Source organism: Apus apus, chromosome 4, assembly GCF_020740795.1.
Source record: "Apus apus isolate bApuApu2 chromosome 4, bApuApu2.pri.cur, whole genome shotgun sequence".
NCBI lineage: Eukaryota > Metazoa > Chordata > Aves > Apodiformes > Apodidae > Apus > Apus apus.
The window spans coordinates 46732630-47020987 of NC_067285.1; the positions used below are offsets into that span (position 1 = coordinate 46732630).

Below are 288358 nucleotides of genomic sequence, written 5' to 3' on the forward strand. Positions count from 1 at the left end.
GGCAATGACAAAGATTACATAGTGATATTAAAAAGTACAGAGGTATTTCCTGGGTAAGTCTGGAATGTTTGTGTTAATCACAACTAAAAAACCCACCAGAGACTGGTTATGTTAAACATAGAAAATTAGTATCACTAAGCTATGTTACCACAAATGTTTTTGTTACTAGAAAGAAATTTCATACAACTTTCCCCTACAGCCATAGTATATACTGAGACTTAAAGGCACATAAGTTTTCTTGGTTTTGATACATTGGCAAGCTCTTGACATTTTAGAAATAAGAGTACCAGACTCTTGTTAAGCATATGTAGGTACACAGGGGCCAGGCAAAAATCTGTAAGTGGGTGCTGTTTTTCAGTGTAATTTTTCAAGTTACAACTGCATTCTAGTAAGAGGCAAGCATCAGTTTAATAACTGCTTGTTTCTACACACTTTTGTGTTTGAGAAGTATTCATTACCTGCAAGTTGGATACTCTAACAGTTTTGTTTGTATGAGTATTGAAAAAGGAAACTTCAGCCAAGGGATTCCTCTCCTTTCATATATCCTAGATGCTTTTTAAGGGCACTATGGTCTCCAGGAGTGCACACAATATCCAAAAGGTTTATGGGTATCTCAGATACTAATTTTTTCTTTAGGGTATTCGTAACATTTTGCAAGCTCCATGATAACATGTAAATAAAATTTTATTTCAAAAGAACACCATGAGACATGATGATGGTGATGATGGTCAAAAAAAAAACAAAACACCATGTTTTTCCAGATACTCTCCTTATTAATTTTTTTTTTGTGGCATTGAGCTACAAAGGGAATATTTCAGAAAGAATCTCAACATCTGAAGAATGGTAGAATGAGATTTAAAGAGGAAAGATCAACAAAAAGTTTTCCTTATATTTTTGTAGCTGAAATTTGTGTCTGTAAAAATGTTTCCCATGCTTCAAGTTGTTGGTGAACTAAATTCTGTCATCTACTTTTTTTTATTACTTACTTAGTCATACAAACTGCACAAACAAATGTACAGGCCCTGTACAAATTCATGAAAGAAGAAAAAAATAAATCAAACTCATTGACCAAAATTACTTTTCTAGCAGGGGATTAGTTTGGGACCTATAACTGCATATTGTACAACAATTCTATAGACAATGGCAAAAATAAGACCTCTTCAAGGCTAAAAATGCAAAGGTTAAAGAAAAAAACTATAGTGAGGAGCAATGCAAACAAGTTCTGGAGGTATTTGGTTTTTATGAGCCAGCATAGGCATTCATAAGCCTATTTGAACAGAAATACAAGAAAATTGATGCACAGCATATACAAAGTGAGGACTATGAAGAAGGGATGCATAATTTCTAACATATACTCTGTAAATATAAACTCTACATGCAGAGCATGACACCTGGTTTATTACACAACACACACACAATGTTAACTTCAGCTTCCTATACAACTTTGGATCCAGTGGTGCAGAACGGGCTCAGGAGGCTTGAGATATTTGAAAAGTCCTGAGCCTGCCATGCATGTGTTCAGTTAAGACTCCAAATAACAGCATTAGATGCGACTGGAAATTACCAACAGTCCTTAAATCCTCAAATTCCATCTGAGATTTTAGAAATGAGCTGTGTCACAGCAAAAGGTATCTCTAATTCAACACTCAGCTACACTTTACCAACTGCAGCAGAAGAGTAAGAACTCAGTGCTCTACTACCATAGAGCTACATAGACACTAGTAAACCAGATGTGCCCCAAGGCCAGCAGTTAGAGAAGAGGCTGCAGCCATTCTATTTATTCTTCCCATAGTGGGTGTTTTTTGCCAAACCACCTACTGGGAGCAGGCCCGTAACCACAGTAAACTCTTGAACCATGCCTGGGAACTGCTTGAGAGAGCATCAGTTGGCAGCACCCAGAACTGTGCGATGTGCTAAGTATCCAACAGCACAGAGGATTGAGTGCCAGTGTCCAGGAATGTTCCCTGGCTACATCAGCCTAGATGTAGCCTTATTGCGTAAGTCCCACTGCAATAAACAAACCTCTCTGCCAAAAAACCAATTCCTTTTGCCACAGAGAGAGATCTCTTGTTAAGGTTGGGAATTCAGAGATTCACTATTAACTTCAAGAGGTTTCAGCACATGCATGTGTTTTGTAAGAAATTTATATTGCACTGCACTTGAAACGTATCCTCTAACTAGAAGAAAGACTATTTTTGGGTAACCAATGCTGGAACAACTTCAGAGGTCAAAATTTGTACTACTTTTTGTAGACAAAGAGAAGGCTCTGAAGTGAGACAATAGAAGTTTCTTCAGTTATAGGTCTGGAAAGGTCAACAAACGTATTTTTACATTTTCAGTGCTGCTTTTAAAGGCTTTTTAGTTGTCAGAAAGAGAGCTGAATGGATGGATTACATGGAAAAACACAAGCAACAGCTTTATATAAACATAGACAATCAGAGGTATACAAATATTATAGAAAATGTTCTTACAACATCAGTAGCACTTTAGCACAAGACACTCATATGTACTTCCAAAAGAGAAAGGAACAGAATGGTATAATGAAAAGGCAGAAATGTGGTGAGAGTAAATATATAGCAAGACTGTAGAGCATAAAATCCCATGTATGTTAGATCTGAATTTCTCAATGTAGGGTCCCCAAGTTATTAGTAGTCTTGACAGAAATACCAGAAGATCCCAATAAGGCTGAAAAATCATGTAGTGCTGGCTCCTTCATTATTCCCAGAGGCTACATACCATTCAAAAACAAATAAAGTGCTCTAAATGTTTGCCACAGAGCTGTTATGTAGTTGGGTGTGAACATACAGACGATAAAAAATAGTTATAAAATGCAGTCCGCATACTGATACAGTTTAAGAAACACAAGTTTCATATAAAATACTCTTACTAAAAGGAAATTTAAAAGGAACTGGAAGTATAAAATCCATGCAAAGAAATAATCGATTATTTCAAACTGCCTGCAGGCTAGGCGTTCAGAGTAAGTAAAAACTACTACAAAGCTCCAACCCTTCCCTCCAAAAATGTTACCATGGTTTAAGAATAGAACAGAGGAGACTCAAAAAAAAAAAAAAGACAAAGAAAAGTTATCTGAAAGGAAACAGTAATTAGACCATCTAAACACAAATAAAGGAAGTAATGACAAAGGTCTTCATGAACAGATTGGAGAAGATGAGGAGGGAACAATACCACAGGAATAAACTGGCTCAATAAAATTGTAAGAAACCCAACTTCAAAATTAACAGAATTAGTACTTTTTTGAGAAATGTCTAGTTGTGGAACTTTGTGATATAGGATATTGTGGGTCAAAAACTACTATAAACTTCAAAACAGGATTAAACTAATTCATAGTGCATAACTAGTAACTGTCTATTACGCGTAACGGCTACTATGTGATCTGAAGCTGGGGCTTACCACCAGAAAACAGAAAGCTGTGTGAGAAAGATCACCTCATATTTAGCCCATTTCTTTCTATAAATATCTTCTACTGGGCACTACCGAGGTTCAGTAATAGATTTGAAGGATCTGGCAGCCCTATGAAATACTTTCTGGCTGTCTTCTGAAAATCATGTGTTCAAGTACCATGACAATCCCAGTAAGTGCTGTTAGATAATGACTGTTTATTAATTCACATCAAAATACCCATTAGGAGAACACTCAAAATGTAAGTAAGAAGCAGAGAGAGCCAGGGTTAACTTGTAACCTCCCACATGGAGTAGTGGCAGGCGCTGCAGGAACACAAAAGCCTGACCTCAGCTATGCTTTTGGCAAGACTCCTGATCCTATGGAGTGAGACCTCAGCCTTCCGTGTCCACACTGACCACATTCCACATGTTCTGTACACATCAGCTCACATACATCAAAGGAATTTTTCAGTAAGTTATTATTATTATTCAAAGTTTAAGGAAAACAGGTAAGAGAGAAAGGGAAGTTTCACTTTACTGATTAGAAAACAAGGAGAGTCTGAAAAAATCTGAAAAAGTCTGAAAAATCCAAGCTCTGTATCTAGTCCATCACAGACTGGTTTTGTACACAACATATATATTTTTTTCCTCTGTTTTTCTATTAATTCAAGCTGTATACGTTTGGGGTTTTTTGGTTCTTTTTAAATTTAAAAAATGAAATTTCATTGTAGAAAAAAAGTAAAAAATAGGTTTATGAATATGTGATCATATATATAATTTTACTTGGAATAACAGATTTCATTTTACAGTGGGCAGATTTTAACTGATAAAAGTATCAACAAAGTAATATCTGATGTTTTTAAATAGAAAGATGTGACTTTACTTTTCGAAAGTCTAAGTAACTTCTTTCTTAGTTATTTTTGGCCAAATTCAAGATGAATTCACAAACATTTTGTTTCAGATGGAAACTGCATTTTCCATAAACAAACTACTCATTCAAAACACCTGGTCCAGCACTTGCAACATGTCCCTACCTCACAGAAACAAAGTTAAGTAACACTTGCAAGAGGCAGAGGATTTATAAATCACTGTAACAGTAAAAATAAGCCTGAATATTGTGAGCCAACTATTCTTTCAAAAGCAAATGGAGATTAAAATATTCGATGGGGTTTGTACAAAGAACAGCCTGAACTTTGCCAGTACAGAGCTGGCTGTACCCATTAAGGCAGGAATGCCCTCAGGCTGCTTTGTGCAGAAGGTCTAACTTAGAACTGGATTTCTCTGGAGTTCTGAAGGACATCTGTACAGTCATCTCAAAAAAAAACCAAAAAACAAAAAACAAAAAAAACCCCACAAAACACCAAACTAACTTAAAACCTTTCAAATCTTCTAATCACATGACAGAATCCTTCTGCAAGAAAATACACCTAGTTCCTCTGATGCAGAAGCAGAAAAAGAATGGAGAAGGATTTAAATGGCCAGTGTAGGCAGTAAGGAGATCTTAGGTGAAATACAGAGCAGCAGGCTAAGAATTCCCATGGTGGGAAGGCTAGCAGCCATGCAGCAATCTACAGAGTATATCACCCTACTTCCTTTTCCTTTGTAAACTTTGTAGAGCCAAGTTACTCAACTAGGCAAAATAGTAACTTTAAACAGTAGTTACTGTAGTCATTACACTCAAGATTACTGAAGGATGACTAAGTAAGATAACTACAAATGACTATAAACAAACATTTGAGGCATGATGGGCTCTTCCTAGGCTGGCCTACTGTACGTCAGGAAGCCAAGTAAGGCTTAATTCTGGCAGCTGAATTCTAGCAATATGTCATTCCTCAAGTTCTTAACGAGAACATTTTGAGTAGCTGCTGGAAAGGAAAAAAATAAGAACATGCTGTTCAGATAGGAAGGAGAAGAGCAAGCTGACCAGTTGCAGCAAGCATTACTGAACTCAAATGGAATGTGCTTATTTTCTAGCAGGGTTTTGCACTGATACAAATATATTTCATTAATGTAAAGAGCAAGTGATACTACACACAGTTCAAAATAAAGTTCTCATATATATACAAAGTCTTCATATATTTAATTATGTTAATTTATCATTAATTCTGCAATGTCTTACAAAATAGGCACGTAGAACGGAAAATGTGGTATCAGAAGCATCAGTATCAGTGGGAAGGAACAGGTAAAGCAGAACTGCATCTCTCCAGTTCCATGAGATGAAGAAAGGAGGCATTTGGCTCAACCATGCTGTCTTAGAAACCACTAACAGCACACTGCTCAGCATAGCTCAAACCTGCTCAGTGTCAGAGCTCAAACAGCACAGTGTCATAATCTAACAGTTCTCTCTATCACCTGTATCAGTCTGTTTTAACCTGCAACTGCTTTGAGCTGGTGTATATGAGACAGTGCAGACCCGAGTGTGCTCTAACTACAGGTTAATGAAGCACAGGACAAAACAAGTTCAATTCTATAATGTGTATTATTGTATGATACACTGATCACGTTTTCTCTTAGCAAGGCTTAGAGGCTTGGAGAGTTAAAAAACTTCCTCTAATTTCCAATCTAAATATATTAATACCTAGCTTAATTTCCTATCAAAACTTTATTTTTTTTTTAATTAAAACAAGCTTTCTTTTCTGTCAGATTTGCTTCAGCTAGTATATTCAAAGACTAAGTTCTTTTATGCTTCACTTGTCTAAACTAAACAATCCAAGTTTGTTCAGTCTCTTGTCCACTCCACTCCTTTAGTGGGGATTGCTTATTTGCAACTCTTTTAAGTCCAATTTCTTGCATGTGGGATTTCCAGATCTAATCTCAGTTTTGGAGATAAAGTTTCACCAGCCACATGTACTAAACATGGCATTAGTACTTCCTTATCCATACAAGAAATAGAGGGCAGAAGTTCCTTAGGACTGAGTTTACATTTTCCACCATAACATCAAATCAGTGGCTCACAGCCATCCCCTTCTTTGTCTTACCCATCCAGTTCTCTAAAATTCTTTAATCTTCTATCCACTGAGTTTATATTGGAGAGCCTTTCCTACTAGTTCCTAAGCACATGACTCTATACTTAATATTATTCTATTTTATCCCATTTTATTTCTCTACTCCTCAAGGTCATCCAATAATTTTGGTACAATACTAACCTACAGGGACTGTTTCCCAACTGTGTGATGTCAACAAATTTTATTAGCAAGTTCTAGTTTTTGTGCCAGGATTACTAATGCAAATATTAAACAGTACCAGTTTCAGTATCCATTTTTGGACAGAGCTCTAACAACTTCCCCCTGCCATTCAGCATAACGTATTGCCACTTTTTTCTCTGAGGCATTTCTTGGCCCATCTGACAATTAATTCACTGATTCCCCCTCTCATTCAGTTTAACAATTTTATTTGCCTAGAAAAGCAGTTACTGTGTAACAGAAGGAAAGAAGGCACATCTGGCATGATCTCTCTATGGAAAAAAAAGATTATTTATTCTATTTAATTCCATATACATTTTTTTCACCTCTGGTATTTGTTTTGCTTGTTGGGGTTTTTCTAAATCTGTACTAGAAGCAGCTAAAAAGTGCCTACCGTACAGTAAGTCAATCTGTCTTAGTGTCCATGTTCTGTCCATGTTACAGAAAACTAGTAACTTAGGATGTTCATTTCACTTTTGAGCCTAACCAAGATGATCTTCACTCTTGACTCCAGATGCAAATGGCTCCTACTCCTCTTCGCTTATCCAGAAAAAGAGTAGTGTAGTGATATGCTTTTACAAAAGGATCCATAGCCAGAGACTAAAAGAAAAGTTTTTACTAAAGGTTAGAATTGATCTGGCTGTAAATTTATCTGAGAAGAAAACAAACCTCCCCATTCACATAGGTTTTATACTGACCAAAATTATATCAATTAAATTTACACCCGCAAAGTAACTTACTAGTTGGCAAGTGAAAACTAGCTTCTTCTGTGCATAGAAATGGAGCTAAACTATATAAGCTATATTCTGGGAGCTCTGAAAACTTCAGAAAGGATTTAAAAAAAGAAAAAAAAAAAGTGATGAGCTAAATCCTGAAACACGAGTACTGAAGAAACTTAACAAACCAACTGCCTTTTTTTTCCCCTCTCCCCCTGTAAATCAGTCTATTTTGTAACACAATCCTGTTAAATTTTGCTTAGGTTTAGACTAAGGTGTGGACTCAACTCATACATTTTAAATTGAATACTGTTCAGTTTCTCCTACAGGACAAAATCAGATTTTTTTACTTGCTAACATTTTTGCATTCTATTATTGGAGGTATTTCATGCATTTCTAATGCTTAACTAGACAGTATATATTATGTAATGTTAACCACTGTACTACTCCTAATTTTATATGTATTGAAGACTGCTCTTTTGTCTTTACTTTTACTTCATGTTGGGTTTCACCCAGAAAGCTCCATTTAGCCACAGAAGTTGTCTATGTGAATCCAACAGATGAGTTTTTAAAGGGAACCGCTCTCATTTTCTTCTTTTTCTGTTGGAGACATCCATTTCTATTGGCTTATGTGCTCAGAGAAAGCAAGAAACTAGACCTGAAAATTTGAAAGGATCATGAAAGACTGATGCAACACAAACAAAGATCATAACTAAAACCACTTCTTCAAGAGCACTGGGATGACGACACAGTTTAAAAAAAAGTGCTGGATACACAGAGCATGCATAGAATTTTCTCATACTTCTACTGTTCCAGAAACTAAAACCAGAACAGACTACAATAGGAGAGGATTTCAGTTGCATTGTAGTTCCATAGAAGTAGATTACTGGACTGGAAACAGGATTATCCAGGAGGAAAAACAGTCACCCCCCACCTTCTCCCTGGTTCCTAAAGAATGAACACAATCATGCGCGTGCAGATCTTGTTCCAGGCCCATTATCATCAAAAAGTCTGGGGAAGAATGAAACCCAATGTTCCTTTTCCTCAGGGCGAAATTCTAGATTACTTCAATGAAATTGCTTTTGCCACCCCAATGAGCATTTCAGCACTTGAAAAAGCACTGGGAAAAACTGAAAGTCAGGATAGTGTACCATTAGTAAGAGCAAAATATATTGTGTTTATTCCTGCTTCTAAAGGAAGAAGACTTAAAAAATACTGGTTATGCTCTATGAAAGTATGTCTACAGCTAACTGAGAAGAGAAGGAAGGAGAAGAAACTTGAACAGAAATTATAGGCAGTTCAGAATCTCAGCCCATCACACAGCCTGCAGCAGGCTCCTTCCTCTAAATTTGTAATGCCCCTGTAAACTCTCCTGTGGTCTCCTGTGTTCTGCATTATTTATTTATTTTTTAACCTAGCTAAAATGAACCAATACTTAACACTCTCCATGCTTCTTGATAAAACATTATTTAAAAAAAAACACCACATAATTTAGGCTGCTCCCCCTTCAATCTGAGATTTGAAGCATCCACAACTTATGAATCATCTGAACGTGAAGAGGACAATAACTGCTTGAAAAGGTTGTTGTAAACAAGTTCCAAGTGTTAAGAAGAAATATGAAAGAAAATAGAAAACAGGCGTTCCAGTACAGCTACAGGTATGAAAATGTTCATAGAAACACTGCATACACAAAACACATGATATAATAACACTACTTCAGAGGCAGGAATCAGAATTCACTTACAGATCAGCCAGCAGCAACACCAGTTTTAAGTGACGCTGGAACGGAAAAAGTTCTAACACAAAAATAAACCCTCTTGTTTGCAGCTGCGAAACAGATTTGCAGCTCATTCCTCAATAGAAATGATGCATGAGGCCTGCAGCTTTGAGAAACAATATTTACTGCAATGACTTTCAAAACTTTTAATGTCACTTAACCATGTTAGGATTTTTCTTTTGGTACACAACTTCCCATAAATGTGTTTTAACACGGATTGGACGTGCAAAAACCCAGCCCTCTGGATGTGCTGAAGGATCTGGATATGGTCTGCCTCCATTCTCTTCCAGCTTTGTGCCAAACCCAGATCCCTGCCATCAACTACTCTGCCACATTGTTCTTTCTTCCTGCTGAGAATCTTAATGTTGACCCATTAGCCTGGAGCCAAGCTCCAGGATTGGATTACTGAGTAGAACTGTAAAACCCTATTTTACTTTTCTCTGGATCCCTCTTGTCCAAGTTTAACACCTTTTCAACTCTCTAGTCAACTCTCCAGTTTAAGCATCTGCATCACCAGTGCTACCAAACTTTACATAAACATGAGTTCTAAAACCAGGTAAACATTCTTCTGCATCCCTGCATCATGCGTAGCACATATCCTGTACGGACAACAACCGCAACAGGAAATCATTTGCCCCTCTAGCATTCATTCTTTTGTACTCACACCATCTATTCTAATTTTAAAATTCTTCGCTTAGCTCATTTAGGGCTTCCTGTGCTGCACCTGTGTCATTCTCTGTCTGAATAGTGTGGAAGGCTTTATTAAGATTCACTTCTAGAGAATCTTAAAATATAGATGACACTTTGAGAAAAAAGGAACAGAAAAAAACTGATACAAATCCTAAGGGACTTGTAAAAGATTAGCAGTGAAAAACAAATCTGTGCTGAAGTAAGGGCAGAGGCAAACAAGAAAGCAGAGTCCACGGAGAAGCAAAAATATCAAAACCAGGTCATAATCAGAATGAGGTCATAATCCTACTTTGGGATTCACAGATGCCTTTGCTTGACTGGCTTTGCAAAGAAGTAATGCAGGGATCAAGGACTAAACTGATACTAACCAAAATGATAAGCAGAAGGTTTTTTAATAAATATACAGTAACAAGAACAACACAGTAAGACTATCTTGAAAAGAGATTTTTAATGGTAATGTTAACATACTGACTTTTAACAAGTTTTCCTCTTAAAATTTCTAATGAGAACTAGAAATTGAAACACGTATCAATAAACAGCTGAGAAAGAACTACACAAAAACCATAGGAATGCTTATTGTGCCAATATACTGTATGAATCTTAGGACAATGATAGAACCAGACACTCCATTCCCTTCAAAAATCACAAAATCTACAAAAATTTTATGAATAGGAGAGGCAAACAAATATGTTAACTGCAAAAAAATTAAAAAGTATATACATGTCAATTACTGGCCACATGTGAAAGTCTCAAGAAAAAACACTTTATACAAATCTTGAGTAACTCCAACTTGTGAAGAGATGACTATCTAAATCACTGAAAGGTGTGGCCAAATATATACATGTACGTAAGAAAATTTATTAAAATCTCCCTAGAGAATTGCTGGGTTTCTTTGAACTAAAAAGTTGGTCATTTGATGAAAAATACTGTTAACTGAGAAAACTGCTTTTCCTAGGGGGCTTCTTACACTAGCAATAGAATGGAATAAACTACCAGAATAAATTGGTATTTGGTAATGGACACAAGAACAAAACAGTACTATGCAGTGCCCCGTGTTCTACACAGTAAGCTCTGGAGTGTCACTGCCTTCTGGATGATCTAAAAGAGAGGCAGGAAGGAAACTTTACAAAGAAATTATTTGCAGAAGATGCTTTTATATACATAACCACTTTTCCAATCCTGAAAGACCATGAAAAAGGCAACTGGACCAGAGAGAATTCAGAAAGCTGTGTTCAGTGGGATGGGCTAAAGACTGATGTTGGGTGTGGTAAAATATCATTAAAATTTCATTACTAATTTAGAAATGAAGTGTTTTAATGAAATCTACATGTTTATCCAAGAAGATTATAATAATGGTGAAATAAAGAAGGTACTCGAGCAACTAGAAATATGAGTACTCATCAACATGTAATTCCTTCTGCAAATAACAAAAGGAAACACCCCTCCCTCCCAGAAATAATAGACCAGATGAAAATCAGAGGGAACACAACATCGGGGCAGTGACCCTTGCCAGGTGACACAGAATATAGGATCTTTCTGGCTAGAACGTAACTGAGACGCAAGGGAACTGCCCGGTGTGTGGACACTGGCGCCAGGCCTGGCTGCAGAGCCGCCCTCGCGCCTCGCGGCCTGGGCCGCGGCCTCTTCAGCGAGGCCCCTGTGCCTGGGCAGACATCCTAAAACAAGCCCTGGAAAACAACTCCTGCCTCCGTCATTTTAACAGGTTATTAACTTGAAAACCCCGTGGCTTGGCACAGACCCAACAGAGTCTTCCACAGAGGGCTGTGAGAGCAGCTGCCGGTGGTGACCTGAGGTGCGGCCACCGCGGCTCTTTAGGACAGCTGCACCCTCAGCCCTCAACAAACCGGCACGGGGGGAGGTGTAGCAGCCCCTTACCTTGCCACGGCTCGCTCAGCCCCCGGGAGGCCGCGGGGCCGGGACCCGAACCCCGCTCCCGCCGCCGAGGCGCAAGGAGCCGCTCGGGCCGGGGGGGCCGTTGGGCGCGAGCTGCCCGAGCCTTCCCGCCCTCCTGCTGCGCAGGCGCGGGGCGGGTGGGGCGGGTGGCGCGCGCGCGCGCCCGCGGCCCCGGCCTTTCCCCGGCGCCAGCGGGAGGGGGCGGGCGCGGGGATTGGCCCGGCCCCCTTCTAAGGCGAGCGCTCCTCCCCGCCCCGCCCCCTCTCCCTCCCTCTTCCCGGCGCCGGGATCGCTAGGGAAGATCCGGGCCGCTCCCCGTCCTGCCCCCGCTTCCCGGCCGTCCCGTGGCGCAGGCGCGCTGAGCGGGCGGGCGGGGAGAGAGAGAGGGAAGGGGGAGCGCGCGCGCGCGCCCGCCCGCCAGACCCGCCCCCGCCGCCCGACCTGGCCTGTCCGGCGCGTGCCCGCGCTCGCGCCGCCCCCGGAGCGGGACTCGGGGAGAGAGAGAAGCGGGGGGAGGCGAGAAAGTTGCTGCGAGGGGCGGGAACGCGCCCGGGAGCCGCCGCCGGGAGGGGGCGGGAGCGGAGCTGCCTGCGGGAGCCGGCGGGGACGGGAGGTGAGTCCCGGGGGGCCGGGCAGGGTCGTGTCCTCGGCGGGACGGGAGGTGAGGGCGAGGCGGCCGTCGCCCTGAGCTGGGGGCAGGGGCAGCGGGGTCCGCCTTCCCTCCCCCGGCGGGACGGGTGAGGTGTTGCCGGGCGGCAGCGGCGGGGGGGCCGGGATCCGCCGCGGGCCGCTCACCTGCGGCTGGGGATGGGGGTCCGGTCCGGTCCAGCCCGGCCCGGCGAGGGGCGGCCGGGCGGGGCACTGTCGTCTCCTCACGGCCCCGCGCCGTGCCGGGGTAAATTCCCCCGCCAGGGCGGCGTGGGTGCGGGTCAGGCAGCGCGGGGCTGTGTCCCTGCGGGGCGTGCGGGGCTGTGTCCCTGCGGGGCGTGCGCTGCCTGCCGAGCGGGCACGGGCTTCGTGGCGAGGCGCTGCGGGTGTCGGGCTCCCGGAGAGCCGGCGTCTAAGTTAATGTTTAACGCCGCAGTCACAGACCCACCGGCGAGTTTTTCTGGAGCGTTTTCTTCAAAGGCTGTTCGGAGCAGGAAATGCCAGTACAGGTAGTATGGAGCTGTCTGAAATTTCAATCAGTGTGCAGTGTTTGAAGGCAGTGTTATTTGCTGTATTCGTATGGGTAGAGTTCCTGAGGCGCGTGGTAGATGCATGCAAATTGTTTGCTTAGCATCTGGCTTAAGTTTATCCCTTACTTTGATTTTCAATGCAAATATTTTAAAATTAGCTTTTCAGAGGAAACGTCTGTTGTTCTCTCGATATGTATTTTTCCCTGCCTAGAATAACTGTGTATTTCACGTATCTCTATTTAATGCTTTATTTTGGTCAGGCAAAAAAAAAAAAAAAGAAAAAAATCCTCTTGCTTAACTTTGAAGATACTAGGATTATTTTAAGAGCAAAAACTTAGTCATGTGAGTAGTATTGTTGCCTGATTGATGATGCAGTATCCCCTTTCCCCTCAAGACAATAGAAATTGCCTTGACTGACTTCATTATTAACACTCCTGTTCCTGTAGAATGAAAGGGTAATTTTAGGTATCAAAACAGTGAGAGCTCATGTTATAATCAGAATATAAACAAGCCTTATCAAATGATAGGTCATCCTTTCTTCCCCTAACTAATTGTTGCAAAGTAAGATGTATTTACAGGTTGTGTTTTTAGAATATCAAGTTACTGTCGTGGGATGTTGGGTGTTAACAAAAAAACCCACCTAAAATATGCACTTGACTTTCATATCAAAGCTTGATACTGCAGAATCTCTTTCAGTCATACAGTGTGCATGATATACTACTGACAGAATTGTTTGGGAATGAGACCCATAGGACTTCAGGGACAGCATATAGTGCTATCATGGGTTTCAGTTATGTTGCTTTCCAAGATCTTGGTAGCAACACATCATTTTTCCTTGCTTAATGCCTCTTGATAGAGTTCAGTCACTTGCGGGACATAGGGATGGGAGTGAAACACATTCAAAGAGTTCTTCAAAACATCCTCGTGGTTTAAGCAGAAAAGGAGGAGTTTGTTGAGGCCAGGTTAAATATTTTGGTGGGTTGAGTCCGTAACAGCAAGATGGACTGGATCAGAAGTTTAGGTGTGTGGGCTGAGTGAAATGTTTCTAGATAGGTTTGCACGGATTTGTTCACAAAGAAATATAAGAAGTGTAAAGATTCAGAACATTGATTTTTTTTTTTTTAATTTTTACTTTGTTTTGTCAAGCTCTTAAAATACGGTTTGGCTTAAATATGTTGTTCTTATTACCATTCCTTTTAACTCAGTTATGTAGTTGTTCCTGCTGACTTAAGAAATCAGAAAGCTTTTGGGGAAGGTACAGAACTTGGTCTTTTGCACTTCTGCTAACAATCAAACATCTACACTGAAAACTGAAAGGTCACAGTTTGTACAGGCAGCTAATCTGGGATAAAAAGGCAAGTGTGAGAATTATTGTTGTAAGGATAACCTCCTATGTTTTTGAGGCTCAAGAAAGAGGACATAGTAATCTTTGAACAAAGTATTTCATAAAGGAGTAGGAAGATGGAGAAACAAAAATGTTTTTCTCTGTAGTTTCAGTGTGATGATTCACTGTAAATGCTGGCCCATGTCATGGGCTGGGAATTTGTGTTCTTTAAGGTCTTTACTCAGACTTCCCATTGCAGCTATTTCTAAAGTTAGTTTCTAGTTGTAACAGCCCAGAGATGCAGAGCTGTGAACCTGTTGTTTTGGTTTTGATGCAAACAGGGAAGTTTTGATTGGAAGAGCTTAAAGAAAAAAATTTAATACTTATATAAAAGCCATTTGGGGTAACATCTACGGTTCTGCTTCTCCCATCTTGGAAGGATACTGAGAAGTATGACGTGCAGGAGCGGTGGTTTGGCATATGAGGGACAGCTAATTGGGTAAGGGCTGGAGAAGAGACAATAGAGGTCTTTAAAATAGAAAAAGACTGGGGTTTAAATCTTCAGAAATTGGTTGGAAGAATTTCTAGAAGTGATAACTATGAAACATCGTTTTTGTCTCTTAAGGACTTTTTGAGTCAGTGACTGAAGGCAGAAAGGATGTGTCAGACCAATACCATTGGCTGGTATACTTGCAAATGTCTCATGAAATCAAGGCTTATGGTCACTGCTGGAAATAGGATTTATTTTTTTTTTTTGGTCTTAAAATGTTTTGGAAAAAAATCATTGCAACCTTCAATATTGTTGCAGTGAAAAGCAGATTTTTGTTCAGTTGACAAAAATGGCAATTTCAAATGACAAGCTTTTGAGCTGTGAAAAACACTCAAATTCTTGCAGTTGCAAGTTGTTGAATTTTTTATGGCTTTTTATACCGTTGAGGAGAAAGTAACCACAGTCCTAATAATATTGGCTTACTGCAGAAAACTCTAGTGGTTTGCCATCATAGGTTTATTCTCTTGCAATACTTTTAATCACTCTTGCTTCCAAATTTTTGTTGTCTTATATGTAAATTCCTAAGTTATAACATACATCAGTTTAGAAATCAATTTACTTGAGTTGTCAGATCATTGGGTGGGTTGCCAGCATCAGCACAGAGGTGTGAACTGCCAACTGAAGCAAAAAGCTGTGTTGCTTCAAAGTAACCTTAGCATTGGGCATGAGAAACGCTTGCCATTAGTCATTTATGCAGCCGACAGAGTAGTTGCAAAATGAAGCTGAGAGGATGTAAATAATGATTCTTCAGCCAAATTTCAAAGACACTCACAGTCAACAACTTTTGAACCCATTGGCACATTTCCACCTAATTTGATGGAAGGGATAGAAGTCTTAAAGATGATTACATATTTACAAAGTGCATGAAAACAGGCAGCTGGCTGGAAGAGAGAGACCTTTTAAGATGATGTAACCAGCAGAGTTGGCATATGCTCCAACTAAGGAGAAAACTGTGCAAGAACTCAGCTGTAAGACATAAAGCTATCAGGAGCCAGGCACTGGTAGTTCCAGTATTCACAGAACTAACTGTTTATCTCACCAGTTTTATCTCAATAGATATCAAAAGAGGCCTAAACCCAAATGTGCTTGTAGAAAATGATTTGTTCAGTAACTGCACTGATTTCTAAGCCAATTTAGTCACATTACTTCTTAAATTAAAAAGGCTGTGCCAGCTGCAGTTACTTCGGTGCTAGGGTATACCTACAAAACAGGAGATAACATGGTTTTGCTGATTAGTCTGTTTGTTGTTCTGGAAGCTATAAAGGCACGTGCCAGGAATGTGTGTCCTGAAAGGCTGCACAACTAAGGTAGCCAGGTGTTTGTTGAGATGATGGATGACTGAAGAATAGTGACTGAAATTAGGCAAGATAGAAGAACTTAGGTTGATATATTTTGGGTTGAGGGTTCATAGCCCTTGTTGAGTTGAGTGTCTTTGGTTGAGAACAGTAATCCAAAATGGATTCCTTTAGTCTGAAGGGCAAGAATATTTCTTTAACTCTCGGCTGCTAAAAATCTTAGGTAGCATGTCAATAAAACTATGTGAAATAATTGTTTGCTGGACAGCTGCACCTGTTGAAGACTCTGTATGGTTTAATGACTTATGATCTATTCTCAGTTAATCACACCTTTGTCAAGCCAAGAATTCATGAAGAACTGGTAAACCCCACTGGCTCATAAATGCTGCAGTGCTCTTAGCAACACTGGCTTACCACAGACATGTAAGAACAGTCTTCAGTTCCTAATTACAGTCCTACAGAGTTCTGAATTTAGGTTAAGGGAGTCAGTGGTCTGAGTCCCAGTCATATGAAAGCTTAAACGTTATGGGAGGTGGAAGGAACCAAGTTTGATCAGCAGCATCACTTCTCTGGTTTATGGAACACCTCTACAATGAGGTGAGGCTTGTCAGCAGTGGAATAATATTCTTTGGTGATGTTCCAAATCCAGGAAAGTTTGCTGTGACTAAAGACCATACATCCATGCCAGCATCTTCCACAATAACTTTCTTTGATCTTGAATTATTTATTTTTTTCTAAAACAAAACCAAACTTTGAGACATTTCTACAATGTAAATTTCAAAACAAGATTCTGCTATGAACTTTCCCCTTAGGGAGAGCCTGTGATAACAAATGGATAACAGAAGATAATCCCATTGATTATGGCACCATTGGAAGTGTCATCTCCAGAGCTTCTCTTACTAGTGAGTAAGAATCTGTGCACCCTAGTATTAGATACAGAGTAATAGTGGAGAAAGAAAGGGTAGTGGAGCCTTCCTACTTCAGGCTAGTCTCTGTTGGCCAGACAACTGTATGTTGAGATAGGATTATTTCACAACTACTGTCTGTTCCTTGTGTTGACTGTGACTGGTTCTGGGAAGAAAGAGTTGGAGAAAAATCAAGGGAATAGAGTGCATGATCAGTGCCAAAGTTCTAGTTGAATAGTAGAGGTACAGAGAGATCTTTTAAATGGAGTACCATTCTGATATACCCTTCTTGTTTTTTAAATACTTGACATGTGCTTGAATAGCTGTTGGTGGGTATGTTTAGTTTGATAGAAGCAGCTTAAAGAATGTATTTACAGAAGAAGTCATTTGAAAAGGTTGCATGAAAATAATTACCAAGTAGTCACATCTGATCCTTCTAATATTGTATGTACATTTTCAGGAAAAGGTTCACTAATATCTTAGGTAGTTAATAGAGGTCATATGAATATAATATCACAATTCTTTGCAAATTAACATCTGGCCCACATATGAAGTGAAAACTACTATGAATGTATTAGCAGTTTATTATAAGTTTGAGCGCACTTACCTGGTCTGATGGTTGAAATTTGTTGTAGTGACAACTTTGCAGATGTGAAACTAAACAGTAAGCATCTTAATGTAATGTGAGAGTAACACAGAACTAATCCAGAATTAAATTATTGCAGAGAATCATAACTTTCCTGAAACCCAGCCCAACAACTAAATGCTTAGTGTATGGGATGTTTGTTCTAGGCCATCTCTGAAATGTCTGACAAAATTACTTTCTAGTTCATAGTGAATGAATCCTCTTTTGCCTTAAATTGTTCTGGAAGAACTACTTTCCAAAAACTATGTGTGTATTTCTTATCAGTTAAAATAAAGACTAGGTAAATTCAGAGGTTCTTCCTCCACATATCCATGCATAATATGTCATTCAGAAACATGGGGAGATTATGCTTGAAAGTATAAGTAAGAAACATAAAAGTTAGTGGAATCTCTTCTGCCCTTGTGACTTAATATAACTAAGTCCCAAGGCTGAAAATGAGAACTACTGAGCTAAAAAATTTATATAAGTTTTATAATTTTTGTCTGTTGGTTGTAGGGGTCAGTTTCACAGATGTTTGTAGTACCTGTCTCTCTTTTGCATTTAAAGAAAAAAGAGAACACTAACATTTCCCAAATTTAACATGACTTGGATCAATCATTACCCTTTTCTACAGATGAGAAAATAACTTATGAAGCAAAGATTAAACTTTTTTTGGCTGGAAATGAATTCTGCCATTATTGTCTGTCCTTGGATTTCTTACATAACAAACTGTAGCCCAGCCTTGCAGTGGAATATGTAAGATCTGTTTCCAAATTATTCTACCTTATTTTCCATCTGTTTCCTTTCCTTATTTTGGCTGCTATATGCTAAGCAATCTTTACATTGAAATGCAGACAGCAGGAGACAGGCTAGCTGAAACACCACTGTTGGTGAGGTACCACTGTATGAACAGTTTTGGAGATGAGGTGTAGTGTGTTTAGTAGGGAATTTATTTTTCATTGGGAGACCCTGATAGCAAGCCTGATGTTTTTGGGTCAAAACTGTATTGAGGCTTTTGCTCCTGTCTACTCAAAGGTAGGAACACAAGGAGTGACAACTCAAACTTGCATTGAAATGCAAACACTCTACTCCTTTATGGCTATCCCAGGCCATCTCTGCTGTTCCCAGACTGGTCTCTTTCCTGTCTTTTCCCTCCAGTGTACCCAATGTGATATTGTTAATATAAAAAATTGTTCATCTTCATTTTTTTCTCCTGGGACGGCAGCAGGAGGGTGAAGAAAACCATACATAATTCTCCATATGGGAAATATATATAAAGTGGAGCTAAGAACTCCATATCAGTGGGAAAATGCTTGCTCAAGAAGCTTCTCTGGTATGTCAAGGAGCAAGCTCTTTTTATGACAGAAATGTGTAAGGTCAGTTTTTCGGAATGAATATAGAAATATTAAATCAGAATTTACTAATAAGCATTGATGGTTGAAAGAGTTGAACATCAGATTCTTCTGGATTTTTGACATTTATTTTTAAATTATAATGTTTTTAGGAATTAGAAGTTATGGTTCCCTGTGATAGCAGAAGACTTTGAGCCAAATGATGCTTCGTATTACTAAGCACTCTTGATGTATGATACTGGCTTCTTGAATATACATGTGCATGTGTGCATATATATGTATCTGCTTATATACAGCTATACACCTTAGATTTTTTCCTATGGTCCTCTTTATTCATCTTTACTGTAGCAAATAATTATTTTCTATTTATGTACTGTACTGAAACTTTGTAATTAGAACAGTTGTTAAAAAGATTTTCCCCTTAATTGCTCTGTATGAATCATGTTATCACTTCTGCATATCTGACTTCAGAGAATCTTTAATCTTTTTCTATTATAATCTTTGTTTTACTCTTACCTTCACCTCTGTCCCTGCTTTTTTGGAGTTTGATCTTTTGTAGAAGAATATCTGTTACGTTGTGGAGCCCTTTGACTAGCATGTGAGAGGAAAAAAAAATGAAGTTGATACTCCCTTTAATTAATTTAAGTTTAAATGAAGTATTTCACTGAAATGCATTTCCAGTTGCTTGCTACATCTTTTTTATTCTATTTCTGGGTTTATTGAAGTGAACATAAAGAGAACAGAATAATCACAATATCCTGTCAAGGTCAGTTTCCAGTTAGTTTCAGACTCCTTGCTCAGTGCTGTCACAAATCACACTTAGTATTTCCAGTATTATTAAATCAAATTACTTATGGGTGAGCTACAGTAGCATCAGTAAACAAACTCCATCTGATTATGCATGGGGCAAAAGGGACTTTTGGTTAGGTTCCAGCTATTGATTATTTTTATATATATATATACTACAAGCAAGTACCAATAGGAATAGTTTTAGGGGTACAAGACTTTCTGCAGGTATTTTTGAAAGTGACATGATTTGTTTCTGTGGTATCTCAGCTGTACAATATTTTAGAGCTGTAGAACTGTTTGATGTGAATGTGTTGCTGGAAGTTCTAAGCTGGGGAAAGTTACCTTCCCCAGGTACAAAATGTATTTTTATTTTAATGCTGCTCACCAATCTTGAAAGGCTTGTACAGTGGAAAAACTGTAGTGAGAAGCCTGCAAACTTTGTCGTATGCTGATATGTCTTTAGTATCTAATATGCTTGTAAAATCTAAAATTAATCTCTCAGTTGTAATGTGAGGCCCCAATTGCACCTTCTGTTGTTATATCTCTCCCAGATACGCAGCCTTAGTCACTTTGGTTTACTTAAGTTTGTTCTGTCCTGTGGTGTTACTTGAAATATTTATGTGCGTAATGTAGTAATGCCAAACCAATCAAATAATCCAGTGTTGTGAGATGATCACTGCATGGGCTTTACGTGTGCCTGTGGTGATGGTCTGGATGATGGGTCACTTAACCTTAGATATGTACCTTCAACAATGAGAGAAACAACTCTGATTGTTGGAATTAGTTGTTGGAGCACTTACCAGAATGTTCTTGCTCCGCTGTTAGCTGTGGTTTTCTGGATGCTTTAAGAATACAGCTAGGTAATGTGTTTATGTAGTGTTTGCTAAGTAATACAAAATTTTGAAAGCTGAGAGTCCATCTGTAACATCTTAGTAATCTTAAGGTGTAGAAATACATATCAGTTCATGTGATTTGCTGGGATATTGAAATCAAAGCCATCTTAGGCTTTCAAGTGCTAAATCAAAATATTTCTTGGTAATCTTTTTACTATACTTGGACGTTCAAAATTAGAATAACTCATGTAATGTCTTTTTATAAGCTATTGTGTATTGTTAGCAGGCCCTTTACAGTAATTTTATTGTGGTCTTTAGAGATACATAATAAGTTAGAAGGTAATTGATTATGACAGCTAAAATAACTTTTCTGCATTAAAAAACTTGTATGTGGCAATAGTTTCTCCTTCTCTTCCCTGGTTATTATATCTGCCTTTAGATTAAGAGATTGTTTTGGCCATGATCTTTTTTCTGATTTAGGTGGTCTCTAACATTTTGGAAACTTTTATTTTTATACTTTTTTTTTTCCTCTTTCAGGTTCACTGGAAAGAGAATGAAATAGACATGGAGTCTTCTAAACTGGAATATATTTTATGAATCACAGTTAAAAGTAAAAAGAAGATGGAACAAAATGAGAGAATAGGAGTATAATGCCTGTCAAGAACTTTCCCTTTTTGTGATATATATATATATATATATGTACAAAAAGCTGTGATATCATACAACTAATGGTTTATAGTAATATTTTATTTATATCCCTGAAAGGAGAAGTCAGTTACTGTGCAAGTTGCTTAATAAGAACTTTTATTCTAATAACTTTTTAACGTGTTTTAATCATAACTGGATGCTTCTTTTTTTTAAGTCTGAGAGTTAAAAACTTTGTATAGCTGTGTTTTAACTTTGAGACTGATCATTGTAGAATGCTGACAGCTGCTCATGGGGAATGGACTTAAACCCATGAATGGTTACCATTGCACAGAGTTGAATGGAATGCCATGACTTTAGAGCAATTCTCTTGGCACTTTCTTCTTTGCCTTGCACCCATCATATCCTTAAATATTTAAGCATAAGTACTGCGATTACAAAGTCTAAAAAATAATGGCATGGGTGAAATTCTTAAGAAAACCTGGGGGTAACCTTGGAAAAGTTTATCAGCCTGGAAGTATATTGTCCCTGGCCCCTACAAAAGGGTTATTAAACGAACCAGGACAAAACAGCTGCTTTCTGAATAGTGCTGTTCAGGTAAGAAAAACCTTCATTTCTTAAACAGTTTTGGTTTTGTAGCAGTTTAGATGGTCATAGTAGAGAAAGTGTTCTCTTGGCAATGCCTTTTTTACCATTTGTATTGCGGTATGTGTATTCTACAGAAAAATACAGCACATTTTTCAGTGTCATGAAATCCAGCTCTCATTTCAATTTCTTAATGATTCAAAGTGAGAAAGAATAGCATGTCTTTTTGGAATGGGCTTTCTTTAAATGGGGAAAAAAAAACAAAACAAAACAAAAAGAGAAAATGCAGTAATCATAGAAAAAAGACAACTGAGGAAGTAATTAAGTAATTTTATTTAACATTTCATTTTAAGGACTCAATTGAGAGTGTTAAGCATGTAATATTGCAAAAAATTACAGTATGTTCTTTTCTTTGCGTGCATTTGGAATATTGCAAAAACTTTCCTTTTATATTTGGAAACTTATGTCATAATTTTAAAACTTGCTGCTTGAGTTTTAAAACTAATATTTCTGTCAAACAGCAGTTTTATTACTTGGCAAAATTTACAAGACAATGTAGAGCAACCAGTACTACTACATGTATTGAATAGGATGCTATTTTTATTAAAATGCCATTTTCTCAGTATTATCATGAGTCTCTGGTACTGGGACATATCAGAAGATGCTCATGTAGTTGAAAGCTTTGATTCTAATATTAGGAGAGGTTTGTGGAGTTTGAGTAGGAGATGTACTTGATACCAAAGAAGTGTGACTTAAATTTCCTTTTTTTTTTTATGCATACGTATTACCAACCAGCTTCTTCCATATGTTTGCCTTCACACTGTTCTACCTTTTCATGAGCTGTAATTTAAAAAATGTTGGCTCTTCAGATCTTCAGATGGTTTAATAGTACAGTGACATCAGCATGATAAAAATTTGAGCTTTTACAAACCTACTTCCCATAGGCAATATGGGGATCTACTTAATTCAGTGACACAGCAGTGCTAGCCTTCCCCATTGTCTGCAAGTCAGAATGCCCGGAATAGTTTAGTTTCTAGTATTTTTAAATGTAGAAATTAACAACAAAAAATTTCTATGGCTGTGCAAATTAAAAGCAAAACAGTGTGTGTCTTGGTAATGCTTAGATTTTAGACCTGATAATTTTCAAATTGTACAGAATTATTTGCTGCAATGGCAGAGAGCTTAACAGATGCATAGACTTCCTAAGAAACTGTAGTCTTTAAAGTGATATTTGGTTTAAACATAGGAGATATTAGAGATACATCTATGTGGTGTGTATGGTATCTAAATGTGTTTAAAATTAAAATGTACAATAGGTTTAGTAGAATTAGTTTGCTGTTTTATATTCAGTGGGAACAGCATGACCTATATTCTCTTGCAGTTTTGCCGTTTTCCCTTAGGGTGCCCTAAAATTAAAGCCAATGTAATTTTTACGTATAGTTTCAGATAATCCTACTACTTCACAACTTACTGCTGTTTATCAGATGGTGGGTGATGATCAGTGACTGCCCTTTTAGAAAGAGGAATCTGTTCCTTTCTTTTATTTTAACCTCTGTTCAACCTTCAAAACTGAGATTCAGACAGATTTTCAAATGAATCCTAATTAATTTTAGCTTTTATATTTATAGATAGGATTTATTTATTTTTTTTCCTGGATTTGCAGCTGTTGTGTTACTGTGCCTCTTGAGAACTCACTTTTGGGGCTTGGGGTTTTGTTTGGTTTGGTTTTTTTATTTGGCAACTTTCTGAACTACTGCACTGATTAGTGCCTAAGATGTTAGATTCTGAAAGCAGAATAGTGCAGCCAAGCTGATACTACCTTTATACAAAGTAGTTACATTAATAAAAGGTAGAAACATACCTGATTAAGGACCAGTATTCTTTTGATCTGTGGAAAAACAAATGTATTTGCAATCTTTTTAGTAATAGACCGTAAGAATTTAGTATTGACTTAACCCAAAGTGATGCTTGTGTCATTTGAGATGTATTGAGAAATGACATAAATCCTCTTATGTCAAGCCATAAGACTATTCCAATCTCCATACGGAGTTTACCTTGCAGCTTGTTTCCTTAAGAGTACTTCAGCTTTATTTCCACACTTGCTGTTGTTTCGGAAAGTTTTAAAAGGAGATTAAATTTTAAATTTTACCCTCCACTTCCAGCTCCACAATTTATAAACTAATGGAGAAGGATCATAATTCTTCAGCAATGTTGGTGCTCAAGTTGTACAATTAATATGAAATTTTTTAAAAAAGAAAATTTGCTATATGTTGCTGTGTTAAACACAGAACTAGAACTCATTACTTACTTTCTGTGAAACTTTTTTTTTTAGGTGTTATGGCAACTTGATATATTTCGACGAAGTTTAAGAGGTTTAACTGGACATGTGTGTCAGGGAGATGCCTGCATATTTTGTGCTTTAAAGGTAAATAATAATTTCTGGAATCTTTCAAAATGAGCGAAAAGTAATACAATTAATTTTTACTAAGTTCTATCCTTAACATACATATGTCTGAGTGACTCTTGAGTTATTCTTGTGTAAAGAAGCAACTTAGATTAAAGGATATTTCTAACATGTTTGTAACAGAAATAATTTATTGTGTTTAAAGAAGAAATTTTACAGTACACAAATTTTACAGTCTGCTTAAACATAGAACTTTTGTCTATTAAATGTATAATGTATTTGAAAATTTCTAGCTAGTCTCTTGAGATTTTTTTTTTTTGTTCTGTTGGTATGCATATGCTTTTCTTCTTTCCTGCAGTGTTTGAATACAGTTATTTTATCATAACTGTATTACTGCCTGGTAAGGTCTCAAGATTATTTTTTTATTAAGTAGTTGATGGTAACACTTCAGAGCTTAATTGTTCATAAATAATGAAAGGCAGGTAATGATACTGAAAAATTAATGAAGGCTGGTAACTTTTTAGTGTTTGAAAGTAAGTCAGAGCTGCATATCTGAACTAGTGCATAAAACTTGTGCTTCAAATAGTTTTGTAATTCATCTGAAGTCTGTAAACAAATGTCAAATTCTGTTAGGTTCTTGTTACTTTTACTGCACGGGTATTTGGCTGTGTGCTGGTTCATTTGGCTAAAAATCCCGATGAAAAAATTTATAGGTCGGGAGTTTTTTTAGTAGTATGCACTTTCTGCTGCCAATAAAGACACTTTTGGGATTCTAATACAGGACTGTAGAATGTATAGTCAAATACAGTAGTAGATGTAGTGATATACAGAACTGGGAATCACTCATCTGGAGGGAGCTGAAAGGGGCAGCACTGTTTGAAAATGTACTCCATTGAGGAAGTGGTTTTTGATGATGCTAAATTGTAGGCAAGGATAAGCCAAGTATTTTGGAGTTTATTCTCGGGGAGTTTCACAGTCCAAACCTTGTTACTGTTTTAGGCAAGAACTGTTTGCAGTGGCATTTATTTATCTTTCGGGAGGTGTATAACCTATGTTCTGTGTAGGTTTTTTTCAGCCAGTGTTTAACCTGATTGCAGTATGGTACAGCTGGTTTTGAATGGGTGTGTTGTCTTTTTCCCAATAGTTTTTTTCCTAGAAGGTGCCATTTTATCTCTTTGGTTAAAATGGTTCTTTTAAAAAGCCAGCAAGTTCAAGTAGGTTGAGACTAGACATATTCAGACTAATGTCCTGGGGTTTTATTTCAACCTCTTAACAAGCTCTGGATGTCACAAAACATGTTTGGACTTTCTGTTCCACTAATGTTCTGCACATGATGCTCATCATTCTCTTCTGTGTGCTGGAGCCTTGATCTTGTTAGTAAATAAAGTTCAGACCATAACTCAGGCACACCTATGTTTTCAGAGAAAATCTTTTTTGTCTGTCTTGGCATGATAGCTTTAGTTTCCTGGAGTTTTGTGGGTATAGGGATTCATGTTCATATCTGATGTGATAATACAGAGTAAACTTTATAGCCTTTCCCTTTGGATATGATGTATTACATGTGAAGATCTGGTTGCATACAGCCTTGTTCAGTGCTGCACTGTGGAAGTGCCTTTAAGCAATGCAGGGGGATGAAGTATGACAATTACTGGAATTACAATTACTGTTACACTACATACTCCTCATGACTAATCAGATCGCTGAGATCATAGCAAAAAATATTGTAGCAGCTTCAGTTTCTCAGAAACATGAAGAAGGCAGTGCTCATGGTGTGTTGCAATTGAACCTGTAAGTGATGAATCATTCTATTCTAATGGTGCACCTGTGAGCACTAGGTGCTTATTTCTTTTTCAAGTTAAACATGCCACTTGCTGTACCTTAATACCCTCTCTCTTCCTGTTGTTCTTGGGGCTCCAGGACAAAGTGAGACAGGTTTTGCATTATTTTAAGTCACCTTCCAAAGGAATACACTGACTTCAGCTGCTTCATAAGACTGCTGTAATTTAGGACTTGAAATGTTCCTTATTCTTTCAAGTATCTGTCCTCGAGGGATTGGTTACTCCCATGATGCATCTTCTTGTGGGATTTATCTAAATGGCTTTCTGTACCTGAGTATTTTGCATTGGCTGGACTGCCATGTCTTGATTTGGATACATTCCCAAGAATACTGATAAGAAGTGTTATTGCTGCATGTTCTGAAATTTATTAGAATGGAATTAGTTATTGTTTAAACAGTATATTTGTGGTATTTATAACTCCCTGGCCAGTAGCCTAGGTACTGAGCTCAAAACATTGTGGTTAACTCATTTGGAAGTGTCTGTCCTCAGTCATTATGTACAGTACTGGTTTTGCCTTGGCTTTTTAGAGATACTGGTTGAGTGATTTGGTTTGTTCTGTGTTCAGAACCTGGGGCGTTTTGATTTTCACGCAGCGTATATGTTGGATGAGGATGCATTTCAGTAACTTGTTTGTGAGTTGTGTTGGTGCTTTTTTTTTTTGTGGTCTTGGGCCATTTTAACCCTTCTGACTTGTTCACCAGTAAAGGTGGATATTTTATCTACAAACCTATAGGTTTGTCTTTAATCCTATAAGCTAAAAGTATAGCAAATACATTATGGTTTACTTCAGTTCAATCCATTATTTTTGTCTTTTGGCAGCATTCTGAGAGTTAAATAAGCTCTTTTCTTCTCTGGATAACACTGGGAAGGGACTTTGACTATGCAAGCCACTAAAATGAGCATATATATCTGCATAACTGCTTTATCTGTACTTCTTTTATTTTAGATATATGTGTGAGGCTTTTGCATACCAAAAATTACCTGGAAGCCAAAATGAGAAGGGGTAAAAGTTTTCAAAGCAGAGTTGACTTGTGTCAGCAGATCTGTTAATGCAAACATTCAAAACTAAGTTTTTGAGATACTGACTGAGATTTTTACCAATAGTCCTTGCTTTTTGTTATGTGAGGGAAGTTTAAATATTTGACACACACCCTGGAATGCATCAGGGTTAAAAGACCACTTTCTGTTAGCACTGCAACTTCACTACTCTGTTGTGTCTTTGCCCTCTGTCAAACAATTTTTTTTTTTTAACCATAGGAAGCCTATGTGAAGAATGCAAATCCTTACTTATATTTTACATGGCCTCTCCTGATTTGCTTTGTCTTTATTATCTTCATTTTTCTTTAAAGCTTGACTTAGAATTCTTGACAGTGGATTACACATTTTAATATCTGCAAAAGTTTTCTCATTCATTTAATAGCTTTTAACTTTAAGTTCTTTCAGAATCAACCTCCCTTACTTGCTAAATTATGAGGTCACTTGCATATGTTGCTCTGTCAAAAATAAAAGTAGTAGCCAATTATCTCTTCTGGGAAATGAATGAAAAATTAAGTGCAATCCAATACCATGTTCTAGAACTGCAGATGTTTACCTGTTCTCTTGTATTGTGTGCACTGGTTCAGTAAAAAGCTGATTTAATAGGAAAGATATCAATATTCTGTCTAATTTATGGGAGGTTTTTTTGCATATCTGTAATTTTAATAGATATGCTCCTGTCTGAAGTGGAAACGTAAATGTTGCATTATTTAATGAATGATGGGTGCTAAACTAGTTCAAGTGGTACTACATTATGCCCTAGGAAATACACACTATCTGTGAAGATGAGATATATGCATGACCTGCTATTCCAGTGGTCGAATTAAAAAAGCTGCATAATTACAGACCAGGGCTTGTATTACATCTGGGAGCTAAAGTCAAGCACTTGCATTTTTCTCTACTACTTTGTTATTTTTCTGCTAGATCAAAGTTCACTGTTGGTAGCACAACTGCTTATAATGGAATGAGTAACAGAACATGGAACCTAAGCAATTTTGAGAGAAAACAATAATTTCTGAAGTTGCATAGCTGTATAAATATTTTATGTATTTGCTGTTTAGGTGTGCTGGATGAGAACTGAGGTATTTGTGTAGAACCATAGTGCCTAGTCAAATGACTAATCAAGTTAAATAATCGTCTGTTTTCCTAGGCAATATTTTCACAATTTCAACACAGTCGAGAAAAAGCACTCCCATCGGATAATATGAGACATGCCCTGGCGGAAAGTTTTAAGGATGAACAGCGCTTCCAGCTTGGATTCATGGATGATGCAGCAGAATGCTTTGTAAGTTATTGGTGTGATGGTTTAGCAGAATTATGTTAGTTTTGGGGATGCCGAGTCTGCCTGTTGTTTTGGTAGCTCCAGGCTCAAAGGTGGGGTATCAGTGACATGTTACTAGTGACTTTATTTATGCCAGTTTAGAGGAACAGACACATTGAGTGGGGTGGAGTAATCTTGCATCTGCTCCTTACTGTGTTCCCTAGCTCAGGCAGAGGGATTTGTGAAACGTTACTACAGGAGGTTGGTGAGAATGATGAACTCTCAATCACTCCATAAAGTTTTTGCATGGAGAGAAGGATTATTGTCTCAGAAAAGAGGCACTTACAGATTTGAATATATGTTCTGTTCCTCCAAGTGTTCTCTCATCAGCTATTGAAATATATTCTGTTAAAATGAGCCAGCTCATTACTAAAGTCTTCTGCAGAAGATATTTTCATTTTCTTATCCAAGGGTGAACAAATACTTGAAGATTGTGACTGTTGCTGCCATGTGTCTCATTGAAAAATGTGAGCCATTACTGCACCATAAAAGGTGACTCAAAATTGCACAGAACACTGATAAAGAAGCCTTTCTAAGACATCCTCCTGTATTAGACAATGAAAATTGTTCACCATTTAAAAAAAAATAAATCAGTATTAACCTTTAGACACAGATCTGAGGGACAGAAAATGTGGTTGCTACTTTGATTATTTTCAGTTTTGAACATCCTTTGGTAGCATCCACAAATACTTACCTGCTAGATGCATTTTCACATACACAGGAAAATTCAATGGAGAACTCCTGAAAGTGGGTGTTTGAGATCTTGCAGTCAAATTAAAGGTTTGCAGTAATGAAAGATAATCTTTCATTAGTACTCTTATCTAATCAAAATACATTTGGAACCCTGAAGTAATGAGCTCTTTGAATGATCTACCTGAAGAAAATTCTACCTGAAGATTCTCTTCTTACCACTTCCCTTAGTATTTTTGGCAAAAAAGGAAAAAATGGCCATAGTGATTCAGGGGCCAAGCTGATGACAATCAAAATACTTTTTTCTTTTCTTTTAAGGTAAAAAGTGATACCTGGGATGGGATCAGGCATATGCTGTTTGTGAGATTTTTCCAGGCTTCTGTCCATGGTACTTGTGGCATTGGTGCTTGTGCTGAATGTGATCAGGTGATCAGATTGATATGCAGAGAAAACATAAAATTTAAGAAGAAATGAGACAGAGGCCTGATCCAAAAAATATTTTTGTCATTGCAGTGACATTAATGCCATGTGTCACTGTAAGAACAGATTTTAAATTTTTTCCTGAAGATTAACTTCCTCCAAAGGAGAGTGCAGTCTGGAAGAGCAGTTGGGTAACTGTTGTCTACTGCTGTTTTGTTAATGTTTGGAAATCTTGAAACGAAGAGAATTGCCATCCACTGGTTTGTAAATGGGGACAGAATAAATTACACAATAAATTTGTAAGTGGACTACTTGGAGCCAAGGGGAGCAGTTGGAGTATTAAAATGTAATGTTGCTTGTATATTCTGACTTCATCATTTCATATTTGCATTTTTATTTCTATTCAGGAAAATATCCTTGAGAGGATCCATTTTCACCTAGTGCCAAACAGTGAAACAGATATGTGCACCTCCAAATCCTGTATTTCTCATCAGAAGTTTGCTATGACTCTGTATGAACAGGTCAGACATTTATTTGATTGCTTTGACAAATAATTTGTTTCCACTCTCCTGAGTAAATAAAAGTGTTTTGTTTTTTTTTAGTGTGTGTGTCGCAGTTGTGGAGCATCATCAGACCCGTTGCCTTTTACGGAGTTTGTGCGTTACATTTCTACCACAGCCCTTTGGTAAGAGCTTCTACTCCTGTATCTCATTTCTCTACATACACTCTTTCAATAATAAGCAAAGCATGCCAGGGAAATGCTGTGTTAAAAATGAATGTGTATTCTTTTGTTAAAAAGTTTTTGAGATACTGTCCAAAAGTATAATTGGATTTCAAAAGCAAGATGTAGAGAGAGCTTGACAGAGTGTATTGATTGCTAGTGTTTTATCTCTGTACCTTTTCTTTTTAGTGATAAGATATAGTTCATTGACAGTTGACTAAAATCTATTAACTCTTAAGAAGAGCAGTACACGGTTATTTCCATTTATTTTTTACAGTAACGAAGTAGAAAGAATGATGGAGAGGCATGAACGTCTCAAGCCAGAAATGTTTGCAGAATTGCTGCAGGCAGCAAATACTACTGATGACTACAGGAACTGTCCTGTAAGTAAACAAAGATGTCAAAGTACTTTGATATACACGGGAGAGCTTTTTAGGATATTAAATCAGGCTGAAGTATTCCCCTAAAAGTTGGATTACCTGTGGCCACTTCAGCACAGTCTAGCCTGGGATAAAAAAGTCCTTAAATTTATATCTTATTGCTCCAGTTGTAGATAAACATGGTAGTGTAAGTGCAAGTGGCCTGTTTAGAAAGTCGAGTTATTAGGTCAGTGTTTTATTCTTCACTTCATGTTCAATGTAGAGCTAGGTGGTTTTAATTAGTTGGAGCAGGTTTTAGTTCATATATACTGACAGCTTGACAGCATTGTATTCTATTGGAGTAACATTGTGATTCTATTGACAAAATAGTCTCCTTTACCTTGTTCTACTTAATTCCTGTCTTCCTTAAATGGTTCTGTGTAAATACTGTTAATTTAGGAACCATAGGAAAGTACACAAGAGCATATAGGCCTAAGCTTAAATTATTAAATGGAGGGGGATCAAAAAAGAAACTGTGTTGGTGACTTGAATATTTGCAGAAACTCCTGGTTTAAGATGGTGATTGGATGTAGAAATTTAGCTGTACTCTTCATCAGAGTGCTTTTATGTTGAAGAATTTTATTCTTAAATTGTTTGAAACAAACACCATAATTAAATTTGAGAATTAGAAGAAGCTGTAGAGTTGTTTTGTTGCATTATTTCTTGTCTAGTAACTCAACTTTCAACTTTGGACTTCCATTTTTTAGTGGAATGTTTTCCCTCACATCACTCTTCTGTTTTGTTTTTCCTTTTTCTAGAGTAACTGTGGTCAAAAAATAAAAATTCGTCGTGTTCTTATGAATTGTCCTGAGATTGTCACGATCGGTTTAGTCTGGGATTCAGAACACTCTGACCTGACAGAAGAGGTTATGCGGAATTTGGCAACACAACTTTACCTTCCTGGGGTATCTGATCTAAATCTTGCTATTTGCTTATCCTAGAATTTAGTTTTGGATGTATTTATGTCTTAATTTTACGTTTATAATGTGCTACTTGATACTGTTTCTGTGAGAGGAAAACATATAACCATTTTTACAGCTCTTTTATAGGGTTACAGATGAAAATGCCAAAAATAGTGAACTCTTCCTTGTGGGAATGATTTGCTACACAAGTCGACATTACTGTGCCTTTGCCTTTCACACCAAGAGTTGCAAATGGGTGTTGTTTGATGATGCTAATGTAAAAGAGGTAAATATTGTTTTTACTGCTACCAAATTAAATAATCTTTACTTCTCTAGGATGCATTCTTCTGATACTAAACTTGAAACAGGTTAAATATCTTTATTTTTAAAAAATCTTGAGTTTTGTAAATCAGGTTTTACAAGTGAATTTTAGAATTTGCAGTTCTCCCTTACCAGTGCTGAATGTTTCAGAATGTTAATGCGGTTCTCTTCTGTTGAATTTGTACTTACTTTCATAAAAAAGACCTCATTACTGGCAGTTGTATTCATAGTGTTGGTGTTCGGGTTGTTATCCCATGTAATACAGGTTCTAGCTTTTTGCCACAATTTACATAAACTCACATGCCAAAATGCTGAATCTTAGTGTACCTTTGGAACTAGGCATTTGGTATCTGTTGCTTAATAAATTATTCTTTCCATAGTTGGGTTCAGTTCTGTTGATAAAGTTCTGGGGTTTTATTTTGGTTTGGTTTTTTTCTCAGATTGGAACAAAATGGAAAGATGTGGTCTCCAGATGCATTCGATGTCATTTCCAGCCATTGTTGCTATTTTATGCCAACCCAGATGGCACAGCTGTATCTCCAGAGGATGCTCCAAAGCAAATTATTCACTGGTCTCAATGCAAAGCAGCAGGAGGACATGGGGAAGACCTGGGTTATAAAGGAGAAGGTAATGGATTAGTTGCTTTGTTCTTAAATACTTTTATAAATAATTATCGAAGTGGTCTCAAAAGAGAAGAGGTTAGTGTGTATATTCAATATTAGAACTGTTTTGTGTCTAAGGGAATACAAACTGGGACTCAATGATAATGGGGAAAAAAGATTTTCTATTGTAGATTATTCATAACTACTTTACATGTAACTTCAGTAGTTGCAAGATAAAATTGTATATGTGGATGTTCTTTTGTGTGTATTGATACATTTAAAAGACCTTTAAAAGTGCTATAAAAAGGTACTTTAAAGCTTCATACAAATGTGGAAGCATATTTGGAGCATGTGTATTTATATGCATACACACACACACTGAACACAATTCAGAAATTAGGGAAAAATACAGGAAACATTCTCCAAGATCTGGAGAGCGTGGGCCTCAATATGTAAGAATCCAGTCTTTCTGTTCTGTAGTTTGTCCTGCTGTCTTGTGGTTTCGTTTTGGGTTTTTTGGTGTTTTTTTTCCAAATATTAAACATAATATACAAATAAATTAAAGGCAAATTGAATTTGACATGTTTCTCTTTACGTAATCAGTAGCAGTAGAACATTGCTTCAGGGAAAAAAGAATTGAGGACCCTATTCCACTACTGTCCACCACTATACATATGGCTGTATTTATTATATTACAGAACTTATTGCCTAGGATATTGAAAAGTGGGGTGGGCTTTTTGTGAGGTTTTTCTTTCGTTCATTTGTTTTAATCTGCAATTAAAAAGTTTCCCTATTTTTTAACTTAGATGTTGGAAACTTAAATTTAGGAAGCCTTTCATTTCTAAAGATAGATGTTATTTTTTAGGATTTGAAAAGCATTCTGCTCCTAAATCAGACCACATAAAAGAGAATGGAATTGGAGACCCTGTGAATCAAAGGACTAATAAAAAACTTCAGCCAGATAATTCAGCATTCAGTAGAAGCCATATTCAAGCTAGTGGTGGTAGAGGTCCAGGTATGTATGAATTCTGTCATTGATTTGAAAGAATCTTGAATAACAGCTAATGGTTAAGTAATATCTGCCATGACATGTTAACTTTTCTGGAGAACTGTAAATGCATTTTTTTTTTTAATTACCCCTCATTATTCCTGCACAAAAATGGCTCCTGAGGCCTTGATACATTCCTCAGACAGTATCTTGCCTTCCAATTATATTATTGGTTAAGAAAAACTTGAAGTTGATTGATCTTTCGGAGCATGTGGTGTAGTTCTGTGTATCATTGGCTATTTGAGGAACACTGCCAACAGTAAGTACCATGACGTGGAGCATTATTTGTAGTTCTGTATATTAATGGACTTTGTTATATTTGGAAAAAATAGCAAAAAAAGTTTTCTTATGTGTTTAAAAATCCATTCTATCTGTATGTTAGGGCTCCAAGCAAATCAAGCTATAAGAAGTCAGACTATGCAGTGACTTTTGCACTATCTGGCAGTGCCTTTGCTCTGAACTCCCTTCTCAGGCAGAGAGATGCTGCCTTCTCTTGATGTCTTTCTCCTCTTTCTTTTTGTTGAGTTCCTAGACTTTTTAGAACTGAGGATGCTCAGCTCAGTAACTCTTTTTATTGGAGTGATGACTCAAAAGAAGTCAGTATATACTTTTTCAGAAATAGAAGGATTTGTTTTCATAAATAGTGACTCCACTGTTTTAATAGAAGTAAACCTTCACATTTAGATGACATTAAACTTAAATTCATTTTTCCAGTATAATTTGTAAAATTTGATGTAATTAGTATATGCATTGAAAATGGCTTGAGCATTGAGTTTTAATAAGAGGTGTTTTGCAAGCCATGCTTGGTATAATGCTCCATTGGTTATTTTCATTAGTTCAATCTAGTGGACTCCTTGGACATAGCTATACATTTTATCTATGCTATGCATCTCATTTTCTGAATCTGTACTGTGCAGTTCGTTAGTCTTTTTAAGTTAAAAACTAAATGTTATGGTACATAAGTATATGTGTGTTTTGATAATGAATAAGTTTTGTCAAAGATCATTACTAAAGAAGTATCTTTTGCAGCCAAGTTAGGGTACAGCGATCAAAAAGACAGGCTAAAGGACATATCCAGAGAGTGTGCTCAGAAAGCTGCTGATATGAAAAGCTTCTCATCTTTACGAAAAGATGCAGACAGAGGCCTAAGAAAAGAGTCTGGGAGACAAAGAGGTAAGTTTTTTAAATGACCAGTGGATCAATGGATTAAATAGCTTTTAGCACCAATACTAGCTGTGCAGATTTTATTTCTCCTTTTAAGAGAACACACTGTAAGAGTAGAGTTTCCCGGTTTTCTGAAATGTGCACTGAGTTTGAAATAGTGTAAGAAACATAAGTACTGTAAAAATATCAGTTAAATGTTAATGAGGACTTTAATGGAGCTTTTTTTTTTTTTTCTCTTACAAGATTTGATCGGGGAAGATCGTCCCAATATGAAGTTGGGGTCTCCTCCAGTTGGAAACGGAGTTAAACACTGTGCTGACCCACGCATATACAGCAGCCAGGGAAGGGGCTGCAATAAGCATGACAATGCACCTCAGCAAGCAAAGCTTTCTGTGCAGGTGCTTGCATCAAATAAAACAGAAGCTTTTCCTTCTGGGGAGAAACCAGTGATCAGGACCCGGACTGATGTTGTCACTGGCTATGATACAGATGCCAGTCAAGACTCCCGGGACAAAGCAAGTAGCAGCAGCAGCAGAAGCAGAAGTAAAGGCTGGAAACCTATGCGAGAGACACTAAACGTAGACAGCATTTTCAGTGAGACTGAGAAAAAACAGCATAGCCCAAAGCACAAGGCAAATCTGAACAGTAAATCTAAGCATGAAAAGGAGCGAAGCTTTAACCATTGGCCAAAAGAGAACCAAATCCAGAAAGGTTTAATGACTATATATGAAGATGAAACAAAACAGGATACAGGAAGTCGAAGTTCACTGGATTCAGAGGGAAAAGGGAATGCTGAAAAAAGCAAAGGATTTACAGAGAGAAAAATCCATGGTGATAACTGGCAAATTCAGAGGACGGAATCTGGCTATGAAAGCAGTGATCATATCAGCAATGGATCTGCAAATCCAGATTCACCTGTTATTGAAGGAATCAATCCAGCAGATGTCAAGAATGCTAAAGAAAGTGCTTCCTGCAGGTAATGCTAATCCTCTTAAAACTTGCGTAGATGGTATTTACAGAAAAATAAGTTGTTCTAATGTTCAAGTGTTGTTTTGAAAAAAAAAGAAACTAACCAAGAAAACAGGCTTTGGAACTTTATGCACTTGTGGTCAGTTATGTAGAAAGCTAGCAACATATCTAGAAAAGGGGGTACAGAGAATCAAGTGTTAAGTTTAACTTCGCTCTCGGGCTGCAACACCAGTTCTGTTTGGAAGGCACTGAACCAAGTTTATATGGTGCTGAGCCAGAACTGCTAAGCCCAGCTGAGGGGCAGGGTGTGTTAATTTGAAATAATTGCTACACTTCTTTAGTGACAAGTTTTTTTAGACTGTGGGTAACTTGCTGTCTGTAATGGAATAGAAGTGTCTATATAAATCATATTTGTCACAGTTGAACAGACAGGCCTCTGACAAGGAGATGGGAGTGGCAGTAGGTGAATCTCTTACACTGTTACTAGTCATTGTTCAAAAATGTAGTTTTCTAGAACTCCTCAGGTGTATTTAGTGAGCATTTGATAATTGATTGACCTGTTTGAAAGAAATCTTTGCTAAAAACTGTAAAATTACTAAAACTGGTCAAAAATGTGGTTAGTAGCCAAATTTTATTAAACTTGCTAAAAATTTGTGTATGTTAGTAGCAAGTGTGTTACCAAGAGACATTGTGGAGTCATAACCCAGGTCCTGGGCAACCTGATGTAATAGACCCTGCTTGAGCAAGGGGGCTTGGACTAGATGGGCTGAGGAATGTATTTATTTCAGACATGGGTGATACTGATGATAAATTGGAAAATATATACTACCACGTGGATAGTGTTCTTTTGCTGCACCAAAGTGTAGGTTAAAACCTACAAATAAATGGAATTTGTTGACCAATTTGAAAATCCCTACAGAAAACAGGTATTCAAAGCAGTCATGCTTTCTTAATAATTTCTGTTAATAAGCATTTTTAATTTTTTTATAAAATTATTTAGTTTACAATGAGAAAAAAAGCAGTTGGTAGTTCTTTCTCACAGGTGACACATCACTTTCCTATTGTTGATAACTTCGGGAGCCAGCTGTCTTTATTAAGCAGGGCTGTTGTGACATTAAGATAAAGAAAATTTACTTTTTATGTGCTGTATATTGAGCATCCTGCTGCTGTACTCTAGAGTAAGGCTGGGATGAGTGGGCATCCAATCGCCAGAACAAACTGGAACTCCAGCCTCACAAACTGTGTAATGTGTCTGTATTAAAGGATTCATCCTAAATTTATCTGCATCAGCACAGCCTGACACATTAAAAGTATTAGTAGGGGTGGCACTTTAACTTAGGTATCTTCTATAACTGTGTATGTTAGTGAGAAAAGGTGACAGTGATGATAACAGGAGTCAGTTTCACATAGGCAAAGCTTTTAGACTTGTGTACTTTCAAAGCAGTAAAGTTTGTGAACATATATCAACAGTTTAAGCCTTCTAATTACACTTATGCTTCTTTTACAGTGAACAGACCTCGTCAACCAAAAAAGCTGACAGTGTGTTACATCCAGTATCCCAGCAGAACAGAAACTTTTATGGTAAGAACTTTTAACATGTATAAAATAAGTTTTATAAAAATAATTTAGATGTACCAAAATTTTAATACTAACTTACTAATATCACATGAGGTATGGACACATTGCTGATTGGCCTTTTGCATTTTTTTTTATTTTGCTGCAGAAGTTAATGTTGTGATATTTCATAAAATTGAAAAAATTATATGCAATTTATCATTGCTTTTTTATTAAAAGCCATAACCAAATATTTCAAAATTAGACAAGTTGGATATCAGGTAGCTGTATTTAGGTGGATTAGAAGAAAATTGGCATAGAGTTTGTGGCTGTTTTGGCCTAGATGTTAGGGGCTTCTATATACTTTTTCAGTAGTGAGCTTTATTGCCAACTCATCATAACCATGTACTCTGTGTTTTTAAATTGGTAAAAAATATAAATCTGTTTTGTGGGCTTTCTTACCTTTACAGTGAATTCTGAATTTTGTTCTTGTTCATGTTTTTAACCATTTCAGGGAGTTAGACTGATGAATAAAGATGGAAAATGTTCATATTCCTTCTTGGTAGATTTTGATGGAAATATGATGGAGCAGTAGTTCAATAACAGTGTCACTTTTTGGGGAGGCATTTAAACCTTTCTGTTCCACAAACCACCTTCATTTATTCAGTTTCTTGGCTTTGGTGCAGTGCAGATGTACAGCATAAATGGATTCCTATGTATGGGCCATGATACATGGGTTCTCAGATAGAGGGGCTGGGTTTCTTTCAGTGCTTCACCGTCCTCTGAAGAAAGTTGTTTTGGAGTGGTAGCAGCAGTAGTTCCCTACTTCTGTGCTAAGTCATGAATATGTGTGGTGGGAGTTTACCTGTTCCTTCCATCTCCTTTCAGACGGCAGCGGTAGGGCTGGGCTCTGTGCTGTCAGGAAAAAGCATGATATGTCTCCCAAACAGTTGTTTCACGTGACCTCTAGTACCAAAATAACAGCCTAGGTGATTTTTCTGTAGCACTTGGATCTGTTTTAAATATGGTATTTTGGAAGGCCACAGCTTCTTTATAAATTGTTAGATAATCTGCATACAATTATTCTTTTTGCAGCAGTCCTCCTCTGCTGGTGTTTCCTTGTGAATCATTTTCCTCATGGATTGATAGAACAGTTTGTCCTTCTTTGTGCTTGTCATATGCCACTCCCTCTTCAGGAAGCAGTCAAGGTGTAACTGCCTCTGGCTGGTGTAGGTTCTCTGTACAAGAACTGAAAATGCTGTTCTCCACCAGTATTAGTGATTTTACCAAGGCCTGTAGTGATATGACAAGGGGCAATGGTTTTAAACTGAAAGAGGGCAGATTTATATTGGAGATAAGGGATTTATTTGTTGGGGTGTTTTTTGTTGTTGGTTTGTTGTTTGTTTTTTTTGGGGGGGTGTTTGGTTGTTTTTCTTGTTGTTGTTGTTATTTGGTTTGTTGTTTTGGAGGTTTTTTTACAAGGAGAGTGGTGAGACACTGCCACAGGTTGTCCAAAGAAGTTACGGCTGCCCCATCCCTGAAAGTGTCAAGGCCAAGTTGGATGGAACAACCTGGTCTAGTGAAAGGTGTCCTTGCCCAGGGCAAGGAGTTGGGCTTGGATGATCATAATGGTACCTCCCAAGCCATTTTATCATTTGCTGAATCTGTGATTTTTTGATTACTCTGTGCTGGCATAAAACCTCCAGCATAATTCATTTTCACTGGTCTTAATTGGTGCTTTCTTTTTAATCTAATGGAGAAATTATTAACAGTAACTCTCCATTTTTGTTGCACAGATTCTGCTTTGAGAGCGTATGTCTCAGTTTAGTGTTTGTTTTTTAGCAAAGGTGCATGTGGCTTCCCTGCCTCCCTCAGGCCCCCAAATGAAAAATAAAAAAAAGAGAAAAATCATGGTGCTTTTGTTAATTCCCTGTGTTTCTCCCAGAAGCATTCCTACGAGTTTTCTTGGTGGATACTAAGGAAGACTTTTGTCAAATGTCTGGGTGTACCATGGCACCTTTTGTTTTCCTTCAAGATATGAAGCAATATCAGGAAGAAACACTTATAATGAGGAACTCTGCTTCCTTTTACATACTAATATGTCTGTTGGGTTTTTATAAAGCTGATAAATGCCTTGGCATATAAGTACTATAGGTCAGCACGAGGCCAGCCAAAATCATTATCTGTTGTTGCTGGAACAATTGAATCGTGCTTGTACAAAGAAGTGCAATAAATATTAAGCCACTTCCCCAGGAAATGTTGGATTCTTACAGATATCATACTTCTTTTCAAATAATATGTAGTATAGTTTCTTCTAAAACTTAAACTGGGGATGGGGGGAATTACCATGCTATTTTTTTCTTTTCTGCCAGTGTTCCAAATTATATTTTCATTTTAGAAAGAATACTAATCTGGTGTTTGTTTATTCTGTCTACAACAAACCCCAAAATTGATGTTGCATGGAATACAAATACCTGTTTTTGCATTACACTTATTCTGCTTTAATTCTGTACTATATTTACCATACCAATAGAAAAAAAAAAACCACACTTGGATAGCAAAAAAGAAAAACACTAGTGAAAAATAAAGGACTCTGGAGTAAAAAATATGTGGGTTCAAACAATGTTTTTGAGCTTAGGACTGAGTAGTCTCTGGAGGGAGCCATGTACTGTACTTAAAGCTTTCAACATGCATCATACATTTTCTTTAAAAAAGTGTAGTGACTGCAGATGATCTTAGAGTTATCATAAAACATGGATTATAAGTTCCCATCTATTCAAGAGTTATTCTGAGTAGCTAACTTTTGAATAGTTTCATAACAAAAAATGTGTATATATACTAAATCAAATGTGAAGTTCTTACATGCGTGCATATTTTGGAAAATAATACTTTTAGTGGAAATTATTAGTGGACTGAAAAGATTTGAAGAATTTTATCATTTCAGATTTGTGTAGGGTTAAAGATTTAAAAGCTTTTTTGTTGTCTGAAAGGTACGTCAAGACATCTCTAGCAAGGACAATAGTGATAATTTACAGTTATTGGTTGTATTACCTTGTTTTATATCTCTGAATATTATGAACAAGGTAAGAATTGGTAGGTAAATACCAAATGGACTCCCAGAAAATAGTACTTAAAGAAATAAACAGTCCTTTCTGACAGAGGAATGGAATGTGAGAAATTTTTGTTAGTCTTTCATGGCAACTTGAAAACAAAAAAAATCTGTGGGTGGTTTTTTTGTGTGGTAACTTCTGTAACTTCTTATGGAAATAACGTTGGACATCTAATTGTGCCCACCATTTGTATAACTGTACTTTTCCAGTTCCTCATTTTTAACTGGAGCTGAATAAGGCTACTGTTCAGCAGTTGAGGAATTCTGTCCCTGACTTACAAAAATAAACTTATTGTTAGAGCATTATAAAGATAGTAACATTGGATCATGCAGTGGTTATGTAGATCAAATGGCTGCCTCTTTCCCTGGTAGGAGGCAGTAGATAACTGCAGTGCTGAAGCACATGACCCACAAGGCCAATCCCTAGTTTGTCTGCTTAAATTTTGGCAGGAAAATGTGGACATTAAGGAAGCAGATATAGTATCCTTAATTTATATTAATGATCATGTTACTGAAGTTTGAACTTGATGAACTGTGGAGACTGATTTCTTTGTTGTTGTTGTTTATAAAGAGCATGTGATATAAACAGTGTGAGGGCAAAATTTCCAACCTCACATTCTTCAACTTGAAGAGCAATGATTAAATTTCTTAGAAGTTGAAAATGGATTTTTAATGGATTTTTTTAGTGGATTTTCAGGGCAGTCTGCATGCTAGCTACAGATACTAATTTTAAGTCATAAGGGAGTTTTAGTGGCTTTCATGCCTACCTTCCCCAATTTCTAATGCACAGATGTTTTCATGAAATTGCCACTCCTGACTATTTCAGGAGTTGGGAGGATTAATTAAAAAGAATAGTAAATTAAATCCTAAAAGTCCTGTCTTCTAGATGCCTCCCCTCCAGCTCAGAGCACTTCATTCTTCAACTAACCTGTCAGCAGAATAGCACTGTGATTAAAATTTGACAGGTGTTTGATGGCCTTGTATTTAAGATGCAGTATTAAAAGCTGTCTGTTCAGTGATCTCAAAAAGGTTGTACTTTGAATCAATGCTTTAAATTAATAATTTCTTCCCATTTAAAATAAATGCAAGGCAGTGTTTGTAATATTACAAATCCAGAGACTTTCCCATTAATAATTATTCACTTCAATAGCATGAGACAAATCCAAATGAAATCTAGAATAATTCTGAAGCTCTGTTGAGTATGTAAAGAAGAATCCAAATTGTCTTTGTTTATTTGTCACTTGAGAAAATCCCACAAACAAACCATAATTCTGAAAAAGAAAATTCTTCATCTTAGGAAAGCCATATATTTATAGTAATAATGTAAAATATTGTGCTATACTTAAGAAAATCCAGTTACCCTTATGGTGCAGTCAGTGTATATGACTGTCATGTTTGAAGAACTGAGTAGTGAGTTAGAGCATGCAGCTATTTAATTTACTTACCTTGAAACAGAAACAAATAAATGATTTTCCAGAGTGTCTTTAAATGATAGATTAACGTTTTTCATTTAATTAAAAAAAAAAACAAGAACAAAAAACCCAAACTCTAAACTTTCAAGATTTCCAAATGTAGTCGAGCAACCCATGAAGATTGAAATGTAAAGCACTCTCACATTTGTAATTCACTTCATTAGTGTGAGAAGTTTGCAATTTAAATTAGATAATGCAAAGGTTCAGTACTGGGTTTTAAAACAAAGACCTAAAACTTATTGAGAGCAGATGAGAATGAACGGAGGGTAATAGCTGGTCATCTTTGACTGTTGCTTCATTTCAGAGCTTACTAAAATTCTCACACACATGCAAGTACACACAGCCCCACCCTCAAAAAAACAACAGTGAAAATATTTGCAACAGAATGTTACTCCAAAAGGACAGTTTCTTGGATGTAAGGATTTTTTTTTTTCTGAAAGTGGTCACTTTTTTAAAAAATAATATTCTATTTTAGAGAAGTTATAGGATGTTTACCTTCTTGACTAGCACTATGTTGTTGTTCTGCATTTCCAAAGCTTCAGGTAAGTTTGTCTCTTCTTCTTCTGTATTCTCCTGAATACAGAAAAATGTCTGGGTTCAGAGGGAGGAATTGCCACAGCATTTGTTACAAAAAGTATTACACCTTCAGTTTTTATTGGCTATTTAAAATGAGTTGGAAAAAACAGGTAATCAAAAGTACAGGAAACACGCAGCTAAAACACATTAGAAGGAAATCTAATTTAATGTGGGAATTTTTTTTATATATTTTTTTTGTTTTTTCCAGAAATCGGGCTTTGGAGATTTTTGCAGGTGTGCTGTGTGGGTGGGTGGAGACAGTACAGGAGAACTTGTCTGTCCGACCTGTTGACTAATAGAATGGCTGTTAATGTTTGGAAAATCTTTGATTGTCTCTTCAGATGTGAAAATAGATGTTAATGAATCTTAAAAGCAGACTGCTTTGTATGTTAGAAAACAGTTATATTTCATTTATTGGTAAGCTTCTTATGACCCATTGATAAGGATGTCAATCTCCCGCAGAGCACAGTGCTTGTGTGCCCCGTATTTAGGTTTGCAAAGAACTTAGAGCCAAAATTCCCAACTGAGTCTGCGTCTGGTTTTAACCATGCATGGGTATCCTGTCAGCAGAAGAGAAAATAACACATCTATTTTTAAGTTAGCTGGAATTCTGAAGGCACAAACCACCTGGTATTGCTGAGCAGCTTTGGCTGGATCTGTGCCGTGGTCACACCAAGGAAACAGCCTCTTAACCTTTGCTGCCGCCTCCTGACCAACTTGTGATACTGTGATGCTGCCTCTCAGGCTGAGTGTGGGAAATTCCTTGGCAGGAAAAAGGAAAGGTTGGTAATCTGTGCATCAGGCAGTTAGGGGAATTAAAGAGCAGTTGTATTGGCGATTTGTTTGCCATTTTTAAGTAGACATGCTCTTGTATAAAGTCGATATATTCAAAGTCTGAAAATTAAAAACACTAACTTCAGACACTGATAATTAGCAAATTATTTAACTCATTTCTTAGCACTGTATCCTGACATAGGGACCGAGATTAAATACGGAATTGGAAATATTCACAGGAAATAATGTGTCAGAACCTGTGCTTTATTTTTAGTAAAGCAATTTACAGTTCCTTGATTTCCATAGCAGAATGAAATGTTTTCAGTTTGAAATGTTACTCAGTGTAAGTTAGCTCTGATGCCATGGCCTGATGGAGCAGTTTTGATCTTTCAGGTTAATTACATGTCCCTTGCCAGTGACACATGGGCTCATTCAGTAACAGTATTTTCCTAAAAAGTTTATTTCTAAGGTTGTGGTATTATTTACCATGCCAGAATACCTAGATTTATTTTTCAATTAAGTTTGTTTGTTTTTTTTTTTCATTTTGAGGCTTAAAGGAAGCACATATAGGAGCTTTGTCTCTTGTGCTATATGCTGTTTTAGTGTCTACAACCTGTGTTCTTTGTCAAAGATTTAGTGTGTTTAGTCTTTCATCAGTTAAAGACAGCAGATATCACCAAAAAGCATCATGCAAAGTTTTTAGTTTAGTACTTTTCTGTTGCTGGGTTTTTAATTCATGTTTGAGTCAAAAGTTCCAAAACTTCCTTTAAACTTGGGGAAATGACAAGTGAATTAAAAAAAAACATTTAATCTTGGTCAGATTACATAATTTATGAATAGATAACAGAATTTTTGTAGCTTTTGTTGATGAAAGTATGGAACAGCCTATGTTATTCCATTTTGTCTAAGAGTACTGTCTACTGAGCACAAGATCATTCTCCTTGAAACCGAGCAATGTATGCTGCCTTTTTTTAAGTCCTGCTTAGTTTTGTTTGGTTTTTTTGTTGTGGTTTGTTTTTTTTTTAAATAAGCATAGCAGTTATATGAATCTAGTCTGTACATGCACAGAATAAGACTTCCTTTGAATGGTTTCAGAGCAGGTGACTGATCATAATGAGCCATCATTGCAGTAGGAGGACTTACATCTTATCTCTAAACAGACTGTTGCTTGTCAGTTGCTCAGAGGGTGTTATAATCTGTGTGGTGTCAAAGTGGATACTTCAATGCTTCCTTTATTTACTGTTAACTAGGAGCTGCATTGTTAAAAAATTGTGTATTAGAGAGTGATTCTTTGCCTGAGAATAGAAGGAGCTTCTAGAGTGTGAGTGTAGTAGTGCTGACCCAGGCACTCTCCTGTTGTGTGTTTAGGGCTCATGACTGAGAATGCTCTGTCTGCTCAGCATCTCTATTAGCTGTAAATTGCTGAATGTATAATGCATTTCTTTAAAAACAAAACAAAAAACCCCACATCAAACGTAACAACAAAAAAAACCCCAAAAGACTCCATGATCTCTATAATATTCCATTATTATTACATGATGTGAAATTTCAAAAGTCATAGCTTTTATTTCGTAATTTAAATGACTTTGAATAAACCTGCGTTTATAAAAAGCTGCTTTTGAAAATGTGCTTTTAATTTGATTAACTGTTAAGAAGATTTTGAAAATACGTCTATAGGATTTAAAAACTGTGGTAATTACCTATTTTCTGGTAACATTAAAAAAAAGAACATTTCCTCCAGATTATTTTGGATTAATGTAGGGTCTGACCTTCTGTGCCAGATTGTCTTAAAAATCACTATTTTGATCAATGTCAAATCTTGGAAAAAAAGTAATTGTCCTGTTGTGTTGTGATTTTTTACAAAGAAGGAATCAGACTGTATTTCTGCTTATTTTGAATTTTTTTTTATACCTCCAGACTTGAGGAAAGACCAGATAAATTCAGAAGTTAACTACAGACCTCATGTTAATTTCCCAACAGAATCACGTTTGCAGGTGCCCAGTCCTCCAGTAAAAAGGTAACTAATACTAGCATTAATTTACTATGCAATAGTTTAGAAATACTGAATTCTGTTACGTGATAGTAATCAATATTAAGCATGCAAAAATTAAGTTATTTAATATTTTTTACATACGATGCCTTTTGTATTTTACATGATAGGGCTAAATACTCTCTGTCTGTATTTTGATTTTGATGCTATTAGTGGAACCAGATAGCTTACATTCAAAATGTGCCTGGCTGCAGTCCTGTGTAATGTGCTCTAGGTGATCCTGCTTTAGTAGGGGAGTTGCACTAGATGATCTCTAGAGGTCCCTTCCAACTCTGACAGTTCTGTGATTCTATGATATTGTTTAAAACCATTTTACCAGAGCAAAGGGGTTCAATAGTTTTCTGTTTTGAATGTATATACTACAACAGGCAGTGATTAACCAATCTGTGGTTATCGCAGTAACCCCATAAAGTTTTGAAAGGTTTGGCTGGGAGGAAAAGGCAACATGTTTAGAAGCTGCTTCTATAAACCTGTTGCATAATTTGAACTGTAAGTGCTCAGTACCTCTTAAAACTAAAGAATCTAAACAGAAATTAAGCAGCCAAAAGTAAAATCTAGTATTTGAAAAGTGGATGTATCAGACTGAGTCATAGGGAGGCTTAAAAGAAAGCAGAGGCCACTTTTGACAAAGTCCTGAATGTTGAAGGAATTATCTCACCTTACAGATATTCAGTCTCTTGCAGAGATTTTTGGGAGGCCCTTTACGTTTTAAATGAAAGAAACTTTGAAGTGATTTAATACAAATGGCTGTATGTTAAGGAAATCTCAAATTCTCTAGTCACTTTGAACATTTAAGCAGTGTTCCTAAGGCTGCCTTTGGGAAAAAAAATCCTTGGGTTATTTGAGTTTTGTTTTACATTTTATGGAATTTTGCATCTTGTGTGTTTTTGTATTTTAGAGTTGAAATGCCTGAGACCAATAGGAAACTTATCCCATCATCAGCTCTACAGCCACTTGCTAAAGACATTGTTAAGTCAGAAAGTAGGAGTAAGGCAAATGAACAGATTTCTTCAGAGTGGCTTAATCCAGACAAGTTGGAGAAGATGAACGTGTCTATACATTGTGCTGATGGCGTGTCCCACCCCTACACAGAAAATATCTGCGGAAGGAAGCTGGTCAGCAATGACTTTCACTCCTCTTCCCAGCCACTGTCTCATCACACAAGAACATTTGGTCCCAAGGTGGGGTTGTTGCCTTGTGTGCCACAGAACCTGTTAGAAAGGCCCATGGTGCTTTCCTCTTCTGGTGAGCATACCAGTCACCCACTCCGAAGGGTGGATCCTCTTTGGGTGCCTGAAGCAGTGTACCAGAATCTTCCTCCCCCTTTACCACCGAAGAAATACGCTCTGAATACTTTGCCAGGATCAGAAAATAACTTGGCAGCTGATGTAAAATCAACAGAAGTGTTGCAAAATAATCTGTTAAGGCAAACAGGTACACCTTTAAAATCTGCACCAGAAGCAAGCATATTTACAAATGAACAACGGCTTAAAGAGCCATTTCAAGGGAATGAACTATTTGTTCATAAAACAGATTCTCCACCTCGCTTACCAGTTAATGACTTTTGGACTGTGTCTGAAAACTTTTTAAAGAAAGGATCTCGTCATACAGGACCAAGCCCTGGCTATGTGGATGGAAATGATAGTGTATCCCTAACGACTTATTTTTCAGTAGATAGTTGTATGACTGACACATACAGGATGAAATATCATCAGAGACCCAAGCTGTATTTTACAGATAGTGGAAGCTTTCACAAAGAAAAGCATCCTCCGTCAGCTGGAGTAGAACTGAATGCTACATACCATGCTCCTCTTGAGCCCAGGCATCACACACCTGAGCAAAGGTACAAGGCAAATGTGGAAAGCCTACACTGCAGTAGATAGATTCTTCAAAGAAAAAAAATCTGGATTTGACTTTTGCATTTCATGTCATCTATGAATTGGAACAAACGTTGAATCTCTGTGGGATGACTAGGTACCTAGTTGACTCTACTTTGCTTAGGAGTTATGACTGTTTAAATGAATATGCAAATATAGGTGAACAAAGAAGAGGTGCTAAATTTCTGGTTCTTTGACTTGTTACTCTAGTTGCCTTAATGCTTACCTCTGTTACTCAACTTGTCTTCTACAGTTTATATTAAAAATGGTTCCTTTAGGTGTATGCATCTTAAAGCAGTGGGATGGACCAGATGTTACTAGTTTTGTAAGAAGATCTAATTAGTTGCAGTTTAAAAAGTGATCCTTCAGACTGTGGTCTCTACATACTTAGACTAACAAAAGGGATAAACATATTCCCATATAAAATGCAGTAAATGTAGTTATAGTAAAGCTGTATTTGTCCTGATAGGTAGGGGGAGGTGACTTTTTTTCAATTGACTTCTCCAAGTCAGTGCTTTCATAAACCTTCAAGTGTCTTTAATACAAGTTTACCCAGATAATTTCTTACTCTTTATTTGAAAAGCCTTAACAGATCTTTAAAAAAGGTTTTGGTTTGCAAGGGTTCAGTAAGATTTTTGAAGGGAATTCAAGTTAATTGCAGTAATAGACTATCCTATTAATATACCTGCTCCCTGTTAGTGTACATTTTTAAACACATTTATCAGATTTGTTCACCCTGTGTATAGCTTAACTTATTAAAATGAAATTTAACCACATAAGCTAAAAACTGAAATAACAGAATAGGATGCTAATTTGAAAATAGTTATGCAACTATGAAAGATTAATTTTGTAAGGTTTTAGATACATTTACTACTTATGTTTAGTTCTGATTTATTCTACAATTGCATGCAAAGTCAGTGCTGCTATTTATTGAACTTCCTGCCTTTCAGCTTGACATTTTTAGCAATGTTTAATGGGGATTTGATTTTACTGACAATGTTTTTTCCTCGGGAGCAGTCCTGCACATGGATATGTTCTGAATGAGCAGACCAGGCTGACTGAACTGCAGCCATTCAGGCTGAGTGGGCATGAAAAGAAGAGGTTCCTCTCTTCCTCCTGCCCTTTGCCGTGCAGTTTGGCAGCTATGGCATTTGCCACATCTTTTGTTAACCTGACTGATTTCAGGAACAAAGAGGAGGATTTATTTGGCTTTCATTTGGTTAGATAAATCAGTTCACTGGACTGTCTAGTGAGTGCTGAGGCCCAGCATGGTCTGGGGAGGAAAGGACAACAAACAGGATCCCACTCATGGCAGCCCTGAGTCTGTGACATGCCCCACTGTGTCTGGTGGTGCCAGAGGCACAGGCTTGGAGTTCTGTTTCAGTCTTACTGTCACATTAAACAATGTATAATTTAGAATTAATGTCAGCAAAACCTGACACAAACTTTGCCATTTTTCATATTAGAGTGTTAACTTGGGGTGCTGCTGCTTACATCTAAACATCAATGCCTTTTAGTTATGAAAATAATGCAAGAAGGTTCAGTATACCTAATAAACGTTTTTGCTTATACTTGCACTGTTAATCAGGCTTTTTTATGTTTATAAACCTTATGCGAGTTTTAGAGCTTCAACCAAATGGTGACAGGCCTTAGCACAATTATCCAAGGTATATTTTGAAACAGTAGTTTTGGTCATTGTCTCTCAAGGTCATGTTTTGTTTTTAATTACATGTAACTTACAGTAGAACTGGAAAATTATATATGCAACAAACCAGGTATCTCAAATTAAATCTGATTTCTACCTTCAGGATTTCTTGTAGCACTTAGAAAAAAATGAATTCTAGAATTTGTGGTGCAAATAATTATGCATGTTTAGGTATGGCTGCTGTAAGCAGCAAATTAAAAAAAGATCTTTTTTTTAAGAAAATTGGGTGAATACAGAAAAAGAACCCTGAAAATGTAAGAAGCTGGAAGATTCCTAATTGTAATATTTTTCAATGAGATTTCAGAACCTGTAAACTTTTCTAGTTCATCTAGCAATGTTCCATAATATACATAGCCAGTTCAGTAAAACTGTCTTCTAATACTTGTGTAAAAACAAAGATTATTTGAATTTGTAAATAATGTATAACTTGTAAAATGTTTTGCAAAAATCTTGTATTTGAAATGACAGTATTTTTTATGTATGAGTAGCACAGCAACAACTGTGAATGATGGTAGAACACTTATTTTTTAAACATGCATATTAATGTTCATACTTCTGTACAAGGAGCAATATGAAATGCCTATTACTGATACCAATGAATTTGGCTTCCAGTAAGCACAACTGGTAAACTTATTTTTAGGGTAGCTGCAGTAATTTAGATTTACTTCGGTCTCTTTGCTTTGCTTGAAACAATCTTACCAGACAACTTTCTTTGTGACCCTTGTTTACCAGGTATTTAATTATAGTAAATAGCTAATTGAGGCACCTTTGTTTTTATATTTGACTCCATGTATGTATGTAATATTTGCTAACTAATAAGTGATAACTTGTTTTAACTTACCTAGGGTGCCTATTTATTTTTTTATAAATGTCCCCTTCTGACTATAGATTTGTATAAGAGCCTAGACATTTTTTGTAACAGTAAAGACATTAACAAGTCTTGTAATTAATATATTTTTGAGTCTTTAGAATTATTTTCTTGCAAAGTTCTGCTTATTCAAACTATCAGATAAAAATTTAAAATATCTTTGTGTTCTGTTCTTTTTGTACTCCACATTTTTTTACCAAAAAAATTATCAGTTGGGTTTCCAGAGCTACATTTTTAAACAGTGACAGATAATACTGCTACTCTTGGTTTGAACTTTTGCAGAGATGGTGGTTCAGTTACCTTTTTTGAACAGTAACCTTGATCTTCTAAAATATTTGTTTATAAAGCTGTGAAAGCTATTTAGCTTTCTAAATATCTCTGAAATGCATGAAGCAATCTTAATACTAGCTGATTGAGTTACACATGCTGTCTTACTACCTTTGTTCTGTAAGGGGCAAGTGAAATTTGCTTTGATATATGTATTCATATGCTCCCAGGAGCCCAATGCATTATAAGCCTGCCCTTTGTTTGCTTTAACTTTTCCAAGATAAGTAAAATCTTGTGTGTCAGATCTGGCTTAAGGAGAAAACTAAATTACTAGAAGATAACTTGAACTTTCTTTTGACTTTCTAAAGGCTGTTAAGACTTATTCTTGTCTCCTTACCAAAAGAGGAAATGGAGCAACATTACAGTACTTCCCTAATAGGCTGTTCCCTTGAGATTTCCCTGGTGAAATCATGTTAGAGGAGAAAAAAGAAAAGTAATGAGTAGTGAATTTGTCTCTATAATGGCTTCATTTGAAAAACTGGAAAATCCATTTTTCTCTTCGTGAGAATGCAGGCAGAGCTCAGTGCTCTTCCACACCACGAGTCAAGCGCTCTGAAACTGCTGACTTATTTTGTATGGACCAGCCAAGATCATAAGTGGTAGCAGGTAAAGGCACCTCTGTTCTTAAAGCACAGCCACTGTCAATGGAAGAATTGACTTTAATAATGAAGGAGAAATAAAGGGGAAAAGCATATGCCCACTTTTGCATCCCAAATCCTATTTAACCTGATAGTAGCCTGTTTTGATTTAATTCATTAGAAGACACTGAACCACTCTACACTTCAAAGTCTATGAAATCTAGTTATTTTATTTGTGAAAGAAAACACCTATGAATTGTACTTCTCAGAATTAGAAACTAGTATTGACAAGGGAAAAATACTCAAGAAAACTTCATCCATAATTGAAAAGAGTCTTCCCAAAACCTGATCAGGTAAAAAGCCTACTCCAAGTATTCGCTTTCTTTTCTCCCTCCTGAGAATGCAAGAGTCTCCTTGATTTTGATTTACCACTGTTTTGGAAGTCTCCCTGTGGTTAGAGAGAGGATGGGACATTTTGATGGGACGTGTGAAGTTGAAACCTCTTACTTACCTATAAATGTCTGCTTACAGTCATCCATAGAAGAGAGAACCTTACATGTAACCTGCCAGCTACTCAAGAAGGCTGTTCTTGTTATGTCATCCCTTCACTGCTCGTATCAAGTAAATCAAACCTGTTTCATTTAAATCAGAGAGGACAGAAGGCTGCTACTGCTGTTACACACTGGCATATTTCAGAATGCACAGTAACTGCTGAAGCTAGAACCTCATGCTCGCTGTGTTACAAAAGGAGAAAAGGGTAACAGAAAACCAAACAGCATCAAACCCTGATTATTAACTTTCTGAAAGTAAAACATCTGAGTTACAGTATATACAAGAGCTAGATTTTATTCTCAGCCAGTCTACAGTCAGTCCTTTCAGTTGATTTTATTGAAACAGTATGTATTTTAATTTCTGCTTAACAAACCTTTACACACTAATTACAAAAACACAGTCAAGCTGTCGTAAGTGACCTCTAAGGCACAGGTTAGAACACAGACTTGATACAGATAAAAACCTGAACAGTAATACTTAATGATACAGCCAAATATATAGTATATATATTAGACACTTGCAGTCCGATGCAAGGGGCTTTGTGTTCCCAGTCGTTTATACTGCACAATTGGTGCTTCTCTTGCTCTGCTTGTTTTCGTAAGGTGCATCCTGTGATTAGGCAGTGGCTCTAGAGGGAACAGAACAAGTCTGGTTACTTTTGCAGTGCTACACAATCCTTTGGAAGGTGCAGTAAACATGAAAAAAGTATCAAGCAGACTTCGTGACCCAAAACCCGATACTTTTAAATATATGTATATAAATAAAATCACGCTGCCGGCTGCTCGGCATTAGCGTTACATTCTTCCGGAGGTATCTACTTCCCAGGCTTCAGGGATGCTCCAGGAAGAGGAAAGCCTGGAGAAGCACCTTCTCCCAGGCTTCGCCGCAGGGTGACCCGTGAGCTCCCCAGCCGGGCCCAGGCCGTCCCGCTGCCGGCAGCAGCCGCTCCCGCCCGCCGCCGTTGCCTCAGCGCAGCGCCTGCCCAGACGGGGGGGTGGAAACACACCTCCGGGCCCCCTCCGGGCATGCGGGCGGACCCCGGCCCCAGCGCACCCGCTCCCGGCCGGTGGCGGCAGCTGACCTGGGCCCGGCGCCCTCAGGGCAGCAGGTAGATGACGACGAACAGCGCCAGATCGAAGAGGATGAAAAGCCAGAGGTCCAGCCAGTAGGACTGCCCCGACAGCGACAGCGCCCGGCCGCCATTCCCCGCCGCCTCCCGCTGCTGCTGCGGCCGGTCCCGCCGCGGCCCCCGCGCCGCCGCCTCCATCTCCTCAGGGCTCGCGGCGCAGCCCGGCTCGGCGGCGCGCCCCGCGCGGCTGCTCTTCCGGGTGGGGAGCCAATCAGAGCGCAGCGCACGTACTGCCGCCCCGCCCCGCTCGCGCGACAGCCCCGCCCCCGCCGCCTCCTTGGCTGCCCCGCCTGGCGGGCGGCGGCGCGTGACGCCGGGCGGCCGTTGGGGCGCGAGGCGAGGCTGCTGGGGGCTGAGGGTCCGGTGGTGCCAGTGGTGCCGGGCCGCGGGCCTGTGGTAACGAGCTGGTGGTGCCGGGCCGCGGGCCTGTGGTAACGAGCTGGTGGCAGTGCCGGGCCGCCGTCCTGTGGTAAAAACCATGGAGGGAGTCCCGCTCCTCCTGCTGGTGCTGGGGGAAGCAGCGCTTGCCGAGGGTTTCTCTGAGCTGGTGACTGACACTTCTGTGGTAGCACCTGGGCGCTACTGGTTGCTGCTCCTTGCCGGTCCTCAGGGACTGAGCTTGGCCAGGTGAGATATGGATGTGGGGGGAAACTGGTGGTGAGTCCTGTCGAGCCATCTTGGCCTTGTTCTGTTGGGCTGTCCTGGGTTTTGTGAGGAAATAAACGTTCACAAGTTCTTCCTGATACAGTTTCTTGGAGAGAGCAGATGATGGGTACTCTGGAAAGAACTAAAAGATCTTTTGGGAAATTGTGTTGTGAAGAAGTTCAGGAAAATTGGAAATGTGTTAACGTATGCTCCTGTCCTTGAAGAGTGGTTGGAGCTTGTACACCCTAAACAAACTGGAAAAGTTCATGTAGATTGGGATTACTGTGTGCTTTATTTTCACGACATAAAATTGCATAAGAAATTAAAAGTTAAGCTGCACAACCTGATTCCATACTCCCTAGTTGGGATGTACTACCCTCATTGCAGCCAGATGACTCAGTATTTTAAGGAGTGCAATTATTTTCATTGTGTCTAGAAGAGTGACAAGAAACTTCGGAGTATACTAAACAAAAACTTCATCATTGTAGCTGTTAACCCTTTTTAGCCACACAGTAAGAGAAAAAAACAGTACTTGCTGCAGAATGCAGAGCCAGGTGTATCTGATCAGAGTTTAACTTCTTGTAAGCAGGCACTTAGAGGTGGCTATTTTCCTTAATGAATTCTATCATTAGAAGTAAGGATGAACTTGAATTTGTCTTCATACAGCAATTATTGCCTAAGCATGTGTGTGGTAGGTGAGGTGGTAAGGCTGGTACTCATCTGTATTACTTCATTTGAGCAGAAGGAGTGGTGGATTGTCCGTTTCCCCAAAGCATACAATTTCCTATTAGGTTGCAAAGTAATGTAATTCTGAAATTCCTGCCTTGGAAACAAAAGTCTCCTAGTCAAATTTATGAGCCTATCTCTTTCACATTCTAACATAATTATCTTATTAGTTTATTGAAGCTGTACCACTCTTCTTCATCCCTTTAATTGATTATATTACTTCCAAGTATTGGAGACTGAGTCTTTCAAGATCCTTCCTTCATTTTTAAGTACAACTGCTGACCACATCTGTTTGCAGTATTTGGAGCTGGTAAATACTTTTGAGTTCTCATATTGATTTATATTTTCATAGAATCCTAATCATAGAATGGCTAGAGTTGGAAGGGTCCTTAAAGAACATCAGGCTCCAACCCCCCTGCAGGGGCAGGGACATCTTCCACTAGACCAGGCTGCTCAGGGCCCCATCCAATCTAGCCTTGAATGCTTCCAGGGATGGGGCATCCACAACCTGTTCCAGTCCCATGGACTTGTGCACTTTCAGGTTCTTTAGATGGTCTCTAACCTGCTCTTCTACAGTGGGTGGATCTTCCTTTTCCCAGTCTCTGCCTTTGCATTCTGTGACATGGGTGGTGTGGCCAGAACCCCTACCCGTGAAGACTGAGGCAAAAAGGTTGTTCAGTACCTCAGCCCTCTCCATATCCTGCGTGACTAGGTATGTTCCTTCTGGAGAGGGCCCACATTTTCCCTCTGCCTTTTACCACTGATGTAGCTGTAGAAACCCTTCTTATTACCCTTGGTGTCCCTGGTCAGATTTAATTCTCTGGGCTTTAGCTTTCCTAATCTGATCCCTGGCTTCTTGAACAAGTTATTTGTTATTTCTCCCAGGCTACCTGTTCCTGCTTCCACCCTCTGAAGACTTTCTTTTTTCATCTAAGAGTGTCCAGGAGCCCTTTGTTAATCCAAGCAGGTCTCCTGGCATTCTTGCCTGCCTTCCTCTTTCTTGGGATGCATTGCTTCTGGGCTTGGAGGAAGTAACCTTGGAATATCGACCAGCATTCTTGGGCTCTTCTCCAGTCCAGGATTTTACCTCATGATACCCTACCAAGCAGATCCCTGAAGGGGTTGAAATCTGCTCTCCTGAAGTCGAGGGTAGCAAGCTTGTTGCGGGCCCTCCTTGTTGCCCTACAGATCCAGAATTCCAGCGTTTCGTGGTCACCGCAGCCAAAGCCGTTTGTGACAATTATGGTCCATTTGCATCTGCTGCCCACAGCGCTGGTTCCGTCCACGCCTCCTCCCCAGCCCTCTGACGAGTTGCGCGTCCTCCAGCGCTGTGCGAAAGCTCCGGAAAAGGCCCCTTTTTCGCCGATTTTCTGTCCCAATGCAGACGTGCCTGCACCAAAGCTGTTCGCCTCTGCGAGTGACCGTTGGTAACGGTTACAGGTCGTTTAATGTAAAGAACTATCAGATTACTTTTTAGCTTGTGGCCGTGTATGTAATTCAGAATTAACTAAAGTGATTTCTCAAATACTCGTTGAAAAAAATATCCTACTGGTTATTGTAGCCAGTCATTCAGTCAATAAAATCCGGTAACCTAGATCAAAATAACCATGAATCAGGATGTTTCTTACTGAGCTGGGTATAGCAGAGTTAAGTGCATTGACACCAGGTGTGGGCTAGAGTTCGACTTTCTGAACCAGAAGGGTGCAAGACATAACGGGTCAGCATACTCGAGGAAGAAAAAGAACATATTCAGGAGCTCAATGCAGCTTTCATTCCAGCCAGTAAAATCTGTAAAAGAAAGTGGCATTCTCCAGTTTCCTGAAACCTTTGATGTGTCATTCCTAATATGCTTCAATGCAATTTAGAAGTAGTCATGACATGCAGCTGATAATTAAGGTCATATTCTGTAACAGCACTTCAGTGGTTAGGGCTGCTTTTTCAGCATGCATAGCTTAACTGAAAGCATCTGTCACATAGCTTAGTGCAAGCCACTATTCTTTATCCCTTTCCCTTTTAAAGAGTTTTATATCTAAACAAAATAGCCTGTAGACAGACAGAATTATATAATAGTGTTGTTTCCGGATTTAGTGTGTAGTTTTTGTTTGGTGGTTTGGATTTTTTTTTAGTTTTTTGTACCTTTGCTCTTCCATTTTACATCTCTTTGTAACTGAAAATTGAAGGACTGATTAAAATAATATTCTTGTCATTGTGATATATGTGGTATATCTACTTACTGGAAGGTGAATATGTAAAAAATTTATAAGCTGGAAGTTGCATACAATCAATATGTGGAAGAGGCAATCCAAATTAATTGAGAAGGGTGATCTGTGCTACTCCTAACTCGAATACTGTTTGCGACATGAAAGCGTTTTGGCAGTAGAGGGAGCTGCGAGACGCTGAAGACCACAAAAATACAGACTAGGAGAGGATTCAGTTATTACCAAAAAAAAAAAAAAATCTTTATTCGTTTGTGGCCAGTAAGAACACGCTCAACGAGAGACAAAACAGGAGAGTAAATTTTGCAAGGTATTTTAAAAACCCAATGAAATAATAATCTAAGTGTACCTGTTCAGAAATTATATTTGAAATTGGACCTTGTATCAGCACGTGGATAAGCACATGGCAGAAGATTATCTAGATGCTCACTACTGGCTGCAGGTTTGTTCTGTTGGTACGTGAGAAGGGGTCCAGGGCTGGGAAACAGGTTGCCCTACAGATGTAAGGACAGGAGTAGATGACCACCACCAAGGGACACAGCAGATCTTAACTAGTGCTGACCCTCGAGGGGCAGTTTTACTGCAACCCTTAGGAAACAGTGCAACTCAAGAGAGGTGAGGCTGGGTTGAAAATAACACTATTTGTGAGTTGTATTATCACACATTTTATGTTTATTGCATATTCATATACAATAGTCTTAGAGACTTGGGTCTTGTCAGGTTTCTTTTGGGTTTTGCCATCCGTACTACACAATATTCAATAGGCAGAGAAACTGTTTATGAATAGAAATCATACGGTAAAGAAACTAAATTTCCATTTGAGAACCAGTGCAAAAAATATTTAAGTTCTGCTTATAGAAAATAGTTTCTGCAGCCTTTTAGAGTATAGCACTCAGGTAGGACTCAGAACAAATAATGTTTTAGCATTTGTATCAAATTGTAATTGGATTTTGTTTATTCAGGGCAAAAAAGTAAACAAAAGAAACTACTCTGCTTTCATCAGGGCTAAGTAATTGCAGCTTAGAAGGTGCTGTGAGGGGATAAAAGGCTATGTAGAAAAATGGTCATTTTTCATTGTTTTTTGGCTCTGGGTGAGGTAGTTAGCTCCTTTTGAAGATTCTCTTTGCTTCAACTCCTTCATATACATAGATCTGTTAAGAAATTAAGAAGAAAAATCAGTGGCACTATTATAAAGTTTCATTTCACAGATGCTATTGAGAGATGGTCAATAGTGATTTAATTGTGACTGGTGGCCATGTGGGGACTACCAGCCTCTGTTCAGACTCTGAGGAAAGCAGCTTGTTGTCAACAGGCATGAATTCTCTATGCAAAAACTTGAACTACCACAGGACAACATTTGGTGGATTCAGAAAATATCCAGACTTGAAGTTCCATATTCCCAAATCACTACTTCACAAGTTTCCTTCATGTGACTGCTTTTATTAGAATTGTGCAGGAGCATGGAAGGGTTGTATTTCATGTTTTTGATATCTCACACCTTTCCATAACATAAGGTTTTTAAAAACTTCTTTATTCTTCTCAGACGTTTGTGGCCCACTAGTGGAAAGGATCTTAAAGCATTATAGTTCCGTTTCTGGCTTTACCTCAGAGCTGTGAGACATTTCACTTCTGTCTTAAACTTACTCCTCTGTGCTGTTATCCCCTGCCCCAACCCCAAACTTTTTTTTAAAAGGGGATTTATCAGCCATTGACAGCATTACCCTGTAGTAAGTTCCTGTGGTAAGGCTGTTACAAGGCACTTGGGAACAGGCCTTCAGTAAAAACACATCTATATAAAGATTACTCAACTTGAGAATTTTGACTACAGATAAATTAGGTTGTTTGACTTGAAGAAAATATTTCTTTCAGAACAGCTTTCAATTTTTTTTTTACTTTTATTTCCTTCTTTGAGAAAGCTTTAAACATTTTTTTCAGTTAATCATATTGTAAAGTTATATGTGACTGTTTAACTCACCTGGACAAGTTCGTCACCTATGACTTCTCTGGATGCTGTGAGTACTTTTCCATTATCTTTTCTAGTAAATTTTCCTACAATTTTATTTCCTTCCATGTTCCAAGAACCCTATAATGGGGAAGAAAAAACAACCCAAATATTTCACAACAGATATAACACTGATTTGATTTAAAGGCTGCAGGAATGCTTAAAAGTGAGAAGAGGTTAAAATAGTGTAATAATGCTTTTTTTGACATTGATGGAAAGGCTGTAAAATGAAATGTTAGTAAAACCACTAGTTAATTGAATTATTTAATTGCAGAATACTTCAGCTAGATTATTTATTTATTTTAGTGCTCACTACACCTCATTTTAATTAATTGTATCAACAAAGAAAAAGTAATTTCTTACAAATACCCACTCAGCACTCTGGCACTCTAGGTGGTGTACTTGAGTATTACAAGAAGTAAAATTGCAGTCATGTGGATTTAATCATGTGAAAACTGCTACATGCTCTGCTTTTTGGGCTCTCTGTGGAATCTTGAATTTCACAGTAAAGTACTGAACTGTTAGTGGTTAAGACTATTTTGTGGTTTTGCATATAAGCTGCAAGCGTTCCTGAACAGTCACACTTTAAAAGTAAAATTTTAATTAAAATCTAGAAAGACAAATAATTCATCTTGAAACTGTACTTCATAAAGTTATTAATCTAAATATATAATTATCTAGAAAGTTTCTTACAGTAAGTTCAGTCCCATCAGCCAGGCTGTACTCAAAATTGACTCCCAGAGTGAATGTAATTTCTATGGTACGGAAGTTGCTTGATTCCTTGACAGTAAAATTGTTTCCATCTTGTTGGATAGTGAGCTTCATGTTATCATGGGCTCCTAACTTTCTTTTCATCATGTTAACACCTAGAAAAATCAATGAACATCAATCAGAAAAAAGCCACCCTGGAGCATGAAATTAATCTCTTTTTAATGACTTTTATCTGGTCAAGTGAATTTATTCCAGCATTCTGACTTTTTTTTTTTTTTTAATTCTTCACTTTTTATTTGGGCCATGTTCACCCCTACAGATACAAGACAAACCAGCTGGAATGGTTATGTGTATATCCATATAACTCACAATTTGCACAAACTTTAACTATGAGGATTATGTGAAAATTATTTTAATCATGTGTTTCTATAAAATTGAAGAGTCATTATCTCCTCTCTATGCAATTTTTAAACTACTTTCACGTTATCAAAATAATAATCCTGCCATAGAATTCTGCTTAAAGTTGGTAATTCAAATTCTCTGAGCCTTTTCCTTAAATGGACACTTAGGGATTCTTTTCTCAGCTGAACTAAATCTGCTGGAATTAGTTAAATTTCTTAAGATTAACCAAGTGTAATTTAAATCTGAACATTTCTCAGTCTTTCCTCCCCCTGTGGAATCTTTTGAAAATAAATGTAATGCACTATGTAAGGGCAGAACAGCAAACAGCAAAAAGATAGACTAGCTAGGAGGTAGTTCCCAGACAGCTGGATTTTGTATCCAACCATAGTGGTATTATTTTTGTAGAAGGCATTGGAAAAGTAAGACTTACCCATGGCCTCCATGAACTTTTCATAGTTTTCATTTCTGTCTATTTTCCAAGTACCATTAAGTGCCATGTTTCTGCCTGTAGGAGCACTGTTCTGAACTAACAGATCTTTACAAAGAGAATTTATCTACTGGCTTATCTTGAAAGCAATTTACAGGATGATGTGGCTGACTAAAGCTCAACTGATGCACTCATCTTTTCAAGGAGAAGTTTACTTTAGTTTAATCAAATTTCCAATTGTGACCACACTGCTTGCCCCATCTCTCCCTTATTGCCCCCAAATCATTGTTACTGCTTATCTTAAAGAACTGTTAATCCATTCATTTTATTCACCATATGTGTGTTATAGTAAAAATCAACTCTCTAGTGAAAGCAGTAATTAGACTAAGAAAATGTCTTGGCATTTTCTCTCTCTCTTGTATCTTCATGCTTGTGGAAGAGTCTTTATGCAATGGAAGGAAATACATTTACCTAACAAACCAAACATAAATCTCTATTGTAATTTGGTAGAGAATGTAAGCATGGGGCAGAGGATTTACTGAATGTCTGCAAGTAGTTTCAGAAAACTATTTGCTTGCTTCTTGTCTAGTGCTGAGCTATGAAAATAGGGATGATATTCTGTATTCATGTCCTCACTCTTTAATATATTATTTAAATTCCGAGCAGATTGTACAGATTTTCTGCATTATAACACATTCAGTGAATGCTGTGTGCATCTAACCCTTTTGTACAACAGAAAAAGATGGGCATCTCAATGAATTTGCCTGATGTGGTTGATTTCCATAGGTTCTGGATTTTGTCTGTTCAAGGTTGATGCAGAACATGAGTCTTCCCTGACTTAGCCCCTTCTTCCCCCAATCCCTTTCCCCTCTAGTTGGTGCTACTTGAAACTGAGCAAAACTGTTGGTCCAGCTTTTGTCTTAACTGAGTTTGGGGTTGTAATTGTTCTGTTTGCATGGGTGGCATCAGCTTTGCTATCTGTAAATTCAGGATGTAAATCCTGAATGCCAAATTGGGTTTTGCTTAGCACACAGGTGATAGGTTGTGCTCTATTTACCAAATTTTAAGTCTTATTTTATCATAATCTTGTACATCCATGGGTTGCAGTCTCGAACAAGAGGTTTTATTGAAGTGTAACTATACGTTTAGTACTTTGGTAACAATACTAGAATAATGTGGCTTTTCACTCCAGTTAGCTTCAATTTGTAAATCAATAGTATCTGGCTAACAGAATGGCTCAACAAGTATTTATGACTTGATGAAAAGCAAAGAAAAAGAATGTAGGTTCATATTGTTGCAAGTGATGTAGGGAAAGGTGCTGCACTTGCAGCTAAAACTGGGTGCTAGAAGCACTGGAGTTAAGATTAACTTTTCCAGACCCTTTGTTTTTTTGAAAGATGGGTACCACATAGTTTCTTGTAATTGTGTACACCTTATGTTCCAAATTCAGCTACTTAGTTCAAGAAGACTCTTCCAGAAGTAGTTGGCAGAGATTATCTCAGATCTGCCAACAGAGCTCCTTTTCTCTTAGTGTTTCCTAATTCATTTCACTTGAAGTGAGCCACCTCCTCTTATACAGGAGATGTTTCCAACCTGAGGGGTTGTCAGGACTGTGTGGGGAAGAGAAGGGGATATGAAGAACTTCATTTGCAAAATGAACTGTTGCTGTGAGTGTGCAGTACCCCCAGCATGGCGTCATGCTGAATATGTTGGAGCACTAGCCTGGAGAGCCCGCACAGCCACAGCTGGGAGAGTCCCTGTACTAGCTACATGTTCTGTCGTCTTTCTATCTCTTATATTGCTGTGTTGCAGGGTAATGAAGCCTGCCATATGGAAGGTGTTCAGGCTGTTTATTCTTAATGGCAGTGAGGGAAGCACCTTACAATATCTATTTAACACCACTATTTAGGTCTCATAATGTAGTTTTTATATGCAGTTTCTTCCCACATTTTCATGCAGTTTTTTATCACCTCAACTTACATTACAGTTCTGAAATAAAATTTGCAAAGAAGTTGGGATAATTTTGGTAGAAGAAATCCTATTTCTACATAAATATTAGAAATCCAGGATTAATGTCTTTTGCTAAAGGCAAAATTGAAGTATTTCATCTCCCTGTGAACTGGAGCATTCTCAGGTGCAGGCATGACATTTGACTTAGAGAGAAATAACACGTGCTCAGCCCTATAAATGGAACTGAGTAAAAATCAGCCAACTATAAAATGGAAGATGCGTAGTTGTGTTACCATGGTGCTGGATCTAAACTCTCAAAAGTGTCATAGCCCATGCCCAGTGTTGTGCCTAATGATTGATGCCCATCCTTACCCTTCAGCGAGCTCAGAAAATGGGCAAAATTAATTTCTACTAGAGTCAGATTAGCTCTTTTTGTTTCATTGAACTGTGTCTTGACCTTTGTAGTTATAATTGTCAAGCTGTATTATTTTTTTAGTATATCTACATAAACAAAAGTACCTCGTGTCTGGTTATAGTTCATCCAATTTATTGTTGCCTAACAAAATCATTAACTCTCTTTACAGTCTTTGCAGAAGGTTTTCTTTCTGACAGTGGTATAGTGCCATTTTGAGCCATTTCTGTTGTATCCAGTAGAAAATGGAGTAATTCACATTATTTCAGACTTAGATTAAATCTAATAAGAAATTAATAAAGTTTTTTGGGGTTTAGATGTGTTCCATATTCTTTTTGAGAACCTGCTGATTAATTTCATATAAGAAATGCTAATGTACCTGGAGTACTGTTTATGTATTTAAAATAAATAATAGTAGGGACAATCTGCTGGTTAAATATTAATTTCTACATCAAAATTACTTCAGCAGTTTTTCTGAACCTTGAAAAAGGGGGAGGGTCTTCTGGAGCAAGTCCTCAACTAACAGGAGGATCTCTCAGATGTGCTTTTCCAGAAGTCAGGCTAACAAGCCAACTCCAGACCTTTTCACCATGGGAGCAGCAAGTAGCTGAGTCCTGAATTTCACATCAAAGCTTGTTGCTCTATTTCTGTCCTGTTTTCCCCTTTTTCACTGGGCATGAATCCGTAGGATCCTGTTCAGATCATCCCCAGAGATCTGTCAGTCAAGTCAGAATTTCCACAGGTGATCAATATTTATGAGTTTCATGGTGCCTCTATGTTGTTGTTGCCCTGACAGCATAAAGAACTGTTTTTCTCTGTGGTCTGATGAAAAGTCAGTGCAGCAGCCATCTTTTTTAATCTCTCACCATTTACATGAGTTACTTAGGACTTAAAAAGTACTAAAAACTTAAGTTCAGTTTTCTTACATGTACTAGAATTGCATGATGCAAACTTTATTCAGAGTTCTTTAGAGTTCCTATAACAGCTGTGTTTCCTTCTAAAATTATAATTAAAATTGTTTTTTATATTAAAAAAAAATATATCTATGTATATATTCCACAACCTTTTTCCTTCTTCTGTCCCTCTCTTTCTTGTGTGGTTTTAAAACCTACAAGTTTTGCTTAGATGCTGCATTGAAAAACTTGGGTTTCAGTATTTCTGGTTGCGTGAAAGTCATGAAAGTTAGGGGTGCATATTCTTGGCTTTGTGGCTTTCTTCAACATGTCAGCTTCAGAACACTGAAAATGGACAAACTTTGGAGTTTGATCTTTAAATGAGGTGGATTAAAATAACTTATTAACTTATATGGTTATGCCAATCTCATAATGCCAGCCTGTGATAATCATACCAAGCTGTATTATGATGATAATAGACAATAAGGTTCCAAAGGTCAGTGTGACAATAATGCTTTTGCAGTGGGTTATATTAATCTGCCTTATTTATTGTTTGGGGCTTGTCTTCAAGTTGCTTTGCCTAAAATTAGCTAGGATGGTAGAACTCAGCTCTACCATTGAGTGATAATGGCTTAGTGCCAGCAGAAACCTAATAGATAAATAATATCATATAGGAGTTACATATTAAAAGAGACATGGATCCCTGTTAAAACCATGCAGATTAACTGGTTTCTGTCATGTAGCTGTGATTTGGCAGAGTTCATACATGTTTTCTACTCCATGATTCTTCTATATGTCTTAGGATGGATTGCAAAGATGGTTCGGGACTTAAATCATTTAAGTGCCCCTGGATCCCTTATTGTGAAGTTTTACTAAGCATTTAAACCAAAATACTCAAATTTATATCATTATAGTAACTAGGTAGATAGATAATTCTATGCCAGTATAGCCAACTTTAGCATAAGTACAGGTGGCCTAGCAACAAGAAGCTCAAATCAAGCCTAACTAATGCCATCTCTTGGATAAATAATTTAAAAGTACATATTGCAATTGGATGTTGTATTGCAGCAGGATTAAATCGTATATGAGATAGATTTTGTCCTACTCTCACTGCTTGTTTGCTAAATTTCTGGTTTCATTTAGGTTCAAGGAGAATCTGCTGGATGCTCATAGTATGCAATCTGTTCAACATGAAGATTCAATATTTGAAGATTACCTAGAGATTTCCAGTGAGTATAGATCCATTTGTCTGATTAGTTAGTAGTGGGCTGTGGATCTTAAAACTGCCTCTTAAGTGTCTGTATACACTAGTTTTTAATTTCTGTGTCATGGCTCTGATCCATAGAGTGTTGCATGTTTTTGAGAGTTGATTATCAGAGAGAACTGATGTGCATGAGCTAATAAGCTTCAGGTTAAAAAAAAAAAAAAAAAAAAAACAGAAGCAAAATGCAGGATTTTCTTAAAGCAATAACAACTCTGGTATTTACTTTATGCATTACTACATGCTAAAATGAATCATAGGATTACCCGGAATAGTAGAATCTAGTCTAGTTTCAGTGAAAAGAGGATGACAGTGAACAATTGCCAATAAAAATAAGTGTGCTTTTCCAATAAAGGTTATATGAATCTCTGAGTATTAGTGACATTTGTTAATTGTCACATAGAGACTGATATGTCAGTTGACCTGTAGGGCTTTGTGTCAGGCTAAGGTAATGAACTATATAGCTTAATACTCTTTTTGTGTATTTTTCAGGCAAATGTTTAGTAGCTGGCAAATTTAGGGAAGTAGTTTCTTTTTGTTCAGAATATGAAAGGCGATTAAAGGGAGGAGTTGAGTTATAGTCCAATGAGCTAATAATGTATAGTATTGAAAGTCTGCATCAGTCTTTTCAGATTTTCCAAAATTTGAATTGGACTTTTAGTTTATTTCAACATAGCTATTTGCTGATCATACACTTTTCTCTTGTGATATAGCTCCAAATTCCACCAATGATTATTGTGATTATCTGGATTAACAACTTGAATCTAATCTCATCTGTGAAATAGTGAGCTTCAGAGTTCTGAGCTCAGCATAATAGCAAGAGAACACCCTATATGGCTCAGATATTTAAATATCTCTATACCTGAAAGGAGAAGATGGCTTCAAGACAAAACATTATTTTCTTCATATCTCATGTAAAAGCAGAATGGACACTCAGATCCTGGTTCTATTTCCAACTCAGAAATGGACTTTCTATGGGACCTTGAAAAAATTAATCCCTCTACTTATCTGTAAAATGAACTTCCCTTCATTAAAAAAACATAATTATCATAAAATAATGTGCGAGTGAGTTTAGTATGACAAAAAAGGGTTCTGAAGAATCGCCTATATATGAATGTATAATATATATAAACTACTGGTATGATTTAACCTTGGAATTTATACCTCACTTTTGTTAAAGATCTTTGATGTTAGACAAAAGAAACCTGTGTAAAGAATAGGAAGAACTTGTTGAAAGCTTGTGGGTAAGAATTAAGGGACATGGAAATGTGGGCAAAACTGTTGTGGGTGTCTACTATAGACCACCAAACTGGGAAGAAGATGTTGATGAGACCTTCTACAGTCAGCTGGAAGTAGCCTCTAGATCACATGCCTTAGGCTCTTGCAGTGCATCAATGATAACTTCCTGATGCAGGTAGTGGCAGACCCAACAAGAAGAGGTGCACTGCTGGACCTTGTATTAACAAATAAAGAAGGTCTGGTCAGGGACGTTAAGGCTGGGGACAGCCTTCGCAGCAATGATCATGACATGGTACAATTTAGTATTTTTCAAGGAAGAAGCAGGGCAGTAAGTAGGATTACAACCTTGGACTTCCAGAAGGCTAACTTTGTACCCTTCAAAGATCTCTTTGCAGGAGTCTGGTGGGCTAAGACTCTAGAAGGTGGGGGGAAAGAGGAAGGGGGCAAGAGAGTTGGTTAATTTTCAAATATCACTTCCTCCAAACTCAAGATAGGTGCATTCCTTTGAGAAAAAATTGGGTTGAGGAGGAAGGAGACCTGCATGGATGAGCAATGAGCTCCTGAAAAAGGTCTCATGGAAGAAACAAGTTCATGGTTTGTGGAAGAACGGACTTGTCACTTGGGAGAACTGCAGGAACATTGTCAGGGTATGTAGGAAGGCAACAAGGAAGGCCAAAGGAAGTAAAAGAGAGCAAGAAGGACTTCTTCAAATACATCAGTGCTAAAAGGAAGAACAGGGAAAATGTGGACCCACTGCTGAATTAGGTGGGAGCCCTGGTAACAGAGGGTGTAGAGAAGGCAGAGTTACTGAATATCTTCTTTGCTTCAGTCTTTACTTCTAAGACCAGCCCTCGTGAATCCCAGATCCTGGGTGTAAAAGAGGAAGCCAGACTCTCCACTGGTTGATAAGGATTGGGTTAGAGATCAGTTAGGTAAACTGAATATGGGCCCGGATGGGATGCACCCATGAGTGTTGAGAGAGCTGGCTGATGTTGCTCTGCCACTCTCCATTTTCTAAAGGTCATGGAAGACAGGAGAGGTGCCTGAGAACTGGAGGAAAGCCAGTGTCACTCCAGTCTTCAAAAATGGCAAGAAGGATAATCTAAGAAACTACAAACCAGTCAGCCTCACCTCCATCCCTGAAAAATGATGGAGCATCTCATTCTGGAGATAATATCTAAGTGCATGAAGACAGGAAGATTATCAGGAGTAGCTAACATGGAGGAAATGATGCTTGACTGATCTGATAGCCTTCTATGATGTAGTAACTGAGTAGATGTAGGGAAAGCAGTGGATGTAGTCCATCTGACTGTAGCAAGGCTTTTGACATGATCTCCCGTAACATCCTTGTGAGCAAGCTCAGGAGTTTGTCCTCCCCCTCTACTCTGCTCTACTGAGCAGAGATTGCAGAATCCCCATCTGCAATGTCCAGTTCTGGGCTCCTCAGGTCAAGAGGGACAGGGATTTACTTGAGAGAGTGGGCTAGAAGGATGATTAATGGACTGGAACACCTTATGAGTAAAGGCTGAGAGACCTGGGGATGTTTAGTCTAGAGGAGAGAAGACTGAGGGGGGAATCTTACTAATGTATACAAATATCTGAAGGGTGAGTGTCAAGAAGGAGGGGCCAATCTCTTTTCAAGTTGTGCCCTGTGATACAGGACAAGGGGCAACAGATGCAAGCTAGATCACAGGAAGTTCCACCTCAAGTTGAAGAAAAACTTATTTACTGTAAGGGTTACAGAACATTAGAACAGGCACCGCAGAGAAGTTGTGGAGTCTCCTCCTCTGGAAACTTTCAAGACCTGTCTGGATGTGTTTCTGAGTGACTTGCCCTAGATTTTGTGGTGGTCCTGCTCTGGCAGGGGCGCTAGACTTGATGATCTCCAGAGGTCCCTTACAAACTCTACCATTCTGTGATTCTTCGATTTATCAGCTGTTAAGAACCACTGGGTGGGCATTAGCAGGCTATGGCTGATTATACCCATATTTTAGAAGGAAAGATTATTTTATCTTTACTTGGTAGTATAGATTCAGAACAGAAAATAAAGCAACTGTTTGGAGAAATGTTCAGTCTCTCAGGAAGTGTAAAAACAAATGTCAGTGTTAAGTAAAATATGAGCTTTGGAATAATGGGAGGAAAACATGCAGGCAGGTATTTCAAGAAATTCTGAATTGTAAATACTGAAGTGAAAATTTACTGGTTTTATAACTTGTGATATTTTTCAACTGAAATTTAAGTTCTAAAGTTCTGTACATACCAAGAAATGCTACTCTCCTCTAAGGGCTGACAAAGGCAATGGCTGCCAGATTCAAGAAAATTAGATCCTAAAGCTTACTATTGTAACAAACTCACATATTTGAACTATTTCTGAAAAATCTTAAAGGATGAGATTTCATGGGAATGTGAAATGCATGTCAGCAATAGCTGCCACCACTGTTACTAAAATACAGCTAGAGGAAGGACCTAATTGTCTCTTCCGTTTGTTAAAAAAGCATCACAGTTATGAAAGGTGTGAAAGACTGAGTGTAGTACTTTTTTTTTACCTGAATCTTCAATAAAAATGCCCTCATTCAAGGTTACATTATTTTCTGGGCTGGGTAAGAAATATATTCCAATACTCCTGTTGAAAACTTTGCCACTTCTCAGAAATTGATTCAAACATTCAGTGGGCCAGTGACAACTAAGCGGAAGCATGACGAGGTTGGTGAGTGGCCTGGAAAGACTGTAGTTCCAACAGCAAATGCTTACCTGATATATGTAGATATACATAGACAGTTGTTCAGTTGAACTGATAAATTGCAGCTAGGTCAAGCAAACAGTACTTGTGCTTTGCACTGAACTAAATCTAGCCCTTCATAACTTTTTGAATGAGACTGTTGTTTGTCAGGGAGGCACATACTTTTTGGTTTTGCTTAGAGCTAAGAAAAGTCAAGCCAGAAGTGTTGCTGTGGAGAACCTAATAGGCAAAGAACAGAAATGGCTAAGAAGCCCATTGGTCTGGAATTACTTCTAGGATCAGGAGTTTACACATGATGTGGCTCATGCTGTAAAAAAATTTTTTTTCACAATTTTGTTTAAAGTCACTGGGTTGAATATTTCCATGTCTCTGACATGCTATCCCGGAAATTGATTTTTGAGGGCAGAGGATGAAGATGGATCTGTGTAACAGATATATATGCCAGTTCTACTTACCCAATAAACTGGTTTCTGGAAACCCGTAATAAGTGTAGCTGCAACGCTCTCTAGTGGATATTAGCAGTGGTTCCAAACGAGAAGTACTTTTACCACCGGCTTATCTCAGTAGTACTTATAAGTATCTTGATATTAACAGTGCAGTTTTTATCTTCAGAATTTCTAGTACCTAGATAAGTTATTATAAAATACAAATTTACAGAAGCAATTAACTGAATCAGGGAACAATGAGGTATTGAACATTCAGCCTCAATAATATTAACAAAATTTGACATAATCCTTTTTATTTTAAAAAGCATGAAAACAGTATAAACAGAAGAATGAGAAAAGTAATAACCAGCAGTTTGACCATAGAGAATTATATGACTCTTTGTTCTCTATCAGCTGTACAGCAAGTAGGACTAATGATTCTCTTAAGTAATATACCTAAGTAGTCATAGGACAGATGCAAGCAAGAACACATAACATTAAGAAGACTTTAATACTGCTTGAATGCAAAACATAATATACAGAGTAACCTCCTTAACCTAGTACAAAAATACTGTGCCCAGAAACTATATTTTTTCAAATATTTTTAAGATAAAAGCATACAAATGGACAAACTCAGTGGCTAGTGACTGTGATTAAGATTTTTATTAAACTATAATAGAAATGTATGTTAAAACTATTTACAGTGCATTTCACACTACATTCTTTAAGACACACATGCAGGTGTCTGCCATGTGAACACATAGAGGGCTCAAATTCTAACTTCAGTTACATCTGTAAGGTATCTTGGGCATTAGCAGGAATAGCTGAATACAGCAAACAGCAGGTGAGGCAGGTGTTACCAAGAGTAAGAGTTTGGTCCCTCTCTATAGGTGAAAAAGTTGGATTTGAGCCATTCTTTCACTTTCTATACAGCTCAGTCCAGCTCTCGCTGAGGTAAATGGGAATCATATAACTGACTTCAAATGGGCATTTGAGCATGCCTTAGGCCCTGGCATGACAAGCTCATGCTGTGAAAGTTAGTGGAAACTAGCTGTTATATAGCATCGTCACATAAATACACAATTACAAACAGTGGTACTTAGAGATGAGTTTCTCTATGGAAACAAATTTCTGTATGTGGAAAATAAACTTTCCCATGCAATTGCCATTCATCTAGCAATGACAAAGATAAAATTTCTTAGTGTTGGAATTAGCTGTATTTAGCAAGTGTCACTAATTACCAGGCCAGATTCTGTGATGTTTCCAAACCTAAAAATCCAGCCCTCATAATTTCTCACACTCTGGCCAAACTAAATTTTTTTAATTCAAGGTCCAGTGTTCAAGCTTATCTTTCTAATTAGTGCAAGTCTCTGAAGAAGTACAGCAGGGAATTGTAAAATAAAGCTGAAACTTGTAGAATGTAAACTGCATGTGACTTGACATGAAGAAGGAACTACAGCAACACAGAGACACGACTCCTAACTAAAGCTTATGTATAAAGTTGTCTGAAATACTAGGTCTCTATAAAAACTTTAAAAATGCATTAATCCATTATAAGTGAGGCATTTTTTCCATGTAAACTCTTCTATCTTCTCATGCATAACTACAAGAGGCATCAACCAAATTGCTCAAGCAACAGCCTCTTAATTCTAAGGGGCTAGATCTGACTCTTCATAATCTTTCTGCATAATAGGTCTGAAAATCAGGTTTTGATTAAATTTTTTTTCAAAATTAGTAATTTTGAAAAATATCATATTTGAATTAGTGTTCTGGTTTTGTCAGTTTGTGCCACCACCAGATGAAATGCTTTGGATTGGAGTCCAAAAGTTTCTATTTACATGGACACGGTTGCCAGAGGGTGATGCATAAAATCAGGCTTCAGTCCTCTCTTCTAAAGAGAGATCAACTGGTCATCAGCGGAACAGATTACTCACTTTTGTCACTAGCTCACTTGTATTCTGTGAAGATAGGAGAGTAATCTGCTCTTCATTTGAAACTGCTAAGTAAAAATAAATGCAATTTCAAAAAACAACAATACATTATTTTCCCTTTTCTTCTGTTGTATGAGATAATAGAAAACCTAAACATTATACAGCTAGTAATGGATGTGTGACTGACTTGTTGGAAAAGAAGTACTATCTACAACTTAAGAGCCTCACTGTTATTTTTAATTCAGAGGTATGGTTAATTAATAATTTTGTGTAAGACAAGTTGTTGTTTTTTTCAGAAGGGGAATAAAATCAAAGAAAAGTTTACTTTAAACATTAAGCTGTGCTGCAGAGTGACTTTAAAAGAAAACATGTCTGTGTCTGAGAACAAGTAGGACACTAACTTAGGTGTCTTTACTGAGACAAGTATTAAAAATTACTGGCACAAATTCTGTACCTGAAGACTTAAATATCAAATTTCACAGTGGTTTTAATGGACTTAGGACTGAAGTGACAAAGTAATAAACTCCATTTCAACTTGTTTCTTGTATAATCCACACTGATTGTTTTAGCTAGACAATGTAAGTTGGGGAGAATGTTTCAGACCTGACTAAAATAATTTGGAACTCATGCTGAAATTAATGGTAGCTCCATAGCTGTCATCCACTAGCTGGGTTTGAAAATGTTGAATTCTGAAGGCAATGAATTTCAGGCACAAAACAGCCTGGATTTTTTTCCTATTGTCACCTGTTTCCATTATGAAAGGAATGAGCAATTTCTGCAAACAGTTCACACAACACTATGACACAAAACTGGCACACTCTGACCTTATTTTCAGGCAGAGCAAAACGCTATAAGCAATTTGATCACTCTGAAATTTCAGGAAGTACAGCAATCTATGCTTTTAAGGTTCTTAAACCAGTAGTTTAAAGGGTTTGGTTTTGTAGGAATATTTACAGATACATGTGTATTATGACATTTAAATGTTTCATTTACTAGGAACTGTATTTCTATATATGTTCCAATTTGTAGTAGAAGAGATTCTGTAGGATACATGTGTAGAGATACATAATTAAATACATGCACATACTATGTAACTGAATTAATTTTAAGTGAACCTTTGAAAAATGCAATGTCATGTCCTTTTTTCAAGTCAAAAGTATGAATCCAGCACTCCTTTGTAGTAGTTATAAATTTATGTCATAATAAAGCTTTGTTGAACACACAATATAGCAAAGAAATTCTGGGATCTTAATGTAGATGATGTCACTATACTGTAATACCACTGTGGCTGGTTTCCTGTGTTGTCACCATGAATTACTAGTCTCAACCATACTAGCAGAATACACCCTTATATACATATAGTCTAATAATATTTATATTAAATATGTATTTCATCTGTTAGCATAGTAATTATAGTTTAGTACCTCCAGCATTCAAGGAAAAGAATATACAAGGACTATGCAAATCCTGAAACCAAGTTTCCTATTTACCAAAAAGTACCTAAAAAGTTTTTTTGGAGGGCATGTGTGTTGGGGAGGGCAGGCTGCTGCCATTTTTCTGCATAGCTGTGACATACTACATACATATCTTTTACTGTGTATGCATATAAATACACATATGGAGTACTTCCTGAAGTTCTTAATTATTGTCAAATTCCACACTTTTTTTGAAAAATCTGGAAAAAAACTCAGAACAAATCCTTTTGTAGAAAAATGTTTTCAGATTCAACTGCAATAATATATTGATTATTGGTATTCATTAGAGAAGTTTGAGATAGGATTTAATCAGTGACAAATAATTTAGGTTGGCAGAAATGCGGCAGACAGTCAGAATACTTTATTCTACATTTTAAAAAATTGACTATGAAACAGTATTGTCAAACATTTTGAAACATTTGCTTCATCTTTTGTTAGCTTCTGGTATAGTTTATCTAAATGCAGACACTGATTAAAAAGAGGTTGTTTTTACTTTCTGGCCAGCTCTTACATTGATAATCTTCTGGAAAGAAGAATTGATTGCAGTTTCCAACTAGATTTTTCTGGATTATTGTGATAGAAATAAACTTCCACACTTCAAAGTACAATCCGAAATGTATTATTTTGTCTAATACTGTTGCTGATTTTAACTGAAAAAATAATTACTATAGATTAAAAAAAAACCCAAAACCATTTTTAGGTGTCTCTGTGCAGCCAAAGTTACACCTACTGATAACCAATCTTATATTGTTGACATTAATTCCTAAGGTGTCTACCCAAAGATTAGTACTCTATTTGTATTACTCTTTTGGGATTTGTCTAATGTGTATATTTTCTTGAATTGGTTCCCAACTCAAAACAATTTTTATTAGTGATTTAAATAAAATATTAATTTTGCTTTTTTTACTAGTGCAAGCTAATAGATTTCTTACTTTTCTGAATATTAATGCCTCATATACAAATGGCAAATCCCTGTAGCATTCTTGCCTATTTTTGCTTTTGGTATTCTTTTTTCCTATTCCTTTAAGACACTGTGATTAATCATTGTTAACATTAACTAATGCTAATAATGATTTTTAAAACATATTAACATAAAACTTTCTTCAAAGTGGTCACAGCCATTTCATAATAGCACTGGCCCAAAGAATCCATCATTGATCATCACCAGAAGTGTGCCATTTCTGCATCATTCTTGATTCAGATTTTCATCTCTTGCTCTTGCAGTCACATTATCTTCTGCTCTTCCTACCTGTGATTCAGTCTGTGGGTTAGGGTAATGTTAAATTCAACTTCCAAATGAAGTTAAAACCAGCATATAAACATGATTCTGTTTAGTTTCCATTTCTTTGTGTGCTTCTTCCAGCTTGAGAGCCATTCTTCCACAGCAGTTTGTCAGTTATGTTTAGACATTTCATAAATCTTCAAGCAGGTTCCATTGTGCATGGATAATTATGACACTTCTACCACAAAACTCCTCAGAACCCCACTGCCTAGTAATTCGCAGGGTTTATAAACTTTCTCCAAATGTAAGATGTTTGCTAAGACATTCTTCTAATCTGAAAAAAACTGCTGGGGCACAGATTCTGGCTCCAAAGCCCAGTTCTATCTCCTGAAAGAAGTTATCATAGTATATGCTGGATTAGGCTCCCCAGTTAGTCCCAATCTTTCCTCTGAACCTCTGGGAAGAGAACGGGCAAGACTGCTCATTACTTTTATAACAACACAGCAAGACCGGAAGAGGAAAAAAGGTGTGAAATGCAGTAGTCTTTAAGATACTGGCCACAATGTGATCACTAAATAACTATATACATCTATAAAGTAATAGACTCTTGGGGACAATGGAGTAACTGCACTCGTACCTTCTTGTGGAATAGGGCAGCAAAAACTACAATTGCGGATCTTTCTTCCATCTCAGTCAGATGTAATAAGAGAAACATTCTGTCTTTATATAATCTTTGCATATACATAGTCATGCTATATCTTGAAATGTGGAAAAATAATACAGCAGTGGCAAAATATAAGCCAATTCATAGAGTGTTTAGCAAAATGCAGTACTCCTCTATTACTGTGTCGTCTATGTGAACTTAAGCTTGTGGTTGTTAAATCAGCGTCTCAGTTCCGTTTGGCTTGGTTGCTTTCTCCATTAATCAGATTCTTCTCTTGTTGTTCAGCTAAGGATTGCCATTTCTGCCTATTTTTTCTACAGCCATCCAGTAAAGGGTAGCAGGCCTCTGACACATGCGTTAGGGCCTGAAATAAATTAAGAACGTGTGAAACAGATTACAGTAATAACAAAAGAAGTGTCATTAAAGATGACCATGAGAGAGACTAGAATGAAAATACAAGATCTATCTATAAATGAAATGGAACTTGTATTTTGAACTTTAAGGAAGGCTTCCTCCTGCACATGAAATCTGAACATAATTACCTAGCACTAATGCATATGAGACTGAGTGGCAGTATCCATACAGCACTTCATACATTGGTGCAGAAGGAACCACGGTTGAGTTTGTTGTATTATGCACGTGACCCGTCCACTATTCTTAGTACTATGTGTGGACTTTGTTTACAAGCCAGTCCTTTAAATGCATAGCAAGGTTGATCATAAGGATGACCTTGGAATGATCATTAGACACATAGCAGGTATAGTCAGTGGGACCATATTCACTGGCAGTGTATCAAATGATTCAGAGGAGTTGCTCCAGAAATATTTTAATTCAATACAATTAGCACATGATAGATAAATTACATTTGACACTTAGTACCTTTTAGTAATAACTATGATGGAAGTCAAGTGTTTTTCATTATGTGGCTTTTACTACCTGGATTCTGATATTTAAATATAGTATTGAAAAAAATAAATAAAAGAACAATTCACAAGCATTTTTTGTGTTTTTTTCTTTCCTTTCTTGTGTCACTTCCATCAGGAAAGATGGAAATGACAAAAAATGTATCCTTACACTGTGACGAGTCAGTCCTTGCATAAAAGGTTTTGTTGGCTTTTGGAATTAAGTCACAATATTGAGAAGTGTAAAGTGGGAGTTTAACAGTTCAAACAGTGCAGGGACTACAAGGCATGGGAAGGAGTGTTTGAGCTCACTGAGTCTGTAACTACTGTGACTGACATTCAAAGTACACAGAGGAGAATTGTGGCCCCTCTGCTGGCCACTATACAAAATGTAAAGTCAGTCAGGATTTCACTTGGAATTAAGGTCTTATTCAAGTAACATGAAGCAGCAATGTCTAATTCTCCTGTAACTTTACATAGGGACTTTACTGAATTATCAGCTTATATAAATCTTCATAGTTCTTTTTGGCATTATGGGCTACTTCATTAAGTTCTGGTACACTTTTATTATTCTTGATTTATACCACTATAAGAAGAATATAGATGGAGTTTTCCTGTTAACTGAATATATATAAACGGCATTTAAAACTGCTAAATGGTACTTAAAAATTAAAAAAAAACAAATAGGGTGAAACACATTTCTCTTATTTTTTTCAGATTGCTCAACCAAAAGGGAAGACTTGCAGATCACTCAGTTTAACTGCACCAGTTACCTAGGTAGCACAAGCCTCAAAGCTTCATTTCATCGGGATCTGACCTACTCTGAACATGGTAAGTCACATACTTGCAGTACTGTATTGGGAACTTGTCTGTGCCTTGTGTGTCAAATTCCTACTGACTGGAAGACAGCTAAGAAAACAGTGAAAAGGCTGTCATTACAACCCTGTTTATTGTTTACTTTTATAGCACCAGAATGTTGAAGAGTGGACTGTGTGCTTGTTCGTTTTCAAAGTAACACTGAAGTTGTTTATATGTTTTACCATTTATTGCTTATCGAAAAAAAATGTATCTGTGTAAGCAGGTAATATCCTCTACTTGCACTCCACTCAAAATAAACAAACACTGGATAAGCTCAAATCATAGCCCCTTCCTTGGTTTTGATTTACCATTGGTGTTATAAGTTTTGTCACTTCCTCATAAGCTCCCCAGCCTCTTTAGTGCTCTCTGCTCCTGCAGGTAAGTCACTCTCACTTTCTGTCAGATTAGGACACATGCTGGCATACTTTGAGCCTTATATGAACTCCCAGACACTGTCAGCCTGCTACATGCTCTTCCAGTTCAGGTCAGACTTTGAGACAAGGTGCCAAGTAAGAGTGATATACTGAAAGTTGAAAGAGGGAACGTGCTCTGAATAAAAAGATGCTGCTCAGACCTCCTCCTCTAGACTGAGCATCTCCGTCTTACTTCTCCAATTAAAGAATAGGGAGAAGGCTCCAAACATTTGTAGGTGCTTTTGGTTGCCAACTAGGAATGCCTTTGTATTCACTGTGGCATAAAACAGCTGCAGTTCCAAAGCAGGGACACAGCAGCTAGAAACTGCTCATATGCCTCATTTCCTTGCAGGAACTGTACAGGAGCTGGGCCATTAGGACTTGTATCACTTGGTAATTGTTGATGTAAGCTGCAGCACACATTTCAGAGTACATAATTGAAAATTTTCTGGTCTTTTCATAAATGGAAAGGTAAAGCTCTCCCCTAACAAGAAAAAGTATAGAAGTTCAGGCTCTGGAGCTGTGGGCATTCAAACCCACTCAGGTGGACTGTTCAAAGAATTTTCTGTTTGTATAGCCTGCACCTTTCCACAGATACTCAGTCTTCTCCCAGTGGTCTACCTCCTACTGGAGACAGTTTTCTGAGGCTTCCCAGCAAAGGCTGTCTTATTTTCCTGACAGTTTCTATGGCACAGAAACATGACTTTCAGGGGCAGCAGCAGTTAGTAGCTCACTCTCCTTCTTGTCCTTGTTTCCTTCCAACTGGTGAATGTGAATTATTTCTGAAAAGTTTACTGTGTAAGAGGGAAAAATTTGAGTCACCTTGCTTCTCCCAGTGGAAGATTCTTAAGAGATAGGCTAACTGTTCCTCACCTTTCTTTTTCTCACCTCAGTTCCTGTAAAATACTTGCTACAGTCCCAGTGAAAAGGCTTTCACTCTAGTGCTTTACTGGTTTAAAAAAATCAGAAATCGTTATGTTTTGTTTCACACTATATCAGACCAAACAGCTGCTTTTGCAGCTTGTAACCAGGATGAAAAACATCTCAATGAATTCTCTTATGCACTGATTTTCTGTGTGGTGAAAGAGAAAAAAAAATATTGAATGGAACATGTTAAACTCTGGTAAATTTCCTATACATAGCTTAGCACCTTTTATATCAAGAATTCTGAATTCTTTAAAATTCTTAACACTTTTTATCAATGAACTACATGGATACCATTCTTTTCCTGGATAGCAAAACATTCATTTTCTGACTTTCCCTGATGAACATAGCAGCTCACTGGAGCTGTTGGAATCCAGAATATAACCCAGGGATCTAAAACCAAGTGCACAGAGCACACCAATTAACACTAGGTTTTAAAAAACATTGTAACAAAATACATTAATCACATAAACATATCATTAATTATAAATACTAAAATAATTTCTTCAACTGAATATGTAATATATAACAAAACCATCTTTTTTAACTAAGAGACTAGTTTTTTATTTGATTTTTATTCTCATTTTAATTCTGTATCTATTAGAGTCTACAGTAAGCAGTTCTGGTTTTAGGTATTTGCAATTCTTTCTTAGGCATCATACCTCATACAGCTGCAAACAGACAGCATCTATGAATCCAACCTGCATGCTGGGAATTTTATTTTTCTTCTCTCTGTTCATTAGATCCTGCAGATAAGAAGTAAACAAGCTCTGTGTTTAAATGCATTAAATCGAAAACCCAACTAAAGCCAAAGAGAAAGGCTGGAATTAAAAAGGAGCACCTTAAAAAGCACAGCAAGCTCAGCACAGCAGGGTATCAGTATGTGTGCTATAATGCAGGTACTTTAACTGCATGACTTGCCTTGTGAGATCATCTTTGGACTGACAGAGCCCAAATAGCTATACAAAAAACCAAACTTACTGATTTTGGATAGGTTGCAAATAGGTACCAATTTAGGAATGTATCTCCTAGATAATTTAGTATTACCAGTTTAGAAGAAATAATGTTGTCTGTTCTTCTGGTTCAGAGATAAAGACACACTGTTAGTGTTCAGGAACCACAGAAGAAAACTGACTACTAGGAAGACAGGGAAGGATAAGACAGGGAAGGAGTTAGTCCTGCATTCTAGCCACTGGGAGAAACTGTGGCTTTTGAAAGGAATGTGAAGGGCTGTTAGTAGAAGCCATTTTGGAAGAGGTGATTCTGCATGATTCTGGCACTTACTGTTGGCTCTATGTTGAGTTCCTTCCGCTCTTTATCTCCTTGATCAAAGAACTCAGCAGCTACAAGCTCAGCAATCTGTAAGAGATTTCATACATTGACAGCTCTAAAAGCTTTGGGGTTTTTTTACCTACAAACAAAACTGTTCCCTGTGTTTCCTCTCCCTCCCTAGTATATATTGAATTGGGACCCCCCAACAGCAAACTTTTAAAATTCTTCATGCACACATTTGTGCACAAACAAAACACCTGCATGTGCTGATATTTACTCTGACAAAGCAGAGTAAAATGGCACACAGGCATATTTCCACTGCTAACAGTTGGAATGATCAACACACAAAAACGTCAGCCGACACCAGCATGTTGGATCAATTGACTGTTTTACAGTAAGACAGAAATAATGGAAAGAACAAAGATTCCTGATGTACCTTAAAATTACTGCTAACATGGTAACAGCTAAATGCACAGATCTTGCTACAAAGACCTTGGAAAGTCTTAGTTCCATATAAAGCACTTTGAAGAACTGATTCCTAAGACTCTATATTCTATCACTGCCTATGCCACAAGGACTGTGTGGAGGAAGCAGAAGCTGTTACGTGGAGTTTGTGTTTAGCAAATCTTAAAATTAAGCACGTACTCGTTGCTGAACTGGCCATGGTTTGGTTATGGCTGATAAATCACAAGCAGTCATCAGCATTGCTCTGTAGAAAAACCACAAAGAATCTATTAATTACTATATTGTGAAATGCACATAGCCTCCAAACCAAGATATTAGTAAAATAGAATATAAAATTTCAAGGAACATCAAAATCAGAATAACAAGTGAAATTAAAGCAAAGTTATAAAGATATCCAAGGCTCAATGATGTGGTAAACTTTCACGTGTGTGAAATGACCACACAGAAATGAGCAAATCTGGACTGGCTCATTTTGTGGATTCATGTCAAATGAACTGTTTTCCTTCTAATTGTTACTGGACAGACAGCACATTTATTTATTTATGACGTTAGCAGTGACTGCTATCTTTATTGACAGTATGAAGGCGAAGGACTGAAACAGGAATAGACATAGAACATGACTAAATTAGACTGGTTTCTAGAGGCACTGAATGTGAAATATGGCATCCTTCCTTTCTGAGGCAGCCTGTGTAAGCCTGCTTTTCTGTATTCTTTGTCTTCTTTTTTTCTTCACTGCCAGTAAGGAATCAGCTTCAAAACAAACTGCCTTGAATCTTTAGTTATTGATTTCAGCAATTCAATATTTAAGTATGAAGTATCACAGCAAAAGAACATGGTACCTAGACAGGGCCACAACACTCTTTAGGAAGAAAGAAATGCTCACATGACTCCACATGCTACTTAAAAAAATTTTTCATACAGGCTGCAGACTTAGTAATTCAGACCCCAGGAGTCATTCTGTGACTTATGTGCCAGTTTGTGCAGGCCCAGAGCCCACAGATCTGCTGGTTTTAATAAAATGGCATGGCATGGAAAATTTGGTACCTAATAGTATTAACTGACTTCTTAATCATTCTACTTTTACTTACAAAAATAGCTCCTTCTGTGTAGGGTCTTCCCAATTGAATTGCTTCTTCTGTAGAAGTTCAAAAAATTCTCCTCTCCTCCTTTAAAAGAAGTGAAAAGATTTTGCAGCATGCCAACACAATCCAAACATCCAGCTATGACTATCCAGCCAACTTTGCCTCTGACTTACTTTATGTATAATGCCAGGTCTGTGGCAAGAATGGCTTGTTTTATCATTTTCAGTGTGGCCTTGTATTCTTCAATGGAAAGGCTGCTGAGAATCTGATTTCCCTTTACAAAATACCAAAAACAGTGTTATTAGTAAAATGGGGAACAGCACAATACTTTGCTAAAATGTCTCTTAGATCCTAAATTGTTATGAGTTGCTTGCTGACATCTGATGTCACTCTTTTACCCTGCTTCCTTTTTCAGATTCCCCAATTTAAAAATAAAAATTCCAGTCTTCTTGAGTAATGGCAGAAGGCTGCACAGCAACAGCATCATAATTGACTATTGTAAAATGAAACTGTAAGCAGAGAAACATCAAAGCCTCATTAATCAGAATTAAATTTGGCACTAGCTGTATTTCTCCTTCCTCTTTCCACCAAAAATAGAGGAACTATAATAGATTTCCAGTACCTGCCTATACACCCCACATAAATTAAAATATTTTCCTTCTATGAAGCAATGTAAATGACAATCTATTACATAGAAATATAAGCTTATCAGCCCACTCTTAAACCAGAGCACCATGGAGCTGGTGAAATGGCAAGTTCCCTCTTTTTTTCCCCATATTTTTCCTTTCTCAATAGTAAAGAATCATTGCAATACAAAGGATGCTGGAAGTACCATACCTGGATACAAAATGAGCAGTGAAAATGCACTGGTTTGAAATGATTGTGTGTGCTGAATAACTGGTCTTAGAATTAGTTAATAATATAAACCAAGAAGAATGTAGTTTTATTTGCATATTTACTTAACTTAGGTTTGGCTTCACTTTGGAATGTCAACATCAGTGTGTTTGGTTTGGTCTCATCAGAACTGCTTTGTGTATGTGGAGGCTGGAATGTTTTTTGAAATTAGAGCAAATACTTGGGTTTGTTTGGTGGTTCATAAGAGGTCAGGAAAGTGACAACAAAGCCTTTTGTTTCCTTTGGTCCAAGGAAACAGGTACTCAAAAGGATATTAACAAGATTTCCCTTATTAGACAACACTTGGAAAGGTTTGGTGTTGCTCAGCAGTGGAACTGTCATTTCAAAACTCCTGCATTTGCTTTCTTTACCCAAAAAGGAATAAAGATCACTTAGGAATGTATAAGGGTGGGAATCTATCCAAAAGCTAAAAATAAAAAGTAAAATAGGGAATAGTTTCCTTCAGCATACATGAAAATGTGGTACTCACTGGACTATTCAGGATCATAAGGCATTGATCAAAATGATGATGCTCCATGATTGAGTGGCAATACAGTTGAGCCAGTGGATGTTCACTTCTGAGGAGTAAAAAGACCCATCAGATGGAGAAATCAAACTAAACATACTACTAATCAAGAAATAACTGTCCTTTTTATGTTCTCTTCTCATTATCAGTTTACCCCCACCCACTCACCCAAGCTTGTTATTAATCAGTTCCTTTCCTCTTCTGTGTAACTGGCCATACAAAATTAATACATTTGGAAGCATGCAGGAGGAGTACAGATAAAAAGACAATGCTGTTACTTTGTCAGAGAACTGACAACTTCAGTTTTCTGCTTTCTGTTACCTGTAGACACGAGCTTCATACAAGGAGTGAGAATGTAGTACAAGGTTTTATAAACAGTGAAAGTTTTTTTATTAAAAGGAAAGCCAACAAGAAGCATTCATTCACAAGCAAAATCTCAGTGACAGTCTTGGACTTTGTAACATTTGAAACACCTGACTGGCATATTTAGTTAGCTCAACTACTGAGTTTCTACATAATAATGCAGACCTCATCAGATGTCCACAGATACCAATGGAAAATTCTAGCTGACCTCAGTGGACTCTAGTGCGAGGCCCAAAATTTCCATCAAGTAATTTCCCATTGTTAGTAACTGTATTGGTACTTCACTCATCACCACTGTTCAAACTACTGACCAAACTACTGCAATATCAATACCTACACTTTGCACAGGATAAAATCCAAAAGGGAAAGAAGGTGCTGATTTTACTACAGGCAGTGAAAAACAGCATGAAACCAACTGTGTGGATGCAGAATGGGAAGGTATCTTGGTCTAGAAAACTGAATTTACTGTTTGAGTAGCTTTAGTAAAATTACAGAAACTCCTCCTCTCTGAGAATTTCTACTTTCCCTGTTCCTCACTGCATAATACAGTTTTTAGCTTTTGCTACTGTATCTTCATTTTCAGTCCCTGGCCCCACATCTCTTCAATTAAATCAAGAATCTTTTGGAAGTCTCTTGCTGCTGATCCTGAATCTATTACTCTGATTATAGTCTGACCTACAAATGCTTAATCATGTCAGAAATTCTTTTTTAGCATATAGTTTCATGGGCCTTTTTTATGGTTAAAGTTCATTCACATGAATTAGTGGTTGCAGGATTAGGTCTCTATGTAAGTGAGTGCACACAGAGACTCAAATAAAAGTCAGAAGAGGAGACTCCAGGGATTTAAGCAGCACAAAAATGTGGAGAGAAACATGGAAACACAAACAAAAACGGGGAAAGAGAGATTAAAGGATGCAAGCCCCTGAAGATAATGGGCTGGCTGCCCAGCACCTCCTCAGAGACCACTGCAAAAGGAGCAAATATGCTGGAGTGTTTCTGTAAGGAAACAAATTGTAGGATGGTGCTAACACATGCTGGTTGAAGTTCCTGTTAAGTGGGATGCATACTGTCTCCTAAAGTTCATCCTGACTGAAGAGAGAATGTGAGAAATACCTTAGGTTATCTTCCCAAGTATTGCACCAAACTAGAGCTTGCTCAGTACTTAAAGACCCTGGCTGGCTGGGAAGACACAAGTGCTGGAAATAAACTCAGGTCCTACTTCTGTAGCATTTCTGTTAAACTACCACACCGGCCCAAAGGACACCACTGCTTTCTGAACACAGTGGCTTGGTGATGCACTTTTTATACTCTGTGCTTTCCTACATTACATGGGGGTTTGAAAGAAAAAGAAAATAAGCCCCCTGCATATCTACCAGAAGACCATTAAGAAGTTCATTCCCTGTAATTTCTACTGGAAGGACTATTTTAATTTTTGAAACCCTGTTGCTTAAGAAAAGAATCATATGCTAAGTATCCACTCTTCCTGCTTTCAAGGAAGAAAAAAAAAAAGGAATCCGTTCCTGGAAAACAATTTTCTGTTTAGATTTAAATGAGGGATTTAAAAACAAAATTCAGTGAACTTTCTATTGAAAAAGAATTCTTAAGCTGTAATCATCTCTGCTTTACAACATGTGCAAATGTTAGATTTTGCTGTCTATGACACTTTCCCAGGACATTTGTGAGAGGAGATGACGCATCTCCAGATGTCTTCCAGGAAATTTATTTTAAAATAAATAAAGCAAAAAATAGCTAACCAGTTCCAGTTACTGCAAGGCTACAGTTACTGCTGGAATCCCCTATTAGGGAACTAGAAAAAGGTTATTTCAATTTTGTGGGTTCTCAGGTTTGTTTGTGGTTTTTTTGCCTTACACATCAGTCTTGGTGCTATTATGAACATATCTGAAAAGGAGGAATTCTGCTTCAGCCTAATTATTTTCTGCCTTTCAGTATTCTCTGCCTCAAACAAACTTTTCCTCCCCTAGTATCTTACTTAACACAGTGAGAAACAAAACCACTCTACAGCTCTGCCAGAAGAAGATACAAGTATGCATTTCTGGGTATCTTTTCCCCATCTCTGGTCAGATCAGGTCATGTTGCCATATCACAGTAATCACATTATACCATGTTTTAAGTCAAGCTCCTTGTTTAATTAAATAATCATATACTTTTATTTGAAGTTAATATTAAATTCACTGAAAAATACATTTTGGGCAGATCTGAAACTATTAATAAATTCTAAACACCCAAATATTTTTTATTTAAAAATTAAGTTATGAAGAAAAATTTAGAAGAGTTCAGATGCTTCATTTTGATAACTACAAAGCAAAATATTTTGTTTAGTTTAAGTATCTTGTTTCACAGTTTTAAAATGTATTTTGACTTTTTGCATTGTAAAGGTTTTTCTGTAATTCCAGAATTGTTCAATGCGAAACAGTAATACATTTTTTAATGTGATTTTAATTATCTTATCCAAATTGACTTCGAATTTTGGAAAAACATGGCTAAATCATGAGTAAAACAATCAGAGTTCCAAATGGCAGGGAGACACCTCTGTATCAGAGGGCTGCAGATGTCAAACTAGACACGGAACAGCTGGTTGGGCAGAAAGCAATCTGAAAAGCTGCACATTTCCTACATACCGTCCTTTAGAAGCTGGGACCTTTTGCTGCCACTATTGAAAATGGGACATCCGGAACAGAAACAAGGACACTGTCCCCGCACAGTTTACAGAGTTCACTTTATCTGCCATCATAGTTAGTCAACAACTGAAGCTGTGCATCTCTGCTCTGGACTCCTGAATATTTCTGGCTGTTCTTGCACTTACTGTTTTGTAAAAGCCTGGTCCTTTGTGCAGCCTCACATCATCAAATCAATTAAGTTGTTCCTAATTTAGCTCTGTAATTTTGGTATTCATCTGTTGTTGTTTAACTTCTATCAGACTTACCTTTGTATGTAAGAGTTGTTCACTCCCCTGTGATCCAAATCATGGCTTAGAGTTGCTATCAGCAAAGCCAGTGTTTCTAAGTCAGTCAGTTTGCTCTGTGTGTAAAGAGTAACAGAAGTGAGTTAGCTTTGTGATGGTTATTTATTCTGCACAGTGTGTTTTGTATCTGCTGTCTTGTATTTACCCACATAGCATATAGAGTTCTGGCCCAAGGTAACAAGGACATGAATTGGTATGCTGAGAATAAGGGTTGTCTCTTAAGTTGTGCACAATAATAATCATTCCACATAGGCCTCAACACAGTTTTCAGAGGGAACATCATCTAGCTCTGTATATGCTGATGAGAAAACTGATACAGAAGAAGAGGAAGTGACTTGTATAATGTCACCTGGCAGTGGAGAGAGGGCATGAGGATTATTTTTTTTTCTGGTCCCATGACTTTTAGCTTAGTTCCTCTATTACCTCAAGGGAGTTAGGCTACAGTCCCTAAGTAGGTATAAAAATTCATTATACAAATGTCCTTGGAATAATCAGAAGGGAAAAATAATGTTTTTCATTGATCACTGGGCAAATACGTTAACACAAGCTTAAACCCCATGGAAAACAAAATTAACCAATGCCTGACTTATTATTAAAGAGCTTATTCTGGAGATCCAGCAAGGGTTAGTGGAGGGGTTACAGTTCTCTTCTGTGACTATTCTGTATCTTTAATATTGTTCAGTAGAATGGGATAAAAAATTTATTTAGATCTGTCCAGTCTGTCCAGAGAAGCAGAGACTGGATAAATCTACAGTATTCATGCAGTATTTAATCATGGGACAAGAACAGCAGGCACAACAGTCAGGACAGGAATTTGAAGAACAACTGGTGATAGCACTGCCACTGGGGGGCTGTACCCTCTGTACAATCAAATCCAAATTTTCTTTAGGCAGTTACAATTTCTATAGATTTGCATCTGCTTTCCAGCTAATTAAGCCTTTCCTTAGTCTAGTCAAAAGATAAATGAGTTTGGAAATGACTGATTTTCTGTTTCTCCTAGGAAGATGTGTCCCCAAATGCTTGCTTTTCCCCTCAAACTAAAGAAAATTAAGAGACTTATGTTCAGTGCCATTCTGACTCCAGAATCTAGGACGTGAAAATCAGTGCAGAGTGAATCCAATGTAGTTAGGAATAAAATAACTTATGGAAATTGTAGTGGAGACTGACAGGGTTCCAAAAATAGCAAGCAAGCTATCAGGATCATCAGAGATTGCTAGACTTCATACAGAGCAAAAGTACCACGTCCATTTCAGTATAAGGAAGATGAAAGCCCTTGCTTTTGCCTCTTCCAGCCCCTTTTGTCTTTTTTTCTTTTCTTTCTTTTTATTAGTGAGACAAAGTTTGCAGAGGAAGGGAATGGCTCTTCATGATTGATATTGGGTTTTGGTTTACAAATAGGATTTATTGATTCTCTCAGAAGTGCTTACTGTAAAATAGTAAAGAACAACTAATAACAACTGCCTGTAATCAAAGTGAAGAAACACACTAATCCAGCATGAAGAGAAATATTTTGTTTTCTTCAAAAATATAAACCCAAAACCTAAAAACATATTTTGGAAAAACCTAAAATCAATGTATTTCTTATTTTTCCGTATTTGTAATAAAGAACAAATAGGTTGGTTTTTAAATTATGAGTCTTTTAAGTGGAAGGTTGAAACATTTTACAAAAGCATTGAAATGAGCATTTAAATCTTTATTTCAAAAGTATATTCTATTTTTTGTCTGAAGCTGTACTCAGCTCTGTGTTTGAACTTCAAAAATTTCCTGTTTAATACTGTAAGGAAACATCCTGAAATAGGGCCAGTTCTTTCCTTCTCCACTTTTTTAACTTGCTTGTAGCATAAGCATTAACTTTAAAAAGGACATAATCATGTATGTGCCTTATTTGAGATAGTCCCATTGGCAGCATCCACCCGATTACTTCCAGGGGACTTAACTCTAACTGGGTACATATTTCACAAAGCAGCCCTTAAAGCCAGAAGTCTTCAGCAGAAATATTTTTATTTTACTAGTAATACCACGGAATGATGAACGTCTTGCTGATATGACAATCAGACAGAACTACGCATCATTATAGAATTTGATTAGCCAGAAGATTTTTAATGTAGAAACAGCAAAATGTACCTGAATTTTACCAGATTTTAAAGCAGCAAACAGGCATTGTGCTGTATTAAAGGCATGTCTCCAATTGTGATAAGCAACATTTTTCCGATAATTTTTCTTTACACTTAAAATCCATCTGCAGAGGACCTGTAAGAAACAGCATAGCATAGTTAACTGTAGATGTATTAGAAATCTATAATTTTTATGAAAACAAATCTTTCTGCAATGCCGCTTGAAAATTCTCTCTCCTTCAGAAAAAAAAAAATAATCCTTTTAACTCAAGTTCAGATATAAAATACTTGTAACTGTGAACATAGATAAGAATATGCTTACAGCCACTAGTTCAGTCACTCACTCATTATGAAATACTTGTGGGTTTGGATTTTTATTACTAATGGCTAAATGTTAGTGTCAGATGCACTGCTGTTAATTCAGAAACTGAGTTAAGTAAAGTTAACTGGGAAAAAAAAATCCTTCTTTGTAGCAATGTATTTGATAGAGAAATTTATTTTTTAAAATTACAGAGTTCTCTTAAGAGTTATTTTGACAATGAACATGTGACTATGCCCTCATATCAGTTTGGCAAAAGGCAAGCAGTATAAGAATTTGGAAAGCAATTGATTATGATAGAAAGACATCAATTACTATATTGCTGGGTAGTATTTTTTTATGCAGGAAGAAAGTATGTCCTGGATGTTTTACACAGCAGTATTACCAGCTGTGGGTTATACTTCTAAGAAAGTGAAAGGTATAAAGATTAGATAGTAATTTGATGAGTACTAGAATAGGTCCCTTGGTTTAAATGGATACAGGATAGTTACTGCTCTGTGTTAAATGCTGGCTGAGAATCTAGGCCTTGGTTTGTTCAAGAAAATTTTTAGTGTTTCTAGTGAAAGATGTTGTACTAAGAGAAATTATGATCCAGTATCATTCATCTACATAAACTATTGCACACAGACAAAAGCCGCGATATTCTCTGCCCATTCACGGTTAAAAATGGAGTACAAGGCTACTGCCAGTTTTTTGTAGGTCTAAAGTGTGGAAAGTTGAAAGTGAGCTTCAGAGCTGTCAGTGTCCTCTTGCTCCATTGGAATGTGTAATTATGTGTCTATTGTCATGTTATTTTGGTTTTGCAAATCCATTACAATTGCTCCACTAGGAACTAGAAGCCCACCCATTACTGGGCTACCTGACTCCTTCTGTTCTGTTGGGACATATCCTTTAAGGAAGGTGCAAGGTCTTGGCCTTACTACAAAGGTGAAATGAAGTACTGGAATATTCAAGAGATCAAACTAGGTAATACAGTATTCATTTCAGCCCTTAAACACTACTAATCCAAATTGGGCTATAAACTAGTGATCTAGAAAACACATACCTGTTTTCTTTTTCTAATTTTTTTGCCTATTAAGTCCTCTTACCTAATCTTGCATTCTGATACTGAACTTTGGAAGTTTTGTTAAAAATATATAAAGCAAAAAAAATAGTATTTAAAAATGAAAGTTTTTACAAATAGAAATTGGATGTATAGTCTGGAGGAGGCCTAAGAGATTATCTAGTCTACCTCCAGAGCCAGGAGCAAAACAAGGGTACCTGTCTAGATCATCTCTGACAGTTGCAGATACAACTAGAGCTATTGGTAAAAACCTTCAGGGAAATTTCCACAGCCCACATAAGTTATCTGTTTATCTCCATAACTATGAAGTTCCCCCTAATCGTTAATCTAGTATTTTATGAGGGAAAAAGATAATTACTTTTACTATCTTATATGAACGTAGAGAACAATATTACTGTCCCCTTTACAACAGTCTTTCACTTACTGAAAATTCATTAAAAGTTGCTATCATCTTCATCCTCTGTGTTCTGGAAAAAAACAGCTTAATTCAGTCAATCTTTGCTCAGTCTCCTAAACTGTTACTTTTTTTAAATTGATATGGATCTCTATGTATGTCTTCAGTTACTCCATGGCCCTCACTCTGGCAGTAAAAAATGAAGTTTGTCACTTTTTGCTACTGTGACACCTTACTTTTACACCGTTTCTGATACTAGTATCTGTGAAGTGTTTTTCTGTTACCACTACCTCTTCTTTTGTTTACCATTTCTAATTTATGCATTTGACTGTTTTTGTTAGTCTTTATATATGTATTCTTGCTGGTCCTAAAAGCTCTTTTGAATTTTATGCATGTCCTCTATCTCCACTCCCCAAGTTTCTAAAAGCATTTTACAGTCCCTTAACCAAATTCTTCATAATTCAGTAGAACCAAACTGAGGACAAACCCCAGTACTTCCCACTTTATATACATTCCTAGTTTGCTAACTACTCTTTAATACAGCTTTCCAATTATATTTACTGAACACTCATTTCATTGTTCTGATTTTCTAAGAATTAAGTTGTCTCTTTACGTGAAGCAGCATTTGACAGCCATCATACCTCATGTTTCATTTGGAAATTCTGCACCAGGTTGAGGTCTGTGAACATTCGAATTGTGCACAGTGTTGTTTCAAAATCTGATAGCTCAAAATCACTGAAGTTGAAGTCAGTCAGGTTAAGAGATTGTGCGGATGGTACTACAGCAGCCTAGAGAGGAATAAAAGAACACGACTTAGCACTGGGAGAGAGAAAGCATAAAATAAACATCTGCTTTTTCAAGAAGTTAATTTAGTGAGATACTAAATTTTACCTTCACATTATCCTGAAACCTGATGGATATTTCTCATTTATCTTTTCTTAGCCTTTCTTGTTTAACATTACCTTATTTGCTTAGATTTAACACACACTCTTCTGTAGATCAAGAGAATAAGAAAAGGATTACCTGGTCAGTCTGTTACCTAAATTATCTAAGGCAAATTGTAACCAAGAGACTGAGAAAACAAGGCACTGGAGTTATATATATGTATTTTTTATGGACATGCAGACATAAAAATCTGTAACTGTTCACATTTTTCTAAAAATGGGGAGGAAAAAGAAGTCAGTAGAACAGAATTTCTAACAGAATGCACATTCTGCACTATGGTAGTCAGAACTTTCTCAGGGCTAGAAACCTGAAAAATTAGAGTTCACCTTTGATCAGTAAACATCAATACCTTTAGACAATGTTTTTGATGTAAATTGAGTACAATCATAAACCTTAACACTATAAAGTAGACAAAAAAAACCAACTGTATACTTTTAAAAATCTTTAACTTTTTAATCAGTAATATCTCCATGTCTTACATGTATTAAAACTCTACATGTTACAACTCCACTTTTTCTAGTTACAAAATTCAAAGTATAGGTATTGGTTGCCCTTGAGAATACAGATGTTAAGGTTGCTAACAAAATGAGCAGTAAGTCCTACACTACAGAACAAAAACTGGTATCAGTTTTTTCAGTAAAATAAAAGGTGGAGGTCTCCATGCTATTTCTTTACAGATGTTTCACCTCAATCGGGTAAAAATGAAATGGTGAAACAAATAAACCTTATGTATTTGTCTTCCTCTTTGTAATTCCAGGGGAAAACATTTCTTTAGCATGGGGAACTGTGTCATAGAAGGCTGAGACACTGAAAAGGAAGCATGTGTCATAATCTACAGTGTTATTACATAGAGCATGTAAATCAGCTCTCCCCATAACTACATCCACCAATCTCTTTCCTGCTTTTATCTTTCTTATGTGTCAGAGTCAAAAAGTCATGAAAGATTTTGAAAAAATAGTATTTACACACTAAAAAAAAATTCTAACATTCTTACAGATTCCTCATACTACTAATTTTGTGTCCCTCAGTTTGGATTTGTGTGGTATTTCATCCCAAAACATGTGAAAGAACCAACAGCCCTGTATGTTCAGTGGAAAATAATGCAACCATTCAGGAACTCATAATTTTTAAAAATTGCAACTGCAGCCTGGTATTTCAGAGGGAAAGGGGCTGGAAGGACAACAGGAGCTCAACAGAACACCTCCTGCCTGTGTTCTGACTTACTAATTTATTTTTCCCTTCCTTGATCTTCTGCCTTTAACAGCCATGTCAGTAAGCTTCATTTTAGCTGAGACATAAAACACTGCACTATGTAGCTATTAAAGTGTTATTTAACTGGATTAGATATTTCCTCTTTCATTTGAAAAAGTACAGTACATAGAAGGAAGTAGGACTGGGCTACCTGGGAAGAATATAGAGGCATTACCAAAGTATGCAGGCATGAGGATGGGAAAATCAAAGCTCAGCACTAGCTGGAACTAATGAGGGATGGGAAGGGCAACAAAAATGGTTTCTACAAGAACAATGGCAGCAAATGGAAGGCTAAGGAAGAGGTGGGACCACTGTGGTAACTGAGTGGCAACTATAAATGGTTGTATTTTATTTGATTTGCTTTATATGATAAAACACAGGTTGCAGACAGTATCCAGGCTTAAAGGCAGTAACGGATGCGATGTAACATTCTGTAGCATGTGGAAATGATGGTGAAAGATGAAAATTTGTCTGCAACCTATTACAAAAGGCAGATGATGGGATGGCATGGTATGGCACGGGATGGAGCGGAGCGGAGTAGAGTAGAGTAGAATAGAATAGAAAGTTCCAGTTAGAAGGGACCTACTACAATCATCTAGTCCAACTGCCTGATGAAGCATTTATTTTTTGTGCTATCAGATTATCTAGAAGTAAAATAAAGCAAATTCCAAAAAGGTACATCCAGAAACGTAATTTTAATCTGTTTTGGCTGGCTTGACACAACGATATGAGTGCAAAATAAAAATTAATAGAATTCTGAAGCCAAGTAATCTGCCATTCATCAGCTGGCCCTCAGTAGTGGAATAAAAGTCATAACATGCAATGTGTTAGCTTTAGCCACCAGAGAGAGTCCGTTTTACAGACCGTGACATCTACGTCACTGTAATTTAGGAACCTAGATCATGTCTTCAACACATTACATTAAAGTTGTACAATCTGAAGCCTGGAATGCACTGCGAGTAGCATCCATTCATCAGTTCAGGCAAGGTTAGATTAGTTAGCTGCTCCACATGCTGATTACAAAACTGAAGTATTTCTATTATTAATGGGAAGATAGTAAACACAAAGGTATCCCAGTAACATCATAGAGATTATTCTTGATTAGGGGAAAATACTAGCACAAATACTTCATGGAAGTTTTTGGAATGTCTTTGTTAGCACACCAATAAAGAAAAATAAGTTATCTACACCTTGCTTACAGTTTAAGTTAGATTGCAAGTTTAGAATCATTTGAATAAGACAGGAACTACCATGCTTAACATATTTTCCTAACTTGGTACTCAAAATAATCACTTGCTCTGAACTGCTTTCTGGAATCACCTGTCTTTCTCCCACAACTAAGAGAAGTCTAAGGAAGTTAGCTTTCACTTGGTTTGCAGGTAGGAGGTACTCTCACCACTTACGCAGGACTTGGGTTAAGTCTATGAATAGGAGTACTCATATGTTGAACATGATTGACTTGATCCTGAAACTCACTTGGCCCTATCTTTTTTCAAGTACTGCTACCTTTATCATAAATGCACAGAACAGTAAATAGTTTCAGGAAAAAAATCACAGAGGTTGAGTGTGGCAGTATTTGTGTTCTACTTTATACAGAGACAATGAAAAAAAAAAAAGGCAGCAATGATCCTGTATCTCAAAGGGTCAATACTAACAACCAGTATTTAAAGAGCAAGACTTGTCTCTTTTCCTTTTTTTAGAAATAAGGTTTTAATAGATTCAAGTAAAAGACTGCAGTGCAGAATGTGGCTTGTTGATTTTTAGGGTAAGGGTCTGCAATCATAGAATCACAGAACCAGAGAATGGCTTGGGTTGGAAGGGGCCTTAAAGATAATCTAGTTCCAACCCCACTGCATGGGCAGGGACACCTAATCTATTACATGCTTTATACGCACATGCATGTGACTGAGGGCCAGGCTCAACCTATGTACGGAATAAGCCTCTCCTGATGTCACCAAGAACTGTGTGCAAGACTTAAGACCAAACACTGGCTGTGGTTTTATTCTTAAACACATAAAAAGCAAGTAATTTCTCAATTCAGTAACCTTTCCTTTGGATTTGTAATGTTTTGACTCAGCTTTGACCATATGACTATCATGGACATCCATGAGGTGAGCCAACAATGAAGTAAAGATGTACAGAAGCTTGGGTTGTTTGGAAGTCAGCGACTGAGTGGCAGTTGAAGACGTAATGAAGGCACTTGCAGAACCAGATGCAAAAATATAGATCATATGCTAAATTAGGTGAGGAGCAGACTGTAGGATGAATACATGGTACTAGGTAGTAAAATCTTTCAACACAGAGACTCCAGAAAGCAAGAAGTATTTAAAGAAACTTCTACCATAATAGTAATATTACTTCCATAATGCTTGGCATGTGAAGATCTCAAATTACTTCACAGTCAGTAACTGAGAAAAAAAACAAACAAGAATCAATGTTTTTGTGTGTGTGACACACACCAAAAATTTAATGTTGAAATCTAACTGCTTTCTGTGCTTGAGAAGAAAGAAGAGTGAAAACCATGAAGAAATTAAGTAATTGCAATTTACCAAAAAAAAACAAACTGGAAAAAAACAGAAGAGAACTACTTTCATAGAAGGCAACACAATTAGAAAGTCTATATGCCATAAGGGAAGTTTTGAGGGTGCAGAACCTGCTTGAATAGTGCTGCAAGACTGTAGGCTAGAGGAAGCCAAATCTGGTGCACTCATCCACATTGCTTACTGGAGATGGCCTGTGCTGTGTGCTCTGGATCACCTTAGAAAGTGGTGGTTGACATGAGTCAAGACTGGTAGGAAGCACATGGACAGTTAAGCAGTAAGAGGTGGACACTGGTTCAGTGCTAGGTTTAGTGTGGTTCTGTTTTCTGTAGCAGGAAAGATGTAACCACAAAGATTGCATGCAAGACCTGAAGAGAAACCACAGGAGATGTGTTGCATGTTGGTGATCAGGGCCTCTTTATCAATGACTGAGGTTCAAAATTTGTGACATGATTCTAGAACTGTCCTTAGTCTTACGCCTTGTTCTGTGTCACCCTGCTTGTCCAGGTGAGTCCCATACTACCCACCTTGTGCTCCCTTCTGTCTACTTTCCTCTCCATCCCTCCTATTTGTTTTTCCATACAGCAGAGGTGATGCTATTTCCCCAGAATGTCTGCTCCAACAGAGAGAACAGGACAGACTAAGCACAGGGTGTGGTTTGAACTGCACTTGAAATCATAGCTGAAGTTATTCCTGAGGCAGTGGTTTCTAAACAGAATTAAACGTAAGCAGAATACAACACTGCACAGAAAAGTAACCATTAAAAAAAAAAAATATATTGCATTAACAATTAAACACAGAATTTCTGTGTAAGGCCATAAAGCTGCACCTATACTTGGCATGCATTAAATGTATCAAAGACAGCTTTCTGGCCAACCTGTATTTCTCATTGTAGGCATTGTAGTATTTCCCTCTCGTGAGGTATCGATTCAACTCAGGAACCAGTCGGTTTAAGCTTCACTATAACTTTTGTTTCTGGAAGATGTGCTTCTACACATTTAGGGATCATATCTGTGTAAAGGACTGCCTTTTGTTATTCTATTAATGCAACATATCTAAAATAATAGTAAAAAATTCAATTACCGCTGTTACCTGCAGCTCCCTCGTTTCCTCCTCAGCAGCAGAAGCGTGGTATGAGAGAACCTACAGAAAGAGAAAAGCAGCCCTTAGTACAAACAGAAGAGCAATGTGATAAAAAGGTGTTTTTCCTAAAGCAGAGTTTTCAGCTTGCATCTTCACTGCATCGCATTGCATTTGCTGATGAAATCTAGTGCCCATGCAGGGCCCATGATCGTTTTAAGGGAGCTTATGAGGAGATATCTGCAGCTTTCACAAACCCTTTCACAGCACAGATTCTTCTTGAGATAATTAGGCCAAGAAAACCTAAATCGTTTCTATAAAAGACCAAAGAACTCTGATTTTTCTCTTTGGAAAGTTTTCATGCCCCACTTTCAAAGACAAATAATACGTGAAACAGCTATAATTATGAGCTTGACATTGTTGCCATAATAATCCTTTCAGGAGTTTATTCAGACATAAAAGAAAGTTTTGCCCTAACTAAAACTTGGCAAAAACGTCTGAAAGACAGTATGTTTCTTTTAAATCAACAAAATAAGCTCATAATTTTTAGCTGTTGAGAACACAGGACATGAAAATGTTAGGGAGTTTTTTTAGCAACCAGAGACTGGCTTTTTTATAAAGAAGCCATCTTATATACTAACCTGTAATATGTCTGGACTTCCTATATTATCTATATAAAGTGCTATAGTAGGAGAGAGAATTGCTAAAAAAGCCATATAAACAAACAGCTCTTTTTTTTTTTAAAGCACTGAGATGATTTTGATAATAATTTTACCACTTCTAATTTAACATGACTTAATACAGGTTTGTTTGAGAGTTATAATGCTTCTCTTAGAGGCTACAGGGTACATAAACCCCATTTTAGGATTTCTGCAAACATTCTGTTTACATAATGAGTGTTAGGAGATCCAAAGTCTATACATTTCTCACTTTCAGCTTCAAGTTATCACCTCTGAGTAATTCAACTTACCAGACTAAAGCCCTCTTTAGCTATTAAAATTAACAGTAACCAATTCAAAGGCTGACACTAGGTGACGTTCATCTTGATATGGTTTGATGGAGTCTGAGGAAATTGCTGAAAACCTACAGTAATTCTGCTGTTATTCCACAAACCAGTTTGTCTGAAGGACTGAGCCAAAATCATCACAGAAAACCTCAGACAAGAAAAGGAAGCTCCTAATCCCCCGAACCATTTCCTCTTCCTACACAACAGAACAAACCCGCTATGTTGCCAATGTGCAGCCTCATGCAGAGGAAAAGATGCATTCAGCTCACCACTAAATCTCATGAGCAAAGTTTAAATACAATATGAAATAAAATAGTCTGCTGGCAGATATGGAAACAAGCAGAAAAATTCCTGTGCAACTCCACAGGCTAAATGCTGTTCTACTGAGGGAGAACAGTTTCTATTCAGTATCCATGTGAGAAGCTGCACTTAGATGTAGAACAGACAGGGTCTGGAGAAAATGAGGAACTGTTTTGAACTAATTAAGGACCACTCAGATTTTGAGCTCACCTCCAATGTCACCATCTGTTTGGCCATGGCTCTTTCTACAGCTTCATACATCTGGGTATTCTGGATCCCCAAGCCACAAAAGATGACAAATGCTTCCAGGAACTGCTCATCATTTCTGTTGAAAGCCTTGATTTTGCTCGAGTTTTCTTCCATCTTATTCACAAGCTGGCAAACCCCTATGCCAGGGTACAGAAGATAAAAGAAGTAATAACAGAGAACTGCCAACCTATCATCTATTGCATGGACCATCAAGGAAAAAATTAGATCTAGGACAGTTTAGCCTACAGTATAAACCACCAATATACACAGAAGTGACACAAAGGAATATTGTAGGATTTTCCCTGAAGTTTTTTCAAGTCATTTCACAGTAATATAGAATAAATGCTAAAATGTTATATATTACTTAGTATACTTAAAAGTATTTATTAGAATTTGTAAAACAAAAACGTAGGCCTTTACAGACTGGATGATCTTATGAAATTCTAGGGTAATTTTCATCTTAACTTTATTATTAGTAGTATTCTAGATTGATTTAGTCCCTAAGGACAATTTGTTCTTTGGAGGCTAATTAAATTTTTGTAAGCATGCCAAAAGAACATTTATGAAAGTCAGAACAGTGATACACGGAGTTTTTACTTCTTTATTTGAGTCAGTACTGGAAATTTTTTAAAATAAATGAAACTAAACAGAGATACCCAAGTTGAGGCTCAAAGCTTAGGTATACTCACTGATTCTATAAGGACGTGATTGAATTACAGCCTGTTACAACTAATGAACTCATTGAAAAGCATCTAACTTTACTTAGCTTCTTAAATTCAGAATTACTGATAGTTGCATCAATTTATAATTTTCCAGAATTTCTGGACTTTTCTGTGCATATGCCATTGAAAGCTCTGACAAGTAACTTCTGCCATACAGCTCAAATCCCTGACATTGTAAGCAGAGGGAAATTCACACATATTCCTCACTTTAGTTTTACCTATTGGATGGCAGTCTCTGCTAGGAAATCAGAATATTAATTAAAGCAGCTGAATTGTAAGTATATATTGTCTTTGGCAAAAAACTGCTTTGGGGGTGATTACTGTCTTAAGTGAGTCCAAATGTTCTCTCACTCTCATGAGTGTGATTACTAACAGTTTCAAGCATAAAAGCTAGCATTTACTATAAAAGCTGCAAATGCTTTATTCCAGTAAAATAACAGTAGCAAATTATATATTCTGAAAAAAAAAATTACTAAATGAAAAAATCTTCATTTTCTATACTTTTTTTTTGCATACTAGATTGCATACTTTATGCATTTTATGAAGAACATTTTGCAGCAGGAAGAGTAGAATATTAGATATGTATTTACCCAGTAAAAGAGAATCTAACTATTTAGCATGGTGTTTCCAGAACACTCTTAACAGTTTTTTTGTTTTCTTGTATCAGTAGAGCTACTCCTAATTTGTGCAGGATATATGAACAGAATCTGAATGCCTTACTCTTCACCACTGTGAGGTCAGGAAGGCTGGCTTTGCTATCTACTTATGGGTAGGGAAGGAATTATAATTAATACTATTTTACAGCAGTACCAACAGTGAACATAATCAGCTGCTAGTGTAAGATCTTGTCTGTGCTATTAATTTTTATATTAAGTATTTCCAGCATTTTAGTACTCTATATTTACAGACTACAGAAGCTCATTGAGCTTTTTAATTAAAAGGAAAAAACATCTTTGATGGAGCAAGTGTGCATCTTCCCTGTTACATTAGGTAGAACAACTGAGGAAAAGAATGTAGCACACACACCATAAATGTGTTTTTAGAAGAACACTGGCCTTGCATGTAGAGGTTTTAAGGTCTGGTGACAATGTAACACTGTTATGTTTCCAAATTACATTCTGTTTGGGAAACTTATTTTAGTATCACAGTCCTCTCCAGAGAGGTCAGTAAGAATAATGTAACCGTAGCTGTGAACTGCAGTGGCAGGTAGTGTAGCATCTGAATATTGCAAACAGGATTTTGAACGTTAATGGAATGACATGACTAGATACTTGAATGACAGAGGAAATATACAATCCCAACAAATAAGGATTCAACAAAAACGAGATTAAGTTTCCCTGGGAAAAATAAGCTGACTTAAAAAACTCTACAGGAGAATCTCATGAAAATCACCTTCCAATCTCTATTTATTACTGTTTATGACATTATAATTATTTCCATAGCAACTGTGATGTAATGAATTCAAGACTAAGACTCAGAGTGAATAAGCCACAAAGGCAAATTAACACTTAAAAAACACAGCATTTGCATGTACATAAATGTCTCTTAAATAACTGAGAGAACTGCACTAAATATACTATGTAGTACTTAAGACTCTTTAACTTCTTTCACAAGCTTCCCCAAAGCATTGAGGGGTCTACACATTACAACTAAAGGAACTCAAAAAGTCTTTTACTGGCACATAGCTATAAAACCACAGAAAGATTCTATAAAGCTTTCACCACATACCTGAAAAATGCACAAGTCAGCAGAATAAAAAAAGTTTTTTGTCCTTCTTGCCAGTAAGATTTGCTTGATTTTGCTGTGGACAGGTTTTTTCCACCCCATGCCCATCTGCACAACCCACTTCCCAAATTCTGGTTTGGGGTATACTAATCTTAAAAATAAAAAAAGTAGACTTACAATAATAGTCTTTCATAGTATATAGTATGCTAAAGGAACTTCTGGTTATTGTCCCAAAGACATCTTGACTATTAAAGATCTGAACATAAAGCAAGCTGTGAAACCTTAAAAGACTTCGAAGAACATTTTCCAATGAGAGTTATTCAGATTTGAAACCACACCTAAAATGGGTGGCCTGACTGAAACTTTCAGTTTGAACTTCCACAGAAAATAACAATAGAAAAAAACTATATGAGATCAGATGCAACAGTTTTATCAGTAGGTAACAGCATTGTGAAATATCTCTAATTAAAGCTCAACAGTTCATCTTGGTCTTCTAGAGTCTGATAGAATATTTAAAGCAAAGTAATGTAAGAACTCATTAAAGAAGCTGGTATCAAAAAAAAATCTGAGAACTCCACTAGGTAAAGATGATGCTTCTCTTTCTGCTTCAGGAGTTAGAATAAAAGATCTGTTTTCATGGAAAAGGGATTTTGTTTACTGTATAAACTGGGTTATGCAGTTTTGCCACAATTCTCAAGGAAAATTATTTGAAAGCCATTAAAAATGTACTCTTGGAACCCTTGACATTTACATGCCAAATTTTGTAAAGCTGAGGAAGTTGGATTCATGCTGCTATCTAGGAATTAGTATATTTTATATTGTTTACTGACACTCGTTCTACTCTTCATGGGACAGGCAAGTCCTGGTAATTTCCAAAAGCACCACCATCTCTTTGTTTAACGTGAGTCTGAAACTCAAAGACTTAGCTTATTCCCTGACCAGATTCTCAAAAATACTTAGGTGTATACTCATCTTTGAGGACCCAGACCACAGCCAGCTAAATATTTTTAGGGAATTAGATATAACTAGGCTTCTAAGTTTCCATAAGCATCTAGACCTATATGAACCTAAGTGATGTCAAATTATTTCTCAAAATACTACCCCAGGAAGCCAGCAATACTATGGCAACTCTTTAAAATAGAAGAAAAGTAGTTCTAGAAAAAGCAAAGGAGATGCTACAGATACATTTACACAGGGTAGCTTCAGGCACCTTAACTAGTATCTTACAATAGACAGGCTCCCTGTGTAACCCACAGATAGTAGCAGGCACCTCCAAAGGGCAATTTATAGCACCAAAATTGCACAGCAGCCTTCTAAAGAATGAATCTTTCATAGCTGAGCCTCATTTGAGGAAACTGTCAGTGTCTGTCCAGTTCAGCTTGCCTTTCCACAGGCCACCTCAAGCCCTAAAAGCCCAGCACTACAGACACCTCAGGCCTGAAAAGCTCATTTACTAATTCACTTCTTCTCTTCCTTTCACTGCCTTGTAAAAGATCTACTCAAACAAGAGTGGTCACTGACTCTCAAAACAGGAAGAAATTAAAATAATTTTACTTACAGAAAATTTTTCAATGCAAAGAAGCTATAAAAATGCTGAAGTATCATTAGAGTGTTGTAGATACGTGGTAACTTATTAGGTATGCAATTGCAATGGACTTATTAGTTGAAAACACGATAAATAAGGACCCTTTCTCATGGGGTGAGATTCTAACTTGCTGAGATTTTACTGTGGAGCACAGAAATATTTCTATGAACTGTATAAAAATATTTTTGTAAAGATACCTACCTATCACTTTATTCTTTTTCCCATTTTTTATTGGTGTACACAGCAAACTCTTTATGTGTTGACTTATATTTTCTGCACTGTCATTCTGTTAAACAAAGAAAAAAATACAGTTACAATTTTTAAGACTAACATTCAAGTGGCTGAAGAGAAAAAGCTGTAGAGCTGGGGTCTACACCTATTATTGGTTTACATATTCCTTCAAAAAGCAAACACATCTTCAAAGAGCACATTTTTGGCTGGACCGTATAATAAACACTGTATCTGATACAAGCTTTGGTGAATAACACTACAGGTAATTATGATAATCCTAATTCAGTAGGAGTTTACAGTGACTTGTATAATTGTATAAAAATGTGGAAATTTTATAATAGGTTATTTCATTAGAAGGTACCAGTTCTATGAAATTTACAATTTTGCACCAAGACCAAGTGTTCCAAACAGTGCAACTAAAAAGAGATCACATGGGTTTTTTTTTACTCTCATTAGGTGATGAGCTATAAAAGGAACTGACCTCTCCCCTTTCTAGCATATCCTCTCCCTTGCAATAAGGCAACAACATAAGGAACAGACGTCATAAAACAAGATTAACAACCTGACCTTAAGCTGACTGTGCATTTTGTGGCACTAAAATTTTTGTTAAACCTTTTCCTTCTTTTGAGATGCCTTGATTAATCCACTAACACGGTGAAAGGGGGCATAGGGGAGATCAAACTATGATCCAAACAACAGGTAGGAAAACTACCACCAAGTAGGTCAACATTCTGTAGTCTTCCAAAGGCTTTTTATCATGTCTCATGCTCCAGGAGAAGGAAACTGAATTTATTGGGGGGTGAAAGGGTGGAACAAAAGAAACAATGCATGTTTTTAAAATACCCAGTGAGAAAAGAACGTAGGTCTTCAGGACATAGGTCTCCTGACTGCTCCAGGAATAACATGGCTGTTGCTGAGAAGTACATTTGGTCCAACCTCTAATTGTATGAAACACCAAAAAATGGGTACACGATAATATTTCAGAACAAAAGGTTATTTTGAGATTTTTTGCTATTGTCGCTCTGCTCTCTGCTGCTGCACAAAGGTTGTAGACAGTTTCTTTGCATGCAAATGCACAAATATATTGCTTAGTATTAGCAAGAGGAAATGTGATTCTTTTAAAGAAAACACAAAAGGATTACATCATACCAGATAATTTACATTACTTCAGAAACTTAAGTACTACTACTTAGTAGTAGCCTGTTATCAGGAGGGTATATGGAGTATCTCAAGAGTAGGGTTTGCTGTTTTCTGAACTGTGACATACCTGTGGAATCAGCACAGGATATAAGAATCAGCATCTCTCCCTAGACTTCTCCAGCAAGGACAGCTGAGAAACACAAAGTCAAGCTTGCATGAAAATTGGTTTATAGGTACCCTGAGAAGAACCTGTGGTTTCATGGAAAAATTCAGATGCATTGAAAGTCAAAGTGGGGTGGATTGAAAATAACACCACAGTGTGCTGTGCTTAATAAAAATGCCTGACCCACTATTAATGGATAAGAAGCAGATTAAGCAAAAACAGGCTTAAATGCCTTTAGTGAGTTTTGTAGGTCTTTGTCTCCACTGCACTGACTTTGTTAGTACAGGGAAGAACATGTGCATATGGCTGCTGAAGCTTAGCATTTGGCTGCCGTAATGACCTTTTGAGCAGCCTGGACCCATTGCAGCCAACATTGCAGCTTTTACACAAATAAACCCAAGCTATTGTTCTGCCTCATGTCCCTACCTATGTAGTTGAGGCCACCAAACCATTTAGAAAGCACAAAGATACATTCATATGATCAGTAAGCATGCTATTGAATGTCCTCCAGAAAAGAGGCATGGTTTCTAGGGCACTACATACACTTGGGATTTCACTCATGTCAGGGTTCATCCAATTTAAAAACATTTAGCCTACAGCCCTGCCTTAAGACTGCTCCTACACACTGGTTGAGATGCAGCCACTGTATATTGAAAAACGTTACCCAAAATTCTTCCTAGCAGTACTATTATTTTCTTTTTATGAGTTTCATTTACATACATAATGTGTAAGTCATCTAGATTCCAGAGAAAAATGCAAAAGAACTCTAACCCTACTGACAAAGTAAAAGGCCTGTTTCAGACAAACAGTTGCATGGATGACTCTCAAGGTATTAATTTTATCTTAAAATGTCTTCAAAATAGTAATCTCTTTATTATCTAAAACGGTATATCCATCAAATTCTGGTTTTACTTCCACTCCTGTAGTTAAGATAGCTTTGGGCCCTGTACTGCAAAGTGGTGAGCATTCCATTCCTGTGTTGCTCAATCCTTCATAGAAACCCACTCCAGAACATCCATGAAACCTTTCACAGAGAAAAAGGGAAGCAGAATAGCTCCCCACCATCAGCCTGCCCCTTCTTTCCACTTACTAGAACAACCACATTGAACACTTTTTTCTGGCCTTTTCATCGTGCATCTCAGCACAAAGAGTTTGGTAAGAAGCTACCTGCTGATCACAGTAACTCTTCTCCCTTTTATTACCCTCTCCCTAGGCCCTCTAGCCAACAGGCTTAAATACGGTAAGAGCAGACACTTTTCTGATATCTGCATTGACAGGAAAATACAGAATTACAAGTTTTTCTTTTTGTGAATGACAGTTTTGAAAGCAAACTGACTGTAATCTTAGTCTTGCCAAGTGACTTCCCCTCCTAACGTTCCAGTATCTGTGTCAGTAGTATACTCTATCATGAGCTCACACTTGATGAAGTGTGAAGCAGAAGCTCCCAAAGAAAAGTGAAGTTGTTCCTTTTCCAAACAGCCAAGAACGTAAATCCATAGCATTAACCTCTGCCAGAACATGAAGGGGAAGGAGAGGATAAACTGGAAGGAACTGAGAGTTTCCCAGCACTCACAGTAAACTACCTAGGATTACTGTGAAAACCTCCAACTGTTCTTCACATAAATGTATGCCATAGAACATACTGCAAGCTCTCCACAGTACACTGTCTATTTATTGACAAATCAATGTTAGGCTTCTTTAATAATGGATTTAGGGATAAATCCCTCCCCTGGCCACCTAGCTCACTGTGTGAGTATTGTACCATTTCTTCACCGATAATGAATTTTATCAAGCAAACGTACCTCCCTTTGTGTTTGTGTAATTCTGTGGTCAAAAAAATTAATATAAATAATATGGGGAAAACAAAAAAGGTTAGAAAGTGAAAAAGATTTTCCGTTTCTAAATTTCAAATCTAAGCTATTTTACTTACTGTCCAGGGAAATCTTCTGTCTTTGCAGACATCTGGGATGTTGAGCGGCTCCATCGTATTCTTGACATACTGAGCATACATATAATTTATTTTGTTTGTATCATAGTCCCTGAAGGATACAACATTATTAAGATGTGCTTAATATGAAAATGGGTAATTTCATTCTGCAAAGCAGGTAATTTTAATACCTTTCCTGTATGAGGAAAGGATGTTGCCAACAGATATATAATGGAGCGGAGTTCAGCTCCTGTATCCTAATCCAGCTGTCATCACAGAACTGCAGAGTGCTTTGCTTTATAAGCTTCACCATTTCTTTACTATTCAACAATGGTAATACTGAACACCAAAATTAAGAAATAAAGAAAGCAGTACAGTTTATGCAGATGAAGCATAAAAAATAAACAACTGGGCTTATATTGAAAAAACAGAACTTTTTGAAAACAAACTCCGTTTACAAATCTGACACATTTGAAAAATCATACTGGATAAAATTCACATATTCTTTAACTCAAGTGCAGCAGGTAACATTTGTGAATATTCTCCTTCTAAGTTAATTTAAATATTATTCTAAAAATAAGGGCACAATTTGTTGCATGAGGATTCTGTTACTGAAATAGAACTCCTTATTCCAAATCAGGATGTAAAATATCTTTACAGAATCAATCATCTACTTTTTTTAGCCATGATGTTTTTAGTTAAGGCATTTAAATTCTTTTGGACCCTTTGCCTGCTTTGGAAGAGGACATACATCCTAATAATAAACATATTCCCATCGAGTTCCTGTAGTTTCCCTCTGACATTAGATTTTACTTTAGTTATCCTCCTGGTGTAAAGCTGTTCACATGGCTGTAGGAAGGGAATTATTCTTTCATTAGTTCACAAACTTGGTTATACAAGGCAATGCCACACAATTCTGAAAACCAATCTGATTTGGGGTTTGGGTCCTTGATTACAAAATAAGCCTGGAATTTTATTATGTAAAACAATACTTCCCATTTAATCCATGTCATTATATTTCTGCAACTGCCCAAAATCCTACCCTTCAAGCACAGTTCTAACTCCAGTGGTTGACTCACAGTACAGTCTTTGGCATACAATTGTGCTGTCTCATGAACAAGACTCAGATATGCAATTAAGCCTCCAAGATTCTTTCCCTTTCAGTTATGAGGAATTATTTACTCATGGCCCATGCAAGCATTAATTACATTTTGAGTCCATTAACTAGTAACTATGAAAGGGATAACAAACAGGAAGGGTAAATTCTCTTTACCATTCTCATAGTGTTGAAGAGGAAGTAAACAGGAAGTTTCTCTTTCAAGCTGTGATCTTACTAGCCTGTTGTATCTCTGTACTTTCTGATTGTATGTTGTATAAAATCGTAATACAGCTCAAAAGCTGCTCACATTTTGGACATAATTTTCTTATACATGGAATTAAATTTAATCTAGCAAATGCTCACTACAAAAAAAGATCAAAGGAGTACAGAAATCTCAGTTTTCTCTTTGCACACTGTATCTATAGTAGAGCATTTTATATACAACTGTGTCTTACTCTTTTGACAACTGGTTTTGATGACAGAGAAAGGTAATGGAGACAATACAGAGGTCCAGACTAAGCTCGGAAACTATTTAATGTGAGTATTTTAATTCAACTGTTTCTAATTCTTTCCCTTCCCCACAGTTGAACTTCTTAATAGTTTCTCGAAGATGACTTAAAGTTAGAACTTTAGGACTTTATTCTTCATTTAATCGGTTCTATCCTTTGAGTCAGCTTCCCTATCTATGAAATAAGAATAATAATTAAAATAATGTATTACAATAATAAATAGGATTAGTATCTACTAATGTGGATGTCTACTCTAAAATGTATTTATATACACAGATTTCTTACAGATCACTTTTAGAGCAGCCCACCAACTTAGACCTTTACTTGTCACATTTTGTAGTTTTCCCTAGCTTTGCCTTGCAATACAGCTATTTACTTAGATATGACAAAGTGAAGAGATCAGGTCCCTACTCTCCTATTCTGCTCAGTGTGACTTAAGGCAATAGAGTTTATCTATGTACATCTCAGGGCTCTATAAAAATAGCAGTAATACAGGGTAACCAGTGGTAATAAGTTCTGTTATGAAAAAAAAAAAAATAAAAAAATAAAAGCATAGTTTCTTCAACATTCTCCTGGGATGAACAAACAAACAAAGTTTGAATTTATTGTTTTACCTCTTCATATTTTCAGCTGAATCTTCTAATTCCTCAGATTCCATGTGAAACACACTAGAAAATGAATCCTGGAATACCAAGAGGATATTTTAATATATGGGTGTGCAAGATTGTCATAAATTAGAATAGTACTTTTCATTAGAATTTTGTTGCAGTTATCAAAACCTATTCTGTAAAAGACATGTAAAATTACTAACTTCATTTCACACCTTGCAGCAAGCATACAGGATCCTACCACAAAAATATTTTTTGATACAACTCTGACTATCATCTTAAATCTGGACTGATCACTCTAAGAAGAAATGCCAGTATGTAGATGTGCCAAATTTATCTGTCAGCACAGAACTTATTTATTTTAACATTCATCCAATTCTAGATCTGCTCTGCTTGGACAGGCGAGGACATCAGAACCTTTTAAACATATTGACTGATCTCTGTGTTGCTTTTCACACACCTTTTTTTAACAGCTGAGACACCTAAATGCAGAGAGAAAATAGATTATCTCTGTACTAAAGAGTCAAACTACAGACTGCAAATTCCATGCTGGAGTTTATCTAACTTGAAAGAACAGTGTGAATATGTGAATGTAAAAATAATGTAAATGTTCTGTATTCTTGTGTGCAGGAGTGACTCTTCTAAATAGAGTGAGAGGTGATCACAAGTGCTGTTTGTTCTGTGCTACAGAACCTGGAAATGCTCCTCAATTCCAGATCTTAGCATGCCCGTATCTATAGCGAGTGGCAAAGGTAAAACTAGCAATGCCAGTACAAGACTGAGGCATGCAAAATAATATCCTGCTCCTTGTTCTGCAGCCTATTTTCAAGAGGAAGGAAATACAGGTGGGCAGATTGCAAAGGAGTTTGTGCTTTGCTTTGGCAAGCCAGGGTCTTAGGACAGGCCAAGATTCTGTTTAGGTACTCCTCTCATGCATAGATTCATAAAAAATGCTGTCAAAACTGATTCTGCACAGGAAGCAAAGGCCACATTGTTTATCTCCCAGCCTTTTCCTTTTTTCCATCCTACAATGGTAGCCAAGAAAATGAGTTATGGAAGAGTTCAACATTCAAGATTTATGCCATGAAGAGAGCTTATAGCCATAGTTTACTAACTGGCAATGCAAAATGGATGCATAAAATGGCAGTCTGGCCTATACAAAGACTGAAGCCTCCAAAGTCAACACCTAACCTGAGTAGATGCCTTCAAAGAGAAGACAGAGGATGAAAAGGCAACTGAACGTAATATGGGTTTGAAATACTATTGAATCAGAATGGAGGGAAGCCCACACTGCTCCCAGGGCATAACCACTTCAGACAAAAAACGTACTCACAGTGCAATCTTCATCCACTATGAAGATGGTACACCTCTGCACTTGCATGAAGGATATTATAGTGGCAGTTATCTTCTTCAAAATTACTTCCAAAGACTGCTGTTCTTCAAAAATCAGGCTGGCAAGATCAAGAAGTACCTGGGGAAAAGGCCTTTTTTTTTAAATTGCAATTTAAACAATAATTACCATTACCACTGTCTTTGATTCTTCTCCTTTTCCCTGAATCAAGGAAGTCAACATGTATGTCTCTGACCAAAATTAAGTTTTGGGTCTCACGCAGACTGCAAGTTAACAGTAAATAAGAGCCAGTTTGACATTTTTGATGGAAGAAATAAATAACATAGTTAGCTATCTGATGTTTTCAGTCAGAAAGACAGAATAGGTTTAGGCATTAGCAGTTAATCACATGAAACCTGAGAAAACCAGACAACACAGTGTTAATTATACTTGGAAAACCTAATAGTTTACTATGGCTTATGTGTGCATTCTAAAACCAGTGATATTTACATTTCTTAAGACTTTTGAACACAGTTACTATCTGATGTAATTCTCACAGCTCCTAATGAATTCTTTTGGTGAAAACATTTAGAGACAGTCTGCTGTATTTCAGCACTGCTGCTGAAGGACGTAGCTGCTTAGATGTGCTCGTATTATATTCCTTTTTTCCTCACAAGAAGCATGAAGATAATTTGAAAAGATTATCCAAATTTGTACCAATTTATAAACATTGATAGTCACTTGGAAACCTAGGCCTACCAGAAAGTTTTTAAAACAATTGCTGCCTAGTTGTTTCTCCAAAACCTTTTCATACCATATATGGCAGACATATTCACCCGTAAACACCATGGCATTAATAGCCCATCAGTTATAAAGATAGATGCAAAATACAGTTACATTAATCAGAAGGAAATTCAGTTCTCCATCTGATCATTACTAAAAATTTGGTTAGTGACTATTTACAGTTGTAGTAGACTAAAGAAATCACAGAATCACAGAATCACTAAGGCTGGAAAAGACCTTTAAGATCATCAGGTCCACCCTGTGACCTAACATGACCACACTGGATAGACCGTGGCACTAAGTGCCACATCCAGCCTTTCCTTGAACACATGTAGGGACGGTGCCTCCTCCACTTCCCTGGGAAGTCCATTCCAATGTCTAATCACCCTCTCCATGAGGAAGTACTTCCTAATATCCAACCTAAACCTCCTCTGGAGCAGCTTGAGGCTATGGCCTCTTGTCTTGTTGCTAGTTGCCTGGGAAAAGAGCCCAGCCCCCACCTGACTACAGCCTCCCTTCAGGCAGTTGAAGAGAGTGATAAGGTCCCCCCTGAGTCTCCTCTTCTCCAGGCTAAACAACCTCAGCTCCCTCAGCCTATCCCTATAAGCCTTTCCCTCTAGTCCCTTCACCAGCCTTGCTGCTCTCCTCTGGACCTGCTCCAGCACCTCAGTATCCTTCTTGAAGTGAGAGACCCAGAACTGTACACAGTACTCGAGGTGAGGCCTCACCAGGGCTGTGTACAGGGGGAGAATTACATCCTTACTCCTGCTGGCCACACCATTCCTGATACAAGCCAGGATGCCATTGGCCTTCCAGGCCACCTGGGCACACTGCTGGCTCATGTTCAACCAGTCGTCAATCAGTACTCCAAGGTCCCAATGTGTATAACCTCTACCATTCTGCAGGAATAATTCTTTCTGAAATTTTTTGAGTATGCACACGTCTGGTTGTATAATATATGCAGTAAGACACAGGATAACTTCAGGCAATATGGAGTATATTGACTTGGAATTAATTTTCTGACATATAGCTTTACCTTCTTCCCCTAGATGGTCCACTTCTCACAGCCCACGCTGGAATGTGCTCAGCTACTTGTCAGTGCAGTTAGAGCTTTATCAGAGATACACAGCATGCAATTAGAGTAATTAAAAATAGCCAAGGAACAAATACCATATGAGAAGTATCAGGAGCAGGCACTGATTACAAGCTAACCATCGTAATTTCTGTATTCTTGGGACAAACTTGTTGACCATACCTGATTCCGCCTGTTCTCAAGCAAAGATGTCTCATACAGCTGAGCATTGTGAAGAACAATTCCACAAAATGCCAAATATGCAGCAAAATCCTGAGGACAAATTAACATCAAAACCTCATGAACATAATGTCTTGCAGCATCTTAACTCTATTGAAAGATAAGCTACTGCAATATTTTGTTTTCACCTTGAAGTATTAACTGATATTTTAATGTGATTTTTGGCAACCACACATTCAGAGTTGGTTGGGTTTTTTCAGTTACTCATAATTTGTTACTTCCTCAAGAATCTCTTCTCCCTTTTATAAACTCATTATCTTCACAAGCTTAGCCTGGTAAAAGTAGGATTGGTATAAGAAGCAGTTCAGAGTAATCAACTCATTTTGCAGCAAAGCAGATTTTATTCAGAAAAACTGAGCACAGACAATCAGCCTCTCTCATTTTGGGAAATTCAGTCTCTTGGAAAGTGGAAATAAAGTTCTGCTAACATTGCAAAAACACTTTTTTTCCCCCCCCACTTTGGGAATGGGATTAATTCTGATATCCTGCAGACATTCAGTATGCAATTTGTTTTACAGGGGAAATTTTCAAAGGGGAGGGATGAATTCTGATTTTCTTATTGGTGAAAGTTAAGTCAACTTCTTCAGCCTCAGTGCTACCTGTTTTTTGCTCTACCAATCTGAATGTGAAGTCTGCAAAGGTTTGGAAAGCAATGGCAGTGTGAGAATTAGGAGTCAGGGTACTGTGTGCTCTATTGATTATCTCATATATTGTTCATAATTTATCCACAGCTTTTTCTGTCCTGCAATTGCTATATTGCAGTATATAGTAATACAGTATTTAAAAGTAAGAGAAGTAATACACTATTAAAAAATTAATCACTACACAATTTTTAATGTTTAGAATACGTTTGTTGGGGATGCCAGGTGAATTAGAACCAATTAATAAAAGAATATGTCTATTAAAAGTTACAAAACGGCAAGTCAGTAGAGTAAGCCTTCATTTCAGAGATGTATGAGAGATACCGTTCTGATCCAGAAATTAAACAATTTCACATCCACATTTCTCATGGCCTCATAAAGGAAGAAATCTGCTCTATTACCAGGAATTTTTACTTTTTCTGATGTATTTAAGTTTTTGTAACTTTATAATTTTTTATCAGTGTGACAAGTAATAACATATCCATCCCCCATTCCCTTATGAGCATAGAAAAGATGTATGTACAGCTTTTATACCTTTTCATCTTGTTCAGTGAAAGTGCCACCAATTCCAGATTTCTTATTGATTGCTTGAGCCACACCAACAACCTAGTGTATTAAAAATGGAGTAATTAGACAATTTTTAGGAGTCTGTAATTGGATCCTATTTCAAGATATATTTATAGAAGATAAATTATCATTCCAGGTATTCATTTGGTTGACCTTTGGATAGCAGAAGATAAATTTAAGCTTGTTTTTTTTCCTAATTTATTCATATTACAAATAGCTGAGCATAAGCCTGAAATATGCACAAAAATAACTGACATGAGTCCTGGTTGCTCTTATGAAGAGGGGTTGATTTGATGTAAAAATTGATTCTATGCACTGGAACAACCATCTCCCAGATAGACAACAACAATTCATGCTTCTGCAGTCAGAAGCCAGACCACACAACAGCTCTGTGTAAAGTAGAAATGTAGCCTGCTAGCTCTGACAAAATTTGCAAAGCATAACCTCGTTACCAGATATAGAGTTGGGCCACAGTGATCTTTTTGCACTTTGTATCTCTCTGAATCTAACCAGATTAATTTACATCTGCTGAAACATAGTATGCAAAGGTTGTGTTCCTGCCAGACTCAAGTTTGTTACTCAATCAGTAGATTTTTAAAGGTAGGCATTTGCTAAGACCACATTAGAATCATAGAATCATAGAATGGTTTGGGTTGGAAGGGACCTTAAAGATCATCAGGTTCCAACCCCCCTGCATGGGCAGGGACACCTTCCACTAGAACAGGCTGCTCAGAGCCCCATCCAACCTAGCCTTAAACGCTTCCAGGGACGGAGCTTCCACAACTTCTCTGGGCAGCCTGTTCCAGTGTCTCACCACCCTCACGCTAAATTTCCTCCTGATCTCTAACCTAAATCACTCTTCTTTCAGTTTAAAACCATTACTCCTTGTCCTCTCACTACAAGCCCTTGTGACAAGCCCCTCTCCAGCTTTTCTGTAGGCCCCCTTCAGGTACTGGAATGCCACTATAAGGTCCCCCTGGAGCCTTCTCTTCTCTAGGCTGAACAACCCCAACTCCCTCAGCCTGTGCTCATAAGAGAGGTGCTCCTGCCCTCGGGTCATTTTCGTGGCCCTGCTCTGGACACGTTCCAACAGGTCCACATCTTTCTTGTGTTGGGAGCTCCAGAGCTGGACACAGTATTCCAAGTGAGGTCTCACCAGGGCAGAGTAGAGGGGCAGAATCACCTCTCTTGATCTGCTGACCACACTTCTGATACAGCCCAGGCTGCAGTTGGCCCTCTGGGCTGCAGTTGCACATTGGTGCAATTAAACCAGCACTAAGAAGAGATATTTTGTTATGCTTCAGCTGGAAGTTAGACTGTCCTTCTTGCTCACCATTGTTTACTATTTTCCCTATAGAGCAGCTCAAGAGGTAGGGAAGAATCCTGGTTTACACATAAACAAGCTAAACAAAGTAATGAAAGTCATTCACAGGTTCTGCAGGACATCTGCGATGGACCTAAGAACAAAGCCCATATGCCCTGATCAACATTAAAAGCTTCACATTAAGTAGTTATTTCTGCTTTTCCATGAACTACGTAGTAGGATCACCAGCCAAGAGGTTTCATAAATTCAGGCTGCCCCCATAAGTAAATCGGTGCACAGATAGTAACAAGGAGGGTTTACATAAACTAGAAAAAAAAAACTACTATGATTTATGAAATAAAGACATCAACAGACCAGCTCCATTTACTTTGTTGGCTTGTCTCCTTTTGCATTTAAGTGGAAGAAAATGGAATCTGTGTAAAAAACAACCAAGCCAGATTACATGTCTAGTTTTATTCTTACAACGTTCTGTCTAAATTATGTTCAATTTCAGATTATGCTTTTTTTAGTATAGAAATAATCTGTTCTAATATTTTATTTCAAGTTTCTGGACATAATTCCATTAATTGGGAGATTAAAACATGACTTCTTACAAAATAGACAACGGTCCCTTTGAGGACAGTCAATTAAAGTTCAAGCTACTGGTGCTTTTGTAACTTTCTACATAGAGGATAGCCAATAAACATGATTTCTCAATACAGGATGTTGGTTTAGATTAATAAATAAATAAATAGATAGATAAATAGATAAATAGATAAATAAATAAATAAGATGTGAGAGAACAACACAGCAGATTAAGCATGATGCTATTGTTATTGCCAGTCTTTGTGGAGTTCAGTTCTGTATGCTGGTAAGAGCATCCCAGGAAACCAATCTGCACTCCAAACACGAGAACTCCTTACAAATATTGAAGTGAAATTCAGATTTTTGCTTAGTACTGATTCCAGTTTGTAATGGAGGCTCTGTGACATCTGGGGACAAATGAAACTGTGTGGTTACTTTGGACTTACTCTTACATACTCAACATAGATGTCTTCTCTGGAAACAAGAGAATTTAAAGAGACCTTCATACAAGTCAGTATGAAGAGAAAGTGAGCATTTCTTAAAAAAAATAATTCACTGGGATAGTGTTTCTGTACATTCCCCACTGCAATTATTTGATCTGTATACTGGCAGGGATCATTTTGTCCTGTAAACTAGTTTTAAAATTCTTCTGGATTCTGTTCTTATCCTTCTACTTCCATGCTTCTAGTCTTTTGAGTCATAAATTAACTATGTAATTTTGCAGCACACTACAACTGGAAGGCTTTCAGAAGGAGAGATGGGTTAATTTCAGTTGAGATACTTCTGACTTTCACTGTCGATAAGGTGAAAATAGGAAGGGTTTTTAACTCAAATACTTTGTCATTCCATTAAAAAAGGTTATTTATTTTTATTATTACACTACACATGACCAATGCACACTCTTGTTCTCTATTAAACCAAATTGTTTCTTTAATAAATGTTTTTCTCTTATGCATAAACATTTGCTAGATTATAGGATTTCAAGGCCCTAGTCTTTCCCTAACACAATGCAGTATGTTTCCACTCCTTTTGAAACTGTGCTTAAAAAAAATGGAGGAAGTACAGTCTCCTTGATTTGTGAAGTAAAACATATTCTGACTGTTAGTGAGTAATGACAGATGTCTGTAAATTGGTATGAAGAGCAGGAGCTATAAGGTGGTGAACCCAGCGCTGTTTATCAGGATGTATGAGAAAGGTACCAAAGTAGATGACCTTCTGAGCAGAGTGCCAAGGGGAGGGTGGGGACAATTACATCTGAAGCGTTGCTTATGTTCGTACCCAGAAATTAAGCCCACTGTTTATGGTATCAAGCTGAAAAGCCACTTAGAACATCTGGAATGGATCTAGGTTAAGGCAGAGCTTCAAGAGAGGAGTTGTGCCAGAGCAAAAGGTAGGAGAGGGAGGCTGGAAACTGGGAGGAGCTTGAAGTCACTCACTAAATCCCTGCACTCCCCTACAGTTAGACTGCTCACATGTTTAAGTGGCTGGATCTCATCTTCTTCTAAACTCAATAAATCTGCTGTGTAGTAAACTTGGAGGCTAGAATGTGTGAGCACAGATGAAGCCTGCCTAGCTGAGTACAATAACATGAAAGAGTATGTGGTAAGAAGCCTTGAAGTATATGCAACGCTTTTGATTTTTTGCAGATTTTTTGGCACACAACAAATGTCTGACAAATCTGCAAATAACTTCCTTTTGAGATCCAAGTAGTGTAAAACCAGTGCAATGTGTTAATGATGGTATTTTTTTCTTGCTTTTTTGGGATACACAGTATCAGAAGAAAACTGTGTGGCGTGCATGTTTAAAAAGTTGTGTTTTAACTGTTAATCATTAAATTTGTAAATGCTAAACTGATGAAAGGCAGTTTTATTTTTGTATTGGAAAAGAAGACAATTTACTGTCTCTCAGCCTAGCATTCCCAAAATACTGATGTTACAAATAAGGTCATTGTTCTGCATCATGAATCACTGCCAATTGTGGGCTCAAAAATGTCTGTCTTAAGTAAAGCTGAACTGTCAGCTCCATTCCATACAACGCAGTTTTTCCCATAGTCAGCTTCTCATTTACTTCAGTGAGGAATATTCCTTGTCCAGTGAACTTTCATACTGTAACAATAATGTACAACTAGTCTTAAGTACTTCTATAGCAGATTTTGAATAGTAAGCAAATCCTTTAACCAGTCAGTAAGCTTTTATGTTAACCTACATGTGCAGACACTAATGGTTAGGCCTTTTCTCATACCACTGTCTTCTGTGGGTATTTATTTCTTTTATTATTTTTTTTCCAGTTTTGATCCAGCATGAGCTAAGACAACTTTAATAAGGCCAGCAGCTTTCAAAGGCATCCAAAATGTGAGTACTTTGATCTTGTGTGAACACATCCCCTCTTTGAAAAGAAAGTCTGTGTATTTAAAAAAGCTATATGAAAACAGTAAAAGGACCATATTAATATAGCAAGAAGACTATTTAGGCTCCCTTTATTAGCACTGCAGGTTTCTGTTACATTAACAAAGGCACATGTTCCAAGAGAAATGGTCATTTTTAGATCTTTGTTAAAGTCTTTCAAGAAAAGCTTTTAACTGAAGAGGGAGGGAGTAACAAGGAGAATAAACCTGCTAAAACTTCATGGTTGTCTTGATACTGACAAAAATTTTGTGCAGATGCAAACCTATTGCTGTTGTTGTACCAGTGGCATTCTAAGCTTTTAGAGACAACCTTGTAGTATGTGCTTTTTTTTTTTCATATAAAATAAACAGTTTTAGGAATTAAACTGGTCCAAATCCTGACCTCATTTATATCCATACAAATTTCAGTGAACTTCACTCAATTCTGCAGAATGTGGTGTAGAGACAGTAATGAGAAAAACCTCACATACTATTTAGCCATTGGAATCTTGCCTGCAACCAGGTAATTAGGAGAAGATGTAGGAAACTCAAGAGGATCTGTTCCTGTTACTAAAGTAATTATGTCATTAGGACAAAAGTAAATCATGTGGTAGCATTTTGGGCCGTGGAGAATTTATGTCCGCATTTTAGAGAATACTAAGCACAGTATGAAACACAAATCCTCATTTTTAAAGGTTTCTATAAACAAATCTGAAATCTGTGATCTCTAGCTGGGAGTTAGGTTCACACCAGCAGAAAAACAGAATCACAGGTGACTAACTCACCTGTATATAGCTCAGCTATACAGAAAACTTATTCAGGTACATTAAAAGTGTGAAATCTTTGTGGTGATAAACAAGACACATCTGAGATAAAGCTAATACTCTGTAAAGCTTTGAGAGAACTGTAAAAAAATGACAGTCCACTCAAACACTTGCTCATGAAAGCAGTGTTCCAATCTAACACAAAAGTGGGTTTTAAGTTACTTAGGCACAATCTTTTATATGTCTTTAATTCTCCACCAGGCAGGCACCAAGTGAACTTTTTTGCAAGTTGAGTCCTGTAGCAATAAACCAAAGATATATATGTTTGGTTTCTTGCCACTCTCCTACTATGCCTACAGAATTCTCCTGTATGTGTCTTGGTCACCCGAGATAAAACTAGTAGGAAAGACAGGGGTTAAAAACAGCTATGAAAGGCATGACCACTAGAAAAGGTCAAGCTAGTACTCGGGACTGAAGAAAACCAAGATTAAGGGAGAGGAAAGACTGAAGTAATCAGTATCTGCTTATACTTTGATACCTCTGAGATGATGGCCTAATTCCTGAAGTAACCAGTAGTGACCAGGTAGATGGGATTATGGAACAAGGTATATCTAACTACTCATGCAGCTCCTAACCAGAGCCTACTTCCAGGTTTGCTGTATTGAAAGCTCTTGAGGGGTGGGCAGGAAGGAACAAGGTATATGTAAAGGATCTTGTTGGTCCAGCTTTCTTTAAAATCAACTGGAAAATTTCTCCTTGGATCAGAAACCAAGTACTTATTTTCCATTGAGATCAGATAAAATAGATATGCACCACGAAGACAAAAAGCAGTTTCGATTATGGAATTGTTCTCTTATTATCTGTCCCAAAAAGCAGGAAAAACCCCTCCAACAATTACTGAGTCAATATCCATACCTGTTTTAACACATGTGAACACAGATTTCCTAATTGTATTCTTGCAACATAGGTCATCTTCCAGTGCTGCAACTTGTTCTGTAACCTTTCTTCTTGATCTGTACCAGTTTTCCCTGGTTTTAATAAAGCCTGATTCACGTTACAAGGAGATTTTTTCCAATTATCAGAGAGCTTCTCTTGCAACAGCTGACTCCTGCCTCTAAAAGTAGCAGGATACTTAGAGTATTTCCCTGTAGATGATGACTAATTACTTCAGTGCTGATGACTGTGCTCTGCATTTTGTCTGGATTGTTTCATGCTGCAATTTTTTGTGCATTAAGATTGTGAAAGCTCTTCCAGCTCTACAGGCAGCTACTGCCTTTTGTAGTTGGTTCTTATTTTAGCTGACTTTAAGATATAATTAATATAATTCTGCTTCCTAAGAAGATACTTTTTTAAATTTACTTTGCTGGCACCTGAAGAAAAATGACATTAAACCAAAAATGGTAACAGGATTTAAAATAATGGTATAATTTTAAAATAATGGTATAGTTTCAAAGATGGCACCATATCCTCCTGAAACCAGACTAAGTGGTTTTAGCCTTAGTTCACTCTGCTGGTCTTGTAGAGGTTTGATTCAGGCTTTATAATATTATCCTGCAGAGACAGAACTGTATTTACAGACTTCCATTTTTAATCAACAAAACTTTCAGATCCATCATTCATGCCAGCAGCAGTCTGCATGATTTCCAGCAGTCTTGCTACTATAACACATCTCAGAGTAAGCTGAAAATCCTCCCAAGAAGCAAACTACTGATCACCATAATCCTGCAGCAAGACTGCTACTGGAACTTGAGTTAGTTTGTTTAAAGTTAGCTTGGCTAGATCTACACTATACAGCAGTGACTACCATGTAATAAACCTGGAATGTTCTCTGTGGGAGAAAATAACTGGGCTTGCTAACAAGAACATGCCTGGTCACATTTTACACGATAAAATTCAAGAGGATATTTTCAAAGGCTATTATAAATAGAGCAGCACCCCTGATTAGTTTTCTTTCCCTTGTCTCCTGTCAGTGGAAAGCTCTTCCCAACAACAAACTAAACAATTGGAGTGAGCATTGCCAGAATAAAACATTTCCCTAGCCAATTAGTAGGAAGTTCAGTTTTTCATTCTCAGAGCCTTGGAGAAGGTCTCAGTTAATTCAGCTAAAAGTTCCCATGTGATAAAATCCTACAGATTTTAGTAGAAATGAAACTGAAATAGAATTTTATGGAAATTATTTTGCAGGGCTGAAAGACAGAAATGCAGAAATAACAGAAAATAATGTCACTCCTGTAGATGTCCTGTGGCAACTGAGATAACTCTGGTCTCAAAGACCATCCATTCTACAGAAATTTGAAACCAGTACTGAGTCTTCTATCAGTTCTGGGCAACTCCACAGGTTGTTTTAAGCAAAGGACTTCCATTCCCTATTAATTTCTGTCAGATTTTCTCCAAATGACTGTTTACAAATGTCTACAAAACCAGATGGAAAAATCTGAGCTGCTAATTATTTGCAACAACTTCTGGAGTCCTTTTTCTGGATCTCCAAATCCAAGAGCAAACACAATTAAAAGAAAGTGCCACTGCATTTACTGACTTTATTACAGGAAGACAAATCAGTACAGTATGAAGCTTCTGAAAAACTAAAGGTTTAAGGACACACCAGGAATGAAAAGCTGCTTTTTTGAGCTACATAATGCTGACCTGCCACAACCTGACGTGTTCTGCCAGTATTGGTAAAACCCTGGTTTCTGTAAAAGCCCTGTAGCACTGAAATGGTTGGTGTTTAGCTACAGCTAAAGCCTGTGGCCAGCAATACCAGTTTCTTCTTGCAAAAGAAATAACCACGCCAACTCTGTGGTACCAGCTGGCTAATACTAACTTTTCACTGGTGGATTTTTTACTACTGAGGATAAAAATTCAATTTGGTTGGAAGGCTTTGATGTGTTCTCTGATACACACAGATAATCCAAATAGCAAGTCTTAACATACTGATGACAACAGAACTGTACAGAGTTACATGCTCTTACAGAAGAATCACCAGAAGAGAAAATCTTTCAGGATCAAAATGGAATCTTTGCTATGGCTTTACATTCACCTTATGACAAATTTAAATACAGGAATAGATTATTAACTGATTTGATTTAGAACTATTTTGTTTTTCTTTTTAAGTAGAACACAGTTCAATATACCCAAGGCCTTTCTTCCTCCTTGTCTTCTTGAATGGTGATAATCAGCAAATGATAGAGCCTGGCATGCCAGGAAGCATCATGTGGCAATACTTTTGTCATATGATGGGAGGGAAAGAATTTCTGTTTAGTTATTAGAAATTGTGCAGCAGGGGGCTACAGATGTCAGAACTTCGTCCAAAGCCCTGAAGGCAGATGCAAAGCTTGGTCAGTTTGCATTTGTAATTGCATAGTAAAATGAGAACTCTGCATCAAGCAAGCATCTGTGATCTGACCTTAAAGGACAAATCAGCAGAATTTTCTGCATCTGAAAGGCAATGTTTCTGTGGCATTTCTCTCAACAAGAATAGGTCGAGGAGAGCATAGAGAAAGTCCTTTTACTATTAAGTGAACATAATTCCATTCTTCGTGCACATCTGTGCAGAGGTAAAGTCCCCTTATTGCACTGCTTTTTTCCCTGTTACTAGTTCCTGGGTCCTTTTTATGAGCTCTTCTTTGAATCAAATGGTTTTCTTTTCATCTATGGAAATTCTTACTAGCTGTTATTTTTAAGTGAGACTTTGGTTTCTCACATGCCTCATGGAAATATAGGCAAATGTGAAAAACATCTACTGGAAAAATCTCCATACTTCAGCAGGCCCAGAGGATTTAATAATCAGCATGAGATTTTCTTCCGCTCAATTACTGACTCTTTTGTTTAAAAAAAGTAGTACTAATACTAAGCAAGCAAACAGAAACCCCCAGTTGGTTCTCTTTCTCAGTGTTTATTTTTGGACATCTTCCAGAACTGTCTTTTGACTGTGGTTGCTGACATCCCGGGCTAAAGCAGCATTCACTAGCCTCAATATTATTAGAGGGGCTCTGGGGACAGTATTCTGGTTTTGTTGTTTTGGGTGTTTTGTTTTCTTTTTTTTAAAGCAGAAAAGCAGCAGAATGCAAATGGCAAATTAAGGACTGATTCAGAGTCCAAAATCTGTCCAGAAACATATCAGCCATGTGTTATGGTGAAAGGGACAAAAACCTTCTGGTAGAGACTTTAAAATCAGAAAAAAGTGCTTTTCTTTCCTATAAGAAATCTTATGGTTTATCCCCTTCAAATAATTGCATATGAGTAAGTGTAACACTCTCCTCCAACTTCAGGTTGGCTGAACTTTTCCAAATAAACAAATTCCTGCTTCATTTCCACTTGCTGATGCACTTAGGAGTAGAAAGCTAGCTGAAGTCACGGCCAATTGCAGGTTTATTCAGCCTGTAAGTCATGGTGTATTGGACCAACAGACTACAGCTCTTATTCCTCCCTCCACCTACCAGCAGGACCCATTGAGAAGTAAGCACTTCAAACACTCTGTGGCCAGCACAATTTAAAGCCTTGTATTAGCCTGACATGGACCACTGGTCCCTGACAGCTCTTCACACAACATCTGCTTTGCTCATCAGCTGGCCCAGGGCCAGCAATGGATGCTGCCAGTTAGAAAGGGGAAGACTTCTAAGCAGGAGTGGGAGTAGGAAAGGATCAAATGCTGTCCTTGGAAGAACTGAAAAGAATATTTTAAACCAAAAGTAGCAGTAGGTGAAGAAAGGAAATCCTGGCTGATCACCTGGGTCAGCTAGAGGAAGATTCAACAAACAAGTTAAATCAAGAGTTCAGTCAACTTCTTTAATAAATAAAAGATTCAGTGCAGTAAGAGTCAAGGTGACACATTCCATAAGAGGGATACAAGATGGAGGAGCAAGAAACAGAAGGTATGATGTCTTTAAACCAATCTAGGCAGCCTCTCTTTTTGGAGTTAGAGCTTTCTGGAACTGTAAATACTCTGAAAAACAAAGGAATTACACGAGAGAAATTCTCTACCTTAAAGCTCTGACACAGAGAGCCTTACACTTTTTGAGTATTCTAAGAACTGGTGATGTGGCTGAAGGCTACATTACATTCAGAATCAAAAAAATACAAACTTACTTTACTTACTCCCTAAGTAAAACAGTGGACCTCACTTTTTTTCCTGTTCATTGGCTTTCACTGACTTCACTGAATTCACTTTTCAACCACACAGTGCAAGAAGATATCATTAGTCCATAATAAGAATTTTCCCTACTGCAATAGCATCAGACAGGAAGAGAACTTCTGTGAGAAGTAGCATGGATGGGAAATGCACACAAGAGTTCAATGAGCAGTTTCACATTGTCCTAAATTAGAAGTGATTTAAGTTACATGACTTCTGGATGATTTCCTGAATTACATTGACACCAGGTGTTTTTCAATGTGTGATATTAAGGACTTGACATATTTCTTATTATTTATAAGCTGAGTTAACAGAATGTAAAAACCAGCCTTCTAGACAATGGTAAAACCCAGTTTGTGTCCTCTGAAGAAAACAACGTAGACACAAGCTAAGCTGAGGTACACTAACTCTTAATTGCAATCTGAGCATGCACTGAGATAGACCAGTAAGTGTGCAGAGAACTTTAGTGCTGAGACATACTTGGTACAGAAAACAGGAACAGCACTTCTATAGTTAAATCTTATATCCTACTTCTGCATCTGGGATTAAACTCTTCTTGACAATTCCCTTTGGCTTACATTACTGAACTAGATAAGATAAAATTGAAGTCAAAGCAAACATAAGCAGTCTTTTTAAAAAAGATACTGCCTACCAGCTCATAAAAATTAAAAGCATTAGCATAGCTGAAAACAGTATTACATAAAATTATCCCAATACAGCAACTTACCTCTTCCCTATGATTCTTTATTGGCATACAGAGAATACTCTGAGTCTTATACCCTGTGATCTGGTCAACTTCTGCATTGAACCTTGGATCCTGATTTTAAAAAAAGCACAAAACAAGACAAAAACCACCATGATTATTTGACTGCTTGCCTAAAGACCAGTTCTTTTTCTTCCCTGGTTTACAGGTTAATAAAAGTACAATATTTGCCTGAAATATTAAAGGTTCCATAACTAGCTAATATTTAAATAAAGTTGTTACTATCAGTGTGTTAAGACAACAACAAAAAAGTATGTGGAACATGAGTGCTTGTGGATAAATACAACTGCCAGAAAGAACCAAAAAACCCCAAATGTTAGAAGCCTTTCTTGAGGCTAGACCACCATTATCATAAATGTATACATGGAGTAACCATTCTTAGTATAGCTTTTATAATCAAGAAGAAATTACAGAAATATACTGAAAGCCATATGGCCACATAGAAACAAAGTTTCATTAATGTGGTTCATGTTTCTGCTTTTACCAGGGATTGCTTGTTGCATTTTTTCAGCTGAATAATGTTATAAAACTGATTTTTAAAAATCTTACAAAAATTAATCAGACTGTTTTTAAGGGGTGCTGTTCTTTCTCTAGTAATTGATTTCAAGTTGAGCATGATAGACCCAATTCGAGAATGAACTTTTAAACTCTAAGGACAAGTGATGTCCCACTGGAAACATGTGCTTAGCCCATGTTTATGAGGCAGCAAACAAGTGTTTGTTGAAAAGGAAACCATCTGAAATTAAACTGTTCTTTTTTTGCTTCAGAAATAAATCTACTCAGGAATGCTAATTTGGTAACATGTTCAGATTAACTGAGATAATCAAGCCAAAGCAGTAATTTTCAGCTCTGTGTGCCTTTATTAATTAGCTGATTAATAATTTAAGTTATTAATTAAATTTTCCATCATCCCTAAATTCAAACCACAAAATCAGCATACCCAAAGAGACTGGAATAAAGAAATGTCTACTCAGTGCAGGACTCCCTTCCTGTTTTGATCTGGCCTTGTATTAAATAACTGAAATCACGAAGTATCATTTCATTTGGGAGGCCTCTATACAGTTCAAACCCTCATCCTGTTCTTGTTCACTCAGCTCCTACTTTTGTGCCTCGGATATGATAAAAATTCTCCCAAGTATTTTTAGTCATAGGACTCCAGTTTTGCAGTTACAATTTAATTCATTTTGTAGTAGAAGTATCCTATATCCTTACACAAGGAGAAATGTCAACATTCAAGCATCCAAAGCTAGGAATGTAAATACAGGTGTACACGTAGCTGGTTAAGATGGGGCTGCTATTGGACTACTAATGTCAAACTTACATAATTTATTTTTATGTTAGCATTCCACTAGTATTAGTCACAGCTACATGTTTCTGTATATCCATGTATCTATAATACATGTATTATAACCAAAAAAGTGGTGCCACACTTGTATCTTGACTGGGTTCAGTCAATATAAAATGGCAATATTACAACAGCTGATAATATGGCTTTTTCTCTTTTCAAGAGTTGTCCAAGGTAAGTTTTCTTGGTTTACCTCATAGGCATTCTTGATGTTCAGAGGCTGGCCGATCGCTGCTACGTGACCCACAATGCCCTTGTTCCACTCCAGGCGAATGCAGTTATTGGAAGCTTCTTCCAGGGTGGAACCTTCTGCCACATCAAACAGCCTGCTTACAAGAAACTTCTCATTAGAGCTATCCTCACAGACCAAGAACAGGGAGTAGCGATCAGCTGCTATAAGCTCATGGATATGTAGGAAAATTTTATGGCAAAGCGCTGTGACATCTAAGTGACTAGAAATATCTTTCACAAGTTCTAACAGTCTTGAGCACTGATCCCCTGCACTGGTCTCAATTCTTGGAGATTGCAGAGGCATCTGTTCCTTCCTTTCAGAGTCGGAGAGGAAGCTCACTGCTCCTACTGAGTCCTTGACAAAAATAGGCCTTAAAGGTCTGTCAAATTCAGAAGCAGAGATTTTCCTTGCTGGCGTCCCAGAGTTGGTGGTCTCAGCACAGACAGGCTGGTGACAAGCACAGGATTCACTCTGGGACTTGGTTCCCTCCTTGCAGACAGGGATGGTATGAACTCTCTCAGAAAACCATGCATTAACCATTTCTCTGTAAAACAAAAAGAAAAATACAGTCAATGATGTAAATTAAAAATCCTCAGGAACTAATACATATTTGAAGTGACACAGCAAAGAGGATAACTTTAAACTGTTTCATACAGTGGATGTGAATGCACCTTTAGTGTATTATTTCTTAAATTTTATGCAGCACTTAGCCTAGATTAAGCAGTAATATTTTATGCCCCACAAAAAAGAAGCTATTTCTGCCTAGAGGAAATACCTGAATAGGGCAGAGGAAGAATGCTTACACTATGGCTTTCAGAATAGAGAAGATCAGAAGTTTACATGATAATTTTGTGCTTGAAAGTTCTGGTCCTTCCCATTCTTAAGATTTGGATTTCAGTGTAAGATGTATATATATATTCATATCAAGACAAAACTTTTTTGTTCTAATTCTGCTCTTCTAGGCCATTCCTAACTTTCAAAAAGATAATTTTTAACTTTAATTCTGTCAAATCACCTGCCTATTTGACGTAATTTTGACATCCTATTTTTATGTTGCTTGTTCACTATTTTTAAATTAATTTCCCCTGCTCTCTCAGAGTTAATGAAAAATGCTGTTTTGACTCAAAGCACAAAAGTTTTGCTTAAAAATTGTCAGAAAGAAACAATGAATATTTCTAATCCAACCCCCCTGAAAAGAATGACAGACTGTCTTCATGCATCTCTCCTATTTCTTTTACTTGCAAAAAAACCTCAAATACTGAATATTTCTAAGAGTTTTCCATTAATTAAAAATGTCATGCATCTCTAGTATTTAACTGTTTCTCAAATTAACTTAGCACTAGAATGCCAACCTTGTGTCCTCACTAAATACAGCATATCTTGAATTATCCATAAGCATACATATCATCAATAACGTGAGTGTAGTTTTTTGTTGTCCAAAATCTGTTGAGTTTTTGTTTTGGTTTGTTTTTTTTAATACAGGGCTTTTTATTTCATTTACTCAATGCCAAAGATTCCTCAGAGCACGTGATCTGGTCTCAGAATAAAAGGGTTTTTTTCTGAATTACATAATGTATGGGCCTACGAACAGCAAAAATCCTATTCAAAAGTCTGATCCTTTGGAAACCTTTCATAGTGGTCATGTTTTAAATTTGGGATATTTTTTATTTGCTCAGCAGACCGCAGGAATTTCGAGAGTGAAGCTGAATGAAACCATGGAAATGAGTCAGGTTAGTCAGCCACTGATTGGTCACATGCATCAGTACATGTTCAGTATGAAAAGCACTGTACATAGCCTTTTTCTCCTTATAGAACAGCTTCACCTATGTTGTAGAATGCAATACTCTAAGTGTGATTATGTATTAATTCAAAATAATGTGATTAAAATCTAAAGTCCACCAATTATTTTTATTAGAAAGTAATCCACAACAGGAAACTTATTTGTCTTCTAATAGGAAGGTTTGAAAGAGTTTTTTTGCAATCGCGTATCATTTGGAGAACTCAACTGTAGGCAAACATGCTATAAAAAATTGAATTGATTTAGGAAATAGTGGTAAAGGGAGCACCTGGGCAAAAGAAAGTAATTATGTTACTGTACCCATTCCACTTCAGTTAGAGCTACCTGGAATTTTTTTTTTTGCCCCCAAAAACAGGGATGATATTTTGATTCAGGTAAATATGACTCAGTGTAGCACTATAAAACCGAATTGTTCTGTTATTTACACCAGTGCAACTCCAAATAAGTGATTGACAGACTATTCTCTGTTTTGACTTTTGTCGGTGTACTGTGGTCATGATCATGCAAAACCTTACAACACGTGGTTGATAACATTTATAGCCCCAGTGTTCTTCAAGGCTGAGTGGTCAGTGTGGTCACACAGGCTGTCTCTGAATCACAAATCACATTTGGATGAAATTGCAATACCACTGAATGAAAAGTTGGACACAACTAAGGTAGGGGAGTTTTGCCTCCGAGTTCCACAGAGCTAGGATTTCATTCCATGTTTTTACATTTTCCATGAAGCTCCTGGAAAAGTGCTTTTTGTAGCAGTAATATACCTCAATCAACATCTATTATAAATTTCCCAGCAATCTAAAGCTAGTCCAATTACTGGAAACATGGTGCCAGAGGACACAAAGAAATTCCACTGTTATTCTGAAAGAGTTTTGGTTCATTGCTTAGCTACTTATTTTTAAAGGAAGTAAGCTCTGCTTTTTTAAGTACATTAACAAAAACTTCCAGTGATCCTTCTTTAGTACAACAGTGATATTTATTTTTTGTGGAGTTATCTCATCCAAATGAGAAATGCATGATATAATTTGCATAGGGCAATATCACATTTGCAAAAGCTGTTTCAGTGAGAATCAAAATAAGAAGCTAGCATTTGACAACATTTAGAATTTTCATTTATTAACCTAAATGAGGAAAAAAAATAAAATTTTGTGATGACAATGACCAAAAGTATCCTTAAGAAGAACAGAAAGCTTAAAATGCAAAAATCTGTAAGTAAACACAGTACAACCTCTAAAATCAGTGCTGGTAACTCTTGTCATTGTATCTCTCATATGTGAGTTCTTTTTGTTTTACTCTAATCTCCTTAAAAAAATGAAATTACCTGGAAATTTTAGCGTTTTTCTAAAGAAAATTTAGCATCTAACAGAAAAAGAACCTAAAATGCTAGCTGAGTGCATTTAAAGCCTCAGATACAGGAAGGTAGATAGAGAATAATAAATAGCTTTAAAGGAAGACTTGTGACTTGACCCAATTTCATGATTGTGTCTGCTGACTTGATTTCTAAACATCAAGGACTGGCATTAATGCAAAATAAGATTTAAAATAACCTAGTATCAGATGGAGTGTTCTTGAAACTGTCTACTTTGCCTAAGCATGTTTGAAAATGCACAGGCATGAACCTGTACTATTGCTGAGTGACAGTAATATGTAGAACAATCTAATCCACTGCTAATTTACACACAAGGAAGGAATATAAAATGTTAGGATTTCACCTAACTGTTTTACACTGAATTTACATATGTGGATGTCTGGATATAAAATACAAGACAGAGAAAGGATCAGGTACCCTTTGTGGATAACACAAAAGCTAAAGCAGAAACTTGATTTATCAGCTGAAACCTGTCATTTATTTTTTTTTATTCTGCAGTGTTGTGTAATGATGTCCCCTGGCCTTAATGCTGAAGTAGTAGTAATCAGTAAAAATAATGCATTCTCAATTCTAGTAACAATTCTCAAACTGTGGCCATGACATGCTTTCATTTTTACCTTCTTGCCTTCTTACTTTGTAAAATAAGCATTAATTTCTCTATCTTATGGAGCTTATTGAGGGATGTGGGACATAACTGTAAAATCTTTCACAAGAAAGTAATACTATTTCTTTAATCATAACTGTAAAATCTTTCACAAGAAAGTAATACTATTTCTTTAATCAGAACTGACTGCTTTTTAAGTATCTGCTATTTATGAAGCATTTTGACATTGAACAGAACTATATGTGGAGCTGCATAATTATGAGTAACATATTCACGTCCCCTTTAATGTCTCTTAGATGATGGTCCAATAACTTGCCAACATAGTGTGCAATTCTCAAAAAGCTCTGTAGGTTAACAACAACAAATCCTTAACTATACTGTTTAAGCCATAGTTTTCAACTTTAAACCATTTAGGCATTTTTATTTGAGCAACAGGAAAGCTGTTAAATTCAGCTGGAATTAGAACAGTGTTCACTGACCTTTACTGAATGCCTCTTCTAACAAGGAAACTATTTAGCTCCTTTTACTGACACAGTTATACACATGGGTGGAAGAACGAACATTTCAGATTAACTGATGTATTCTAACTCGATTTAAAATCTATCAGACAAAATCTTGACATGCATTTGCTTTTTGACACTCAATCCTATTTAACAATGCATGACAAGGAGAGTATTATTACTAACACAAATACTTTCTCAGCACAAAATTAGCTCACCAGATATCTAATACCAGATATATACTGAACCACAAGTGAGATTATGGGAAATTAGTATCAAGTGCTATGTCTGATTAAGATGTCATATTTGAAAGGACTACAGAAGAAACAAACACTTGTGACTAGTCTATTCATATGAACAGTATTCAGTAAGCCTTGGGATTGTCAAGAGCTGATTGTTAAATACAAGACCTTTGCTGTAGAAGTAAGTTTAGAAGTTGCAGGAATCTACTGAACAGGAGCAGATGCTGAGCAAGTCATCTACCCAGATAGTTAAAAGTTACATTGAGGTGACACAGTGATAGTATACTGTATCTTGCTTATCTCACACAAAGAATTCATAATAATTACTGTACCATAAAAGTACTAAGTGATGAGTAGCTTTCAGTGAAACAACCAATAACTCCCTATTTTCTCTGTTGCTTATAAATCTTTTATATATACAATGTGTAATGTTTCAGTACTTGTGTGGGCTGTTGCAATTTTACATTCAAACCAGTAGTTACTGATAACACACTTCAAGAGAGGGATTCCATCCAAACTTGCCTACTAGAGAATGCCAGCTTTCAAGTACTGGAATTCCTGTGGCCTAATCCTGCTAGTGCTGAAATCAACAATATTTCAAGCCATGCTTTTTTCTCAATTGCTTTCCTTAAAATAACCACTAGATGTCTTCAAATTTATTTCTCACATCTTGACATAATTTAGTCATAGAAATCATTTAAAGTAGTAACAACGACTTGAAAACTATTCAGTTTTAACAAATTAGTTTAAAAGTCAAAGTCACTTGGATATTATACTTGCCTTCCCATTTTCTTTCCAGTACTTTCCATTTCCCAATCTTGTTCTAAGTGTTTTTTTTTTCTTTTCTGGCCATGGAAAGTTTTAAATAAACTGTATAAGGCCTTGTTAGATGGAAACAGTAAAATGACTCTCAAAAGTGTTTTCAAATAACTAAAAAAGTAGATTGACAAAGATAAGAGTAGTTTTTCCTTAAAACCCTTCCAATTAGAGTTACTAGAGATGCCATTTCTAACAGTGGTAGGCAGTTCTTGAAAATGAAGTATGACTTAAAGTCAGTGCCAATTTTTGGCACAGGTCAGTCAAATATATAAGCATACATCTAACTTTAAACATGTTAAGTGGCCCGACTGACTTCTGTTTGAATATAGATCTAAATTAAGAACTGTAGTTCTTGATTCAAACCATGCTCATGAAATAGTGAAATAAAAACTTGTTAGAACTGTGAAATACTGTAAAATCTTATCTGAATGCTCATATTATATTTTAAAATAGGAGGCAGAAGTTGCTTTATTATTTGACACAAAAGTATTTGAAGTGGAAGACTAACACTAACAGGCTCTTGGTTATTTTCAAGTTTTCTTTAACTGCAAGCTTAACTTTTCAGAAGAAAGCTTTCCTCTGTGGAAGGGACTTTCTATTCACACTATAATGAAAGGCAGAATAAATCCTCAAGGTTTGCAAGTTAAGTTCTGAAACACAACCTTTATTTCTCCTCCAAATGTTTACTTCTTATTTCAATCTCAAAAAGAAAATAATTAAAAATAACTACTATGTAACTAATGATTGTACTGTGGAAAGCAATAGCTCAATGCCAATTACTTTGGTGAAAAATGGATTGAAAGTTACATTCACACCTGCCTGATGACCTCATGTAAGTCTTACGCACCACTTCCACTTAAATTCCTAAAATAGGGGTTAATTAGGACTTAAGTGGTGCAGAGGCTCTCTATGCTGGGGTGAGTTCACCATAATACACAAATAAATGGGAAAATATATATCTTTTACTAAGCAAATATATTTTGTGGCTGTATTTTCAGTGCCAGACCAAATGTGAAATTACAACCATTTAGTTATTCACAAGGGTCTTTTGAGTAGGGCTTCTTTTCTGGCAATTCATAAATAGCTCATTTTGTATTTAATGTCCTTTTTCTTCAAGTCAATCACATAAATGAGAAAGCATTCCATGTAAATCCATGTATGTTTCTTTGCCAGTAAGGAAGAGAAAGACTTGTATGCTTGTAGTTTTAATAATGATGTTTATTCATGACAAAAGTAAAATGCTTCCTCTTTAATGGTGCAAATCAAAATAGGTGGTAGTTCAAGTCAAGAATGTATTGTCAAAAATTGCTTTGTTTGTAATTTTTGATCTGAGTCATATCTTTCCACATAATTCATCTTTAATCTAGCATGCTTAAGTAAGCATGAACATGGGCTATGATGTACTTTATTTGCTCTGAAGACATCATGAATTATATTCTTGTGCAGGGAGCTTGTGCATTGTCTGCACACTGCAAGTCTCACTTCAGCTTCAAAATTAGACTGATTGGTATTTTTATTTTATATTTGTAGTCTTTGTCCTAATCCTTTACAAAGACATTAATTGTCTCCTGGTGTGATGATTGTTCAACAGAAGACCAAAACAAACTTTCCTGGACTTCTGCAATTATAAATAAAAGAAAGGTGTTTAACTTTCTTGTCTCCCACAGAGGCAATGAATGCTTCGACTCCACTTTTCTTCCCAGTTGCCACAAATATGACCCTGTTCTTTAAAGTGTTCCCAGTAAGAGCAAAAAACATGGAAATGATATTTAAAATGCTACTGGCATAATCAAAAGGACTATAATATGGTATGCAACAAAAGAAGGCAAAAAAAGATGTTAACTATTAAAGTAGTTCACCCCATCTTATTTTCTGCCTGTATTTTCTACCTCTTAAGGTTTACTGGTTCTATTTTAATTAATTTATTGTGGAGACCCATTTGTTCGTTTATACCTAGAGCAAACAGTAGGTAGTAAAAGCACATTCTCCTTGTAGCTGCTCAGTACTATCTGCTGACTACTTTATATTCACACCAAAAATTTTGTGTGGGAGTTCAGGCAATATAGCTTTTTGGGAATTAAGGATGTAAATTGCTATTAAGTGATTTCTTACCATTTCTCAAAGGACAGTTTCTTCAGGCTCCAGTAATTGCTGTTTTAGACATTGTTTCCAAAATACTCTGGCACACACCTAGCTTTATTTCCAAGAATAAACGCCAAAATACTTAATCACATTTACAACTTCATCAGTGTGGGCAACATTCCTTACCTTCCAGACTGCTTTTTGAATTAGGAGTTTAAAATATTTGGGGATGACCTTAATACTTTGCAGTTAGAAAGAAAGGCATGAGGATATGATTTACAAGTGTAACAACTATGGAGATCATTAGATCTCCATGAAAACCCCAAGATTTCATAGAAATCGAGTTTTTTTCTGTACTTCTTTCCCATAAAAGCTTTGTAAACATCTAATAAAACCAAGTAAGTGGGAGAAAATATTCTGATCCCTGCATTAACACCACTACTTCCTGTGGTTTCCAGGCCATGGTCCAAAGAATCAGGGGGCCTGCAGTCCTCTTGTAAATGGCTCACATAGGATAACTTGCAAAAGCAAGTCCTATTTCAGCATCTTCAACAATTTGCACAGGATTCTGTCCCTCCAGTGGAAAACCGTTAGGAGCCCTTAATTAGCAAAGTCATGTTTGACAGGGATGAATATGGCTCATACCTGTATATTTTTAGGATTATGGGGGGGGTTGTATGTCAGTATTACCTTTTTAAGAAAAAAACCACAGGCCAAAGCATATTTCAATGCACAAAATCTTCAACAGCTCTGTCTTTGAAGATCTGAATTTTCATACACTTGTTCCAAAAATTAGTTTACTTCCAATTAGAAAAATTAAGCACACATATATTGGCAAACAAAATAATGATATCATGCATATAACATATAATATTTATGAGAATACAAATCAAATAGATAGCTCAAAATTAGACATTTTTTGAAGCCCTCTAGACAGAGAGATTAAAAGGCAAATGTCCTAAGTAATTTAGTACTATGGGCAGCACATTACAAGAAAAAAAAAACAAAGTAATAAGGTAACTGATATACTCAAGTTCTGCAGTCTCTGAATTCCAGCAAAGTAGTTTCCCAGTAAATGCCACTTCTGGAATCCTCAGTGGAGCACTATGAAGTATCATGCTGTTGAGGACATTTATTTTTCCAAATACAACCCCACCTTAATTCATTTATAAATATTTCCCAACCCTGCTAATAAGCCAAGATAAATTTATAACAAAGTAATCTTATTTACAGTGAAAGCCACACAAGACTTGGGTTAATAATTTGTATCTATCGTGCCATACACTTCAGAAACCAGACAAAAGCTGCCTGGAATGATGCAGTTGCCTGTAACTCAGAGGAGAATTTGTACTTGGGCAGTTTTGGCAGTCTGCTGCTTCTGATCGTGAAGAGCACAAAGAGAGAATCACTCCCCTATTTTTAAGAGTAGGGACAAACAGGAAGTCAGAAATACAGAACTATTCCATAGGGGTTTAAATTAAGTAGGATGTTTGAACATGACAATGCACAGATATTTTTTTTTAAAGGAACATAAAAAGATAAAACTTTGGAAAGACAAAACAGAGTAACAAATTCAGCCATAAATGCAGTACAGTTTTGTGACAAAGAAGGCTGCAGATTATGCCTTTATAACATCTAGTTAGAACAATTCTATTTGTAGCAGCAGCTACAAAGAACCTTTAACAACAGTATGAGTAAACATAAGAAACAATATAAAAGAATTATTTTACTTTAAAATGTTTCTGCTTTCTGGGAAGCCAGAATACAATAGGCAATTCTAAAACTTTGAAAGGGCAAAAATAACAAAAGGAGATGAAAAGAAAAAAAAGGAGTAAAATCAATAGCTTAAATTTAATAGAAGCTAGGCATTTATAAACTCTTGAACCTCGAAGTATGCAGTTACAAACTCTCCAGCCAGATTTGTCAACCAGCAAACTGTATATCACTAAGTGAAGCAAATTCATCTCATCACTGAGTGTGCTGGCGACACACTTTCTCTTTCTTGTTCTGCACTTTGATCACACTGTAACAGGACTTCATGGATAACAGCTATTTATATTATCTCTGCATACCACTTGTCTCCCTTGTGCAAAATAAAGTAATAAATAACTGATTCTGTACTTCCTACTCTTGGGATCACAGTTTATTCACACAGTTGAAGGAGGAAGCAATTCAAAGCTATTGACCTGGATTACGTGACTGTAGGATTGCAGCCTTGCACTGTATAGGTGGAAGTCAATCAAGACACCTTTATCACAGAGCATGTCAGTCCAACTAGCCATCAAAGACTCCAGGAAGGCAGTAACGTGGCCTGCCTGTAGACACTATCAACCTTGAGGCATTGCAGGATCAAAATACAAGGTGTAAGCCATGTGTATATACTTTCATTCTGCAACACATTTTAGGGCAGAGGGGAGAAGCAGGTGCAAAATTAAGTAGATGAGCTGCAGACCTTCTCCCTGAGAATCCAGAATACGGACTGGGGAGTCTAGCAACTGTAACAGTTGTCACATTATGAGCAATAGTTAATACAAACTAATTGTGAATAAAAAGAAACATTTTCTTTTAAAGTGACACCTTGCCAAATATTTAATTTTTATTTAAACCACAAAACCAGATACTAATATCAAACTGCTCTTTGCAGAAGTAGTAAGAGGTAACTATTCAATAACTAGATGAGAAGATGTGACTTCCGTGCTTTAAAAACAAACAACAAAACAAATCTGCAGGCATAAGACCACCCAAAACATTTATTTTTTATATATCTCAAATCTTACTTATTTTTTAGATATCTAATTAAAACTTTTTAATGTGGGAATTATCAAAAAGAACTACTGTTTAAAATGCTATGGGAACTAATTAATTGCAGAGAAAAATACATATAAATTATTTAACACATAAAGTTGATAAATTAGGTTCTGATTTAAAGCTCATTACACTCAGTGGAAAGGGCTTGAGCTCCTTTTTAATAAGTGGTTGAGCTGGTGATCTTTTCCTATTCCTGTGTAGAAATATTTGAGAAACAGATGCAGAAACTATCTTTATTCTTTAGCAATTGTGCCTCACAATGGGAAGCAGAATTGGCTCTGTGCTCCGCATGATACCAGATTAACTAACCTCTTGGTCTATTGCTTATAGGACCTGTGAGGGCTCTGACATATAATGAAGCAAAACAAAAAATGAGAAGCAGTAAATTAAGATTAGAAAACATTTGAAACTAGTTCAAGGAACACTGCTTTACTTGACAGAGTAAATATAATGCAAAGTAACAAAACATTAGCAGCATAGCCTTTGTTCAGTGTATTGCAGTTGTACAAAGACTCAACTGAAACAAAGCATGGCATTAAATGTTAGGGGTTTTCTCAAGCTCTAAATAAACACTACAATGTAGAACATGAAACCTTTTTACAAAGTACATCGGTTCTTTCACACTGCTCAGCTTTACAGGGTATCATTTTAGTGAATAAAATTTGAACCAAGTCAGTCAAGAAACTTTTCATTTGTCTTTTCAAATACAAACTTGCATATAAAATAGGTATTCTTTATGATATAATTAGATTTTTATATTTATAAAGTAAGGACAAAAAAAGAAAACAACAAAACACTCCATGCAAGACAGCAGAGAAGAGAGTTTTGAGACAAATGTAATGCTTCCATCATTTCAAAAACATCACGGAATTGTTGCCAAACAAGAACTGAGTCAACAGTTTTTCTGCAAAACCCTCTCTAAATGCAGAGGCATCACCATCATGGAGACATGGCCGAATTGTATATTGTGAACTACTGCCTATTTCAGACCCACACAAACACAAAACTGTGTCTCAGCATTAGGAAAAAAAAAAAAAAAAAAAAAAAAAAAAAGACTAACCAAACCTCTCCATGGGGAAAACGAATCTGACACAGTGGTTACTATTAATTAATTCCTATTTGTTCAATACTACTTCCAGTTTCCAAAGGAAGTGTGAGAGGCTGAACTAATAAAACGCTACTTCTCAAAGCTGCTAACACCCTATTTCCTGGGCAAACAAGCTGCCCTTCAGTCCCACACCATGCATTAGTGTTCTGGGGAGTATCGAGGTTAACTACTTCCATTTAGGTAGGCATCCTACACCTATGCACAGCCTTTTAAAGAAATAAAAATTAAAAAAATAAAATCAACATTTAAAGGCCACTTTTAAAGGCATTTTTATTATTTTTCTGTTAAATGAACCTAAAGAAGAAGCACCAGAAGAAAGGGGACCGCACGACAGATGGTCACAAGAAAGCTGGTGACCCCTGAAGCTTGCTGCGAGTCAATTATTAATGGGGATTTGTCTTCTTACCGCCCCATCCCATGCAGAGAGGAGCCGCAGAAAAACCTCATTCAGAATGCATCCATCCCTGCTAAGTGACTTGGGAAAGAAGGAAACCAGCAGCAGTGAGCAGATGGTGCGAGAGGCTCAGGAGCAGGAAAGGAGCGAAGCGAGCCCGCGGAGACGCCGTGTCCGAAGAACAGACCACAGGACTTACTAACCCGAGCTCTCCGCTAAGATGTACCGTAGGAGCTGCAGATCGCTTGTGCTCTGCATCCCCACTGCTTTGTTTATCGGAAAATATTCAAAATGGAAACCTGACTCCACTTCTAAAAATAGCCAAATTTACTCGCTTTCAACTTGAAGTCCCACTGCTGAAGTGTGGCAACGGTGAGCAAATACCTCGTCTTATCTCCAAAAGGCAGCATGTCAAGCCAGAGATCGGAAAGCCCGGACGAACTCCTCAGGTCTTTAACATCAGGTTCTTCGCAAGAACCAAGAGGGAGGAGAGGCGAGCGCCGAGCAGCCGCCCCCGAACAGAGCGGCGGGGCGCCCGCCAGCCCCGCGCTGCCCCCTGCCGGCCCCGCAGCGGCCCCCGCTTGCTGCCTGTCCCCGGGGCTGCAGCCCCGCTCCCCTCCCGCAGCCCCGGCTGCTGCAGCCCCGCTCCCCTCAGCAGCTGTGCGGCAGTTGTGGCCCGCTGAGGTGCTTGCCCCACTGCGCAGACCCCCGCGCCCCCCTCCTCGGACGGGGTTTAACTCTCCAAGGCACCACCTACGGCTTCAGCGGCCGCTCACGGCTCCTCAGCTCCCCTGGCTCTTAATCCACCGCCCTCTCCGCCCGGTGGCCGCCGAGGCATCAAATAGGTGACAAGCCCATAAGGCGGCTGAGCTCTTCAAATGCTTTGTTTGGAAAGTGCCAAGTACTGACAAAACCCTCCCTCCCGGAGAGATTAGATGTTCTCTGAGTCTTCAATACATTTCTACCTAGTTCGTCGGGCACGGGAAAATACATTGCTTGCTACCCACGAAAAGTTCACTACGTCTGGTTTTAGCCAAGGAGAACACAAAATAAATAAATACAAGCCCAGGGCAAGAGCTCGGACAGTCGGACAGATGTGCGGGCGCTTCCCCGCAGCGGGGCGGCAGCAGCCCTGGCAGGGCCGGGAGAGCCCGCGGCGCTGCGCGGAGAAGCGCCCGCGTGTGCGCACGGGGGCAGCCGAGGGGAGCTGCTGCTTGCCGGTTTCAGTTTTGGGGGCGGGGGGGATTGTGGTGGTTTTTTTCCTTTATTTTCTTTGGAAACGGCAAAAGGAAATGGAAGAGCGACCTTTTGCTGGGAAGAAAGGATCTGCCTCTATCCGCCGCCGCTCCCGTCTTACCTTGTAGCTTTTCTAACAAAGTAAGAGCGGGTAAAGTCGCCGTGGTCGTCCAGCCACGCTTCCACCGCTTCCTGCTCCGGCGGGGGGGGCCAGCTGCGCTCCATGCTCCGCTCTGCCTCCTCCTGCCGCTGCCCCGGCTGTCGGTGTTGCTTTCCCCCCTCCCGCACCTCCTCCTGCTGCCGATGCCCGCGGCCCGGCGGGAGGCCAGCTTCCCCGCTCCAGGTGTGCGGGCGGCAGGCAGCCCGGTGCCCGGCCCCAGCGCCGCGCCGGCGGCACCTCAGCGCATCCCTGCCTCCGCTGCCCGTCCCGCAGCGGCCAGCCCGGCTCCACCTCCGCCGCGGCCCCGCAGCGCCCCGGGGGGCTGCCGCGCCCCGGCCCCGCCCCGCCCGGCCCGGCCTCCCCGCGGGGGACACCGGCTGGAGCCCCCGGACCCGGCGCTGGCGATGCCCAGGGCGGAGGGGGAGGGAGAAGGAGGCGTTTGTGTGCGCCGGCTGGGGCTGGCGGCTCTTCTGACCTGGGGCGATTGGCCCAGGCGGTCCCCGAGAGGCTGAGAAAGAAAAGGAGTACGATGAAAAAGTAATTTGTTCTCCCGCAGCTTGGCAAAGGGAGTTTTCTCCCCCGCCCCCACTTCACAGTTACTTTCTTTTCAAGGTATGGCCTGTTTCAGCCTGAGAAAGTAGTAGATCAGATATGATTTTGGAGTATTTAACTGTTCGGTGTCAATATATATCATCTTTGACAGACCCCAGCCTGGATATGAGTACCAAAACCCTGGCTTTTCAGTCCTTCATGTCCTTCCTTCAGTGAGGCTTTTAGATCCATTTTAGACATTTAATAAGCACAATCTAGCTTTCAAGATGCTCCAGACTCACAGCTCCTACTTTCTCCAATATTAGACAGCTAGGACTGAAATTTTGGCTAATGCCGAGCATCACTTTCATGCAGTGTAGCTCCATAGTGCAGACATCCCTGCACACCTTAGCATTTTTTTTCAGCACTTACAGAGACTCGATTTGTAGAGACTTGATTTACAGAGAGGTGGGATTCTGCAGCCTGACAAGGGGCAGCCGCAGGAGCTTGACAGAAGGGGAATCAAGAACCTGTCCATGAGCTTGGGGGAAAATTTTTGTGTCTTCATGTCACATCTGTGCAAAACATTCTCTTGAACATGTGTGTCTTTTGGCTAGAAGAGGTTATGTGTGGGCAAATGTGAAGTATAAACCAGTTAAGACACACCACAAGAGTCAAGCTGCTACTCAAGGCAGAGAAGAAATCTTTCAGCAAGGAAATACAGGATTGCCAAGCAAAATGCATCAACAGGCAACATGGCACTAAATGAAGCTGATGTTTAGCGTCAAGCCCTGGAAAGTGTGGTATATTACAAAAAAGAAAATAAACCTTTCATGTAACTCATAGATTTCTAAACCATTTAATTTCAGGAAAAGCATTTTAAGGCTGCAGTAGACATGGCAATAAAAGCTTCTAAGTTAGGCAAAGCTTTTGGAACATAACATTAAGTTAGAATGCTTAGAACAGAAATGTAAAACATACAATTACATAATGCAGATTTTATAAATATTTTATAAATATTTGAAATGCCATTCCTGAATGGTCTCATACAGAATTTTGGTCACAGTATTGTTCTTCCCATCTCAAAAAGCAATTGTGGAATTATCAGAGGTTATCTAGACAGGAAAAACAAGAATGACCAAACACGTGGAAATATCTTTTCTGTAAAGAGGCAGAAGGACTTTGTTTACTAAAGGATGAATACAAATATATAATTTAATTACTGGTATTTAAAAAGTAAGATAGGATTTTTTCTTTGTCTCACAGGAGAATAACAAGGTAATGGTCAATGAAATTATATCCGCTGCAATACATAGCATCTCATTTCATGTAATTAGGAGTAGCACTAATAGAAATAAGCATTTAGGCTGTAGTAACATCCAGTAAGCCCCAGTCAAGAACAGATACTGTACTGAGCACTGTAAACATATCATATTAAATACTAGGCTAGCAGAGAAGCATACAGCATCCCTGTACTTCAAGATTCTGGGACTCTTGGGTGAAGCTGCCTCTGCTGTGGCTGCCCAGGCTGAGCCAGGTATCGAACCGAGGCGCGGGGAAGTCGGGCAGTGCCACAGCAGGGTGTGCTTTGCTCGGCGTTGGCAACCACGCAGTTACAGATAAGAGTCAGTAAAGCCTATGCAAATTATTCTCTTCCTGGCTATTCAACGGCAAAGCAGCAGTTCAAAAGATTGCTACCCAAGCAAAGAATAGCATAGTCTTTCCCAAAATAAATAGAACAGTTCAGGGGGGAAAGGGATACTTTCTCCATATCCTATGAATTTCCATGAATAATAATGAACATGCTGTTTTCATTTTTAAGGTGACAGGAGGGGATGGAGGCCAAGCATAACAAAGAAGTGAATGGTAAAAGTGGAAAAAGACTTCCATCATTTTGGCTTCCAAAGTGCTCTGAAAAAGCTCCCATGCATCTTAGCACACACCTAGCTTTCCCATTTGTTTCCAGAACTCAGATGACAGAATTGATTGTTGCTATAAACCTGAAAAGGATTTTTAGTAATGACATACAAATATGTCTAGTTCAAATTTAAAAGCTGCTTGTAGCAAAGCAGTATGCTTGAGAGCTCAGTCTACAAGCCAGGATGCTTTTCTAGCAGTAGGCCATTCTATAGCAGGACTGGTTGACAGAAAAGCTTTTTTAGCTGAAGTCTCTCATGTGTACGTTTTGCAAATACTGTCATGTAAGGAGATAAGAAAGGTGGGAGAGGTGTTTGTATGTCCAAGGCACATAAATTAGAAATTATGCTAACTCATGATCATTAGTAAGAACAAATTTTGAAGTATGTGATCTGAGAAGTCTTTACGTGGTATTTCATGCTCAAATAACTATATTTATTTAAACTTACTTGAAAGTAACTTATTTCTATATCATTTCCTTTTAGAAGAGAAGAAAATAAGGTTTCAAATGTCACCGTAGCTGACTTACTTGTCCGACTTACTCATTAGATTATTTAGAGCAACATTTAGCTTTGCTAAGAAGTGGGAATTGGCTGTCTTTCTACCATCCCTTAAATCTGGAAAACAGTTGGTCTGTTTTGGCTCCTAAAACAAGTTTATGGCTGTACTAAATTGCCAGTTGAGGCTAGAATATGATAAGGCAGAAGAAACTATTCCACTTCTTTATTAGCCAGCACTTCACACACACATGTGAACACACACGCAGTGGAAGAATCATAGTATTAGTAAAGCAAGTTTCCATTTCCCTTCCATTATTTAAGTTGCATAAAGACAGCGAAATAGCAACCAGAATCCAAGTAATTTAAAATGTAATTGTTACTTTAGTGATGAAAATACTAAATAATGAGTTGCCAGTTTCTTTTTTGGTCTTTTCAAAATAATCACTGGAAATGCTTCTCAAATAAACATAGCAATGCAGAGCTGCTCACTCGTTGCACAACCTGCCTTCTCCTTCAGGATGACATGGCATATGTCGTCCAGGAAGCCATGTAAAATAGTAGAGTCCTCCTATTTTGATTTGAATGTGATTGAGCATTTGCATCAATCGAACCACTATGCAAAATTATTATTAACCTCAGGAAAGCAGCAGCTTTTCAAAGTTGTTTAAAATACACGTACATTTGTCTGGAAAATATAGTCTAACTTTATCTCCCAAAAAATGTAAGTTAGAATTTGAGTTTAATGTATTAGCATTTAATATATCAGCTGACTAGTGTGCTCAAATTTTAATCTTTTCTGCTTGCTATTGGAAGTATCAGGATAAATTTGGAGACTATTACCAAGTCTCTCTCTTTCTCACCCTTCTCTCTTTTAAGCCAAGTAGTGCCATGACTCAGTTCTTCCTTGAGTGTAATGTTTTCCAGCCCTTTGATAGTTCTTCTTCACTTTGGACATTTCCCAGATTTCCTCTACCATTCCTGTGGTGTCTCACTGAGCTAGGATCAAATAATCCACCTGAACACATATCAATACTAAATTAAGTGGAAGGGATATTTTGGGTACCTTGCAGGGTACATTCCTGCTAATACAGTCATGCTTGGATATGCCTCTTGGCAACGGCCTGATATTGTTGTCTTCTTGTGACTGACTCTTCTTTCTATCCCCTTTTTCTCAGTGCTTGTCATATAGTCAGGTGTTGCCTCTGCACCTGTTTACTTTTGCATAAATGTATTTTCATGCTCTTGAGCCTTTTAAATTTCATCCTGTGCTTGTAATCCATTGCTCCAATTTATCAGGATTATTTTGAATTCTGTACCCCAATGTGTACTTGGCTTCACCAAGCTTAACACAAATTTGCTGAAAGGAACAGGTCTGGGCAATGGTTGGGTATGGTGCAGGCAGGTGAAATTGTAGCTGAACTTCTCAGCATCATTACTGGTCTAGCTAGCTAGAGCTTCTGATGCCTACATGCTAGAAGCACCTCTTCAGGGAACATGCAGACACAGCCCTGATTTAAATAGGGATGTTACGCTGTGGTTGTATCATTTGGGGTTAAGAGCAGTTGCACTGAACTGGCTGGTTCCAGTGGGATACAATCCCCAGTAACTGAGCACCCGCATAGTCTTTTTCCAGCTGCATTCATCAGACTTTTCTGGGCTTTTGCCATGTTGAATCAACCAGTTCTTTCTTTTAATGTATACATAGACTTTGGCAGTTTATATAGGAGGCAGTAGGTAAGTAAGAAGCTTGTGTAGGCCAAACTTCATTCCAGGCCCTTCTCAAGTGCATAATAAACCCTTTTTTATTTTTTACTTGCATCACACATAGCTTATTTTTAAAAAGCTTTTTAGCAACTTATGGCAAGTTAGTTATTTTCAATTAACAGTTGCTCTTATTACTCCTTTTACTAGTAATTGTGATTTTGAATTGAAGTATTTGGTTTGTACTTAGACTTACAGATAATTATGAAGTCAAATTATAAGGCACTTTTTTTCCTAGTTATGGCTGTTGGTAGAAGGAGACTCAGTGATGAACTATATAAATCAAAGATTAGTCTGATGTTTTTCACGTACATATCCTTGCAATTTGGACCCTGCTGTTTGGGATTGTATGAGCTGCACCCTGACTCCAGTCAGGAGCAGTGCAGTAGCTTTCACCCATGGATCCAGAATTTAATTCAATTCCCAGCTTCAGTCTTTCTCTGCAGTCTCAACAGTTTTAGTGTTGCCCCAGTGTCCAGTAGCTATAGGCATCTTGCCCACCACCATGCAGCCCTATACTATTCTTACCTTTCTTTCATGTTTCTTAAACATAATGCTGCTTTACTCAAGGCTTTGCAGCAGATAAATTCTTTATCTGCAGATAAATTCTTTATCTGCAGAAGAGAGCAGATATGTATCAAAATCTGTTGAGGGTCTGACCAGCATTGGCAGAGTGGGCAGCAGGATGTGCAGCTCAGTGTTTTCTGCTGTATTTGTGTAATATAGCATGCTAGAAATGGAACACGGGAAATTCTCTCATGGGGTAAAACCAGAAGTAAATCCACAGCAGTTTGAAATACATTACTCTTATGATGATCTCCTCATGTTTTCCCAGTAAAAGGCTATGGAGCCTCAGCTAGCAATTCAGCATTAATGCAAAATTTTAGACAGGCTATTGTTTTTATGTAGGGATTCAAATCCAATGTATCCCCAAGTATGTTGTTCACACAGTTAGTTTTCCTTGCTGGTGATAATTTTGACTGGTTTTCCTTTGCATTTATCTGTCTTCAGTAGCTTGTGTGGAGCTTATTATGTTTTGGGGTTTTTTGTTTCCTTGTTTTTTTGTTTGGTTGCGGGTTTTTGGTTGTTTGGTTGGGGTTTTTTTTTTGGTTGGTTGGGTTTTGTTTTTATCCCAATAGATTAGAAAGCCATCTTCTCTTCCAATTCTGTATGCATTGATCATAATTCTGTGTTAAAATTCTCACATACTCACCTAAAAAAGAGAGTTTGTGAAGACTCCCTATCATCACAAATTATTAGTACGGTTCCTCTCAGTAAAGCCCTTGCTTTCTGGAGATGTTTTTTTCAGCACATTTTCCCAGTAATGATATCAGTGAAACCACAGAGAGGTATAATAGCACCAACACCACCAACCAACTATCCCCCTGTTTGTTTAATAACTTTTGCCTACACTTGGCTCTGAGAACACGTCTGCTTGGGTCTACTATTACTGTTTCATTCTTTTCAGAATCGCTCCTTGTCACAAAATCATTTTCCATCTTGGACATGAGACCAATGTTTTTTGTTCTTTCAATGAACAACTTTGTCTTCTCTGTGTTAAAATATGGTGCAGACTTTACTAAGTGATCTTAGCTGGCCTATGTAGTTTGCAGCTTTTTCCGGCAATAATTCTATATTTTTGTTCTGATCGTTCAGTGTGGTTTGGGTCCGTGTAGTGTAGATCTAACTGGTAATATACATTGCTGGGGTTTTTACCAAAAATGCTGTAAAGCTGTGACCCAAAGCCCTACAGAAGTCTCTTAAAAGTTTCCTTTATCAAACTAATTCACAATCTCATGGGAAAATAGGAAGATTTGGGTTTTTTTGACAGAAGTAATTTTCTGTCTTGACTGGCTTTAATTGTACACTGATTGCTTCCTGCACCAGCCTTTCCATCAGTTTTCCTGACATTGATGTCAGGCAAAATGATCTGCAATTTCCTTATTAAATAATGGAACAATGCTTGCTTCTCTTTTGTCTTCAGGAACTCATGAGATTTCAGGACAGATTTTTCTTAGTTTGGTCATTTTTATCTTATTGAGGTTTAGGTTTTATAACTGTTAAGCAGGTATTATTTTACTCCTTGATATTTTGAAATCTTAATAATGAACATATGAGTTTCTGCTTTGATAGATCACATGAGGAGTATTTTAGTGGCCCAGAGCTGGTTAATCTTTCTTGTACTGTTTGTTACTATCACTATGAAATCTTCATAACCTAGGATATAACATTCACAAAAGTGTACATGCAGTTAATTTCATCATTTTCTATTTACCATAATGTGTAAAACTGCTGTTTAGTCATTTCCCTGGAAATTCTGTGAAGCATCTACTCTACACGATCTGAGGTGCCCAGAAAATTTCTATCACAATGCAGTCATGCTACAAATAGATAAAAGTAATAAATCTGGTTAATGCCAAAGATTTAAAGCATTTTTTATATCTAAAACTACACTGTCTCACTGACATTATTTACATAGAGTAATAGAAGACTTGATCTTGTCCAGACCCCAAACTGTTGAACTTTTCCTGTTGATCTATGTGGAAGACATTTTTTAAAGATGAGGTGTTCCTTTGACCCAGCTTGCACTGTACTTAACTGGATAAATTAGCTAGTTTTGACCTATTAGGATGAAACATACTTCAGTAAAACTGTGATCTGATTTGTTCATGAGAACAAACATTATTGGTATTCCATATGCATCACTGGTTCTGAAAAAATAATTAGGAATTAAAATAATCACTGTACTTTCTAAAGACCGCAACTGGAGGCAGGACTTCTTTGTATTGGAAACTGGGCTACCAATATATCTCTTGCTTGGGTGGGTATGTCATAAAATATTCCCATCTTTTTAATTTATGGAAGGAGGGGAGAGATGGAAGTTTGTACCCAGTCCAGTACAAAGCCTACAAGTAGACACAGAATATATCACTGAAGTATTATGCAATGGGCATAAAAATTGTTTTCAGGGCATTTTAGGAATGCATAGGCACATTCTGCTAATTAAGTAAAGCATTAATCTGTGATCATGAAAGGTAACAAAAAAATTAAACAGTAAACAAAGTTAATAGATTACTTATGTGTAACATTGATACTATAACCTAAATGTGTAACCACAAAATCTTCACTATTCTGAACAAGTACAGAAAATGTGACATTAGTTTGTAACTAAGGCTGAGAGCAGCACTGTTAAATGAATATACTGGGCTTATACAGCATTTTAAGTATACTCAAGAACAAAATGTATGAGGACAGTCAGGTTAAAAAGAGGTTGTTATACATTAGTGTGTGTCTACATCTGGATCCCATTTGATTTTTCTCAGAGGGGTATGGCATGCTTGGGATCCTTCCATTTTCTCCTTCAGTTTTCATGCCTATCCCTCAGGACATCTGTGGTGTAGAAATTTTTTCAGCCAAGGGAGTCTGAATGAGTGTATTCACAACAGACCACTGCTGATCCCCAGTCAACTGCAATCTGATGGGGAGGTGTTCCCCACAGGAGTTGTTCATGCCGCCCCATCTCTTTTAAGCCTTGGCTGACCTGGGGACCTGCAGCCTTCAGAACCTTTTGATTCTAGGTAACTAGTTTCTGTCTGGTGAATAAAATAATAAAATTATTAGAGCAAATCAGTGAAATGGATCTTTAGACTCTCCAAGCAAATAGCTCGAGGTCAGCACCACCCTGCCATCCTGAAGAAGTGAAGCTGTATTTCTCAGGAAAATAGTGAGTGAGCCAAGAGGCTCACCAGATCCGAACTGTCACGGCTACATATCTTTTCACATGTGGTGCTCCGTTTCTGAAATTGCTACTTACATTTCATCACTGGCAGGCTTCACACTGTTAGGTTTCTGAGGCGGGGGCTGTCCACAGCCATGTGTCTCTGCAGCATTTAACATGGCTTGTACTTCACGTGCTGCTGTAAAACCAAAACAAATTACAAAGTAAACCAATTTCTGTTGGAACCCCAATGTGTCTTCTATTAATCACTGTATCCCCATCCAATCAGTGAGGGCAGAAATAGTTGTCACGGGTCCTATATTACATATGGCTGCAACGAAGTGGAAAGATTATGTGATTTGACTTAGGCTACAGAAAATGTTTCTTTCTTAGCTAAAATTACATCAGATTAGTAACTTGTTTTTAGTATTGCACTTAGTCTTCTAAACTACTGGGGAGTTGATTTTTACTCTCTCTGTGCTTTCTATAGCCATAGGGGTTACACAGCTACTTCTGGCAACCTAAACTATGTCCTAGGAGGGACAGAAAGAGCTAGGTCAACATTGTGTTGTGTGCTGCAAGCAACACCTCTCGATTCTCAAATCTGGCAGACCTGATTTAATGTCTGCTCCCAAATGGATAATGTGAGCATCTGAAAATAGCATGTACCTCACCAGTGACTGCCTGATCTGCTAGCCTGTTGTTAGATACCTTGGAATTCAAAAAGCCATCAGAGCTTATTTAATTCATTTTCATTTTCTTTATTTCCAAGTAAAATGGTTATGTGAAAAAAAAACATGTGGTGGTGGTCTCATGGCTCAGATAACATGAGCACCCTTGAGGAAAGGAAATATGACACAACATTGGCCAGCCTGTGAGGACAGCTGAGTGCTTACAGGCAACAGGCTGGCTTCTCAGTTCATCCCTCACCAAACACATACACATCCCCTGCTATTTTTCTCCATTCCATAGGAGGCCAGATGACAGAGATGCAAAATGGACTGAAAGGCAGGATTTTTGTGTGTGGTACATGGCCTTTATCATTTTGCTGTCCGAAGTTATCTAGAAGAGGTAGTTTCTGTGTTTTACAAGAAATTTGTGCTAGCTGGAGTTCATGGTAAACAGTGCCAGTACAGATATATTAACAGATAAAAACATATGCAGAAATATATTGGAATACTGGACTTCAATACGTTCGTACAGGCTTCAGGTCCATTGACACTGCATGATCTGAATTTGCAGGGTATGCATTTTGATTATAATAAAAATCTATTTTATCTTTGACAGTTGATTTTGGAAAAAAAAACACTCTTAATTAAATTTTGATTGACTGGGTTAGATTCTGCATTTACAGGAAAATGGCTGCTGCAGGTCTCCCCCTGAATCCCATCCCTTCTTCTGTTCTTACTTTAAGGTCCTGAAAACCCAGAATAAATCAGGCAACATTTGCTACTCTATGTTATTTTAGTGAAAAGGAAACCAAACATGTTCTTGATAGTGGACCAGAATAACTCTTCTGATGAATTTACACCTTCTGTCAATCTGCTCTTTAAGTGTCTTTTCAGACATGGATTAATTTATCATTCCAGCATTTCTGTCTTGGGCAAAATCTTGTCAGTTTATGGGAGATAAATCACAGCTATTGCTTTAGGTACTTAGTGGCTGGCTCTTAATTTCTTTATTTCTTTTCATGTGAATAAAAATATGACCTTATTTTGGTACCTAAAAGTAGTTTGGGAAGGTAAGTGAATAGAGTTGTATGGAAGAAAAACTAGCAAAAGGAAAAAAAAATAAATAATTATTCTTGATGGTTTTAAATTTTTAGTGAGGTTGAAGATTGTTCATTTTATATGGATTAATAGTCAGTTTAACTGATGCATAGAGTTTAATATTACTACTAGGGAAAAAAAAAATCTATTCCCATAATCTTGCTATTCTATTGGTTAATGTACTTTGAATTATATAGAATGAAAAATGTATAACAAAAAAGGATATAAATATATATATATATGGAACAGGAACTGGAATTAAATAATGCTTATAGTTACTAATAAAGGAAGGAAATAAAGAAATATAATTTGTTCTTAAATTAGTCAGTAAAGTTTAAAGTGACTGCTACAAGTTCTCCCATGTGCTTTCCAGTAATAAAAGCCTGTAGAATACAGATACAACCCCACTGAGCATTGAGCTGAAACATGCATAGTACTATTGTTGTCATTTGTTAACAGTCCTTACTTGCTGCAGTGGTCCCTGAGGGTTCACGCTGGTTTTCATTCAGAGTGGCTCAAAGCATTAAGACAGTTGGTCACTTTACATCTCAGTAGGAAAAGCTGCTGATTGAAACAACGTCCCTTATTCAAAAATAGAGCTTCTTTCTTTTTTCCTTTTTTTGTTGTTGTTGTTGTTTTTCTCCCAGAATTCTTGCTGTTTGTGAAGAGCTACACTCATTAATAGTAATATCAAATAATTTCTGAAGTTCTTACTACAAGTTAATAATAATATAATAATAATGATTATTATGATAAAGATAGTGATAATGATGATGATGATAATAATAATAATAGTAATAATAATAATAAAAATTTATAAGGAAAGAGTGAAATGTCTTTCAGTTTGTGTGTTTCTCCATGACTTTAAATATCTGCCAGCTGCTTTAACTCCAGGATCCTTGGAATCCACTGGCCAGCATCAGGCAAATCTGGTGGAAAGATAAAGATAGCAAAACAGTGTGAACATCTCAAAAAAATAAAAGCCCCATTGAAAAGAAACAGTATTAATGCCCTATTTGGGAGTCAGGGTGTCACTGAACATCTCAGGAGAGGACAGTACCCATACCACAGAGATTTTTGCAGCCTGCCAGTGGCAGAGCTTCAGCTGGAGCTCTGTATGGTCCCAGATAGGTGTTAGACAGCAAGGTCTCTCCTGCATGGGTTCTTCACTGTCTGCAGTGTTAGTATAATTCAATTAAAAATCTGTCAATCACAAAATACAAACAGAAAAAATGTAACTAGATTTATTCTGATGCTCCCAGAACAACCATCTCTCCTGCCTCAGGCTGGAATCTACCTGCTCTCTTCCTTCTTTCCCTCTGCCAAGGTTGAGCTTAAACATTTCGTACTTGCTACTTCACAACACACTATCTCCACAAAAGCGTGGAGATAGCCCAACTTTCATTTGCTTGTTTTTAGTTTCTTTTTGGAAGGAATCAGAGACATGTCCCTCTGGATATTGCCCATCACCCTGTAAATACTGTTGCAGCTTTCAGGTCAAGAGTAGAGTTCTTTTCGGGTCTCTCTCATGCTCTCACCACATTAGCACCTAAGGATTTATGTAGAAGGTTTCCATTCTACTTTATAGTCCGTGAAAATCAACAAGGCCTGCAGCACAACCACCTTTCTTGTAATGTCCTGTACTGAAGGGAACATTGATTTTGATTACACAAATGTTTTTACCTTTAATGGCTTTCTTTAAAGTGTTCCGTGTCACTGTGTTGTGCTTAGCTTGCTGACTAACCTGCTCTGCTAAGGAATAGAATATATTTTCCTCATTTTTTGAATAAAGACAGATTAAGCTGAATCCAAATTGCCAGTTTTGTCAACAAGAAAGAAAGTAAATAGGTGGCTGTGTAATCTGAGGTGTCTGAACCTGGCCAAGGAGCAGACTGTAAACTCACTGCCTAAATAAATTCTTTTAAAAATCAGTTCTGGGGGGTGAACTTGCTGTTGTATTAATGTCTATCAGATTAAAGAAGTAAAATAACTGAAACAATGTGAGCAGTGCATAAAAGCAGGGGAGTGAAAGGAAAAAATGCTTTTGAAGTGTGCCATGGCCTGTCTCACAGAGCTGCTCATCGATCTCCCTTCTAGTTCACCCGGTGAAACAGCTGGCACAGTGTGTGCTCTGCAGGCAGAGGAGCAGCAGCATTCATACAGCTGTACTAGCTGGAGCACAGATGCTTTTACTTGGGCTTGGTAGTTCCTAGGCAGCTCCAGAGTTTTGGCAGAATCCTTCACAGATGTTTGACATAGAGAGATGAGACAGAAATTAATTGAAAATGGATATGGAGTTAATGCATATACTCCTCTATAAAGTCCTTCTCTGTGGATCTGGTAGGAAACTATATCTGCACATTGCATTACAATTCCATCTTGAAATTTATATATCCCAGAAATTAAGGGAAAAAGCCCTTTCTGCTTTATTTGTACCTTAATGTTTTGATGTGCTTGAGAAAGGCACTGATCTGTCACTGCTAGGGCCGAGGTCCTTGCCCACAGAGCATGGTGCATGGCTTCCTCTTCAAAGAGCCTTTTCAAAGAGCCGTTTAATGTGCCTGAACAGCAACTTAGATTTCCTTGTCCTAGCTGAGTCTCTGCCTGTTCACATCTCTTGGCTCCCTTAGGTCACTGCAGTTCTGCCAACAGTGAAAGTAGTAATGACTTTCTTATGTTAACATGGTCTACTGGAAAGTGACTGGAATAAAAAACCTCACTTCTCGCACACTGCCAAACAACCTCCAGATGGGTGGTGGGCTAAGCTCCTACTAGCTAGAAGGTTTCATTGAAAGAAGAAAGCTTGAGGTAGCACATACATGCTATTTACTTAAGTGTGTGTTCTCTAACTAATGTGGTTTAACTCATTTGCTATGCCTGGCTACTCTCTAGCCTCTGATTCTCTAATTCATTGCTGCTGCTGGCCATGTCAGCAGCCTAACAGAGGTGTGAGGCTGCAGTAGCATCCTTGTCTTCGTTTCAATACCACACATTTGCTGTGGTTGACTAAACCTCCACATCAAGAGCTTTTACCCTGAGGGCAGTGTCACAGAATACTGCTGTGTCCCTGCTCCTCCTCAGCATTGCTATTGGACTGGTAGGAAAGTTGCTTAGGATTAATGCCAGTACATGAGAATGCAGAATTTAGGCCAAAAACCTTTCTCATTACTCCTAAGGAGTAAACCCGTCCCTACAGAAGTCAGTAGAAACTTGAGGTGGTCCTAAGAGTACATTCATAGGAAAAGAGAAAAAACAGTGACAGACAAGTATTTTAATAAGAAAATCTATTTTTTTCTCTTTGCCTATATGTTATGCAATGTACGGTGAACACTTTATTTGCTGGAAAAGGAGGGAAGTCTGGGGAATCTAGTCATTTTCCTCCACATTTAAACAAACACTTTCTCATAACCATGACCAAGAAAGGAAGCAAAAGTACTTAGTAAACTTATATTAAGTGTTCTAACTCAATGTTTATATTTTGTTTCTGAAAAATATACTGACTGTATTGATAGCATAGTAGCATTCAGCTCCTGGAGTCTGATGTAAGAGAGGGCTCAGTGAATATTTTTAACCTTGCATGGAAACTTAATTTTGTTTTCAAAATACCTGCAGCTCAGAACAGTCTGAGCCATTCTGAGGGAAAAATTGTGGTCTTCAAAGAAAGTTCATATGAGTCCCACAGGATAATCATGTCTGGGAGGAAAAAAATGCTAGTTGTGTCTAGAGATAGGACTCTCTTTGAGAAAATCTACCACTTCCCCTAACTTTCTAGTACTTTTGTAATGTGATTTTAAGATATAGGTCTTATGAACACCAAGGATACTCCTGTAGGAAGATTATTTCTTTCCACCAGTTAGCTGTCTTAGTTTAATTCCACATCACTATGTAATACCACTACTAGCTAAGGTTTTATGAATTTGCATAAGATGGATAAACCTGTGATTTTGCTTACTAATCTAGAAGTTTCTGGAGATAAATGCTAATTATGTGTGAAATGGTATAATAATCCCTTAAGTCTGTATTGTCAGATATCCTGCCAGAAGTTCTTACTTTGGGAAATGTAAATCACATTTTAAATATGTGATAAAAAACATAATTTGGTCTTGAGAAGCAAAACTATTTTAATTTTGTTTACTTTTTATTCTCATCTCATTCATTCTGAACATTTCATGCTACATTTCCCTTGTGTGTAAGTAAACTTTTACAAGGTAAGGATGAGCTGCAGCTTCCAAATACAATCTCTGAAGAAAAAGTAATGAAGAACTACTGTTGTATTTTCAGAATACATCAGTAAGGTTTGGATAAAATATTTTTATTTCTTTCCAGAGCTTATCACTCCAGTTATCAAAATAATGGCCCTCCTGCCACAGAAAGGATAAATCATGAACTGCATTGCATGAAAGATCTTGTATTTTTAATGAGCAGTGTTGTCATTGTGTGGCTTGGTTTTCCTCAGGAAAGTCCCACATCTTTTGCAGAGTTGAAAGAAAATGTTTTGCTTTAACTTGTAAGCTGCCTTGAAATAAATACAATTAATTGCAATTATAAAAAAAGGAGAAATTACAAAAGGTAGGTATTCTATGGCAAGGTGTGGCTCATTGTTTCATATTTCTGTGCTAACAACAGAATGTGGTGTGTAGATTCATGCCCATCATTAACCTCACCAAATGCTGTAACGCAGCAGAAACATTATACAGGCTTAGGATGAGAAATAGCTGCAGCGATACTTGGATTCATCTTTGCTGTCCATTTCACCATCGTATCTTCATCACTACTGAAAAGTTAAATCAATCTGAGAAGCAAAGTCACTCTTTATGCTGTGGGTCAAATTCTTCTCTTTACCCTGTGTTTCGAGTGATGCACTTCAGTAGTGTTTATCCAGGTTAATGTCAGTGCAGTAGGAGCTTATTCAAAATGACATTTTGTCCTCTTTGGGAGATCTGCACCTGAAGTGGTATTTCTGTCAGAACTGTAAGGAAGCACCAAATCTGGATGATGATAATGTGTTTATTTCACCTTGGCAACTTTGCTTTACAAGCTGGTACTATTCTTCTTTATACTACCAGCTTCAGCTTTTTCTAACGTTAACATTTTTACTCCTTGCATACTAGAGTAGTTTACAGAAATGGTCTTGTCTCTGTCTCCAGTGCTGTAATGGGAATACCTAGCACTGTCCATCAGTCTAAATATCTCTGAGTGACTAATATAGTGGATGAGCCTGATCAGTCCTGTGAACTTGGCTACCACACAAAAAGTTCAGTAATGTTCATCAAGAGCTCAGTATAGGTATAGGTTATCTGTATCATCAAATTAAGTAAATAGATACACTTTGGATTAAAGAATATTTATTCTGATGCTTTAAAGGATCTTAATCTCCATAACAGTGAGCTTAATTCAGATTTACCATGATAAGGAGAGGAGATTCAGGTCATTTTTGCTCAGAAATAACAAGTATAAAAATGAAAGCAGCAAAGGGTTATGACAATTATTTCTTGGCAATTCCCACTTCCCATTAGAAGCAAACACACATGCTTTTTTCAAAATGATGCAGATATTTCTGCATGTCCATAACTCGAGAAGACACAGATGGACTCATGTTTTGAGAAAAAACAACAGGCGGCCAGTTTGGAAAGGAAAAACAGTCTTTGATATTTTGTGCCTGTTACTTTTTGATGGAGGTGCCCACAGGCAGTCAACCCTGCCGGTACAGAGGGAGAGCAGCTACTGCTTCACCCTGAATCTCCACAGTTGTTAGGGATGGGCTTAGAGTTCAGGGCATGCTCTGCTATGGAGTGTGGGATGGAGGGAGTGTGCTGCAGGCATGGGTGGGCAGACCTGGCCATCAGCTCTGTTCCCACAGTTGTGCTGCCAGCATAGAGGAAGCCGATGCTCAGGCAGAGCCAGACCCATGCAATGTGGGGGGCTTAGCATGGGCGAGGAGCATGCCTGTCTCAGTCTGCTCTGCTGCTTGAATTGACTTCTTGATGGAAAACAAGTTGTTCCATCTCACAAATTAATCTATGGCTGCAGTGCAGAGACCAGAAATAAATTACCTGTGGAAAGATGGGCGGAAAGCTGGAGCTATGCACCAGAGCTATGCACCAGAGTAAGACACTGGATACCTTAGCAGTTCAAGTACTCAGTTCCATGAGCAGGACTTCCATCAGTTTGATTTCTTCCGATATACAACTAGGGCTTTAGTTGTTTCCTTCTGATTTTCTGCCATTTTTGTCTAGTTGGCTAATTTTTTGCCAGTTGATATAGCAAAAGAGTCAGAATTCCTTATCTCCGTTTCTACTACTGTCATGATCTAGGATTATTTTTGTTATAACTGATTATTTGTTATAACTAGTTATTAATTTATTTCTGAACATAAGTAAAAACAGTCCCTGATCTAAATAGTTCATAATCTAACATGATCAATAATTTACATTATTTAATTATCTTTGTCTCAGATTACTTCAGCTGCAAACCAGTTATAAAATATTTAGTTTTAATTTACAGAGGTGTCACAAGCTTTCCTTCCCTAATACTGATAAAAATGTTTACTTAAAAAAAAATAAGAGGTGCTGGAGGAGAAAGATGTGTTCTGCTCACAGTATATATTCAGAATCCCCTCTGGAGAAGTCCACTGGGCATTGGCTTGAAACACCAGCCTGCCATTGTCATCTAATTGAATTTGGCCAGAAAGTACACTATAAATAAGTGGGATCTACTTTATCATTCGTTGCATTTTGCTTGCATTCTACACTTGAGCATCAAACTCTGATTTTGAGTCATTTTTTGCCTGAATCAAGTAATTTGATATATGAAATTATATTAGTGACAAATGGAAAAATTTGGCAATTTATCTCTTCTAAGAGATTGTCTAGGAATCAGTGAACAAGGATGTATTAGAGCTGCTGATGTACAAAGGATTGCACTGCCTGCTTTGACATTTCTGGCCAGGCCAATTAAAAGTCTAACATCCATCTGTGGCTTGCCCAGGAAAGAATTTTGTCTCCTTTTGAAATTTTCTGAACTGTAGGTAACACCAGACAATGCTTTGAGTTGACCAGCATAAAACAGTAGAAGGGAGATTAGAGGAAGGGAGAAAGGGTTTTAGTCTGTATCAGTTACAGACAGCTGAGAGGCTGTTATTTAATCACTGTAGTCTCTACCAGTGAGTGGATACCATTGCATGTGATCCCTGACAGACTCCTTAGGTCTATTATCCAACCAGACTGGAAAAACTCTCATATATATATATATATATATATATATACACATTAAAAGTTTTCACACAGTACCACGAAGAACTTGGTTATTAGGGAAACCAAATTCCTTTTACCTCTGCAAGAATAAAATTGTCACTTTGGAACTTGTCTTCTATTAAAAGGAAAAAAAATATAATTATTTCTGGGAACTTCATCAGAAAGAAGTTTTGAGGGAAAACTGTCTTTTTAGGAGAGAACACCCACTTAGAAGTTCCACATGGCATAGATTGAGCATACGATCACGTAGCAGTGGAGAGTGCTCGTGGGTACTCACAGCTTTGTTGTTTGGCAAGGCAGAGCAGACAGTGTTTAGGTTTGGTTAAATCAGCTCTAGCCAATAAAATAATTGCCATTATTTTGCCAGTATTAATCTGTGATAAAGATGATGGGGAATTGCTGGGAAATAACTACAGTGGTCAGGCATTTTGCCAAATGATAGTGTCTTGGGACAAATTGTGGCTGCCTTGTATGTGGAGAAATGCCCTTTAAAAAGGGAAATGGCAAACTCAGCTAACGCCTTGGCAGGAAACAAAATTGATCAGACTACCTTAGTACTCCCTCCTTCAGTGTCCTAAAGGCTTTCTTTATACAACAAGTTATATTCTAGTGGGAAAGAAGACTTGTTATGCTTTTGCTTCTCACAAGGCTTTCATCATCCTGAGCAGTGGCTTGACGCTAACATGATTTCCCTTGAAAAATGGGTAGAAAGCAGTGGGTTGAGCTGAGGCATTCAATACTAATTAAATGGTTAATGACCTGACATTATTCAGGGGGATAGGCCTTATTACATGCAGTGTTGTAGAGAAGGATGCTTTCCTGACTTTTTTCACATCCTGGATGCAGGACTTGTTTCTGTCAGCCAGTTGTTTGGTGAGGCTGCTGAGCTGGGTCCTGTCCAGGCTCCAGCTAACCAGACTGACAAGGTTAATGTCCCATGGTGCAGAATAGTTAAAAGTTTCTCATCAAGACTTGCATTTCCTCCAGAAGAGGTTACTGATCCCTAAAATTTGGTGCCATAACTATTGATGAAATTTGTGCTAAACACCATCCATTTAGAGGAAAAAAAAGCAACTCAAACTACTCTTAGTACTTCTTAAACTAACCTAGATGATTTTGAAGGATATGTTTTTAGGACTTAACTACATGTGAATTATGCCCACAAGTGTAAGGAGATGGTCATCTAGAAGTGTGGTCATGACAGAAACCTTTTCATGCAGTTGACTTGCAGCCGAAAGAAGACAAGTGGCTTTTCCCTGTGTCTTCTTTTCCAAGGCCTTATTGTTCTGTTTGTTAGAGAAGTAAGGCTTTTCTGAAACCAGAGATAGCCAGAAAAAAGAACAATTTAATTTACAATGTAATTTACAATTTAATTTAATGCTGAGAAGGCATTCTGAGGAGCTTGGTAGTAATATAGCTGCGGGAGAGTGAGATAAACAAGCTTGCACTGATGTCAGCACTAATAAGGATCCTGTTTTCAGCAGTTGAGGTGGTGTGGTCAGAACTAGCTCAATTATGGCTCTGCTGTACTACAGCATGCAGTGCAGATAAAACCAGAAAAACCTTGCAGTGTCTGGGTTTGAAGGCTAGCTCTCATGGCAGCAAAGTATTTGAGACAGTTCCAGATGTGCTCATGGGGAATTTTCACAAATTCTTATTTTCAACTTGCAAGGAGATACAAAGCTTTCTTGTAGTGACTTAGGAGTTTTACAGAATGACACATGAGTATGGGAGTTTCACTTCAAAGGCTGTTACAGTTCTCATGATAACTTAGGAGTCAGCATATTCTGTTGTGTAACACACTGGATTGGAAGTCAATAGAACTTGTTTCTAACATTTCATCTTTTGGAATTTCTTTCTCCTCCTACGTCTAGTTTGTTAGGACCTACCCGTCTAAATCTACAAGACAGTCTAGTATTACAGATCTTGCACAGTTCTAAATACAGTGGGAATATGTCATTCAAGTTCTCAAGTGCTATTGTAAGACACATAATACATAATAATAAACATTACATTTGGAGCTCATTTTTCAGTTTTATGGTGATAATAGAGATGCAAGCATGGAATTCAGCTGTGAGCATGAAGACTTTGGGGGCTTTAGAAATGCTGGTTGTTTTAAATCTGGAACTTCATCTGTGAGCTTGCAGGCATTTAAAATACTTTATTCTTCTAAGGTGTGTGTGTGTGTGCATGAATGTAGCTGGTCAAGGACATGCAAAAACCTACCTACAGAACTTGCATCTGTACATATTTAGGGAAAGAGATATACTGTTTCTATAAATTATAATAAAATGTACAAATTGTATAGAAAATTACAAACATTGTAAAATGTTGACTGAAAAGTTGAATCAAGCACTAGATAAAAATTTGCTTTGAATTCCAAGATTCCAAATAATCATATTTTTGCCTCTTTAGATTTATATAAGCTGTTTCGGTTCTTTGCTAATTTTCTCTTAGTTCTCAGAGATGTGTTTATATTTGGTTAATTTGGCCTACTTAAGCATCCTTTTCTACCACTAGCCCTAAGTTTGATTTTCAAGGTGAGTACTCTTCTAGAGGTGCTCAGCATATCAGTCTCTTGAGGGCTAAATTTGGAAAGCATATCAATTGTTACAATTAACTGCCTTTAGAGTACATTGTAGAAGTTAAATGACAGATTTCCCAAAGCTTCCTAAAGAACCATCTCCTACTTTAGACCAGGGCACTCTGCTATCTGTTTAATCAAGTGACAGAAGGAATAGCCAGAAGAGGAACAATAGTCACGTATCTAATTAGTCATCTAATTAGAATATATTTCAAAATTGACTCCACTGTGCACTAAAGTATAATTTCATTCTCCTCCAGACATTAAAAATATTAATAGTAAGTCACTATGAATTATGAGCAGTCCAAAGTGTTCAAACCAACTGAACTGTAAATTTATTTTGGTGAAATTCCAGATGTCTAGTTTAATCTTATGTAAAAGATTTCTGGCCTGGTATTGTGCTGCTTTTGCAGTTCCTTTGTTTTACCAGCCCAGCCATTCTTCATTAGGGTAGAAGCTGAAAAGATCAAGAAGGAATCTTGATATCATCTTTGGAAAAGAAGCAGGCTACTGGCTAAGGTCAGGAGCAATGGGAGGTGAGTTACTTCTTAACTAGTTTGGGTATCTTCCTGGAGGTGGTTAGAGAAAAATAATATTGTTCTGAAATTATAGCAGAGAAAGCACAAATAGCAAATTATTCTAATGAAAGCTTTTGTAGGCAAAGCCTTTCATTGTAGCGGTACAAAATGTGCAAAAGGGCAAAGTGACAAGTGTAAATACATTTTGTTTTTTCTTTGAAGCAATGCCCAGTGTCACTTGAGCTTCATTTGTTCACGTAAGTAGGAATAGAGTGATAGAAAGCCAGATGGTGTTTGCTCTTATTGGATGACAGATGTTCTCTTATCCTTGAGAATATGCAGTTAAGTGCAATGCATTTATATCTAGGTGATGCAAAATTCTGAGCATCTTCAGCTCCAGGGCAGCTGGAGGGTCTGAACACCTCCCAGAAGGTACATAGCACTTACAAGTCAGGGACCTTATTAGCTGAACTCTTCACCTAAACATTTGCTTTTGAGACATCATGATCATCAGTTCTATTAAAATCAGTGTTCAGCATCTCCAGTGACTCTCATTAGGCCTGAAATCAAAGACCTTCCCCTCTTTTCAGGAAACTGATGAAATGCCAAGAAACTGTGTCTAAAATGTTCACTCGAGTGACACAATTAGGTGAACGTATTAATCCCACTAAATTATAACCTTATTTAAAGAAACATATATACATTGTACAGAGGTAATTAAGAGACATAAGATAATCTTAGTGCTCAGTACAAAACACTAAATAGAAACTGAATGGTTCCAGATGCTGGACATCCTGCCCTTGAACTTAACACTGCTGCAGTATGAAAGAATTGGGTGAACCCTCTTGCCAGCCTGGATCCTAAGTGTGTCCTGAAAACAGCCATCCTAGAATTATCAAAGACATTTTTTTTTGTCCTTCAAAGAGAGTTTGTTTTGAAATAGCCACCAGCATTTCTTAATTTATTAATATGGACCCTGAGATGACACTGGCAAATGTATAAAAATCAAAGTGAAATTTACTCTACAAGTTTATAAAAGGGAAATACAAACATTGAGTGTGCATATAAATATACTCTATACATCATGCACAAATAAACGTTCCTTGCAAAGTGGGGCTCTTGCAATCTGCATTTATTAAACACAGGCACTGAAAATCAGAATCACATTGTGAGAAGCATCTGTTAAAGTTCCTGTTACCAGATTTTCTGACCTCAGAGTGAAGTGAATGGTTTCTTATTTTCCAGAATGGTGGAGATCTACACCTTCTTTTGACAACAATTAGAGGTTTTGATGGCTTTGGCAATGTGGGTGTTGATCATTCTAATCTGAGTTGGACACTCCAAAGGGAGGCACAAAATTTCAGTGAATGTTCCTGAAGGTGCTGGTTGTTTTGTACTGTATTAAAGCACAAAGGCACATTCCAGAGTTATGGAATAATTCAGTTGGTCTTTTTTTTAAATCAGCAAGAAAGACAATCTGATGAGCTGAATATTGGTTTGGGCCAATGTGTATAAAATGTTTTGGAGGTAACCTAGGAGCAAGGGAATATTAAATTTCTTTGTGATAAATTAAAATAAACAGTAGTTATACATGAAATAGCAACCCCCCCAAATTATCATATGGTGGGTTCTAATAACCTATTCAGGTTAGTCAGAACTGAAGAGAATTATAAGGAACATTAGAGACATCTAAGAAAAATCAGTAAGTGGACAATTTAACTGAAAATTACATTAATTTGTTGATTAATGCAAATAATGTGTGTTTAAAAGTGACTTCTAGAATCAGGAACATGTCTACACTGGCTTCTGACTACTTTGATGGCATATTTAGTGACTTCAGTACACATACAGGTCAACTTCATCTTAGACCCAGAAAATACTCTTTGAGTTGGGTACATGTTGCCACCCTGTCATTCCCAGACACTTTTCTCTGTAGCACATGGCTTGTGCCCCAAGGAACAAGAACTCCTTACCATAGAGTTCCTTCCCATGCCATTCGTGTTGCAGAGACTGGGACCCGAGGGAGGTGGCTGCTCTAAAGTGCCAATGGAACTGTGACCTTTTAGTGCAATGCTTGGGTGCCTTCTCCAACTCTAACACCTTTGCGACCCCCTGGCTAGCACCGAGTGCTCCTGATCCTCATGCCACAGCATCCAAGCACTGCATACTAAACTCCATGTAAGAAATTCTCTACTAATGAAAATTTCATTACCATTCATTAGGAGGAGTTTCTCTGTGGTCATCAGCTATCAGTTTTAAGTCAGGGAGAAATGAACCTCTTGGTTATTTCAGGGTTGGTTGTGGAGTTCAAAGCACAATCACCCATTCTTAATTTCTGGATGTTATCCTATACTCTAGATGGATACAGTTACAGAGCAACTCTAACATAATTTAAGAAAACATGCCCCAGGGGTTTACTCATCCTTGCCATAACAGTTTCTAGTTTCCTGCTGAAACTCAGCTTTGACCTCTGAAAAGAAAGAGAAGATAGTAATTTCAAAGTTAATACATTTCCTGGGCAATGGTACTCTACCAAGTTTATAGTAGCACAGATTAAAATACATTTTCAACAGTTGATTCCAATGTTATTTCATTTTATAATTTAGTGCTACAAATACAAGAATTCCTTCATAAATTTGATTTCACTTGAGGATTCTTTGCATTTTGAAAAGCAGATTTTTCTTTGTAGCCTATGAAACACTACTATTTGAAAAAAAATTATCTCCAAGGAATTGCTTCTTTTAAAAAGTGGATATTTTATACCAGCTCCCTCTACATTTTTCTCTTTTTTAAGCAATGCTGTATTTTTATGTAAGCAACATGAATGCCTGACACTTGCATGAAAAATATTATGTGTATAGTGAACTTCATTTATTTCTTGACGTAACAACCTAAGTTGAAAAAAACCAGCGGTTTGTAGGACTTAAGTTATGACAGAAAACAGACTGTTTATGTCAACAGGAGACAATTTGCAATTAAAACCAGGGAGACAAGAACTGGCTACATAGTTCATGCAAATCTTAGGTGAATTGTATAAAAGTATGAAAGTGCCTTTCTGCATCCACGTGACAAAGTGCGGAGCATTGTCATTCCAGGACAGATTACACTAACAGTACAGAGTAGTGCTTCACTGTGGAGAAACCTAAATGCTAAGGCTAGTAAGCATACAAACCCCATTGCTTATGAAAGTTCTGGATGTGCAAATGCCTGATCACTTCCTGTGACCTGGGAAGGCTCCAGGGCAGCCCTCACTGCCAGCACAGTTTTTTTGTCTGCTGCCTGAGAAGGAAGGAAATCAGTTACTTCAGGACTTCAGCAGGCACTGGTAGGAGTTATAGCATCATGTTAAACAAAATATATTTTCTGCCTTCAACAACTACATAATTTCAGGAGCAGACCAGTCTGAAATAAGTATTTGAGGTTCAATCCACTTTAGGCAATTTGCCCAAAATAATAGATGATGGTTAAAAATTATATTTGGTTTCCAAATGCCCATCCAAATGCATTCCACTTGGCAGCTTGACAAATAGTCAGTTTTTACAATTTTATGCCATTAAAATCAGAGGTCATATAAAGTGCAACTAGCCAAACATTAAACTAATTATTACTACCCTATGTTTGTAAAGGGCTTTGTTGCATGTCAAGATGCTCTGATATTTGAGCATAAATACCGTATTTCTCCTCACCCACCGTCCCTCTTTTCCACCACTCCAGCCCATACACAAAGTGGCATTTAAATAAGACTCTTCATACTCTCTCATAAATATTAATGACGTGAAACTCGGGGCTTGGCATTTTTTCATTAATGGCCCTCTTCATCGCTGTTTCACACCTGGACTGCAGCCAGCCCCCATGTAACTGGCTGACATTTTTAAAAAACAATGCTAATATTGAAGTGAAACAAAATGCTGAGATAATTTTTCACAAATTAAAATTGTTGGCAAGCCCTCTTTCCACATTGTGTGCCTGGAATGTCATTTGGCGTCACTTCTTGAACAATGCCCACGTTTGCTTGGCACAGTTTGTTTTGTAATTACTGTTTATGCCTTTCAGCTACTCCCTACAAAACCTCCAAATTGATGGAAATTTCATTTAACACTTGGGCTGCTTTTGAAAAAAATTATACAAGCTCCTCAGATTCCAACTTTTCTAGTCATCTCTATATCATAGAATCATAGAATCCTAGGGGTTGGAAGGGACCTTGAAAGATCATCTAGGCCAACCCCCCTGCCAGAGCAGGGTCACCTAGAGTACATCACACAGGAATGCGTCCAGGCGGGTTTTGAATGTTTCCAGTGAAGAAGACTCCACAACCTCTCTGGGCAGCCTGTCCCAGTGCTCTGTCACTCTCACAGTAAAAAAAAAATTTCTGATATTCACCTTAAACCTCCTATGCTCTAATTTGTATCCATTACTCCTTGTCCTATCACTGGTCATCACTGAAAAAAGCTTAACTCCATCTTCTTGACACTCACCCTTTACGTTTTTTGTAAACATTGATGAGGTCACCCCTCAGTCTCCTTTTCTCCAAACTAAAGAGACCCAGCTCCCTGAGCCTTTCCTCATAAGGGAGATGTTCCACTCCCTTAATCATCTTTGTGGCTCTGCGCTGGACTTTTTCCAGCAGTTAATGATTCTATAGAATGATTCATGCCACTGTTGGGTATATAAGAAAATTTATTTTTTAGTTCCTGTGGTCACTTACATAACTTCTGTCCTTACAGTTTGAGCTGTACCAGTTGTTTGAAGTAGTAAATTAAACAGTGAATGATATTTTGGAGATATTTCTGACAGTATTCAAGATTTAATTTTCTGTTTTCTATCTGTCTGAATTAAATGCATACAGCTCGGTCTCCTGAACATTAACAGCTCAGTCCTACAAGATAATGAGCCTCTGAACAAGCTGCCAGACATTGACACACTTCCTTAAGGAGCAAGTGTGAGTTTGGCTCTTCTTGCCCTTCATTGTTAGTCTGAATAAAGGACTACAATGTTCATGTCTCACATGCTTGAGCCTTGAAGTTCCAACATCATCACTGAGAAGCTGATGTTTCAGCAAAACAATAGATTCACAAGAGAACAATAATAATTATTCTTTTGCCTTCAGCAGAAAATGAAAGTAGAAGGCAGAGACGCAGAAACATGCACTAGGCTCATTAAAAATAAAATGGTTTTTGTAGTGTGTTGCATGTCATGACCTTTAGTGCTTTGAATTCAGCAGGATAAAAAGCAAATAGAAGCTATAGGATCACAGAACTAGAAGGAATGTGAAGTCACCTAATCTAAGGTAAAAGCAAAAACCTTTGGGTCCTTCATGATGGGCACTTGGAATCTTCAAGAGGAATATTCATAAACCTCAGTCAGACTTTTCTGCTCGTGGTCCTATCATTATAAAATGTTTCTGCAGATGTAATCTGAATCTTCTTGTTTGAATTTATCTGTTAATTCTGTAGACAAATAAAGTAGCTTTCTATGTGCCTGAAGACTGTTATCAAGCCTTCCTGTTGTCTTTTAGGCTAAAAATCCCACTTTTCCAGTATATTATCATAATTCATATTTTATAGACTGATTATAATTTTTATTGCTATCTTTAGGACTGTCTCTGACCAGTTCATAAATTTCTTGAAGTGTGGTCCCTGACCCAGGCACAGTAATCCAGTTAAAGCCTTATCAGTGCTGAGTAGAGCAAAAGGGTTGCTCCACAAATGCCCACGCCATCTGCATTCCAGAATTACATTGCTGTGTTAGCAGCAGCATTTTGTTGTTAAACTCACGTCCAGTCTGTGGTCAACTGTAATTTCTATACCCTTTTCTCTCTGAATTTCTTCCTCCTCAGCTCACCCCCATTTTGTCTCTGTGCAGATTGTTACTATTCCTGAGTGTGGTGCTTGCGCTTGTATCAGTTGAAATATATCTGAAGTTTTCCATTCATATCTCCAGTTTATCACAACTATACTGGATCTTCCTCTTGTCCTCCAGAGTACTTACAATGAACCAGACTTCATTTGTCTCTAAATCTAATGAGCCTGTTCTGTGATCTGCTGTTTGGTCAGTAGTGGCACTGTTGAATAGCACTGGACCCAGAAGACCCTCAGTGGAAATTCCATTTGATACATCCTTCTGTTTTGATAAGGAACCTAACTATTCAGCTTTGCAGTCACACTTGAGATCTTTTTAGCCTAGCTGGCTTATGGTAAGCAATGTGGTTGCATGAAACAGTATTACAGACGTAACACCACTCAATGCTGAATATTAAGATTCATGCTTTTACTTTCCCCTTTTCAGGGATAAAGAAAATCTTCTGCAAAGCATTCAGATCTGTTCTGAATTATTTTTCAGGATTTTGTTAAAATGAATACTGCAACTATGTCATCATTACAGGTTATGTATCTCTTTGAGAGCTTCATTTCTCAAAAATATACTTCTGAAAAATTTGGCTTCAAGTGCAGTTAACAGAGCAAGGTTTAAAAGCACACATTAAATATTACGTATTTTGTATTGCTTTGTTTCTTCTGCAACGTATACAATGAAAATATCAAGACATCCTTTTGATCTGAATGCTCTTGATGTACTTACTGTATGCCTGCACATTTAAAAAGTTTTCCTAATTTAATGGATGTGTACCAAATATAACATAACTTACAACAGAAACTCATTACATATTTCAGATTCAGATAAGTATTATTTTTAGGGACACTGAGCATTTGGTGACTGAATTTCATCTACTCTGAAGTCTCCAGCCATTCAGTAAACTTAAGATAAGTGTGAGAAAGCTTGAATCCAGGATGCAAGCCTTGTTAAGATCTCAGAGTCCTGAAAACTTGCAGGTGTTTGCATTTGGTGTTTGGGTATGCCCCATGTTATTTACATCCTTGTTTTAATATGCAAAGTAGCTTTATTTTTTTTAAGTGCTGTTATGCAAGGGTGTTTATCAGACGTATGGCCCAGCTGTATCCAAAATATTAATGCACCAGTATAAAATGGATTGTGGGATGGGCTGTGATGCCCTGTTGTTGTTCAAGGGCTTGAAGTATTTTATAAACGCTTACTTTGAATTTATACTTGTACTCAGAAATACGGAATGCTTTGATTCTTAATATAGAACAGTCATACCATGTTTCAACTCCAGAAAACAAAAGCAGATCACCCAGGAGTTTACGACTCAGAAAGGCTGTTTCCTTTCACTGCTGTCACCATTAGTATTTTCTATACAACAGTAGCCAAAGCATGATATGTAAAACTCAGAGTGTTCTGTAGCTTGAAAGCCGAACCATTACCGTACTCAATTTCTTCTAAGCAGAGGAAGTGGAGAATTGTCCAGCTCAAATAAACAAAAATGCAAGGAAAAAGCTAGGAAAAAAAAGTTTTACTTGTAAGGAAATTGCCACTTTTGGATGATAAAAGTAATTGTTCTCTGGAAATGGTAAGCAGATGTGAATGTAGAGAACAAAAGGTTGAGAAGGGTGCCTGACACTTCACAGATGGTAAGGCATGGGCCAAAACTCAACTTTCTCAACTGCTCACCAAATTCAAATATTCCACTCTAAAGAGATCACAGCAGCCTTCGTTTCCATGGCACTTAGTTTCCTTTCTAAGGGTTAATTAATTAGTTCACTTTGTAATGCTTCCTTTAGGGGAAAATAGTACTTTTAAATCTTTTTTTACAGAATTTTAAATTTGCCTCTGGAGGATTAAGTTGCTTACTCCAATTCAAAGTAGAAACACAGATTTGAGCACCAGGTTGTCTCCTATACGAATACCAGGTTTAATTCTACAGGTTGGAAAGCACTTAGAATTGCCAAGAATTGGAGTCCCAGACTTCGTACAAGTAATACTTGCAGTCCTTTTACAAGTAGCCCTTTTACAAGTAACACTTATCTTTCTATCCTACAGAGAGATCTTAAAGTGTTATTAGGTGACCTGAACTCTGTGTACATGGAAATTTGTGCAGAACTTTATCTACTGTCTTCACAGGGTATTTTCCTGGTGCTCACCCAGGGAAATCTTTATGCAAATACATTAATAGTACTGTTATATTACATAGGTCTCACAAGCTGAACAGGTGAGCTTTGCACTTCAAGCAGAAGTGAACTGTGTGTTATCATCCTTCTTTTGATGCTCTTTCAAGGAAGAACCCTTAATAAGGTATTTTTTTCAAAGTTGTTTGTCCAAACAGCTTCAAAACTATTCTGATGTGGAAGGGTAGGCTGTCAGTGTGGAGTTCTGGTACCTCTGAAAATACATGTCTTGAGAGCCAGGCTGTTCCAGTGAAATTCAAACCTGAAGCCAATAAGACTTCTGACAGCCTTCAGCTAACTGCAGTATGTTTAGAATGAGCTGAAACTTGTGGGCTTCCAGTATGGCTGGAGGTTACTTAACTCTTGATAAGTGTATGTGGAGTTTTGGTGTTTGGGACTGGTTCTAGTGATCCCTGTTACAGCCCAAGAGCCTTACAACAGAACTGTAAACCTAAAAACTCTGCTTTGGCATCTGGTTTCAGAGAAAGGTGGGTGTGTAAGGAGCTGTGGCTTGACATCACGCCAAATTCAGTTTCACAAATAGAAACTACAGATGAGATCTTCTTGTGTGGCTACATAAAAAAACATCCTGTTATACAGCTGAGGACACATGCAAAGTCTTAGTCTCAAATCTTCACCAAGAAAATTGTTTCTAAATAAATGGGTATATATTGGTCAATTGTTTATTACTTTTTTCCTGCTAGTATATTTTACAGAAGACTGTATGAAGGAGCAAAGCAACAAAAACATTACAAGGAAATAGTCACCGTTTTTCCAGCAAATGCTTGCAACTCATTTTTATTTGCTTGTTATGACAATATGCTTGCAGAAAGTGAATGCTGGACTTTAAGATTTATTTAATAATGAGAGAGAGTTTGTTTCAAACAAATTTAGTCTGGAAGGCTATCCAGCCAGGAAGAGTTAACAATATCAAGGAACTACAGCTCAGATACCAAATTGTGAATATTGAGCAGCCAGAAAAATTTCATATGGATTGACATTGATTATCTTGTCAAAATGAATAGCAAATAACTATTTGAATGTAACTTTTTATATGCTGACCAGCAAGTCTTTGATATGAAATTCAGTTGACACCACTGCCTCTGTGTTCTATTCTTCTCAATCCTGTTTACTAGTGCTATGCTTCACAGAGTATTCCATTAAAACTAATTGTTTTTATAAAACAAATTACTACCTAGCTAAATAAGGAATAAAGAACATTATTTGTACACTCCTTCCCTCCTTCATTGTCTATGTCTAGCTGTAACTAACTGTAAAAGTATCCTATTTCCTTATTTTTATGTAAATGAAACTCAAGGAAGCAATGTTCATATTGTATATTCCCTTGGTCTATCTTGCAAAAATTGTTAGGGCCTGACTTTTCCACAAAAAAGGAATGCAGAATGCTGTCTGCTTGTAAGTTTGTGATTCATGCCTCCTGTCAAGGCTACCAAACCCATAAAAACACTGGAATGTAAAAAAAATAAGCATGATTATGTATTTCAGGAAAGCAATTTTCTCAAGAATGTTTCTGGAACAAATCTTCAGTGTTTAGCTATTTCTAGTTGATATTTCAGTGATGGAATGCCTGCTGGCACCAATTTGTACTACGGAATTGTCCCACAGGACAATGCTTTGCTTTAGCATGTTTAAGGTGTCTTTTTTCTGATTCTTGTAGCAGCACATCCTTTAGCAGCTCATTACTTAATGGAAACTAAACAAAGCTTCTTCCAGGAAAAAAAAAAAAAAAGTAAAAAAAAAAAAAGTTGATCTCTATCACCTCAATGTGAACTTCTTTCTTAAACACATAACACATGCTTTTGGAAAATAATTTCATCTGGACACTGTAAACTCCGAAGACAAGACTATGTCCTCATTCATCCATCTTGCATAGCTCAAAACTCAAAACTTTCCAGGGAAAAGGAAATGCAGAAGATACTTACTTTGTATAAAAGTCTGTTTGACTGGTATGGCCATACTTTTGTCTGTCATTTCCATTAAAAATAGCAACCTACATGACTCAGACCTCAAGGGTAGGCTCTTATACATAAGTCTCCTGAAAGCACTGAGGGACCTGCTTTGCTCTTTACTAACATAGATTTCTTTAGGTGTTTTTCCACTTCCTATGGAAACTCACTCTGTTGTCCACTCTTTCTGTCCAGAAAGCTCAGTGCTAGCTGCTCTTTTCATATGTGGTGACCAGGGAGACCCTCCATCCCCTATTGGATGCAGGAGGAAACAATGACAAAAGATGAAGAAAAGGCTGAGCTGCTTAATGACTTCTTTGCCTCAGTCTTTAGTAACAGGACCAGTTATGTTGAGGGAATCCAACTCCCTAAGCTAGGGGACAGGGACTGGGAGCAGAATGATTCCCCCACAATCCAGGAGAAGATGGTCAGTGACCTGCTGCATTATATAAATGAGCACAAATCTATGGGGCTGGATGGGATGCACCCAAGAGTGCTGAAAGGGCTGGCAGGCGTGCTCACCAACTTTCCATCATTTATCAGCAGTCTTGGCTGACTGGGGAGGTACCAGCAGATTGGAAATCAGCCAGTGTAACCCCCATATATAAGAAGGGGCAGAAGGATGTTCTGGGAAATTACAGGCCTGTCAGCTTGACTTCAGTACCAGGGAAGCTGGTGGAGCAGATCATCCTGAGTACCGTTATGTGGTACATTCAGGACAATCAGGTGACCAGGCCCAGTCAGCATGGGTTTATGAAGGGCAGGTACTGTTTGACTAACCTCATCTGCTTCTGTGACAGAGTGACTCGCTTATTGGATGAGGGAAGGGCTGTGGATGTTGTCTACCTTGACTTTAGTAAGGCCTTTGACACAGTTTCCCACAGCATTCTCCTAGAGAAGCTGGCTGCTCGTGGCTTGGATGTGCACATGCTTTGCTGGATAAAAAACGGGTTGGACGGCCAGGTCCAGTTGATGGCTGGTCATGAGTGGTGTTCCCCAGAGCTCAGTGCTGGGGCCACTTCTGTTTAACATTTTTATTGATTATTTGGATGAGGGGATAGAGTGCACCCTCAGTAAGTTTGCAGATGAGACTAAGCTGGGTGGGAGTGTCAATCTGCTTGAGGGCAGGGAGGCTTTGCAGAGGGATCTAGATAGGCTTGATCAATGGGCTGAGGCCAATTGTATGAGTTTCAGTGAGGCCAAATGTTGGATCCTGCACTTCAGCCACAATAACCTCCAGCAGTGGTAGAGGCTTGGGAAGGAGAGGCTGGAGAGCTGCCCAGCAGAGAGGGACCGGGGGGTGCTGATAGACAGCTGGCTGAACCTGAGCCAGCAGTGTGCCCAGGTAGCCAAGAAGGCCAACACCATCCTGGCCTGCACCAGAAGTAGTGTGACCAGCAGGACCAGGGAGGTGATCCTGCTTCTCTACTCAGCCTTGGTGAGGCTGCAACTCGAGTACTGTGTGCAGTTTTGGGCACCACAGTGTAAGAGGGACATTGAGGTGCTGGAGAGGGTGCAGAGAAGGGCAACTAGGATAATTAGGAGTCTGGAGAGCAGGACTTATGAGGAGAGGCTGAGGGAGCTGGGGCTGTTCATCCTGCAGAGGAGGAGGCTGAAGTGAGACCTCATTGCTCTTTCCAACTACCTGAAAGGAGGTTGTAGTGGGTTGGCTGTTGGCCTCTTCTCCCTAGTGACTAGCGATAGGAAAAGAGGAAATGGGGTCAAGCTGTGCCAGGCGAGGTTCAGGTTGGATATTAGGAAAAATTTCTTCACAGAAAGAGTGGTGAGGCTTTGGAACAGGCTGCCCAGGGAGGTGGTGAGGCATCATCCCTGGAGGTGTTAAAAAAACAGGTAGATGTGGTGCTTCAGGCAATGGTTTAGTGGTCACGGGGTGTAGGGCTCACAGTTGGACTTGATGATCTTGAAGGTCTTTTCCAACCTTAATGATTCTATGATTCTGTTATTCTATTGCTAGGTCTGTTTCTGCTGAGAGCTTTTCCACAGCTTTTCCTTTCCAATAGAACTCCCTTTGAAGCACCAGTATTGATTGTGCAAAAAGTAGTATAGCGCAGAATTGAGATGCAAAAGCCATGGCTTTAGCAGCTGATAACTTAATCATTGGTTTTGAAAAATATACAATAATGACACTGATCTTTGGTCATTTATGTCATATACTTCATGTGCAATCCTAATTAATTTGGAGCAACACTGGGTCAGGAGAAAAGATCTGTATCAGATTTTACTGCTGCTGTGATTTGCCAAGACACAGCGGGATGTTTCAGTGGATCCATGCTGGAGGTGTACTGCCACATTAGCTTGGGCTTATGCTTTTGCAAAAAAAGTTACCATTCTTCTGCAGGAAAATGTTTCTGCATAGAGCTGAGCAACCATAAGGCATAGTGCCCTGAGTCTTATGGAAGCAATGAATAATAGAATATGACAAGCTTTTTTTTTTCATATATTTTGGGAATATGCTTTCAAAATGTTTGTCCTTTCAAAGCACTACATCATAAGATTTTATATCTAGTAATTACTTTTCTGACTTTACACTGTAGAAGACATCTTGCTCCATTTGTCTGCATTGTATCACTGAACTATTCCCATTGGAGAAGTCTCAGTATGTGGAAAAGGAACTATTCCTGAAATCAGTGAACTTTATTTTAAACTGCCAAAGAAAGTTGCTCCTGTTTCTCCTCCCACTTCATCTATAACTTCTGAAAATATACAGTTCCCAGATATAAGTGTAGAAAACTTAAAATTAAAAACAGATTACTTGCCTTTTCTTTTCAGGATTGTGAAATGGCATACTTTGTGTTTATAGAAGAGCTACTATCTAAAAGTAGAATATCTAGCAGAATACTGCTTAACCCTTATGCCAGGTTTATATTTGTGGCTTTTTAACTTTAGAGGAACCACTTGTGATTTATAGCAATATTATAATAAAATAGGACACAATATTCTCTATCCTGAAGAATATATGGTTTGAAACAAGTGAATAAATCAAGCAGTTAGATAATGCACAAGATCTGCTATTCAAAGTTCACTGCATTAAATTCTAAGTTCTGTACTGGTTCTTGCATTATATTCAAATAACTGGAGGACAGTTTTATCAGTAACTCTAGCAACTGTTTGTTTTTTTAGAGGAGACAGTTTTCTTAACATTACCACCATACAAGCCTAAGTTTCTCTAGAGTTCATGCAAATAATGGATGCTAATTTTTATTACACTTCTTTTGTTAGTTTAACATTGATAAGTTTTGAGTTTATTAGAATTAAATATAAAATTTAAATGCATGCTATGGTTACTTGAAACTTGTGAGATATACAGAAAGTACATTAGAGCTCATTTTTATTATATGGAATCATAAGGTTTCTTGAACATATGAAAGTCATAGTGACATGAATAGGATGTCAAGCATTTGGCACACACACACACAGAATCATAAAATATCCCCCCCAAACTCAGAAGACCTGATCTCTTTTCCATAATTTGTCTGCAACATCATTCATGAAGGTCTTATTACTGCTTACACCATGCTATCATTGGAAAAATCATATAGGTAAAGGGCCAGAAAGAAATGCTTTTAGCTGAGTAGCTCTACTTTATAATTAATGCGGAGTTGTTTTCTTTTAAACTGATATTCCTTCCTTATTTTCTTCTCTGGTTTTCTCATCCTTCATATTGCTTCTTTGGCCCTCTTGCCAATTTACTATGCCAAAAAAATCCCCTACATGTAAGGTCTTTGCTAGTAGGACTATGTATAGTAGTGCACCATCACAACATCATTCTGACTGCCTTCTTTGTGAAGAGGAAAATCCTCCACAGAGCACATGTACACTAAACAGCAAAGGCAGCCCTTTCAATCTAGCTGGAAACACCTACTAAAAAAAGAATATTAGATTAGACAGAAAATGATAGCTTGTCTGGCAATGTTAAGGTTATAACCATCTACTAAGAGTATGAGAACTGAGTGTCCAGTTTGCACATCTACCAGAACATAACTTAATAGTAACTGATTGCGTTTTTCATAACTTTCAGTAATAGAAGGTGTTGAAAACTTCACTAAATTTGCTGCATTTCACATAGATGTCCTGCCTGGTCCTGTCCACTGAGAAGACCTAGATTAATTATTTCAAACTCACTCTTACAGCCTTGGGCACAGATTTAATGCCATTGTTATGTGGACTAATGCAGCATGAAAACATGGGAAAATACCATGAAAAATTACCCAAATGGTCCATAAGGTCAATTCTGTTTCATTATTTTTGTAGCCATTTTATATTCCCTGTACCTGGCTTGCCAGAAATCTTAAAATCATTCCATAATTTATAATTCAGATTATCAGGTTGGGGTAATAGACTTTATAGAATTATGGTTAACAATTTTGAATCTGTTTCAAAAGGGACTTCAGATGCTGGTCAGGCACAATTTTGTGTCACTTAATTTTGCCTTAGTCTTATGAATCTCAGCATGATTCCACAGAGTTCAGGGAGACGTCTTCAATAACTGTTGAAAGCATCCAAAACTAAAGACATTTTTTGTGGATATTTCAATGATTTTTCCAGATGTCTATAACATTTTTCATATTTCTTTAAAAAATAATATCAGTATTCAAACTCCATTGGAATAATAACTCTTAATAAAATAAGGGCATAGACTGCTTTTTACTATCATAAATAGTTTTTTGTAACTGTGAAGTTAGGTTGCTGAATGCTCCCTGATAGCTGCTGATGAAGGACAAACTGACAGGAATGTGTGCTTAGAAGACCCTCTATCAAATCTAGGTCTAATTATTTAGTTGCTGGCCTAACATATAAAGAAAAACTATTAAACCAGAAAAAATAGAAACAGCTGATATTTCAAGCAGAGAGTAAAAAAATGGGTATTACTACAGAGTGAAGTCCTTGTCTGTGCTTCAACATCCTTGAGTCAACACAGTTCTTCTTAAAAAAAAAATTAATTAATTGAACTGCTCATATTTCAGCACTTAGACATCCCTATAAAAAATTCCAGATACTGTTGTTTCTTAAAAAGCATAAACAATTTGTTGTATACCATCTGCAGTCTTCTCCAGTACTCACAATTTTGCTAGTCACACTGAAAGTACATGAATACCTCACACTTAAAGTACATGATTACCTCATTACTGAGCTTTGCGAAATCTGTCGCTAATTCTACAAGAATTCTGCAATTCTACTCCTTTTGGGCAGGCAATTACACAGTGCATGAAGACACTAAGATAGATGAATAAATAAATATCTAAAGAATTACTACTGTCCCGTTGATGGTGAATGCCTTTTGTTTTTCCCCACACCATCCTTCCACGGAGTATTTTTTTTTTTTGGAATACACTTAAGGTGAGTATGGAAACAATGCCATTCAGACACCATAAGAGAGAAAAGCACAAGCTGTAATACTGCTCAGAGTTGTTATCTACATTGCTCCAATTACCCAACAGTCATCACGTTGGAAAAAATGTCAAATTAGTCCAAGGAAAATAATGTGAGGAGAATAAGATAAGCATTCTGTTCTGTAGGGGTGAAGATGCACTACAGCTTTCGTTATACTCTCTGGCTCTTGGAAGGACTTCAGAGCATATCCTCCCCCAGTGCCATAAAGCATTGCTGTGCTTACCTTAGGTCAGGTAGGGACTGCAGAAACTCCGGTGATCCCTCTCTGTTTCCACACACTTCCTGGCAATGGCCAAAATTGGAGAAATTGAATTAAATCTCAGGAATCTCAGGCAGCTTAGTATTAAGTTACTGTGTTTATCTTTTTCAGGTCTTTGCCAGATCTTAAAAATAGTAATCATACAGACCCATCACTAGCCAAGACAGAGAAACTATGTTAAGGGTAGGGAGAAGAACCATGCTGCTCTTGTATGTGCTCTTCACTCACTAAGGGGGCAGCAGCCACCTGGCCTCAGGATCAGTCCCACTTTTTGAAAACAGCAATAAATACAGAAATCAAGTCTTATAATTTAACTCCCACCTTAATAATTTTTCCTTCTTACATCCTGATAAAAAGAAGGGAGGAAAGAGAAGAGGGAAGAAGAAGCAGGAGAAGAACTGGAGGAGTAAGAGGGGAACAGGGTCTGATGCACAAGCTATTTCTCTTTAAGAACTTGCTTAGCTCAAGCCTTAGTCCCAAAAGCATCTTCAACAACCCTCAATTCATAAAAAGCCTAGTGTCATTAGTGGTGAATATTTCTATTCTCACATTCCCTGATGTTTAGGGTTTACGCCTTCTTAAGGGCATTGTAATGTATCGGAATTCATCTCTACTTAAATAGTTCATATATGCGGCTGGCTGGCTGTGGCCATGTCTGGCTTTTGTAGAAAAGCAGGAAAGCAACCAAAGGTGCTAGGTCACTTGTCTCACCATGTTTAGCCATGTCACTCATCCACTTCAATAATAAATACACTTAGGGTATGTGTAACAAAATTGACCTGACATTGGCAGCAAAAATGTTGATTCCAATTATTTGCAATTTTCTGCTTGCTGTAAAAATAAGCCTTCTTTGGTAGATAATAAAAGTAGTAACTAATCCTTTACTCAAATTTAATTTTATTGCAGAATTCTGTAGGTTTGCACTAGTTTAAATATTAAATTTCCACCTGAACAGCTTCTTTACACAGGCTGGGCCAGATGTGCAGCTGGTATAAATTAACATTACTCTGTTGACACTATGGGAGGCAGGAAGATTTCTGTCAAGCAGTGGTCGTTCATGTATGATTAAGCATATATTATGTCATGCATTTGGGTATAAAATACTTTTGAATCAGGATTGCATTGCAGCCACTCTGTATTTTATTTGCCCTCTCTGCAGTAATGGTTATAGAAGGGGTAAAGCACTGACTAACCAGGTCTGTATGACCTTAGGGATACACACTCAACTGGATGAGAGGAAAAAAAAAGAGGGTGGCTGTGTCATAGGGTGCTCTAAAGGCATCTCACAGGGAAGAGGACATCAGAAAGGCAAATAGATGGCTAAGAAGTTGGGGGACCAGTTATTTACTCTTTCTGATGAGAACTGGGAATGTCAATGAAAAACAAAACAGCTGGTTTAAAATACATAAAAAGGACCTGTTTTTCACACAGCTCTGGGTGTCATTTTCCACTGCATTGTGGAAGCAAAAAATAGAAGGAGGCTTCTAAAGCATTAGCAAATGTCCTTCAGGTAGGAGTATCCATTGGTATGAAGTATGATGAGCTGGGTGCAAGCTGTGCCTCCAGAGATCACTAGCTCATTGGCTGCTCCCCCAAGAGATCTGATTAGTCCTTCCTTTCCCTTCAGTTGGTGAAAACAATTTGTTTTCAGACAAAGTGACACAAAGACTAAGTGACATGAAGTGTGATCAGTTGGCCAAAAAGTCAGTTATTTACACAGCTCAACTCAAGCTGTTCAAAACCTTGTTTTATTGAGACTGATTTCTACATCTTTTACAGGTTACTACTCAGTGGCTATAAATGGGCATTGCTGAGCTGAAACACTGACCCCAGAACTTTTGGTTCTGATTTAGAGCAGTGATTTCAATCCACAGCAGACAGATAAAAATAATTGTTTAGAGTTCAAATCACAAGGATTTTAATATTACCCCAGGATCAGAGAAGATGACTATAAAATATGGCACAACTGTGTATTTAACATTGACAGTTTTATTGAGATCTGATTTATAACATATTCTGAAGTGAAGAAAGTTTCACCTGATTTCTGGATCAGGTCTGCAGCCCTCAGCTTTCCACTGATTTCACATCAGACTTCTGAGGTCTCTTCAAAGCATTGTTAGTCCTTTTTATTAAGCTATCTCTGGCAATAGCTGAAGTCTGAACTTCTCTGAAATAACTAATTATAGTGTTAATAATTAAATATTATAAATAAACATTGTACCACTCTTCTAAAATACTCTTTAAAATGTTCTGTCTCTCCCTCTTTTTTATACTTAATGGACTTCTAGGTCTTGATTTAATCTTTTAATGTTTTTCATTAAACAATACCTACTTCTGTTTTGTTTCTTATTTTTCAAAATGTGACTGGTGCCATAGTACATTAGGGGTTTCCCTAGCAACACAAAAACACACTTTTTCTTGGAACTGCATCTCTGTAGTCTAAAGCACTTAAATTGTGACCTTTTAGTTCCAGCTTGTTCTGTGATTAATAAGAGCATTTAAAAACAATAATGATAAAGTTTAGCACATGCTTTGATCTGCAAAAAACTGAACTAAATGCTTGTATTTACATTCATGTAAGGGGGTCTGACCTTGAGCTTTCTACACACAGATTAGCAATGAAATACTTCCATCCTGGGTTTATATAACATACATTAAAATGGGATTAGACCCTTGTTTTGGACTTTACATTCAGTTTTGTTAAATCCTGTCTTTACTGAGGTTGGCACTATGTGGATAAGCAAAAGTTTTATCCAGGGACTACCAATTGCAATGAAATTTGTTTATACAGTTTTGCATTTATTCTGTCACAATAAGTCAGCTCTTCCACAGTTATTACACTCTCCATAAACAGAAAGATGTGTGTATGCAAACACTTGAATTTGCTGAAGTTTACCCAAGCCTAGCTGCAATGAAACATAACAAAGAAAATGAGTTAACATTCAAGATCCATTTAGCTTGCTACTAGCCTTTTCTGACAGTGGAGCTTGGATGCCTGCACTAAATCCTTTTCTTTTCACTTTAATGGCAAAATTTCTTAAGAAAAATATTTAATCTGAATCATTTTACCTTAAAATATTGAAACCACAATGAGAGAGTGCAAATAGGGAAATGCAGTTTTTCTTCCTTATGATAAATTCCTGAAAAGCACCTTCTCAAAACATTTGCAGCACAAGAGAAAAGCTCACAGCTTTGCTTCTTGCAGCTTTCCTCGAGTTTGTAACAACACCTCCACTGTACTTGTGTCAATCTGTGATAGAATACTTGTTCTACATTACTTCCCTTTGTCATTCTTCCTGACATATAATATTCCTTATTTACCATCATCGATGCTTATCCTACCCTTGACATTACTTTTGCACCATTAAAACTTAAGTATCAGATTTGACAAACTTTTTCAAACCAAATTTTAAACCATGGATTTCAGAATAAGGCCTCAAAGCCATAAAATAATAAGCAACAGTTGTCTATGAAACTTCCCAGCTTGGGAAAAAGGCCGTGACTATCAGACAGCTATTGAACTGCTTTCTCCTTTCTTTTCTTCTTAGTCTTGTCCTGTGTTAGGGATCTCATCTGCTCATGATGAAAGCTCTTCTATAAATTTTTGAGGTGAAGAGTGAATAAATCTTGACATTTGTAGTTAGTGCTAGCATGTAATAATCTGTAAACTTGATCCAAGATTCACTTAAGTCAGGAAAAGTGCTCCGCCGACTCATGGTTTGTCATACAGTTCCTATAATGAATTTTTACATTGGTTAGACTCCTTTCACATGGTAGGTGCATAGTGCCATTTTTTGTGTTGTGAAAAGGGCTTTCTTGCATTTTCTTTTCATGTTGTTCCTGTTCTCTATGGGAAAGGCCAGTTCTGGCCCTACATCTGAAAGCTGGCTGCTCCTTCCCATCCAAAACATGGCCAGTGCTGCAGGTGTGCAAAGCAACTTGTGCACAGTCATTCCTGGTGTGGATTTAACCCAGCTCCCATAGTGTCTGACTTCTCATCCCCATTAGTATTGGTTTTGCATATGTAGAACTTATTATATGATTAATTTCTTCAGCTTATACTCATTTACACAGTGATGGGTTGTCAGCTGTAAAAATTTGTTTTACGTTTGCTCTGGTACACTTGCAGTCTTTTATGATGCCTGAATCTGAGGATGCTTTAACTTGTTACACAAGTACCAAAGCAGGCTGTTTCATCTCTGAAAGAATAAACTGAGGTAGAACAGAAGTCAGGAGTGTCTCCAATAGAGGAAGCAAAAACCTGGCTGTTTATTCAAAGCCAGATGTACTTGTCTCTTTCTCTGTCTGTTTGCGTTAGTCCTGGCTCAGCTTTCCTTTTGTTTGTAGTTTGCAAGTATGAATGAATATTATGACATGCTGTCTCCCAGTGGTTCCATGTAAATAATTAGGAAGAAAGGAGAGGTAGATGGAATTACACACTCATTTTGCATTTTAGCAGATATTCTGAAATTTCATACCAGACAAAAAAAATACTGCTTAATATGTGTCACTGCCTTCACTCATCCTACTGGATTTCCGGTGTGTGTAACAGGGGATGGCAGCAAGTAGTTCCTTTCCAGCTGGAAAGGAGAGATTGTATCCTGTTTGCCAGTATGAATGAATTATTGTTTAGCAAAAACAGAAGATGCAATCCCAGTTGCTCACTGCAAAAAGAAGAAAGGCTATTAGTAAGATCAAGTTATGCAGAAGATTATAGACAATATTTTAATTAATTAGGAAAGAATGTCAAGCTTTCAATTAGGAACTCTGAAAGGTACCTGGAAGATAAATGGCAAAGGAGCACTGAATTTTAAACATCAGCTGGTTATTTGCCTTCCTATAATATTCTGGAGTAGAAGCAGCTCCAATCAAAAGTGAAATGCCAACATACCATTATGGCCAAATCGCATGGCAGGGGTTTTCACTGGCAGGATATGGGACAATGACCTCTGCACACATAGCAAATTTTCACAGGTAGTCCCTACATACCCCTTTTTTCAAAATCTCAGACTACGCAGGAAGCATTTCAGTTCATGCTTCTCACACCTCTCTGATGTAAAAAACCACCATTTTTCAGATGAGAAGTCTGAGTACAGCAAGTTCACAGCCTGAGCTTCAGAGTTAGTGGAAGAGTCAAGCCTAATATAAAAAGAATAGGGGTAGGAATATTCAGGAACTTTGCAAACTGCAGAGCCTGTGAGTGAGGAGTAATCCTCATGGACTGGCCTGGGAATGGGATGTTGCTCTGGTAATCCACAGTGCTTTAATTGCAAAGCATTTCCACTTAAACAAAATGAGATCCAGGAAGTGATCAGGAAAAAAAGACTGACTCTTTTATACAGCAGATTCCAAAATGGTTTATGTTTATGTTTGACTGAATTATTTATCCACCTCTGGTAACTCAGGGAAGACTGAGGAAGAGCTCGGTAGATGGTGTGACTGAATTAATTCAGTGAGTTTTGCACTGAACTCAGCAAAATTTGGGTCATTTCTTCACCATTTAGTCTCCTCCGAAATTGCTTCTTTGGCCTAATGTCACTGAAACTGAAATTGGTGAATGACAGGAAGATAAGTGAAAAGCTCTTAGCAGATCTCAGAATTTCACCTAAAAGTATTGTCAGGGACTAGACCAGCTACAAATGAAGGATTAAATGAAGTCAGGGGAAGAAATACTTTTTGCCCTTGCACAGACCAGTTTCAGTGTGAAACTCCAAAACTGCAGAGGCCTGTAGTGAACCCGTGGTAGTGAAGTGAGAACTCTGGTCAAGTGATCCTGAAATTTGGCTGAATTTAACCAACTCTGTATAAAGTGCCTCTAAATGCAAAAAACATCTGGCTTTGATTTAACAATTTTGATAATTGGGACAAAACTCTACCAGCAAGCTAAACATCAGGAAAGGGTGCCCAGAGCTTTGAAAGAATGCAAGCAGAGACTATGGTCTGCTTTCTGTTAAGAGCTGAGGAATTGGAATGAGGTGGAATATCCCTCTAATTAGTGTTGTGGGCAATGAGATCAACTGCTCTTCTTGCCCCTTCTCTCTGGGTGACCCTGCCTCCCTCGGATGCCATCTCTTCACCCAATGTAAATGAGTGAATTAATGGTACAAGAAGTGTCTTGGCTGATTTCACAAGGTAAGAGAATATAGTGTGCAATTGCAGACTTTAGTCTTCTTGTTGTTTGACACAAGAACTGTGTTCTTTATACATTAGTTCCTCACATCGATGAACTAGAAAATGTTTTGCCTCAGGAGAATCAGAGCTCAATTTTACATATTTGGAAAGATAATAATTAAAAAATATCATATGCTGATTGGATTGCAGCAGCATGAAAAATATGTTGATCAAAGAGACCAGCTGTGCATATTATTAAGAAAACCTTTCACTTTCAGTACAAGGTATATGGATAAAAATAGAGAGTATTTTAATGCAAACCTGTGCTGCATTTACCTTTTAACTGATTCATCAGGTAAAATAAAAAAGTAGTTTTAAAGCTTGCTTATAGGAACTCAAGTATATTTGAATAACTCTGAGATAAAATATCTTTGTACACAAAAAGGAACAAAAGTATGCCTAGAGCATACCTAGGCTTCATTTACTGTGCCTCCAAACAAAACTCTTCCTTTGTGCACAGCTATGTAGCTGCACATGTTCATGTTAATAGTGTCATCAATCTTTCCTGCAGTAATCTCTACCTCTCAGGTTTTACACATTCAGCACCTGGGTCAAATTTGACCAGGCAAGTTTGTCCTTGAATACTATAATTTACAAAGTCAGTGTTGAAAAAATCCATGTATTATCAGAACTGCTGCATTTTATCAAATAACTGCCACCAGCTCTTGCCTGAAATAGTTCATTTGCAAAGCTGTTGCCACCAAACTGTGGAAACCAACCATCAGTCAAAGCCTTGTTTTGCTCTTTTTTTTAATAGCAATAGCAAATGAACTGCAGATGGAGTACTGTTTATACTTTCCCATCATCTCTGGAGTGCTGGAATGGTTGCTGTGATATCATTACATTTGGGGAGGATACAGAGAAAGGAGCAACACTGGAAATACTTACAGAGTTAAGGCCAGTTTGACTTGTTACTATAGAAAGAACATAGTGGTTCTTGAAATGGAAGGCTACATGACCTCATTTTTCAAGTAGACCTATAGCGGAAACACACTGGGAAAAAATAATTAAATATCTACTAATCAAATAGAATGAATTCGTTCTTAGACTTTATGTAGCTTTATGTCAGAATGAACTTTTGTTTGGGGCATCTGAAATCTGTCACTGAAATCTTTGCCTTTCTGGCTGTGACAGGTGAATTCTATCAGATTAAGGCATATGGTTTATTACATTCCAGCCCTCAGGTGTCTGCTTTCTGCAGGAGTTACAGTGCAGGAGTTTCAGAAGTAAATGAGTGTGGTTAAATTTGCCAAACTGCGAGTTACAGAAGCTGCAGGACTTGCATGTGTTCCTCATGGGGCAATCACCTCTGGCAAAGAGGGGAGTGGACAGCTGAGAGTAGTAATGCCTTGAAACACTATAGCTAAATCTATCAGTGCTCCTCTGTCTCAAATGGAGACAGAGATAGCAAATATAGATTCAAATGTGATCTGTTATTATCACTACGAGGTATTACTGGAGTAAATAAGTCCTACAAATCACTGTGATTGGCCTGTACAGGGGAGCAGGCAGGGAGGATAAAGCAGAACTGAACTGCTGGTGCAGCAAACTAAACTGTCCAACCAGCCAGAATTCTTTTGCAATAGCTCTCATCAGCATAGCATCTTTGTTGGCCTCCAGCGAGACATAAACTTCAGGCAGAATGGCTTTAGCTTTGGGTAGATTCTTTCTTACCACTGTATTGATAAAATGTAATTGGGTGTGTGTCTTATGGTAAAGTTTGATCCTAGGCACTGCACAAAGAGCAAAACAGTGTTGTGTTCCACTTAGTGGTGCAGTATCTCTACTACCTTGTTTGTTATCTAGCACTGTACAGGGCATTGCCAACTTACACTTATTTGGACTACATACTTGCACATATGGAATGGAGATCTTGGCTCGATAGAGAATATTGCAATAGGATCACATGGTTTGTGTGCAACTTTTACAATTAGTAGTACAAACCACTTGCTAGACAATGCGGAAGTAATATTGTAAAGAAACCCTGTTTTCTGGCCAAGCAGACAAAGTTCCTTTTGTGATACCATAACCTTGATTTGATTTCTTTATCATTGCTGCCTGCTTTCCAGTGCTGTTATCAGGCTTTCACAATGGCTGTCCCAGGCACTGATGTGACTTACAGAGTTTCTCCTGCAAGTACAGATTGATGGATAAAGCCTGGTATAGAAAATGAGCAAGTCTATGATTAATTTCCTGAAATAATGCTGCTTTGCTTTATGCACAACTAAAATCACCTGGCTTAAAATACTCCTTCCATATTCTCCAAAGAGTGCCTTCATGATGTAAATTTAGGATGGCCAGTTCCACACAAGCCCATTGACAGACCTGGCTTAAAGTGCTCCTGCCCAGCCCTAGGTGGAGAACCCATAGGTGGATGCATGCTGGCTGGGAAGGTACCTAGCAGGTGTCTGCCATTTGCATTACCTATAAAGCTGATCTCTCCAGGCCAGAGGTTAGCATGTTTGTGGGGATACAGCCAGGTTAGCTGACCTGATCATGGAGGTGCTGGTTGCATTGCCTCTTAGCTACTGCAGCCAGTTCCACACGGCAGGGATGTAGCCTCTAGCAATAGCAAGGGCTGTGGAAAGACCTAAACCCAGGTAAGAAGTTAAGGCTGGTCTAGTATCAACTGGTGAAATAATGGTAGCTTAGTTATATTTCATTCCCTTTTCTCCAGCACCTTTCAAGAAGCTTTGTATTTAATTCTGCTTTTCTAAGCACAGGGTTTCTTTCAGCTCAGTTAAGCCAGTTCATAGTAGAATGGTGGATGAAAGTCCTTTGTTTTTATTTTAATAATGGTTTTTCAAGACATCTATGCTAAATTAGTTTGTTCTGACTGTAGTGTTTAGTACTCAATTTCATGGCTGTCTGTAGATAGGTGGATAATTATGTATTTAATAATCACTTATAACTCACTTAAATGTTTTATTACAGTATTACAGAATATTTTATATTATGCACAGCTTATTTCTGGAGAGGTTTTGTTCCTCTGTGTGTATTTAACTGCAGGTTTGGCTTTTTTTTTTTTTTTTTTTTTTAAAGGTGAAATTTTATAGATGTCGGTAGTATCTCTGAGTATTTTATGTTGGAAGAGATTTCAGGAAGTCATTTACTCCCATTCCTGTGCTCCAAGTAGGGCTAATGTTGACATCAGAGCAGGATGCTCGTGGCCTTCTGCAGTTATGCTCTCTGTGTCTGAGGCTCCAGCTTTCACAGCCTGTTCAGGGCCCCTCTCAGGAGCGGCCACAGTGAAATGTGCTCAGTGCAGCCACCCAGTTCAGCTCACAGGCAGATTCAGGAAAAGCTTCCTAGAGATCCTAGTGCAGTGACCAGTGGGTGTGCATCTCCCAGTCTGTTTCTGAAAACCTTTTTCAGCTTGCATGGCTTTTCTGTATTGAATTTGTGCTTTGAGGCAGAGGAAAGTAAATGTTCACCATGGCTCCGTAGGGAGAAAGAACAGCATGGAATAGAATTTTCTAAAGGTCAGGAGAGGAAGATATGGGAAGATATTTTGGCAGCTAAATCAAATAATGAACTGGCTTTCTGTTCACTTGATCTAGTTTCTTCTGCTCCTACTTCATCATCACTCTGTCATTAATATAGTGTCTCCTCCCCTGAGTAGTTTGACTTACATTAGTCCCTCTGGCCTGGGGGGGAGGGAGCTTCTGTTTTTAAAGAACACCAAAGTATATAAAACTCCTATTTTCTTCTCATGTTCTTCAGAACTACCCGACTGATTTTTGAGACTCAGAGAAAATGTAGGTTATTCTGCCCGGTGGGTTTCTCTGGTTCTGCCTAGCTGTAGATGGATGCAATTAAAAGAGAATGCAGATAAATGAGATTGTGTGAGAAGGCTGGGAGAAAAGTTCCCCTCACTGAGCTAAGTCCTTGATTAACTATGACCCTGAGAATCTTTCCTATGCTGTGGTTAGCAGGAAATGATGAAATACTCCAAGTCATAGGAATAGGTGCCACTGTGGTGCAGCTACAAACCTGCACAGTAGGAGGACTAGTCTGGGTAATTTAAAAGACATTTTTACCCTTGGGCTAGATTCTAATTTTGGTTATATTGGGGTTAATTAGGCATAACTGTACTAACATCAAAGGCTCTGGTTAAGATCTAGCTTCATGCTCTTGAAACTGAGGTTAAACCCACTAACTTTTCCAGGCAAGTTCTGCCCAAAATAAATGGGTGGAGCAAGGTCAAGCCTATGGTTTTATTCTTTCCAGTGGGCACTTGCACAGCTCAGTATTTGCAGCTGGCTTTGTCTTGTAAAGGGCCATTTTTTTTGGAATCTGAACTGGCGATTGTCTGGCCACAACTATTCAACTACCCTGTTCTGATAGGATGGGTTAGGAGTGGGCAAGCTTTTGCAAAATAAAGATGCAAAAGGATATGAAATTATTTTTATGATACTGTAAGAAAGCTATATTGATTTCTAGGAGTTGAGGATCAGGCTATTATAAAAATTGAGCTTGTTTTTAGCTTGTAACAATTTTCTCTTTCCACTTCAATTTTATGGTAGTGAGCCATACACAGAACAGAGATAGTTTCAGAGTAAATGCTTGTGAATTTATTTTTAATAATCTCTAGGATCTTTCTTTATGAGAAAACATAGGCATCAGGCAACTGCAGATCTAACTTTAGATTGTTGTGCTGAGCTACATGTCACTAGTAAGTTGGAAGCTTGTACTTGCACCAAGGATGCCTTTTCTCAAATTAATACTAACTGGCTTAGTTTCCAGCATTTCTGTTCATAATTTTATCACAGCTTGTTGCTGGTGTGGATGTTTACTGCATTCACATGCAATGTTATGGTAAGAGACTGATCTGAAAATAGTAAATTTTAAAAATACCCTCTTGAAGCTATTACACCATACAAAGATCTAAAGTAATATTCTTTGCCACTAGGTGGCAATGAGATGTGGCATTGTAGCTGGAGAAACATGAGGACCATCTCCAATGATATTGGGAACTGAATGTAAGAAGCCATATTCCCATGAAGTGACCAGCACCATGTCTTGGGGCTTCTGATAGATCTCACTTTACTGACAGCAACTGCAGTTTAATTTCAGACTGAGTGGCATGAATCAGTTTTCATTCACTTGGTTGTCTTTTGCCACTTAGCAATGTCATCTGTAGTATGTTTTAACATTCTCCATGTCCTTTGGCAAGCAACAATGTTCTGTTTTTCAGCTGTGAGCCTGATAATCTATTGAAGTGGCTTTTTAAAAGAAAATTACAGTTATCTTGTGCAGTTGGGCTGAGTTTGAAATCTGCTCAAGTTGGCATATACTGTTTTCACCACTAAGAAATAAGAGCATGTGGGTACTTTGCTTACCTTGCAGAGAGCTGGTGATAATTAAAGAATTATTTCTGAGAGAAATATTTTCATAGGATCACAGAATGGCTAGGGTTAGAAGGGACCTTAAAGATCATCTAGTTCCAACCCTCCTGAATGGGCAGAGACACCTCCCACTAGATCGGGCTGCTCAAGGCCCCACCAAACCTGGCCTTGAAGACTTCAAGGGAGGGAGCATCCACAACCTTCCTGCACAACCTGTTCCAGCATCTCACCACCCTTACAGGAAAGAACTTTTTTCTTATGTCCAACCTGTATCTCCCCTGTAAGTTTCAAACCACTGCCCCTTGTCCTCTCACTATACACCTGTGTAAAAAGCCTTACCCCGGCTTTCTTACAGGCCCCCTTCAGATATTGGAAAGTTGCTATAAGGTCACCACAGAGTCTCCTCTTCTCCCAGCTGAACAACCCCAACTTCCTCAGCCTATCTTCATAAAGAAGGTTCTCCAGCCCTCTGATCATCTTTGTGGCTCTCCTCTAGACATGCTCAATGAGTTCTATGTCCTTCTTATGTTGAGGACTCCAGAACTGGACACAGTACTCCAGGTGGGGTCTCACCAGAGCAGAGTAGAGGGGGAGAATCACCTCTCTCAACCAGCTGGCTATGCTGCTTTTGATGCAGCCCAGGATAACTTTCTGGGCTGCAAGTGCACATTGATGGCTCATGTTAAACTTCTGCTCCACCACTACCCCCAAGTCCTTCTCCTCTGGGCTGTCCTCAATCCTTACACGTCCCAACCTGTATTCATGCATTGGCTTGCCTCGACCCAGGTGCAGAACCTTGCACCTGGCCTACCCTGTGGTTATAACTTTTATGAAGAAAAGGGTTAAAAATATGCTGCCAGGATTTTTTTCCTATTGAGGCAAGAAGATAACTCTCAGGAACACCAGCAGCACACAGCTGCAATCACAGAATCATCATGGTTGGAAAGGACCTCTGAGATCATGAAGTCCAACCATCAACAAGAAACCCAGCCCAGCACAAACAACCACACACGTTCCACCAAGAAAACCCCATAAAAGACCCCACAACCTTGGCTATTAGAGCATGCCCTGAAGTGCCACATCTACACATTTCTTGAATACCTACAGTAGGATAGGAAGTAGGAATTATTTGTTTAATGAATGATCTGGGATCCCTTTATCTCTAGTAAGGCATTGCTTTAGAGGTATCACACTTAAACTGAAGCAGTTTCATTACTAGTTGAATACTACTTCAACAGCAATAAAGACTTCAAAGGCATTTTCTTAACATCTAATAAGAAACTGCTTCTAAATCAGTCCCAGGTTGTGCTCTTCACTTCACTTGCCATTTTTTATTTCCTAATGGAGAGATCCGAGTCAACAAAATTCACAAATATGTTCTGTGTGAGTTATAGTGTTTGATAGTGTGAGCTGCAAATGCTTGTTACAAAAATTATACTAAAAAAGTTGCTGTTGCAAAGTCAAGCACTCCAGACAAATTTATGTTAACATCTACAGAACTGCTACTTTAATTTCTTCCATGTTCATTATGATGTTATTCTTTAGTTACAGGATCATCCTATGGTTTTCTCCCTGTACTTTCTGTTGATTTATTTGTGCAGGAAATAAAAGTGTATTCAGCTAAAACTGTGACTAAAACACCTTCAGATAATGAGATTTATGAGAATAATTTCTTGTATGCTCAGGTTCAATTAAATCATAATAATTATGTACATACAATAAAAATATACTTTCTTTGGTAAAGTGATGTTATCTTAACAGGTAAAGATGAGAAAACCCCATGCAGAGTTCAAAAAGGGCAGGGAGTTAGAAGCCAGAAAAGGTACATGGGAACAGTGAAAAGATTTAATTTCATATAATAAGAAGCAGCCTCAGCATGCACTATTGCCTAGCCAAGATAAACTGCTCAATAACTTACTGTATAAACAGAATCAATAAGTATATGATCCTGTAATCTTGAGGTGGCATCAGTCCAGTTCTATTGTAATTACCTTTATTAGGAGAACCTAATGTGGTTCTAATGTGGTTCCAATTAATGAAGAGGGATGGGAACTTCTAATTGTTGGAAAATAGATAAAGACAATTCTACAGTTTCACATGCATGCTTAAAATTCAGCTGTCAGACATATTTCTAGTTAGCTGTGGTTTGGAAGGTGTTTAACAACAGCAGTTTAATAGAGCATCTGGATCTCACTGAAGACCTGTTTTTTTGGTTTTGTGTTTCTTAATTTATTACTACACTTTCCAGCTGGGCTGATAGAGGCACCAAGAGGACAAGACATTGCTCAAAGTCACAAAGCAAATTTGTATCTCAGTTTAAATTTGATAGTTTTCTTTTGCCTTTTGTTTTAAACATCAAATGTAAGAGCTTCCAAAACTACTTGATAGTATTTTGGCTTGTTACTTGAAGTTTAACTTGTAAAATGTAGTAACACTCCTCATTTTGGAAATGATTTTTTGAAGATATAGAGGGGTTTATTTTTACAGCCTTGTTTTGGTCCACTGATGGTGTTTTGTAGAAATAGTTATCCATTTTCTTATTCAAGAGCACATGGTGGGGGTGGTGTCTGTGGTTTGACAAGAATCTGGGTTGTGTACAGCACTGCTTATTTGTGTCGAACAGGTCAGCACATGCTGGTGCCCCACTTCATCACAGGTGTCCTTGTGCTGGATATTTAAAAAAAAAAAAATACCCTCAACGAGGAACTACTGTGTAAAATGTGCTGTATGTTATAGGTAATCAATACTTGCTTCTTAATAGATATATAGTGGAACATGACAGCTATTGACTGTATTGTGGACTTTATCCTAGTTATGAGTCTTTCTGCTGGCTGTTCGTTGTCTCAGGATATGTTTTGCTTTCAAAACAAAGGAAAAAGCTGCAGTCACGTCCTCGTTCTAATTGTTGCTTGCTGTATTTCTGCCTCACAGGACCATTTATGCTTTTAACAAGTTTGTTGTCTTCCCACATTTTTGAACTATACCGAAATGCAGAATGTAATTGAGAAATAATGTATTAGTCCTCTTCTAAGAAATTATGGAAATCCAAAAGGAAATTCCACTTGTAAGCCTCTTCGATTCTATTCAGGCAAACTATTTTTGCTTGTCTACTTGAAGGGGAAAATCCAAGCTAGCCATTTAGTTAAAGATGTTTGTAATGGTAGCTGTGCTGGCTGTTTACTGCTTAGCTAAGTTAATGCTGTTTCTGACATCTGTAGATCATGTCCGTGGGACTTCTGTGTAACCCAGCCAAATCATTTCAATGGCCGTGAAGTGGAAAGACAAGAAATTTATCCTAGGGTTTAATCTGAATGCAATAGTTTTACAAGAGATATGAAAAGGGCTCTTGAGACAGTAAACAGCAATGCATCTAAAAGCAGCCATTTGGGTCTCAAATATTTAGATTTATATTCATCCTCACAGATCTAATTGCTAGTAGTGAACTGGAGAGTTCCCTGTTGGCTCAGCTCTCCTCTAATGTGCTGCTGATTACAGCTATAGAAGCCAATAAGTGAAAAAACAGAGTTTGGCAAACTTCAAACCCTGTTCAGGATCTTTGTAGAAGGAGCTGTGAGTGATTCCAGTCTACTAGTTATCACATAAATGAAATCAGACCATCCCTCTGACTTCTGTGGAACAAGATATTTCCTAATGCAAATTACAGCAGCCATATGGATGTTTCATCAGAGGAGCCATTCTTGTTTTGATTACTGGAGTGCTTTCTGCTCCATTTCTGCCTGCCTTGCCCTTGAACTGCCCCTGTGCTGAAGTGGTGTGGACGTAGAACCACAAACCTGTAAGAGCACAAAGGAGCCTTGTGAGAGCTGTGGATTTTAACCACTGAGTTGGTGACAAACCCTGAAAGATAAACAGTACCTTATTGTAAAAGTGATCATAACCTAGGGTTCTGCTACATGCAGCTGCAAGTGTGATGGTTCCTCCTCAAATTCCTGTCCTTAATCAGAGGCTTGTATGCTACTGCAGCTCTGAAAGCATCACAGTACTATCCCATTTGCCCATCTGTCTTTGCTTGCTTGACTACAATTCTCATCCTTCAACCAAAGATTCACATGTTTCTTGCTCACCTGGCAATACTTAAAGCATTGTCTGCATTTGAAACTCTTGAAGTCATGGGACAACCATGAGAAAATGCACAGATTCTTGCTTTGGAGAACTTGAACCCTGTGGGTGTGGATGTCGGCAATTCTACCTATATCAGTCAAAACACAGTAGATAAATACAAAGATAAGGGCATGCTAACTCATGTTGGAAAACCATAGGCTTAGCAAATGGGAGCATGTAGAGCATAGTGCTTTAGAGAGTGACAGAATTTGTTTTATTCTTATTTCCTGTAGATTGAAGGTTTTTGTGGAATTGTGATGGTACTGGAGACAGTGATGGAGAGCTAGAGAGAAACAGTGTGTAGTCCTCAATCTCAGAAAATTTTGAAACCTGAATAATTTTCTTCTGGGAAAACTTTTAGTGCCAGTTATGTCACAGCAGCATTTGAGGGTGCCTGCCCATCCAATTTCTCTTTTCTTGCTTATAAAATTACAAACTGATAGCATGCATCCATCCTTTTGACCCTGTAGAGCACAATAGGCAATTAAAAAGTCATTGTGTTGCCCCTGGAAGCTGGATTATGGATTCAAGCTAAAAGCATGGAAGCTGTAATTGGTGTGGAAGATTTTTCTTCTCTTAATCATGCCTTCATATTTTATCTTTTTCCAGTCTTCCCAGTCATTAGCCACTCATTTGAGAGAAGAAAGGCTTGAGGCAGCATAGTTTGAGATTTGTTTGACCTTTAATCTCTTCTTTCTTTTGAAACTGTAATTACTTCTGCTTCATGCAATTTGGGTGACACAGGGATTCAAAACCTCTGCATGAGTGAGGCAAAGGATAATTTTAGGGTCAGATCTTCAAAGGAGCCTCTTGGGGAACCCCTGTACATTGGCTGGTATGTTTTTTCAGAAAGTTTCTTAAATATTATCAGAGTAGTTGCTGAAGCTACTTGCATGAAAATCTAAGGGACCTGAATGGAAGATGAAACTGAAAATTCTAGCTGCTAAGGACAGGGTTGCCTTATGCTGCATGCTCACATCAGGAAAATATTTGAGCAAGAATTCAGTATGTGAAAAGAGAGTTAAATGTTAAAATAAATTTATCAAGAAACAGGTTATAATTACCTGCTTTGACTGTCAAACAGAAAGAGCACACTACTGTCCTCAGGCCCCAACAGGGTTTGCAAGACTGACTTTCAAGTGAAAGTTGACCCAATACGTCTAGAAACAAAAGATTCCAGAAGGACTTGCCTTTGCTAGAAAAGCAGCTGTAGAGACGTTCCTCTTAAATGAAACTATGCCATACTAGAGAAATCCAATAGAACAGAAACCCTACTAACCATACTGTAGAACAGTTAATGTTTTGAATATTCAACCCATTTTTAAACTCTCATTAACATTTATATATAAGCATTTTGCATCTGTTACTGTTTGTTTAATAGTGAAAATGAACTCAACTGTTGTGCTTCTTGTTGAAGACTTAGGGTCATTTATGGTGTGCTCACAACTCTCTTTGTCCTCAGTGATATCTCCTGTAGGAATCAAAAATCTGTCACTCAAATCACTATATACTCTTATGGGAAATATGCCAAAACTACACTGTGCAGTTGTGCTGGCAGTTGTTTCAAAACATCCTAGAGACCAATGATGCAACAAAGTGCAAGAAAAAAAGAACAAAGAACAAAGTGATGCAACTTAAGGCCAACTATACTAATTCAATAGACATATAATGTCATTCAGTGTATGGAAACAAAAGTCAGGACAGCTGATTTAATAAACAGAAAATATTTAATTTGGCTGATACCTTTTGGTTGTTTTTCTGATGGTGGGATTTTCTTGATAAAATCCAAATGTAAATACTGTTTGTACAAAGTAACCCCAGGTTACTGTGATTCTTCCTTGCCCTTGGTCATGGAGAATTTGTGTTTGATCTTGAGTAACTGAGACAAGTACCAAAGTACAGTAAATCCCACATAATACTTTCATACCCCAATATACACATCCCAAAACACTGGGAGAAGACAGATTATTGTTTTTTCCCTCAATTATTTACTCAAGAAAACAGATGAAAAACAATTTTTCATATATTTTAGCTTTTCGTATGGCAAGAAAAATATAGCTCAGGAAGCTCATGAGGGATTAAATTAATGTACTATGTGTACGTCTTGATATGCAATATACATATATATAGCTCCATCTTGCTTCTCGATTAGTGCATGCAGTCAGAGGAGAAGAGATCTCTAAAAGCAAGGCAGGAGTTACTCTAGTAGCCCAGAAACCAAGAGGAAGATAGCCTGAAAAGTAACTTTACTTGGATTTTCTTCCTGCCTTGCTTACAGGGTTATAGTATGTTGGAATCTCATATACATACATGTAATTTTTGTATTTTAAGCGCAATTAATGCTCTGAGGAAGAGGTTTAATGTGTAGTAGGAGGCTTAATGAGCTGCTTGGAACTTGGGGATCCAGCTCCATGTTGTATATTCTATCCTGAAGCCAGGATAACTTTTTCCTATGTGTAGGTAAGTAGAATGAGGCTGGAGCAGAGCTGATTGTTCGGGGGATGTAGCAGCTCTCAGTGTAGAGCAAGCAAGCAGCACTGTTTGTTCCTCCTGGAGCTGCCAGGCTGTGCTGATGTAACTTGCCATGAACATGCTGCTCTTCTTTAATTCCTGATCAATTTGAAGGGATCACTAGTAATGCCAGGTGCCTCTGTAAGTAATAGGGTACATAACTTTTCTTGAATTCTGTTTTCAGCTTGTGTTATCAGATTAATTTTCTTTCAGTCAGAGGCATGTTTAAGAGAACATGCCTCTGCCTAGGGAATTCAAATCTCTTGTATAAAGCCTATAACTGGTGTCATTTAGAAGTGTGTAGAATAGCCTTTTTTGTTTAGGTTTTCCTTTGATATGTATCTAGAGGAAGCACGCAAACCACGTCTGGTTTATCTGATCTCTCTGCAGTAAGTTCCAATCACATTTAGTTTACAATTGACTATAAAAAGTGTAGGATTTTAGGAGCTGTAATTCCAAAATATTCCCAGCACAAACCCCAAACAGCTGCACTTTGTGCTGGGAAGTGCCTTGGAGGCTGAAGGAGGGATCTTTTCAGGCCTGTGTAGATGTTTTGCAGCTGTGAATATGGCCTTGGGGTTAAAGTGACTTCCTTGGAGAGTCCATCTATAGATGGGCTGGCCAAGCAATTTTGCAGTGATGAAGCATGACCTTGGTCTGTCCTTCCAAATGCCTGCTGTGGGGGGAAGAATGTGATGATCTCAGAACATCACATCTTCAACTTCTGAGGCCCTGCTTTTAGCAGTCTCTATGTCACCTCTGTTTGCATATACTTGCTGCATTGTGGAGCTCTACTAACGCATATGGACAAGTTTGGCTAATCCAAAGTGAGCCTGTGTCTGGGAAGCAGTATGTACTTACTGGGGTGTGAGGTGCTGAGGGCTCTTACTAGCTGTGTGGGGAAGCAGAGGAGTCCTGGGCCAGAAACTCTGCTGATGCAAGTGCCTTGTTTCTGGTAATTCAAGTAGTATTTGTTTTATGTACCTTAAACTTTCTCAAGCTACTCTGAAAGACCCAACTCCAATGTCTGCTTTACAGTTGTCTGACAACTACTTTAATAAAAACTCTGCAATTAACAAGCTGAATTAATGCAGCTCATGTTCTTCAGGAATTTATCTGAAGGCTTTGTGATTCCTAATGAGCAGACCTTTGCAGATGCTGCACTGATCCACTAAGATCTGCTCAACTGTTAATGTTGAAATGGTGAAAAAAAAAAAAAAAATAGCCTCAATGTGTTTCTGCTTTGCTATTTCTAAACTATGAAAATTCAGGAAGCTGTCTCTTGCACATGATTATAAATTGCTGGTTGTAGTATGATATCTAACAGGCAGCTAAAATATTAAATGCATTTTCATATTGTATGTGTTCTGTTTATGTATTATTCACCAGGGACTCTAAATTTGATTCAGAATAATAAACATGAAGGGGACAAGTTCTTTTCTCAGAGACAAGAGCAGATACAGCAGATGGCATTTGGCCCATAGTTCTTGCTGTGAGAAATTCAGCCTGAAAAAGATAGGAAGAGAATCTCAATAAAATACCAAGATTTTACCTATTGCTGATTATGTGAGACATGAACAGGAGAAAGTCAAAGCAGGAATTTAATAAGAGGGAGAAGGAGACTACAAAGCATATCCTTAAAAATTAGGATTTTCTCATTTGTGAGTAGGAACAGCAGGTTTTATTAGTGGCTTATAAACAACACTGAAACCTGGAAGTGACAATTAACAGCAGCCCACAGCTTGTCAAGTCCATGATAGAAGGTTATAATTCCTGTGCCATCTGGTTGTGAAAATTTATTTAAAAGCACCTTGTAAAAGGAGCTTATCACTTGGTGCTGAATATTCTTCTGCAGGAATGTGTATCAAAGAACAGCAAGAGAAATGGAGGGCAACATTTTTTAGAGTAAGAAATTATAAATTTTGTGAGGGGAGGTGGGTGACTTTATTTTCATCTTTGACTCATCAATATTATTCTGAAGTTAGGAGTTTTGGTTAGATCTAGAAGTCTGGTTGCTTCATGGCACTAAAGGAACCATATTTGACTAAGAGGAAGGGATTGGAAAGGGAATTAAGAACTACTGGATGTTTCTATGGCAGAAACCCAAACCAACCAAACATGCTATTTAGTGAATTAGGAGAGATGAATAAAGTTTGGAGACATAACTGCAGAAGTTGTTCTTTTCCTGGAAAATCCTCATCTTTATCAGTTTGTGAACTTGAGCCTGAAGAGAATGGAGAACCTTGGAAGCCAGACAGGCTGGTGTTTCAGTAAACTAGGCATGCTACAATGAATTAGCAAATTTTAAGTATTAACTTAAGTATATCTTATTGCATGGCTTGCCTTAGGCTTGTGACTTAAACTGTAGGGAATGTGTGCTTTGAGATGCTGTGTAGTTCTTGTTTCTTCCTGAGTGAGACTAATGATCAGGTTAGAATGTGCCATGTACCCCAGGAAAAAGTCCTGCCACAAACTTTCTTACAAGACTTATTCTTAATACCTGGCAGGGAATTGAAAATGGAAAAAATAGATATAAATAAAATATTAAAAATAGCTTGGTCAAATCTGTCAACTAATCTGACATAAGATGGGGAAACTAGTTTTATTTAGGCTAGCAAAAAGATGGGTAATATGTCCTACCTAATACATAAAAGAAGGTAAATGCTAGTTAGAACAGATTATTTAAGCTGAGTGATAATGCTGACACCAACAAATTCATGGTGACTTATAGGCATTTAGACTGCAAAGTAGAAGGGGCACTGAATTTTTAAATCAGGGAAAGCCTGGAACAGGTTTTTTTAGTTTTACTCAAGGATGACAAAAAAAGCTACTTCTTGGTGGAGTTTGAGCTCTGTGAGAGGTTAGATGGTATGGTGTTTGTCATAGCAAAGATGAGGTGTAATGACTCAACTTGCCTCAATTGTTTTCTGCTCCCAAAAAAAGGTTTGGGGAGAGTGTTTTTTGCTCCAGGCTGTACATTATCAGAAATAGCAATGAAAGAATATTTATCACTGTATGATTGCCTAAATTGAAGGGGCCATGTAGGGGTCTCCCTTAAAATCCCCATGCTCTAGAACCAAGCACAGTTCCTAGGCAGTGGGATTAGTAAGAAATTGAATGGACATACTAAAATAGTCTTCCAGAACTTAGCCCTAGGAATTGTCTGAAGCGAATCAGTTTTATGTAGTATTTAACACAGAGAAAATGTATATACACGTGGCAGCAGTAATTCAGGTTTCAAGAGTGATCACAAGCAAAACTGAAATAATGTATGATAAGTTTATTAACACAGCACATCACTTAAAGAAATACTATGATACATGTCGTGGGCCCAAAGAAATCTGACGTGGATGTTAATTATTTTTTGCAATTAAATCATGTAATTAAAATCAGGCTTTGCTGATAGCCATGACTATCTCCACATTCCTTTAAAGTGTTTGGCCCTAAATAACATTTGCTGAACTAAATGACCACAACTACAGTTGACACACAACATAGTTGGAGATGTGGAAAGATGAGCTCATAAAGAGTACACACAACCCACAGCCTGACCTTTGGGCAGTGATTACTGTAAGTTCAGACAACCAATTTTATTTTCATGAGCACTGAAGATCTCCCTGCTTGCATTTACACTCAGAGAATATGTCATCAGGTTTTCTACTCTGACTAGTCATCTTCAGAGTGTGCTTTGCAAAGCTGTCTTGTCAGCTGAAATTCATACCATTAGTCATATTGTTGACTCAGCTAGTCAGTCCAAAGTGTTACCTATGGCTCCTATCCTATTTCTTCCTTACGTGTTCTTTTCTTTGAATTATTGCTGATCTAGCACTGCATCAAAATAACCCCATGTACATGGAGTTTATTTTATAGTAATATATTTGCTTATTTGGCTAAAGACCTTCAGGAATAATATTTAATTTTTTAAAATGCTGTACTTATTAAGATGTTACTTTCCACAGAAAAACTGGGACTTTCACAACAAACTTTTTGATGAGATTAAGTTACTATATGATCATTCCCTTAACATGGGAAAGACAAAAGAGAAGCCTTAATAATTTCACTTTAAGCCCAGTTCAAAATGAGACTCACTACTACATTTGATGCATTAGCTATTTTTAAAAAAACTATTAAAATAATAAAACTATTAAAATTAGAGCTATGAGGACCTCAAAGTCAATTAAAGGATTCTTGAAGATTTAATAATAACAGTTAGGAACACTGACATTATTAGACCTGTGAGGATCTATTGTGAGAATGCCAACTTCAGTCATGCCTAAAACCAAACCTCACAGAAAAATTCTTTACAAATTCCAACCCATGATTTCTTTGGAGTTGGGAAGACATAATTCTGTTTGGGACTCAGTTGGTTTTTTTAATGGTCATCTCAGAAACAAGTTTTTCTCTTAAATTTGACAAAGAAATTACAAACTGTTTAGTATTTTATTCTGTTTTATATGGTACATAATAAAGCAGAGTCTGCTCAAAGGAATCCAGTTTCAGAAATCAGTCTTAGTGATAAGCTGAGAATTACTGATAAAATGAAAATAGTTAACTTGGAAAAGTGAGAGCTGGTATATTTTGACAGAAAAAGTATGTCTCTTTTGATGTGCATGCTTGCTGTCTGCTGATCTTAGCACTGAAGAATGTTTCAGAATAGGACAGGACTGAATTAAGACGACTTGGATGTATAAATTCTCTTGTGGCCCTTTAGGTAGTTTATAATCTGCAAAAACTTCAGTTGCAAGGAACATCTTCTACTTAGAAGGCAAAAAAAAGAAAACTAAAAGCCTCTATCACAGTTGGCCATCTTGACACCCCTTCTACCCTCATATGTAGCCAGGTTTCTCTGGGGAAAAGTTAAATAGTGATTGGGTTTTTTCCATAGTGGTGCAAGAATTTTGTGAAAAGATGCTGACTGATTCCGTTCTTTGCAATTGGGCTGGCAACTTTTGAGTATTTGTTCAGGGCTGCCAAGTTATGAAATGTTTGATGTATAAGCTGAATGTGAATAAAGGTTTTATTACTTTGAACAAGACGTCTTGGCTCAAAATTCCCTTGCTTACATTTGCATGGCTATTAATGACCTGCTAGTTAAATGTGGATATAAAAATGTCAGGTGAACTAAAACAGATCAAATAATATTTCTTCTTAGTTTTGCCCTTTAAATGTTTTATGGTTAGTATCACCAGGCTTTCCTCCTCTTCTCTCTCGTGTTTACTGGTTGTTACATGGTCACCTTTTTCAACACAACATAAACTCCCAAATCATCTGGCTGCTTTGATTGTAATTGAAATGAACAGAGTTGTCTCTGCTTTTATGGATGAAGGAATATTTTCTAAACAAGATGTGTGCAGAACTCCTTTTACATTTTTCTGTATATTAAAAAATATAAATAGCAAGTTTTCAAGGATCTAATATATTTCAGGTGTGCCAGAAGAAGCTCGAATTTATCCTCCTTTAGGTCTGTCTCAAGTCTTAAAACAGTAATGTTATTGTGTATTTAAAATTCTGGCCTTTCATTTTTTTAAAAAAGTTAGAATTTAAGCTGGTAATTATTAAAAAATAAGTGATATGCTCAAGTTTTTTAGTTTTGTTATATTCTTTTCTCTCAATGTGTTTTTGTGAAGACAAATAGGAAAGGCAACTATGAAGAACTGTGCATTTTGGAAAGGAATTTGATCTGTTTAAAGACAGTAAAACTGAAAATGAAGTTTCAATGTTTTATATTAAATTATTTTATAATTCAACAAGAGCTAGTTACTAATAGTACATAATTATATTACTTTCATTACATAGCACTTCAGAAATAATAACTAATGCTAGAATTTACATAGTAAAGTCAAAGACTACTTCCAAAAGGGATGCCTCAGTTACAGTGTTGCAGTGATCTGGACAAATGTCCTTACATATACAGAATAATTTCAGAAAAAAATGCTTCTGGAGAAAAGTGGCACTGGGCAATAGTAAAATTATAAATAATGCCCAGATTTACTTCAATCCATGGAGCTGATGTCTCATCTAGCTGCCGCACCATGGCCAAAGAACTCCAGCAGCCTCTGTGCAGAGTAGTTTTGCAGTTACCCAAAGCCTGTGTATCCTTTTGTCCTCCTCATATATGAGAAAACTAATAATATTAGAACCAATCTGGTTATTTGTTGATCCAAAAGGCTTCAAAGAAGTAGTACTCAAAACTTGCTGGCTCCTAAGCAATAATGCTGAACAAGTAAAGTGTAACAAGCAGCGTTGCATTTTGCTCTTCTTATCAGATGAGGTTTCCAAATGCTGTAAAATTCTTCTGTGTTTCTGGTCCATCTCATAATATTGTTGTATGATACTATAATTGTACAAGAGTGGTGTCAGCAGCCTATGAGCCAACATCTGGAAACTATTAAAATTCTTCATAGAGCATATGATGGCACAGGAGCAATTGATGCATCTGGAAAGATCAAAAACTTTCTGTTGAGCCCAGGTAGGGTAAGTGACTGCCAGGTTAAGGCTGGGAATATTTTGGGATCCTTCATACAGACTTCTGGTATATCTACTGTATGATACAGGGCTACACATAGAGTATGACCAGGTACCTGAATGCTCCATGTGAGAAGGATGAGAAACACTGCTCTTCTCATTTTGTTTTGTTGAATCAATTAGTGGCAGTACAGTCGAGGGCAAAAAAATAGCTACTTCTATGGGGATACATTTCATATCTAAAGTGGATCTGAAACCACGTATTTTGAATCTAATTGCGTATTTTGCATTTGATTTGTACATGTGCACAATGGCTCTGTGGCATATGGCATGAATCATAGCTAGGACATCTTGTCACTTGTGACATGGATTTTTACAGTAGTATTTTTCTATGCCGATGTCAGCCATCTATTTAAACTTAAGGAGCTCACTTAGGGCAACCTAATTTTTCATCTGTCCTTTTTTTCTTCTGTACTGGTAGCTTAAATTCATTATTCAGGTCCAATTCAATAACACATTTTAAATGCATTTCTTGTGAGGTAATTTATGCAAAGCCATTTATGTCTGGGTATTATATGTTTTCCACAGAAATTAGGAAAGCTCACTTTAAAATTCAAGGTTAACTGTATCCTTTCATTACTACTTTTTCTGGACTCTTACTTGTTTTTTATTAATATCAAAACTGGCAACCCTCATCAAACTCCTTTGATTCTCATTATTCTACCAGGAGGCTGAAAGTACATGTCCTAAGAATAGGAAGGCAGATTTTATTGCTGTTAAAGAAGCTGTTTTCAGCAGATGTTCTGTCTAACTTGGTACCAGTAAAATGATTCATAAGCTTAAAAAATGGTTCCTGAAATTTTACTCAGATCATCCCTATGAAAATACAACAGGTGAACTGAAAAAGGACAGAAGCAGGAATAGCAGATGATAAATAATATTGTTAGGTGGCTTTCTGAGAGTCTCAGGTAGTTGTTACTGTGTGTAGGGTCTGTGCTTAGTAAGGAAAAAGAATGTACATAAAGCAGTGGCAGGAGAGATTTAAAAGAAAGGTGTTCAGGGCTATGTACATGCTTATATGTATATATACAAATATCCCTATATGTATCCTAATAGGGTTAATGGATCAAGTCTTGCAGAGTGTTGCGTGTAGACAGAACCTTATACTTGTGATGCCAAAGTTGATACTTGGGCTGGATGGAACCAATTGCAGGGCCCAAATAAGTAGCTTTAAGAACTAGGACTTACGTATGTCTTACGATGATGCCAGAGGCACACACAAATAAAATCTTCTGTAAATTATGAAAAACTTTTATTAAAACTGCCTCTTATTTTTAGTCTGAAAAACTTGCAGGTGTATATATCATCCCTGCTTGTGGAGGGAAGACCAAATTACACCAGAACTTTGCTGGATATACCTGAAGTCTTTAATTTTCTTTTGCCTTGCAAGCCTGTTGTAGTTTATCCAAGCCTCAAGTACATAAATTAATGTCACCCTTGACTTCTGAAGAAATCTTGTCCTACTGCTTAAGGCAGTCTCCTTAACTGTGTAGAATGGATATAACTCCAATGGCGCCATGTAACATTTTACTGCAATGTTAGCATGTGTCCTCTGCTTAAAACCACTTTTGAGCTGTGCTCATACACTTATTTAGGTTCCAAGTCTGTCCCCTGGACCGAAAGACTTTGTTCTGGTTCATCCATCTTCACTCCAGTGAAGGATGAGGTTAACTGCTTGCAGTGTCCTGGACTGTTCCTCGTATTGATGGTCCCACTGCCACCTAAACTAATTCTGGTGCAAAGTTCCTAGGATGTTTAAGCAGGCATTTACTTCCTTTGACATTCCCCACTCTCTGCATTTCCCTGTGCAGCTACCACCAGGCATAGCAGTGGCAGTGACTGCAATGTAGCATGACATCTAGGCAGCAAGTAGCATGGGTCTGTAGTTAAGGGATCTGTCCCATATGTATCTTGCACCTGTGCATGAACACATAAGGCAGCCCTAAAGCACCCAATGTACATACTTATTTTGGAGAAAAAAATCACACTAGAATTTTAGTAATCAGAGGACACAAGCATACTCCATACTATAAAGAAAGGTGGGAAATGTTCCTGGTCCCTGTCAATCAGGAATAAATTTGTCTCATTTCAAATCTGGGGATAAGTTTGACCCTATGCTTTTGAGATACTAGTGAACCAGAGGTTGCCCAAGAGGCTGTGGAGTCTCCAGCCTTGAAGATACTCAGAAGCAATGTGGACATGGTCCTGGACAATGGGTTTTAGGTGGGCCTACTTGAGCAGTGGGCTTGTATCAGGGGACACGCAGAGCTGCCTTCCATCCTCAGCCGTTCTGTGAAGTTGTACTAAAATTAAGCTTTCTACATTTGCTTAGCTTTTAAGAAACAAGCTTTTACTGCTATTGTGCTATGAAACTACAATTAAATTACATCTCACAATGAAAATCTCTTGCAGGCTCAATAAGAGCTTATTAGCACTAAATATTAAAGTTCAGAGGTGTCGTTTTCCTGTTGTTGTGCCAAAGCTATTTTAGTCATACCTGAAACTAACAATTCTAATCAGCTGATTTTTCTTTGGCTTTACTGTAAGAAAGATTAAGTCCTGTTCTTAAAAGTAAGTTTGTGGATTTCTGGTTTTAATAATAAAATTTGACTTTGCACAACTGCTTTAACTTGCACAGTTATAACTGGTTTGTGCTATGTGTGTAAGAAAAAAAAAAAGTTGAAAAGACAAAAATAGAAGTAATACTGGCTTCTTCTTTTTTTGCCCTTTTTTTTTTTCCCATAATGCCTCCAGTTATGATTTTCCACTCAGTAAAGATTTTTTTTTTTACCTGAAGGAATGAAAAGCAGGCAGTGCTTAGAGGACAAGTGATAAGGATCTAGGGAGATCATGACAAATTAAATCCTTTACAAACAGATTTACCATTAGCTTCTTAGTTATGTTCTGATGAGACTTCTGAGGACTCAAGGAATTCTTGGTGGTTCAGAAAGAGAACTTAATCTTCTAATATGCCTCATGTTCTGTCAGCTATGCAGAGGGAATGGAAAACATTTGTCAAAATAGATGGCAGCCCTAGCCCCTGCCACTGCATACAAACAGTAAGTTCAAGGTCCAGTTAATGGTGGGTGAGCCAAGAAACATTTGGAGATTTAGTTTAACATTGAATATACCCCAAAGAATACACTATTACAATCCCAGGACTGCTTGGCCATGGCCAAACTCAGAATACTGCAAGAACAGTCATTTCACAGTTTATACTTCCAGCCAGAATGAAGAACTGCTGAGGTGCATGAAAACTAAGATGTAGCATTTAACAGGCTTTTCAAGTTTTTTGAAAGGACATGTTCGACAGCTGGTTTAATGCAGCAGTACTTTTTTTTTTTTGCCCAGTGCTTCTATGCCATTCCATTGCTTTCATATACTAAAAATAAATATTACCCTAAAAGCAATTATGTGCATAGAATATCCTAAGAGACACATGTGAAAATATCTGGTTTTCCTATTAAAAAAAATTTTTTTAAAAGCTGGCATGTTCCACTAAAGTAAGTTTCACAGAACAGTTAGGTAGAATGGGGAAACTATGAGCTGTGTAGCTGAAGTGTTTTGTAACTGCTGGTGACTACTAAAAGCAAAACAATGTTGCAGAGATGTTGTCTTACATGCATCCAATGATATAAATACTGGGGTAGTTTGTACAGATTAAGTTAATGAAAAAAGCTCTTGCTATGATTTAAACAATTCACTGTTACATAAGCAGATGTTTCTAGCCTGATTTTAAAATATGGATATTTTTGAATAAATTCTTCACTATAAGGGTGGTGAGGAACTGGAATGGGTTGCCCAGGGAGGCCGTTGATGCCCCATCCATGGAGGTTTTCAAGGCCAGGTTGGACGGGGTTTTGTGCGACCTGGTCTAGTGGTAGGGTTCCCTGCTTGTGGCAGGGGTGTGGGAACTTGATGATGTTTAGGGTCCTTCCCAACCTTCATGATTTTATATAGAAAAAGCTCCTACAAAGTGCTTGTAATTGTGACTTCAGTGCTTTACATTGATCCTAATCAAGTTTTTAGTTATTTAATCATGTATTATTCTGTAAAGGTAGGGGTGTTTTTCTATGGAATGGATACAATGCTACTCACTGCAATGCAGTAAGTACAGTCTTGCACTGCACCATGTCCGTGTGTTAGGAATTAGGTATCAAAGACAAGAAGCATAGCATCGTTGCAAGCATAAACAACTGTTTAGTCTTACACACAAGTGCCTGTCATCAGGTTCAGAATACCTTACTGTATTCCCCTCCACCTTCTGCTCAGTGCAGGGAATGTACACCCTCAACATCAAGAGCAAGGGCTGCAAGATAACTACCATCCCTGATAGTTGTCAGATTACCTATATTTGCCTTTCTCAGCTTAACGTTAATGACTTCATAAGGATTAGTTAAATTTACCAGACCTATTCTACTTTTTTTCTTCTAGAATTTCTTGAGCTGATGAGCAAAAGCCAAGTTCCTGCTAGCTGTATCTTAAGGTAAGCTGTTAAACAGTGTTACTACTTTTTTATTTAGTTGTAAAGAAGCTTCAATATGCACAATACCCTGCGTAACTTGCATGTGACTAGGGAGTGACAGAAGGTACTTAATTTCTATCTGTGGTTCAGACTGAACGTAGAGACTACACTTGAATCCAGCTAATCTTATAAAGATGTGAAATTCTTCCTCCTCACAACCCCAGTGATCTTTATGCAAGAAATGTTGCTGTTATGTTACTGTTACTTCCTGCAAAGCAGAACTCGGAGATAGGTGGAAAAAGCTGTTAAGTTTTCTCTAAGGAATTAGTCACTGAAGATCAGTGCAAGAGCAAATGCAGAAGTTAATAAACCTCAACTGGCAGCAATATTCAACTTCCAAAACGTTGCATGTCCCAAATAACTGTGGCAGATGTACAATAAAGTACATAGAGATGTGGGAGGTAATTATTCACTAAGGGTCTTGTTGACAGGTAACAGCTTGCTGTTGTGGCTGTCTCAGGACAATTGCTGTTACTTGGAAACAACACATTTCTGTGCATCTTTTCTTAACAGTACCTGGGATTAATTAAGCCTGCAGTTACCTCAATATCTCTGTAGACAAGAGTCTGTCTTGAAGGAAATGGCTGCAGAGATGCAAATTGAATGGCCAAGAGTTACAGTTGCCAAAAGTGAAGTCTGACACCTAACAAAAGTCATTTCTGGATTAAAGCATTTGGAAACAGGATAAAGGAATGAAGATGCATGTACAGAACTCAAAAACCACTCCTTAAGCATATCCATAATTTACAACAGGGAGAACAAAAAAATCTATAAGTGAATTGAGCTCTTAGAAGTCTGGCTAATGAGCCAAGTATTTCTTCTTTCTTGTGAATGTGTTTAGTACTGTGCAAAAAAAGAGAAATGTTTCTTTCCTTTAACACTGCTGTTAACATAGGTTATTCCACTTTAACCTTACAGTGACAATAATATAATATTTTATTACATTATTTGCTGTAGCTATTAATCCTGTGATCTTAGATAATTTAAAAATACAATTAAAATTTAGCAACCTGCCTAATTTATCCTTCTAGTCGATTTTGTCCTTGCTTAATAGGGCTTCTTTCTAATTTTGACTTACTAAACTCTGTGAGAAAGAACAATGGCCTCCTGCTTCTTATCACATAGGATCAACTTACCAGATAATTCAAGGTCTGATAAAATATCTCCGTGAATTAATCTCTATGCAGTATGCATTACTGTTACTAGGCCATGTTAAAGTAAGAGTGCAATTCCCAGTTCTTTTGTAAACAATATTAAAATGCTATGCTTAGCAAGTACCTCTTTTTCCTGGTTTTGGTTTTGTTTTGAATTTAAAAAATGTACCATGCATTTTAAGATGCTAAACAGTGTGATTTACTAAGTGTTCTTGATAGATTGTGTTGGAATCTCATGAGGACTGCATTCTAGCTTCCCCTAAAATACAGTCAGTTCTAAGAAAGCAGCATTATTCCTCTGAAAACAGCATTTATATATTTCTCTTGTATGTTTATCCTCGGCATCATTTTACTGGGAACATGTTTAATCTGCCAAAAGATCTTCTGAACTCTGACTGCAAACCATTTGGGAGTCCACATTTCTCATGCAAACACCATATGACTTGAGGTAGGTAGAGAACTACAGGTTCTCTAAGCACGTTATCTACAACCAACTTTATACAGCTTTCTGGCCCTTACGACTGCTGCATATTCAAAGCACTGTTTGCATATTGTACTCGTCATCTAGTTAGACTGTATAACTGTTAAGCAGTTTGCTTTCAACCTTACCTCAGTATTCACACCCTCATCTTGCTGGGAAGTCTTATCCAGGCTCCTTATCCTGAAAACTTGGGGCTTTTTAATTGTTTGATTCACTTCCATGGCTTGCAAGCAATCCAGCTTTTGTTCAGTCTGTGTTCGGGAGGCTGGTGTATGCATCCTCACTGCTTGGGTTTTCTTTAATCAACATATGGACTATAATATATTGTTTGTTTTGAGTCTGATGTCATGGGAAAGTGTTGCTTGAGTCAGTATGGAAACTTGCCCGGATACATTCAAGTTGTTTCTTCCTTTACTGTAGTATCTGCTTGAAACTTTTCACTTGCCTTCTAATGGTTAGTCCTGCTCATCCACAGGCTCTTTCCAGTCCAAATATAGTGGTACTTGATTGAAAAAATCCAAGAAGCAGTTCGTTTTGGCATGTGTTTAACAATCTGTTATAGAAGGTCATAGGCTTGCTAAGGCTGTCCCTCCGGACATTTCAGTGACTTCTGTGTCTGCACAGCTAGAAAAACTCTGCTGAAATCTGGAATGTTTTTCAAACCTTTTTTTCCCCTCCCTCTGAAGTCGCTGTGAGGAAGCAGTGACCTCGGGTACCCTTGTGAAACTCCTGTTGACCCGCAGTTTGGAATGTGCAGACAGCTCAGAGCTGTGCCCTATGTTGGGGTGCCGTGTTCGGGGGTTTTGATAAACTGAACGAGCCTTTCAGATTATGTTTGAACATGACTTTTAAAGCACAGCCAAAGTGTCTTTATTTCCTGGGATGTTTAAAGAATATTAGTCAGGGCAAACTAATGTAACTTCACTGATTATTAACAGAGCTGAGTTATAACTGAATAACAAGCACTTAAATTGTAGGGAAATTATTATACAGGCAGAGTTTAAAAGGCTCTAATGCTGTTTTACAGCATGTAAATAGTGTCTTGATCATCTTTAAGGTCCCTTTCAACCTTAATGATTCTGTGATTCTATGAAAACAAACCTAGAGGCCTTGTTGAATTCAGTCTCTCTTGGACACTCAAGTTGCAATGAAGACAATGGCAAAATTAATCTGCGAATGGGCTTGGAATAAACAACTACTTGAATGCCAATCTTCCTTTTATTCAGAAGCTAGAACTGTGCTTTTTGTTAGCTTGTCTCAGCCATTGCATTTCCAGGCCATCTATCAGCATAGTTACAGTTATCCCTTCAGCTGCTCCCATGTATATGATGAGAGAGAGACCAGGAACCAAGCAGAGAATGATGGACTATCATGACACCGTCTGTTGCATTCAATGGTTTTTGCTCAGTATAAACATCTTGCCTTTCAAAACAATGACAAATGTGCACATCTGATATTCTGTGAGGGATCATGTCCTGAGATTTCTGCTAATTTACTAGTCTGTATAACCAGTATTTTTTAAATAGTGGAGGTGATATTCAGGATATTTTTGCTATTTATAATTCCCATTGTTGCAACTCTCTGGGGATTAATAGATTGCATTGCCTCAGTGGTGTGATAGCTATTGATATAAATATCCCAAAGATTACCTTATGACTTCAGAACAAATTACCCAGTAAGAAAAATACTTATGAAGGAGTTTAGTTCCCTAACTATTTTCTGAATACCACACTAGGTGATGATCTGCACACAGAAGGGCTAAAAATCATTCAAAGCTATTTTTTGAGTGCCTAGGCTTTTCATTAATAAAAAAAAAAAAAATTAATAAAAAATAAATTATCAAACACCTAAGTCCCACTTTTAGGACTTTCAGGCTCAGGACTCTCCTCAGTTTCTTAAGCATTGCTAAGCATTGTGCTTACTGAAAAGTTTAGAGAAAATTAAAGAAATGCTCATCTAGATGAAAGCCAAAATAAACCCCTATATATTCATCAGTGATCAGAAACAAATAGTGTAATTCAATGAATAGCTAGGGAAATTTGGCCATGGGATAGATAACTATCCCAAACTCTCCACTTACTTGAAGCATACCTAAAGGTCTGCTCTTGGAAAAAGTCCTTCTTGTGAGACTTCAGTGTCTCCTGGTCTCAGCCACGAAAGGCAGTAGTGCTTCTCACTCTATTTTGGCACTTCTGCTTCTGATCCTTGAAAAAGTGAAGAGGGGAGGCATGGTGTTTGGAAATAAGTTAATGGACTTTTAATTGTTCTTATATATGGGATTATTTCATTCCATGTTTTGGCTGTTAAATCATGTTTTTGTGGATTAATGCTGAGGAACAGTTTCACTCTTCTCTAGAGGACCAAAATTTTCAGGCAGTTCAGAAGTCTAAATAACCAAAAGGTGAAGCTGGTGGTCATTCTTTTCCTTTCTAAATCTGAGCTCATGCATCCAAATGCTCAGACTTTTTGTATGTGCCTGCACATGTTTGTGTATAAAATTTGGAAAATTTGTGTACAATTTGGGGAGCCTCCTTAGATTACCTGTGAAAACTGGAATTTTTAGACCTGATTGTTAACTGACTGAGAGACCTTGGATGTCATAAGAATCTGCTGCTGCAATTAAATTATTTTTCCAGAACAGACTTCCTTTACTTAGCAACAGAAAATGGTGAAAGTCTTGTTCTCCCACTTGTGTTTTTCAAAGATATAACTTTGTATGTGGAAGGTTGCTTCTAGCCCATAACAGGTGTGCAGAAAACATCCCATAAAGATTTGCTTGATTTATTGAAAATACAGATGCTACTATGGCAGCAAAACACTCAAGGCAACGTCTGAGGTAGCTGCAGCTCTTTACCTTAGCAGAATTAAGTTAGCTAAACATTATTCCAATATGAAGTGTTTGCCATCCCATGGCATGCTGTTTGCTACATGGAGACACAGGTGTTCCTCATCTCAGTAGTGCTCCATGCACCTTGAAACTCTCCTGCTTTTCTTGGAGAATATTTTAGAAGTGTTTCAGAGCCATCTAAAACTGGAAACCTCCAGTGAATGAGCTAATCCCTTGGCCAGGGAAATATGAATCTATTTGAAATTTAGTAAAACCTTTGAGACTTGCTGAAGTCATCCAATGCTAATCAGTCAGCAAGACTGCAGAGTGGGAACAAGGCTGGCACCATGTACTGCCTGGTGCCAAGGGACTTCAATCCTTGCCCGTCAGGGTAAAATTAGTATGTCACATAAGGTAAAGGAACTGCAATGAACCCATCTGCAAAAAAAAAAAAAAGTTATTCTTACCTGCATAATGAAAATGTGGAAGACTACTTGGTGTATTTATAGATAAACAATGGTATTGTGCTGCAGTAGATCAGTGGTATGTTACCATAGATGGTGGAGACGAGTGGCAAATGCTTCTGAAAAGCACAGGAAATAAGATCACATGCAATAATATAAGAGAATGTTTCCCTTTATTAGTGACTGTTTATAATTTGGAATGATGGACTTGCATCTTTTCAAGACTCTTTTCTTTATCTCCAGTTTAATCTAGATATTTCTAGCCTTGATGTAAACCCTAAGGTATGCAACTGTACCTGGGGAAAGACGTAGGGATAATTTTGTGAGACATTATAACAGAGAATATGTAAAAGACAATCCTCAAGTGATTACAACATAGGAAGCTGACAAAAGTAAAAGGTATCCTATGTAATTTTCTCAAAAGAGTGATTTGATTAAATTTGTTCCTGCATCTACTGCAGACTGAAAAAGCTGCTTGAGTTATAGCCCATCCTAACCACAGGTTCCTCCCTGATGTTTCTTGATGACCCAGATAAATAGGCACATGCCTTTAAAAAAAGTATTCATTTTGAGTTCTATTTATTCGACCAGCTAAATATTTAAAAGCACTGTTGTTCTCTCCATTCTACCAGCCTTCAGTTGTCTGTGCGTTTCAGATGACTTGAGATGAAAGGGGAGCATGCACTGCCCATACAAACCACTGAGCTACGGTGGTTTCAAAACTTGGTTGGTGTAATGAGCTCCAAAGCTCTCCATTTGCACCTCTCCTTAACATGCATTAACATGGTATCCTTACCAAAGAAGGTGCTTCTCCCATGAATATATAATAAAAAAGCATGTGTCTCCCTTTCTGCTTCATTGCTGAATGCAGTCTCTGAATAACTCTACCCACAACTGGTTTGTCCATTTCTTAAAATACTTTCCTTCCCTGTTGAAGTAACTGATTAATGCCAATGATTTTGATGCACTGGGTTTTGTTTAATGTGTTTCTGCTTTGATTGTCATGAGATGCCTACTTTCTTAACCAGATCATTTGCCGGCACTTGTTAAACAACTCTTTTGCCTGTCAAACCAGGAACTGGACAAGGGTGTTAGTCACCAAAGACCATCAGGTACTGCCATGAGCTACAGCTCTCCAGCAGACTTGTTAAAGGATGAGAGCAGAGAGTCTTGGCCAGTGGATTATGTTCCCAGTTAAGAGTCAGGCTTACTTGACTGGGATTTCTCCACTGGAAATAAAAGAAGTATTATTCAAAGAGATATCTGAAGATACCTGGGAGGAATTCTATTGCTTCCCTCTGGTATGAGTATCAGCATGAGCTGAGACTACCAGACTTTCCTCTTCTGCAGGACACTGGGCCTGAGGAGTGGTGTGCTCCTGCCTCCCTTTCCTGTGCTGCTGCTGCTCCCTGGTGTGATGGAGAGGTCATGGTAGATTCCCATAATTCATTAGCCATGTCAGGTACTCTTTTTGTCTCTTTACTCTAGATTGATTGTGATAATGGCAGAGAAAAAGAATATTCACTTGCTCTCATCTCTGTCCTTGTAACTGAAATTTTTAGTCCTCTACAAGAAATTTCATACAGACTGATTTTTAGAGACTTGTTCTATAAAACAACCTAGGTTCCTAGAAAAAAAACAATCAACAAACTTATTTTTCAAAGATCAAATCTGAAGTTAACCAGTCTCTGGTGTCCTGCTTGATCTGGATTTAATGCTTTCAAAAATAAACACTTCTGCCATCTGTATGACTCCCTATGGGATAATTCCTTGTTGCAGGAAGGTAATGTATTTTTTAAATTAAGTTAATTTCAAAACTGAGAGCTAATCCAAACCAAAATATAGCAGAAGAATGAAAAAACTAGCATCAGTTTCCCACTCTTGTTCTAACAAAAAAATTCACACTTTCTTGCCCTGAATTCTGACACAAGATACTTTCAGGTTTGATAGGAAAAGTTGATTCTATTGAGTCTAAGCTTCAAAAGAAATAATTTTTATTCCATTTTTTTTATCAGCGATACCTTTCTAATTAAGAAAAAAAATGAAGTGGCAAATAAATCCTTCATGGTCAACCGCAAGGGAAAAAAAGCTTTGAAAAGATGTTTGAATTGCAAACAGACACCTTTGCTAATGCATTCATAGTGCTGCCAGGCTTGAATTGCAGATGGCCACTGTTTGAAAGCTTATTAAGTTACCATTTCATCCCAATAACAGATGGTGAAGTAGCAAAAGGCAGGTCTCACTTTCCCTCCATACTGTTGTGACCACAGGTTAAGAGGGTGAAGGTCATCCAGGGGAAACATGGCAGACATCTACACTTCAGTATCTGATCTAACTGGGTGTTGGCTCTGACATTTGGAGAGAAATCACAAGAGGTTTGTGATAAAGATCCAGTCTGCTGTTCTTGGAGGGCCTGGGAAGATTGTCCCTCATCTGAGTTTACCACCCTTTCTTCAAAAACTGACCCCTGTATCAGAACACTCTTTGGCTTAGAAAGAAAGATATTTCTGAAGGATAAATTGATTTTTGCTTTGTTGTGTGAATCTTAAAACGTATGTGCCCCTCTGTGTCTTAGTCCCATCACTTCAAATGATGGTGAACACCACATTTCGCTGTAGTATTTGTAATATAACTGTCTGCAATGTTTCATCTCCTTGCTTCCAGTAGGGAATTTTATTGTAAATTAGTAAGCAAATTCACTGCTAAGTTACTCATTGTGTCTTTTCTCTGAGCCCTCTCTGTTGTGGTGTGGGTTTGATTTTTCAGGATTTTTCTGGGAGACTTTACTAATGCATTAATAAGATATCACAAACACTTCAACAGCTTCTAGGCTTTAATGTTTATACTTGCTTCTGACAGATTTCAGCTACTGAGGTTTCTCTGCATCAGTTTACCTTGTAAATTATCATGTAACTTTGTCTATAAAGAAAAAGTGCAAAGGAACACGTGAAAGCTCTTGGGCTTTTGTGATGGACTAAAACAGCAATACGGCCACAGAGGTGGCTTTGTGAAACGGTGCCACTCTGGAAGCACAATGGGCATGGATGAAGATGAGGGTAGGAAGGAGTCCCATTAATAAGATTTCCACAGCGTGTATGAAAACTGCATCACCACTGTGGAGAAATGTAGCCTTCTGGCATTTCTGTTTGTAGCTCTCCACACTGCTGTGGTTAAACAAATGCAGACAGGCCTGCTGTTAGTGTCCTTTGAGACTATATGTACCTTCATGTCTACAGAGATTCACTGGTGCTTGAGCAGTGAATCCCCAGCCTTTACTTCCTTGGGATAGCTGGGGAAATACCTTTTCAAACATACTGTCCCTTATAGACCAGAGTTTCTTGTTCCTTCATATTGCTTGATAACCAGGAGGTCTGAATAGCTATGACATGTATGCTCTTTCATTTATATCCAGGGAAAACAACTATAAAAATGTCAGAACATTGAATAATAACTTAAAATCAAAGGTAATAATAAATTATTCTTCATTTTATTCCCATTATGTATCTGGTTACATAGCTGCTATTAATTTTTGTATTATTCTCTGCCAAGAGACTGCATAATATCTATCAAGCTGTTTAAAAATTGGGGGTGAAGAATGTGTACCACTTGGTTTAGGTATCACAGACATCCTACACTTCATAAAGGTGACACAAAATAATTTATTTGCCTTTTGAAGTCAACAATGATGATAGCTTGGGGAGTCAGCTGGGCTCTTGAGCCCAGCTTCCTTAATCTCTCTGGTGGCTCTTGTTCTATGGAGTGAAAGGGAGAACTGTGTCTAAGCAGAGGCACTGGTGCAGGCTCATAATTGAGCTCTGTTGTTGCAGAGGGTATGGATACAAAAAGCTGAGCCACCCAGTTCTAGGTGTTCCAACTGAAACCTGAGCATTGCTACCAGAGATGGCATATGCAGTGGGGCTTCTGTGCACAAGATGTGTTACTCTCTGAATGCAGGGGCCCAAGGATTCTTTCTGTTTGGCCAGATGAGCCCCTCAAGACTCTGTGCTCTGATGGGGGAAAAAAGTAATTTAGATAATGAAAAATAAAATGTGAGTCATCTGCCTGTATGCAAAACTCGGAAGGAAGGTCTACCTAACATCAAGGGTCTTCAATTCTAAGTGTAAAATAAATAAAATAATCTTTCCTTTAATACTTGTCTTTTTGTTAGTGTTGCAGACCTGCAGCTGATACATACCGCTAGCTCTTTGTGCATATGACCTTGCATAACAAAACAGCTGAATTCAAATGTATTTTTCATAGCTTCCTCTCCTGCTCAGGCTGCAGTCTTCTCTTGCTGGAAGCAGCTGGCATGTCATTGCCTTTTTTGCAAAAGTAATGAGTTCCTCTTGAAGGGGTAAATCAGAAAGTCATACTAAAACACAACCCAGGCAGCTGACAACATGTTTTAGAAGCAGCTGAAAATGAAATGAAAAACCGTTCAAAGCTGTTTTTCTCAAACTGCTCCTGTTAAATCTGTTCTGTAACTGCTGCCTGCACAAATATAGTAGGAATTAACCTTTCTTTGCATTACTCAGATGAACACCACTCTGTGAAAGTGAACGGTTTACAACATGTAGAGCTCCACATGTATGTATTTGAAACACTGATCTTTAGACTCCAGTATATACAGTAAACTACATTGCACTGTATTCCTTACTGCAGTTTAACAGTTTGTCAAATTCAGTTGTGAATTAATTTTGTCCTTGGACATTTTTTCCCCTCCTTTCTGTTTAAAAGAGCATATTAGTTTATATTATCTATACATAATTATTTCGGACATGATGAAGCTTATAAAAGCTCTTCAAATAATCAGAAAAGGTTTGAAAATGAAATTAATGCAATAAAGTCAGTTACCTGGAATTCAAATGTGTGCAAGTGCTTTAGGCTCTAATGAGGTTAACGGATCAGCTGCAGCCCTTTATGAAAGATGTTGGTGTACCTTTTAGTTTCAAGCTTATGAATAGTGGCCTTGGAACATCTTTTGATTATTATACAACCTCAAGTTATCTGCTGCCCTACTTTGATTCCCATGGCAATACCTTTCAGGCATTCTCTTCATTTGGAGAAATAAAATAAATAAATAAAAGGCTTTGATATGACTCAGTGCCTTAAGGGACAGAAGAAGGGCACTTCTGGCCTTGCATAAATGGGGGATGACAGCAGCAGACAGGAGGAGACTTCAGAATGAGTTGTGGGAAATCTCTACATATGTTATTTTCAAGATCAGTTAATGAATTGCTGGGAGTGAAAATCAAGGTGGAGTCTTTCAAGTTATTTCTAAAAGTGAATAGCTATGGTGCTTTATTGTAACGATCCAAATATATAAATAGGACAGAAAACAACTATAGTTGCACATTTGTTAAATGTACCTTGAATGTACCCTGCAATATCAGCTTCATGGACTATCAGCTGAGGCTTGTGTCATTATTTGTCATTTGTGCAGCTACCAGATGCTCACAAATTTGTTGACTATGAAAAGTATTGTGTGAAGATATTAAAAGTCTTGACTTGCTTGCTGATCTTGATCTTATACATAATCTTAACCATTTTTATTCATGGCTATTTAGAAGTTCTTCAGTAAAAAGTGAGGATACCCTTAAGTAATTATTGCAATGGCTAACCCATTCCTAAATGGCACAAAACCGAATGCCAAAGTTAAATCCCCAGATACAAACAAAGTATGCAAGGATTAATTATTATATTTGTTAGGAAATCACAAACTTATATTCACTATTATAGATGCCTGTTTAATAATTTCAATGCACCAGTAATCTAACATTTGGAAGAAAATAACACCTCTGCAGTACCTCCATAATTAAAATTTCAGGTCCTGGTGTGAGGCTGCCTTCAGGGAGTGTGCTGTCATGAGTCTAGACACGTTTTTGTGATACCTGATATTGTTGTTTCAATGCAATGGGCAACTCTACATTCAGCTGGAGTAGTGCAAATGATAATATTATGGCATGACAGTGTTATTCTTTTAATGGATGGTTTGTACCTCTAACAAGGAAAGTTTTATGAAATTTATATTGGCTTGGTTTACAGGGAGCATATCCATTTAGTGCTTCACTTTGACATAACTTTTCTTTCTTACATTACTGCTTGCTGCATAGGAATAGAATTGTTTAAAAAAATTTCCTTTATTTTTCTTGCTTTTGTCTTTTAAAAAGCTCCAAATCATTTCTGTGTACAATGTAGTTTGAAAGAGAAATATGTTAATTCTGAACAGGCGTTTTGTTTTAGTAAGTATCCATTTGGGGACTCTTGTGTATTTATTGGTGTGAATGGCACAGCTTCAAAGGATAGCAATAAATACTTCATCCTTAGCATTGAGAACAACCTACTGTCAGCAGAGAAGCTTTTTTAACTGGTTGGAGCCTAGATCTGAGAGGTTATTAATTTCTGAAATCTCTCAGGCTACCTCTTTTCTTTTTAACTTGCTTTAGTGAACATCATTTGCTACAGCCAAAATCCATTGAACCCTCTTGTCCTGAGCAGGAGGCTCGGTGCAGGGGGGCACTGGCACAAGGTGCTCTGCCATCTGCACCAGAGTCCCTGCCTTGTGTGGGGTCATACTCTGGCACACAGAGAAGCCACCTGCATTTCAGTTATGTTGGTGTCTTCTATTTGCAGTTACTTGCAAAGCCTTTAAATCTGGTGTAGGGGCCTAACATCTAATTTATGAGTTTAGGAACTTAAGTCTGGACATTTTGGCTTAACCTTTTTCAATAGTGGGTTTGAGTGCCCTTGGCGCACAACTGTGAAACCCAGCCTTTCTGAAGCAATGTCTGTATACAGAAATCTGACCTCTAAAGATGCCCTCTATTAAAATATTTTGTATGTTTGTCTTCTATAAACTTTTTCATTTTCCCACGCTCAGTCTGGGATGTGCAAATCAGTCTATGCTTTATCTGCATATTACACCCTCTTCTGAGAAGGAACATGTTGTAGCCATTGCCAACAATCTCATGTGAGACAGATGAGAGGACTCTTCTCGGTGCTTCTCTGATTCTACACTGAAGCCCACACTTTGTCCTCCACTTGGGTTATCTCACTGTGAGTCCAACAAGGGCATAATGCGTACAGAACAACTTGCAGTAAAATTGCTCTCTAAAACTCCAGTAATATCCTTGTGCTCTGAAATTCTCCAGCATTTCAGCAATACAGAGACCATGCCTTAGAGCTGCTGGTTTGTCCTCTTTGCTGCTGTGACACTTCCGACCCTTCACCTTCCAGACGAAGCAATAGCAATGGTGTCTGTGCAGAGGTAACATTAAAAAAGTGCTTGTATGTTTTAAATTGGACTTTTAGGGTAGGGGAAAAAGCAAGCACAGCATTTTATTTTGCTGCTGGTTTCTCCCTCCTTTCTGTTGGCTCCATCCCTCTTCCTCAGGGCAAGGAGGAACTGCATAAACTCAGCTTGGCTGTGAAGCATCAACAGGAGTCATATTTGGAAACAGACTAAAAAAATAATGCTTACATATTGGAAAAGGTTTTAAAGATTTTCTTTCTGTTCATCTCAAATTTCAACTCTTTGAGCAGGATCCACAAAAGACCATTCTTGAAATCAAGCTTCTGTACCATATTTGACATCAAGAAGACAAAATGACAGTTGTCCAAGTTAATGGACTTGAAATTTATTTTTCTCTGGGAAATGTTTAATATTATTCCTTATGCTAGAATGATATGACAGATCAAAAAAGTGAGTAATACTTTCTCTAACATTATGTTCTCTGCCTCTGAGGAAATACCAAAGACAAAATGTTCAGTATATTTTTCCTCAGAATCCTTACTGGACTCCAAAGACTTCCACAGCTGAGAGGACAGGAAAAATGACTGTTTAAAATTAAAGTTCAGACTTCTTAATAAGAAAAAGTGAGTGTCTTCAGTTCACTACATAGTAAATTCTTAATCCTTATTAACTATTTTCCAAATATTTAGAAATAATTTTCATTGTAATGTAATATCCATTTGCATAGCTAACAAAACTGAATTATCACAATTTGTAAATGTTAACTTAAACTAAAATAGTAATAACAGTAAACAAGTTCATATTCCTGGTTTTAACAATGAATGCCTAAACAGACCTCTTGAAAAACTTTTCACAAAGCCAAATTGTTTCTATAGGTGAAACTTAAGTGGAAAAAAAAATAGTATTAAACGTATTTTTGTTCCTCTAGTGAAATCTCTATTTTCCATCTTTTTGGTTCTGGCTGGAATCCCAATACCCAGCATTTCTTTCTGCTGTGGAATGTCTTCAGCAGCTCAGAAGACAATAGCTCACATCTTGCCCCAAGACCTCAGACAGAGGCTGCATTTACTGCAAACTGGTTCTTTCTCTCCTAGCCATGCTTTTCTTTGAATCTGAAATAATTTTCAGTTTAATTGCAATTAAATTAACCCTTGTGAAATAGAGCTTGAAACATGTATTGGTTTCAGATATCCTTTCCTATTGAAGTGTGAAGTAATCTTTAATGAAGCAACAACAATATAATTTTTAATTGAACAATTAAATGGTATATTTATTTGAATTTTTTATTATTAGGGAAATCTAAGGTAGTTTATTAGTAGGTATAGAAACAGCAGAGACAAAAGGAATTGTGTGACTTACTATCTCATATATAACATATCTGAGCAGTAACCTTAAGAAAAGGTCAGTTAAAAAATTAATGGTCTTTCACAGAGCTACAATCAGAAAGAAAAGAAGCTGTTAATGGCAAAAGAATAATAAATGTTTAATCTGAGGAATATTATTGTAGTTTGTGGTCTGGCAGAATGTAACCTCCACTAAATGCCTGCTTAAGAAATCATCAAACAGCATTGATACACTAATGCTAGTGAGTTCCTGTGTTTTGGAAGACAGATGCATTATTTAGTTCCTTTTTTAATAACAGAGGAAGCAGCTCTATTTAGGAAAAGTAAGGTGCAGTCCAAACTTGCTCCAGTGTCAGAAGCAATGCTAGATTAATTTATGGCAAACAAAAGTGACAGAGATAAGGAAGAATGATGGAGACAAAGGGACAAGATAGCCAGTACTGACTGTAGGTAGATAGGTCAGAGGCTTCTGTCTGTGATTCCTTTTAGTCCTCTCCTGAAGGCTTCAGCTGCTCTTCCTACTCATCAGAAGACTGATAGCTTAAACACATCAACACTCTCCCTGCCCCCATCTACTATACTTTTGTCATTGATGAACAAATTATGCTATTTTGATGTAGCTGAAATATTTAATGGAGGTATTAACAAAATATTTAATTGGAAGGCTCTAGAACAGAGTTCCTGGTCATATCCTAACTGAGAAAGAGCATGCAATAAAAAATGTCTTCAGCTAGAAAACAGATGTTTCAACAGAATTCTGTTCCATAGAAATGTTTGAAAGGGTTTGTTTTAATTCCTCACTGAAACATAAACAGATTTTGAAACCTTGAATGCAGTCAGACAGTGGATTTGTTCCTTGGCCAGCTCTGCACTTCAGCCTTATGCCAAGCCTTTCTGCTGCTTGGGCTTTCCTGCCCGTCACATCCTTTCCTCAGCAGCCATGGGGCAGGGGTAGTTCTGGGGAGAAGTATTGGGAAGCAGTGCTCCTTGTGTCATGGGAAGGAGAGGGAAGAGACCTTTTCTTGTGCTTCTAGTAGAAATCAAGGAGCAACTCTCTCTACCTTTAACTATGAGTTTTTCAGGCTATGAAAGAGGGATGGATGTTAAGGAGAAGGAAAAGTTTCTGCTGAAGAAATTGAAAGATGATGGTTTAGTGGAAAACTGGGAAACCAATGTCAGACTAAATTTAGAGTAGCAAATTAATATCTGTATCTAATATCTGCAAAAGGATGAGACTGTATCATTCCCAATGGAAATGATGTGTGAAGCCATGCTCTCCCCACATATGAATGGCTGTGACACCTTCTAGCTGAGGCCCTGCCCCAACCCCTGACACATTCTACCTCATCAGTCTTTTTGCATGGAGACACTGACACCTGTGGTCAGTAAAACTTAGTGTAAGTCATGGGTGGGTGAAAACAAGCATTTGATTTGATGTAGACTAACTCCTGAGAGCAGCAGTACAGGGCTTCAGACAAGGTCACATGGGTCCACTTTCTAGCTTAGTGCTAGGAAAAGCTAGCCTGGTTGTTGATCCTTTCCCATTCCTTTGTCTTTTCTGCTATTAATAATCTCTTTATTCATCCACCCACTCTATTCCCCTTTTTTCCTTCCATATTTCACATTTTCTCTTCCTGTGTTTTCCATATGCTTTCTTTCCAGCTTCTTTTTTTTCCTACATTCTTCCCCCAAGCCACAACAGCTTTTAGTTACAATAAGAAATGACATATTGTGAAGGTGCTGTGTTTTCCAACCTATTCCCATACTCACTCCGAGTTGGGAGCAAAATGTTCCTGGTGTGCTGCCAGCTGAACCTATTGCAGTGCTACAAAGCTGGCTCCCACCCATGCATGTACTCCAGGGATGTACTCCCACAGCATGGGCTTTTTGTCGGCTATTTCCTACGTGGCTGGCCTTCTCTTCCTTTCCAGAACAGGACTGAGCAATTATAAATCAAGCTATTTAGAAAAACTGTCCTTAAAGACTAGAGGTAGCAGATCTATTTATTGTAACATATATCTTTCTGGAGAAAACAGCAAAAAACTTTATTACATTCAGAATGTATGTGCAGTTGTCTTACACTTAGCATGGCAATTAGACCCATTTGAGACAGCAATGTAATGACTGTTTTTACTCTTTTGGATAGGTTGAGATGAAGTGTCAGTTTATTTGCATTTTCCTTCACCTTCAGGATTATATCAGGATCTAACTATCATCTACTCATGATAACCAGGCAAATGTAGACTGTCCTCCTTACAGTATGTTAAGAAAAGGCATAAGATTTTATTCCACTGGAACTTCTGGCCTCTGTGTTTAGCAGCTGTTCACGTCTTTTATTTTAAGCTCATAGGCTTGTTACTTGACATTTATTTGCAAAGAGTAACAGATGCCGTCTATTATCCCACCCATCTTCAAAAAGTACATAAGTCTCTTCATGTATTTCTCCAACTAGTGCATTTTCAAAATACAAACTTTTCTCTCAAGTGCCTTCTGAAATTGTGAAAAGGCTACTGCTTTCAGTGTTACGCTGTGAACAGAAGAAAATGCATATTATTTGGGGAAAAGGTACAGTAGAAACTGCAAATAGAAAAGCAAATGCTTTGCTCACATGAATAGTAATTTGTAGTTTTAAATTGTGAGTTACTGGATCAGTTTCTGACTCTAAAATTAGATTCCTTTTAATGTAAAGAGGCAGTAAGATAAACCATTTTGTCGTGTTTGCCAGCAGAGAGGAAGGCATGAAGCTTGAGAAGTGTTATATAATATGTCCTATAAACATGTCTGTATTTATAGTACTTTATTAGAATGTCTTCCTCCTTTTGCTGAGATTGCAAGCCTGAAGATCTATTCCTTATATAGCAGGCAAGCGTTGCTTTACCTCTACTGTACTGACAGTGTTTAGGCTCTCCCAGTGTGTCCTGTTCTTGGCTATGAGCTCAGAGAAGAGAGTTCAGGATGCAGAAGAATCGAGTCACACATCTTTACTGAACTTCCTGTCACAAAAGCAGCTTTGTTGCTGGTGTTCAGATATTTCAGGAAGACTTTAACCATTTATCTCTGAGTAAAAGATATGCTGACAGTAAACATTTTATCTACATTTTATTTGATTTATTTCTTCAGGTGTGTTGTTTCTAGATGTACAATGAGATAAAAGAAAATACAAGCCTGTGAGAAGCAGCTCTAATCTCCTCTTTGAGGCCAGGCTGTGAACAACCCTGGTGTGTCTGTTTAGGACTTCGAGAAGTTTCCAGGTGTAGTGATTACAGCAGGCACTTGCTGTTGCACACCAAGTCATGGTAAGCCAGCAATGCTGCCCTAACAAGACCATCCTTCCACCTCCCATGGGACTCTACAAGCTGAGCTGCCAGGAGTTCTTGGCTGTGCTGCCTGCAGCAGAGCAGCCCAGCACTCCCTGCTCCTCTACAACAGCATCAGAGCAGTATACGTGTTTTCATTGTTGACACAGGTGGAGTGGTTTAGCTTAAAAACTGAGCTGCAGAGAGTGGTGACTGAGGCAGAGGAACAATTGCTGATCTGTCCCAAGCCACTCACAGCTGGATTTGCAGAAATGTCTTGGACAGATGCAGCAAAATCCTCTAGGACTCATCTCTCTGGATCCTTCATTGAGTAATGCCTATGTCCTACATACAGCTAGTCTTTTTCACTTGAGATTATTCCCTTGGCTTCCAGAGATATCGGTGCCCGTGACTTTTTTTGGCCTTGTGCTGTGCTAAGAAATCTCTGCATGCTCTGTACTGCCTGTGGCCAGATCCAAATTGTGAGCATATGGTACTCCCTGTTAATCCTTTCAATTATTCTTGTACAAGCTGCTGGCTGCCTGTTTGGACAATGCCTCCTCACACCCATGTGTTAGCTCTAGCACAGCTACTTACAGTCACTAGGAAATCCTGCGTCACAAACCGTCTAGTTCTAATTGTCCATTTTCTCTCAGGAAATTCAAACCAGAGGACACAAATACATAAAGCAAGAGTGTGTGAGGCAAGGAGGTTTTAATTTATTCACATTTCCAATATGCCTGTAATTAATTTGGTCTTAAACAGACGCAACAGTCCATGTGAGTTTGCTCAGACTTGAAATTTAGCTCCTGGGAAAAGACGGAGGAAGGAGCTGTGTCCTACTCTTATGCCCTTTAAGTCCAGGAAGACTGGGCACATTCTGGCCTTTCTATGTTTCAAATCTTTCAAATGGGATATCTGGATGTCTGTCTGTCATTTTGCTCTGTTATGTATTAGTTTCAAAGCATGCAGCTCAGTCCTTAAAATTTGTGATGTTTCAAGTTAAAAGCAGTGGACTAGAGGAACTGCCCTTCCATAAAATGTGAGGTGCTGTTATTACAGGAATTAGCTCCACATTGGCAGGGAATCTATTTAATCCTAGATAAATGTATATTTTACTAGCAGCTTGGTTGCTAAGAAGTCATCCAGTCCAAATAATAGTAATTCTAGTTAAATTTAGACACATACCAAGTTACCACATTAAGTAACAAGAAGAATACATGTGTTTAGAAATGGCTAAGTTATCCTTGAACCAGCCTGTGCCTATAGTTACAATGGCAGCAGTTCCAGCACTTCTGCTGGTGAAGCACAAGGACTGCATAGGTTACCCCCCTAAGACAAGCACAAAAAACAAAGCAGGTCTCCCTGCATCAACTCAAAGGGATTTTGATTATATTGGAGTGGGTGGACAATCAGGGGAATTTTGTCTGTGTCAGGCACAGTCTTTCCAGCATCCCTGATGGTGCTGTGAACATCAGCACCGTCCCCCAGCAAGTGACACAGCTTGAAGTTGGAGCACTGCCCTTGAGTCCCTGTTTATAAGACAAAACAAAATCCTGGATAAGCTAGAAAGAAATTCTCCTTTTGTTCTGCAAGCTCCTTCGGTCAAAGGCCCTGTAGAGATCCCAATTATTGTTATTTTCTATTATTATTCTTGGTAGGAGATGTGGGCAAAATCCTTTCAAACAGGAAGTTCTTTTATGGCTGTCTTCTAAACAACTCTAATCGCATTACAATTTTTCTCTCTTCAAAGGTCCCAGAAATATTTTTATTCACATTTCATGTCTGGAGGTGTTTGCTTTGTTGGCGGTAGTTTACTTGCAAAGCATAACGATGGGAAATTCCTACAGCTTTTGATAAAGGGCACAGAACTGGATACCACAGCAGGTTTTTCCTCATTGGTAACTGACCCCAACCCATCCCACGATGTTGAGACCTTTTCTGGGCAAACAGAGCTCTTTGTCAGTGATTATTTTGTTGCAAAGATTTTTCCACTTACTGCAGTAAGATTTAGAAAGTGAAGATTTCTAGGGCTGCTTCTTCCACACTTTCTTAGTCCGTTTTTGATTTTGAAACTGTCACACACTACTGACTTTTAACTGGCAGAACAGTAACTCTTAGCTATTTTTCCAAAACCAACTGTGTAGTAGCTCTAAAAGTATTAAATAGTTGTATGACAATTTAGAAAAGTTAAATCATGTTATTGTTTACAGCCCATGCTTGTTTGTTACGGATGTTCTCGTTCTACTGTGGAAGCCAGGGGATCCTTTTCATCAGCCAAGATGCTGGCCCTCCTTGCTTGGTTTCTGTGGACATCTATTCCTTCTCTTCTGCATGAATTTTCCCTCTGCATGAATTTAGGGTCTCTATCAAATGAAATATCATTTCAGCTATGTGAGTGTGAAAGTGTTTCAAAACATTAAGTGACAGTCTTGCTGCACTAGTGTGTAGGCAAAGTGGAGACAATAAAACCAATATTAAGCCACAATCCAGTTTTAATATGATTGTGGAAAAAATAATAGAGGGGCAAATCTGAGATTCAGTACAACAAATACCTCCTGTGTGCAATAAACCTGCTCCAAACAGCTCTGGGATTCCATTGCTTGCAACGAAAGGGAGAGGAAACGGACAGCTCACAGAGCAGCACAGCCCAGTAGTTTACTTGTCAGCAGACACACCTTTGTGGAAGGTATGAATTCCAGCTGAGCATAACTGCATTTACCAAGCATTAGAGAGACATGATACTTAGTTCATAAAACACAAAGAGAGAAATTCTGTCTGTGATGAAAGCCTTGAGCCCTGCTGAGTTCATGGGTGCCACTGCTGTGATCACAGTTCCTGCCAAGAGCTGGTTATTGTGGGATGTCTGTCCTGAATCCCTGTGAGCTGCAAGAGAGCTGCTGTAGTTCAGAGCATCTGACTCTTAAAAGTATCTCTTCCTCCCCACTCCTGAGCTTCTTCCTTGTAAGCACCCTGCAGACATTTCTAAGCTTAGACAGCATCCGAGGACTGTCCCAAGAGCCTCAATGCTTCCTAGAGTGTCTTCAGGACACTGTGAGATGTCTCTAGCATATTACTTCTGCTCCTAGGCCAGCCATGTGCTTTGCTGTGTGGTCCTGGGAAGATGGTTTTGCAGCTGGCTTTTGAACTACTTGCAGCAGAATATTCTTATCCCATTGGATAGAGAGGCTGCAGCCCTGTAAACCCCTGTGATAAGGACAGGGTCCCATCCAGTCATGCACAAGCAAGAAATCAAAGAACAGTTAGTAAACACCTGCATTAACTGCCTGGACTTACCCCGTACGGATTTCCTTATGCTTAATAAGTCAAATAAAAAATTCCTACAGTTGATTTATAACAAAGAACACTTTATTAAAAACTTCTGTATAAAGAAGAATTAGTTTAAAGTGCAGCACTGAAGGTTATACAATGAAAAGACTTCATCATGATGAGCACAGTGAAGTTGTGAAATACATTATATGGGCAGGCAGCAGAGTCTGGAATAACACAGAAAATAGCATCCTCCTTTATCACCAGGAAATGGACTTAAATTTGTATCTTGAAACCCCTTCCAATCTTCTAGTTTTATATCTACAGTGCTGCTACATAGCATCTCTGGTCTTGCACAAGAAGCTAACTCTTGCAAGGCTGTGCATGCCAGTAAGAATGCAGAGGGTTCACCATCAAGACCAGGATCTTATCTTGATATAGTGAATCTTGGCCTTATCTGTGCTGCCTCTTTTGCTAGCCCCTTAAAAGCATCTCATAGACTATTCTTTCCTCACAGTCCAGATGCTTTTGGGACCAAATCTCTCTTAAAATTCCAGTAAGAATCCTGTACAGTATTTGGCCTTATTTCTGAAACTTTCTGTATTTTACACTGGTATTGAGTGTAGTTACAAATGCAAGCTTTTACATGTAGGTATATATGTACCACTATACATTTTAATTTCTGTTTCCATTATATTTGTAAAGGCCTTTGTATTCTAGTTTAGCCTAATTAATTTTCTTGCTTTTTGTTAACACTTTTATTTACAATTTTTTTTTTTGTGGCAAACAAAAAAAATGTTAAATTTTCCGTTTGTTTTTTATGTTGTTATGTGTCAAAGATGGCCTTTCAGACTGTATTATCATGTATAGAATTTCTTCCATAGGCAAGATGCTATCAAAAGATATTGTAGGTGATGGGATCTTTGTATCTGAAAGTCATATTGACTGTGAGATCACCTGTGCTATTGACCCTTAACACAAACTAGAGCACCTATTACATTGTAAATTCTCTCCTAAGAAACTGCTTCACTCAGATTTCAGTTAAGTCAAGAGACCGAGTTTCTGAAAAGTAGTATGTATTAAACCAAACAAATAGAAAAAAAAAAAAATCACAAGTCATTATGACTATCCTGAAAAGTAAAACCTTTTAAGAGTGAATAATTTTTCATGCAAGTTTAATTGCAGTAAAATATCTGTGGGAATATTTTTTTGCTTAAAGATTTAAGCTTAAAGTTGTCTGAGTTTTGTCAATCATAATGAAAATACTATTAACTAAGTGTAACTTAAAAAGTTAATTTTTACAGAATTAGCATGGGCCTCCTGTTATGTTAGAAAGAGCTCAGGTTCAGCTGAAATTAAGTTTGGGCTGAAGGGCATGTTTCTATTTTAGCTACCCTTTAATAGCTCCCTAATAAATTGGTGTTATATAAAATAAGTTTCAGCATAGTTCTATTTTTTTATCAGTTTTTACAGTCAGTATAACAAAGGTACAGAACTTGAGGACAGAAAGTAACAAAATACAAGCTGTCAGATATGTGGCTAAATCTTTTTCAGATGAAAGTACATTTATGAAAGGAAAGCAGCTCTAGAGAATGGATGGATTTTCTGATTCAGTAGCCCTGTCAGGATAATGACAACAAGCCACCAGACCCCTCTGAATGAGAAATGGTTTGTGATTCTACCAGATCAGACTTGGAGAAAGGGGAAATCTTGAACCAGACTTGAACCCAAGAAGCTGGGAGGAAATGCCTCCAAGAGAGGTGCCAGAGTCCTGAGGGAAAGAGGTCATGAGAGACAGAGGCCAGGACTGTCTTCCAGCTCAGCTGTGGAGGCTGAGAAGGAGGAAGCAACCACTTTGTTAGATGCTTGGGGATGCATCTAAAGGAATTTTAAACCAGACCGTGCACAGTCAAATGTTTTGGTCACAAGTCTTAGACAAGCTGTAAAATATTTGGGAATAATCTTTCTCATTTTGGTCAAAGAGCAGTACACTGGCTCTTGCTTTATTAATAGCATCCTATGAACTAATGCAGTTGTCTGTTTAATCCTTATGACTTAATGCATGGATGAGCTTACTCTGCTAATAGGCATTCACTGCTATTAACAACAGCCATAGAACCTATCAAGCAAACAAACCACAAAAAATACACTTCTATTAAAAATGAAGTAAAAAAAAAAAAAGAACAGGAAGAATGTTTTATGTTGCATGTATTTTTGTGAAAGACCACTTACTAATTAATGTGAAGAAAATATTCTTACTTGTAGGCAGTGCAGTTTCCCAAAGGACTACAGGGTATGACAGTGATTATTAATGCCACTGCTGTAGTAAGAATAAGGTGTTTTTGGAGAAGAGTGGTAAATATGCATGGTTCTTTGTCACACTGCTTTTGTATAATAAGACTTCTGTCATCAGAAGAGGGCTGCAAGAAAGGGCTGATGAATTGCATTTGATCTGAAGGAGCTGATAAGAAAAGGACGAGTCAGGGAGTCATGGTTTATGTATTTGGATTGAATTTCACAAGAGTATCTTGTCTGCAATGGTATGCAATGCAGCAAAGAAGGCACATTCTACTTCAAACAGTGAAGAGTGCCAGCAGTGGTTGTACCTGTGCGAGTTGGCGGCCCAGGGCTGCTGGCTCCCACTGCCGGGAGCTGCGTGGCCTCCCCAGCTGCCCACCCTGTCCCTGCCCACAAGGCACAGCTGAGCTGTGAGTCTTGCTGGCTCAGCCCAATGGTCCACGTGGCCTAGTGTCTCAACTCCACTTTGGAAACAGGCCCTTGTGTGCACCTGCACGTGCAGGCTCATATGCCATGCATCTCACCAAACCTGCACCACACCAAACAGCCTTTCCCTTTGCTATTCCCCAAAGCAAGGCTGGACTTGGTCTGTTCTTCTGCAAGCCTTTGCTGAGCTCAGACATACATCCTGTGGTGAGCCAGAAGGGTCTTTTGACTTCAAACGGACGCAGTATGTTGAGTGATACTGCATGCCCTATGCCTGCAGGCATCTCTCCAGCATTGTCCCTTGCCTCATCCCAGCTGCTTCCCTCCTGCTGCTCATGCCAGCAGCCCAGAGGGCACACATTGCCACAGCTAGCTCCAGGTCTGATGGCAGCTCATGTACCTGCTGGATGCTGTTCAGCAGTCAGGTTTTCTACCTTTTTGGAATGAAGTTTAAATTCCTGTCCATGAAAGAAAACCCCTTTGTACTGCCAGCCTGCTGACTCACCAGCACAGTGCAGCAGGAGTGCTGCTGCCAGTAGTGTGAACCCAATTTGTAAAGGCCAAATGACCTGAATGGCAGCTACTAGAAGAGCTGCAATGACTGAGAAGAGGCACAAGGGGGAAACAGACGTTAGCCAGCCAGTATATCTTAGTTAAAAGTAAAGTGAGCTTGAGAAACAAGTTGATAACAACAGCAAGTGAGGCTAAAGCATCACTGTCTTTGTTGTGTTATTGTTGCAGCCCATATGGGCTTTTGTCGGGAACAGTTAGTGATTACACACACCATATATGCAGCAGTATCTTGCTTAGCAAGCTCAAGTTTGAACTACAAGTTTCCTTATAGTTAGTGATATAGTCCCTAGCAGCTATGGTGTGTTCTTGGAGCTCCTCCAGGCAGCCCCAGCCTTGGCATAGGCACCTCTTCATGTCAGAGTAGCAAGTTTTGATAATCCATTACACTTCACCTTTTCATTTCTATACTGAATCCTGCAGTTAAAGTGTATTTCATTCAGGGTTATCTTCCAAAAAGATAGGGAGTGTGGATTTGAAAAGAATGAGAGATGGAGAAGCCACCATTCCTCATTCTTTCTTAATATTAGATTTTAATGTGTTTCTGAATATAGACTTTAAGATATTGGAGAGAGTTTGAAGGTATTTATTTCCATTTTCTGTTGCTGGTATAAAAGGCTGTGAGACATGATTCTTCTTTGAGCAGGAGATATTGAAACCTAAGTTGAAGCATTCTGAAAAAATACAAAGCCTTTCTACATTGGCTATATACAAAATATGGACACTGATTTTAGGAAGACTGTGAAAACACCTAAAATGGAAGCACCAGTATATACATAAAGAAGGTCAGATTCTGTCATCTCCTGCAAATTTAAGATCCTTCTCTTCTTTGATAAGATGTACCTGGCTAATTAGCTTTTCCTCATCACATAGCACTAGCTCTCACATCAGTCAGTGACTTGACAGAGCTGGTTTAAAAAAAAAAAAAGTGCATATGCATCTGTGTGTGCATTTTTCAGAAGTAAATGCAGCATGTCAGATGCTGCAAGATGTCAGATGCAGACAAGGAAGACAGTGTTTTGAGAATGAACATTCATTTGAAGCACACCTGCACCTGAACAATTTCTTTCACTACTGAGGTTGTGTACTGAGAGGAAGGGGCTTGTTCTGGCCACTAAAAAATATGAAAACATTATTTTTTTTCCTTTGTCTATATAACACATGAAAAATTATTTACAGTGTCATTAGTATGTGTGTGGAGAAAGCTGAAACTTGCAAGACACAGTTGTTATCCTCCTGACTGGTTTAGAAATAGGGCCCAGTTTTTCTTTATTAGCTTTTCCTCAGTATAGTCTCAAGTCAGAAACTCTCTCTTAGATGTGAGAACACAGCACCTGATATAAAAAGGCCTTGATCCTGCCACAGGATGTGGAAAAATTACAGGAAAAAAATGTCTTGCTGAGCACAGCACAGAGAGGCAGCAGAGTTGCTTTGAATTTTTGTGATTTATTCCTTTTTAGGCATGCCCCTCATCTTCTGTCCCCACAGCGCTAGGCTGAGCATTGTGAAAACTGTTCTCTTTCAAGATGAGTGAGTAACCCTGCACTCCCACTCTGTCAGTTGATTGATCAGTGTTACATATGGAAGGATGATGCTCCAAAATGCTGGAACCAAGCAACTGGGAATTGCTTGCTGCACACACTCTCCACAGCTGTGGTCCAGACAGCAGTACCTGGAGCTAACTAGCTCCTTGATCCCCTTTCCACTATTTCTATCTGTTCTCAGATCTTTGGCAAATTTTCTCGTCCTTTTAGCTTTCAGACAGCAGTAATAATAGATCATTACAAGAATAGATTCATTTATCTGAGGCTGTTTAAAGATCTGAAAAGGATGTGCTTCAAAGGCAGGAAAATGGGATGCATTGCAGGTGAACAGGAGAGGACGACATGCAGTCAGATTAAATTAGCCCTTCTGTCTGTCTTTTCAAATGTTTTGTTGTAATATCAAGAGGGAATATCAAATGGGATAGATTCCATTAAAATGGAAAATCTGGAGCTGAACTAGTAGAAAGAGCAGATCCATCAAGGAGGGGAGAAGGCAGATGGGAATGCATGGCTGGAATGTGTAACTCCTCTGTGTGGCAAAACAGGCTTGTGGAGACTAGCGGGTTACCAGTGCTGTGACTGCATGCTGCTGGGGCAGGTGTTTCACCCACCACGTGCTCCCAATGCGATGGAAAAGGTTTCAGTTGCCAATGTGATCATTGTTGCAAAAATATGGAGGCCAGCACAGAATCCCAGACTGCTGCAAGGACAAAATAAACATGCAGTATGTAAGGAAGCAGAACGAGTAGTCAGGACTTTCTTTGCCATAGGAAGAGAGAGTGGGCAGAAAGCCTACTACAGAACTGCCTCAATTTTATTTAGAGGTGTTACCAATCTTGCTATGAGATGAGAACAACAGGATGGTACAGTTTATTCACTGGATTATCAGCGGGGCTTGAGACCTCATATAAAACACAACCAAACCTGAGGAGTACATAACAAATGCTACTGTCCTTTTTAATAGCCTAAATCAATATATCAGAGAAAAGTCAGGTAGCAGTACAATTAAAAGATTGTTTGATTTTTATTTTTTTTTTAAACAACACCCAGGCTTACAACTGTAATTCTTTTCTCAACTCCATCCAAATAGAAATATTTAAAATATTGCAGGAGAATGTAGGATCATTTGGCCCCTCTGTGACAACAATGGTTTTGTTCAATTTGGTTTTCCTTTTTTGTTATAGACTTGTACATTGTTGGAGAGGAGAGTTTTAGCATAACATTGGTATTTTTCTTGCTGCTGGCTCATCCCCAGAGCTTTGATTTATTAATTTTCAGCAACCTTCTTAGGTGGTTTATCCATATTAGGATCAGTGTTTGAAGGCTTTAGGAAAAAAAAAAAAAAGAAAAAAAAGATGACTGAGTATTGCAGAACATCTTTTGTAGGAAAAAAGGAGTGCATGCCTATTATGAGTAACTGAAGAATAGCTGAGAGTCTTGCTGAGAAAACAATACCACAAATGTTACCCTGTTCCAGAACTGAACTGGATCTGTTTCATTATATAGCCCAAATATATAATGGAAAGATAGGTATAGACAGTCAAAAGTGCTAGAAAACTTAGGTTATTAATCCTGTAGGCTGTGTAAGACAATTAAATGGTGCACATAAGGTGGTATTTTCAAATTATGTTTTTCATTCACCTGATAGGTGCCCACTGGAAAGGTATTTTGCCAAGAGCACCAAAGAAGAACCTCCAGTATTTGAGAATCCAATTGAATGCTGTATGTGCAGGCCCAGCTCAAGAGTGTAAATAGATCTCTGGTCTTTTGCAGGAAAGTATCTTCACAGAAAATAGCATGTAAACTTGCATCTTCATAATACATAAATGGTGGCAGATGTCCCATGTCAGTGCTTGTCTAAGACTCACGAGTCTATGATAAGGTCAAGAAGTTCCTCTTCTAATTTTTTATTCACCTAACCTTTCTCAGAATCCAATGCTGGAAAAACCCATTATTTCTCGTGAACCTATCTCCTGCTACCTTCATCAGAGATTCCTTACCTCTTGAGCTGCAAGAAATAGGGAGCAACTATCCCACAATTTATGATTTCACACCTGTCTTTCAGCCTAAGGATCCAGTCTAACTGGACTTAACTGCTTCACAAATGGAAACTATTCTGTATCTTTGATCTCTTTTCTCTGAACCTTTTCCAAGTCTATCCTGGGGGGACATGGGGACAAGGTGTAGGATGGACAGATGAAAGAAAGAGGATTGACTAAAGCTGTAGCATTCAAAATGTGGGTGTAAGGCACTATGGTATGTAATGACAGTCTCTGCTTTGTTCTTTTCCCTTGTCTAATAATTCTCAATTACTATTCTGTTTGTTGTCCTAAGTATTGAGCTGATATTTTTATTTACCAATAGTAATTCCAAAATCCACTCCTAAGTATATTCATTAGCCTAGAGCCCATCATTTAATATATACATTTGTGAATCATTGCTGCATTTTTATTTATTGATTTTCATCTGCCATCTTATTGCCTTAGCTCTCAGCCTTGTAAGGTCTTTTGTTGTGCCATGAGAAGAACCCTGCAACCACCTCCTCCCTTTCCCTGCTCCTGCCATGTGTAGGCAGCTCAGAGTAGCTGGGGCACAGCCTCTGTCTTGGATAAAAATATGGGCAACCACTTACATCCTTCAGGCTACATGTATCCCTGCCTGGTATTCCCTGGTAAAATATAATCACTCTGAATCTTTATCTTGACTAGGCAGTTGTCACAAATAACTGTAGGCAAAATCAAATGTTCAAACAACACTTTCCCTGCATAAATTAACAGGCAAAAATGCAAGAGGATCTTCAGAGACCTACTGCCATGCACTTTACAGCACTCAGAACCACAGCTTCATTTAGAGCTTGACAGTGCAATCTACAAACCAGTAAATCTATTCTGCTGCAATTTTACATAAATCACTGCAGGTCCTTTCTCACTTACGATGTAGTAATTCTTTTTTGACTGCTATTTCTGCTTGAAACAACAGCTCCCTCCCCTAGACTCCAAAAGTGAACATTAAAGGATTTTATGTAGATTGGTAACAGTTCCCAGAGCCATAAAGGAAGAACAATTACATTATTTCTTTCTTTTTGAAGCTAAAACTCATTGTCTACCACCCACCACCACTGTATCAGAATCACTGACATTTAAGACAGGAAGCATATCTGGATATACAAAGTATTTCCTATTAAGCTGTCTATGTTGAAATGATAAACTTCCTAATTAGGTTATGCCATTCCATCTCTTTTTGTGGCTCCCCAGTCTGCAGTATTTTTATGAATAGCTCATGCTGTGGTGTACTTATTAATACGATTCCACAACCTAAATGGCATAATTAGTTGCATTTTTATCTCAAAGGTTCAATTAAAAAGCAATCTAGTAGGAGGCAGGATTCCCAATTACTGAGTGTGGGAAAGACACCTATTCTGTTTTCACTGTCTTTCATCTCAGACATAGTTCAATTTTATATATATTTTTTTTACAAATAAAATATAGTTTTCATCCCTGTGGAGGAAGGAGAGAGGTCACTGAGACCTGTGGAGACCATAGATAATGATGTCTATTTTTACCTCTACTTTTCTTTAAAGATGCCATTAAATTTGTAGTGCACTCAAGTAGCAGACACTGTTCACTCTGTCTTGTCTACAAGACAGAAAAATTCATTATTTTCATAACTGTTTATTGTAATTGGAAAATATTATTTTTTCTATTTCAGGTTCATTAATCAAGCCTTTACAAGGACTTTAGAAGTAAAATGAATTTGTTTTACAATTTTTACAAGTGTTTCACTTTGGAAATAGGTACCAAGACTCTCTTAGGAAATGTCAGAACATTCTGACAGATGTAAATCTGTAATTTAATATTCATAATATAAAAGCACTTAAAACTCCAGATATATTTTCCAACGGCAATAACTGTGTATAATATGAGGGGTTTATTAGTAGTCTGCTTTTCTTTGAGTGAAGTAGTCACAATAGTTATTGTAAAATTGAGCTTTCAAAGTTAGAATATTTTCCATTAGTGCTTGCAAATGAATTGTGCTAAAGAGAGAAAAGAAGTAATGGCAGTATCATTTACTGAAGAAACCTGGCCAGACTCTCTGCTGGGCAGTGCTAGAGGACTCAGTCTTGTGTCTATGGGAAACTCCCCACATTAAAAAGTATTTTATAGCTTCCAAGTGTTTGCTTTTCACACAGGAGGCAGCTTGAAGAAAACAATGAAGCCATAAAAGAGCCAGCATACTGAGCAATACTTCCACATGCACTCCTACCAAGTAGGATTGTGTGCCTTTTGAGAGATGTGGCATTCCTATCTCCCACAAACAGGCAGTCTGGGCCCAGCATAGAAAATATGCCAGGGTGGGAGAGGTTCCAGGTCATCTGTGGGGCCATGGAAATCAGGGGGATTTTTCACAGAAACAGGTACTTGCAAGATGGGAGTCATTAGTTACACCACCATGAAGGAGGCAAGCAACATGATCTCGCTGCAACGGGTGTGTTATCAATTATCCCCCTGTCACAGTCAGTGGAGAATTATTTCTGTACTTAGTTGACTCTATTTAAAATGATGCATATTGCACAACATTTAGAAAGAACCGTTTTAAATTATAATGGATTCTGGTTGATCCTGTTTCCTTTTAATTCAGTGAGAGTGTAAGAATAATGCTAAGTTATTCTAAAAGGTTTTGGTGTTTGGTTTTTAAACTAATTATAAACATATAGCCCCTTTTTAGATCAAATTTGTGCTCACCTATTAGGAGGCCATATCTAGGATCAGATACTGAAAAGCCTTGTGATTGTGCCTTGGTTATGCCCAGCAGTCTGGACACCATGGATGAAGATGCAGTAAAGTCCATTCCCTGTGGGATATATCCAGGAGGTGTTTATCCTGTGGCTGGGATGGACTCAGTTGCTACCGTTATTTTATATAGGTACCTGCAGCTCAGTATGGTGATGCAGTTAGTTGCAGTTTTTTGATTAATTGTAAGGTCACAAAATAAGGTTTTGAGACGTTACTTGAGAAGTCTGAATAAAGTAGATCCCTTAAGTGAAAACACAAGGGCAGAAACTAACATGTTAAACATTCCTTTTTAAATGAACTGGTTTTCCCCATTCATTTTTTCCAGGAAGACACAAAGGCAAAAACTTTTTTAGCCCTTTCAATCTGGCATATTAGGGGGTCACTAGCTGAGGGTACACACCTACATTAGCCTCTTCCATGTCTCTACATTATACCCAGATTACTCCTTTTAAGGGATGAAATGGATTTGCAGAACTTCTGACAAAAATGCCAATGTTAAGGAACCTTATTTTTAAAAGAATAAAAATATTCATCTTTCCAAAGCTTTTCACAAAAATATTTTCACTGAATATTCGTCAACCTCTCTATGATTGTCATTTTCATGAAAGAGACTCTTGGACCACTCAGCTTTTTTCTCTGTTCAGCATTGGTTTGAGCATGTGTAGTTCCCAGGCCTCTTTCCAAATCGTACACACTTTTTCCTTAAAAGATCTGAAAATGGGCATAATTTAAGGTCACAAGGTAATTTCCCCATTAAAATGCTCCTAAAATTAGATCACAGTTTGGCAAAATAAACATAATTAAATTATTTGGCTCTTTTTATAGGGAATTAATTACAGACAGATTTCATATTGGGGCATGGTTCACTGGTGAGAGTGACAGACTTCAAGCGTGGCCCTTTTGCTGTTCTGAGCCTGCACACAACATCAGTAGAGACTGTGGGATTTAAATTGAATTTAATGGGGGTTTATACTCTTCTCTTAAAGTGAGATGATAAAATAAGGCAAGAAGTTTCATAGACAATATGCTTCTGACACCCCACCCCAACTTTGCTTTTGGAATCATTGTCCTGTTTTTACCTGCCCTTTGTTTCCCTACCTAGCTGTTCTCTTGGAAACGCAGGCACTCGTTCTGCAGTCAGGTCAGCATCATCCCTCCTTGACTTTCCACTATATATTGCATCACAGGAGCCCGGTAAGTTTGCATGCAAAAGTTGAGTCAGGCCTTGACATTCTCTTAACTATATTTACATTTCATTATGTTTACATTTGTTTACACAAATCCACGTGCCCATTTTATCTATTTTTATATACATTTGTGTGCTCAACTAGCAATGTGGGTTTGTTGCTTTTCAAGCTGCATATGTGGCACTTTCAAACTGCAGAACAAATACCAGCCTGAACACTGTGACAGCTTCACAGACATGCTGTCTTGCTGTATACTTATAAATACATGGTATATGGCTCAGATAGAGTTATGAAGCTATCCGCTCATTATAGAAAAATAAAGAAAAGCAGTAACACAACAAGCCAGTTGGCAGTATCTGAACAGAAGCATAGTAAGTGTAAAAAAAGGGTTGGGAATTTCTGTCACAGTAGGCGCAGCATAACAATTTCCTTTGGGGACGTGAAGCAAAAAGGAAACACATTCAGATGCTTTCAGAAAGCTAGGCCTTTGGCATAATTAAAGTGAAGATTTAAGCCAAGGCAAAAGTCCATGCTACTTATTCCTAGTGAAGTGAGAAAATAATGCCTGATCCAAACAAGAGCTGCAGTCACTTAGCTGAAGAGAACAACTTGCATACAACAATGGAGCAAAGCAACAGCATCTCCTTTTGTGGGATTTGCACCCATTTTTGAATTTTCTAATGTCTTTGCATTTGTATCTATGAATAAGGAAATTAAAAGAAACATTAAAATACATGACAGAAAATACCAGTCTGAAGTACCACAGTAAGATGAAAGCTGGCAAGACACAACACTAGAGAACAGGAGTCATGTAAGGCCTGCAGGGGAACAAAAGGGAGTCTCTTGGCTTTTACTCTCGTGTTCTAGCAAAGTCCTAAGCACAATGAAGAGACCTGCTTTTGACTATCTCTGTAGGACCTTATAGTATTGTAGATGCACTATTAAGAGTTTCAAGTCAAAGGCAGAAGAAAACTGTGACAGTGATTTGTGAGTGTTCTGCAGCAGCACTCCAGTGTGGACCAGTGTGATTACAGCAGGGTCACTCTGTCATCTGTAAAATCTTCCAAGTTTTATTTATAAAGGCCAGTAGCTCAGACAAAGCAGGTCCTAGCTTTCTGAAAGATACTTTTAAAAATAATTATTCTCTTCCAGGATGGAGAAAAAAACCTGCCCATTCTGGAAAGATATCTGCAGTTCTTTTATGTTTATCTCTCTTTTCAAACTTTCAAACACTGTCTCTTCAAATAGAAGACCTGCTGCAGCCAGTATCAAAATGTAACATGCTTTAGTAAAAAATAATTGATTTTTTTTTTAATTAATTTTGAAATGAAAGTGCAAAAAGCCTCAGGGAAAAAAGGCTTATAATCTGTTCTGGTCTTGAAAAGATGCACATTTTCCTGGCTTGCTTTATGGATGACTTATTTGTGACACAACACATTCAATTTTGGTCCTTAAAGGTGATCTCTGTGTTCCCCTCTCACCCTCATAATTTCAATTATATAAAATCTTGTTTTCAAAAATAGTTCCCTTGGGTAGGTACTGAGCATTATCTGAAATGCGTTGGCAAAGAATGGAGAACTTGAACTCACAATAGAGCTTTATCAAAAATACTGATGGGAAGCCAGCACCTGGTTTGTGAATGCACTGAATGGCACTGACTGAAAGGGGCATGATGAGACATCCAGGTTTTAAAAAGGATTTTACCTATAATTCTGAATGACCTATAAAGTAGGGAAAAAAACTTACTCCATCACAGACGGATGGTGATTATCATAAGCATGCATTCATTGGGATTTGTCTGTAACAGTTCATGGAAATCTCAGAAAATGTGAGGAAAAAAAAACCAAAAACAGGAGAGAATAGGAGTTCAGAGTGCTGAAGGTCAGTTTACAACAGTTTACTATCTAGGAAAGTCAGAATATTTTTCTTGAGTAACCCTCCAAAGAGACATTTGAATAGTCATTCATTAATACAACTATTAAAGTTTAACAAGTCAGCCTACGTATGCTGCTATGCCGTGTGACATTTCATAGCAACAGCAATTGAAATATTTACTTACTTATTGTTTCCTTACCATTAATAATGAAATACCTGAAATCCTGTTTGCATTTCCTCTCTGTTGGGCAAAGTACATTAATCTGTAGATTTAAATGGGCCACAATTTCTGTTGCAAGCTATCAGAGATTTCAGCTATTTTTATATGGAGCAGCTTATCCTCATGGCGGAGTGAAAACTATGTAGTTAATGATTTGCTTTTTGTTTCTTCAGTGGAAGTATCATATGATTTATTTCAGAAGTTGCTTTCTGTCTCATACTCCAAAATGTTGCATCAAAGAATAGTTGATAGGAAGCTGGGTTTGCTCACCAAGGGGTGTATCCTTTGAAGAGCATGAGCAGGTACTGGACTGGGGGATGATGTTTCTAAATACAGATATTAAAGTATTATGTGTCAAAACAGAAGTGGCTTAATACACAGTGTCGTAAAGGTCTGCAGCTTCACTGAGGTGAGCAGTTAAACCCTGACATCTCGGAGCCTTCTCTAGTGAAAGGCTGTAGTGAAGAAGACATTATGGCTGTTGTGAATCAAACTGATCAGAGAAACAATAAAAGTAACAAGTCCAGTGTATAAGCACACATCGCTCTTCTACTCCACATGGCAAAGAGGCAGCAGATCGCGAAGACAAGTTCATCAGATGCAACAAGACCCCCTTAGTGTGAGGCTATGGCACCATCTACAGGTGAAAGGGCCTTCCAAACCATTTGTCCCAGCTTTCCCCTTCTCCCAAAGGTTTACAGTTCTGCACGGCAACCCCTCAGGCCCAGTCCCTTGCTCCATAACCACCCCACTCTTCTGTTCAGCTGGACATCGTCTGCTGCCTCCTCACAGCACCCACGTGGCCTGAGAGGCAAGGTCGTGTCTCTTGCCACTTTACAGGGCTCTGGGCACATTGGAGATCCTTTCCTCAAAAGTGACTGTGACCAGCTCTCACCTACGCTTCAGTTTCTGTGTGGCCTATGAGTTCTCGCCTGGGTCTGCTTCGCCCTTCAGGCCTCCACCGCACTTGGAAGCCACCAGGGAGGCAGAGAAAATGGCCTGTTCCTCCTGGGGAGGGCTCCCAAGGCATTCAGGCAGGGGGCTGAAAGACAACGTTTTCTCCATCCCAGGCCTCTGGTGTGGTGAGCTGTTGCTCTCACGTCGGGAGAGTTGGGCAGAGGGACATGAGGGAGCGTTCTGGGCACGGCCGCACCAGCTGCCAGGGGCAGCAGCCCTGCAAGCCCGTCATTTCCATGGCCTCGGTTGTCTCCGCATGCGGTGCAGCGGCAGAGTGAAGCTGCCGCAGCGCTGCCAGGTGCGAATACCGTGTTCTCCCACAGAACTGGGGCCGAGCCTGAGGCAGAACCTCCAGGCTGGCCACCCCGGCAAGCTGCCCTCCTGCTCTGCAGCGGCCCGTCTTTGTTCCGCGGGATCAGCGAGGTGCCCGGCAGCGGGAGCTCGCACCCTGCCGGGATCCCCACCCCGGGTCACTCCGCCCCGCGCGGGCAGAGGCTGCGCTGGAGGAACCGAGGGGACTGACGGGCACCACCTTTGGGGTCTTTATAGCCATTTTTCCCCTTTCGTCATTCTTTGCGAGCGTTGGAGCCAGGCGGAAGAGGCCGCTGGTGCGGTCCCCGCCCCGGGCGCGGGCTGGCGTCCCGGCTTCGACGGTGGAACCCTGAGCTCCCCAGCAGCGCCGAGGCCCCCCCGCGGCCCTTGCGCAGGCGCGGCAGCGGCAGCAAGATGGCGGAGGAGCAGTGAGTGCTGCGCGGGATCCGCCGCCATCCGCGGGGGCTGCGCGGCCGCGGGGCTGGGGCGGCCGCAGGGGGGTCCCGGGGGCCGAGGCGCCGTGCGGTGCTGCGGTGCTCGGTGTGACTGGTTTCTCGCGTCCCACAGGCCGAAGAGGCGGATCCCGCTGGTGCCCGAGAACTTGCTGAAGAAGAGGAAGGCCTACCAGGCCATCAAGGCCACCCAGGCCAAGCAGGCGCTGCTCAGCAAGCAGAAGGTGGGGGTCCCTGGGCTGGGGGTGCAGCCGGGAGCGGCGGGCAGGGGGGTTGCCGTGGTGCGGCGGTCTGCGGGTGACGGCCGGCTGGGGAAGCCCGGCTGTGGCGGCGAGTGGCCAGGGAGGGTCTGCGGTGCTTCGGCATCGTGATTCCGTGCAGCCGTATCCATGATCTGAGGGTGAGCTTCTTCCTCCGTGAGGGCGGTGGGCCAGGGAGGGAGTCAGGCCGTTGCTGGGAGTGTATTGAGACTGATAATCCTCTGGGTTATCTCTTCGGGGGAACCTTGAGTTCATTTCTGCAGTTGTTAAGCGTCTTCCCCATGGGTCTCTGTAAAAAGGACAAAACTTTTTGGCTTGTTGTACCGAAACACAAATTTATGGAAGACTGTGCGTTGTTCCTCTTAGATCAGTGAGGTGCGTGTCTGTGTAGTCATACGTAGTAAAATGCTGAGTTGTTCGTGCTACCTTGGGGTTGTGCTGTCTGAAACCAGCTCACCTTTCCACTGCAAACCTTAATGCAGATGCTTTCCTGACCATGCGTTCAGAGTTAGCTGTTTATCTGTGAAAGGATAGACAGGTCATTGTGAAGTCTTTTCCTGCGAGTAGGGTGGCACATGTTGCTAGTGCAGGGACTCCTGGTGCACTCTCTGTGGTTTCCAGACTAGCTGAGTACAGCAAACCCTTCTCTTTCAGAATCTGAGACCTATTCTGCTGTATCTCAGCTAATGTAGCAGGTGTCTCGGAAGTGGCTTAAACTTTCCCGGTGAATCTGTTAATGTTGGTGGTGGGATTATGTGCAAAACTCGTATAATTGTTGTTAGGCACTGTGTTTATGTTTTTAGAATATATTAATGGCTTGCTGTACTTGCAAGGTGACAGTGGAAGGATAAGCAGTGATGTTAAATAGCCACCTTTTAAGATTCTCATTAGAAAAATAACCCCATTGAAGAGAAATTGATCAGGTCTGCCTGCTTTGAAAATTCAAACCAATGTAATGGGTGATTTACAAGGGGAAATAGGACAGGAGACACAGAACATTAGGTACTTTAATTTTTAAATGGCCTATTAATTTAGCCAGTAGTGTGTCTGAAATAGTACTGAGTAACTACCATGCACATTCAGCTCCATGGTTATGCTTGTTCCTGAGCTAAGGATAGACACTTTAATATATTTTTTTTTTAATTTAAAAGAAGGTTTAAATTGTCCCATAACATTCCCAAATATTTTTTTAAGAGCTGAATGGTCTGTGTTTAAATTAATAATACATAATAGTTACTCTAGTGAAGATCTGTTTGTGGCTTCAGATGCTTCCATTAGATTTATTTTATGCCTAGAAGTATCCAGGGTCTTGCTCTATTTACTTAATTAAATTTTTCTTGGGAAAAACTCTTTGTTCACAGTTCAATAATTAAAGCTAGCTGCTTGTATATTCATACATTGTCCCTCAGTTGTGTCTCCTGTGGGCTCAGATTATTGAATTTATTTCTTTCTTAATGCCTCCAAAACTGAAAGAGCGTAGTTGTTCAAGTTCTGAATTTCATACGGCCTTTGAAATGTGAAGCTCAAAAACTTTTGGGAAGAGTGATTATTTCTTACCCTTTTGTCTTTAGCACCAGAAGGGGAAACAAATCCAGTTTAAACGCCTTGAGGCTTTTGTTCGAGATTCATGGTGCAAACACCGAGACAACGTCCGGCTGAGGCGCATGGAGCAGAGGCCTGGCCAGGTGGCTGTGGCTGTACCTCAGGAGCACAAACTGGCCTTTGTGGTGCGGATTGTAGAGTAAGAAACTTCAGTTACTCCATCGTTGCTGCTCTTTGTAGCTGTCATATAATTACTAAGCAAAGGAAGGGTGATCAGCCCAGATGTGTCTTCTTGCAAATAATCTGAGAACTTTTGTTACTGTGTTAGAGAAGTGTGGTTACTAAGAATGTTTTTTTCTGACTCAGTATTAAGGGAGTGAGTAGGAGAGTAAAAAGAGTGATTGAGTTGCTGCGGCTGAAGAAAAACTTCACTGGAACATTTGTGAAGCTGACACCTTTATCCCTGAAGATGCTGCGGATTGTGGAGCCTTACGTGGCGTGGGGGTAAGTACCAGACCCGTGACTTGAGAGCAGTTTGTATGTGAATAGTATCACTTTCTGATTCTCCGTCTGGTATCAGAAATCCATAGCTAGCTTTTCCAGTAAAACTTTGTCAACTTTAAAACTTCCATTTGTCCTTTTTCTCATTGGTCTAAATGTAATTGTTGACTTTCACAACTCTATTCAAACAGGCAGGAAGGAACTTCCTGCTGCATCGTGCTTCTCTGTTACAGGATCTGATTTCTTTTTTTTTTTTTTTTTACACAGACACCCTAACCTGAAATCTGTACGAGAGCTCATCTTGAAACGAGGCCAAGCCAAGATTAAGAGAAAGAGAATGCCTCTGACAGACAATATGCTGATAGAGAAGCATTTAGGTGAGGAAGAGGATAAGAAAATCAAGGAAAGTGGCAGATGTTGAGGTTTTTAGTCTGAGCTAAGAGAGAGGGAAGGGAGAAAGCTCTCACAAAGGAATGGCACTTTTGGGGTAGTGTGAGGAGAGATAGTACAGTTGGACATTTTGTGTATATGTTGTTTGAGGCAGAGGGTTGTTTTGTTGGGGCTTTCTTAAATGTTTAAGGGTTTTTTTTCTGCAGGGGACTGCGGTATTATTTGCCTGGAAGACCTTATTCATGAAATCTACTCAGCTGGGAAAAATTTCAAGAGAGTCACAAACTTTCTGTGGCCATTCCATCTGTCAGTGGCTCGTCATGCTTCACGTAACAAAGTGGGTTTCCTCAAGGAAATGGGCAAGCCTGGCTGCAGAGGTGAAGCAATCAACAAGCTCATACGTCAGCTGAACTAGTGAGGTGAGGAATGCCTGTTGTCTAAGTCTTACCCTTTAGCCAGTTTCCTAAGACTAGCTATACTGCCATTGGAGGTGGGGGCCTGCTTTGGTTTTGATTCTTCACTTTACAGAAGTGACCCTAAGGTAGGGGAAACTACTGTAGTGTGGGTTCCATTAGCTATCAGCAAATCCTGCTGGACACCCCGATAAAGACTTTGCTTCTGGGAGATTGATGTGACTGGTTTGTTTTTTCTTTCCTGTTCTGCAGGGTCTTTGTGAAAACTTCAGGATGTATACCCTGTTCCTTGTCACATGTTGTTTTCATGGACATTATCTCTATGCAGTGATTTACTGTAACTCTTGACTGTTGGTGCCTCTAAAAAATATATTTTAACAAAATGCACAGATGATAATGGAGATGGGCTGGTCCTTCTTAAGAAGAAAAATAGTATTTGGTACAAGAAAGAAGTGACTTGAACTTCCTGGAACAATCTGACTTCTGCATCTCTGTGAAACAAGTGGTTTTTTTACTAATTTCTGATGGCTTTGTACCAGTTGCCTCCTGATCTCATCTTTGGTATAAAACAGTAATTGTCAGTTCCTGATTTAAATTTCTGTTAGGGTTGACTTTGCACCCACTGCTTTGAGCCTGTCCCTGCCAGAGGAAGTGCTTGAAGGAGCACTCCTTGAGGTGCACCTCATTCTAGGTGAAAAGGGGTAAGTGCAGCAGTCACTTGTTAAAAAATATTGCTGACAGGCAGGAGAAAGTAGGTCTGTTACTGCAGTATTTAGACTGTATTTAAAAAAAAAACACAACACAATTTTGTCCTGATCTACCAGTCTGCCTTTTCACTTTGCTAATTTGGGACTGCTGGAAATAACTATCTCCTGGTTTGAAAACCCAGAAACTTTGTAATACAGCAGCAGAGTACATGTAATCAATGTTTTTTATAAATAAACTTTTGAAATTATACCACTGTTGCTAACAGTATATCACTAGAAGAGAGGGATAATTTAAATACTCTGCCTGAAGTGAATTTGCTGAAGGGAATGAACAAAAACATGGAAGAGCCTGAAAGTTCTGCTAACACAATTTTAACCCCCTAATTTCTTCTGCTAAAAAAATGGGTTAAGAGTGCAGGAAGTGCATTCTTAATGCTATTTAACAAATATGGAAGGCAAGAGTGTGCTTAATCATTAGGTCCCTGGGCCTATTTATACTGCTATTTAAAGATGTAAGTGGGGACAAACTATGAACCCATTAATGGATTTCGTATTTACTCCACAACACTTGCTTGATCAGAGGAAACAGTTAACAGTAACTGTGTAAGTAGGATTCTTTTGGGGTATTAGTTGAATAAGTTATTAACTGATGTAGCATTCCTTAAGCTATCTAAAAGATTAAGTCTGAATTAGAGAACACTATACAATTTCAAGCTTTATTATGTAAAACAAGAATACAAACATAGAAAATGCTTGACAAACACTGGAGACATACATCAACTTAGAACACCACCATCCCCAGAGCAAGAGTCCAGCAGTTGTTAATGTACAAGGCTTCACATATTTTAAGATTTTCCTGATAAACAGCTGTTTTCATTGTAAAGAGCTACAAGTAACTACAGAATTGTGCTGTTGATTCATTTCTGGTAATGACAGCTCAGGCTTTTAACATTAAGAACTGGCTGTCAGGAGTGAGATTTATTATTTTTTTTTGTGCCAGAGAGAACTTAAGCCTGCTAATAGAATGTAGTATATAGTAATCTTAAAATACTAAATTAAAAGATCCTAGATTTAGGCAGTGTTTCTAGTCAATGTGGCAGTTTAACATACCGTTAGTTCAAGTCTTACTCAACTGTATGAGCTAAACTATCATTATGAATACCTTATGTAAACCTCAAGAACAATGCCAGCTTAGTCTAGTGTGACATCACATTATCACAGACAAACATGTTGCCTTTTTTCTGCATCATCATTCAGCAAGAGCAACAGTAATGATGTGTTCACAACTTAGCTGCACTAGAAACAGAAAATTAACAAGGTAACACCATATAAACCCCGCCCCCCCCATCTCAGGGGAAGGAATCCTTTTTGTAAGCCACCATACTATTGACTTTGTGGACTGTAGTAGTGAAGGAACGCAGACGAACCTCTTCTGAATTGGCTATGAATTGTGGTCCTGACTCTTCCCATTTCTCTGGTACTGCCAAGTCTTTATCCGTGTATATCAGCAAGTCAAAGGCACCTGTAAGCAAGTGGGAACAAGTTAACAGTAATGCCTGCATAAGACTGCATGTTTGAAGTGCACCTGCTAGAACTGCTAGAACTTGAAACCTGTACCAGGGCTTTTGGAAATTGTACTGATACTACTTATGTGAAAAGAAATAGTAGTTGAATAATGAAAACAAGTCCTAGTTGTATTAATGTGTAGCCATGTTAGTTTTCTGAAGCAAATGTGATGGGATTTTTTTCTATAGGTGTTGGAGTGCTGTCAAGCTGATCTCTACCTAACACTTCATATAAACTCAATGGTTGCTTAATGCCTGTCTACAGCTAGAGTCAGAAAATAATCTATTATTTATGAAAATGTAGGTGCCTCAGAATATCCATACTAGTTTAAGTTTGTTAAGCCACTCTGAGCTCTGTCCTTTTCACAAAAAAAACTTTTAAGTATTTTGTGGAGAAAGTACCACTAGGGCCTTTAAATGAAGTTGCTCCATGTCCTTTATTGAGAGATGGTTCACAGCATTTTTATTATTTGTTGTGCAAGAAACAATAGGGATAATTCTTAGAAGTACTTGACCTGTACACAATTGCAAGAGACATAATCTTAGTCTTACAAAGTGCTGCCTCAGAAATGAGATTGTATATGACATGTAATCATTTTAAAAGCCCCAGAAAATCAGCAGAAATATTTCTAAAGCATGAAAGTTCCTGAGGTTTTCCAAAACAAATGTTGGATTTCCTTAGTGGAGTTAAGAATACTCACAGGCAGTTTCCAACAGTGGCAGAAAAGTTACTGTGGCAGTTATTTGTCTGATTACAGAGCGAATTTCATCCTGAATAGCTTTCTGAGATTTTTCTCGTGGTGCACTGGAAAAACAGGAAAATGCTGTTAAGAAAGCAAGCTTCTAATATGCTAATAGTTTTCTTTAAACAGTTCTCCCTAATAAGCTCTATTGGTCTGTATGCTATGGGATTTCTTATAGTCGTGGCACTCTTAAGAGGGGTTTAAGCCCTAGGAAGCAGACTTAGAAAAGTTAAGTGATAGTTGGTTTCCCTTGCTTGTGAAGCTTCACATATTTGTAAGGGATATTACTTGTTATTTTCAGCCCAGAATGCATAAAAACATGTAGGCAACAGGAAGGCAGTTGTTCTTTAGGACATGTAGCTAATGCAGGATTTTAAGTTTTAATCTGATGTTTTTAAAAAAGCAAACAACACCACAAAAAAACAACAGAAAAGCACACCTGAGGGTTACATATGCTTCAATCATATAATGACTGCTTTGCAGACAATGAGGAGGAATGGCAGTAGGAAAGGTAGCAGGTTTGCTAAGGTTTGATGCTCATACTTAGAAAGGCTGTTCCATCTGCTCTGAGGAACACGCTGATGCACACGGGATTTCTCTGGTGCCTGCACAGGAAGAGCAGGCACACAACACCGGTCACTCACCTCTCATCTTTCGCAGTTTTGTCACACTCTATGTCAAACTGCCACCGCTCCAGGACCTCGTTGTTTTCGGTACTGGAGATGACCACCACCAGGCGCTGCACGATGCACTTGTACAGCCACTCTGAAAGAAGCCAGAAAGATAGGAAGCATCAGCGGAGACGCCAGACGGAGGGCATCGCAGCCCCCCCGCCCGCAGCACCCCCTCAGCACCAGCCCCGCACCTTTCATCTGCTCCACCACGTTGTTGAGGTAGTTCTTCAGCTCGGGGTCGGTGGTGACGAGGAGGGTGAGCCCGTACTTCTGGACGCGGGTGAAGGTCTCGGGGGGGTAGATGCCCCGCTGGTAGAGGATGCTGTTGATTCCATAGGCTGCAACACAGGGGGCGGGAGAGGGGTGAAGTGAGCGTGAGGCGGCCCGGCCCGACCCCCCCCCCCCCGCCTCAGCGGCGGCCATGTCGCCCCGCAGCAGGCCCGGCCGGCCGGCCTCCCTTCCTTCCACCCACCCGGCTCCCCGAGGCCTCGCCCGCAGTCCCTTACAGAAGAACTCGGCGACGATCTCGGCGCTGCCCCGCAGGGTGATGCCCTGCTGCTCGCGGCTGAGCTGCCTGGCCATGGAGCCTGCGCCGCGTCCCCGCCGCCCCGTTCAAACCGCGCCCCGCCCCTTCCGCCCCGCCCCTTCCGCCCCGCCGCTGCCTCTGCCTCCGCGCGCGCGCGGGCCGCGGGGGGGCGCCCGTTGGTGGGAGGCGCGTGAGGCGGGAGAGTGAGGGGGGAAGGGGCTGAGGGGGCAGTGAGGGGAGGAGGGGCTGAGGGGACAGTGAGGGGGGAAGGGGCTGAGGGAACAGTGAGGGGGGAAGGGGCTGAGGGTGGAGTGAGTCCTGGCCATGGAGGCGTTGTTGGAAGTTCGTTTTCACAGTTTGTTTTCATGTGTTCTTCCTCATGAAGGCGCTTTCAAACTCAAAAACGATTCTTGCCAGGTGCAAATGAAATGAAGCAAGTACCTCACTTATGGGTGATTGTTGGCAGTGTTCACTAAGCAAGTCCCATAGTAGCTGTCTAAAATAAAACCAGTCTTTTCTGTAAGCACTATCAAAAGGCAAGTAGGGACAGCCTGGGAAAGCAAGATGAAACATATGCTTTTTACTTAAATCCGTAGGATAGTGGGTAATGCAAAAATAAAGGGGTTAAAAGGTACTTAGAAAGGCAGGGAGCCCACAGGCTGACTGTTCTGGACTCAACCCACACCACAGTGAAAGGAAATTGCTAGTTGGTCAAAGCAGTTCAATCCTGTTACTACAGGGATGCCAAGGAAGACACTGAAACTAGCAGTGATTATCAAATGGAAGAAATTCTGGCAGAGGTTAGCAGGTAAGAGAGACTGAGTGAAACCGCATCTAATGTTTAGTGTCAAAATATCTAAATAGTGTCATGAAGAGGGGAAGCCATAATCTGCTGGCCAGCTAGTGGCCAGCTAGTCAGCTGATAAAATCAACAGGCAGCTACGTGAAAATTGAATTGATTTGTTGGGCATGGAATAGCTGCAAATGAAATCCTTCCCTGAATATGATTTTTCTGAAGTGTATGGAATGAATAGATGTTACTATCTAAGACATACCTATACTAGATGCCCATAATGACCTTGAAAGAAAGTGATCAGAACAGCCTTGAAGTATTTTAAAGATAGGATAAAACCCATAGAGTCATTATACTGTGTAGTAGGCCAGCTGCTACAAGAGTGAATTGTCAGCGTGATTGCTTATTTTGTCATAGTAAAATACTTTTTCTCAAAAGCCAAGACTTTCTGTTGGTTCCAGTCTTTGCTCTAAGAGGAGCTACAGTTTGCTTCAGTGTTCATGCTCCTGTGATTAAAACAAATCCTGAAATCATGTGCTGAAGATCTGAAAGTATCTGGATAATTTAGTTATTAACCTGGAGGACTTACTCTGCATCTTGATCACTAGTGCTTGTGTTATACAATAGTCTTCTGCATAAAGTATTTTCTGTGTCAGAGTGGTATATTTCAAAGCCCATGGTAATGGAAACATTTTCCATCTGAAGCCCAGCTGTGAGAAGCTATGTAGTTGTGAATATCAGCTGTTTTGCTTCAGACCTTATGTCCTGTCATGATGTTATTCATCTATCCCAAAATGGTCTGAACCCCCTTTTTTTTCCAACCAGGCCTTTCATCAGTTTTGCTTCCTCTGAGGTTTTTGAAGAACTGCTCATTTTTGTCATAATTATAAGAGCTTGAAAGGTCAGTTGCATGAGGCCAGGCAAGAAAAGCAAAGCTTAAGATTACTATTTACACATTTCGCTTCCAGCTCTTTCACTGTTAAAACCAAATGGAATTAAAAATACAAATGTTTTTTGGTTTACCAAATTAATTTCACTGTATTTCAGTGTAGATGGCTTGAAAATCTGTTGTTGGCATGACTAGGCAGATGTGCTTATCAACAACAGACTTAATTGCATTTTCTTTATCTGGGAGGTAAAGAGGGGATGGTGATCCCCTGTACCTCTATTAAAACCCCTAAGTTTCCTTCAGTGAATGTGGCACATGGTATTTCACGCAGTTTTGGATCACTTCTCCATCCATCCCTAGTTCTGTATTGCAGTTAACATGGGTTTCTGCCCTGATGTGCACCCTGCCTCTTAAAAAACAATCCTTTCCATTTTGGAATGTTAACTTTTCTCTCTCTTTAGGGAAATACATTTCCCTTTTACAATATGTCACTTCTTTACATTTATTTATAAACTGTTATGTAATCTAATGGTAAGAGCTGTATCTTTTTAGTACTTCTGAATTTATTTTGTGGTAAAAGGCTCCTAATATTTCCCAACTGATCAGTCTTCATTTTTCAGTCTTTTAATTCACAAAGTAGTGTCTTTCTTTTTCATAACCTTTGTATTTCTTCTACTAGAATGTTCTTCACCTTCTCATGTCATCAAGACTGTCTGCTCTTTCCATCAATAATTCAGTCGTATGAAGGTTTAGTTATTTGACAATGTGTGTTTGCTGCTTTTCCCTTCACATTCTCCAGTTGTCTCATCTTTGTTCTCTGTTACAAGTTCTTTGCTCCACCACACTTGTCTTCATTTTCTTCACGTGGTTTAGGTCGGTGTCACCCAGCTTCTCTGCCAGGTCACTCCAATGTCTCTCAGCCAAGGCACCTAGGGATTCTGTGCTTACCTGTCGTGTAACTAATCCTCAGTCACCACTTGACCATAGCCTGGTCAAGTGCGATGGGGGCACGAAAGTCCTTCCGTGGTGTTACTGACGGGGCACGCTGCATGCGATGATGATGCCGGTAGTTTGTGTTTAGGGCACATCAAGCTGCATGACAGGAGGAAGGCTGCAGGGCTCTTGCAGGGGCAAACAGCAGGGAGACTACCGTGGGTTAGTGAAAGATTTCTGAGGCTGACAGCCTGCTTCCTGACCAACTCTGAGGGACTCACAGGAACAAAGATGACAGGCTGAGTTATATTTTCTGGCACAGGACAAGCTGGCTATCCTTGCTTTAATTATCTCATCCTAAAACCTTAATTTTCATAAGGAATGTGAAATCCCAGTTGTATTTAATTTAGGTCTCTTACGATTCTTTAGTTGTTGCTCTGTTTCTCAATTATAGCTCGATGTTATGACAATTTTTTAATTCTCTTTCTGTGGAAGGAAATGTTCCCTGTTTAACTTGGCTTTTCTGCAACATTTAATGATTGCTTCCCCATGGCAATTGTCAATGAACCTGGGACAATCCAAATCACTGGTATGCCTTAGCTTTTTTTAAGGCTACCCAGGTCACATTCCCATAGTCATTCAGCAGACTAGAAGACATAATCCACTTGTAGAGCTCATTTCCAAATTAATTTTTATTTTTTTTTTACCCTCAGGATTATGTGGACAGGTCTCTCCTTCCAGCATAGCAAAATAGTCTATAAAATCAAAGTTCTGCTTGCTACAAAAGCCCTTACATCACATTAACAAATTGTCATATTAAGCTTCAGTAAAACCATTTTTTCCTGTGCAGAGGAAGTCTGACCCTGGCCAACAAAGCCTTAGTGCTTTGCCTTTTCTGTACATCTCAAGGTCTTTTGATTCATTTCTTCCCACTCTTTAGGAGGAAATTCTGTACTTACAAGCCCATAGAAATAGCAAGCCTTTTGCCTTCTTCCCTTCTATTTTCTGTGCATTGCTTTGAGTCTCCTTATTGTTTTAGAAAACTGCCCATCCCTGTAGTTACCAGCACTCAAAATTCATAGCAGATGTTGAGTTCATTCTTGTTCTGCAGGTTAGGCTTTTTGCTCCCTATCTTCCTCAAGCCCAGCTTGCAGTGTTTGTAAGTCACCTGCTGGGTGAGGCAGTTTTCAGTTGGCTGAGCTGCCATGATTTTTGCTGGAGCTGTTACTGTATCAACTGTTCAGTTTCTGTCCTATAGGAGGGCAAGACGTGGGTGGTTCCCAGGAAATACTTTTTCTGAACACAGGGTAGGCCACTAGCACAGCCAAGAACTATCACTGTTTCTTTATTTAAGAGTTATTTTTAAATCTTCTAAAACTTTAAATCATTTAGCTATCTTTAAATCACTTTGTTGTATATGATGTGTTTCTTTACTGCATTCCATTGTGTCTGCACAGCTTTCATCCAGGATTCCTTTGGTGATTTATTATTATCTGGAATTAACTCCAATGTAAAATACTGCGCATTTTGACTGGCATTTTATTACCAAGCTAACTTTTTTGTTGTTGTTGGTCAGGTTTGTTTTCAATAGTTTTTGTAGCGTTAGAATTTGCAGGATAAGTACAGGTACCTCTAAAATACTGCGATTTTTTTTTTCAAGTTGGCTAATGCTGTTTAAAAAAATAAACCATTCGATATTATTACAAATAGCAACACTGTATTCTTTCACCAACAGCAATGCAAGAGTGGTGCAATTGGGAAAGAATGTCTTTAATTTTAAGAATTAAAATTAATTTATTTTAACATTAGTCAGTATGGGCTAATAAGCTGTACTGTACCTTCTAGTATGATAACTAGACTTCTCAAAGGGATTTCCTCTTTTTGGTTTTGATCATCATGTAGAATTTTTAAAACTTAATTTTCATTTTAAATATTATTAGTGGTGCTGAGTGTACTTTGAAATCAGACTTACTCAGGTCACTACTTATTTATTCTAGAAAATGAAATATATTTGGTATTTCCCTATTTGTGCCAATATAAGAACACTGGTTAGCTTGAAAGTAGCTACATGCAGATACTGGCCATCTTGTACAGTGAAACAAATCATTATGGAACAAAATTCAATCATCTTCTCTCTCTATTATTATCTCCTTCTCCCCCTTCTCCCCCTTCTCCCCCTTCTCCCCCTTCTCCCCCTTCTCCCCCTTCTCCCCCTTCTCCTCTCCCCGAAGACCTGACGTTTTTCTAAAGGATATGAAGGAAAAAATGTAGTACGTTTGTGGTGGTTTTACCTCTAAATTACCATTAGATGGCACCACGCATATGTATTATCCGCACCCTTTTATTTTAATATTGAACTACAGCAAGTTCCTTCTACTGTTATGTATTTCAGTTTAGAAAAGTTTTAGATGCATTTCTTTTGCTAGTTTTTAAAACGTTGTTTCAGAATGAGGGAATTTTTTTAACTTGATGCCTAGTTTTGATGTTTACCTTTGGTTGCTGTTGCACTCAAGACAATTTAACTGATGAACAATTATTTTTAAAGGCTTCAAGTGAAGACTGGAATCCTGCTTCAGAATCAGTAAAAGTGGAACTTGAATGAGCTTTCTGTGCCTTGAAAACTCCATACTGCTTGATGATGTCGTGCTACAGTGGTAACAGGTAATGTGAAATCCACTGAATCCAGCTCTTTATGATTGAATCTCCTTTACTATTTTATCCCCAGCCTGAAGGTTGATATTTGAAAGTTGAATGTTAATCCAGTTCATGTTAGCTCCTGTCACATCTGAAGTGTTCATATTAATACACTGATGGAAAAATAAGGAGTTCTCTGGTAGTTTAGACTAAGCCAGTATACCACAGTTTAGCTATAAATACAAACAAGTCTTCTGAAGAACTTCTAGAACAGGTTTATCAGTGGAGATTTAGACTGTCAATGGGTCATCAGATGCTGAGAAGAAAAAGGTTCTGGAAGATTAATAGTGTAGTAAATATACCTTGATAGTACCATAGGGACTTTTTGGTAGGATCCTGTTTTATGATTACAATGCATTAGATGACAGTTGTTATTTTGTGACTGCTTTCTAATCATGTCACTTCTAATGTATGATCATGGACTTGTTCAGTTAATTGTGTTGCAAGGGATACAACACAGCTTACATCATGGCTAAGAATTAGGATGACTGAAGAGGTAAATACATTGTGAAAAGCATATTATTAGTATTAGAAATACTGGAAGAAAAAATACTCATAATTCCTTCACTTCCTCTTGAAAATTAGATTGTTTATGCTTTTTTTTTTTTTTTTTACAGTTAGCTCCCCAGGCAAGGTAGGTGTCAGAAAAACAATAATTACTGAAGATGGGCATGCAAAATATTCACATTCTTTCTCCTAAAAATTGGACAGCTCAAGAAAATAATAGAGGATGACTGTCTAATATGATATCTACTTCTGTATAGAAGGAGGAATTTTTTTTAATAATTAAATTTATTTACAGAGAAAACACCTTTTTCGTGTGTTTTGAAAAATTTATGTGTTCCTTTCTTTAAAAAAATGAAAGAACAAATGGCCATCAATGTGTCATGACAGATGAGCTAAAATATTTAAAGAGGCACCCAGGCCACATGTGGGGGGCTATACTCTGTGCTGTTCCTCTCCACCTCACTTCCTGTACCTCCCCCTGCATGTTGCTACCTTGGGAACTCTAATCCTCTAGCATGGAGACAAATGCCTGACTTCTGAACTTTCTGTAATGTCTTCATCAGAACTTGTCTGCCCTGCTGGTTAGTAGGAGAAGAAACATGAGCAGTCTAGCAGTAACATGGACTGTTAAAAAAACCTTTATCTGAAAATCAGGGCAGTATTATTTTCTAACATTGATAGCTTAAAGCAATTAAAGATGTCTGTGTGCAAGAAGAGCATTGAGCTAAGTATGGGAGGCATCAGGTACCAACCAAAGCTTATGTAGTGTAAAGAAGGTCCTCTCAACTGATCACATAGATCATATGGTAGGTGAAATGTCCTACTTCATAATTATTTTTTAATTACATTATCAAGTTATAAATAAGTAATTAAGTGTTTCCTAAAGTTTAGTCATTGATTAAATTGCAGTCTGACAGCCACTTAAAAAACCAGGAAAGACTATTTTGGATCCTATTTGCCCTTAAAATAAATCACTTAAAGATGGACAGTGGGACTGTTTGCAAAGTAGCTAGGAACACAAGTGAAGAAAGGATTTACTAGAACAACTTGAGTAGAATTACTCTATTTTCTAAGTCCTTAATGACATGCTATTCACTGCTGCTTGTGTTAGTCAGCACTGGCAAAATATTTAGGAGAAAAGCTAGAGAAGAGTGGAACAATATTTGGAAGTTCACACTAGTTATCTGCATCTCCTGCACAGGGGATGGTCTCATCCAGACCTCATGATCCGATACTGCTAGGAGTATAAAAATGGAAACCAGATGGCTTGGTAATGTGAGTAGCAGTTTGATACTAATTGTTCCTTACAATCTTCCTTCCTTGTGATCTGATTTGAGTGAAAACATGGCTCAAGGTAAACTACTCCTTGGTTGTAATCTAACAGAGAGTGGCCAGGTAGACCAAGAGTAGATAATTACTCTGAAGTTCAGGTCACTCTTGCTACTGAGGAAAATTCATTGAGCTAAAGCAAAGTTGTACTTCATTTGTGTTAGATGAATGTTTTGCCACATCTTTGTTCTGATAAGTTTCTTTAAGCCTTTAAAGTTGTTAATTAAGAGTTAATGTGGATTTACATGTAATGATGCAGCAACCTAAGCAATGATCTGACATTTCTCAGAGCAAAAAAAATCGTAAACAAAAATATTTTTATGAGATGCAGAAAAAGGTTATGCAGACCTTCTGCTCGATGAGAAAAAATTACTGGGTAATGACTGACTACCCAGTTACATAGAGTGGTGGCTTTGCTATGCTCTTTTTTATAAGCTATATATTGGCCCAGGGTTTCTTCCTGTGTTAAAAGCTCTGCAGGGACTGGGCAGTATGACTGTACTATATTCTGCAAGGTGACACTGTCCTTTGTGGCTGCTGCAGCTGGGAGTCATCACTCTGTTTCATTTCCATCCTTGCTTGCCAGGGACTTGGTATGAACTTGGGTAACCAGTTTAGATTAAAGTTTCCAACAAAGGATTTACAACTCCTGCAAGCTTAAAAGTACATTGCATTTCTGCAGCTTCTGCCTTGGAGGTGCCTTGCTCACTGCCATCCTTTCATTTAAAAGAACAGAGAAGTTTTTGTTTGTGTGTTTTTGTAGAGATGTGACAAGGATGATGCCACACTCACTTAATACTATGATATGAGAACAGTCATCTAGCATTGAGAAGAGTGAGGTTCAATAACTTTTGCATCTAGAAGATATCCAAGCCCTCATCTCCCATGCCCAGAGAACTGTTCTTGTCATCAAACTTTAGGCTAGTTTGGTTGGCAGTGGTTTTTATCCCATCTGTTGGAACTGTGTCACAGAACAAAAGGGAATTGAAAATCCATTTGAAGACAGAAGGGGAAAGAAAGAGATTGATTTTTAATGGTCAGACCTGGCAAAGAGAGTGCAGAAGTGCCGTCCAGCTGCCAAGTTATTTTGTGTTTCATGTATTTCATTTTCCATATAATTTCACTTTGCATAAGCTTTTTCATACTGGTAAAATCTCCTGCTCTGAATTAAACTCATTACATAAAATATCTTTTAATACTTCTTTTTAATAAGTAATATATTTGTTTATATGACATTTTAATTTTAAACAATGTTAAAAAAACACAAAACAGTTTTAGTGAGAAATTATTATAAAGACATGCTGCCGTAGTGATCACAGTAAACTGTAGGGGTGGATGTCTCCTGTTGTTATTACCTAAATAATCTCCTAAAACTCTGCAGGATGTCTCACCATATCTGCTTGCTGCCTATGCTAATTTGCTAGTTAAAATGCCCTGTGTCTTTTTGTGTTCTCTTCAACACGCCCTAAATTGCATGTGGCTCTTTCCACTCAGCAGCACGACCAGATTGCTGAACTCCCTCTGCCAAAAGCTTTATCTCTCTGTGAATGGCTGTCTGCAGTTGCTGCCTCACCCACGTTTTGCATTACACTGATGATGTTTAGATATCCTCTCTATAGCAGCCTTAACCTTGCTCTGTCCTTGCACACGTTTTGGCCAACCAGGTTGCACATGAATTTAGAAGTTGTAATAATCTGAACTGGCTTGCTGATTTTGCATTGTATTTACTGAATAAAAGGCACTGCTACTCATTTAGAAGGAAAAAGAATCTGTCTAAATTCTCTGCAAACAGTAGTGGACATATGATTACTCCATCTCCAGTGAAAGCTGTACTGGTATTTAATGAAAAGTATGAAAAAAAATGCTGATAGTAACAAAACCGGACCTATACTTAAACAAAAACATAGAGAAAAGAGGCAATAGCAGACACATTATATTGATACTCTCCAGCATTAAACAGGATGCTGTAAAACCAAAGGACATGATCTAATGGTGGGTAAGCTTTGTAAACAAAAGCTTTGTGTCACACCTTAAAACATGCAGTAACAAAAATAGTTTGACAGAGATGACCTACATGTGGATGCATTCTTAGGAATAAGCAAAAATCTAGAGCTCGGGAAGCACAGGGTTTAGTCTCATGTTCTCGATTACCCATGACTTGCTGTGTCATGTTACCTCCTTTTTACCCCTGACCCCATTTTTCAATTTCACCTACTTCAAGATGGGGTTGCAGTAGTCATGGTACCATAAATAACGTAAGTTTGTAAAATACTCTGTGATGTGTGTCTGGGAACTGCTCTTCAGCCAGCTCTGCTTGAGAGTGGCTTTGGTATATGTAGTTAGTAGAAACTGAATTTTACAGCTGTTAAGCACAACCAGAACTACAAAGCGATTTGCTTTAAATTTGCATGGGAAAATCACAAATGAGACACTACCAACTGCACAGTATTTTGAGTCTTGAAGATTTAGGCAAACAATTTAGATACAAAAAAAGGTCCCACTTCTTGAGATGATGAATTCTGATTAAGCATGATTTAGCCAACTTTCAGTATGTTAAAAGCTTGTAAAAATCGACTGTACCTACTTTTCTAGATACACAGCAGCTCATGTCTGAGCTGTTGTGACAAGGAACTAACTTGTGTTTGTGTGCAGATGACAATACTTGCCTTTGCAGAATTTCTGAGAAGGCAGTGACACAAATCTCACCTTCACACTTTGATTCTGGATGTGATTTTAAAAGCATTTTGGAAAACTTGATTAGCTTTTCCAAAATTCACCAACAGCTACTGACCCATGTATCAATGAATAATGACCACAAGTTACTATGGCCAAATTTGGATAAAAGCTGGTGTATATTGGTCTGAAAAAAAGTAGTAGTTGTACTTCAGCTTTTTTAAAAGTTATTTTTTTAAGACAGAGTATATTGTGTTAAATAAATCTTTGTGTTCCTTAAAACAGGCATATGCGTCCCTGCTCAGCCCTGTCATGACCCTTTTTTCACCCCCTTTTTCTCATTACTGCTTTGTTCTCATTCTCTTAGAGCAGAGGAGAAGGACATGATCTGGGTATTATAACTGCATGTCTTCCTTATTTCCTCTTTTGTGGCCTGGAATTATCAGTATCTTTAACAGCATTAGGGTGAGATTTTATGGAGCCAGTCTTTTTTTTTTTTATTTGGTAAGGGTGCTTACTTATATGCTTGAGAATTAATTTTCTTATATTTAGTTTACTATATTAAATAGAATTCTAGAAATCATGCTTATGTTAGAATGGGACTGCCCTTCATAACTGGACTCGTTTTTGTGAAACAAAATAATTGTTCCCAGAAAAAAAATGTTTCTTCCCCATCAAAACTCTGTTCTGTTTGACATACTGACTGTTCATTCTGTGGGAATCTAAAAATAATTTTTAGTGATTTATGAACTGCTAATATTTCCATGATCCTGTTAAAAGTGAATGTTTTTTCCTTAGTGGCCAGTTTTTGTGTTTAAATAAGCAAAATGTCAATTAAAATAAAAACAGGCCTAAATCATGAATATACTAAAATTGGCAACAGCTTGTTGGAAGATTTTATAAATCATCCAAATCTGCCTGTATCTGAGGAAAATAGAAAGCAAAGTTTTGAATAATGTAAGGAACCAGGAAAGGTGTACATGTACATGATGTGTGGCAACAAAAGTTATAAGGAAGTCATGTTATTTTTAGTAATTAGTAAGTGAAGTTTCAAATATTCCTCATTTGTATTTACTGCAGTATATGCTTTTGTATCATTCCATTTCAGACATGTTTATATATATATACATATATATACCCACACACATACACTTTTTTGGGTGGAGTTGGTTTCCTTTTTCTGTGATGCTTTTTGCTTGTAATTGAAGTGAAAAGTTTACACATGTAATTCAACATGTACTTATTCATAACACATGTTCTTTCTGGCACTTTGAAGGAGATACAGAACCCCAGAATGGTTAAGGTTGGAAGGGACCTGTGGAGGTCATCTTATCCAACAGCTCAGCTCGAGCAGGGTGCCTAGAGCTGATTTCTCAGGACCATGTCCAGATAGCTTTTGAGTATCTCCCAGGATGGGGATCTTCTCTAGGCTAAACAGTTCCTCTTTCAGCCTTTCCTCCTAGCGGAGATGCTCCAGTCCTTTATCATCTTAGTGGCCTTTTGCTGGACTCCCTCCAGTAGCTCTGTCGCTCTCTTGCATTGGGTAGCTGAGAACTGGACACTCTACTACAGGTGTGGTGTTACAAGTGCTAAGTAGAGGTGAAGAATCATGTCCCTCGACTTGCTGCCAATATTCCTTTTGGTGCTGTCCAGGATACTGTTAGCTGCCTTGGAGGAGGCAAGGGCACATTGCTGCCTTATGTTCAGCCTTGTGTCCAGATCCTTTTCTGCAAAGCTGCTTTCAAGCTAGTCTGCCTCTAGCATGTCCTAGTGCATGGGGGTTATTTTATTTTTCCAGAAGTTCAATCCCCTTGTTGAACTTGATGAAATTCCTGTCAGCCCATTTCTCCAGCTGGTCCAGGTCCCTCTGAATGGCAGCATGGCCCTTTGGTGTATCAGCCACTCCTCCCAGTTCTGAATCATCAGCAAACTTGTTGAGGGTACCCCCTGCCCCATCATCCAGACCATTAATGAAAACATTACACTATAAAGCTCTGGATGAAGAACTTTACCGAACAGTTTCTTCACTAGGGAGGAAGCCTCGGAATCCTGCTAAGTAAGTTGGATCTTTTTAATTCTGTGTCTTCACTTTTCTTTGCAGTTTCTTTGGGCATTGTGCACCATAGGCATCTTACAGGCTTTGGGCACAAATGCTCTAGGACTGAGCAGTCTCCTTTGTCTCTTGTTAGTATTAAAGAGTACACAGCCCCAGCCATCTCCTACTCACCATAGGAAGACTTGGTGTCTATTTTCTCAGGAAATTTGGCAAAACAGGGGAAACTGCTTGGGTCCACTGAAGAGTTAACTCTTCAAATGCATCTCTTGTGCTTTTTTTTCTTCAGAGATAGGCTCAGTGATCTCTTCTCTGCCAGTGACAGAACAGTGGTTCTGCTTTCAGCAGCTGGTTATGGGAAGGTCAGTAGCAAAGCTTGGCATCTTTGTGAAGACATCTTTGTTGCTTCTATCCCAGAAAACAAAACACCAAACAGAACTCTTCACCTTTCAAGTGTCTCAGTAGTGGCAAGAAATGTGGATGTACAGTGGAGTGTGTGTGACCGGGTGTCTAATACTGGGGTATCAAGGTGACCGTCTTCTGTATCTTAAGTCTCTCTCCTGAACATTTTGGTAAGTTAACACAGCTAATGTAACATCACATGTGATTATTAAGGAGTGAAAGTCTTCAGCCCTAGTCATGACATGACAAAACCCACATCAGAATACCTTCAGGAATGATGCTTAGTATCTCATTTCTCCCCTGTGGGAATGTTCAGCAAGGCAAGCTCAGTTAAACAATGGCACTGGCGTAGTTGGACCATGTTTACATTCATGTAAATAGGAACAGGCTTTGGCACAATACCTGTGAAGCCAGATGTCTCTCAGTAACTCACAAGAAGCAACAAGAATAGGGAATATTTGTAACATGATACTCCTCTTTTTCATGTTATCCAAATTGGACACATTACTAAATGTATTTATTTTTCAATAAATTATTCTGGTGCTCATATAGTTTCTGTTTACAAATTATTCAAACAGCAGCTTTTTCTCAGTAAACAAGCCTAGCACATCAGCCTACTTGTTTACAATGAATGCTATAAAAGCTGCATTATGTATTTCCTACAAGGAGGAGTTTTTTCTTCCCTGTTTATATTCAGCTTGTCTCAATGTTTGGTTTCTGCAGTGCTGAGTGGCCCCAGCTCATTCCAGAGAGTCCCACTTCTTGCCAATTTCACTCAAGTCTTAGCGCCATCCTAGCTGCCCACAGTATGCATGGCCTCTTTTCCTTGCATGCCAATAGCTGATTAACAAAGAAAAGCAGATACTTAACCTAAAATAGACTTGGGGTTCAGAGGTAATGGTACTGCATGACCCTTTGGTGATAGGTGTGAGGACCTCTTAACTGCTCTCTGCTGCACAGTGTAACCCTTCTCCTGTGATCAAAGTGCTGTACTTTTTGGAAATCTGGTTATATCATTTGGTTGGTGGCTGCTACATAATATCTGTCCCTTCTAGTTCAGTTTAGTTAATCTCCTGAGTGTGTGTATTTGTCTTCAAAGGGAGAATGTTGCTGTTCCCTCACTGTTGGGCGTGCTTGAGGAAGGCACTGTAATAAGGGTCTTCCTCACATGTGCTATGAGGCAGCATGCTCCAAAAAGGAGGTCTCTTTTCCCTGTACGAATGATTACTTTGGTAAATGTTAGCAAGTTCTGTAGTGTTGTTGTGTCCATATGTTCTGTATATCTATCTTATGCTGTTTAATTAATCCCCAATGCGTTCACAACTCTTACACAAGGGATACGTTTGCTGTAAGAAAACTGAATTCCAGCAAGCTGGAATTCTTTCACTGTTCAGTCACTTTAAGTGTCCATTTTGCTGTTTTGCTATTGAAAACTGAATTAGAATTGTAACCATATCAAACAAATCTGAATGTGAATCATTTGAATTCCCATTAACTCTAACTGGCTTTTTAAAATGCCGTATAAAAACCAGATTGTCTCTAATTAACTTCCAAAGTACCACTTTTTACACAAAGGCTGTCCCAGGGGACACTTGGCAGACCAGCCTGTTGAGCTTTTTCACAGATTCCTGCATGCAGAAATGTAGTAGATGATTCGTGTAAAGCCACACCATTTGTTGCAGTGATACTTCCCTTAAATGCAAGTGTTTTCATAACAATGCCACCGAGGGAGTGGAATTTACTGGTCATGCACTGAAGCTCAGAGTACAGTTTGGACCACAACCAAAGCAGGATAATTGTGAATGGCTATTAAGACAAGCACTGGGGAATGCAGAACATGTAAAGAGATGCCGATGCCTTGGTATTTGAAGTAACTGCAAGTGAAAAATAGATTAGTACAAAGTATCGCCTCCATGTGATAACTAATGTTGAAAACAACAACAAAAAGGTATTATGCATTCTTACCTCTGAAGAGAACAGAGACAAATCTGGATTCACACTGGCTTCTCCTCCTTCTTACTGTCTGTGTTTCCTCCTGTTTGTCCTCTTTCTGCCCATTTCACTTTCAGTATTTTGATGTAAGGAATATTGATGATTTCTGAGGCATGCTGTTCATTAGATGGAATTTAGTATCTGAGAATAGGTAGAAATATGAGTTGGAATAGAAAGTTTTATTCAACAAAATTTGCAGTCATATGTGTTTAATTGGGTACCTGCACATTGCATTAGTTGGCTGTTGACCTCCCTTTAGACACATTTGTTCCCCTGGCTGTGTTTACATTTCACTGCCTTTGGCATAGCACTGACTCATTACATTACAGAGGCTGGCATAAAAACCTGAGAAGCAGTGAACTTACCAGTTCTCTTTTTATACTTTTTATACTTTATTCAGTGATGCTGAACTGGGAGACTTGGGAATACCCATTTTTTTCATTTGATTGATTATATTAAATGGATCTGAGCCTTGGTGTCTGACCTGCCTGTTCATCTTAGCCAGCTAACTCAGGGAAGAAATATAAAATTACTGGTGAAGAGGACTTAACTTGCAAATAGTTTGTTGGCATCTTTTTTTCAGTCTGAATAAGATACATCATTTTTACTTAGATGTAACTTAGTACCTCTCTTAAATCTGCATGTGTTCACTTTTGTAGAGTTGAATGTTTTCTTCCTCACAGATAAAATTATTTTTTTAATAAACACAATGTATTTGTTTACATGGGGGACAGACTGTAAGACTGTAACAATTTTTGTGTCTTTCCTAAGAAGACAAGAATGTCAGATTTGGTGTATTTTCTTATGCATCTTTTTTCTTCTGATGTCTTCTTTTTGTCTTGTGGGAAGCTGTGCTTCAGTAGAAAGCTATGTTAAAAACACAGTTAAAAGAAATTTGATCTTAAACTAATCCTTTGAGTCAATTAAATAATACCGATCTCAGCAGAACATCTATTACTGTACATCTGATGTTACTACTAATACAGCATGAATTTATTACAACCAGGGGTAGCCTAATGAATTCCAGATGAATTCACAATAGCTAGATTCTTAAAATGCTACCAGGTTTACTTCAGGTTTTCTGTTTCCATGTGTAATTAATACCAGAACCCAGCACAGCTACCTGCTCCTATTTAAAAACAAACAAACAAACAAACAAAAAAACATATATATGGAATCAAACTGAAAACTTGAAAAGGTGTGACTGAGTCTTGGCATTGCTAATCTAAAATAACAGTTTGAAGCCAAGTGAAGCCACTTTTTATACATAATCAAAAGTTGTTACTGGTCAATCTCCTTCAGCCAATTCCAAACAGCCAAAATGCTCCAAACTATTTTAATATAACTAGTGGCTAGATCAGTAGCTTACTTGAAAAAATATTTCTATCCTATTTAGAGATGATCAAGTGTAAAATTGGCTACAAAGCTATACTTCAAAAATATCTATATAAATAAAATGTATTTTCAAATATTTGTTAGTCAGACATGCTAATGCCAGGTGGAAACCTAGCAGATCCTTTATGTAAGAGTGGCAAAATCTGTAAATTGGTACTTTTGTAAAAAGAGACATGGAAAGCTTCAAAGTTTCAAACTGTCATGGGTTGTATTGATAAGTTGGTTTGTTTTTTTTTTTAGAAGTGTCATCTGATTATTAGATGCTTCACCTAATAAAGTTCAGTATTTCATGTGGCACAGTAAGTTTCAGACTGGAATCTCTTGCTATGTTTTGACCCATATAACATCACGCATTTTTAATTACGTTATCCCAGTTTGGTACTGGCTATTACCAGAATCAGACCCTTCACTTTGGCAAATTTATTTATGTTGGAAGATTTCACTGGTTTCTTTTTTCATCAGCCCTTACCATATGGTTCACACAACGTTTCCATAGTTTAATAGACCAGATGTGTTTTCTGCACACTTCATCAGAAAACACTGCACCAAGGACATGGCAAAAATCATCTCCAATAACTATGTAATGTATTGGTTATGTGATGATGTAAATCAAATCATAGTCCCTAAGGGCTGTTTCTTTTTCTGTAAAGTAGAGGATGTGCAGCGATAATGGGGAGTGAGGGAGCAAGTTGGGACAGTTTTTTTGTTGTTTTCTGTGTCTGGTAGGAGAAGGATACTTGCATCATAATTGTGAAACTAGACATTTTTTACTTCCAGCTCCCATCCTAGCAGAGTATTGAAGTCAGATGTGTATTTATGCCAGCATTGTTTTCTAAAAGTTTGCTTATCCCTGACAGTGAGGAAGATTTACCAAGGTCCCCCAGCTCTGAGATTCATAGTCTGGTGACAGCTTAGGGAAAGAATCAGGGTGAGTATAAGACATATATAAGGTATCAACAAACTAAGAATAGTCCCCACTGCTGAAGAACACAGATCCCACAAAGATTTAACAGTTAGCTTGCGACTCACAAGCAGAAAGTACAGGACACAGTTTTCAGTTACACAAGCATAGTGTGAGAAGAAAGGCCACATCAAGGTCTGTGAAACAGTGCTGGATGATAAAGCCTTTGTATTACCATTTTTATCCCTGGGACTCCCAAATATGCATGAAAAGAGAGTTTTCTGCTTTTCTTCCACTCTTGGTTGGATCCAACCACCTGAAAGCTCAGGACAGAACTGAGTGATGGTCTGATGCAGGGCTGTCAAACATCAAGAATGTAGCACTGGGATGTGGTGATCACAGGCCCCTGTGAGTAATCTTTATGTTCTGTTGACATCTATTTAAACATTTCCTGTATGCAAATGTTTCTTTGATTCCTTTGAGAAAAGGCAGTGCAATGACAGGTTTAGAAGAAATTCCTGTGTCTAATGCATTTTGGTGTGGACAGAACAAATATTACATCATCTTATTCTTCATGGAGGCTATGCACTTTATACCTTCTCCATCAATAGCATTATGGTCTCCACCTTCAGACCTAGAGGACTTTTGAGACTGGTAACGCAGTAAACCTTTTTTAAAAAAGAAAAGAAAATCACCTGCAAGTGTTTCTAGATACAGTCTGGTTTCTTTCAAAATACTGTGTTCATCATGAGACTTGGGCCTACTTTACTGGTTTCAATATGCTTAAAAATCATCTTTGAAGTCTTATGAATAAGGGGTAATGAAGAAGGACTGAATGAAGGTAGAAACATTGACAAAAGAGAAGAATGTGAAATGTGAGTATAAAGGAGGCAAAGAGAGAAGAGAATAAAGATGGAAAATAAAATAAAATTAGAAAAGAGAATCCACACAACTACCTTGGAAGAAAAAGAAAAAGGAAAAGAAAAAAAAAAAAGAAAAATATAAAGAAAAATACAGGATTGAAAATAAGTTTTATACATTCAAGTATTTACATAGGGTTGGTGAAATCTAGATGTGATCTTGCTGGGAATTAAGTGCAACTGGACTAGTGGATTTGTACCTCATTATAACAGGGCAAAAATGTAGCTTTTTTTTGGACAAAATGTTCAGTGATTTATGAGCTAGTCTGTTTTCAGAAAGTCATTGTGAGTATCAGGATTTCACAGAGACTTTAGCTCCTAAGTGCCTATAGCATTTCAAGACTTAAGCTTAGGATAAATTTTAGAGGTGTTTGTCAATGAGGAGCTTAAGTTCCTTGAAACATTTGAACATTAATGCTTTTGAGAGCAGTATCCATTAAATTTTCTAGGGACAGTGAAATAACCAGGAAAGAATAGTAATTGTTGGCTTGAACAAGAGGAAATTTTGGTTGTCACGCCTTGCTGGGACACTAAAGAGGGAGAATGTATCCACTATTTTGTTTAATGAAGCTATTCAGTAAGGACATTCTTATTCCACAGTTTCTTAGGGATGGCTTTGCTGTGTTCTGCAAAGAAAAAAAAAATCACAGTAGTAATATAGTCTGTCTGATGCAGCAGGACTCTTACTAAGCTGTCTCCTCGTTCACTAAAGTACAGAGAGTAAAATTCTGTAAAAGACCTCAGGAATAACACAACGTAAAGGCCTACAGAATATCTTTTCCTCAAGATGAAGCAGTCTGACAGTGCTCCACCTACTAAAGGATTTTGTGGCTGTCTCCGTAAAAGGGTTCCAAAATTTGCAAGAGAAATATTTTCAGTTACAGGCTGCCCAACACATTCCTGCCCAATACTGCTGAAAATGTTTCTCATTTTAATGTAGAAAACCCTCAGAATTAACTACCGAATATATCACTTGAAAAGACTGCAAGCTAATGATATTCTGGCTTGGGACTTTTTCAGTCCCAAACCACATGCACATTAAATTTTTGTGTGAATGTTGGGCCACAGAGAGGATTAAACACTCACAAAAATCACTCCAGCAAACATAAAGATGGAAGAAAGCAAAGGCATCTGGGGTTTGCACCTTTTACCTGTCACGTTGGAGGAATGAGCTACAGCCTGTTGATTTAATTGTGCTAAGTGCTGCGGGCCCTCAGCTCTGTTCCTCCAGCTCTGTGGGGAGCAGCTGTGCCGTGCTGGGCGCTGGCTGGGAGGCAAGCCCTGTGCATGCCTTGCTGCAGCCGCCCCGGGCTGCCTGGGGCTGGGGGGTCAGGCTAGAGGGCATTTCAAAGCACAGACTTGTGCTGCCTAAAGAAACGGCCTCATTTTCTTTAATTTTATACCCGCTGTAAAATCAATTCCAAATAATAATATCTAACATTATTGACACTTTATCCCCTGGGGAATAGCTGGTTTTGACTATTATAAGGAATCACTGATTTTCCCCAGGCCCTCAGGGCCTCCTGGTGTGACTGAGGCAAATGTTGCTAATAAACGCCTCCTTCAAAGTGCCTTTTCCAGCTGAATCGGAGGGATTCCAGTCACCCATTTGATGGAACTTTAATCAGAAACGTGTTGGACAAATTAAATATGGGTTAGCTTCTTGCTCTGGACTATATCAAGAGACTATAAATGCAAAATGTTTGAGTCACAGAAGACTATGCTCTGTAATTAAGTATTGTAACTCCCCTCGCAAATCAAAAGCAACCTAACCTGTGGAGTTCAATATGTCAAGACATGGGCACTGAAACGGTGCAGAGGAGGAAGAAGAGAAAAGAAGAATAGGAGGGAAAGGTAAACAAGATTTTGCATACGTGTATATTACTGTTAGCTAATATGAGGAGCTTTTAACTTCTTACCTTCTTATGAACAAGCAAAGAACTGAAGTGCTTTGACATAGGGACTCACATTTGACTCTGTAAGTCGTTTATTCTACTGGGGAAAAAAAATAAAGATCTTCAGATTTATCCACTTGGAAAGTAATGATGACCTGGAAAGGTTTTGCCAACTAGATATACTGGTTTTCTTTCCTTTGGGCTGCTCCTTAAATATTTACAATGTCGTTTAAACTAGCTACTCAGTGGGTTGTTTGACAAGTTGAAAATGGCAAGGCTGATGTTAGTAAGTATGACAGAGTAAAATAGGCAGAGGTTGACTCTGTTTTCAGGTTTCAGTGTGGAAGGAAGGATTTTTTAGGGTGGACATCAGGTAGCTTTCTCCTGTCTCTAGTCAGCAGTTTAGCGTTTCAAAACATGGGCTTTTAAGTAATTTTAAATGAGGAAAAGGATTTGATGAACAATTACTGAGGCCTATATTTTAATCTTCCCTAAAATATAAATTTAATCCAAGTACAGTGAAATATCTGTAAATGTATTTATTTAAGAACTTCTGTCTTAAATGCTGTCTCAGCTTTAATTGTAAACGTGCAATTAAAATTCTGCATCCCTCTCTGACCAGCTGTCTTCAAGCACTTGAAGTTGTCCATCTTAAGTTAATCTTAAATCATTGGTTATGACCTGCTTTGTTGGAAAACCTGTTCAAGTGCAGTTTTCAGTTATGCTCTTTCACATATATTTAATCAGGAATAAATCTGAAAGAAGTGAAACTTAAATTTAAGCTGGTATGCTGTCATAATGTTTGTATAGAAAAAAAGGTTTGTCAAAGTTGATACCTCTTTGCTTATCTGTCTTAATTTTCAAGTAAAATTAGCTGACAAAATAGTATGGAGAGAACGACAGAATAATTTGCTTTTGGGCATAAATGTGCTATTTAAGCTAACTTTGACTTTCTTTATTAGGGTCTCTGTCGCAATGTTGTATTGCATCCAGTAAGAAATGACAAGCTGCTTGATTACTTGTAGTTCACACATAGCTCTAACTCTTAAATGGAATAAGTAATCCCTGTCTCTCTTACTTCTCTGTAGTGCTTCTATCATGTACTCCTCTGTGCGTAAAACCTTGTATAACGTGGTGGTTCATGACTGGAGCTTCAAAATGTAATTACCCTGTCAAGAGCAATAATATATTTACCACTTCTGTCATGCTATATTAATTGTCAGACCTAATTTCCTTAACCAGAGGACAAAAAACAGAGTGCTTTTTTAAATCTCCAGTCTTTCTAATACTTATTAATATAATTATATGTTATATACTACATTATGTATTTTAATATTATATGATTATATGTCATATATTTATTAATATATAATGTTGGGCCAAAGGGATGAGCTAGCTCTCTTGACTTTGTAAACTCAAGCTGACTACAAGGATAGCAAGCCAAAGCATTAGGAAGGAACTCTGTTCTCAGAAATATGGAACAACAACTTGATATTCCTTTCATCTTGTCCTTCCCACTTAAACTGTATAGAGAGAGATTGAGTGGAAGGCTCAGTGGGGAGATAAAGCAGAATAGCTTTTCCCTCCTTCTTATTCTAAAACTGCTTCTTTGTACTGAAGTTATACTTGCAACACCAGGATATTGGTAGAGGACTTCCATGTCTCTGGCCAGAAAATCATTGGCAGTAAATATGAGTGTATGTGTGATATGTGCAAGTGAATGTGGTGTATACACACATGGGCCAGGAATATTCTCTGGTGCCCTTTTCTATTTTTACAAAATTTAGGTTTCTAATACCACAGCATTTCCATTTGGGAATACATTTAGGAGTAATAAATGTAAAACAAAGCTGGTTTTCTCTTAACTTCTGTGGATTGCAAGGTAGGACTTCTGCTGAAGACTCTGTTGTCAGCTCCCCTCCCTCATGGTTTTTAGACATCATCTTTGTCAGCATTGATATCTCCAGTGACCAGAGCTGTGAGAAAAAAGCCGCTGAAGAAAGACAATTTTTGTGGCAGACTTACCTGAATCTAAGTCTTCCTGGAAAGAGACTGGGACCTTGATGTGTATTGGGTATTGAACTGGTAGCTCTTGCAGGGCAAGGAGCAATGAAGTACTGTGTTCTTCCATCTGCCACCTTCACTTCATACTCACAGCTAATTAATCAGTTGTAATTTCCAGATGGCTTCCAGAATTTCCATTGCCTTCCAAATCAGCCTAAGGCAATGCAAACTTCAGCAAGGAAGCATGACAGAGCTCTGTTATCAAAGTCTCTGGTGCAAGAAACACAACATAGTGTTTCCTTCTGTGCTTAGAAAGCTGAAAAAGTAGGAGCTACAGCTTCAAAGAGAACACCTGGTTCAAACGTGAGTAAACCAAGACTTTCAACAGTGATACTTGTCATGAGACACTGTTTTCTGCGATCTGCATACTTCTATAGATAAGCTCTCTGCATACTTCTATAGATAAGCTCTTCTAAAGCACTTGTAACAAAGGAAAAGGACCTTTCAATTTCATAATAATTCTAGAAAACTTTCTATTTGTTTGTTGGCTGTTTTTTTTTTTTCCTGCACTGTGCCATACTGAGGATAATTTTGAAAGAGCAAGCTACTCAGAGTTCTCAGGTAATTGATTACTTTGGTTGTATCACAAGTGTGACACAATGTTGTTAACAAGTAAAAAAGCTAAAATCCTAAGCTCCAGTACAGTTACAGTTATTTGAAAACCCAATGTTAGCACCTATAAACTTTAGCTTCATTCAAGTATTTGAGGAATGTCTACTGCTCTAAGAAAAACTGTCAAATGTGGCACAACACCAATCTGTGGGCATTGCAGATAAATTTGTTTTGATGTATATTGTCCAGAAACTAGAATTTGTTAATGGAAACCAAATATTTTTTAACATTGTGTTGTATTTTACCTTAACTTGGAAATGGATGAGTTATTTGCTGGAATCACTTTTAGAACTATTGTCATGTGAAGTATCATAAGACACCAAATTCTATGCCTCTCTTAGTGCAGATGATAAAAAGGTTTCATTATCAGAAACCTTTTAAGTCTTGTCCAAATAATGGTGCTAAATCCAGCTTTATTAAACTCAGCACCATGGAAAATTTAGGTGAGATGTAGCTGGAGATGTTTATTATGAGAATAATAATATGGACAATATAGGCCTTTTGTTCTGAATCAGTAGGGCAGTCCTTACATCCTTCTTTAGATTCCATAGTTTGAAACTGCCCTGTTTCTACACTTCCTGCTGAATTCAAGTTTCTGCTGTTGTGTCTGTGCCACACAGAGACTTGCTTCCTTTTGTCTTCCCCAGGACTCTGCTTGTCCATAAGCCATTTTTTTCCCATCTGGCATGAATTGTTTTTCATGTTTACAAACTGTAAGAACTCTATGGCTTCTGAAGTAGGGGGAGGAGAAATCTGGCCTGTGGCAACAAGCTACAGAGGCAGAAAGGGTATGAAGATTTATATTTGTTTACTGTTTAACTTTTTTCCAAGATGGGATAAAAACTTTCTGCCCTTACAGAGCATTCAACTGCCTAACTGGTACAGCTTTGCTCATTTTGAGTTAATCTTCTGTCTAGTAAGAGTGACAAGTCCTGAAGAGGCTCAGAACTAGGCCCGTATCTGGTGAAGTCAACTGACCTACTTTAATGTCACACGTTAAACTGCTACAGTAAACTGTTCTACTTCATTTATACCACACCTATGTATCTTACAACAGTTGCTTCCTTTTAGGACAAGATGCCCAAAATTAACTGCCTGGCCTACTCTACAAAACTATTTAATAGAGAAATTTACCTTTTCCTCTCTGTTTTTGGTATATAGTTTCTGAAATATCTGTCCATTTTGGAACTAAATATCATATTTCATGAAGGCTTTTGATGAAGAAAAGTTGCTTCCTTATGGTCTTGCAGCTTACTAAGGAACCAGTACAGATTATTAGCTGCTTGTGCATTTTCTGACAGCTGGCAGCACTCCAATATCAGACCTGACTGTGGGCAAGTTGCTTATTTGTTCTGGGCAAATATTTATGTGTGAAATCCCAGTTTCCCTTGCATCACAACCTAGTCTCAGATTTGCTGAGCATGAGATACAAGGTATGAAGCTTGTGGCTCTTTAAATCTCTTTTCCATTTTTACGAATGGTAAAGGTAACCTGTTGACATGTTAGCTGATGTAACTTTGTAACTATCAACACAGTGGGTTTTTTGTGTTACAGTGCTGCTATAAATGTTATTCTGTACAAAACCCTCAGCTGTGTAGGGAAAAATTGACACTAAAAAAAAGGATGTTTTTCATGAGCATGCATGGGTGTGGTAATACTATTGTAAATGACAATTACTTATTGTGGGTTAAGGTGTTTGATGTGGAAGTGGAATTTTTTGTTGATTGTTTCCTCTTAGCTAAACATAACTAAGATAGGAAAATTGTAACTATAGAGCAATGGAACGTAGTCCATGGTGAGATTTTAATCTTATTTATCCTAAAGAATCAAGACAAGAAAATAGTGTATTGACTATATAACCATCCAGGATATTTAGTATGCATAATAAGAGGATATATTACTCATTACAAGATGTTGTAACATCTTTCTAAGCTCTTCATATATGGATGGATTTGATGTAATAAATGTTTAAGACTGCGGATTCTGGTTGATTGGACCTATAGCACTACTTTTATTCCTCAGATGCAGTGTTCATTCTTATAAGCTACAGTAACATGCTACAGTGAGCTTATTTGCATTGTAATATTTTTTAAGAGGAGAGAACTTCCCAATATTATTTTTTTATGTTACTAGTAACTGTTCTCTTTTATTGTTTCTACAAACAAGATATGTACAGAAATTTCTAAGAGGGGCATCAACCAGTAAGGAGGCAGAGGGATTAAGAGCCTTGGGAAATATTTTAGGCCATGACATGAAGGATAAACATGACAAATAAAACCTGTGATGAACAGTTAACTCTGATCTGTAGAAAAGCACAGAAGAAAACCTATGAAGAAGCCGTTTACCTATGGCACAATCAGTGGTGTGTTCACCTGTTTATTTCCAGACCTCAGTGCTTAGATGGAGTGAAAAAAATTACTAAACTGTGTACAAATATTAATTTTTTTAACCCATGATTTTTTGCAATGGGGGTTCTACTGTTTACATGTATTTTCAGTTGCTACAGATGGACTGTAAAGCTGTTCAGTACTCACTCCTTATACCTAAGAATAACAAGAAAAAGATAATATTTTGCTGTGCAGTACCATTCTGTTCCAGTGAGTTTCCATACTTGAATATGGTGGTTCTTTGAGCTTCCCTATTTATTCCCTCAGTACATCTTACAAGCAGACCTTTCCCAGTTCCCTCCTTGTTTTCTGTGGGAGTTTTGTGCCTCTAATTTCCTTTTCTTTACCTTCTACATCTTAACTCTGGGTAATCTCTCAACAAGGGGATTCAGCTCCTGATGTTTCTACTTGGTCATGAGGTCTAGATAAATATTGAAAGCAAGTATGCAGATGATGTGCTGAAATGATTGATCATTCTGCTGACTAATCAAAATTTATTATTATTTTATTTTTTTTAGTATTACCCATTTGTCCATATTTGGGGGCAGCAGCTGTATACTTCATCTTTGTTTAGTGACTGGAGCCTCTGGTTTTTGACCATGTCCTAAGCAATACAAATAATTATTAATAATAAAAGTAATTGCAGCAGGAGTTACAAATCCTACTTGAATCACATGAATGACATAAAATCAGTACATTTATTTTCACCTATGCAAAAATTCGGTACATGCTGAATTCTTCCTGTATTCCTTATGATTTTATGCTTTTATTTATGTTAGCTCTTATTGGATACTCTATGCTTTTCCTCCACTCTTATACTCTTTACAGTTGGGGGATACTCTCCAGAGGTCACAGTGTGTTGCTTTTATAGGTTCTTTACTAATGGCTTACACTTGTCTTTCATAGTGTTGTAATTCATTGGTTTAAATCTACCTCTGTTTTTCCTTAAGCCTCTTAAGGAAATGTCCACACTAGTATGTTTGCTAAATTTGTAAGCCATTTGGACAATCAACTTTGCCAGATCTTCCTAGCTGATTTATAGAACTGAAATCTCTCCATTCTCCAGGGCATGTATGCTGATTTTTATGTATAATAACCTTATTTACATTGTTCATTCTTACTTCTGGCCAAGGAATCCTCTTATTCTCCCAAATGGAATACTATGAGTGCTGGAGCACAGTGTATCTTTTTTAGTTGGCTGGCCTTTTCGAGATCTAGGAGTTCCTAATCACAAGGGTTTTCTGAATGATTAACAAACAACACATCTGTCCTTTGGACTCCTTTGACTGACAAAGAGCTGATCTACTAAATGCATCTGGGTTTCCTCCATCTGCACAATATTATTCCCGTTGAAGTTTCTCTATTTTTCTCATCTACTTCATTTCAGAAAGAATGGAATGTGAAAGGAAGTGAAATGTGGACTAAATTTACATTAGCCTAACACTCTGTTGTTAAAAATGATATAAAAAAGAGCAGCATTCTTCAAGGAAGAAACCTAAGTTTTAATCCAGAAACACAGAGTATTGAAGACAGGCACAACAGTGGTGTTTAAAGGAGAGGCTGAAACTGTAACTAAATGAAAAAAGCATTTAATGAGTACATTCAGTGTGGTGAAATACTGGGTTCCTACTATGTAACCCTTAATACAAGATAGGCATCTTCTTTGTAGGCATCAGCTGTCTTCAAATTCCCTTTGACCCCTACTCTCTTTTGTAAAGGAATAATGATAATAAAATGGCTTTATTCCAGAACCAAAGGTCAGCTACCAAAATCCCAGAAAATCTCTTTTACCTGGGAAAATGTAGCTTTTGGCAATGTATCTACCTCTGACACCAACAGACGTAGGAAATAAAGAAGAAATAGGGTTAAAGGAAGTGTTGGCCAGGTGAAGAGAAATGGAAGATGCAGATGTTGACTGTGAAGAACTAAGGGGCCAAGTTCCATGTTAGTGGTTATTTTCACTGGTTGAGAAATGTGATGTGCAGTGTTGTTACTATTGATACTGCTGCAGAATGCTGACGTTCCAGCTAAAAACTGTTTCTATTAAGCACTGTACTAGTACTAGGTATGAGAGGAAACAGAAAAAGTGTCCTACCCCAAATCCCACTACAGATCAGTCTTGTGTGGAAAGAGAACCGGTCGCCAGTCAGGAGCATATAATGCATGTCAGGCTATTACACTTAATGAAGTAGCATGAAGACTGACAGACTTCACACATCTCAGCATAGTGTCACAGAAAAATAAACACCTTAAATCTATTGTTCCAATAAGAGAAAAAGAGGCATTTGAGTAGATGCCATCATACATTTCTTGAGTGACTCAGCTCCAGGACCTGAGAGGGCATCTCAAGGAAAGGATAAATCTCTAAATACCTTGTTTTCTTAAGCATCTGCTACTCAGCTAGCTGGACCTTTGGTCTGACCAGAGATTATCTTCTCATGTGTTGAGCAGCAGTGGATAGTAGGAAAGCAGCAGGGTTGAAACTATTAATCAGGCTTCCCATCCTACATTTTTTGGCATTCCTTTTTATGGGTAACAAGAGCACTGCAACATACAACTGATGAAGGATACATCATGTGTGTGAACACTCACAGGACTGAATGTTAGCGATTGAAATGTTGATAAAATAATCCTGAAATGTAAGGTCGGAAACAGTGGGGCCTCACATCACTGCCACAGAATGCTGCTAAATGTAGTTATTTCAAACAACAGTGTAATTTTTTCTTTCTATGAAAAAACAGACAATGACAGTGAATAAAATTAAAATAATCAACATGTAAGTGGAAAACAATAACTACACTTTTTATGGTGAGGCATAGATGATTAAAGGAAAAAATGTCACTAGAAAGTGACATTAAAACTGTACCTAGCATTAGATGCAAAGATGGTCTAAAAAAGTATGGAATATTTTACATTTTTCAGGTTTCATTTGCTCTAGTGCAATCCTTTTATAGAAATAATACTCATCAGCTATGTATGTGTCCATGTACCAGTAGACCTTTAAAGTAGAATTCCTGAAATCAAGCCCTCACTAACCAGAAACACTGGGCTAGTGCTCAGAACCTGAGATCTGTTGTATCACATCATCAGGAAAAGATGGGGAAAACTTGCTGAGATGCAAATTATTGATTAGAGTAATTAATTATGCTCTATTAATGAGTAAGTCAAAACAAGAAACCAAAGATAAATAAATAAATACTTCCAGCATACCTTGCCCAACCTTCCAAATAATTTGATCTTCTTCCTTATCTTCGAGAAATTTTAGACAACTCTTCTAAGCCTTTTCACTCTGCTTATTTCTAGCTTTTCAGCAGATGACGAGTACTTTTATTTGTCTCCTTTGCAAAACAGAACCAAAAATTGCAATATTTGTATACTTCCAAAGCTCTTCCCCTCACAGATACACTCTTGAGGTCTCTCATGTAGAATAAGAAGTCATCTTTCATTCTTACAACATTGTCAACTAATGACACTAGGACAATTTAGGAGAACCAGGCATATGATGTCCTTGCAGATTTACTAAAGGCAAGATGTACTTAATCTGTGTATCATCAATGACCTCTGAAAATTCAAAAGCAAAAATTCTCTAATGTATATAATAAACAATAGCAGGGAAGGCTGAATTTTATGTAGAAAGTAATTAAGAGGTCCTAAGCCTTGACACTAAAAAAGAAAAACAGAAAATTATCTGCTGGCAAATAGTTAAAAACTTTGAATATTTGGTGTACATAAACATTCACAAATCTATTCTAGTCTTGCATCATTTGCAGGGACTATTCACCTTTACTGGTTGCAAGTTTATTGTTGTTTTATAATAAGGCTTGGAATAACCATGCATCTAGCCCTTAACATTTATGAATAATGGCAGGAAGCTCATTTGCAACTGACAACAGGCATTTTGAGCTAAGAAGGAGGCTTTTTGGACTTACTCAGCAGACAACAGGGGAAATCTTGCATTTCAGAAGTTAAAGCTCTGGGTGTTCTTGGCTGAAGAATATGAAAGGTGCAAGGTGATGGATCAGATTTATACATAATGCAGCAGTATCTGTCTCAAAACCAGCTGATTGGTGAAGGATTGCGACAGAGGACTTCATGTTGTGATGCACTGGGGTCAGATACAGTAATTCCAATGTTATTTTTTGTGCAGAAATTCAGAAAGTAGATTTTTGCTAGGGTATAGAGCCATGTGAAATTACATCTGTTCAAATAATAGTGTGATTCTATGTTTCATGCTTTAGGGGTTTTATCTTATTATATGAACTTCTCATAACCTATCGGGGATGGTATCAGTCCTGTCCAGGTTTTGAGAACCACTCTGTTTCTCCCCTTGTAAAGAAGAGTGGAAAATATGGTCTTTGGTCTTCATATTGAAATTCTTATTTTAACATCCTGAATAATTTTATGGCAAGAGTTTTAAGGAGTCACTTGAGATACCATATACTGTTTGCTCTTTAGTCCAATATTCTGCCTTTACTGGTAAAAGGATACTCTGATGTTGTTTTATTGATATTCCTCGTGCATTTGGTTAGGTGGTTAATCTATGTACTTTGTGGTTGAACATCTGGGGCAGCATTTATGATGAGAAAGCCATAAATTTTACTTTTTATTAGCTGCCCCTGTTACAAACAGATTCCCATCTGAAGATCTAACCTGCCTAGGTCAGAGACATAAATATTTTGGCAAGATTTGCTATCTCACATTACTCCCAGTTTTCAATCCCCCTCCTCTCCAAATATTTGAGTCATTCAAAAATTCCATCTTCCTTTATTGTATGGTCCCCACTGGACTCCACTCTAATTTGCTTACAGGGCATGGACTTCTCCTCTCCATTTTTTTCTGTTAGTATTTGCCATGCTATCTGCAACAGAGCCTACTACAAAAGGTACTGTGTTACCACAGGCTCCTAAATGGTACACCAAAGAATGCATTTTCGTTGCTTAATGAAGAGTGGAAATTTGGCATCACAAATATGGATCCTTCAGTTAGACACAGTTCCCTGCCAGGCCCGAAGAGCATGGCGTAATACTTTATCCAAGCAATTCTATTGAGTTAGAAAGTGCAACAGCCTTTTTATGGAAACACAAATCAATGTTTATAATATTTCAGACTAACTTAGGTAAGAACTCTAAATTCTTAAACCAATAAAATTACAAAAGAAATCAGTGTCTTACAGTAAGGACTGTTTCCCTGGCAGCCCACACTGCTTGCCTGCTTTTAAGACTGAGTAACTTTTCTTTGGCCTACAACTCCCATGTTTCTCATAGCCATTCTCATGCCATTAATCTACTATAACAGGAGCCAAGACAAATGCCTTTACTCCCTAAGAGGTATTGGACCGATATGTCCCATCTGGCCTTTTTCTTCACACAGAATTCCCAAAGTAGTATCATGCTAAACCTTTTGTAGGAGGGAAATATTCTTTCTGCCTAATTACAAATCAGTACCAAAAATGAGCCCTCCTTCTTCCATTATCGTAGTGTATATGTTGTGATAACGTTGGTTTCAACTTATAAATGTCTATATCCTGTTTTTAAAATGTGGTTTTTATCTAGTCTAAGTAGTAGACAGTGTCCTGAAAATTTATTGGAGGCCCATAATTTACTTCATACCTGACTGAGATTACCAGATGGTTCAAAGTGAAAGTTAAAAATATGAATAGAGAATTCTAATGTTTCCACTGGTGTTTCCAGTGAAGCTATGTAACATGAAGTGTACAATCAAAAAAAGATCTCTTATGTCAAAAGTACTACATTAGTAGTCCCATGTGCATTAATTCAGAGAAGAAGAATGCTTGAAATTTATTGTATCACTGCAACCCAGCCTGAGAATAATTTCATTAATGAAAAAGGAATCACAATTTTCTGGACTCCGTAATCCACTGAGGGTAATATTGGAAGTGTAAATTGCACACCCCAGCAGAACAGCCATTTTGGTGTCATGGCCAGGTGAAAAACAAAAATTGAAAAGCTATGTGAAAAATTGGAGTCCCAGTTCTAATCTGTTGTGGCTAGGTGTGGAACCATTGACTCTACTCCAGGACTTACTAGTATACATTCAGCAAGGAGCTGAGTCTACATGGGGCTCCAGAAAGTGTTTTCAGCATGACACAGAGAAGCTATGAAAATTGTGAGAAGCACAATGACCTGGTTTAAGAGGTGATGTCCCTCCACATATGACACAATCCCATCAGGGAAAAGGCTTGAGCCACTGCTTTTTGGTTTAAGTCGGAAGGGTTAGTAGATGAGCATTTTTCCTCCTTTTTGGATTTAAGTCTCTCTAGTACAGCTTAAATTCTTTGACTTTTTGGCCATGATGCAATGTCCAGCTATTTGTATGGCCATGCGGGTATATCTGAAGCATATGAAGCCACAGACAGGAAGACAATTTAGAAAGCTGTAGTATAGAAACTAGTTTCCTATGAATAGACTTTCTCCTTGAGCTTTCTTTGCCATTTATTGCTTTTCTGGTTTTATTCAGTTGTTCTGAATTACACTTTAAGCGTTCTGTTATGGAATTTGGGTTTGTAATGGTTTTGTATTTGCTAATTAAAAAATAAATTAATGGATGCTTCATAAGAGAAACACTGTAACTTTTTTCTTTTGACACTGACTAGGTTTAGATAGCATGTACCTTACAGCTTCCAGCCATCTGAGAAGTGCTTACCTGTCAGATCTTTTGTGACTGCTCTGCCTTTGCCAAGTTGCATCCACTAACACCAGGATTGAATTTGTCCTATACTGATGTTTATGGATTTGGAAGCTTCCAGACGAAAAGTTGAATATGATACTTGGAACTAAATTTGGGATGGTTACGGAGATTATTTGGTTCTAGTTAATAATTTTGCATTTCTGGACTGTAGTATTACCTAGGGCCTAGAGAGAAAATGCAGGTAATTCAGAGTTCAAGATTTCTGTTGAAATTCAAGCTTGACATAATTCTCTACCTTTGTTATAGCACTCAATATGAAGAATGGCATGTGTCCTAAAGAGTGGCTGACCTCTCCATGTCAGTTCACATTCTCTGTGGGGCAGTGAGCTGGCATTCTGACAGGTTATAAAGGGTTCGTTCTAGTCTGTATCTTCAAGGGCACTTTTAGAAAAAATACCTTGATCCTTAACAGTTTGAGTTTCACAGTGAACTTCCCTTCCCCCATGATTGTTCTAGCCTTGTGTGTCTAAGAAGTCAGCAACATTAGAATTAATGTAATATCAGTGTCTGAACATAACAGAACCCCAGTCAGGCACAACAGGTGCACACAAGTCAGTAATTTCAGATGCTCAAAGATGCACCTTGATCACCGATGTCCACTGCATGTTTGCACAAAATAACTACTCATTCTATTAAGTAAATTGTCCTTGCAATTGATTGTTGTTACTGGATAATTATATATAGTACTTCCTACAGTAATTCTTAAAATACTAGTGTCTGAAACACACTGCAACATTGTGGGCAGGTGTAATTTATGTGTTGATAATTTTTGTTTTAATTTGCTCTCAGGAGTAGTTTGTTTATCAGACATCAAGGTGCTGTTGCAGCATGTAAGATGTCTTAAAAATTAGTCTTGCTGGAGACTCTGGGCTGCAGTGAAATGGTTCTACTAGTTGGGACCATCTTTCAGGTTCTTAAGAAGGGCCCACAAGGCACTCCAAGAGTATGATTTTTACCTTTCTTCTATACAGCATTTTTAGTGACAATCTAAGCACTTGATACTTTCTTCTCAAAAAAACCTGTTCAGGGTTTTCTCCTGGTAAGAATGACTAGAGGTGTGGTAATATTTGCAGGTGATACTTTTTAAGTATGTAAGCTTAAGGATTTTTGTAGACTCATTAGATTTGAGGATATTGCATCTTGCTTTCTGTTTTTTTGAAAGACATTATGAGCTCAGATTTCTTTATTAAACTTATCATAATCTGAGTCAGAATTTCTGATTGCCACATTTTGTCCAAATGCTGCTTAATTTTTTTTCACTTTCTTTTTGCATAAACTTATTGAATACCACATCTTTGGTCTGTCAGTCTGACCTACACTTCTGTACACTGGGGAATATGATCAAGTATGCACTTTTGATCTTGTTGAGATACGATAAATTAGAAAAGCACAGCCCAGTAGAAGAGGACCCCTTGCTTTCCTCTGTGGTCTGTCAGGATCTTCATACTGGTGATTACCACTCTGAATCACAGACAGAGCTTACATCCTCCATCTGTTCAGAGTGATTACTAGATCATACAGTGCTAGATCTCTGGCTGATTGTCCAAGCCTTACATGTGTTTTATAGAATATGGTCTATAAACCGTAAGCACAGCACCAATTAATATTAATTTGCTTTCCTTTTACTTATATTCTCATTGATATCAAGAGCCTAAGTACATGTGGAACTTGTTCTGCCATTTCCCAGCAACTGGAAATACTGTCAGTACAGCTTGAAAGACTAACAAAAATAAACAGATTTTGAGCCAGGCTATCTTTGAATTTCAGTTTGATTTTAGTTCATATAAAGTTAGAATAGGATTCAGTGATTCGATGGAGTTACTGTGATCTAAAAAGAAGTGAAATAATTAATCACTGTTCATTCAACTAATCCTGATATGCGTACATAGACAATATTTATTTATTCTTTCCTGTAAAAAGCTTTAATAAAAAAATTTCTATGAAGTTACATTTGTGCGTTATGAATTATGTCCAGTGATTACCATAGGTAGATGCTTAGCTGTTTCTTTCTGCTGCTTAGAGATTTGGAGTGTATTAACTTTATGAACTTCATGGAAAAATTATTGCTTTTTAGACGGATTATTCAATTACCCACTTAAGGCAAATGCAATAAATCTTGTATTACGCTAAAGCTGAGCATTAATCAGCAGACCCTGCAAGCATGATGGCTCTGTTCTTCTGAATGTCCAGCAGGCTTAAGACAATATTCCTTGTCTTCGTTTCATTGCTCAGAGGTACAGGTGATGAATTCTTACTATTCTGCAGCATGTTTAACTTTATAACCTCCATATTCATCTTCTGAATTTGCTGTAACCCCTGGTTGTCCTTATGCATTTTGATTGTAGTTTGAATTCTGTTCCCCTTTTAAGTGCATTTTGTATAAACTTACAGGCAGAGGCAAAATATTACCCATTTCCCCCTTAACTCTTATACTTTGAAAATTTTTAGGAGCCGTTTTAGTTAAAATGTTCTTTGTTTGAATACTCTGTCTTCATTAGTGGCAAAAATTTACAAAACTGAACTTTGGCACTTTTCAGTAACCATAGAACCAGATAAAAAGCTGCCATTTAAGTTTTTCCTTATAAACTTTTTCAACTTAAATGTTAATCACAAAATGCAGTTCCTTATCATTTATGGTTTGCTTGTTAATGCTTGAAGAATGTATTCTGTCTAGAAAGGGAGAATGAAATATAAAGGCAAGAGAAAGAAAACTGTTTTTTTAACTAAGCCTTTGTGTGAGTTTTTTTTTGCATTCATATTTTAATGGATTTTGTACAACTAAAAACATTCCTGGCAGTTACACTGAAATGACTTCTTCCTCCTCAGTCTGTGTGGTGAAGAATTGCTTGCAAAGTCAGTGCAAGCAACTTTTTTGTTTATTTGTACTGGTTATCTTACAGACTGGAAAGATCCTATTACATGATATCATTGCACTCTGATGAATGTCAACAGTAATGAGAAGCTAAGAAAATATTTTTTCAAGGACATAAGTTAAAGCCTTCTTGGTGATGAGAAAAAAGAAATATTCACAGTGCAAGAAGAAATTAGTATTTTCTTGATGAATATGTATTTTCTTGTAGTCCAGGCAGTTTTAATCACTTTTCAGTAGATGGTGCCAGAGTCAAAGTAACCTCTCCACTCTGAAAGGCTTTATGTTTGCCAGTGATGTTAATATGTCATTTCAAAATGCTATAAAAATGTCATTAGTGAATATAGATATGCAAGAAAGAGTTTTTGTGTCAGGAAGCTCTTCTGGTGAATTTCAAGATACATGCCTTCATCTTAAAACCCTTGATAGAATCTAAGCTTTGAAAGCTGGTATTTCTCAATTCAGCAATAAGCTGGCACTGAGTCTGCTTTACCTGATAGCTCCAGATTTTGCATGAGCGAGCAGCGCTACTGGAAACAGAAGGAAATACAAACTACAGAAACTGAATCTGATTGTGAAAGAAAACATTACATGGAGATAACACTCCTCAAGCCTCCTTAACTTTGAACAGCTCACAGTATTCTTGTGGCAGCTAGAAATATTTATGATTTCTAACAGTCATGCATCTTTCTCCTGGTTTGTTGAAATGTTTCTCTGCCTTAGAAGAGGAAAGAAGAGGAAAACACAGTAGCTATTAAACTTGCAAAACAATGGAATATTTTTTTTCTTCATACACAAAAATATGAGAGACTTGGAATTATCCTATTTGAAAATATTATGTGAGGGTTAAAAAGAATAAGAAAGATAGACATTTTGATTTAGGAAAACAGATTTGAGAACCGGAACATAACACACTTTAGAAGCTTAAGATGAGAATTGTGATCAATGAATATCATTAATTGAAGTCATATCCCCCTAAGTATTGCTATAGATTTAAAAAATATTTTTTTCAACTAATTTGGTAATTTTTTTGAGAGAAAAAAAGCCGAAACATTAAAAAAAAAAGAAAAAAAAAACAAAACAAAAAGAAGTATTGCCAGGAATCCCACAGTGTAAGATGTAGGAAACATTTAAACAAGACATTTCTGTATCTAACTTTGTCTCCCACTCTTCTTGAGAAATGCTAGTCCCTGTGCATTCTGGAGCTGCCCAGATCTGTCTCAGGGCTGATCTTTTAAACTCATGGGCTAGCTTGCTCTGGCTTTGCTTGGTTTTTGGGACATCTCGGGTCTTTAGGACAAGGCCTCCAGTTGAGAGCTCCCGAAGTGGCGTTCTTAAGGCTGGAGCCAGGCCCAGTTCTTCTAAAGACATAAATACTCACCTGTGAGAAATTTCACTTTCAGGCAAAATGAGTAATCTCTCAGAGATATCCTCTAGCATAGTTTCTAACCAGTTCTCATTGGAAACATTCCTACAAATATAGTCTATTATTCTGAACATCCTGTTCTTTGTCCATCTGTTGTCTTTGCTCCTGCACTACTTTTGGAATTTCTTTTGATATTTATTTGCTCTGTCCCTAGATAGCATACAGCTCAGTGTTCCAGCTCTCTCTGTATTAAGAGTGGAGATCCCAACCAGAATGCAGGTCTGGATGCAGCAGTACAGATACAACATTGTGCTTGTCTTGCTGCCATTGCATCTGGATCATGATCATGCATTTGCTTTGATAAGCAAAGTTTCAACTTGTTTGATAGCTATGTTAAGGTAAAATGATTTTTTAAGTTATAAAACCAATTGGGGAAGATCAGATAGCTACCTAGGCTGTTTTTCTAGATGAGAAGGACAAAACTTCTTTTGTGGAGGAGTGTAAAAGTTTTCAGCACTCATTTGCCTGCCAGGCTCTTCTCAGATGGAGAGAAGACAGTATGCTGACTAGGTCAACAGCATCGCTTCAGCATGTTAGCTTTCTGCTGTTCTTGTGATTACTGGTTGTTTATTTGTATAACCTTGGTTTGTATCTGTAAGGCTGCAAACTTCTGCTTTCCAGTATTTGAGCTGAGTTAATGTAAGGCAGGACAAGCAGATGAAGACCTTCAAACTGGCTACTTCTTCAGTCCTGTTCACCCATCCTGGCAGCACAGCTGTGCTACCAAGGTAATTTCAAAGATTACAAAATGTTGCCATATTTTCGTGCTTCATACTGCCTTCAGGATGAGACAAAGAGATTTATGGTTTGCTGGCTATGGTCCAATTTTTATCCAGAACAGGCAACATTCTTTTGTTACACACTTTGAAATACAAGTGACTGGCCTAGTTTCAGGACAACTTGGGATGTCTAGAAGATCTCATCACATACTAAGCTGAATGTGGTCCAGACTGAGCCACAATTGTATGTTGTGTATATCAGACTCCCATTAAAAGGATTATTCAACTAGCCACTCAGGAGCTTCCTCCTACCTTGGCAGATGTTTCATCAAGTGAACTGAAGCTGTTTGCATATAGTCCCTGAATGTCCACATATGGACTTAGGCATATGCAACTACAGAAGTTTTTTGGTATCTTTCTAGTCAGACTCTAACACACTAAGACAATTCATACATCCCTCCAGGCTTGTATGTAGCTGCTTAGAAAAAGTTACTACTTTTAAAGTTTTGCTGCACTTACCTAAGATGACATAGTTGGTGACAGGTAGAACCAGCTCTGTCCAGTAAAACAGTGGTTTGGAATTATTACAGCAGTCCAACCTTCCTGTGGCTTAGTCGAGTTTGAAAAGTTGTGTGAAAAAAGGACTTTCTTTTTCCTACTCTTAAATAGCTCTGGACTTTGCAAACAGAAATAGTAACATGGGGAGGAAAGTGATTAATCCAAAACTGTTCATCAGCTAAGCAATGGTTCCTGGAGTAGAACTCCCTCTCCTGTATCTCTTTGGGTTACCCACAAGGCAGTTTAGGGTCACTGCTCTAGCCATAACCACATAGATTTATAAGAATTTATAAATAGAATATCCATAGGCTAATGGGTATGTACCCATCAGACAATTTCCCTCTCTTAAAGGGATTTGGGTACAGCTCTCTGATTTCTTCACATCTCAGCATTCAGGCTGTTTTTCCATTCTTAGAACCTTCGGAAGGAAGAACAAAGCATTATACAAAGTTAATACCAAGATAATTTAAAAAATACTAATAATTCTTTACTGGCAGGGTCCAGAGTCCATGGTAGTCCCTTTTGTACAGAAGGAAGACCCTTCCACACTACGCTGTAAGTTGCAGTAATGTAGTATATGGCTACCTGAGCACGTTGAGTTCAGCAACAGGTTACCATAGTCAGTTCCTGAAAGCCCAGAAAAGCCTCTGCCTAGAAAGAGCCACCCAGGTTACTGGCTGCAGTCTCTCCAATCACACGTGACCTCTCAGGAGCTGAAGTATTTCTAACATCCCCAACATTTAAACTGTGATATCTCAATGGCCAAACCTGTAGTATCACAGAGGTCTAGCAGGAAACAGAGCAACACAGATCGTTGTGTACAGTTCATCTTGTGCTGTGGCTTGTATCTGGGTATTTCCTTTAAGGTTTTGTGGATAAAATTGGTTGGGCTACATAGATGTGACTGAAGAGCCATAATCACCTAAAGCCCCTTTAGTCTCTGTGGCTTGGAACCTTTGTGGCTACAATACTCTAATGGAAAATAATTATAGACTGGCTAAATTTATGGCTATTGTAAGTGTAGATAAAATAAATATTTAATAATATGTTCCTGCTGTTGTCCAGCATATTGCTGCCTGCACAAAAGCATGTGGAGTCCTCTCTGTCGACAGTGGAGGTAACTCAGTGCAATGGGATGGGAAAGAGGGTGTCACTGGTTATAATTCAGTTGCACAGAGTGCCTGAGGTTATTCTAGCAGACACTGTGTACAGCTTCAAGATCTGAAAGGGCTTTTGGTGATTTGAAACATGCAGTTTCTAAATGCTGGGTTTGATTTGTTTGTTGGAAGCTCAGAATAAAGAGGATAACTTTAAAAGGAGTGTTAATTCTTTGTCCAGGGACAGTTGCCATCTAACCAGAGGCACATGTGTGTAGGATTAGCTCCTCTCCTAGACTCTTGAAGCTGATCTGTAATAGAAAAGAAAACATTTTTAAACAAGCAGCATCTGTGCTGACCTCCCATTTGAAGGGTAAGACTGGGCAGTGACCATGTGGGTGGTAGAGTGGAAGTTTCCATGAAATATGGGTGGGAGCTTCTCTAATAATTTACATTTATACTGGTGTCAGTTGGAGAAGGTCAATGCCCAGTGCATTACTTGTTCCTGCTTGCTTTTTGTGTGGCATTGTTTTATGTACCTAAAAATAACAGCCTTTCTTGGTACACTCTGACTCCAAGTAGAACTGATACGAAGCAGGCTGGGATCAAAGTGTGCAAGAAGCTAATCTCACTACCATGTTCATTCACTTAGCAGTTTTAACTAGGTTAGAAGATATGGAACTAGTATTTAAGGCCATGTCAGAGATGGGCCTGTAGCACATGCTCATCAGGACATGTACATAGCCTAGTGGAATCATGATTCATCTTGGAAGCAAAGAGAACAGGCTCACAGCATTGACAAATGGAAGAAGTCAGGGTCTCATGAGTATATATTGCTGCTTTGAAACTCAGCATTCTTTTGCAATCAGTATGAAATCTTACTGGTGGAGCACTGCTTTGAAAAATGCAATCTACAGATGTTCAATCTGGGCTCAATTTGCCCCACCTCACAATGAAGTGATAAAGTATATTCATTTGTTATTAATATTCATGGTGAAAATGAAAACAAATCTTTAAGGGATATATATATGCACACTTTTATAAGATTTAGTTTTTTAAAAAATAGTTGTTTTCCTTCATCTGATGTAGGCTTTCATCTTCCGAAGTATACATATGGGTATGGTCAAACTTATTCTGACTAACTTTGAACCTATTTGAATATTACAAGTGTGAAATTGTGACCACACATGTTATATTAACACTTCGCATAGGAGATGTGTGTGTATGTGAAAGAAAAATCAGATGCATATATGAGGTGAAAATGGAACCAGTTGAAAAAGGTTAGAAAGAAATGAGTGAGACAAAAGAATATTCTCTGTGTATGTAGTGAAATGCATAATACAAATTTAGTTAACTAGACCATCCTTTTCTAGTCCAGCATTTGGGAATACATCACAAATAGCTCAATAATCTATTAAAAAAATAACTGAATTACTCTTTTCATAGAAATATGGCAATGGAAGCTTTTTTCCATGCAGATGTGATATATGGAAGAATAAGTATTTCAAAATTCAGATGATCTCTTCTTTAGATTATAGGATACTTTGATATTTTTTAATTTTGAAAGTCATGTCTGTCTGGTGTTTTTTTACAATTATTAGCTCTGAGAAAGGCTCCTACATACTCTTACAAACCCGTATTTCCCAAGTTTTTCAACTTGGCTTTTAAATGGATTTTGCTGGTTCACAGAATCACACGGAATCATAGAATGCTTTGCATTGGAAGGAACCTTAAATATCATCTAGTTCCAATCTCCTTGCATTGGCAGGGACACCTTCAACTAGATCACATTGCTCAAGGCCCCACCCAACCTGGCCTTGAATACTTCCAGGGAGGGGCTTCCACAGCATTTCTGGGCCGCCTGTTCCAGTGCCTTACCACCCTCATAGTGAAGAATTTCATCTAATGTCTAATCTAAATCTCCCCTCTTCAAGTTTTAATCCATTGCCCCTCATCCCCTTGCTATAAGCCCTAGCAAAAAGTCCCTCCCAGTTTTCCTGTAGCCCCTCAGGTACTGGAAGGCTGCTATGAAGGTGTCCCTGGAGCCTTCTCTTCTCCAGGGTGAACAACCCCAACTCTCTCAGCCTGTGTGGTTCTGGTTATACTGCACATTTTGAAATTCATATTATATCCAGAAATCTACTTAAGTCAATTGGTCTTTGCTTTCTGCTTCTAAAAAGTTTTTTTTTGAAGATCAGCCTTGAGCATGGCTGAAGTTACATTTTCATTACAGCATTTCTGAGTACATACTTCAGGTGTCCCCCCACAACATAATTGCACTCGTGTGTTGCAAGCTGCCACGGAGCAAGGCTTTTGGAAGCCCTCAAAAGCATGGTTGCTTTGTAAGACATCAGATGTTCTGATACATACTGAGAAAGGAAAAAAGGGAAAATAAATTAATGTCTACAGATGGGAAAAAATAAGACTACAAAAATCAATACTTTGAGTCTACTATTTTCCTGGCCATGAACAAAAACTATTGGGAAATATGCAAACAAGCGGCTTATTTATTTATTTCCTTTTTTGTTTCTGAAGATGAAGTGATCTCATATTAGGTTTTTTCCCAGGGCTGTTAAGTAATGAGAAGTTGATCAATATTGCTCACAGGAAGTGGGAACACCCTGAAAATCAGTCTTGAAATTTGTTTCAAATTGAGCAAACTGAAATCAAGACCTATGTTGAGAAATGGTTGTTGTTTTATGATATCTTGTGTAATTTAAAGCCACTACAGCCACTGGAAACCATGAAGATACCCACACTTGCCAAAAACATTTCAGTAGCAAGGTGGACATAGCTGTGCCCTTAGCAGAGAGATGGACATTCCTAAGAAGTCTGTGCTGTCCCTTTACACATATTTATTGAGAGGGAAATATCCAGCAGTCATCAGACATAGACAAGCATGGCCCTGAGTCATCTCACTTGCTTAGGGCATGTGGTCCTAAGCCTTAGACAAGTCAGAGGTAACTTTCTGCAGATCCCACTGCAACCAAAGAAAATAATATTTTTAATATAGCTACCACATTTTGCTGAACAGTAATTTTTAAGCTTTCCAAAAATGCATTTTTAGGAAAAGGGAGAACATGCAGAGAAGGGGCTTCCAGGCAGAAGGCAGGGATATTAATGAAAATGTCTTTCATTTTTTCCTTCTCTCTGAAATCTAGAATAAAGCAAGGTCAGTAACTGTGATAATAAAGGCAATTGATAAACGAAAGAAGGGGTACTTCAACATAATCTAGATAACAGGAAAATTCTTAATGGACAATTTAACATGAGGGTCTGCATGGAATTATTTTTCATTAAACAATCAAAGCTTGTGATAATGCAAATTAAATCCATTTTTAGCTGCAGGAAATCTTCAGAATTTTAGAGGAATAGAAAATATGAGAATAATAATATCATGATGGTAATTCACAGTAATTATAGAAAAGCATAATTGCACAACACAAGCACTAATCAAAGCTTGGAAGAGTGCTTTGGCAATCATTAGGATTTCAGCGCTATTAGCATTTACCTTTGTCATCGGGCACCATACAACAAGCATTATTAATTTCATGTCAGTCTAGAGCATAATTTCCCTGATCAAATATCAGTTCATAATAACTAACCACAAAGATCAGCTTATCTGACTTTTTTTGTGAAGTATTTTAGAAGCTTTACTAGTGATTGCTTTGGAAGTAGCAGTGTTGTCCTTGAACTCAGGTTATTTCTCAAGGTTTGTGGGCTATCCTACACGTGGAAAAATTCCATCAATTTATTTCATCTGCTGGCCTAAAAGAGCTTCAGTGTGTTGTCCATGCTTTCTCTCTTGATATCGTATAAGTGTGATTTTCTGATTTTCATACATATGAGAGTGTGTTAACAATCAAAGTATTACTGAAATATGCACGTATTTTGTGCTGCTGTGGTACATATGTAACTCATCATTTGTGCACACTGTAATGTAGCTAATCTGATATAAAGCTCATCCTAAATTATTCTGTGTATAGAATTTGTATAATCTGCTTTTTGTTGGCTTGCATTTTTTTGTTTTGTTGGGTTTATTTCCCTGACTGCCTAGTGTGAGGAAAAGAACATTTTACAGCTCATACCATGCAGGAATGCAGGTGAAGGGAATATACGAGTGAATCAAAGCTGAATTTAAGAAGGAAGAATATGGAGCTGGAACATTCACAGTGTGCTTGTGGAGAAGGGATGATCAATTATTAGGAGAGGAGCTGGTTTTCAAGAAAATTGAAGAGATAAATAAAAACATAAGTCAACAGTTGAAACCAAGAATGAGTAGTTAAAACAGTTTTGGAGAAAGGATATCCTGTAGTGAATACAACTATGAACAACATGTTTTGTTTTTTTTTTCCCAGGTGAGGAATTTAAATTGTGAAATTAACTAGCACAAACAACTAAAGTATAGTTATTCATGCTTGTGTTATTTGTAAGTATTTGGGATATGCATAATGTTCTCTTATGTTCATTAGAAGAAAAACTGTATTTTCTCCAATAAAAGAAACAAACAAAATGAGGTCCCTAAACATGAAATGTAACTCCTTGGGTCTCTTTATGCATTAATATATTTATTTTTTTAAATAAATCTGTTCTCTTACTGACATTTACAGACTTAAAAAAATTGATACCATATATGTAGCTTTTAAAGGGAGTGCTTGTCTACAGGGTAAGACATTGGCTAGTAATTAAAAATATACTTCCATTTGTTGTTCAATAAAACAAGATACAATTTATCAACATACAGGCAGAGTATACAGTATTCCCAGACATACAGTATTCCCAGTGTTGGAAATACTGAGTATTTGAGTATCTTCTTTTCTCAACTAAATCACTGTCACAGTGCTTTTCTCTAGCTTGTGGAGGATTGGTTTTTTTGCTAGCAACTTATTTTTTAACACACCATTCTGACACCTTGACAGTTCATGTGCTAAATCAAACTTTACAATTCCTGGCAGGCAGTTATTAGATGTATTGCACTTAATTAACTTTGCACCTAATTACAAGCAGTGCTGGCCAATTACAAAGGGCATAAATATATTAGTGCCCTAGCTGTCACATAATGAAAATGGCTGTTTGAACAAGTCAAGCAAAAACAATTACCACATTGTGTGCATGGTGAAGTGTAGCAGAGTACAGAAAGAGGCATTAACTGTTTTGCTGTTTGTAGGATTTAAATTTTGCACTTTGTATTTCAGGTGACCGAGATGAGCAAAGAGTATGATAAAAGATTTTCTTTAATTTGTATAAACACTTCAGGAGTGCTTCATGTGTGTGAAGGGAAGACAAAAGCTGCATGGTAAGAGTTGGCTTAAGTTTTGTTAGATACCCACCCTGTGTGTCTGTAGATTATGAAGTAGGACTCCAGCATTAAGGAAGAAAGCGGTCTAACATGGGATAAATCCTACAGATCGTAAGGAAAACTTGTGATTCAGAGTGACACTGTGCAACTGTTACTTACATAGTAGTTGCCAAAATGAGAAGGAAAGCAGAATTTGGCCTTTTCTGTAGAGGGATATACTGTAAAGAACAAATGTTAGCACTCAGCTGGTGTTAGGTGGAGATCTGTCTTGCATTAGCACAGGAAGAAAACATCTCTGCTGGAAAAGTAAAGACATTCAGAGCAATATTTAAAATTTCGCAAGTGGCTTTGTAAACAGAGTCTATATAAGAAAGGTGTTTCCTTCTGCACCAACTATATCTCTTTGAAATGCTACTTGCTCTATTGTGCATAGGAAAATACAGCATGTTACAGGTGGCTTGACTAATTGTTGTTGCACACCTCCCCATAGAGGTGCTTCTTCATTTTACAAGAATCTTGGCTAAGGAGAAAAACTGCAAACTGGTAAATATCCTAATTTTTTTAATTCCTTAAAGATTTTTCTTCTTAGGAGCAGAATAGCTCCAAAAATGAACAATCTTTTGCTACAAAAATAAACAAAATGTTTGTTTTCCTTTTCAACAAAACTTAGTCCCACAGTTAATCATTCAGCAATCCATAGACAAATCAACTTAAGCCAAATCATAGGAATTTCATGGTCAACAGATTGTACCATTTGCTCTGTACAAGATATTTAATGCTTTGTACAAAACAGTACTGTGGTCACACAAACTGATTTCATATATATTGGCCAAAAAAGGTCATTAGAACTTGACTTTGCTTGAGGCAAATGGAAAGAAACAGAGGGAGTCACAATGTGGTGCTAAATTAGTGGCTGTAGGGCTTGTATGCTGTTGTTATTTACAAGCTCTGAATAAAGAGAACTGTGAGGATGTATGTAAACCTTTCCCAGCCCAGAACAGCCATTTGTTGTTACTCCCTTCTAAATAGGCTGCCTGTGTTGTTTCTGATAACTCATGGAAAAGTAGGTGGCCTGTAACAAAAGTTTTGGATGCCTTTCCAATTATACTTGCATGAAAAGTCAATTAACTCCTTTATGTGCAGTAGAAAGTGGGGAGATAATGTGTTTTCAAATGCATTACATCACTGCTGAAAACATTGCTCAATGTATTAAAATCTTGGGTGGCCAGGCATTTTTACCCTGCATAAAATTAGAGACATTGCTGTAGAAAAATAAACCTGTGTAGGAAAGTGTCTTGGTGGAATGGTCTGGGGAAAACAAACACTGTCATTCAAGTAGCTTGTGCAAGCACTTTGGCTCTTTAGTCACTCTTCTAATAGAGAGTCAGGAGCTCAGCCCATGAGAAATGTTAAATCATTCAAGGGTTCATGATTTCGGGGTTCTTTGATTTCACTTTTGCAGGGCAAAAAGTACACTACTAAGCCTTTCATTATGAGGAACAGTGGGCTGCCAGGAATTAATGTGGAATAATGTGGAGTTGACTGTTCCAACTCACAAAGTGAGTTATGTTCAACACAAAGTGTGTTGAAGTGTTACTTTCTTAATTGAATTACCTTGAACCAACAAATAATCCTTGAATATTGTTAAAAAAATTAAAATTGTGTCTAAAACTCGATGCATTTGAGGAAAATCAGATAAAACAGCAGAAGTTATTATAGCAGAATATATCTGTATCTTACATACCTGATTTTTTTTATTCTGATGTGGATGGTTGTTGAATCCTAGAATCATTTACATTGGAAAAGACCCTTTAGATCCTTGACTCCCAACTGTAATCTTAACACTGCTGAAGCCACCACTAAACCATGTCTCTGAGCACCATGTCTACACACCTTTTAAGTGCCTACCAGGAAGGTGACACCAGCCAGCTAACAGCAGTTGTTTCAAAGCAGCTACCGTTTGGCAAGGACAAGTCACCTTCCTATTTCCCCTTGTCCTATCACTGCCCTCTCTGGTGAAAAGCCCCTCTCCAGCTTTCCAGTAGCGCCTTCAGGTACTGGAATGCCGCTAAAAGGTCTCCCTGGAGCCTTTTCTTCTCCAGACTGGACAGCCCCAACTCCCTCATTCTGTCTTCATAGGAGAGGTGCTCCAGCCCTTTGATCATCTTTGTGGCCCTTCTCTGGCCCTCTCCAACAGCTCCACGTCTTTCCTGTGCTGAGGGCACCAGAGCTGTATGCAGTGTTCCAGGTGTGGCCTTACCAGAGCAGAGTAGAGGGGCAGAATCACCTCCCTGGCCCTGCTGGCCACACTTCTTTTGATGCAGCCCAGGATGCTGTTAGCCCTCTGGGCTCCAGTGCAC

General features: G+C 38.1%; 5 protein-coding genes and 1 long non-coding RNA gene across 13 annotated transcripts; 2 read left to right on the forward strand and 4 right to left on the reverse strand.

Moving 5' to 3' along the window:
• The first annotated feature begins 12238 nt into the window (after nt 1-12238).
• USP53 (ubiquitin specific peptidase 53) lies at nt 12239-49759 on the forward strand. Of its 3 annotated transcripts, none has more exons than XM_051618483.1 (16): nt 12239-12293; nt 21069-21773; nt 24094-24186; nt 28189-28323; nt 29877-29990; nt 30072-30154; nt 30468-30573; nt 31368-31514; nt 31648-31797; nt 32273-32459; nt 33300-33449; nt 34512-34655; nt 34890-35622; nt 37123-37196; nt 45018-45117; nt 46049-49759. In XM_051618483.1, exons 2-16 carry the CDS (start codon nt 21630-21632, stop codon nt 47031-47033), a joined length of 3345 nt encoding a protein of 1114 aa, XP_051474443.1. In that variant the 5' UTR covers nt 12239-12293; nt 21069-21629; the 3' UTR covers nt 47034-49759. The 3 variants fall into 3 exon arrangements, with proteins under 3 accessions (XP_051474443.1, XP_051474442.1, XP_051474444.1); XM_051618482.1 differs by lacking the exon at nt 12239-12293 and adding an exon at nt 12325-12341; XM_051618484.1 differs by lacking the exon at nt 12239-12293 and adding an exon at nt 12764-12837.
• A 1576-nt stretch (nt 49760-51335) lies between these two features.
• Nucleotides 51336-52346, reverse strand: LOC127383497 (uncharacterized). Its single transcript, XR_007889220.1, has 2 exons — nt 52139-52346; nt 51336-51685 (listed from the first exon to the last, which is right to left on the reverse strand). It is a non-coding gene; the product is annotated as an uncharacterized LOC127383497 (long non-coding RNA).
• A 4246-nt stretch (nt 52347-56592) lies between these two features.
• On the reverse strand, nt 56593-68343 carry FABP2 (fatty acid binding protein 2). 2 transcript variants are annotated; one of them, XM_051616503.1, is made up of 4 exons: nt 68266-68343; nt 58469-58641; nt 57749-57856; nt 56593-56924 (listed from the first exon to the last, which is right to left on the reverse strand). In XM_051616503.1, exons 2-4 carry the CDS (start codon nt 58631-58633, stop codon nt 56874-56876), a joined length of 324 nt encoding a protein of 107 aa, XP_051472463.1. In that variant the 5' UTR covers nt 58634-58641; nt 68266-68343; the 3' UTR covers nt 56593-56873. The 2 variants fall into 2 exon arrangements, with proteins under 2 accessions (XP_051472463.1, XP_051472461.1); XM_051616501.1 differs by lacking the exon at nt 68266-68343 and adding an exon at nt 59319-59477.
• Nucleotides 68344-68518: 175 nt separating this feature from the next.
• On the reverse strand, nt 68519-135556 carry PDE5A (phosphodiesterase 5A). Of its 5 annotated transcripts, none has more exons than XM_051616495.1 (21): nt 135394-135556; nt 122277-122859; nt 120703-120792; nt 109780-109851; nt 108548-108637; nt 106513-106650; nt 105186-105253; nt 102967-103075; nt 99704-99788; nt 95432-95607; nt 93928-93978; nt 88741-88887; nt 86334-86459; nt 84171-84265; nt 80828-80915; nt 79617-79717; nt 79450-79527; nt 78542-78605; nt 77909-77983; nt 77287-77370; nt 68519-73891 (listed from the first exon to the last, which is right to left on the reverse strand). In XM_051616495.1, the coding sequence occupies exons 1-21, from the start codon at nt 135495-135497 to the stop codon at nt 73754-73756; spliced, it is 2562 nt and encodes an 853-aa protein (XP_051472455.1). In that variant the 5' UTR covers nt 135498-135556; the 3' UTR covers nt 68519-73753. The 5 variants fall into 5 exon arrangements, with proteins under 5 accessions (XP_051472455.1, XP_051472454.1, XP_051472458.1 ...); XM_051616494.1 differs by having other exon boundaries at nt 93919-93978; XM_051616498.1 differs by lacking the exon at nt 135394-135556 and adding an exon at nt 134421-134556 and having other exon boundaries at nt 93919-93978.
• Nucleotides 135557-235441: 99885 nt separating this feature from the next.
• Nucleotides 235442-239625, forward strand: RPL7L1 (ribosomal protein L7 like 1). The gene is made up of 7 exons (XM_051616499.1): nt 235442-235538; nt 235678-235786; nt 237394-237563; nt 237731-237868; nt 238133-238242; nt 238462-238674; nt 238921-239625. The coding sequence occupies exons 1-6, from the start codon at nt 235525-235527 to the stop codon at nt 238668-238670; spliced, it is 750 nt and encodes a 249-aa protein (XP_051472459.1). The 5' UTR covers nt 235442-235524; the 3' UTR covers nt 238671-238674; nt 238921-239625.
• A 552-nt stretch (nt 239626-240177) lies between these two features.
• MAD2L1 (mitotic arrest deficient 2 like 1) lies at nt 240178-242993 on the reverse strand. Its single transcript, XM_051616500.1, has 5 exons — nt 242864-242993; nt 242549-242695; nt 242328-242448; nt 241642-241745; nt 240178-240897 (listed from the first exon to the last, which is right to left on the reverse strand). The coding sequence occupies exons 1-5, from the start codon at nt 242937-242939 to the stop codon at nt 240725-240727; spliced, it is 621 nt and encodes a 206-aa protein (XP_051472460.1). The 5' UTR covers nt 242940-242993; the 3' UTR covers nt 240178-240724.
• Nucleotides 242994-288358: the final 45365 nt, after the last annotated feature.

Coding starts and splice junctions, on each gene's coding strand:
- USP53 (XM_051618483.1), top strand. CDS start 21,630: ATGGCATGGGTGAAATTCTTAAGAAAACCTGGGGGTAACCTTGGAAAA. Junction 31,515..31,647: donor CACAACTTTACCTTCCTGGG/GTATCTGATCTA, acceptor CCATTTTTACAG/CTCTTTTATAGGGTTACAGA. Junction 37,197..45,017: donor GCAGAACAGAAACTTTTATG/GTAAGAACTTTT, acceptor TTATACCTCCAG/ACTTGAGGAAAGACCAGATA.
- FABP2 (XM_051616501.1), bottom strand. CDS start 59,385: ATGGCACTTAATGGTACTTGGAAAATAGACAGAAATGAAAACTATGAA. Junction 57,857..58,468: donor CTGATGGGACTGAACTTACT/GTAAGAAACTTT, acceptor TCCCCATTATAG/GGTTCTTGGAACATGGAAGG. Junction 56,925..57,748: donor TAGGTGACGAACTTGTCCAG/GTGAGTTAAACA, acceptor ATTTCTTAACAG/ATCTATGTATATGAAGGAGT.
- PDE5A (XM_051616494.1), bottom strand. CDS start 135,497: ATGGAGCGCAGCTGGCCCCCCCCGCCGGAGCAGGAAGCGGTGGAAGCG. Junction 122,860..135,393: donor TTTGTTAGAAAAGCTACAAG/GTAAGACGGGAG, acceptor TTTGTTTTACAG/AGAAATGGTTAATGCATGGT. Junction 106,651..108,547: donor TTGAGAACAGGCGGAATCAG/GTATGGTCAACA, acceptor CCTTTTCCCCAG/GTACTTCTTGATCTTGCCAG.
- RPL7L1 (XM_051616499.1), top strand. Junction 235,787..237,393: donor CGCTGCTCAGCAAGCAGAAG/GTGGGGGTCCCT, acceptor TTTTGTCTTTAG/CACCAGAAGGGGAAACAAAT. Junction 238,243..238,461: donor GCTGATAGAGAAGCATTTAG/GTGAGGAAGAGG, acceptor TTTTTTCTGCAG/GGGACTGCGGTATTATTTGC.
- MAD2L1 (XM_051616500.1), bottom strand. CDS start 242,939: ATGGCCAGGCAGCTCAGCCGCGAGCAGCAGGGCATCACCCTGCGGGGC. Junction 242,449..242,548: donor CGTGGTGGAGCAGATGAAAG/GTGCGGGGCTGG, acceptor GGCTTCTTTCAG/AGTGGCTGTACAAGTGCATC. Junction 241,746..242,327: donor AAAACTGCGAAAGATGAGAG/GTGAGTGACCGG, acceptor CTGTTTTTCCAG/TGCACCACGAGAAAAATCTC.